The sequence below is a fragment of the Cetorhinus maximus genome, unplaced genomic scaffold (genome assembly GCF_964194155.1).
Source record: "Cetorhinus maximus unplaced genomic scaffold, sCetMax3.hap1.1 HAP1_SCAFFOLD_330, whole genome shotgun sequence".
NCBI lineage: Eukaryota > Metazoa > Chordata > Chondrichthyes > Lamniformes > Cetorhinidae > Cetorhinus > Cetorhinus maximus.
This window is the reverse complement of record NW_027596279.1, coordinates 62022-343325: the sequence shown is the minus strand read 5'-3', so window position 1 is coordinate 343325 and position 281304 is coordinate 62022. Positions and strand designations below refer to the sequence as shown.

At 45.9% G+C, this 281304-nt stretch overlaps 6 protein-coding genes, 1 long non-coding RNA gene, 4 other non-coding genes and 3 pseudogenes across 12 annotated transcripts; 8 read left to right on the top strand and 6 right to left on the bottom strand.

Moving 5' to 3' along the window:
- The first annotated feature begins 15771 nt into the window (after positions 1-15771).
- LOC144673310 (uncharacterized) lies at positions 15772-18697 on the top strand. The gene is made up of 3 exons (XM_078535218.1): positions 15772-16224; positions 16502-16628; positions 18560-18697. Exons 1-3 carry the CDS (start codon positions 15818-15820, stop codon positions 18695-18697), a joined length of 672 nt encoding a protein of 223 aa, XP_078391344.1. The 5' UTR covers positions 15772-15817.
- Positions 17889-19879, bottom strand: LOC144673309 (uncharacterized). The gene has a single exon (XM_078535217.1). The coding sequence runs from the start codon at positions 19877-19879 to the stop codon at positions 19172-19174; it is 708 nt and encodes a 235-aa protein (XP_078391343.1). The 3' UTR covers positions 17889-19171.
- Positions 19880-24339: 4460 nt separating this feature from the next.
- LOC144673308 (uncharacterized) lies at positions 24340-36370 on the top strand. The gene is given in 6 exon segments (XM_078535216.1): positions 24340-25449; positions 27269-27522; positions 28487-28524; positions 32904-33517; positions 35871-35961; positions 35964-36370. Coding segments are annotated over 6 exon segments (2514 nt in total).
- A 3038-nt stretch (positions 36371-39408) lies between these two features.
- Positions 39409-212988, bottom strand: LOC144673307 (uncharacterized; annotated as a pseudogene).
- On the bottom strand, positions 71670-71743 carry trnat-ugu (transfer RNA threonine (anticodon UGU)). Its single transcript has one exon. It is a non-coding gene; the product is annotated as a tRNA-Thr (tRNA).
- Positions 74156-74227, top strand: trnae-uuc (transfer RNA glutamic acid (anticodon UUC)). The gene has a single exon. It is a non-coding gene; the product is annotated as a tRNA-Glu (tRNA).
- Positions 80149-80230, top strand: trnal-aag (transfer RNA leucine (anticodon AAG)). Its single transcript has one exon. It is a non-coding gene; the product is annotated as a tRNA-Leu (tRNA).
- On the bottom strand, positions 131497-131637 carry LOC144673312 (U4 spliceosomal RNA). Its single transcript, XR_013574285.1, has one exon. It is a non-coding gene; the product is annotated as a U4 spliceosomal RNA (small nuclear RNA).
- On the top strand, positions 138642-151595 carry LOC144673301 (uncharacterized). Its single transcript, XM_078535213.1, is given in 5 exon segments — positions 138642-138659; positions 138753-138922; positions 139090-139168; positions 149999-150447; positions 150449-151595. Coding segments are annotated over 5 exon segments (1740 nt in total). The 3' UTR covers positions 151473-151595.
- LOC144673298 (uncharacterized) lies at positions 164474-165782 on the top strand. The gene has a single exon (XM_078535210.1). It carries the CDS (start codon positions 164474-164476, stop codon positions 165143-165145), a length of 672 nt encoding a protein of 223 aa, XP_078391336.1. The 3' UTR covers positions 165146-165782.
- On the top strand, positions 200283-206802 carry LOC144673300 (uncharacterized). 2 transcript variants are annotated; one of them, XR_013574283.1, is made up of 3 exons: positions 200283-200437; positions 203049-203100; positions 205881-206796. It is a non-coding gene; the product is annotated as an uncharacterized LOC144673300 (long non-coding RNA). The 2 variants fall into 2 exon arrangements; XR_013574284.1 differs by lacking the exon at positions 203049-203100 and having other exon boundaries at positions 205881-206802.
- Positions 212989-215500: 2512 nt separating the features above from the next.
- LOC144673306 (uncharacterized) lies at positions 215501-239013 on the bottom strand (annotated as a pseudogene).
- Positions 239014-242838: 3825 nt separating this feature from the next.
- LOC144673305 (uncharacterized) lies at positions 242839-250409 on the top strand. The gene is made up of 4 exons (XM_078535214.1): positions 242839-242907; positions 244127-244518; positions 249575-249809; positions 249873-250409. Exons 1-4 carry the CDS (start codon positions 242839-242841, stop codon positions 250407-250409), a joined length of 1233 nt encoding a protein of 410 aa, XP_078391340.1.
- An 11918-nt stretch (positions 250410-262327) lies between these two features.
- LOC144673303 (uncharacterized) lies at positions 262328-265430 on the bottom strand (annotated as a pseudogene).
- Positions 265431-281304: the final 15874 nt, after the last annotated feature.

The following is a 281304-nucleotide window of genomic DNA, read 5'->3' as shown; positions in this document are numbered from 1 at the left end:
AGGAGATTCCCCAGGATGTTGCCTGAGCTGGAGTGTTTCAGCTCTGAAGAGAGACTGTATAGGCTGGGGTTGTTATTCTTAGAGTAGAGAAGGCTGAGGGGAGACCTAATTGAGGTATATAAAGTTATGAGAGGCATAGATCGGGTAGATAGGAAGAAACTTTTACCCTTAGCAGAGGTATCAATAACCAGGGGGCATAGATTTAAGGTAAGGGGCAGGAGGTTTAGAAGAGGTTTGAGGAGGGATTATTTCACCCAGAGGGTGGTTGGAATCTGGAACAAGCTGCCTGAGGGGGTGGTAGAAGCATGAAGCCTCACAACATTTAAGAAGTATTGAGATGAGCAATTGAAACGTCACAGTTTACAGGGTTACAGGCCAAGTGCTGGAAAATGGGATTAGAATAGATTGGTGCTTGGTGGCAGGCACGGACATGATGGGCCAAAGGGCCTGTTTCTGTGCTGTATAACACTATGACCATCTATGACTTTTCCGGTCCCTGCTCCAATCTCCATTTCCCTACATACCAACCCCATCCCTCTCCCTGGGAACAGTCTTGGATTAAGCCAGTCTCTTCACAACTTCGGTGTTACATTTCACCTCAAGGTAAGCTTCTGACCTCAAATCTGTGCCACCACTAAGATCACCTGTTCCAACCTCTGTAACATCACCCGACCTCACCCTGTCTGAGAGCATCTGCTGCTGAAACCCTCATCCCTGCTGTTGCCTCCACCAGACTCAAGCTACAATTCCAACACACTTTTTTTCATTCATTCATGGGAAGTGGGCTTTGCTGGCTGTGCCAGTATTTACTGCCCATCCTGAGTTGCCCTTGACAAGGTGGTGGTGAGCTGCCTTCTTGAACCGCTGCGGTCCATGTGGTGTTTGGATGGCTTCAGGTTTACGGAGGGAAGAATGTGGGAGCTGCACTGCGCGTATCTCCCACATTCTTCCCTCTGTAAACCTGAAGCCACCCAAACGTTTGCTGTCTGTGTCTTCACTCGCAGTGAGTCCCATTCCCCCAACTCCCCTCTGCTTCCTGACCTGCCTTGGCTCCCCGTCAAGAAACAACCTGTTTTTAAAATTCTCATCCTTGTTTTCAAATCCAATGAGGATAGTGCAGTTGATGTAGTCTACATGGACTACATCCCTCCCTATCAATGCAACATGCCCTCAGATATCTGCACTGCTCGAATTTTCTATTTTAATCACTTCACCATTATTGACCATGCCTTCAGTACCCTCATCCCCAAACTCTCAAAATCTCTCCCTTTGTCTACTGCACCTTCCTCCTTTAAGACACTTGAATATTGCTAAAAAAAGGAGACATTCTGTCACAGCTTTTAATCTTGTCCTCATCAGGACAAATGCAAGAACATCAAATTTCAAAGATTATCAGTCGGGCTCGTAATGTGACTCATTTACACTTGCGAGAAGCTACATATACTCACGCACAGTGAACTGTCCTCTACAGGCAGAAGGAACATGACCAGGGCCAGTGGCACAATGGATAATGCGTCTGCCTATGGATCCGAAGATTGTAGACTTGACTACTACCTGGCTTGAGGATGCTTTAAGGCGAGGGGATGGCGTTGTGGTATTTTCACTAGACGTGTATTCTTGAGACCCAGGGTAATGCTCTGGAAACCCAGGTTCCAATCGCACCATGGCAGATGGCGGTGATGACCATGAAACCATTACCAATTATTATAAAAACCCATCTGGTTCACTCATGTCCTTTCAGGAAGGAAACCTGCCGTCCTTATCTGTCTGGTCTACATGTGACTCCAGACTCACAGCAATGTGGTTCGCTCTTAAATGCCCTCTGCCCTCAGCAGCTTGTCTCTTTTTTCAGTAATAATCAAATTCTGTTGAAACAAGTGACTATTTAACACTGCTTCAAACTCCTTGGCGAGGCTTCTGCCCGAATATCTCCTTACGCCTCTGGGTGTCACACTTTGTTTTATAATTTCCCTGTGAAGCTCACTGGGATGATTTATGATGTTAATAGAAGTTGTTGTTGTTTCTGACTGTTACCCTGATCTCCTGTTTTACAACAACCCATTGATTTCACACCAAACTCTATCTCTGATTTATTGTCCCTCCTGCGGGTTATTCACCCGAGTTTGCAGCCGCTGCAAAGGTGGCGGCCACGCATGCGCCCTGTTGGACCTTGCCCCCTACAAAGATGGCAGCCGCACACGCTCACAGATGCTCATTGCCCCCTAGAAAAATGGCGGCCATTAACTCGGGCCTACTTCCGGAAAGTAGACCTCAGCTTCGTCCAGCTAAACGCGGGAACGATGGCTACTTATTGAGGGCTTAGGGCCGACACCGTGAGTTTATGAAGCCTCCCAACCCACCCGCCAGCCCCATCCATGTTCACGGTTTTACTTTCGGCTATAAATTCACACTCGGTCTTTCTAAACCCACATTTTAACTCCGCTCGCGCGAGCTCTCTTACCGCCTGTTCCAATGGACTGCGCATGCTCCATCTCAGAATGACTGACGGCAGCTCCAGACCAATAGGAAGAGGAGGGCGGGCCTGGAGTGCCGAGCGGGTGCCGCTGGTCCTCCAACCAATCGGAGTGAATGAGAGGGCGGAGCCGGCTGGGAGTGGAGCATGCGCGGTACCAGGCTGAAGGCGGTCAGCTTGAAAGTCCAGCGGGTGAGAAAGAGCCGAGTGCAGGAGAGGAATGGAGCCGGAGGGTGGACTGGGAGGGTTCACAAACACCCGGTGTAGGACTCCAAACCCGGATTACAAACTCCCGGAGCCCAGTTTACACCCAGTGTTTGGAAACTCCTTTTACAGGGGGTTAGAAGGGGATGATTTACACACAGAAAACTCCAACCCAGAGAAATGTTTGTCTCTTAATTTCTCTCCTAGACTGACAGGGATGGATTTTTAAATAATATTTTTACAGGATTTTCAATGGGAGGATTTGCAGACGGGAAATTCAAACCAAACGTCACATTAACATCTGACAGAGTCACTGGATTCGTCAGAACCTGAATCTTATCGGACTTTGACTGTGGAAGGAAAAAGGTTTGTCTGTTCTGTTTGTCAGAAAAGGTTTCAGGTATCGAAGTGACTGGAAAAGCACCGAGATATTCAAAATCCAGGTTAGACCGCACCTGAACCACTGTAATAAAAATAAAATGCTGGAAATACTCAGCAGGTCAGGCAGTATCGGTGGAGAGAAACAGAGTTAGCATTTCAGGTCAACATGACCATTGATCAGAACAGGAATACTGTATTCAATTCTGAGCAGCACACCTTAGGAAGGATAGACTCTATTGGACTTAGTGGGAGTGCAGCGCAGATTTACCTGAACTTGGACTCCAAAACATGGACTCCAAAATTTAAATTATGAGGAGACAGTAAACAAATGAGTCCGAGTAGTTAGAGCACAGAAAGAAGCCATTCAGCTCATTGAGTCCAGCAAGCTCTCTAGAGCAATCCAGTCTGTCCCATTCCCCTCCTGTATCCCCAAGGCCCTGCAAGTTTATTTCCCTCGACATCCAATCTCCATTTTAAATCAGAGTTCATGTCTGCTTCAATCTGCCTCCTTGGTAGTGAGTTCTGGGTTATTATGACTCGGTGTGTAAAAAGTTCTTCCCTGCATTTGTCCTGTCTCTATAGTCCATAACCTTCAATCTAATCCTTGTACTATCAGCTAATGGTAGGACAGGCTCGAGGGGCAAAATGGCCAACTCCTCAAATCATAGAAACTTACAGCACACAAGGAGGCCATTCAACCCTTTGTGCTTGTGCTGTCTCTTTGAAAGAGCAGTTGTGTTTAGTCCCACACACCCACTTTCTATTGTTAACCCTGTGAGTTCCTCAATCTCAAATCCCTGTAAACTCCCTTTTAAAATTCCTGATAGAATCAGGTTCCAGCACCTTTCCAGATCGGATGTTCCAGATCCTGACAACTCTCTGTTGGTGCAGAAACTGCTGAACTCAATGTTGAGTCCGAAAGGTTGTAAAGTGCCGAATTGAAAGATGAGCTGCTGTTCCTCGAGCTCCCATTGAGCTTCATTGGAACAGTGCAAGAGGCCAAGGACAGAGAGGTCAGAGTGGGAGTGGGGCAGAGAATTAAAATGACAAGTGACCGGAAGCTCAGGGTCAAGCTCACAGACTGAACGGAGGTTGTTCCATAAAGTGATCACCCAATCTGTGTTTGGTCTTCCCAGATGTAGAGCCAATCACATCGTGAGCAGCGAATACAGTAACTAAACTGCAAGAAGTACAAATAAATCACTGTTTGGTTTCATTTTTCAAAACCTTGAGAACAGGCAGAAGAACGATACTTAATTTGAAGAATAAAGGTTACAAAGTAAAGCAAGTGAATTATCAGAACATTAAATTCTATCCCAGTTACAGGGATTATTAATATCAGCAGAAACAAACCCCAACTTTCAGAATGAACATGGTTCAGCCCTGAATGTGATTAACAGCAGCAATAACAGCAGAATCCAACCCCTGCTGTCACTTGTGAACTCGCTGGTTTCTCAGCAGTTGGATGATCAGTTAAATCCCTTCTCACACATGGAGCAGGTGAACGGCCTCTCCCCAGTGTGAACTCGCTGGTGTGTGTCCTGGAGATGATGGTTTTCCCATGCACCAGCTGCCCTTGTATTCTGGGTGCTGTGGGCTGTGAGTTGGGTTGATTCTGTCAACATTCTGGTTGTGTTGCAGATTTACATCGTCCATTTGCCATGCCCCATCTTTCTCTCCGACCACGCAGACCAGAGTCTTGTGTGGGCCCAGACCGGGTGGCAGGTTCCCTTCCCTGAAGGACATTAGTGAACCAGTTGGGTTTTTATAACAATCTGGCAGTTTTCTGTCACTTTTTACTCGTGCCGGCCCCACAAATTCCCAGATTCATTCAGCTCAATTTCACAACTTGCCTTTATGTTTTTGTGGTTCTCTTTCACTCCCTTTGGTCTGTTTTCAATCAATTTCACGGGGTATTAAAAGGGGAGGATTTGCAGTCGGGAAACTGAAGCCAAACATCACATCAGGATCTGAGAGCCGGTCAATATATCATAACCTGAATGTCATCGGATTTTGAATGTGGAAGGAAAAAGCACCGTTCACAATGTGGAGAAACCGTGTTGTGTGTGTGGACCAGGCTTCAGCCAATCATCTGGCCTGTCAAAACATAAATGCAGTAATAATTGAGAGAATCCATGGAAATGGGGGAAGGGGTCCTGTTACCAGCCTGATTTGGAAACTCCTTGGCGCAGTCACACTTTGGAGAGACCATTCACCTGCTCCGAGTGTGGAAAGCGTTTCTCTCATTTATCCAACCTGCTGAGACACCAGTGGGTTCACACAGGGGAGAGACCTTCTAAATGTCCAGACTGTTGGAAGCGCTTCAGTTCTGGTGCCTAACTGCCTTTTTTATATTATTCATTCATGGGATGTGGGTGTCACTGGCTGGGCCAGCATTTATTGCCCATAATGGCAAATTTCCTTCCCTAAAGGGCATTAGTGAACCAGATGGACTTTTTTTTACAACAAGAAACAACAGTTACATCAGATATTTAATTCCAGATTTTAATTGAATTTAAATTTCACCATCTGCAATGGTGGAATTCGAATTCACTTCCCCAAAGCATCTGTTCTGCTGAAGGGTCATGAGGACTCGAAACGTCATCTTCTCCGCCGATGCTGCCAGACCTGCTGAGTTTTTCCAGGTAATTCTGTTTTTGTTTCCCCAAAGCGTTCCCCTGAGTTTCCGAAATACAAACCTAGTGACAATACCACTATGCTCTCGACCTCACCGAGAGTCATAGCCCTCTGTTTGAGAACCCCTGCTGTAAATTCGGGCCAAGGTTTTTGTTTGGAGTCTCCTCTCCGCAAATACTCTCCCTTCAATATCCTGCAAATGGAGTTTACAGAATTATTCACTGTCAGCACAGGATAGAAATTCAGAACAGATAATTCTCGTTGCTATGGAATATTTTTTTCCTCTATTGTTCCCCCAAAGCTGTGAATCTCCACCCAACACGCTCTCCATCTTCACTCTGCTGAAATCCAAACCCATCGCACCATCTCCACCATTTCCTTCCTCCACTCCCAGTTTTCTCCCTCCCTCTACCCTGGCTGGGTTCAGTTCTCCAGCTCCTGTGATTCTTATTCAGGTCCTCAGACTGACCCCAGCTGCCGTCCGGTGGGACACAGGAGGGGACTTCCTGTTGGATCTTATTCAGACCGTAAAGCCACTCGACCAGTTCCTGACCCTGTGGTGGGCGGTCAGGGAGTGGCTTCCCCACAGTGTCTGAATCTCAGTGAGATTAACAAATTGGGCTGGAGAAAGACTCAGTTTGAGCGGTGAAACTGCTGGAGGAATGGAGAGCTGGGGATCACGATGAAAGCAACAAAGTTTAAAAACAATAGCGCCCAAAATGGGGCTCAAAAAGATTAAAGGACACATGCTCTACCAACTAAGCAGGTCAGGTATTTAGAAATGCAATACCCATATCGCTTACCACAGTGAGATAACTGTCTGACTGCAATGGGAGGGAAAGGAATTGACCAACAGAAGCCCAAGGGCCCAATGCTTTCCACTCAATCGTCAGTAACATCATTCACAGCTTCTGCTTCTTAGCTGCAGCTCCTTCCAAGCATTTTGATCCATTTTCCTCAGGATCTTTTCCTGGGTTTAATATTTACCTGCTTTGTGACCTCATTTTGATATCGGATTCACTTCAACATCCAACACAATTTGAATTGCAAACCTGACAGACAAACAATGTAAAACAAGTAACTCGGTAACACAAATCCCATGGTGCTCATTTTCAGATTCACAACAGTCAGTTTTTCAATAAAATGGGGGAATTTTACAGTGAAAAGATTTAGAAAGTTGGTGTTTCTTCATTTGTGACTTACTCACACGGGTATCCTGTAAATGCGGCTCGGAGGTTGAGTGACTGGGATATAATCTACCTGTGTTTTCCTGAGCCTGTGCTCAGTGTATTGGGTGGTTTGGCCCGGGTTGGAGTGTCTTGTGTCCCAGGGATGGGCAGTAACCCGCTGATTGAAGCTGCAGTTGCCGCTTTCTGCTGGCAGCGGGTGATTGGAGAGTGTGGGGCCGGAATATTGCTGCTTTTCTGCTTTTCCTTGTCTCACTCACCGTGGAGCTGAGGAAGAGAGAATAATTGATGGGCTTGTTTAAATCTAATAATTTCATGGGTTTCTAATGGGTTAGATGAAGGTGCATAGTAGTTCCAAATCTATTCATATTATATTTGACAGAAAAGTTAATTTTTAAAAAGTGTTCAAGTGGGAACTCACTGGATAACTGCAGAGCTGGGGATATTTTCTTGCATCTCAAATACCCCTTGACAACAGAACTATGTGACAATGAATGCTGATGGGGGGGAAAACAGTGAAACGTACATCCCTACATGGTTTCGAACCATCAACCTTTCAGTCAATAGGCAAATGTGCTGGCCAATTGTTCCACATAAAGTGAGACAAGTTCCAACTGTAAGGTATCCCAACCAGGGTGTGAGTAAGTCAAATCTTCAAACTGACACTACCCAAATGTCAATCATTCTGTTAGATTTAATCTTCCAAAATAATCTTTGGGACATTCATTGTGGATACATGGAAACACTCTGATCTCACCCAATGCAGACACACCCATGTCACTGGGAGCCAGCTCTCCTACAACCGGTGCCATCTCCCTTCGAGCCTTTCAGCATCTTGTCTGTTTCCAAATATTCTGATTGCCCCGATGCCAATATTAGGTTTGAATTCCTGATGTGCAGTAACGAGAATCCTTTCAATGTCTCAGATCAGTTATTATCACTGAGAACATCAGAGTCAGTGTTCCAGCGTCTTAAAGAAGGGAAAGGTGCCTTGACTGTCTCTGGTCAGTCGGACAGTTCACCCTTCATTCTCCTCGGATTCCATTCCTCAAAGGGAATTTTCTTTTTCATCTTGAGTTCCCTGACCACATCTGGCAGCATCCTTGGATTGAGAGGCATAATTAACAGTTCAGATGCAGTGCAGTTCTCATGAAAGGTTACAGACCTGAAATGAAAACTGTTCCTCTCTCCACAGAAGCTACCAGACCTGCTGAGAATTCCAGCATTTTCAGTTTTTCTTTCAAATAGCCAGCATCTGCAGTATTTTGCTTTTCTTTAACTGATTAGTGCTAAGAATGTGGAACCCATTACTAGAAGGTGTTGAGATCGATGTCTGAGCTGAAACTGTACAGGTAAATTCACACTGTTAACAGATCATTCACTAGCTGGAAATGGAAAGGGATTCCCTCTATCATCCCATTTACAGACACAGCAACACAGTCTCGCCGGTGCAAGCCCATTCAGATACTTCATGTGAGCAAAGGGGTTTATCTAGTTTTCCCACCTCTTAACAAGAGGGAAAAACATACTTGACCTCATCCTCACAAACCTGCCGGCCACAGATGCATCTGTCCACGTCAGTATCAGTGGGAGTGGCCACCACACAGTCATTCTGGAGATGAAGTCCTGCCTTCAGGACCCTCCATCGTGTTGTGTGGCACTACCACTGTACTAAACGAGATAGATTTCGAACAGATCTAGCAAATCAAGGCTGGACCTCTATGAGGTGCTGTGGGCCATCAGCAGCAGCAGAATTGTACTCGAACACAATCTGTAACCTCATGGTCCAGCATATCCCCCACTCGGCCATTAACATCAAGCCAGGGGACCAACCCTGGTACAATGAAAAGTGCCGGAGGGGATGCCAGGAGCAGAATCAGGCACACCTAAAAATGAGGTGTCAACCTGGTGAAGCTATAACACAGGATTACTTGTGCTCCAAACAGCATAAGTAGCAAGTGATAGATATCAAAGCAATCCCACAACCAACGGATCAGATCTAAGCTCTGCAGTCCTGCCAAATCCAGTCGTAAATTGTGCTGGATAATTAAACAACTCACTGGAGGAGGAAGATCCACAAATATCCCCATCCTCAATGATGGAGGGCCTGACAATATTCCGGCAATAGTACTGAAGACTTGTGCTCCAGAAATTGCTGCACCCCTAGCCAAGCTGTTTCAGTGCAGCTACAACACTGGCATCTACCCGGCTATGTGGAAAATTTCCCAGGTATGTCCTGTACACAAAAAGCAGGACAAATCCAACCTGGCTAATTACTGCCCCATCTGTCTACTCTTCATCATCAGTAATGTAATGGAAGGGGTCATCAGCAGTTCTATCAAGCGGCACTTGCTTAGCAATAGCCTGCTCACTGACGCCCAGTATGGATTCTAACAGGGCCACTCAGCTCCTGACTTCATTACAGCCTTGGATCAAACATGGACAAAAGAGCTGCACCCCCGAGATGAGGTGAGAGTGACTGCCCTTGACATCAAGGCCGCATTTGAGAGTCTGGCATTAAGGAGCCCTAGCAAAACTGGAGTCAATGGGAATCAGTGGAAAACTCTCTGCTGGTTAGAGTCATAACTAGCACGAAGGAAGGTGGTTGTGGTTGTTGGAGGTCAATCATCTCAGCTCCAGGACATCACGAAGGGAGTCCCTCGGGGTAGTGTCCTCTGCCCAACCATCTTTAACTGCTTCATCAATGACCTTCCTTCCACCATATGGTCAGAAGTGGGGATGTTCACTGATGATGCACCATCACGACTCCTCAGATACTGCAGCAGTCCGTGGCCAAATGCAGCAAGACTTGGACAATATCCTGGCTTGGGCTGACAGGTGGCAAGTAACATACGTGCTACACAAGTGTCAGGCAATGGCCAACTCCAACAAGAGAGAATCCATCCAACGGCCCTTGATGTTCAATGGCATTACCATCACTGATCCTCCATTGTCAACATCCTGGGGTTACCTTTGACCAGAAACTGAACTGGACTAGCCATATAAATACTGTGGCTACAAGAGCAGGTCAGGGGCTAGGAATTGTGCGACGAGAAACGAATCTCCTCACTGCCCAAAGCCTGTCCACCATCTACAAGGCACAAGTCAGAAGTGTGATGGAATGATCGCCACTTGCCTGGATGAGTGCAGCTCCCACAACACTCAAGAAGCTTGACACTGTCCGGGACAAAGCAGCCCTCTTGATTGGCACCACATCCACAAACATTCACTCCCTCCACCACCGACGCATATTAGCAGCAGTGTGTACCATCTACAAGATGCACTGCAGGAATTCACCAAGGTGCCTTCAACAGCACCTTCCAAACCCACAACCACTACCATCTAGAAGGACAAGGGCAGCAGATAGATGGGAACACCAACACCTGGAAGTTCTCCTCCAAGTCATTCACCATCCTAACTTGGAAATTTATTGCTGTTCCTTCACTGTCGCTGGGTTCAAATCCTGGAACTCCCTTCCTAACAGCACTGTGGGTATACCTACACCACATGGACTGCAGCAGTTCAAGAAGGCAGCTCACCACCACCTTCTCAGGGGCAACCAGGGAAGGGCAATAAATGGTGGCCATGCCCTTGAAGCCCAAATCTCATGAATGAATAAAAAAAACTCCAACTTTAAAAGTTCAAAGGATTTAATCCACAACCAGAGCGCTGCCACTGCAAGACACGGTTTAAATGTGCCATGTATGGGAGGAAAAGAATCACAACCTCACCCCATCTGCTGAGACTCCATTGAGTTCAGATCTAACTGTAGGGGTTTGTTCTGCTGTTCATTACATCCTGGAGAAAATTATGTTACATGCCAGAGCACTTCAGTCGCTGGATGAATTGATTCAATTGAACAATTTTAAATCATGACCGTAAGGTATCCATCGTGTTCTAATTATACGACAGAGTTGATTCCACATTTTCAACTTTCAATGGCGGAGGGCTCACCCAGCATTCTCTGCGGGACAGAATGTGCCCTATCCACACAGCAGCACCCCGCACATGCGCGTTGCGATGTTTTTCATGAGCATGCGCAGTGCTGGTCTGTGTCCGAGGCTGCTCAGAGCGGGTGAGAGAATGTCGAGCGGAGCAAACTAACAGAGTTAGTGGATGTGTGAGAAGGAATGGAGCCAGTGGAGTGGCTTCATAAAGACACAGTGCAGGTCGCAGACCCCAAATAACAAGGTACCGGTCTTGTGTTTACAGAGAAAGGGCCGAAAAAGTCTGGATTTCTCCCTTCGCCAGGCCCGGGGTAAGGGCCGCCATTTTTATAGGGGGCAATGTGCAGCAGGGCGCATGCGCGGTCATCCTGGTCCAGGTAGCAGGAGGAGAGAATGTTGTGCCTTTCTATTCTTGACTGACAGGTTGGATTTTGGAAACTCCTTTTACAGAGGGTGAGAAGAGGAGAATTTACACACAGTAGACTCAACCCAGGAGTAATGTTTGTCCGTCCCCAATTTCTATCCTGGACTGACAGTGATGGATTTTGGAAACTCCCTTCACAGGCTATCAGAAGATGAGGTTTTGCAGATGGGAAATTCAAACGAAAGATCACATCAGAGTCTGCAAGAATCACTCGATTCATCAGGACCTGGATATTATCGGTCTTTTCAGTGTAAGCATTGACACCACTCAGCGTGTAAAATTTGTTCCTCACGTTCCCCCCTGTGTATCTTGCCCAAAATCTTTAAACTTTGTCCCATAGTCCTTTTACGATCAGTTAATGGAAACAGTTTTTCTTTAACTACCTCACATAAACCTCAGCTCCCTCACATCCTTCATAATGTGTGGTGATCACTGGTTTGCACAGACCCAGATGTTCTGTGTCCGTGTCTGTGACATCATCACACATCAACAATTACACGGTGACATCATCACACATCGACAATTACACTGTGACATCATCACACATCGACAATTACACGGTGACATCACCCCGCTCCCTGGGTATTTCCTCAACTGGGAGATTTTTCTCTGACTCCAGTGCTTCTGATATCTTTCAGGCTGCAGGCTCCAGCAGGAGAGTTTAAAATTGAAAACTGTGAAATTGTTCTAGAGGTGACTTTTTTTCACCATTTAGCTACAACTTTGAACTTTTAGTTAATGTTCTGTCATCTGTGAAACGTTTCACGGCCCTGGGGCTGGTGTGACTCCTTTACTGTGGACCTGAATCCATGTCCCTCTATTGCCCTGTTTCACCTCTGCCCTCTCTGATCACCTCTCTGCCATTGTTTAACTTGTTCTGTCTCGAATAATGGGTGTATTATAGCTCTGTTTAGGATTTTAATGTTACTTCTGCCAATTGTGTCTAAATGAGGTTTCCACCGCTTTCCATCCCCCGACCATGTGCTGCTGTCTTACCAGCTTTATTTTCCCACAGTATCTTTCCTGGTCAGGAATTGTTTTTCCTGCACTGTAGTCCATTTCTGCTCCACTTCTGAGCTTATATTGACCATCAGATTCGGCATCATTTTTATTCCGCGTAATTCATTCCGCACACCTTGAAACATTAACTCTGTTTCATTCTCCAAAGATACCAGCAAATATTGCCAATCCCCAGTTGCCTGTGGAGAAGATGATGTTTGACTTTCTTGAACTGCTGCAGTCCGTGTGGTGAAGGTGCTCCCACAATGCTGTTAGGTAATGAGTTACAGGTTATTCACCCAGTGATGATGAAGGAACAGTGGTATATGTTCCAAAACAACAACAACAATTTGTGTTTATATCACGCATTTAAGGTTATGCAGTTCTCCAAGACATTTCACAGAAATGTTAGAAAACCAGGTTTGACCCTGAGCCACATCAGGCTGGTGACCAAAAGATTGGTCAAAGAGGTCAGTTTTAAGGAGTATCCTAAAGGATGCTAATGAGGTGGAGAGGTTTAGGGAGGGAATTCCAGAGCTTGGGCCTTGGAAACTGACATGATGGTAATCAGTGACACAGTGATTAAAATCAGGAATTCTCAGGAAGTCGGAATTTGAGGAGCGCAGATATCTCTGGGAGAATTGTAAGGCTGGAAGAGGCTACAGAGATAGGAATGATCATTAGCTTGGAGGAAAACAAGGATGAGCATGTGAAAATCTAGGTGTCTCTTAAATCGGTGCCTTCAAATCATCTCTATAGTTTGTGGTAAAAGTAGGGAAAATCCCAAGATATTCTGTAAGTGTATCAATGGGAAGAGGGTAACCAGGGAAAGAGTAAGGCCTATTAGGGACCAAGTGGGCAATCTGTGAGTGAAGCCAGAGGATATCGGTAGAGTGTTGAATGAATACTTCGCATCCGTCTTCACCGAAAAGAATGAGGATGAAGGTATGGAAATTGGGGAGAGAGACTGCGAGGTTCTTGAGCAAGTTGATATAGGGAGTGATAAGGTGTTGGCAGGCTTAACAGTGGACAAATCTCCAGGTCTGGATGATTTGTGTCCCAGACTGTTGAGGGAGGTAAGGGAGGAGATTGCAGGGGCTCTGACCCAAATTTCTAATTCCTCTCTGGCCACGGGGGAGGTGCCAGAGGACTGGAGAACAGCTAATGTGATTCCGCTATTTAAGAAGGGTTGTAGAGATAAGCCAGGGAACTACAGACCAGTGAGTCTCAAGGCAATGGTAGGGAAACTATTGGAGAAAATTCTGAAGGGAGAGAATCTATCTCCACTTGGAGAGGCAAGGTTTGATCAGGGATAGTCAGCATGGCTTTGTCAGAGGGAGGTCATGCCAAACAAATTTGATTGAATTTTTTGAGGAGGTGACCAGGTGTGTAGATGAGGGTAATGCAGTTGATGTAGTTTGTATGGATTTAAGCAAAACCTTTGACAAGGTCGTACATGGGAGACTTATAAAGAAGGCAAATGCACACGGGATACCGGGTAATTTGATAAGGTGGATTCAAAATTGGCTTAGTTGTAGGAGACACAGGGTGATGACAGAAGGCTGCTTTAGTGACTGGAAGCCTGTGTCCAGTGGTGAACCACAGGGGTCTGTGCTGGGTCCCCTATTATTTATCATTTATATAAATGACATAGATGACTATGTGGGGGGTAAGATTAGTAAGTTTGGGAATGACACCAAGATTGGCCGGGTGGCTATCAGTGAGGTTGAGTGTCTTAGGCTACAGGAAGTTATAGATGGGATGGTTAAATGAGCAGAAAAGTGGCAGATGGAATTTAACCCTGAAAGGTGTGAGGTGATACGCTTTGGAAGGAGTAATTTGACAAGGAAGTATTCAACGAACAGCATGACACTAGGAAGTTCTGAGGAACAAAGGGACCTTGGAGCGTGTGTCCATAGATCTCTGAAGGAGGAGCAGGTTAGTGGGGTGGTGAAAAAGGCATATGGGACACGCGCCTTTATCAATTCGAGGCATAGATTACAAAAGCAGGGAGGTCATGTTGGAGTTGTATAGAACCTTGGTGAGGTCACAGCTGGAGTACTGTGTGCAGTTCTGGTCGCCACATTCTTGGAAGGATGTGATTACACTGGAGGCAGAGGGAGGAGGTTACTGAACAAGACACAGGATGTCAGTAAACAGAATTCGAGCACATGGGATTGGAGTAATATACTGCTATGGATTGAGAATTAGTGAACAGACAGAAAACAGAGAGTAGGAATAAATGGCTCATTCTCAGGATGGCAGGCTGTTACTTGTGGGGTACGGAGAAGAGATTCCCCAGGATGTTGCCTGGGAAGAAACATTTCAAATATGAAGAGAGGTTGGATAGATTTGGGTTGTTTTCGTTGGAGCAGAGAAGACTGAGGGGCGACCTGATCGAGGTGTGCAAGATTATGAAGGGCATGGACAGGGTGGTTAGGGAGCAGCTGTTCCCCTTAGTTGAAGGTTCAGTCACAAGGGGGCATAAGTTCAAGATGAGGGGCAGGAGCTTTAGGGGGGGATGTGAGGAAAAACCTTTTTACCCAGAGGGTGGTTACGGTCTGGAATGCGCTGCCTGGGAGGGTGGTGGAGGCAGGTTGCCTCACATCCTTTAAAAAGTACCTGAATGAGCTCTTGGCACGTCATAACATTCAAGGCTATGGGCCAAGTGCTGGTAAATGGGATTAGGTAGGTAGGTCAGGTGTTTCTCACGTGTCGGTGCAGACTCGATGGGCCGAAGGGCCTCTTCTGCACTGTGTGATTCTGTGAATGGCTGTGGGCCAAGCACTGAGCCTTGCCGTACCCCACAAGTAACAGCCTGCCATCCTGAGAATGAGCCGTTTATTCCTACTCTCTGTTTTCTGTCTGTTCACTAATTCTCAATCCATAGCAGTATATTACTCCAATCCCATGTGCTCGAATTCTGTTTACTGACACCCTGTGTCTTGTTCAGTAACCTCCTCCCTCTGCCTCTCCCACTCGTCTCTCTCTTTTTCTGGCCCTCTTGTCACATAGAATTCTCCAGCCCAGCGGGTTGTGGATGCTCCATCATTAAATATATTTCAGACTGAGATGGGGAGATTTTTGGTCTCTCAGGGAGTCGAGGGATATGGGGAGTGGGTCAGAAAGTGGAGTTGAAGCCCAAGATCAGCCACGATCGTATTGAATGGTGGAGCAGGCTCGACGGGGTGTTAGGACTTCTCTTGTTCCTATTTATTCAGTTCTTATAGAGGCCAGAGTCTTGTGTTGGCCCAGACTGGGTGGCAGGTTCCCTCCCCTGAAGGACATTAGTGAACCAGTTGGGTTTTTATGACAATCCAGCAGTTTTCACGGTCACTTTTTCCTCGTGCCGGCCCCACAAATTCCCAGATTCATTCAGCTCAATTTCACAACCTGCCTTTGTGTTTTTGTGGGCTCTCTCTCACTCCCTTTTTCTGTTTTAAATCAATTTCACAGGGTATTAGAAGGGGAGGATTTTCATTCAGGAAACTGAAACCAAACATCATATCAGGATCTGACGGAGTCGCCCAATTTATCAAAACCTGAATATCATCGGATTTTGAACATGGAGGGAAAAAGCACCGTTCACAGTGGGGAGAAACCGTACACGTGTTCTGTGTGTGGACGAGGCTTCAGCCGATCATCTGGCCTGTCGAGACACAAGCACAGTCACACTGGGGAGAGTCCATGGAAATGTGGGGAGTGTGGGAAGGGATTCAGAACCCCATCTGAGCTGGAAACTCATCGGCGCAGTCACACTGGGGAGAGGCCGTTCACCTGCTCCGTGTGTGGGAAGGGATTCACTCATTCATCCAAACTCCTGAAACACCAGCGAGTTCACACTGGGGAGAGACCTTTCAAATGCCCAGACTGTGGGAAGTGCTATAAAAGCTCCTGGGATCTGATGTCCCATCAGCGTGTTCACACTGATGAGAGGCCATTCAGCTGCTCTCAGTGTGGGATTGGATTCAGGTGGTCATCTCAACTCACTGCACACCAGCGCACTCACACTGGGGAGAGGCCGTTCACCTGCCCTCAGTGTGGGGTAAGATTCACTGATTCCTCCACCCTGCTGACACACCAGCAAGTTCATGAGTAACGACAGTGATTGGATTTTGCTGTTAATCACATCCAGGACTGAACCGTGTGCATTGGGATCTGATTCTGCTGATGTTAATAAACTCCAGAACAGTTATAGGCTTTAATATTCTGGCTAAAAGTCAAATAAATCAGCTTTGACCGGCTTCAGCCCATCATCTGGCCTGTCGAGACACAAGTGCAGTCACTCTGGGGAGAAACTGTTGAAATATAGGGAGTGTGCAAAAGGATTCAATTACCCATCCCAGCTGGAAATTCATCGACACAGACACACTGGGGTGAGACTATTCACATGCTCTGAGTTTGGGAAGGGATTCACTCATTCATCTCTCCTGCTGAGACACCAGAGAGTTCACACTGGGGAGAGACCATTCACCTGCATCCAGTGTGGAAAGTGCTCTAAACTTTCTGGGGAAATTATGTCCCACCAAGATTCCAACACTGAAGAGAGACCTTTTAAATGTCCAGGCTGCGGGAAGTGTTATAAATGTTCAGAGAACTGAGGAACCATCAACGCGTTCACACTAGGAGAGACCGTTCAATTGCTCTGAGTGTGAGAAGGGATTCACTCATCATCCCACCTGCTGAGACACCAGCAAGTTCACTCTGGGCAGAGACCGTTCACCTGCTCCGTGTGTGGAAAAGGATTCACTACCTCATCCCACCCACCGAGACTCCAGCGATTCACAAGTAACTACAGTGATTGGGTTTTGCTGTTAATCACATCCAGGACTGAACCATATTCATTGGGGTGTTTCTGCTGATGTTAATAAACTCCAGCCCAGTTATAGGGGTTAATATGCTGGATAAAAGTTAAAAACATCAGTTTTACATGAAATATACTGTGTGTCAAATCTTTTTGATATCTCTTTGACAAGTAAGTTCCTTTTGAAGGTCTCTCCCTCAACCCTGTCTCCTCTATCCTCACCAACAACAAGTGTGAGGAACCCATGGAGTTTCTTTGTCACTAAGATTGAGACAATCCGATCAGCTGCCTCTGCTACTTCCCTCCCTTCCACTAACCCACCGGGACAAACTGTCTGTAAAGATCCCCCTTGTCTGAGCCCTGAACCCACATCTTTCTCCAGTTTCTCTCCCATCTCCCTCATGCCCTCTCAATGCTCATCTTGTTGATGAGGCCCAACTTCTGCTCCATTGACCCTATTCCCACTAAACTGCGGATCAGCCAACTTCTCCATGTAGCTGATATTGTTAATGGTTCTCTCTCTTTTGGTACTGACCCTCTCACCTTTAAATCCATCACCATCAACCATCCTGATAAAAACAATTTTGACTCCACTGTCTTTGCAAACTACCGCCCCATCTCCAACCTCCCCTTCCTCTCCAAAGTCCTTGTACTTGGTGTCCCCCAAGGATCTATCCTTGGCCCCTCCTATTTCTCATCTACATATTGTCACTTGGTGACATCATCCAAAAGCACCACATCAGTTTTCAGATATGTACTAACAACACCCAGTTGCATGTATAATCAGTGTCCTTTTATATTAATAATCAGGATCTAATGACACGAATAATCAGTGTCTGATTACATTCATAGTCAGTGTCCTATTACATTATTAATCAGTGACCTATTACATAAAGAATCAGCATCATATTACATTAATAATCAGTGTCTTATGACATTAATAATCAGAGTCCTTTTACATTAATAATCAGCATCTAATTACATTAATAACATGATTCCAGCTGCATTAACAATTAGGCTGCCTATTGCAGCAATAATCAGGATGCGAATACATTAATAATCAGAATTATTTCAATGAACTATCAGATTCCTATTGAATCAATAATCAGGGTCCAATTACATTATAGTCATTTGCTAATTGTTTCAATAATCATGATCCGATAAGAATAATAATTAGGATGCTAGTATATTGATAATCAGAGTCCAAACACAATAATCTGTTAATAATCAGCCCCACCCCCCACACCCACCTCCTGCTCAACAATTCTCACACCCCTCAACAAATTTCAATCTGGGGTCACATGAAGCTGAGTCATTAAAATGGAGTCACACTGAGAAAAATTTTGGGAAGCAATGATTTAATCCAATCCCCTTCTCGACTTGAAATGCACAGGTCTCATTACTTATCTCATCATTCAATGTCATACCTCCCTGTTCTATCTCCCTGACAGAAGTTATTATTATTCGTGTTGATCAGGTCTCGTTGTGGGTTCTTGTTCTCAGTACTGGTGTCTGTTTCACTTCATTCTTCATCCTGAAACTGTCATAGATTCTGCCATGAACCTGTACAGTACACGGCCTGTTGTCTTGAAAGGAGTGGATGATATTGAGCAGCTTTGGTGGACAGTCAAGTTTTTCTAATGTCTTCTACAGTCCTGCCCTGCTGACGGAGTTGAATTCTTTAGTGAGATCTAGTAAAGTAAGGTAAAGAGGTTTATCCTGTTCCCTACACTTCTCTTGTAGCTGGCGTATGGAGAAGATCATGTCCACTGTAGATCTGCCAGCACAGAAACTGCACTGTGCTTCTGGATACACTCGGTATGCAAGTAGATGGAGTCTTTCAAGCCTGACCTGACCCTAGTGAAGGTCATCCCTGTGATGCTGAGGAGTGAGATGTCTCTGTAGCTGTGGCAATCTCCTCTGTCACCTTTCTTTTTGTACATTGTGATCATTCTTGCATTACTCATGTCCTATGGAATGGATCCTACCTCCCAACAGAGAAGGAGGAGGTCATGAAGGTGCAACAGTAATAATAGTCAGACCATCAACCTGGACATGATTAACAGCAGAATCCAACACCTGCAGTCACTTGTAAATTCGCTTTCTGAGCAAATATCATGACTGAGTGTATCCCTTCCCACACCCAGAGTAGGTGATCAGACTTTTCCCAGTGTGAACTCGATGGTGTGCACTGAGGACAGAAGAAGGCTGGAACCTCTTTCCACTGGAAGTGCAGCTGAATGGCTTCCCCTCAATGTGACCTCGCTGGTGTCTCAGCAGACGGGATGACTGAGTGAATCTCTTCCCACACATGGAGCAGGTGAATGGCCTCTCCCCGGTGTGAACACGTTTGTGTGCACTGAGATTAAATGGAGATGTGAACCTCTTTCCACAGGAAGTGCAGCTGAATGGTCGGTCCTCAGAGTGAATTTGCTGGTGTAACATGAGTCTGACTGACCGAGTGAATCCCTTCCCACACACAGAGCAGGTGAATGGCCTCTCTTCAGTGTGAATTCGCTGATGTAAAATGAGGCTGCCTGACTGGGTGAATCCCTTCCCACACACCGAACAGGTGAATGGCCTCTCTTCAGTGTGAATTCGCTGGTGTGTCAGCAGATTGGATGACCGAGTGTATCTCTTCCCACACACAGAGCAGGTAAATGGTCTCTCCTCAGTGTGAATTCGCTGGTGTATCATGAGGCTGGATGACTGAGTGAATCCCTTCCCACACATGGAACAGGTGAATGGCTTCTCCCCTGTGTGAATGCGTTGATGGTTTCTCAACAGGGATGGATAATTGAATCCCTTCCAAAGTCCCCACATTTCCACAGTCTCTTCATGGCGCCAGTCTCCTTTAGTTTCTCCAGTTTGGACAATCAATTAAAGCCTTGTCCACACACAAAAAAAACCCAGGTACGGTTTCTCCCTGCTGTTAATGATGTGATGTTTCTTCAGGCTGTGTAACTGGTTAAAACGTTTTCCACAGTCAATTCAATCCAATGTGCGTATGTGTCTTGTTGCCTTTCCAGTCACACTGATGTTTGAAATATTTTCCCTCCGACAGAATAGACAAACAGTTCTCGTTACACATTCAAAGACTGATTCAGGTCCTGATGAATTGAGTGTTTCTGTCAGATGTGGATGTCATGTTTGGCTTGAGTTTCCTGTCTGTAAATCCTCCCCTTCAAATTACCCTGTAAAATGTGTTTACAAAAGTCATCACAGGCTATAAATTCTGAAAAAACAATTCTAATTTTCATCCAACATTTCTCCTCCTTTGCTCCCCCAAAGCTGTCCCTCACACTGTTGCTTCTCCTGTGCTGAAATCCAAACACATCACACCATCGCAACCATTTATTTTCTCCACTCCGAGATTGTTCCCTCCCTCTACTGTAGCTGGGTTCAGTTCTCCAGCCCCTGTGTGAAGAGTGAGAATAAAATCAAATAATCAATAATTTCTCTGATGAAGAGTCACACGGACTCAAAACAATAACTTTGTCTTTCTCTCCACAGATGCTGTCAGACCTGTTGAGTTTTTCCAGCATTTTTGTTTTTGTGTCAGGTTTCCAGCATCCGCAGTATTTTGATTGAATCAATCATTTCTCCCCTGGTCACTGGGACCGTGAAGCCCCGCCCACTCTCTGTTGCGTCACCAAGACAACCGCGCATGCTCCCTGATCCCCGCTGGAACAAGATGGCGGCCGCTAACCTGGGCCTGCTCCCGGGTAAAAGCCTCGGAGCTGCAGGATTTTATTGGGGTTTGTGGGTGCGAATGAACCCTCCGCCCCCCCGCCGGTTCCTCTGGAACAAATCGCGGGCCTGGAAGGATTGACCTGAGTTGACCAATCAAGTTTCAGGTTTTTCAAGACCATTCATTGCCCTTTTTCCATGTTGCTGTTAATTAAAGATACCGAGATTGATCCCCTCACTCTGCATCCATTTGTGATATTTAGATGAAAAAACCCTCACCCTTCTGCACATTCATTGTTTAAAAGGGCAGCTGTTCTGTTAGTTGTGAAGCACACTGTGTACTGTGGGGTGATGTATGTTGGCTGAAGCCTTTAAAATTCTCATTCTTCTGTTCAATTCCCTCCATTACCTCGCCCACCCCTATCTCTGTGAACTTCTGCTAGTCTCCAACCCTCTTAAAAAGGAAAGACTGTTTCCAGTGCCAGAGGGATTGGTAAGGAGGCAGCTCAAGCTTGAGGTAATTGACAAAATAAGAAGATATGACATGAGATATATCATTCTGCACTGATTTCTTATGGTCTGCAATGCAACACCTGAAACGGTGGTGTAAGCAAATTTCAAAACTGATAAATTCTTCAATTGGAAAATGTTGCACAACTAGGAGGAAAGGGCAGGAAAGTGGAGCCAGCACAGACATGATGGGCTGGATGGCCTCCTTAAGAACTGTATCAATCTCTGATTTTAAAAACTCATTGTTCCTCTAATTCTGGTTTCTTACTCACCAAAATCCTGCTCACTGATGTTCAGTTTGGGATCCAGCGGGGCCACACAGCTCCAGATTTCATTACATCCTGCTGCACATTCATTGTTTAAAAGGGCAGCTGTTCTGTTTGTGGTACTGTCGGGTGATGTTTGTTGGCTGAAGCCTTTTAAAATCTCATTCTTCTCTTCAATTCTCTCTGTAGGGGTTTGTTCTGTTGTTAATTACACCCAGGATAGAAGTATGGTAGAGGCCGATGCAATTTATTGTATCAATTGATTGTATAATTTTATATCTTGGCCTTAAAACTGCAATTACTATCGGATCAGAAAAATTTATTTGATATGCAATTACGTCCTCCCACCCAGCATTCAATGCGGTACAGAATGTGCCCTATCCAGAGCGCCAGAGTCTTACGCATGCGGAGTGCGGAGTCTGATTCGCACCTGCGCATTGCGGGCTATTACCTCAGCATGCGCAGTGCTGTCCTGTGACTGGAGCCGCAGAGTGGGTGAGAAAATGGCGACTGGAGCAGAATAACAGAGTTAGTGGGTGTGCGGGAGGAATGGAGCCAGCGGAGTGGGCAGGGAGGTTTCATAAACACTTGGTGCAGCCCGCAGAGCCTTAATAAGAAACTACAGGCCCCGCGTTTGCAGCGAACAGGCCGGAAATGGCTGGGTCTCTCCCTCTGCTCGGCCCGGGGGAGCGGCTGTGCAGCAGGGCGCATGCGCGGTCATCCTGGTCCAGGTAGCAGGAGGAGACAATGTTGTGAATTTCTATCCTGGACTGACGGATGGATTTTGGAAACTCCTTTTCCAGGGGGTTAGAAGGGGAGGATTTACACACAGCAAACTCAAACCAAGAGAAATATTTCTCAATTTCTGTCCTGGACTGACAGTGATTGATTGTCTTGTAATCTTTTCATAGGATATCACGTGGGAAGGATTTGCAGACGGGAAACTCAAACCAAACATCAGATCAAGATCTGACAGACTCACTCGATTCATCAACCTTTGAGAGTAAGTAATGAGTTTCAGGTCATTATCACTCATTGTGTAAATTTTTGCTCACACCCCTCCTGTAAATCTTGCTTCATAACTTAAATCTGTGTCCCATAACACTTTTATGATCAGATAATGTGAACAGCTTTTCTTTAACTACCTCATGTAAACCAATCATAAACATGTATAACTCTATCAAATTTCCCCTCAATCTACTTTGCTCCAAGGAGAACAACACCAGTTTTTCCAAACTAATCTAAAATCCTTCACCCGTTGAACCACTCTGGTAAGTCTCCTGCGCACCCTCTTAAGGACCCTCACATCCTTCATAATGTGTGGTGATCAGTGGTTTACACAAACCCAGATGTTCTGTGTCCATGTCTGTGATATCATCACACATCGATAATTACACTGTGACATCAGCACACACCGACAATTGCGCAGTGACATCACCCCGCTCCCAGTGTATTTCCTCAACTGGGAGATTTTTCTCTGACTTCAGTGCTTCTGATATCTTTCCAGCTACAGTCTCCGGCAGGAGTTTCCAAAGCTAAAAAGAGTTAAATTGTTTCACAGCTGAGTAGTTTTGACAAGTCATCTACAATTTGGAGCTTTTAGTCCTCTGTTATCTGTGTGAGGTCAGACAGCTCTGTGGCTGGTGTGACTCCTTTATTGTGGATCTGATTCTGTGTCCATCCATTGCTCTTTTTCACCTCTGCCCTCCCTGATCACCTCTCTGCTGTTGTCTAACTTTCTCTGTCTCTAATAGTGGGTGTATTTTAGCTCTGTTTAGCATTTTAGGGTTACTTCTGCCAACAGCTGCCTTGACCATGTGCTGCTGGCTTACCAATTATAGCTTCCCACCATGTCTTTCATAGTCAGGAGTTGTTTTTCCTGTGCTATAGTCCATCTCACTTCTACCCCTGAGCTTATATTGATGATCAGATTCTGCATCATTTTTATTCCCTGTAGTTCATTCTGCACCCCTGAAATGTTAACTCTGTTTCTCTCTCCACAGATACTTCCTGACTTGCTGAGTATTTCCAGCATTTTCTCTTTTTATTTCAGATTTCTAGCAGCTGCAGTATTTTGGTATTATTTTATTGGCAGGCAAAGTTACTGAGGTGGAAATAGGCGGTCTTAGTGATATGTAGTTAGAAGCTCAGCTTAGGGTGAAATATGACACTAAGGTTGTGAACAGTCTGGCTCAGCCTCAAAGTTGTCAGAGAGATGGATGGCATTGATGGTTAGGGAGTGGAGTTTGTAGCAGGGACTGAAGACAATGGCTTCAATCTTCCCAATATTTAAATGGAGGAAATTTCTGTTCATCCAACACTGGATGTTAAACAAATCAGGATGGTGTGTGACTTGGAGGTGATGGTGTTCGCATACATCTACCCAGGTCCTTCTAGGGGATGGAGGCTGAGGGTTTGGGAGATGTTGGTAGAATTGCAGATGCATAAAATCCCTTTCCTTCACCCCCTGCCTCTCCCATCTCCCTCTCTATTTCCCCCAGTAGATGCTGGTGTTTTGTATAGTCCCTGACCAGTTGGCAGGTTCCCTTCCCTGAAGGACATTAGTGAACCAGTTGGGTTTTTATGACAATCCAGCAGTTTTCATGGTCACTTTTTCCTCGTACTGGCCCCAAAAATTACCAGATTCATTCACCTCAATTTCACAACCTGTTTTTGTGTTATTGTGGTTTCTCTCTCATTCACTTTTGTCTATTTAAACTATTTCCCCAGGATTTTCAATTGGGAAACCCAATGTTTCATCAGAATCTAACGGTGTCGCACAATTAGTGGTAACCTGAATTTCATCGGATTTTGAACATGGAAGGAAAAAGCACCGTTCACCGTGGGGAGAAACCGTACACGTGTTCTGTGTGTAGACGAGGCTTCAGCCGATCATCTGACCTGTCAAAACATAAATGCAGTTACAGTGGGGAGAAACCATGGAAATGTGGAGACTGTGGGAAAGGATTCAATTATCCATCCAGGCTGGATACTCACCAGCGCACACACACTGGGGAGAGGCCTTTCACTTGTTCTGTATGTATGAAGGGATTTATTGATTCATCCACCCTCCTGAGACACCAGCTCATTCACACTGAAGAGAGGCCGTTCACCTGCTCCGAGTGTGGAAAGGGATTCACTTGGGCATCCAGCCTGCTGAGGCACCAGCGAATTCACTCTGGGGGGATGCCATTTACCTGCTCCAAGTGTGGGAAGGGATTCATTCAGTTATCCAACCTGCTGACACACCAGAGAGTTCACACTGGGGAGAGGCCATTTACCTGCTCCGAGTGTGGGAAGGCATTCACTCAGTTATCCAACCTGCTGACACACCAGCGAGTTCACACTGGTGAGAGGCCATTTACCTGCTCCGAGTGTGGGAAGGGATTCAGTCAGTCATCCACCCTGCTGAAACACCAGAGAGTTCACTCTGGGGAGAGACCGTTCACCTGCTCCGAGTGTGGGAAGAGATTCACTCAGTCATCAAACCTGCTGATACACCAGAGAGTTCACTCTGGAGAGAGGCAGTTCACCTGCTCCGAGTGCGGGAAGCGATTCACTCAGTTATCCAACCTGCTGACACACCTGCGAGTTCACACTGGGGAGAGACCATTCATCTGCTCTGAGTGTGAGAAGGGATTCGTTAATTTATCCGATCTGTTGAGACACCAGCGAATTCACACTGTGGAGAGACAGTTCACCTGCTCCCACTGTGGGAAGGGCTTCACACAGTCATCCCACTTGCTGAGACATCAGCGAATTCATACTGGAGAGAGGCCGTTCATCTGTCCTGTATGTGGGAAGGGATTCATTGTGTCCTCTGACCTCCTGAAGCACCAGCGAATTCACACTGAGGAGAGGCCGTTCAGCTGCTCCAAGTGTGGGAAGGGATTCACCTGGTCATCCCAACTGATGAGACACCAGCGAGTTCACAAATAATGAACAGGATGTTGCTGTTAATCACATCCAGGACTGAACCTTGTTCATTGTAGTCTGTTTCTGCTGATGTTAATAAACTCTAGCCCAGTTATTGGGGCTAATATTCTGGATAAGGACAAATAAAATATATTTGTGTTAAATATAGCATATTGAGTCTTGTTAATATCTCTAACACAAGTTAGTTTCTCTGGAAGGGCTCTCCCTCTCCCCTCTCTCCTCCATCCTCACCTCTAACAACAAGTGTAAGGAGCTCATGCACCTTCTTTGTCACTAAGATTGAGACAATCCGATCAGCTGCCTCTGCTGCTTCCCTCCCTTCCACTAGCCTACTGGGACAAACTGCCTCTATAATGTTCCACCTTGTCCAAGCTGTGAACCCACATCTTTCATTAGCTTCTCTCCCATCCCCCTTCCTGCCCTCTCAGTGCTCATCTTGTCCATGAGACCCACCTCCTGCTCCATCGACCGTATTCCCACTAAACTGCTGATCCCCCAACTTCCCCATGTTCACTGATATTGTTCACAGTTCTCTCTCTTCTGGTACTATCCCTCTCTCCTTCAAATCATCACACTTTCCTCAAAAAACAATTACTTAACTCTTACTGTCCTTGCAAAGTATTGACCCATCTTCAATCCCCAGTTCCTCTCTGAACTCTTGAAAAGTGTTCACACCTCCCAAATCCATCTCCATCTTTCCCAGAACTCCCTGCTTGAATCCATCCAATCAGGTTTCTGCCCCTGCCACTGTACTGAAACAGCTCAGATCAAAGCCACCAATGACATCCTATGTGACAGTGGCAAAGGGAAACTATCCCTTCTCGACCTGCTTTGACAAGGTTGACCACGCCATTCTGCTCCAACACCTCTCCACTGTCGTCCATGGGTGGGGCTGCTCTCTCCTGGTTCCATTCTCTATCTAATCATAGTCAGAGAATCACTTGGATTGTCTTCCCTTCCCACTCCCACAGTTACCTCTGGTGTCCCCAGAGGATCCAGCCTTGGCCTCCATTTATTTCTCAGCAACATTCTCCCCACAGCGACATCATCTGAAAACACAGTGTCAGTTATCACATGGACACTGACAGTGCCCAGCTCTACCTCAGCAACACCTCTCTCGACTTCTCCACTTTTGTTAGATTATCAGAATGTTTGTGGATGTGCAGAAATTTTCTCCAATTAAATTTTGGGAAGATTGAAGCCATTGTTTTCATTCCTGAGCTACCAACTCCATTCTTTATCCTATTTCTATCAGGTCATCTCTCAGCCTTCTCTTTTCCAGAGAAAAGAGCTTCAGGCTATTTAGCCTTTCCTGGCGATTATAACCTATCCGTTCCTGTAACATTTGTGAATGAACTTTTATGTCTTTGGCCCTTGCGACGCCTGACAGCAGTTTCGAGTCTGTATGACCCTTCTTCAGAGGGCGTTTCTATTGGACAGAGTGGTTTCTGGGCCGCAGAGAATTGTGGGATTTTGAAAATGGGAGAAGAAAGCACCATTCACAGTGTTCTGCATGTGGATGAGATTTCAGCCGATCATCTGACCTGGTCAAAACATAAATGCAGTCACAACTGAAAGCAGTTGTGCAAATGTTGACAATGGGAAGGGATTCTTTTACCCATCGAAATTGGAAACTCATTGGAGCGTTCACACTGTGGAGAGGCCATTGACTTGCTTAAAGTGTCAGAAGGGATTCACTCCGTTATCCCACCTGCAGACACACCAGCGAGTTCACACTGGGGAGAGGCCATTCATCTGCGCTGTGTGGAAAGAGATTCATTAATTTATACAATCTGATTGCACATCAAAGAGAGCTTTTAAATTTCAAGACTGTGGAAAGTGCTTTACAAGTTCTCAGGAACTGATCCGCCAGCAATGTATTCATTCTGATGAGAGACCGTTCAGATTCCTTCTTTATGGGACTGGATTCAGGCAATCATCCCACCTCTCTCTACACAAGCGCTCTCATACTGGGGAGATGCTGTACACCTGCACCGAGTGTGGGAAGATATGCATTCAGTCATCCCACCTGCCGAGACATCAACGACTTCACAACGAACTACAGTGATTGGATTTTGCTGTTAATAATGTACAAGAATGAACTATACCCATTGGGATCTGTTTCAGCTGATGTTAATAAACTCCAGCCCAGTTATAAGGTTAATATTCTGGATAAAGCTCAAATAAACCAACATTCTGTCAAATACAGAGGATGTTGAATTTTCAAAAACATCTCTAACACAAGTTAGTTATTTGTCACTAAGATTGAGACAATCTTGAGAATCTTGAGACAATTGAGATCAGCTGCCTCTGCTGCTTCTCTCCCTCCCACGAGTACATCCTTGTCCCCGACATCCTTGCAATTCGCATCCAATCTCCGACCACTCTTCCGTCTCCAAAATCATGCTTACCTCCCAAATCCATGCACAATGGTTCTGGAATTTAGGGGTAAAATGACATTGTGAAAGGATTGTTCACCGGCTGTTCTTACGGACAAGACGGAGTTCAAATGTTCTGTGTATGGGAAGAAAAAATAATTGTTCACACTGCCGACTGAGACTCCAGTGAGTTCACATCTAAATGTAGGTAGTTTTACTGCAGTTATTTACACCTGGGACAGTATTATGGCAGAGTACCCATGCACTTTGTTTGTCATACCAATTGACTGAATAATTTTATATTTTGGTCTTGGGCTTCGTTCGTCATCGGATCACAAAACATAATTTTCTATTCAAAAAAACGACCTCTCAATGGCAGCCTGGTTACCCAGCCTTCAACAGGGGCCAGAATGTGCCCTATCCTCACAACAGTACACATGCGAACTAGGGTGTGTGCTTGGAGCATGCGCAGTGCTGGTCTGTGGCTGAAGCCGCTCAGAGCGGGTGAGAGAATGTCGAGTGGAGCAAACTAACAGAGTTAGTGGGTGTGTGAGGAGGAATGGAGCCAGCAGAGTGGGCAGGGAGGCTTCATAACGACACAATGCAGACCTCAGGCCCGAAATAACAAGGTACCGGTCTTGTGTTTGCAGAAAACGGACCGAGAATGTCTGGATTTCTCCCTGCGCAGGCCCGGGGTAACGGCCGCCATCTTTATAGGGGGCAATGTGCAGCAGGGCGCATGCGCGGTCATCCTGGTCCAGGTAGCAGGAGGAGAGAATCTTGTGTATTTCTATCCTGGACTGACAGAGATGGATTTTGGAAACTCCTTTTACAGGGGGTTAGAAGGGGAACATTTACAGACGGATGAGATCTGACAGAGTCACTCAATTCATCAGGACCTGGATCCTCCTTTTTTAATGCTCTGTATGAACCGTTTCCCAAACCTGCCACTCAGTCCAGGATAGAAATTCAGGACCTGGATTCTATCGGCCTCTGAGTGTAAGCATTGAGTTCCAGGTCATTATCACTCATTGTGCAAACATTTCTTTCTCACATCCCTCCTGTACATCTTACCCAAAATTTTAAATCTGTGACCTATAATCCTTTCATGATCTGCTACTGTGAACAGCTTTTCTTTAACTACTTTATGTAAACCTTTCATAATTTTGTGCACCTTTTGTTGAAACTTCCCTCAATCTACTTTGCTCCAAGGAGAACAATCCCAGTTTCTCCAACCTAACCTTGCAACTAAAATCCCTCATCCCTCAACCCATTCTGATAAATCTCCTCTGCCCCCTCTCAAGGACCCTCCCATCCTTCATAATGTGTGGTGATCACTGGTTTGCACAGACCCAGATGTTCCGTTCGTGTCTGTGACATCATCACACATCGACAATTACACATCGACAATTACACTGTGACATCATCCCGCTTCCCGGGTATTTCCTCAACTGTGAGATTTTTCTCTGACTCCAGTGTTTCTGACATCTTTCCAGCTGCAGGATCCAGCAGGAGAGTTTAAAGTTGAAAACTGAAATTGTTTCAGAGTTGAGTATTTTTGACCATTCATCTACAATTTGGAGCTTTTAGTTCTCTCCTCTGTTATTTTTTAGAGGTTCCATCGCTCTGGGGCTAGTGTGGCTCCTTTCCTGTGGATCTGAATCCATGTCCATCTTTTGCTCTGTTTCACCTCTGCCCTCCCTGATCACCTCTCTGCCTTTGTCTAACTTCCTCTGTCTCTAATACTGGGTGCATTTTAGCTGCGTTTGGCATTTAACTGTTACTTCTGCTGATTGTGTCCAAATAAGGTTTCCTCTACTGCCCATCCCCAGACCATGTGCTGCTTTCTTACCAGCTTTATCTTCCCACAGTATCTTTCACAGTCAGGAATTGTTTTTCCTGTGCTATAATCCATTTCTCTTCCACTTCTGAGCTTATATTGACCATCAAATTCTGCACCATTTTTATTCCCTGTAATCCATTCTGCACACCCTGAAATGTTAACTCTGTTTCTCTCTCCACAGATACTGCGTGATCTGCTAAGTATTTCCAGCATTTTCTCTTTTTATTTCAGATTTCCAGCAGCTGCAGTATTTTGCTATTATTTTATTGCAGGTGTTGCTCACAGAACCGAGTCTAGAAACACAGACGGACCAATTAAGAGCCGGTTTGTATCAGGGTGGGTGTTGGTTACAGAAGTTGGTCCCTGGCCTCCAGTGTAGGTCCTTTCTCATCGTGTCATAGAATCATTGAATGATTACAATACAGATGGAGGCCATTTAGCACATTGTGCACATGCTGGCTCTCTGCAAGAGCAAGTCAGCTAGTCCCACTCCACTGCCCTTTCACTAACACAACCAGCAAATATTGCCAATCCCCAGTTGCTTGTGGAGAAGATGATGTTTGACCTTCTTGAACCGCTGCAGTCTGTGTGGTGAAGGTGCTCCCACAATGCTGTTAGGTAAGGAGTTACAGGTTATTCACCCAGCGATGATGAAGGAACAGTGCTATATGTCCAAATCAACAACAGCACTTTGTGTTTATATAGCACCTTTAACGTAATAAAACTTTCCAAGGCATTTCAAAGAACAGTATGCGTTTATAAAAAGCATTAGTGATTAGGAATGTACAGTCAAAGCTCTCTGCTGTTGACTGAGTTCTGAATTGGCTGGTTGATGGACACTGTAACCAGGTCAGTCTGAGTTTCCTCGCGGTGAGTCTGCAGTGGTGACTTGAGTCTGAGGAGGACGAGAGATTAACCCTATGAAGACAGAGTAAAACAGAACAACTGCGCTTGCACAACGGCAGCAAACACAGCCTTTAAAATAAGGATGAGAATTTTATAATTTAGCTTCTCCTTAACCCGGAGCCATAAGACCATAAGACATAGGAGCAGAAATTAGGCCATTCGGCCCATCGAGTCTGCTCCGCCATTCAATCATGGCTGATAAGTTTCTCAACCCCATTCTCCCACCTTCTCCCCGTATCCTTTGATCCCCTTCCCAATCAAGACCCTATCTATCTCGGTCTTAAATACACTCAATGACCTGGCCTCCACAGCCTTCTGTGGCAATGAATTCCATAGATTCACCACTCTCTGGCTAAAGAAGTTTCTCCTCATCTCTGTTCTAAAAGGTCTTCCCTTTACTCTGAGGCTGTGCCCTCGGGTCCTAGTCTCTCCTACTAATGGAAACATCTTCCCCACGTCCACTCTATCCAGGCCTTTCAGTATTCTGTCAGTTTCAATCAGATCCCCCCTCATCCTTCTAAACTCCATCGAGTATAGACCCAGAGTCCTCAAACGTTCCTCATATGTTAAGCCTTTCATTCCTGGGATCGTTCTCGTGAACCTCCTCTGGACCCTCTCCAGAGCCAGCACATCCTTCCTGAGAAACCGGGCCCAAAATTGCTCATAATATTCTAAATGTGGTCTGACCAGAGCCTTATAAAGCCTCAGCAGCACATCCCTGCTTTTATATTCTAGTCCTCTCGAAATAAATGCCAACATTGCATTTGCCTTCCTAACTACTGACTCAACCTGCAAGTTAACCTTCAGAGAATCCTGGACTAGGACTCCCAAGTCCCTTTGCACTCCAGATTTCTGAATTCTCTCCCCATTTAGAAAATAGTCTATGCCTCTATTCTTCCTACCAAAGTGCATGACCTCACACTTCCCCACGTTGTATTCCATCTGCCACTTCTTTGCCCATTCTCCTAACCTGTCCAAATCCTTCTGCAGCCTCCCCACTTCCTCAATACTACCTGTCCCTCCACCTATCTTTGTATCATCTGCAAACTTAGCCAGGGTGTCCTTCATCTAGATCATTAATGTATAAAGTGAAAAGTTGTGGTCCCAACACTGACCCCTGCGGAACTCCACTAGTCACCGGCCGCCATCCTGAGAAGGACCCCCTTATCCCTACTCTCTGCCTCCTGCCAGACAGCCAATCTTCTATCCATGCTAGTACCTTGCCTCTAACACCATGGGCTCTTATCTTACTGAGCAGCCTCCTTGTCAAAGGCCTTCTGGAAGTCCAAGTAGATAACATCCATTGGCTCTCCTTTGTCTAACCTACTCGTTACCTCCTCGAAGAATTCTAACAGATTTGTCTGAGCCTGTGTAGATCAGTGAACACAGGAGTGATGGGTGAACAAGACTTGGTGCGAGTAAGCACACAGGCAGCAGAGTTTTGGATGACCTCAAGATTACAGGGAGGGTGAATGTGGGAGGCCAGCCGGGAGTGTGTTAGGATAGTTAAGTCTAGAGGTAACAAAGGAATGGATGAGAGTTTCAGCAGCAGATGAGCTGAGACTGGGGTGGAGTCGGGCGATGTTACTGAGGTGGAAATAGGCGGTCTTGGTGATGATGTGGTTGGAAGCTCATCTTGGGGTGAAATATTTCACTATGGTTGTGAACAGTCTGTTTCAGCCTCAGACAGTTGTCAGCGTGAGGTGCAGAGTCAGTGTGTGGGGAGTGCAGTTTGTAGTGGGGACTGAAGACAACGGCTTCAATCTTCCCATTATTTAATAGAATAAGTTTCTGCTCATCCAGTGCTGGATGTCAGACAAGTCAGGACGGTGTGTGACTTGGAGGGGAACTTGGAGGTGATGGTGTTCACATACACCTGCTACCCTGGTCCTTCTAGAGGGTGGAGGTTGAGGGTTTGGGAGATTCTGTCAGGGTTCTCCTGCATCTCTCACTTCTCTCTCGCTCTTTCTCCCTCCTCTCATAGAAGCCTGAATCTTGTGTAGGCCTCGACCGGGTGGCAGGTTCCCTTCCCTGAAGGACATTAGTGAACCAGTTAGGTTTTTATGACAATCCAGCAGTTTTCATGGTCACTTTTTCCTCGTGCCGGCCCCACAAATTCCCAGATTCATTCAGCTCAATTTCACAACCTGCCTTTGTGTTTTTGTGGGTTCTCTCTCACTCCATTTTTTCTGTTTTAAATCAATTTCACAGGGTATTTGAAGGGGAGGATTTGCTGTCGGGAAACTCACATCAAGACCTGAGAGAGTCACTTGATTCATCAGGACCTGAATATTATCAGCCTTTGAACATGGAAGCAGAAAATGCTGCTCACGCTGGGGAGAAACTGTGTAAGTGCGGGGACTGTGGGAAGGGATTCAATTACCCGTCTGACCTGCAAACTCATCGACACAGTCACACTGGGGAGAAGCCATTCACCTGCCCTGAGTGTGGGAAGGGATTTACTCAGTCATCCACTCTGCTGACACACCAGCGAGTTCACACTGGGGAGAGACCATTCACCTGCTCAAAATGTGGCAAGGGATTCACTCGATCATTCGACCTGCTGACACACCAGCAAGTTCACACTGGGGAGAGACCGTACACCTGCTCTGAGTGTAGGAAAGGATTCACTAGGTCATCCCACCTACTGAGACATCAGCTGGTTCACTCAGACCAGAGACAGTTTACATGCTCAGTCTGCGGGAAGTGCTATAAAAGTTACCAGGACCTGATCTTGCATCAACGTGTTCACACTGACGAGAGACCGTTCAGGTGCTCTCACTGTGAGACTGGGTTCAGGCGATCATCTGACCTCATTGTACATCAGCGCAGTCACACTGGGGAGAGACTGTTCACCTGTTCCATGTGTGGGAAGGGATTCACTCAGTCATCCAACCTGCTGAGACACCAGCGAATTCACACTGGAGAAGGGGCTGCTCACTTGCCCTGACTGTAGAAAGGGATTCATTAATTGAACCTACCCACTGAAACACCACCGAGTTCACACTGGGGAGAGACCAGTCAGCTGGTCTGTGTGTGGAAAGCAATTCACTCAGTCATTTGTGCTGCTGAGACACCAGCGAGTTGACAAGTAACAGCAAAATCCAATTACTGTAGTTAATCACATCCTGGCTGGAACCTTGTTCATTGGGTTCTGTTTCTGCTGATGTTAATAAACTCCAGCCCTGTTATAGAGACTAATATTGTTCATACAAATCAATTAAATCAACTTGGTGTGAAATATAAGGTGTGTTGAATCTTTTTAATATCTCCAATACTCTGCTTCTCCCCTGTCACATCCAGCAACAAGTGTGAGGAGCTCATGGAGCTTCTTTTTCACTAAGATTGAGACAATCCGATCAGCTGCCTCTGCTGATTCCCTCCCTTCCACTAACCCACCGGGACAAACTGTCTCTAAGGTTCCTTCTTGTCTGAGCCCTGAACTCACATCTTTCTCCAGTTTCTCTCCCATCTCCCCTCATACCCTCTCAGTGCTCATCTTGTCCATGAGGCCCTCCTTCTGCTCCCTTGACCTTATTCTCACCAAACTGCTGATTATCCAACTTCCCCATGTTAGCTGATATTGTTAATGTCTCTCTCTCTTCTGGTAATGTCCCTCTCATCATCAAATCTATCATCATCACCCATCCGAAAAATAAACTCTTGACCTGACCATCTTTTCAAACTACTGCCCCATCTCCAATCTCCCTTTCCTCTCCAAAGTCCTTGTACTTGGTGTTCCCCAAGGATCTATCTACATGCTGCCACTCGGTGACATCATCCAAAAGCACCGTGTTAGTTTTCACATGTACACTGACAACACCCAGCTCTACCTCACCACCATCCCTCTCCATTCCTCCTCTGTTACTAAATGATCAAACTGCTTATCCCACAGCCAGTACTGGATGAGCAGAAATTTCCTCCAATTAAAAATCAGGAAGACCAAAGCCATTGTCTTCAGTCACCACTACAAATTCCGTTCCCTAACTGCTGAGTCCATCCTTCTCCCTGGGAACTGTCTGAGACTGAACCACACTGTTCACAATCTTGGTCTTTTATTTGACCCCAAGATGAGTTTCTGACCACATATCCGCACCATCACTAACACCTAATATTTCAGTCTCCATAACGCTGCCTGTCTCCACCTGACCCGAGCTCATCTGCTGCTCAAACCCTCATCCATGTCCGTGTTACCTTTAGACGTGACAATCCCAATACATTCCTAGCCGGCCCCTCACATTCACCCCGTCCCCACACAGAAACATGAGGTCATCCAAAACTCTGCTGTCCGTGAGCTTTATCAGGCCAAGTCCCGTTCACCCTTCACCCCTGTAGTCATTGAACTAAATTGGTCCCTGTTCAAGCAATGCCTCAATTTTAAAATTCATAACCCTGTTGACAAATCCCTGCATGGCATCGTCCCTCCCTATCTCTGTAACTTCCAGTCGCACAACCCACTGAGATACCTGTGCTATCTCATTCCATACTCTTTAGCATCCCTGATTTTAATTACTCCACCATTGGTGGCCGTGCCTAGGTGCAAAGTTCCGGAATTTCCTCCCGAAACCTCTCCAGCTCTCTCTCCTGATTAAAGAGGCTTGTTTATATCTGCCTCTCCAATCAAGGTTCTGTCTATTTAACCTAATATCGACCCATGTGACTTTATGTCAAATGTTTCTTTATGAAAGTCCTGTGAAGGACCTTGGCACGTTTTGTTACATTAAAGGTATTATATGAATACAAATTGTTTCTGTTTCACGACAGCCAGTTTGTGCACAGTAAGATTCCACAAACAGCACTCAGACTAACTGATTAAACCAGTTTTATTTGGTGGTGTTTGTTAAAGCACGAATGTTTGTTCCACTGCACCAGGTGAACTCCCCTGTGGACAGGATGTGGAGTTGTTGAGCTCTCCTGAGCTGAGAGTGGATCTGATTGAGCTGTCGGGCCTGCAGTGTACCTTGAAGAACCGCTGTCTGGGATCTTTCCTCTTAATTCACTGACTCCCAGCTGAAGTTGTTTCTGCAGTTGAATAGTAAACTTTGAATATCAACCCCAATTTAATCTTTGGAGCAAAATCAACAACTTTAAATCAGCTGTAAAAGAGAAAGAAAATTCATGCTAATGCATTTGGGGAGGGCAAACAAAGCTGGAGAATACACAGTAAACAGGAGAATATTGGGAGGGGTAGAGGAAATGAGAGACCTCGGAGTCCATGTCCACAGGTCCCTGAAGGTGGCAGGACAGGTGGATCAGGTGGTAAAGAAAGCATATATTTATCAGAACTCACCATACACCAGCACATTCACACTAGGGAGAGGCCATTCACCTGTACGGAGTGTGGGAAGGGATTCACTCAGTTATCCAGCCTGAACAAACTCACACTGAGGGGAGGCCATTCAGCTGCTCCAAGTGTGGGAAAAGATTCACCCATTCGAACAACCTGGTGAGACACCAGCGAGTTCACACTGGAGAGAAGTTGTTCAGCTGCTCTGAGTGTGGGAAGAGATTTACTCAGTCATCCCACCTACAGACACATCAACGAATTCACACTGATGAAAGACCTCTTAAATGCCCAGACTCTGAAAAGTGCTTTAAAAGTTCCAATGAACTGATGCACCATGAACGTATTTACACCGACGAGAGACCGTTCAGGTGCTCTCACTGTGGGACTGGGTTCAGGTGGTCATCTCAACTCGCTGTACACCAGCGAGTTCACACTGGAGAGAGGCCGTTCACCAGCTCCAAGTGTGGGAAGGGATTCACTCAGTCGCTAACCTGCTGAGACACCAGCGAGTTCACAATTAACAAGTGATTGGATTTTGCTGTGAATCGCATCCAGGTCTGAACCATGTTCATTGGGGTCTGTTTCTGTGGATGTTAATAAACTCCAGCCCAGTTATAGGGGTTTATATTCTGTATAACAATCAGGTTTGTGTTAAACACATGGTGTATTGAGTCTTTTTTAATATTGCTGACACAAAATAGTTCCTTTTGAACACAGGAACATGTCTCAGGACATTGGGGCAGCAATGAACAAACTCAGGGGAATATTGGATACAGAGTCAAAACAACATTATATTCTTTATCCGTGTGACCTGTCTCAGAATTCTCTCATCAAATAGACCATCAACATGAGAGGGGTTGACATTTTCAGTCATTCCAAGAGGAAATTAGAGGCTGCAATTATCCACGGATGTTGTTCTGAAATTTTACAACCTCCCACTGTCACCAAAGCTGGCAATAGACAGCTCATTGTTCTAATTGTGTTGTAGCCTCTGTCCCAGATGTTATTCAATGTAGATTTAATGTTCAGAGAAAGGGGTGAGATTGGATGTTCAAAATCGCTCACAGGCTATGGAGGGTGATGTTGACTTGAATGTGCCAAAAACAGTGTTCTTCACAGGCACCAATACATTATCCCCAGTTTTAGTCACTTTGGTCGGTTTGTCCACCTGATAGGACAGGATGTGTCCTCATGTGTCTGTTTGTATGGGTGTGGGTGTGTCCCTGAGTGTGGAAGTGTGTGTAAATGTGTGTGGGTGTGGAGAGGATGTCTGAGTGTGTGTGAGACAGACAGAGAATGTGTGCATGAGTCTCTGTGTGTGGTTGTCTGTGCTGCTTCTCATTAGCTATAACACAAACCTTCCTCTCCAAGCAGACAACATGGCTCCTGAGAATCCCATCCAGTGATGTGAATGGTACGATTCGGAGATCCTACATCCAGGGTGAAACCACAGGCTGACTGTGTGCTGTGTAAAACCTGACACCTATACAACCAGGCCCCACTTCTCCTGGAGCAACATGAAGTGTCTGCTGCTTTCCAGATCCATTCCTTTCCCCTCACTATTATCCTCAGATAATTCACAAATTCCTTGTGTGCATCATCCTCCAACATGCCTATGGTTTCCACTTTAAATATTTCCATTGGTCTTTTTCACAGAGAGCAATGGGATTGCTGCTATCACAGGAATCAGTTCTGAAATACTGTCCCTCTGATCTTCAGGCTTCCTGGAGTAATACACTGATCCAGATCTTCCCACCTAACACAAATCCATATCCCCATCTGAGTTCCAGATTTTAATGTGATTGTCTAATATAGAAAACATATATCATTTAACCCATTTAAACCTGAGTCAGCACACCCCCTCCACACATACTACAAGAGGTTGTCTTTGAGATCAGTTGTTCCTTTGTAATCTGGGTTGTTCTGAATGATCACAATATGAACCTTCTTCCTAGTCTGTCCTAACCCTTGAAAGGTGGGAACGCGTCATTAACAAATATATGCTTCAAGTTCATAATTCTGCTTAGTCTGATTGACATGGTTAATTTACAGAAGGATTAGGGTATGGCTGAATGGACAGATGTCCAACGGGGACATAAGGGGACTTCTTGCTAATGTCGGGATTACAAGGTTAGACGTTACTATTACGTTGATTTTTTTAACAATTTGCTGATTTTTGATGGAAAGGGAGACAGTGAGAAGGAGCTAGAAAGTCGAGAAGGTTAGAGGAAGTGCACTTGTGGTGTGGGGTGGGAGGGGAATAACAGAGGAACCAGCTATGGGTGCAGACCATTTTTACATAGGCATGAACGTACAGGATCGAAATTATAAACAAGGGCACACGGTTCATTCTGTAATCACGATCAATGCTGTAATGTCTACAAAATACTCCAAACGTACGGTAGAAACTTGTATCGATGAGATGTCTTTGGGGCTCTCCTGTATCCCCATATTTGTCGTTAATGTTGCTTTTCCATCACACAGCTGACTCATGTCGAGTGTCTTAGATACTCCACAACACCCTTCTGTCAGTTCATTCACTGAAACCAGGGACTCTCCTTGTTGTAACGGTGACATTCCCAGTTTGTCCAGTTATTTCTTGAAGTCAGTCAGCCCTTGAATTGTTTGTACATTGTTTCATCATGTCCCACCCAGCTGGCCACCAGTGCAGAGGCGTTGGAGGAGGACGGTTTGGTCCACGTTGTTAGAGGCTGTGGACAGGCCGAGAAGGACAATGAGGGAGTTTTCCTTTGTCACATTCACATCGGGTGTCATTGGTGACTTTGGGAAGAGCTATTTTGATACCGTGACATGGACAGAGATCTGATTGGAGGGATTTAAACATGGAGTTCTGGGAAATGTGGACATGGATTTGGGGGGTGATCAGGACTTTGGAGAGCGAAAGGAGGTTGGAGCTGGAGTGGGAGTTTAATAGGATAGTGGGGTCAAGTGTTGGTTTTATTGAGGACAGGTGATGATGGCAGATTTGAAGGTGACAGGGACAGTACCTGAAGAAAAAGGGCCATTAACAATATCAGTGAACATGGGGAAATAGGGTTACCAGCAGTTTAGCAGGAATAGGGTCGATGGAGCAGGAGGTGGGTCTCATGGACAAAGTGAGCTCTGAGAGGGCAGGAATGGGAGATGGGAGAGAAACTGGAGAAAGATGTGGGTTCAGAACTCGGACATGGGGGATTTTTAGAGACAGTTTGTCCCGATGGGCTAGTGGAAGGGAGGGAAGCAGCAGAGGCAGCTGATCAGATTGTCTCAATCTTAGTGACAAAGAAGCTCCATGAGCTCCTCACACTTGTTGCTGGAGGTGAGGATGGAGGAGACAGGGGAGAGGGAGAGCCCTTCGAAAGGAACTAATGTCTTAGGGATAGTAAAAAGATTCAACATCATCTATTTAATAGAAAGCTTAATGATTTTATTTTTATCCAGAATATTAACACCTATAACTGGGCTGGAGTTTACTAACATCGGCAGAAACAGACCCCAGTGAAACATGGTTCAGTTGCAAAACTCAATCACTGTAGTTACTCGTGAACCTCCTGGTGTCTCAGCAGGTTGGATGACTGAGTGAATCCTTTCCCACACTCGGAGCAGGTGAACGGTCTCTCCCCAGTGTGAACTCGCTGGTGTTTCAGGAGGTTGGATGACTGAGTAAATCCCATCCCACACACGGAGCAGGTGAAAGGCCTCTCCCCAGTGTGAACTCGCTGGTGTGAAATAAGATTAGCTGATCGCCTGAACCCAGTCCCACAGTGAGAGCATCTGAACGGTCTCTCCTCAGTGTGAACACGTTGATGGGACACCAGGTCCCGGAACTTTTATAGCACTTCCTGCAGTCTGGACATTGAAAAGGTCTCTCCTCACTGTGAACTCGCAGGTGCGTCAACAGATGGGATGAATCAGTGAATCCCTTCCCACATTCTGAACAGGTGAAATGCCTCTCTCCAGTGTGACCATGCTGGTGTCTCAGCAGGTTGGATGACTGAGTGAATCGCTTCCCACACTTGGAACAGATAAATGGCTTCTCCCCAGTGTGAATTCGTTGGTGCACAGTGAGATGAGATGATCGCCTGAACCCAGTCCCACAGTGAGAGCAGCTGAACAGTCTCTCGTCAGTGCGAACACATTGATGGGACATCAGTTCCCAGGAAATTTTGTAGCACTTCCAACAGTCCAAGCATTTAAAAGGTCTCTCGTCAGTGTGAACTCGCTGGTGTTTCAGTAGGTAGGATGAACGAGTGAATCCCTTCCCACACTCGGAGCAGATGAACGGTCTCTCTGCTGTTTGACTGCACCGATGTCTTTCCATGTAATTGAATCCCTTCCCACAGTCCCCACATTTCCACGGTTTCTCCCTGTTGGGACTACATTTATGTCCTGCCAGATTAGATGATTGGCTGAAGCCTTGTCCACACACACAACACGTGTACGGTTTCTCCCCACTGTGAACGGTGCTTTTTCCTTCCATGTTCAAAATCCGATGATATTCAGGCTACGATAAACTGTGCAACTCCATCAGATCCTGATGTGATGTTTGGTTTCAGTTTTCTGACTGCAAATCCTCTCCTTCTAATATCCTGTGGAATTGATTTAAAACAGAAAGAGGGAGTGACAGAGAACCCACAAAAACACAAAGGCAGGTTGTGAAACTGAGCTGAATGAATCTGGGAATTTGTGGGGCCGGCACGAGGAAAAAGTGACCACGAAAGATGCTGGATTGTCACAAAAACTCAACTGGTTCACTAAGGTCCACCAGAGAAAGGACCTTCTACACAGTCTGTGCCCATAAATTCCAAACTTGTGCCTGAACACTAAGGTCTAGGTCATAGGAGCAGGAGTCCTAACACTGACTCCTGGGGAAATCCACTTTCAACCTTCCTCCATTCTGAAAAATCATTACTCTCTGTTTCCTGTGAATCAGTTAATTTTGCACCCATGTTGCTGCTGCCCATTTTGTTCTGTGAGCTATAAATTTGCTCACAAGTCTGTTATGTGGCACTTTACCTAATGCCATTTGGAAGACCATGTACACCACATTAACAGCATTACCCTCATCAACCACACTGTTAACTCTTGAAAAACCTTAAGCAAGTTAGTTTAACATGATTTTTCCTTAACAAACTTGTGCTGGCTTTCCTGAATTAGCCCACATTTCCTTAAGTGACTATTAATTTTGCCCAGAATTATCACTCGCAAGGCTAAACTGACTGGTCTGGTAGTTGCTGGGCTGATCATTACACCCTTTTTGAACAAAGGTGTATGATTTGCAATTCTTCTGTCCTCTGTCACCACTCATGGGTCTGAAGGAGATTGGAATAATGTGGTCAGTGCCTCCACAATTTCCATTCTGAATTCCCTCAGTATCCTTGGATACATCTCATCCAATCCTGGTGCCTTGTCAACTTTATCAGACAGCCTATATAATACCTTCTCCTTATCAATATTAAACACCACAAGTGTTTGAACTACCTCCTCTTTAACCATGACCTGTGCAGCATCATCTTCTTTGGTAAAGACAGATGCCAAATATTCATTTATACCTCAGCCATACCCCCTGTCCCAATGGGTAAATCACCTTTGCTTAAATCCCTAATCAGCCCCTTTCTCCTTTTACCACCCTGTTACTAGGTATAAGACGGAGAAAGTGTTTTGATTTCCTTCCATGTTAGCTGCCAGTCTCTTCTCATACTCTCTCTTTGCTTCTCTTACTTTCTTTTTCCAATTTCTCTCTGAATATTCTTTCTTTATCCTGTCTCTTGGTTGTATTAGCCACCTGATATCTCTGTTAGCAGATTTATTCATCTTCATCTTAATCTCTTCTCTTATTTAGTGAGCTGTGGATATGTTAGCCACACCTTCCTCATTTGTAAGAATATGTCATTACTATGTCTGATCTGTTTCCTCTTTAAGGCAGCCCATTCCTCAATTACAGTTTCTCCTGCCAACCTTTGATTCCACTTTACTGGGTCAGATCCATTCTCAACCTCTTGAAGTTGGCTTTCCCTAGTTAATTATTCTTTCTCCTACAAGCAATCTTTGCCCACAGACAGACAGGCCAACTGTTTACTTTCCAGATTTAAAGGCCGATGATATTCAGGTCCTCACGAATCGAGTGACTCTGCCAGATCTGAATTGATGTCTGATTTGAGTTTCCCATCTGTCAACCCTCCACTTCTAAGATCCAGTATCAGAAATTTACAAAAACACTAACCGTCAGTCCAAGATAGAAATTGAGAATAGACAAACATTTCTCTTGGTTGGAGTTTGCTGTGTGTAAATCCTCCCCTTCTAACCCCCTGTAAAAGGAGTTTCCAAAATACATCCCTGTCAGTCCAGGATAGAAATGCACAGCATCCTCTCCTCCTGCTACCTGGACCAGGATGACCGCGCATGCGCCCTGCTGCACATTGCCCCTGTGAAGATGGCGGTTGTTAACTCGGGCCTGTCTCCGAGAGGAGACGCGGGTCAGAATTGTCTCCTCCCCATTCGGTGTAACCGCAGGACCGGTAGCTTCTTATTCAAGATTTCAGACCTACACAGGGTCTTCATGAAGCCTCCCCGCCCACTCCGCCGCCTCCATCCCTCCCCACTCACCGGCTCCTTTTACTCGCCTGTGTTCGCCATTTCTCAGCGTCTTCCACCAGCTCCAGGTACAGATGATACTGCGCATGCTCCAGTCAGAGATCGCAATGCGCATGTACCAGTCACTGTCAGCTACTGCGCCTGTGCGAGGCTCGCCTGACGTGAGCATACAGCACATTCTGCCCCCCACTGAATCCTGGGTAAACGTACCGCCATTGAAAGGCCTTTTCTGATAAGATAATTATGTTTTATGATCCGATGATGATTGGCGCCATAGGGCCAATATATAAAATTATTAATATTGATATGGCAACCATAGTGCACGGCCCCTCCACCATAGTTCTGTCCTGGGTGTAATTAACAACAGATCAAACCATGACAGTTAGATCTGAACTCACTGGAGGCTCAGCAGCGGCGCAGACAAGTGATTTTTCTCCCCATATTCTGACGACTGCAACTCTGTCTTGTCAGTTGGAATGTAGCAATTGTGGATCTAATCCTTTGACCTTCTAAAACTGGAGTGTTAGCTGGTGGGCAGTGAGCAAAGGGTTGCACACATGAAGTATCTGAATTGTGTCCCACAGGTATGACTGTGCTGCTGTGTCAGAAAATGGAATAACGAGGTGAATCCATTTCCACATTCAGCTGGTGTGATTTCATGGTGTGATTTTGCAACAAAAGTGTTCAGCTCACACTGGGATCTCAAACCCTTCTGAGAATGAGCCGTATATTCTCAACCACAGTTAGAGCAAGGTGGTGCTGTAAATCTGAAATAAAAAAACAAAATATTGGAATTTTCAGCACATCTGGCAGTGTCTGTGGATAGTGAAAGATGTATTTAAATTTCAGGGCTGTGACTTTCCATCAGAACTGCACTGCATCAGTGAGCAGCCTTGAAAACTTAACTCTATTTCTCAATTCACAGATTCTTCTGGATGTGTTGAGTATTTCCATGATTTTCTGCTTTTATCTCTGATTGATGAAGTTGCATATGAATTGTACATTAGATTTATTGATGACTAATGTACATTTATTCTCAACCATCTACAAGTGGAAAACTCTTCCACTTGTCTACCCTGTCAACCCCTTTCATTATCTTAAAGGCCTTAGTCAGGTCATCCCTCACTTTCTTTTCCTGAGAAAAACTTTTCAATCTGTTAAATCTCTGTGAATTTGACATATTTTCCAATTCTGGCATCATTCCAGTAAATCTTTTTTGCACCATCCCCAGTGATTCGTTCCTTCCTATAATATGCAGACAGAGCTAATCTGAGCATCAAAGTCACATTGTCCCAAATTCCTGTATGTTGTAAGGATCATTATGGCAGTGGGAGAGGGGACTGTGGTTTCGAGCTGTTATTCACCATCCCCTGTTTCAGCCATTCTCCCATTAGCTGAAAATAAGATTAGATGAAATGAGCAGATCTAATGAACCGGTCTGTGACATTATGAATCAATTACAAAGTTGTCTCTCAGCCTTACAGTGAAGCAGAGGGTATTTTTCATTCTAAATTTGCTAATTATACCATTAAGAATACCTGTCAGAGAATGACTAGATTTCAGCATGGGGCCAGTGTAAAGCTCATTTAACATGATTACCAAGCAGTGAAGAGGTGAATTTGTAATTCACATGCACCTTGTTTGTGCATTTCCCAGATTAATAGTTGCACTGAGTCTGTTGTTCTCCATCTTGATATGTTCAAGATGGAAATCCATAAATATTTGGGCACTAAGGGATATGGTGATAGGATGGGAAAATGGAGTTGAGCTGGAAGAACATTTAATGGTGGAGCAGGCTCAAGGGGCCTTTTAGTCCAACCCTGCTCCTATTTCTTGTGTTCTTATGAACATCAGTGTGAATCATTTCCATTCAAGCACAGCAGATGCAGCAGCACCCATCCACCTCCTCCCTTCCCTCATTCCAGGGCCCCAAACACTTTCCAAGGGGCACAGTGATTTACTGGTACTTCTTGCTATTCAATATTGTCTATTCACTGACCACAGTGCGGTTTTCTCTACATTGAGGAGATTAAATCCCAATTGGGTAACTGCTGTGTGGCACATCACCTTTCAGTCTCCAAGTGTGTTCCTGAGGTTCTGGTCATTTACCAGTTTATTCTCCACCCACTCCCACTCTGACCTTGGCCTCCTGCACTGTTCCTATGAAGCTCAATGGAAGCTCGAGGAACAGCAGCCCATCTTTCATTGGACACTTTATATCCTTCTGGACTCAACATTCATTTTGACAATTTCAGATCATAATCACTGCTCCCATTTTTTCTGACAGTAGGTGCTGGTAATGGTTCTTCTTTTACCATTTATCCCTCCTCTGGGCCTGCGTTGTTTCTCCACTTGTCCCATTAGTTTATTTCCTTGTCTCATTATCACCCAATGCTGCCTTGCACCATCATCCCCTTTGTCATTTAATCACGAGCTCAGGCTCGGACAAGAGGGACCTTTAGAGATAGTTTGTCCTGGTGGGCTAGTGGGAGGGAGGGAAGCAGCAGAGGCAGCTGATCAGATTGTCTCAATCTTAGTGACAAAGAAGCTCCATGAGCTCCTCACACTTGTTGCTGGAGGTGAGGATGGAGGAGACAGGGGAGAGGGACAGCCCTTCCAAAGGAACTAACTTGTGCTAGAGATATCAAAACAACTCAACTGTTCATCGCAAAGCTGATTTATTCCAATTTTATACTGAATCTGTAACTGAGCTGGAGTTTATTAACATCAAAAAGGAACTAATGTGTTAAAAATAGTAAAAAGGTTCAACGCATTGTGTTTAACACAATGCTGATTTATTTGACTTTTATCTAAGTGGGCTGGAGTTTTTTAATGTCTACAGAAACAAACTATAATGAACATACTTCAGTCCGGAATGTTATTAAGAGCAAAATCCCATCACGACAGTTACTTGTGAACTCTCTGGTGTCTTAGCCGGTGGGATGACTGACTGAATCCCTTCCCACATACGGAGCAGGTAAATGGCCTCTCTCCAGTGTGAACGCTCTGGTGTGTCAGCAGGTTGGATGACTGACTGAATCACTTCCCACATTCGGAGCAGGTAAATGGCCTCTCTCCAGTGTGAACTCTCTGGTGCAGCAGCAGGCTGGATGACTGAATGAATCCCTTCCCACATTCGGAGCAGGTAAATGGCCTCTCTCCAGTGTGAACTCTCTGGTGTGTCAGCAGGTTGGATGACTGACTGAATCACTTTCCACATTCGGAGCAGGTAAATGGCCTCTCTCCAGTGTGAACTCTCTGGTGCAGCAGCAGGTTGGATGACTGAATGAATCCCTTCCCACATTCGGAGCAGGTAAATGGCCTCTCTCCAGTGTGACCGCTCTGGTGTCTTAGCCGGTGGGATGACCGAGCGAATCCCTTCCCACATTCGGAGCAGGTAAATGGCCTCTCTCCAGTGTGAACTCTCTGGTGCAGCAGCAGGCTGGATGACTGAATGAATCCCTTCCCACATTCGGAGCAGGTAAATGGCCTCTCTCCAGTGTGAACTCTCTGGTGTGTCAGCAGGCTGGATGACTGAGTGAATCCCTTCCCACACCTGGAACAGGTGAGCGGTCTCTCTCCAGTGTGGACTCGCTGGTGCACAATGAGTTGAGATGATCGTCTGAACCCAGTCCCACAATGAGAGCACCTGAACGGTCTCTCATCATTGTGAACACGTTGATGGGACTTTAGTTCCACAGAACTTTTGAAGCACGTCTCACACTGTGGGCATTTAAAAGGTCTCTCATCTGTGTTAACTCGCTGGTGTCCCATGAGGTTGGCTAATTGATTGAATCCCTCCCCACGCTCAGAGCAAGTGAATGGTCTCTCCCCAGTGTGAGTGCACCAATGAGTTCCCAGTTCCAATGGGGATTTGAATCTCTTCCCACAGTCCATACATTTACATGGTTTCTCTCCATTGTGACTGCATTTATGCTTCGTCAGATGAGATGATTGGCTGAAACCTAGTCCACACACAGAACACGTGTACGGTGTCTCCCCACTGTGAACGGTGCTTTTTCCTTCCATGTTCAAAATCTGAAGATACTCAGTTTAAGATAAATTAGTCGACTCCATCAAATCCTGATGTGATGTTTGGTTTCAGTTTCCTGACTGCAAATCCTCCCCTTCTAATACCCTGTGGAATTGATTTAAAACAGAAAAAGGGGAGTGAGAGAGAACCCACAAAAACACAAAGGCAGGTTGTGAAATTGAGCTGAATGAATCTGGGAATTTGTGGGGCCGGCACGAGGAAAAAGTGACCATGAAAATTGCTGGATCGTGATAAAAACCCAACTGGTTCACTAATGTCCTTCAGGGGAGGGAACCTGCCACCCGGTCTGGGCCAACACAAGACTCTGGCCTCCATAAGAACATAAGTAATAGGAACAAGAGAATACCTAACACCCCGTCGAGCCTGCTCCACCATTCAATACGATCGTGGCTGATCTTGGGCTTCAACTCCACTTTCCCACCCATTCCCCATATCCCTCGACTCCCTGAAAGACCAAAAATCTCCCCATCTCAGCCAGAAATATATTCAATGATGGAGCATCCACAACCCACTGGGCTGGAGAATTCAATGTGACAGAGAAAGAAAGAGAGAGAGAGGAGTGGGAGAGACAGAGAGAGAAGGTTACTAAACAAAGCACAGGATGTCAATAAACAGAATTCAAGTGCATGGGATTGGGGTAATATCCTGTTATGGATTGAGAATTGGTTAACAGACAGAAAACAGAGAGTCGGAATAAATGTCTCATTCTCAGGATGACAGGCAGTTACTTGTGGGATACTGCAAGGATCAGTGCTTGGCCCACAGCCATTCACAAACTATACAAATGATTTGAAGGCACTCATTTAAGCAGCACCTAAATTTTCACATTCTCATCCTTGTTTTCCTCCATGGTTGTGATCATTCCTATCTCTGTAACCTCCTCCAGCCTCACAATCCCCCCCGAGATATCTGCTCTGCTCGAATTCGAGAATTACTGATTTTAATAATTCCATCACTGGTTGCCATTCTGTCAGTTTCCAAGACTCTAGAATTCCCGCCCTAAACCTCTCCGCCTCTCTACCTCATTTGCATCCTTTAAGATATTCCTTCAGACCGACCTCTTTGACCAAATTATTGGCCACCTGCCCGAGTATCTCCATGGTTTCTAACATTTCTGTGAAATGTCTTGGTAAACTATATAACAATAAATGTGTGATATAAACACAAATTGTTGTTGTTGATTTGGAGATATATCAATGTCCCTTCCTCATCACTGGGTGAATAACCTGTAGCTCCTTACCTAACAGCATTGTGCGAGCACCTTCACCACACGGACTTAATTAGTAATGGGTTGAAAGGTTATGGGGAGAGGGAGGGAAATTTGAGTTGAGGCCAAAATGAGATCAGCCATGATTGTAATGAATGGCGGGGCAGGCTCGAGGGGCTGAATTGCCCACTCCTGCTCCTAGTTCTTACGTTCAAGGATCTATGGACATGCACACCAAGGGTCTGTACTTCCTCGGGTCCTACCATTCATCATGTACTCCCTTGCCTAGTTAGTCCTCCAAAAATGCATCACCTCACACTTTTTGGGATTAAATTCCATTTTCCACTGTTCTGCCCATCTGACCAGCCCGTCTATATCGTCCTGTTGTCTAAGGGTTTCCTCCTCGCTATTTACCACACTAGTGATTTTTTTGTGTTACCTGTGAACTTACTGATCATACCTCCTACATTCATGTCTACATCATTAATGTCCACTAAAAACAACAAGGGACCCAGCACCGAACCCTGCAGTACGCCACTGGACACAGGCTTCCAGTCACAAAAACAACCTTTGACCATCACCCTCTGCCTCCTGACACTGAGCTAATTCTGGATCCAATTTGCCAAATTGCCCTGGATCACATGGGCTCTTACCTTCTGGACCTGTCTCCCATGCCAGACCTTGTCAAAAGCCTTAAAGAATTCCATGTGGACTACATGAATTGAACTACCCTCATCTACACACCTCGTCATCTACACACCTCGTCACCTCCTCGAAAAATTCAATCAAATTTGTTAGACATGATCTCTCACCGACAAAGCCATGCTGACTATCCTTGATTAATTCTTGCCTCTCCACGTGGGGATTAATTCTGTCCCTCAGAATGTTTCCAAAAGTTTCCCTACCACTGATGTTGGACTTACTGGCCTATTAGCTCCCTGGTTTATCCCTACCATTCTTCTTTAATAATGGTACCACATTAGCTGTCCTCCAGTCCTCTGGCACCCCTCCTGTGACCAGAGAGGATTTGAAAATTAATGTCAGGGCCCCTGCAATCTCCTCCCTTGCCCCCCACAGCACCTGGGATACATCTCATCTGGGCCTGAGGATTAATACACTTTTAAGCCCCAATAAAACCGCTAATACCTCCTCCCTCTCAATACTCATTTGTTCAAGTATATCACAGTCCCCCTCCCTGATTTCTATACCCACATTGTCCTTCTGTATAGTTAATACAGATGCAAAGTACTCATTTAAATCCTCATCTACATCTTCCAGCTCCTCACACAGATTGCCATTTTGGTCCCTGATGGGCCCTAATCTTTCCCTGGTTATCCTCTTGCCCTGAATATACTTATAAAATGCCTTTGGATTTTAACTTATTTCACCCAGCTGTGTTTTTCATGCCCCCTCTTCGCCTTCCTAATTTCTTTTTTAAGTAACCTCCGGCACTTTCTCTACCCATCAAGGGCTCCTGCTGTTTTGAGCCCTCGGTATGTACCATAATCTTCCCTCCCCCCCCACCCTCCCCCTTATCTAATCCTGTCAATTCCTCAACATCCCAGTTTCTCTGGACTTGTTGGTCCTTTTTGGGAAAATGTTGGCCCTGCACTCTCACTATTTCCTTTTTGAATGACTCCCACTGCTCTGATGTTGATTTTCCTACAAGTAGCTGCTCCCAGTCCACTTTGGCCAGGTCCTGTCTTATCATATTAAAATTGGCCTTCCCCCAATTCAAAACCCTTATTTTCGATCTATCTTCGTCCTTTTCCATAATTACTTAAATCTTACTAAGTTATGGTCATTATCACTGAACTGCTCCTCCACTGACACTTCTACAACTTGCCCAGCTTTGTTCTCTAAAAGAAGGTCCAGCACCTCTCTTGTAGGACTTTCTATGTGCTGGCTTAAAAATCTCTCCTGGATACATTTGAAGAATTCAGCCCCCTCAAAGTTTTCACACTTTGTCTATCCCAGTTAATATTGGGGAAGTTGAAATCCCCGACTATTATTACTCTATTATTTTGACACTTCTGAGATTTGCCTACATATCTGCCCTTCTATCTCTCCCTGACTGTTTGGGGGTCTATAGTATGCTCCCAACAATGTGATTGCCCCCTTTTTGTTTTTAGGTTCTACCTATACAGCCTGATTTAACAGCAGCTCACACTTACGCTGAAGATGTTCAAGGTAAAATACTGTCTTTCCCTTTTACCGTATTCCAGTGCCGTGCCAGGGTATACAATTCCGTTCGCATAGATTTAAGCAAAAAGAAATTCTAACATACCGCAAGATTCCCCACACCTTTTAAAGCACTTCTCACACTCTGGTCATTTAAAAGGTCTGTTGTCAGTGTGAATGTGGTGTCCCAGGTGGGATGATGTCCTGAAGCTCTTACCACACTGTGAGCAACTGAACAGCCTCTAGCCAGTGTGACTTCAATGTGTTTCAGCAGGTCAGTCCAAAGAGACAAACAGTTCTCTGGGTTTGAGTTTGCGGTGTGTAAATCCTCCCCTTCTAATCCCCTGTAAAAGGAGTTTCCAAACACTCGGTATAAACTGGGCTCCTGGAGTTTCTAATCCGGGTTTGGAGTCCTACACCGGGTGTTTGTGAACCCTCCCAGTCCACCCTCCGGCTCCATTCCTCTCCTGCACTCGGCCCTTTCTCACCCGCTGGACTTTAAATTCCACCGCAACAAAAACAAAAATACCTGGAAAAACTCAGCAGGTCTGACAGCATCTGCTGAGAGGAAACAGTTAACGTCTCGAGTCCATATGACTCTTCAACAGAACCAAGTAAAAATAGAAGAGGTGAAATATAAGCTGGTTTAAAGGGGGTGGGACAAGTAGAGCTGGATAGAGGGACAGTGATAGGTGGAGATAACCAAAAGATGTCACAGACAAAAGGTCAAAGAGGTGTTGAAGGTGGTGATATTATCTAAGGAATGTGCTAATTAAGGGTAGAAAGCAGGACGAGCAAGGTACAGACAGCCCTAGTGGGATGGGGTGGGGGGGAAGGAATTGAAAAAGGCTAAAAGGTAGAGATAAAACAATGGATGGAAATACATTTAAAAATAATGGAAATAGGCGGGAAAAGAAAAATCTCTATCAATTATTGGGGGAAAAAATCCACCGCCTTCGTCCCGGTCCCCCGCCCACACTGCGCATGCTCCACTCCCAGCAGGCTCCGCCCCTCACTCCGATTGGCTGGAGAACCAATTGCTCCCGCTCGGTCCTCCAACCACGCCCCTTCTTCCTATTGGTCCGGAGCTGCCGCCAATCATTTGAAGTCGGAACATGCGCAGTCCGTGGAGACAGACGGGAGCTCGAGCGAACGGATTTTAAATGCGGGTTTAACAAAGACCGAATGCAGATCCAGAACCGAAAATAAACCCGTGAACAGAGATAGGGCCGGCGGATGAATTTAGAAGCTTCATAAACTCAAGGTACCGGCCCCAATTCCTCAATAAGAAGCCACCAATGCCGGGTTTGCTCGGCGCTGCGGGAGAAATGCCCGAGTTAACGGCCGCCATCTTTATAGGGGCAACGTGGAGATTGGCGCATGCGCGGCCGCCATCTTGATTGGCCAATGTGCTACAGAGCGCATGCGCAGCCGCCATCCTCACGGGCACAATGAGCAACAGCCCGAGGGAGACGTTCATAAAATATGTGTTCACCAGGAGTTTTAGATCAGCAACAATAGAATTATAAACCCACAGTCACTCAGCAGTACAGAATTTAAACATTGCTGAAAAAGGGTGACATTTTGCTGATATTTCATGTTGCACTCCTCTGGACAGATGCAAAAAACCCAAATTTCTCAGTGAATAACAACTTATGCTGCACAAGGAAAGGGTGTTGACTGGTTCGCCAGTCTGCTCTGATTGGTCAAGGCATTGCCATGGAGAATGCACCAAAGAGCTATCATCCTCCATGCTTTTGTTTTATTCAACAAACGGCCCCATCCCTGGACATGTCCCTTCTGTCTGCAGTTGACAGATCCCTGTGTATGAATATATGCAGCTTCTAGCAAGCATAAGTGAGCCACATTATGAGCCTGACTGATAATCTTTGAAATTTGATATTCTTGCGCCTGTCTTGATGAGTACAAGAGAAAAGGTTTCAACAGAATGTCTCTTTTTTTAGCAATACTCAAGTGTCTTAAAGGGGGAAAATGTGGTAGACAGAGGGAGAGGTGTAGGGAGAGAATTTCAGAATTTGGGAACGAGGGAACTTAAGGCAAGGTCATTAATGCTGGAGCGATTAAAATGGAGAATGTACAAGCTATCAGAATTCGAGCAGTGCAGATATCTCAGAGGGTTGTGGGGCTGGAGGAGATTACAGAGATAACGAAGGGCGAGGCCATGGAGGGATTTGAAAACAAGGATGAGAATTTTAAAATCAAGCTGTTGCTTGACCGGGATCCAAGACGGTCAGGAAGCAAATGGGTGACAGAGGAACAGGACTTGCTACGAGTGAAGATGTGGACCGCAGACCTTTGGATGGCTTCAGGTTTACGGAGAGTAGAATGTGGGAGACCAGCCAGGAGTGTGTTGGGATAGTCGTTCAAGTCTGGAGGTAACAACGGCAGTGATTAGGGTTTCAGCAGCAGATACACTGAGACGGGGTAAGGCCGGGTGATGTTGCAGAGGCGATCTTAGTGACGGCACAGATATGAGATCAGAACCTGATCTTGAGATCAAATATAACACCGAGGTTATGAACAGACTGGTTTAATCTCAGACTGTTGCAGGGCGAGGGATGGAGTTGGTATCTGGGAAATGGAGATTGGAGCAGGGACTGAAAACAGTGTCTTCAGCCTTCTCAGTGTTTAATTGGAGTTAATTAGTCATCAGGAAGAGAAGCAGGAACCAGAATGGGCCATAAGACTGATCCCAGGTTTAACTTAGTTAGAGAGGGAGAGAAGGAAGGAAGGAAATCCTGGGAGGTTTGGAGAAACCACCTTCACAATTACACATTAAATCTCCACACAGTAAGTTTTGGACACAATGTTAATACCTGCTATTCTGTATGGTTGGTCAGAGGGTTTCAGATTAATGATTTGTCATGAGTAATGACTGAAGTGAATGATGAAACATAGTGTTATCTTCAGTTGGACAAATTTGTTAAAAAGATACAGGAAGAATTATCCAAAACTCTTTTTGGCTTCAGCACAGGGAGGAGGGCGAGTGTGTGGGACAGGGATTTGCAGCTTTGGGAGAAGAAGACAGGAAATAATGTTCCATAGAAATGAGAATTGTCTGCTCTGAATTTCTATCCTGTTCTTACAGTGATTACTTTTGTAAACTCCTTTCACAGGGTATCGGAAGGGGAGGATTTACAGAGAGGGAACTCAAACCAAAAATCACATCAATATCTGACAGTCACTCGATTCATCAGGACCTGAATATTATCATCTTTGAATGTGGAAGGAGAAATGTTTGTTCTTTCTGTGGGAAAAGATTTCAAACATCAGTGTGACTGGAAAAGCACCGAGACACACACACCCGAATGAGAGTGTTCCAGTGAACTGACTGTGGAAAGAGCTTTAACCAGTTACACAGCCTGAAATAACATCACACCATTCACAGCAGGGGGAAATTGTACACGTCTTCTATGTGTGGACAAGGATTCAACTGATCATCAAACCTGGAGAGACACAGGGACACTTGAACCATGGAGAAACCGTGGAAATGTAAGGACTGTGGGAAAGGATTCAATTACCTATCCTAGCTGGAAATCCATCGACGCAGTCACACCGGGGAGAGGCCGTTCACCTGCTCTGAGTGTGGGAAGGGATTCACTCAGTCATCCGACCTGCGAACACACCAGCGAATTCACACTGAGGAGAGACCATTCACTTGCTCTGAATGTGGGAAGGGATTCACTCAGTCAACTGACATGCTGAGACACCAGCGAATTCACAGTGGGAAGAAGCCATTCATCTGCTCTGAGTATGGGAATGGATTCACTTACTCAACCAACCTGCGAACACACCAGCGAATTCACAATGGGGAGAGACCATTCGTCTGCTCTGAGTGTTGGAAGGGATTCACTCAGTCATCTGACCTGCTGATACACTGGCGAGTTCACAGTGGGGAGAGACCGGTCACCTGCTCCGAATGTGGGAAGGGATTCACTCAGTTATCCAGCCTGCTGAGACACCAGCAGCTACACACTGGAGAGAGGTCGTTCACCTGTTCCGAGTGTGGGAAGGGTTTCACTCAGTCATCCCAACTGCTGATACACCAGTGGTTTCACAATGGGGAGAGGCCATTCACCTGCTCTGAGTGTGGGAAGGGTTTCACTCAGTCATCCCACTTGCGAATACACCAGCGAATTCACACTGGAGAGAGACCATAAGAACATATGGAATAGGAACAGGAGCAGACCATTTGGCCTCTCATGCTTGCTGTGCCATTCAATAAGATCATGGCTGATCTTCTTGCGTTTGAATTTCCACATTCCCATCTAACCCCGATAACCTTTGATTCCCTTGCCTAACAAGAATCTATCTACCTATATCTTAAAAATATTCAATGATCGCGCCTCCACCGCCTTCTAAGGCAGAGAATTCCAAAGCCGCACATCCCTCTGAGAGAAAAAATTCTCCTCATCTCTGTCCTAAAAGGGCAACCCCCTAATTTTGAAACGGTGCCCCCTAGTTCTGGACTCACCCACAAGAGGAAACATCCTTTCAACGTCCACCTTGTCAAGGCCATTCAGGATCTTATCTACTTCAATCAAATCACTCCTCCCTCTTCTAAACTCCAGTGGAAACAAGCCCAGTCTGTCCAACCTTTCCTCATAAGACAGCCCACTCATTCCAGAAATCAATCTAGTGAACATCCTTTGAACCGCCTCCAATGCATTTATATCCTTCCTTAAATAAGGAGACCAAAACCGCACACAGTATTCAAGGTGTGGTCCTGTATAACTGAAGCATAACATCCTTACTTTTATGTTCAACCCCTCTCGTAACAAAGGATAGCATTCCATTAGCCTTATTAATTACTTGCTGTACCTGCATACAAACCTTTTGTGACTCATGCAGCCATTCTCCATTTAAGCAATACTCTGCTTTTTTGTTCTTCCTGCTAAAGTGACCAACTTCACATTTTCCCACATTTCACCCCATTTGCCAGATCTTTGTCCACTCATTCAATCTATCTACATCCATCTGCAACCTCCTCATATCCTCTTCACAACATACTTTCCTGCCTATCTTTGTGCCAAATGCCAATTTAGCGACCATGTCTTCACTCCCCTCATCTAAGTCATTGATGTAAATCATAAAAAGTTGAGGCCCCAGCACAGATCCCTGTGGGACTCCATTCGTCACATCCTGCCAATCAGAAAAAGACCCATTTACATATACTCCCTGCTTTCTGCCAGCCAGCCAATCTCCTATCCATGCTAATAAGTTACCCCCTACACCATGCGCTTTTATTTTCCGTAATAATCTTTGATGTGGCACCTTCTCAAATGCCTTCTGGAAATCAAAGTCCAGCACGTCTACAGGCTCCCCTTTATCCATTGCGCATGTTACTCCTTCACAAAAACTCCAGTCAGTTGGTTAAACAGGATTTTCCTTTCACAAAACCATGCTGACTTTTCCCAATTGCCTTGAGCTCTTCTAAGTGCCCAGCTATAACCTCCTTAATGAATGATTCTGATAACTTCCCCACGACAGACGTCAAGCTAACTGGCCTATAGTTTCCTGTTTTCTGCCTCCCTCCCTTCTTGAATAGAGGGGTTATATTTGCTACTTTCCAATCTGATGGAACCTTTCCAGAATCTAGCGAACTTTGGAAAATTAACACCAGCGCACCGACTACCTCATTAGCCGCCTCTTTTAAGACCCTAGGATGTAGTTCATTGGGTCCCAGAGACTTGACATCAGCAGCTCCTTCAATTTTCTCAATACCATTTCCCCAGTTATTTCAATTTCACCAAGTTCCTTTCTCTTGTCACCTTCTGATTTGCAGCTATTACTGGAATGTTTTTTGTATCCTTTATATTGAACACAGAAGCAAAATATTATTAATTTCTTCCACCATTTCCTTATCTACTATTAACTCCCCACTGTCACCCTCTAGAGGACCAACGCTCACTTTGCTCACTCTTTTCCTTTTTAAGCACCTGTAGAAACACTTGCTATCCATTTTTACATTTCTAGCAAACTTCCTCTCACACTCTAATTTCTTTCTCCTGATTAACCTTTTAGCCATTTTCGACTGTTCTTTATATTCTGTCCAATCATCTGTCCTGCTGCTCATCTTTGCGGAGTTGTATGCTTTTTCCTTAAACTTTATGCTTTCCTTAACTTCTTAAGTTAACCACAGATGGGGGGTCCTCCCTTTATAATTTTTCTATATGGTCAGGATCCATTCTGAATACTCTGAAATATCCCCTTAAATGTCTGCCACTGCTTCTCTATTCATCTATCCTCTAGCCATGTTTCCCAGTTCACTTCAGCTAGCTCAGTTTTCATCCCCACATAGTTGCCCTTATTTAAGTTTAAGGTACTAGTCTTTGACCCACTCTTCTCCCTTTCAAATGTAAAATTCAACCATATTGTCCTCGCTGCTACCTAGCAGTGCCCTTACTCTGAGGTCATTAATTAATCCTGTTACATTACACAATACCAAGTCAAATATAACCTGCTCTCTGATTGGCTCCTGAACATGCTGCTCTAAGAAACTATCTCAAAAGCATTCTAAGAACTCCTCATCCAGGCTATTACTGCCAATCTGATTTTTCCAGTTAATGTGTAGATTAAAATCACCCTTGATTATTGTCATCCCTTTATCACAAGCACACAATATTTTCACTTCAATACTTTGTCCTATAGTATGGCTGCTGTTAGGGGCCCATCAACCACTCCCACTAATGACTATTTTTCCCCTACTATTCCTCATCTGCACCCAAACCAATTCTACATCCTGATCTCCTGATCCAAGGTCATCTCTAACTATTGCACCAATGCCCTCTTTGATTAACAATGCAACCCCGCCACCTTTACCTAGCTTCCTATTCTCCTTGAATGTCATGTACCCCTCAATATTAAGGACCCAATCTTAGTTGTCCTGCAGCCACGTCTCCATAATTACTAACAGATCATATTTATTTACTTCTGTGTGAGTCATCAATTCATTTACTTTGTTTTGAATGCGATGTGCATTCAGATAGAGAGCCATCAGTCTTGTCTTTTTGTTACCGTTGTAACATCTAGTCTTGACTGTTGATTTATTCTCAGGTTTTTTTCTCTCAGTCCTTTCCTGCCATTCTCTGACCATCATTTCTCATCTTACTATTTTGCTCTCCTCTCTTGACTCTACACCTTGAATTGCTACCTCTACCCAAGCTTGATCCCTCACCGCTCTTGTTTAGTTTAAAGCCTTCTCTACTTCCCTAGCTATGCGATTTGCGAGGACACTCATCCCAGCACGGTTCAGGTGTAAACCGTCCCAATGGTACAGCCCCCACTCTCCCCAGCACTGATACCAGTGCCCCACAAACCGGAACCCAGTTCTCCAACACCAATCTTTGAGCCACGCATTGGTCTCGCTAATCTTATTTGCCCGATGCCAATTTGCACGTGGCTCAGGTAATAATCCAGAGATTATTACCTTTGAGCTTCTGCTACATAATTTGGTACCTAGCTCCTCATACTCACTTTACAGAACCTCTTTCCTAGTTCTACCTTTGTCATTGGTACATACATGGACCACGACAACTGGATTCTCCCCCTCCCATTGCAAGTCCCTCTCCAGCCCTGAGCAGATGTCCTGAACCCTGGCACTGGGCAGGCAACACAGCCGTCTGGACTCTCACTTTTTGCTGCATAAAACAGTGTCAATGCCCTCACTATCCTACCCCCTACTACCACTACATTCCTTTTTGCTCCCCCTGCGTGAATGGCTTCCTGTACCACAGGGTCATGGCCAGCCAGCTCATCCACCTTGCACATTTCACTTTCTTCCACACAGGTTGTGAGCACCTCAAACCTGTTTGACACTTGCAAAGTCTGAGACTCCTCCACTACTGCCTGCTCAGTCCCATTACCTGCCTCACTGACAGTCACATCCTCCTGTCCCTCATTGCTGATCAAACAGATGACCCTCTTCTAAGAGATGTGACTGTCTTCTGGAACAAAGTATCCAGGTATTTCTCCACATCCCTTATGTTGCGCAGTGTCTGCATTTCGGTTTCCAGATCAATAATCCTGATCCGGAATTCCTCAAGCTGTTTACAATTCCTGCAGACGTGTTTGTCACGGATCGCCTTGGCATCCAAAAGCTCCCACATCTCACAGCTGCAACATAACCCCTGTCCTACCATTCTAACTTATGTTATTTAGTTAATTTACTTTAATTACTTTCTTCCTATGTATGCTACAATTTACTGTGTTTACTGAATGCTAGTACCACTGACAACTAAAGATTATATGCTTCTTAACTACAAGGTATGTGTATTAGATGTTATTTAAGTAACTCTATTTTATTGCCTGTTTAAAATCTTTGTTGTTTTATTTGAATTTTAAAGCTTTCAAATTTTGGTTTGTTATTGTAAAGTTCTTTTTATTTATAGATCTACCTGAACTCGCCTGTCCTAAGCTGGTTTCTCACACACTGTCCCTTAGACTGAACACTTACCGACCAATCAACGTACCAGCTTCCTGTGACATCACAGCTGCCTCTTTCCCCCCACTCCTGCTGCCTCACAGCAGCTGCAAAAGTGAAACAGCCCATTCCTCACTCAAATCCCCCGTCTGTATTTATAGACGTTCCTCACTCAAATCCCCGGTCTGTATTTATACACATTCCACGCTCAAATACCCCGTCTGTATTTATAGAAGCTCCTCACTCAAATCCCCCGTTTGTGTTTATAGACGTTCCTCACTCAAATCCCCCGTCTGTATTTATAGGCATTCCTCACTCAAATCCCCCGTCTGTATTTATAGACGTTCCTCATTCAAATCCCCGGTCTGTATTTATAGACATTCCTCACTCAAATCCCCCGTCTGTATTTATAGACGTTCCTCACTCAAATACCCCGTCTGTATTTATAGACATTCCTCACTCAAATCCCCCGTCTGTATTTATACACATTCCTCACTGAAATCCCCCGTCTGTATTTATACACATTCCTCACTCAAATCCCCCGTCTGTGTTTATAGACGTTCCTCACACAAATCCCTGGTCTGTATTTATACACATTCCTCACTCAAATCCCCCGTCTGTATTTATAAACGTTCCTCACTCAAATCATCGGTCTGTATTTATAGACACTCCTCACTCAAATCCTCACTCTGTATTTATAGACGGTCCTCACTCAAATCCCCGGTCTGTATTTATAGACACTCCTCACTCAAATCCCCGGTCTGTATTTATAGACGTTCCTCACTCAAATCCCCCGTCTGTATTTATACACATTCCTCACTCTTCACTCAAATCCCCCGTCTGTATTTATAGATGTTCCTCATTCAAATCCTCGGTCTGTATTTATAAACATTCCTCACTCAAATCCCCGGTCTGTATTTATAGACACTCCTCACTCAAATCCTCACTCTGTATTTATAGACGCTCCTCACTCAAATCCCCGGTCTGTATTTATAGACACTCCTCACTCAAATCCCTGGTCTGTATTTATATGTGTTCCTCACTCAAATATCCCATCTGTATTTATAGATACTCCTCACTCGAATCCTCGGTCTGTATTTATAGACACTCCTCACTCAAATCCCCGGTCTGTATTTATAGGGGCTCCTCAGCTCCCCACTGTCTCCTGCAGGTCTGCTCCGCTCTGACTCCCAGCAAGGTAGGCCTCACTCGAATCCCCGACCTGTATTTCTAGGTGCTTCTCATCTCCCGCGTATCTCCCACAGGTGCACTCTGCTCCAACTCCCAGCAAGGTAGAGGTTTGGAGCCAGTGACTATGGAGTGGAGTTTGTAGCGAGGACTGAAGACAATGGCTTTCGTCTTCTCAATATTTAAATGGAGGAAATTTCTGTTAATCCAGTACTGGATGTCAGACAAGTCAGGACGGTGTGTGACTTGGAGGGGAACTTGGAGGTGATGGTGTTCACCTACACCTGTTACCCTGGTCCTTCTAGGGATGGAGATTTAGAGTTTATCCCTCTGATTTATCCAATGCCTCTCCAACCTCTCTCTCTATTTGCTCCGATGGAGTCCAGAGTCTTGTGTAGGCCCAGACCGAGTGGCAGGTTCCCTTCCCTGAAGGACATTGGTGAACCAGTTGGGTTTTTATGACAATCCAGCAGTTTTCATGGTCACTTTTTCCTCGTGCCGGCCCCACAAATTCCCAGATTCATTCAGCTCAATTTCACAACCTGCCTTTGTGTTTTTGTGGGTTCTCTCTCACTCCCTTTTTTCTGTTTTAAATCAATTTCACAGAGTATTAGAAGGGGAGGATTTTAATTTGGGGAAGTGAAATAAAACATCACATCAGGGTCTGATGGACACGCCAAATTTGTGGTAACCTGAGTATCATTGGATTTTGAACATGGAAGGAAAAAGCACCGTTCACAGTGGGGAGAAACCGTACACGTGTTCTCTGTGTGGACGAGACCAGCCGATCATCTGGCCTGTCAGAACATAAATGCTGGGAGAAGCTGTGGAAACGTGCAGATTGTAGGAAAGGATTCACTTATGCAGTTCAGCTGGAAACTCACCGAGACAGTCACACTGGGGAGAGGCTGTTCTCCTGCCCAGAGTGTGGGAAGGGATTCATTAATTCATCCAACCTGCTGAGGCACCAGAGAGTTAACACGGGGGAGAGACCGTTCACATGCTCCATTTATGGGAAAGGATTCACTCAGTCATCCAGCCTGGTGATACACCAGTGTGTTCACACTGGGGAAAAGCCGTTCACCTGCTCCGAGTATGTGAGGGGATTCACTGACTCATCCAACCTGCTGGCGCACCAGCGTGTTCACACTGACGAGAGACCATTCAGGTGCTCTCACTGTGGGACTGGGTTCAGACGTATATCTGAATTCACCGTACACCAGCGAGTCCACACTGGGGAGAGGCCATTCACCTGTACGTGGGAAGGGATTCACTCAGTTATCCACCCTGCTGAGGCACCAGTAAATTCACAATGGGGAGAGACTATTCACCGGTACGGAGTGTGGGAAGGAATTCACTCAGTTATCCACCCTGCTGAGACATGAACAAACTCGCACTGAGGGGAGGTCATTCAGCTGCTCCGAGTGTGGGAAAAGATTCACCCATTCAAACAACCTGGTGAGACACCAGCGAGTTCACACTGGGGAGAAGTTGTTCAGCTGCTCCGAGTGTGGGACGAGATTTGCTCAATGATCCCACCTAAAGACACATCAATAAATTCACACTGATGAGAGACCTTTTAAATGTCCAGACTGCAAGAAGTGCTTTAAAAGTTCTGGGGAACTGGTGTCCCATCAACTGGTTTACACTGATGAGAGACTGCTTAGGTGCTTTCACTGAGGGTTTAGGTGATCCTCTCAACTCGCTGTACACCAGTGAGTTCACACTGGGGAGTGGCCATTCAGATGCTCCAAGTGTGGGAAAGGATTCACTCAGTCATCCCACCTGCTGACATACCAGCGAGCTCACACTGGGGAGAGACTGTTCACCTGCTCTGAGTGAATCCCTTCCAACACTCGGTCAGCTAAGCGGGTGAAACACCGGTAATTTCATAAGTAACTGCAGTGATTGGATTTTGCTGTTAATCACATCCAGGACATGTTCATTGGGGTCTGTTTCTGCTGATGTTAATAAACCCCAGCCCTGTCATTCTGGTTAATATTCTGTATAAAAATCAAATAAATCAGTTTTGTGTTAAACACAGTGTGTTGAGTCTTTTTAATATCTTGAACACAAGTTAGTTCCTTTGAAGCGCATTCCCTCTCCTTCAAATATGCCATCATCACTCCCTCCTCAATAAAACCAATCCTTGACCCCAATGTCCTTGCAAACTATCTCCCCATTTCTCTCCACCCTTTCCTCTCCGAAGTCCTGGACACCTCCAAAATCCATGCCAATCTTTTATGAAACTCCATGGTTCAATCCCTCCGATAAGAAAATTGCCCCGGCCACAATATTGAAACAGCTCTCGTCAAAGTCAAAAATTACATCGTCTGTGAATGTGACAAAGGTAAATTCTCCCTCAGTGTCCTTCTTGGCCTGTCTGTGGTCTTTGACACCATTGACTGAACCATCCTCCTCCAATGCCTCTCCACTGGTGTCCAGCTGGGTGGGAATACATGCAACTGATTCCTTTCTTATCTATGTCATTGTAGCCAGAGAATCACCTGCAGGAGCTGAGATTATTTGAGTTACATTTTCATTGACTCACACTCGGTAAGTGATCAGGTGTCACTGAACTTTGACACACAGATGTTTCATTATCACTTTCACAGTGACCGCGTCTGACAGGCCAAGTCCTTCTTTCTGCAGCAGCCCTTCTTGATAAGATCAACAGAGAAGAGTGAAGACATAGCCACTTCCCAAGCTCATAGCAATGAAAATGTCTGTTAATGCCCATTAAAAGATAAAGCACAGCAGAGCAACAGGGTGTTAGTTTGTGACAAACTTATTGAAACAGGTTCATTACCAAGAATTTGCCAACAGGTCCATTATTGCAGGATGCAAATGGTAGGAGATGGACCTTGTCATTCTTAATTTGCAATGCCTATGTTCGCAGAATCTCACCCTCATACAGACTCACTCATTAAGTAGTCAGATCTCACTGAACTATGACACAAGCTGTGTGTATCTATGTTACACTTATATGGAATCACTGAGTGAGTGGTCAGATCTCATTGAACTATTAAACAATCATATTCCAATGACTCACACAGATTGTATCTTGCAGACCATATCACTCTCGATGTATCAGACCCTTTCCACAAGATTGACTATGTTGTTGTCCACACCACAAGATCACAGCGCTACAAACACCTGGAACTTCCTGTTAGAATGTAAAACTGGGAGAACAATGGAATGTTGCTCTGTTACAAACATATTGATAGAGATTGACTGTCAGAATGAACCAATAATTTCTACCACATTATAGATTTGGTTTGGGGCTGAAGGAGGCCATTTGGCCCATCGTGTCTGCACTGGCTATCTGAATGAGCAACTCAACCAGTCCTCTTCTTCTGCCTGTTCCCCATAAACCTGTATATTCTTCCTTTTCAGATAACAGCCTAATTCCTGCTTGAATGCTTCAGTTGGACCTGCCTCCACCACACTCCCACACAAAGCATTCCAGACCCGAAACTGATACTGCGTGAAAGGATTTTTCTCATATCATTGTTGATTCTTTTACTGATCACTTTAAAACTATGCCCACCTGTTCTCAATCCTTTGATGAGTGGGAACAGTTTCTCCTTATCTACTCTGTGCAGCCCCCACTTGCTTTTGAATAACTCTGCCAAATATCCTCTCAGCCTTCTTTTCTCTAATGAAAACAGTCCAATTTCTCCAACTTATCTTCTTATGAGCTGTCCTTCCTCCCTGGAATCAAGCTTGTGAATCTTTTCTGCACCCTCTCCAATGCCTTCACAGCCTTCCTGAAGTGTGGTGCCCAGAAATGGATGCAATAAACCACCTGAGGCGAAGCGATTGACTTATACATGACCTCCTTGCTCTTCTACTCTATGCCCCTGTTAATAAAACCTAGGATACTGTATATTTTATTAGTCACTCTCTCAATCACTCTCCTGCCGCATTCAATGACTTATGGACATATACACCTAGGTCCCTTTCTCCTGCAACCCCTTTTGTATCTTCTGCAAACTTTTTGAAATTTTTCCCTTTACATCAAGATTTAGGTCATTAATATATATCAGGAAAAGCCCGAGTCCCAACACTGACCCCTGGGGAACACCATTACAAACCTTCCACCAGCCTGAGAAACATCCATTAACCACTACTTTCTGTTTCCATCCGCTGAGCCAATTCGGTATCCATGTGGCTTCTGTCCTATTTATTCCATGAGCTAAAACTTTGCTTAAAAGTCTGTTGTGCAGCCCTGTACCAAATGCCTTTTGAAAGCCCATGTATACCACATCAAGAGCATTGGCCTCATCAACCCTCTCTGTTACCTCTTCAAAAAAACTCCAGGAAGTTAAAACAAAAACAGAATTACCTGTAAAAAACTCAGCAGATCTGGCAGCATCAGCGGAGAAGAAAATAGTTGACGTTTCGAGTCCTCATGACCCTTCAGCAGAACTGAGTAAAGTTAACAGAGGGGTAAAATATGAGCTGGTTTAAGGGCCCAAACACTCCTTTCAAGTGAAGCAGCATTTCACTTGCATTTCCCCTAACTTAGTCTACTGCATTCGTTGCTCCCAATGCAGTCTCCTCTACATTGGAGAGACCAAACGCAAACTGGGCGACCGCTTTGCAGAACACCTGCGGTCTGTCCGCAAGAAAGATCCAAACCTCCCTGTCGCTTGCCATTTTAACACTCCACCCTGCTCTCTTGCCCACATGTCTGTCCTTGGCTTGCTGCATTGTTCTAGTGAAGCCCAACGCAAACTGGAGGAACAGCACCTCATCTTCCGACTAGGCACTTTACAGCCTTCCGGGCTGAATATTGAATTCAACAACTTTAGATCTTAAACTCCCTCCCCCTTCCCCACCCCCTTTCCGTTTCTTCCCCCTCCCTTTTGTTTGTTCCAATAATTTATATAAATTTTTCTTTTCCCACCTGTTTCAATTATTTTTAAATCTATAACTGTAATGCCCTGTCAGTCTTTCCACCCCATCCCCACTAGAGCTGTACCTTGAGTGTCCTGCCAATCCATTCTTAATTAGCACATTTTCTTAGATAATATCACCACCTTCAACACCTCTTTGTTTCTTTTATCTGTGACATTTTTTGATTATCTGCTCCTATCACTGCTTGCTTGTCCCTACAACCACCCCACCCCCAACTTCTCTCCCCCCCCACCCCGAACCCCCCCACCCCCCCCCACCCCGACCCCCCCACCGCCCCCCCCCCCACCCTTCCTTAAACCAGCTTATATTCTTATATTTCATCCCTCTCCTAACTTTACTCAGTTCTGCTGAAGGGTCATGAGTACTCAAAACGTCAACTCGTTTCTTCTCCGCCGATGCTGCCAGACCTGCTGAGTTTTTCCAGGTAATTCTGTTTTTGTTTTGGATTTCCAGCATCCACAGTAGTTTTTTTGTTTTGATCCAGGAAGTTAAACATGATTTTCTCTTAAGAAGTCCATGTTGTTTTTCCTTTATTAACCTGCATTTGTCCATGTGACTGTTAACTTCGTCCAAATTATAGTTTCTAGAAGTTTCTCACCACTGAAGTTAAAGTAATTGGCTTGCAGTTGCTGGGCTTATCCTTACACCTATTCTGGAACAAGGGTGTAACTTTTGCAATTTTCGAGCCCTTTGGCACCTGAGACTAAGGCACAATCAAACATTATGTCCAGCACCTCTGTAAATTTCATTCTTATTTCTCCCAGGATCCTTGGGTGCATTTCCTTTGGCTCAGGTGATTTCACAACTTTAAAGCAAAAGCAAAATACTGCGGATGTTGGAATTCTGAAACAAAAGCAGAAAATGCTGGAAAAACTCAGTAGGTCTAACAGCATCTGTGGAGGGAGAACAAAACAGTAAGTCATACGGACTCGAAACATTAATTGTTTATTTTTTCATTCCACAGAAGCTGTAAGACAGGCTGAGTTTTTCCAGAATGTTCTGTTTTTGTTTCACAACTTTAAGTGTTGATAACCTATCTAATATTCCTCGAATTCAATTTTAAACACTTCTGAATCTGAATCACCTCCTCATTCACCATGGTCTGGGTAACATTTTCTTCCTTTGTAAAGGCAGTTGCAAAGTATTCATTTAGACTCTCGGCTATGCCATTTGCCCCCATGTGTAAATCCTCCTAAGTCCCCTATCATCTCTAGTCCGAATGGCAGGAGTTGGAACTTGATCTTTCTTATTTTCTATCCCTATGCGAACAGAACCTTCCCCTTGCTTTCCCAGTTTCAGGCAAAGATTAACTGAGACGCGGTCTCTAATGGCGGCCTGATTACCCACAATCCCGTGCGCCTCAGAAACCGCTCTATCTGCCGCGCGTTGTCCGGGTGAATGGCGCATGCTCGGAGTCTCCTGCCCTCTTTGCTTGAGGTTGGTGCCGGAGAGAAGCCGGAAGCGGCGGATTGTGAGATTGGAGAATGTTCATTGGTTCCCATCAACATGTTTACACTGACGAGAGACCATTCAACTGCTCCAACTGTGGAAAGGGATTCACTCAGTTATCCCATCTGCAGACACACTAGTGAGTTCACACTGATGAGGCCTTTTAAATGCCCGGACTGCGGGAAGTGCTAGAAATGTTCCAGGCAACTGATGCCTTATTAACATGTTCAGACTGACGAAAGTTGAGGTGCTCTCATAATGGGCCTAGGTTCAGTCAATTGTCTGCCCTCACTGTACACCAGTGAATTTACACTGGGGAGATGCTGTTCTCACGTTCCGAGTGTGGCAAGTCATTTGCAGAAATAACAACCAGTTCACAAGTATAAAGACAAAATACTGCAGATGCTGGAAATCTGAAATAAAACAAAGTGTAGAAAGTCTCAGCAGGTCTGGCAGCATCTGTGAACAGAAGAACAAAGTTTACTTCTTGAGTCCACATAGACTCTTCTTCAGAAGAGTCACATGGACTCGAAACATTAACTCAAGTTGACAAGTAACTACAGTGATTGCATTTTGCTGTTAATCACATTTGGGACTGAACCATGTGCTATGGGGTCTGTTTCTGCTGATGTTAATAAACTCCAACCCAGTTATAGGGGTTAAAATTCTGGATAAAATTCAAATAAACTAACTTTGTGGCAAACACACAGTGTGTTGAGTCTTTTTCATTTCTCTACAGAAGTTAGTTCCTTTTGAAGTGCTCTCTCTCTCCCCTGCCTGTTCTGTTCTCACCTCCAACAGCAAGTGTGAGGAGCTCATGTAGCTTATTTGTCACTAAGATTGAGTCAATCCGATCAGTTGCCTCTGCTGCTTCCCTCCCTCCCACTAGTTCACCGGGTCAACTGTCTCTAAAGATTCCCCATGTCCGAGCTCTGAACTCTGATCTTTCTCCAGTTTCCTATTTCCCTTCATTGCCTTTCAGTGTTCATCTTGTCCCTGAGACTCGCCTTCTGCTCCAGTGACCCTATTCCCACTGAACTGCTGACCATTCAACTTCTCCATGTTGGCTGATATTGTTCATGATTTTTTCCCTCTCTTCTGGTACTGTCCCTCTCACCTTTAAATCCACCGTCATCATCCATCCTAAAAAAAGAATCTATCCTTGGCCCCTCCTATTTCTCATCTACATGCTGCCACTGGGTGACATCATCCAAAAGCACCGTGTTAGTTTTCACATGGACACTGACAACACCCAGCTCTACCTCACCACTATCCCTCTCCATTCCTCCACTGTTACTAAATTATCAAACTGCTTATCCAACATTCCGTACAGGATGAGCAGAAATTTGCCCCTTTTAAGAATTGGGAAGATCAAAGCCATTGTTTTCAGTCACCAGTACAAATTCCGTTCCCTAACTCTCGAGTCCATCCCTATGAGGTAACATTGGGATATGTTGTCCTATGTTTGTCAAGCCAGGAATCTTTGTTCCTAATCGAGAGAGAGAGGGGGAGGGAGAGCCATTCCTACAATATTTAATACACTTCTGAAGATTTTATAAGGTTATTAGACAGTGGTTTCTTAGAGATCTCACCACCTTGGGAAGGGAATATCCTTATTGATTTCTCACAACTGATTTCTGACTAACCTCAAGATTTCTAAGCTACGAGCATGTTTTCCTAATTTCTTTATGACAAACCATGGATAACATACTAAAGCTACTAGAATGATCAGAATCAGCAACACAAACCCTTGAGCTGCCACCAAGAGTAAATGTGAAAACTTTATCCACTAAATGTGATAACTATCGACTGAGATTCATCCTCCCCACCTGCAGATCATCTCACACAATTTTAAATTATTGACATGTGGTAAATACATCTGGTTCAAACAGAAGTTCATGCACGGACTTTAAAGATTCTCTAGCTCACTATTCACCTTCATCCACCTTGTGGATATTTTCTAAATCTAGAGTTTGTTTCCCTCTTCACTTTAATTTTACTCCCTCTGATAGGTACTGGTGTGTTTAATTCTATCCTGATTGTTTGAAAGCCAGTTTCTATATGGAGTGTGTGTCAATATCTTGATGATTTAAAATGTTGTCTCATTCAATTTTCCACAATAGTCACTTCATGTTGTTCTGTTGTCAAGTAGCTGAATATGCCTGGGACCTGTTCTTCAGTGCAGGGTCACCATGCATTTCCACATGGCGATCTGGGGGGCATGGTTCCGGCGGCTGGGTTAGATAGAGAGTGTGGGGATGGCAGATTCAGCAGCGGAATTCAAAATGGAATTGGACCAAATACTGCAACATGTCCAGGGAAAAGGTAGGGGAGAGGGGCCAGGTGAGTTAATTCCAGAAGAGTAAGAGGCCTCCCTTTTCAGAAGCAGATGAAGAGTTTTTTTTTTTTGTTTTTTCAGAGGGTCGTTAGTCTGAGGAATTTTCTCCAGAAAGCAGTGGAGGCTGGGTCATTGAATTTATTCAAGGCTGATTTGGACAGATTTTTGGTAGAGAAGGGACTCAAAGGTTATGGGGGGTGGTGAGGGTGGGGGTGGGTACGGACAGACAGACAGGAAAGTGGAGCTGAGACCACAAACAGATCAGCCTTGATCTTATTGAATGGTTGAGCAGGGTCAAAGGGCTGAATGGCCTCTGTTCCTCTGACCCAGCTGAATGGTCTCTATATGTTGTTTTTGGCTCTGATTTTATGGTACTGTGAGGGGCTGGAAAGACAAAATGGTCTATTCCTGTTGCTATTTGTTACGTTCTAATTCAGTACCGTTACCAATCAAGGCGATGGTTACTATCATATTGCCAGCAGTAGCGTATGCGAGTGGTCTCAGGCACTGGATTTAAACACCAGTTCCTATTAAGTCATGGATTTTAATCCCACCATTGCCAAAGTTTCAGTTGGTTTGTCTTTCAGACGTTTCATCAAATCCCTTAGAATAGGCTCGGGGTATTTGACATATGACGTGGTTCGTCTTGGTAGGTAGAACAAGGGAGGCTGTAGGAATTGCAGGGTGACTGGGAATAGGTTGGGCTGATTGCCCTCATTCTCTGCTGTAACCATTCCAGGATTTTACAGGAACAACAATGACGCTAGTATAAGGCCTGCAGTCGTGACTGAGTGGTTAAAGGGATGGATTTAAAATCCATTGGGGCCTCCCCACGTGGGTTAGAGTCCTGCTGACTGTACTTCTCGCTGTTCCTTCGTTTTGCTGCCTCCAGAATGAACTATTGGTTAAATGGAATCAGCACCTTCCAAACACTCCCGTGTGGTTTTCCTGCTTCACTTCCGTGTTGTTTCATTTCTCTTCATCCGTAAGCATTCACGGAATTTTCAGTCAGAAATGATACAAAACTGAGCTAATTTGTGCCATACTAGCGTTCTGAGAGTTTTTCTCTCCTTAGAGATAAAACCTTGCCCACTATTACTCATGCTGCATGTGTCTGTGTGTCTCAATGTGGTTCAGTTCCCCGAGGGGTGAACACATTTTTTACCATCGCAAACCTTATTCACTTTCGTTATATATCTTCATGGTAAATGGTACAGTGAATAACAACAGGTTGAAAAGTTGCAAGAGGAGATTGAGCCTTTGTGTTTATTTGAATGGAGACTGCTTATTGACTCAGTGCCTGGATGTTACACAGCGGAGGATGATTGAAATTTTCACTGAGCAACATTTTAACAGACAATGGATTCATTCGTTGTGATGGTGTGTTCCAGTTCTATATATGCAATTTGACAGTCAATTTCTATTCGTTGCTTTGAACCCAATCTTTCTAATAGGTTGGATGTTATACACATGTTTCTTTCAGTTTCTCGCGTTATTTGAAATGAATATTCATAAATCTATTTAGTCATAGAGTCATAGAGGTCTACAGCACAGAAAGAGGCCCTTCAGCCCATCGAATCTGCGCCGTCAAACAAGTACCTAACTGTTTTAATCCCATTTTCCAGCACTAGGCCCATAGCCTTCTATGCCATGGCATCGCAAGTGCACATTCAAATACTTTTTGAATGTTATGAGGGTTTCTGCCTCTACCACCCTTTCAGGCAATGAGTTCCAGATTTCCACTAACCTCTGGGTGAAATAATTCTTCCTCACATCCCCTCTAAACCTCCTTCCCCTTATCTTAAATATATGCTCCCTGGTTATTGATCCCTCCACCAAGGGGAAATGTTCCTTCCTTTCTACTCTATCTATGCCCCTCATAATTTTATACACCTCAACCATGCCCCCACTCAATCTCCTCTGCTCCAAGGAAAATTACCCCAGCCTATCTAATCTCTCCTCATAACTAAAAATCTCCAGCCCAGGAAACAACTTGGTAAATCTCCTCTGCACTCTCTCCAGTGCAATCACACCCTTCCTATGATGCGGATTCCAGAACTTTACGCAATATTTGGAGACACGCAATACTTATGTGAGAATTTACCGAATAACAGCAGGGTTGGCAAAGTTTGGACAACATTTCCTTGTAGCCAAAGGACACAAAGCAGAATTATGTCGGTAATATGAGTAGAAGCAGGAAGAGAGGGAGTCTACTTGACCCTAGGTTTTCTTAAACCATTAAACCTTCAGTTGGAAGCTAACACTCTAGTGGTTCAGCCTCGGTGCTTTCACCACCTGGGTTCAATTCTGTGTCTTGATGTTGTGCAAAATGTCATAACTAGCAGCCAATTTATGGTTTGAAAAAGTGTCAAATTAGATTCGAAACCTTCACTCTGTTTCTCCCTTCATATTTGTTGTCAGACCTGCTGAGAACTTCCAATACTATCTGTTTTTATTATAACATGAATGAATTACTGTCTTTATTATACATATGATCACAAGAAATAGAAAGTGGAGTAGATCACACGGCTCATCGAGCTTGTCCCATCATTCAATTCGATCATGGCTGATCTTGAGCTTCAACTCCATTATCCTGCCCATTCCCCATATTCCTTAGTCCCCCGAGAGACCAAACATCTGTCCATCCCGGCCTTAAGCGTATTCGATGATGGAACATCCACAACCCTCTGGGCAGAGAATTCAAAGATTCACAACCCTTTGGATGAAGTAATTTCTCCTCATCTCAGCCCGAAATTATCGACCCTTTACCCTGAGACTGTGCCCCAGTGTTTTAGACTCCCTGACCAGCGGAAACAATCTCTGTGTCCACCCTATCAAGCCCCCTCAGAATTTTACAGGTTTCAATCAGATTGGTTTTCATTCTTCTAAATTCCAGAGAATAAAATCTTAGGACAACCAGCACATTCCAGAGACCAATTTAGTGAACCTTCCCTGCACCGTCCCCAATGCAAGTCGATTCTATTATAAATGTGGAGATGAAAACAGCACACGGGATTCCAGATGCCGTCTCAGCAAGACTTCTTTATTCTTGCTCTCCAATCCCCTTGCAATAAAGGCCAACATGCTGATCCTGCATGCTAACTTTCCATATTGCTTGTACAAGCACACCCAAGTTTCTTTGAACATCAGCACTTACAAATTTCTCACATTTTAAAAGCATTCTGTTCTCATTTTTATAACCAAGTGAACATAATCGCACCTGCCTACATTATAATCCATCTGCCATCTTGCTGCCATACTGACTAGAAAAGTTAACTATATTCCTCTCCGAAGATGCTGTCGGACCTGCGGAGTTTTTCCAGGTATTTTATTTTTTTGTTTTGGATTTCCAGCTTTTATCTTTTTACAATGCTCTGCTCAAAGGTTACCTTGTTACCAAATTTCATAAACATTAATCGCAGGCCCCAGTGAGAATTGAACTCACGACCCCTGATTTACAAGACCAGTGCTCTAAACCACTGAGCTATGGAGCCACTTACTAAATCGCATTCACAGTAAGTCTCCTAGTGGAACGAGGAACAGGACAACGTTCTGCATGGATAATATTTGATAGACCTGGAAATGCCTGAAAGGGAGAACAGGAAGTTAACGATGCGACATGAAAGCGGCAGAATTTGACGTGTGTTCAGTTGCTTTCAGTGATGAATGTCTGCCGCGGTGATGTGAGAGATTTTACTGCCGACTGTTTACACTGACACAAATTTCACTCCTGACCAATCAATCACAACTGCTCTTTGAAAACAGCGCGCCAGGCCGAATGGCCTCTTTCTTTGTTGTAACTGTCTACAATTTTATGTTTCTCAGCATAATTTCCCAGTCATTCCGACATTTTATAACACGTTTGGGGGAATGTACTTTCTTACATTCTCGCTTTTGAAGTCAAGACACTGAGCAAACTCAAAGTTTTGCTTAAATTGCTGAGCAGGATTTGGAACCAGACCAGTTGAACGACACTGTATTGGTGCCAATCCTTCACTGCAGCTACCCCTTAAAAACACCTCTGGTGAAAGTGTCTGAAAAGTGGCAAATGTGGCCCAGATAAAGCACGTTGCAAGAGTTCTAGAGAGCTTTCCTCGTGATTTAGAGTTAAGGAATCGGCCCTTTTACCGCCGTGGCCCGGACTCGATTCCCCGCCAGGCAATGAAGGTTTATTGATCTGGTACAAACTGTTAAAACAAGCCTCATTTACTTATTGATTGAAAACGGAAACTCACAACAGCTCCGCCCGAATCATTGGAGTGAGAGTTGAAGTTTCACATCAGAGCTGCAAATGTCACACGTGGAACAGCTTCGAGAAGAAATACAGTTCCTCATGTCCGAGGGGTATCAGTTTGGACTGTTTGTATTTACAAATTCATTCTTTCGATGTGTTAATTGTCTTAACCACTCGACCACAAGGACTCGGTGTCTGTTTAAATGTTGCTCAGTGAAAATTTCAATCTGCCTCCGCTTTGTAACATTCGGACACTTAATAACTGAACAGTCTCCACTCAAAAATACAGAAAGAAAATTCCTCTTGAACATTTTAAACCGGTTTTTATTTTCTCTGCACGATTTTAATATGAAGTCACGCAAGTAAGGTGAATAAAGTGGGCACTGATAAAAATGAGGAACTGAAGCACATTGACACACACAGCGGGACACTCACAGACATATACATCGACAGTGACAGAGGGCTAAGGAGAGACAAACACCCAGAAAGATAGGATTTCAGCAAACTCGCTCAGTTTTACTCCATTTCCGTCTGCAGATTTCGCAAATCCTTGCAGAAGAATGGAAATAAGAAAGCGAGGAAGTTTTTGTTTGATTCTATTTACCCGATAACTAATTCTGTTGGTCAAAATCGGGAATAATGAGAACCGCAGTCAGCAAAACAACATTGGGGAAACCCCGGTGGATGTCGGAACCATCGCCCTCAACACTCGTCCGCGACAAACAGCACTTCTTTCGGGAAAACATGTTCATATCAAATCAGAGCATTCAGGAGATGGCGTATTGGCATTGTCACTGGGCTAGAAACCCAGAGATAAAAGCAAAATACTGTGGATGCGGAAAATCTGAAGTGAAAACAGAAAATGCTGGAAAAATTCAGCATGTCTGGCAATATTTCTGGAGAGAGAAATGGAGTTAATGTTTCAATTCCGTGTGACTCTTCTTTGGAGCTTTTTGAAAGTCGCACACAGGGCCGAATGGCCTTTTTCTTTGCTGTAACTTTCTATAATTTGATATTTCCCAACACCACTTCTTTCACACTCATTCTGCCATTTTATAATCCACTTTTGCGAGTGGGTTCAAAGCTCAACTACGTGCACAGGACTGGAAGGAGCCTGCGGCTCTGGATAATCGGCACTCTGCACATTCCTGTCATCAGTGTCAGGACAATCAGGAAGATGAGATCCCAGATTATCTTTACCATGTCATCTGCAAACCCCTTCTTTCTAAAATCCTTGGGTCCCGCATTCTCTGTCCCTGCTTTCCAGGGAAAGCTTGGGTTCGTGAACTGACTGTGTCTGCATCAAGCAGCTAATTGACCTGGGAGCTGGATGGGCAGAGGGAGCTGGAGGCGAGGCAGGGACAGAAGCAGAAATAGATGCGACATTAAAGTGTTTAGAAGTGTTTAGAAGTGTGTCAGTTACTTTCAGTGATGAAAGTCTGCCATGTGTTCCCTTGTCAGTTTCACAACAGCCGCAGTGATCAGGTTGGTGGGTTTAGGAAATTGACAGTTACACATGAGCAGCTTGTGGGGATATTTCACCTCACTGTCAATTTCATGTTCCAGCTCACAGACACCGTTGTTGTAATTGACTTAAAAATTCATTCCATCTAAAATGGAAACATGGATAAAAGCAGCATCAATAAACCAACCTGAAACGGGTTTGGTCGTTTCCCTGGTGGTCTAGTGGTCAGGATTCGGCGCTTTCACCGCCGCGGCCCGGGTTTGATTCCTGGTCAGGGAATGCAGTTTTACTGATCTTGTGGAATTGTCAAAATGAGTATTAATTACTTATTGATTGAAAACATTTAGCAGCTCCACCAGAATCAGTTGAAGTTTCGCCTCAGAGCTGGAAATATCACACTGAGAACAGGTCGGGGACAAAGACAGAAGCGGAGTGAAAGAAGGACAAGAGAAGGGCTGATTGCAAAGCACTGGCCACAGGGATGGTGGTGCCAGGCAAAATATGGGTGGGAGAAGGGCAAATTCTGGTGCCTACTGTTTGCATTGACAAAAATATCACTCCTGATGGATCAACCAATCACAAGACTAGTTGAACGACATATTAAAGATGCCAATCCTTCACTGGAGCTCACCGCGACCAAAGAACAGTGTTATCATCAGCCTGTTATGTAACTTCTTGCAGTATATCTGCTGAACAATATAAGCTTATCACAGTTCTGTTTTCTTTACATTGAAATCCAGTGCGAAAATACGAGAAATTTCAAAGCTGAACAACGTAGACAAGACTGGAAGGAGTGTGTGACTGTGGATAATCGGCACTGTGCACATTCCTGTAATCAGTACCTGGGAGAATCAGGAAGATCCTGGTGTCTCTTTAGCCTGTTATCTGTAAACCGATCAAGTTGTTTATTACGTTTGCACTAACTGACTGTGTGTGGTCAAACAGCTCCTGGAAGGGCGGAGAGAGCTGGAGGTGAGATAGAAAGAGATGTGACATGGAATTGCTTTGAATCAGTGGTGAAAATCCGTCGTGTGCCAGTTTCAAAGGAACAGAGGTTGGTGGTTATTTGTTTGAAGGAAGCTGCACTCAACGTGCGGCGAGCCCATGACCTGAGATTAAGAACCTTTGATCTACCAGTTAAATTAGCCGGGCATACACAACATATGTATCCCATATCCCAACATACGTGGAGACAACTGTTGCTTTCCACCTGGAGCCTCAGCTTGTTCTGAATTTCAAAGTGTAGAATGTAATCGAACTACACAAGCCCCAAGGTTGCAATACATTCCTCTCAATCATCAATAATATCATTCACATCTTCCACTTCTTAGCTGCACCTCCTTCCAAACATTGCAAACTCCTCTTGCATCTTTCATCCTGATATTTTTCTCTAACATTTTCTGAAGCTGCACAACTAATGTGAATAGAGTTTGTGATGGTAAAAATGTGTTCACCTCCTCGGGAAACTGAATCACATTGACACACACAGAGGAACACACACAGGGATAAACACCGAGACTGACAGAGGGCAAGGGATTGTCTCTAAGGAGAGACAAACTCCCAGAAAGCAAGAATGACATCAAGTTTTGCTCCATTTCCACTGCAGGTTTCGTGAATGAACAGAAATAGGAAAACGCCCGCTTGTTTTGATGGATTTGATTCAATGTAACCGATAATTAACTCTGTAGACACAGAATAAAACCAGGAATAATGAGAAGCAGGAAACCCCAATGGATTTGGACTCTATCGCCTAAACACCCGGCTACGATGACTGCCCCTATGCACAGGGTAATTTTGTTGGTATAAAATTGTAGGCGGCCATAGCAGAGAAGGAGGACATTCGGCCCATCGTGTCCGTGCAGTCTCATGGAAGAGGAATTCAGCAATCCCGCCTTTTCTCTGCAGCCATTTATATTTTTATTGTCTCTCCTCAGTATTACTGTTAAAGTGAAACACCGCACACACCTGCTTACACTGTGAGCTGGCACCTTTTTGACCAACAGGGCAATTTTAGCAGCAGTGGGATTTGAAACCACATCTCAATAAAGAATGAGACCTTAAACCATTGACAACCACTACAGCTGCGCTACCGAGCTCATGATACTCCTCCACTTCACCTTGACTGGATCTGGACTCAATTGCCTGAACCACTCGGCCACGATGACTGGTCCTATGGATGGGTTAGTGTTGTTCGTATAAAATTATAGATGGCTACAGCAGAGGAGGAGGAAATTCGGCCCAGTCTGTCCATACCAGCCTATGGAAGAGGAATTTAGCTAATTCGACAAACCCACATTTTCCCCGCAGCCATTTATATTTTTATTGTGTCTCCTCGTTCTTCCTGTTAAAGTGAAACACCGCACACACCTGCTCTAACTGGGAGCTGGCACCTTTTCGACCAACTGCACAATTTTAGCAGCAGTGGGATTAGAAACCACGCCTCAATAAAGAGTGAAACCTTAAACCAGCACCTACAACAACTCAGCTGAATTACCGAGCTCAGGATGCCACTGCCCTTTGTTTTGTCTGTTGTTGCTCCTGAAACAGAACAGAAGCAAAGCAGCAACAATACGTCATAAGGCCCCACAAGCCTCCTCCGTCACTTTATAAGATCATGGCGGATCCCCAACCTCAACACCAATTTCTCACCCGATCCCGATCGCCCTTCATTCCCTTAGAGTCCAAAAATCAGGAGAAATTTTGGATGCTTCTTCTTCCATTAATTCGAGAGTTCTGTGGACACCTGGTTGAAATCAACAATAATAAGAAGCACAGTCTGTAAGATTTGAACTTTCCTCGGGAAACCCCAGTGGATTTTAAAAGCATTGTTTTCACCACTCAGTGAAGAGTGACACCTTCAACCACCTAGAGCGAATCTACCGAACTCAAGCTATTAGTGCCCAACACCTTGGCTGGTATTGCTACTCAAATAGAACAGGAGCAAAGCAGCAGGAACACTTCATAAGGTCCCATAAGCCTCCTCCGTCACTTAACAAGATCATGGCGGATCCCCAACCTCAACATCAATTTCTCACCCAATCCCGATCGCCCTTCATTCCTTTAGAGTCCAAAAATCAGGAGAATTTTTGGATATTTTTTCTTCCATTGATCCGGGAGTTCTGTGGACACCTGGTTGAAATCAACAATAATAAGAAGAACAATCGGTAAGGTTTGAATTTACCTGTGGAGACTCCAATGGAAATTAGAACCATCCATTTAAACACACGGCTACGGTGATTGACCAAGAAGCCAATGCTTTTCACTCATTCATCAAATAACACCATTCACAGCTTCCGCTTCTCAGCTGCACCTCCTTCCAAACATTGTGATCCCTTTTCCTCAGGATTTGTTTCTGGATTTAATGTTTAGCTGCTTTGTGGCCTCATTTTGAAATCAGAATCGCTTCAATATCCAACACAATTTGAATTGCAAACCTGACGGACAAACAATGGAAAAATGTCACTCAGTAACACAAATCCCATGATGCTCATTTTCAGATTCACAACAGTTAACTTTTCAATAAAATAAAGGAATTTTACAATGAAGACATTGAGAAAGTTTGTGTGACTTTTATTTGTGACTCACTCACTCGGGTATTCTGTAAATGCTGCTCGGAGGTTTCGTGAGCGTGATATAATCCACCTTTGTTTTCCTGAGCCTGTGCTCGGTGTATTGGGAGGTTTGGCCCGGGTATCTTGCGTCCCAGGGATGGGCAGTAACCCGCTGATTGAAGCTGCAGTTGCTGCTTTCTGCTGGCAGCGGGTGATTGGAGAGTGCGGGGCCGGAATATTGCTGCTTTTCTGCTTTTCCCTGTTTCACTCATTGTGGAGCTGAGGAAGAGAGAATCATTGATGGGTTTGTTTCAATCCAATAGCTTCATAAATTTCCAAAAGGTTAGATATCGTTACATGGTCAGTCTAATTGTTTTCTCATTATATTTGAAATTAATATTCGAAAAAAGGCACTTACTTGGGAGCTCACTTAATAACAGTGGAACTGGGAACATTTTGGGGGTCTTTCGTTTCAGCGCAAGTAGCCAATAACAGCCCGGAACTGTGTGATAATCAATGCTGATGGGGAGAAAACAGTGAAAGCTTCGCCCCTGAGTGGTTTCGAACCACCAACTTTTTAGTTAACAGCTGAATGCGCTGACCAATTGCGCCACAGGGACTAACGCAGACTTAAGCGAGTGAGTTAAAGCTTCAGATTGCTGCTACTGGAATGACAATTGTCTCTATCAGTTTTACTCTTACAAAATAAGGAGTGGGGCATTCATTGTGGATACATGGAAACAGTCTGATCCCAGCCACTGCAGACACATCCATGTCACCGGGAACCAGCTCTCCTACAACCGGTGCTATCTCCCTTCGAGCCTTTCGGTGCCTTGACTGTTACCAAGTATTCTGATTGTCCCGAAGCCGAAATTAGGTTTGAATTCCTGATGTGCAGTAACGAGAATCCTTTCAATGTCTCAGATCAGCTAATTTCACTGATAACATCAGAGTCAATGTTCCAGCGTCTTAAAGAAGGGAAAGGTGCCTTGACTGTCTCTGGTCAGTCTGACAGTTCACCCTTCAATCTCCCCTGATTCCAGTTTCTAAAGATTCACAAAGCTGGAGACTGGGTTTTCTGTTTTGGTTCCTTCGCCATTTTCCCACCTGCTAACTGACAATATTTTCCAAAATCTCATCTCAATCCCTCAATGCAAGGCGCATCGTGTCCAGGGATGAGGAAATTCAGTTTTGTGGAGAGATTATAGAGACCGGGTTTGTTCTCTTTAGAGCAAATAAGTTTAAGTGGAGATTTCATGGAGCTATTCGAAATAATGTGGGTGGGGGCAGTGGGGACGGGCGGCTTGATGGCGCAGATGGGGAGAAAATGTTTCCACTGATCGGGATCAGTAACCAGAGGACTGGGATTTAAAGATAGTTAAGGAAAGACAGACTTGCATTTATACAGCGCTTTTCCTGACCAGCGGATGTCTGAAACCACTTTCAAGCCAATTAAGCACTTTTTGAAATTAAAACAGAAAATACTGGAGAAACTCTACATGTTTTGCTTTCCACAGACACTGTCAGACCTGCTGAGCTCTACCTACATTTAATGTTTTTATTTCAGATTTCCAATATTTTGCTTTTATTGAAGTTCCTTCTGAAGGAGAGTCATTGTTTTTATGCTGGAGCGCGGCAGCAAATCGCTGCTCAACAAACAACCAAAGCCAGGGACTTGACAATGCACAGATCTTCTTACCTTGGTTGAAGGATAAACAGCGACCAGGACACATGACTGCATCCTGCTCTCTTTAACAAACTTCAATCTGCAAGTTTTGGTGATGGTTCTGGCCAATTTCGAACGGGGCAACTCTTCACGTATGAGGTAAACATGATAACCACTGCATTGCAGAAACAGGGGACAGGAAAAAAGCTCAATGGGCCTCACTAAAATGTTAAGCGGTGACGTCATGCAGCAACACTTTGAGTCTTTATTTTGAAGAAATGGAATTCGGCTGTTCTCTTTGGGAATGCTGGAGACAGACTGATCAACAATGGCATCATCAAAAGGCACAGCTCTACAAGAAGCCCATAGTATCGATGTCAGATATCGAAAGAGCTTTCGATTTAATCTCAATTTCTTTGTCTCTTTCCATAACTCTGATTTTTTTTCTCCCTTTCAAATCATTGTCCAATTCCCTTTTGAAAACTCTGAGTTAAGAATTGAAAGACGTGTAGGAGCTGCTGCCGTGTCCATGCTCAGTGTGTGAAAATTAACAAAGTTTCCCTGACTCATTGAGATGAAGGGTTGGATTCGGAATTCTTTTACAATTATTCTGAATTCTTTTACAATTATTCAAATTTTAAAAATAGTTGATTTCAAGCCGAATTTTCAGAAAACAAATGTCTATTCTGACCAATCATCTCCTCATTTTCCTCAGTCGATACCTTTTACCAACATTTCATTGAGTAAACACGCACAATCACCACAGGAAAAAAAAGACATCATTTGAAACATTGAAATAGTGAAACATTGAAATAATGAAGTTAATAGTGGAGATGATTTCTGTATGTTACAAAGTGCAGGATGATCTGATTAACTGGCGGAGCTGGTTCGAGTTTCCCAATGACCTATTTCTGCTCCTTTGCTTCTGTTCTATTTCGATGATAATACCAGTGAAGGGAATTAGGAGCAAGTGTAGGTAACGTGGTAGTGTGGCCGAGCGGTCTAAGGCGCTGGATTAAGGCTCCAGTCTCTACGGAGGCGTGGGTTCGAATCCCACCACTGCCAATCGTTCACGTAATGTACCTTTTGGGAGCTGCAGCACCCCCATTCAAACCAACAGTTCAACAGATGCCAGCGGAGTGTGCGGTGTTTTATTTTGATGGGAAGAACGAGGAGAGGCAATATAAATATGAATTTCTGTAGGGAAAAGGCGGGGTGCGGAACTATAGTAGTTGACCTGCCCTTCCAGAGAGTCGACATGCTGAATGACCGTCTGATGTAGCCGTCTATGATTTTATACAAACATCATTAATTCAAATCTGGGGCTTGGATTCGTGACTGAGTGTTCAAGGCGGCATGTTTTGAATGCATTGGGATCTCCACAGGTAGGCTGGAATCCTGCCAATTACGCTTCTTATCATTCCTGAATTTTACAGTGTACCTGCACAATTAATTGTCCAAATAAGTTGAATAAAACCATCTAAAACCTCCAGCGTTCTCGAATGTCTATTCGCCTGCAAACATTCACAAAAGTTGTAGCGAGAAATGGAACAAAACGGAAACAGGTTGGTGTCAGGCTTGATTTCTGGGTATTTGTCTCTCCTTAGAGACAATCCCTTGCCCTCTGTCACTCTCGGTGTATATGTCTGTGTTTGTTCCTCTGTGTGTGTCAATGTGGTTCAGTTCTCCAAGAGCATGAACATCTTTTTCCCATCACAAACTTTATTCACATTGGTTGTGCAGTTTCATATCAAAATGTCACAGAGAAAAATATCAAGATGGAAGATGCAAGGGGAGTTTGCAATGTTTGGAAGGAGGTGCAGCTAACAAGTGGAAGCTTCAGCGAGAAGTTTTCTTCTCATTTAACACGAGATATGGAACCAGATCTGGGATGGATTTGTGTTGGTGTAAACAGTAAAGCCTCCCTTATTTCCGCTATATTTTGCCTTGCACAAACATTTCTCTGGTTAGGGCTTTGCAACCTATCACAGCCCTTCTCTCATTCCCTATCTTCACCTCTATATTTGTTCCCGACCTGTTGCACGGGTGACATTTCCAGCTCTGAGGGAGATCTCCAGCTCTCACTCCACTGATTCTGGCAGAGATGAGCGTCTTCTGTTTTTCATCAAGAAACAACTCAGACTCATTTTAACAGTTTGCACGAGGTCAGTAAATCTCCATTCCCTGACCGGGAATTAAACCTGGACCACAGCAGTGAAAGCGCTGAATCCTGACCACGAGGCCACCAAGAAAGCTGCCCACAAGCCTCACCACTTGGCTTATCTATGCTACCTGGGCTTTTTAGTTTTGTTTCAGACCTCTTTCACCAGAGACACATTTCATTAGAACAGAAGAACATTAGAAATAGGAGAGGGAGTCGGCCATTCGGCCCCTCAAGCCTGCCCCGCTGTTCAATATTATCATGGCTACTCTGCCCCAGGCCTCAACTCCTCTTTCCTGCCAGCTCCTCGTAGCCCTCAATCCCTGATATTTCAAAAATCTATCTACCTTCTCTTTAAATACTCTCAGTGAGCTACCCTCCACAACTCTCTTGGGTAGAGAATTCCAAACATTCACTACCCTCTGGGAGAAGAAATTCCCTCGCATCTCAGTTTTAAATGAGTGCCCCCTGATTCTGTAACTATGCCCCCTAGTTGTAGGTTCCCCCATGAGTGGAAACATCTTCTCAACATCTACCCTGTCAATCCCCTCAGAATCTTGCATGTTTCAATAAGATCACCCCTCAGTGTTCTAAACTCTAATGAATAAAGTCTTCACCTGCTTCACAGTTCTTGATTAGTCAACATCTTCATCCCAGTAATCAGCCTAATGAATCTCTTTTGAACTGCCGGCAATGGCAATATATGTTTCCTTAAATATGGGGACCAAAACTGTACACAGGACTCCAGGTGCGGCCTCACCAACACCCTGTACAGCCGTAAAAAGACTTCGCGATTTTTAAACTCCAACCACGAGCAAAACAGGCCAAAATTCCATTTAACTTCTTAATCACTTGCTGCACCTGCATGTCATTTTTGTGTTTCATGCATAGGAACACCCTGATCCCTCTGTGCTGCACTTTTTTGGAGTCTCCCTCCATTAAAATAATATTCTGCCTTTTGATTCTTCCTAACAATGTGTATGATCTCAAACTTTCCTACATTAAACTCCATCTGCCAACTTTCGCCCACTCACTCAACCTATCTATACCCCTTTGAAGATTCCTCAGGTCCTCATCACAACCTGACCTCCCACCTATTTTGTATCGTCAGAAAATTTGGATACATTACGCTCTGCTCCCTCCTCCGTGTCATTAATATAGATAGTAAATAATTGAGTCCCTGGGACTGATCCTTGTGGCACTCCACTAGTTACGGCTTTCCAATCTGAAAATTCCCGGCTCTCTGCCTTCTATGTGTTAAATTGGGCTCTTTACATTGCAGGGTTTGTGTAGGGTAATAGGGATCACGGTCTCTCACACACGGAAAGTTTCCCCGCTACATTGCAGGGTTTGTGTAGGGTAATAGGGATCACGGTCTCTCACACACGGAAAGTTTCCCCGCTACATTGCAGGGTTTGTGTAGGGTAATAGGGATCACGGTCTCTCACACGCGGAAAGTTTCCCCGCTACATTGCAGGGTTTGTGTAGGGTAATAGGGATCACGGTCTCTCACACACGGAAAGTTTCCCCGCTACATTGCAGGGTTTGTGTAGGGTAATAGGGATCACAGTCTCTCACACACGGAAAGTTTCCCCGCTACATTGCAGGGTTTGTGTAGGGTAATAGGGATCACGGTCTCTCACACACGGAAAGTTTCCCCGCTCGAAAAGGGGTAGAAGCATTAACAGAATTAAGTGTGAGGAAAGGTTGCATCATTCCCGTTTGTTGTTAAATAGTAACTGGATGCATCATCTCAAAACCATGTGACATTTATACTTCTCCAGGTTTCAAATGATATTCTGAAAAATGCATGGCTTGGAAGAAAGAGAGAAAGATTGGGACGGATTTGTTGTCAGGCCGTTCGCACCTGTGTGAGATGTTGAATGAGCTGCTGATGTGCTGTGTCATCTCATGATTCTAATGTTACATCAATTTCTCTGCCGCATGGCTAAGGTTTTCAGCCAAATTGTACTTCCACAAAACAAGGTTCTGAAGTGCTATAAGACAGCACAGTTTGACATTCTAGGTCGTTCTGCAAGTAGCTGCGTGTTGTTTTTGTAGTCGAGTGGTTATCACATTTGCTTTACACGCCGAAAGTTTCCTGAATTGAAGAACAGTGGAACTGACAACATTTGTGGAAAATGTTCTTACCGCCATTGACAATCTGGATCTGTGAGACACTGTATGTTGATGGGGGAAAAATGTTAACGGCTTCGCCTCTGAACCACCAAACTTTACAGTTAACAGCCGAACGCGCTGACCAATTGTTCTGCAGAGACTGATGCAACTTTCTGTGTTCTTTGTACAGGCACAGCCAAGTCTCTTTGAACATCAGCACAACTTTCTCACCTCTTCAAACATGTTCTGCTTTGTTGTTTTTTTTAAACTATTTTTACGACCAAGTGAGTAACTTCAGACTTTGCTACATTTTTCTCCATCTGTCATCTTGTTAGCCAATCACCTCTTACATAGTATAAAAACAGAAAATGCTGGCAAAACTCAGCAGGTCTGACATCATCTGTGGAGAGGGAAACCGAGTTAACGTTTCGAGTCCGTATGACTCTCCTTCAGACCTGAAAATAAATAGAAAGTGATGGAATTTATGCTATTCAAGCTGGGCGGGGAGGGGTCGCGGAGGGGGGCGGTGTAGGGAGGGTAGAGCAGGCGAGATTGGTCAGTGATAGGTGGGGGCGGAGGAGAGATTGACAAAGTTGTCATGGACACAAGACAAAGGGAAGTGTTAATGGTAGTGGTCAGGGCTGAAGAAGGTGCGGATAGTGGCATAAAAGTAAGAAAGCAGAATGTGTTAATAGCAGAACAAGGGTCAGCACTTTGTGAAAGAGCAACATAGAACAAGTAACAGATGGCTCTATTTTGGGCTGGGGTGGGGGGAAGTGCGGTGGTTGGGGGAAAAAAGGATAGAAAAGGGGATATAAGGGGGGATGAAATAATGAATAAATTAATGAAAATAAGTAAACAAAAAAAATACATTTTTATAGCGAGATTTTAAAAAGGGTGAAATTAGAGGAGAGAATTCACGGTCTGAAGCTATTGAACTCAATATTCAGTCCGGAAGGCGGTAAAGTGCCTAATCGGAAGATGTAGTGTTGTTCCTCCAGTTTGTGTTGAGCTTCACTGGAACATTGCAGCAGCCCAAGGAAGGACATGTGAGCTTGATAGCAGGGTAGGGTGTTGAAATGGTAAATGACAGGAAGGTCTGGGTCATACTTGCGGACAGACCGAAGGTGTTCCACAAAGTGGTCACCCAGTCTGCATTTGGTTTCTCCAATGGAGAGGAGACCACATTGGGAACAGCGAATGCAGTGGACCAAATTGAAGGGGGTGTAAATGAAGCGCTGCTTCACCTGAAAGGACTGTTTTGGCCCTTGGAAATTGAGGAGGAATTCCCCTAAAGGGCCAACTGTCAGTTGTTCTTTCACAGAGTGCTGAACCTTGTTCTGCTATTCACACATTCTGCTTTCTTGCCTTTCTGCCACAATCGGTATCTTTATTCGCCCTTCCCACTATCATTAACACTGCCTTTGTCTTGTGTCCCTGACTCCTTTGTCAACCCTTCCTGAGCCCCCACCTATCGCTGACCTTCCCACCTGCTCCACCCAACCCCTCGTATAACAATATAAACTCCATCACATTTCTGCTTCTCTTTCGATCTGAAGAGTCACAAGGACTCGAGACATTGACTCTGTTTCTCTCTTCACAGATGCTGTCAGATGGTGAGTTTTTACAGCATTTTCTGTTTTTAATACAGATTTCCAACATCCGCAATGTTTTAACTTATTAAATTGCTTCTTCTATATTGTTCTGCAGTCTCTCAGCTTTCCACATAATTTTGCCATCTCTGCTGAAGGTTACGCATAGGTTCAGGAAAGGATGGAACTCGCGCCCCCTGACGTACAAGATGAGTGCTATAACCACTGAGCTATGGAGCCACCTAATAACCTAAGCTAACGGAAAATCGACCATGTTCAGTAAAACGAGGCAGACGTTGAAGTTCCAGGTGGATGACATTTGATAGACCTGGAAATGTCTGAGATGGAGAACAGGAAGTTAAAAGATGCGACATGAAAGTGGCAGAATTTGATGTGTGTCAGTTACTTTCAGTGATGAATTTCTGCCGTGTGTTGCCTTGTCAGTTTCACAGGGCCGCAGGGATGAGGTTGGTGGCACCTGGTTAAAATGAGGAATAATGAGAACTGTAGTCATCAGGATTCAAACCTACAGGGGGAAACCCCAATGGATTTGAAATCCATCACCTTAAACATTCAGCCACGACTAACAGCAGCTTTCGAGCTCAGATGTGTTCTTGTCAAATCAGAAATGGCTGCAAAATAAGTCACTCGGCCCGTCGTGCCTATGCTGGCTCTCTGGAAGAACAACTCAACCAATTCCACACACCCGCCTTTCCCCCACAACAATTTATATTTGTATGGCCTCTCCGCGTTTTTCCAAACAAAATAAAGTTCACAACCCGCCCTGTATTAAACTAGAATCTCCTCTTGTTCTCCGAAAGGGAATTCCTAAAGTTCCCCAAAATGGGAATATGACTTAAACTGTGGCAGCGCTGGGATTCGGATCCACCCCTCGAGGGACTGGAAGGAACCCAAGTCCAAATCTTCATGTTACTGGGTCGGGGAAACTTTGTTAATTAAGTGAAACTGTGCATGGATTCTGCAGAAACTCCTTCTTCAAAAGTGAATTAGACAGTTACTTGAAGTAGAGAAAAATTAGGCTTATGGAGAGAGAGAAGTATATTGAGACGGATTGGTTCCTCTTTAAAAAGGAAACGGGCACAGAAGAGATGATCTAATGACCATCCAACCTGCTGTAACATTTGATGATGACATTGTTGATCAGTCTGTCTCCAGCATTCCTAATGAGAACAGCCGAATTCCATTTCTTCAAAACAAAGACCCAAAAATGCTGTTGCGGAACTGCATTGTAGTCAGATGTACTGGGCTTCTTCCCAATGGAGTTTCTGTAGTGTAGTGGTTATCACGTTCGCCTTTCACGCGATAGGTCCCCGGCCCGAAACCGGGCAGAAACATTACCACAGCTTACACATTTAAGTAACAGGAAAAGCTGCGTTGCTCCTTCTTGTTGTTGAATATTAGCTTAATGCAGTGTCTCACAGCCGTATTGCACTTGCTCTTCGCCTTATCTGTTCGAACTCACCGGGTAACAGGAGAGTTGGCGATTTCTGTCTTTTTTTGTTGTTTAATGATCCAATGACAACCCGGGACTGTGAGACAATGAATGCTTCTCCAGCTAACAGCAATCGCTGTTGTCATTGGCTAAAGAAGTCGGTTGTGTTCTAGAGAAACGTGTCATTTTGTCGGAGAAAAGTGTCTCTGTTGAAAGAGGTTTGAAATGGAAATAAAAGGCACAGAAAGCATGGATAAGCTGGGCTGTAAAGCTGCATACCTGGGGGTCTAGTGGTTAGGGTTCGGCGCTTATAAATGTCATGAGAATGATTAATATAAATATGCATTACTTCTTGATTGAAAATTGAAAGCGCATATCAGTTCCACCTGAATCAGTGGAGTGAGAGCTGGAGTTTTGCACCAGCGCCGGAATTGTCAGCCGTGCAACAGGCCGCGAACAAATACAGAGGTGAAGATAAGGAATGAGAGAAGGGCATGGCAGGCTGCAAATCACTGACGAAAGAGATGGTGGTTCACGGCAAAATATAATGGTAATAGGGGAGATTTCACTGTTTACACCGACACAAACCTCTCCCAGGTCTGGTTCCGAATCTTGTGCCAAATGACAAAAAAATTCTCACTGAATTTACTCAGTCCCATGACGTCAGAGGAGCTGAACACAAGGGAAGAAGGTGGATTTTGCTGGAATGGGTTGAAGATGATAGAATGACTGTGAAGGCAGCAGCAGTGGGGATGGAAATGAAACAATTATAGAAAGTTACTTTGAAACGGTAGTTGTGATTGGTTGATCAAGAGTGATATTTTTGCCAGTTTGAACAGCAGGAAGATAAATCTGTCCCATTCCCACCCACATTTTGCACCATCATCCCTTTCGTCAGTTTCTGTCTCAGGCCTTGTAACCTATCACAGTCCTTCCGTTTTGTCCTTTCACTCCCCTTCGCCTCTGGACTTGTTTTCCATCTGTTACATCTGTGACTTTTCCAACTCTGATGAAAGATCATCCAGCTGGAAGATTAACTCTCTTTCTCACTCCACAGACGCTGCCAAACCTGGTTTCATTTAATCAGGAATTTCTGTTCATTGTGACAGTTCACACAGTGGTAAGGAAAAGGTTTTCCTTGACCGGGAATTGCCAGTGAAAGCACCATATCCTCAGAACTGAACAGTCACAACTTCCAGTGAAGTAGAGGGCAATTTTAATGCAGAAACAACCAAATCGATTTTTCACAAAGTGGGAAGGAGAAAGACTCAGTTTGAGCGGTGATACTGCTGGAGCAATGGAGAGCTGGGGATCACCCATGGAAGCTGCAAAGTTTTCAGGAATAATGGCGCCTAGCGTGGGGCTCAAATAGATGGCCCCGGAGTTTAGAGTTTCATGCTCTATCGATTGAGCTAACCGGACCAGCATTTAAAGCCGTTCATATTCCAAAATACAGGGATAGAAATCCTGATTTCCAGTTGGTGTCTCAGCTTGTTCTGAGTTTAACTCATGTGAATAAAGCTTGTGATGATAAAAATGTGTCCATTCCCTTGGGGAACTGAAGCACATTGACACACACAGAGGATTACAGATAGACATTTACACTGAGAGTGACAGAGAACGAAGGAGAGGCAAACACCAAGAAAGCAAGGGCGACGCCAACTTCGCCAATTATTGTTCCTTTCCAGACTCCAAATTGAGTGAATGTTTGCAGATGAACGGAAATGAAGAAGCACAGAAGGGAAACAGGTAAAGCACACGGGAGTGTTTGGAAGGCTTTTATTCAATTTAACCAACTAACCCTGGAGGCATCTAAAGGAAGATGTGCAGTCAGCCAGACTCAAACCTGCTTCAGGAGACCCCAATTGATTTCAAGCCCATCACTTTAAACACTTGGCCCCGACCACAGGCCTTATGGTGATTTTAATGTTGTTCATATAACATCCCAGAACTGTTCTAGTAGTGATAGGGAGCATTCGGCTCCACATCTTCCCGGTCACCCTGCAATTTACACTGACACTCCTTGTTCTTCCTACCAAAATGAAGATCTTAAAAGGACGCCGACTTCGAGCCGATTCTGAGATGATGTGACTGAAAGGGCAACACACACAGGAGACTGGAGCCTAAACCCAAACCCCTGAGACCGCTCGGCCATGCTATCTCCACTCAATGCACACTAACCATTGCCTTGAGTGGTGTTTGCACTGAATTACAACATAACCAACATAACCAAGATAGTCCATTTTACCCCCCGAGCCCCTCATAGTATCATAGTTTCAGGTCAAAAGTTACCCCACAGATAGAGGCCATTCAGCCCGTGTCATAGCAACATAGGGATCAGGAACAGGAGCAGGAATAGGCCATTCAGCACTTTGAGTCTGTTCTGCTGTTCAATAAGGTCATGACTGATCTGGTTGTGGGCTCAACTCCAATTTCCTGTCAGCCCACCATAACCCTTGACTCCCTTGTCTATCAAAAATCTGTCTAAGTCTGCCTTGAATAAATTCAATGACTCAGCCTCCAATGCTTTCTGGGAAAAATAATTCTACAGACTAACAACCCCCCGAGAGAGAAAAAAAACTTCTCATCTCCGTCTGAAAAGGGAGACCTCTTACTCTTCTGGAAACTAACTCGCCTGGTCCCACTCCCTCGCCTTTTCCCCGGAGACCTGGATTTTCTGTCCAATCCTCTTTTGAAATCCACGATTGAATCTGCCTCCCCCACACTCTCAGGTAGTGCATTCCAGATCCTAACCACTCGCTGTGTCACAGAGAAACCCCTTTAGAATTATTGGCTTCGGGACAATCAGAATATTTGGTAACAGACAAAACACTGAAAGTTTCAAAGGGAGACGGCAACTGTTGTAGGAGAGCTGGTTCCGGTAACATGGATGTGTCTGCAGTGGGTGGGATCAGGCAGTTTCCATGTATCCACAATGAATGTCCCAAATTTAATTTTGGGAGAATGAAACTGACAGAGAACAATTGTCATTCTGGTAGCAGCAATCTGAAGCTTTAACTCACTGACCCCCTGCTTTAAGGGATCTCTAAGAGTCAACTTTCATCAGTCTCTGTTACACAATTGATCAGTGCACTCAGCTGAGAACTGAAAAACATCGGTGGTTTGAGGCCACCCAGGGGCGAATCCGTCGTCGTTTTCTCCCCATCAACATTCATTCCCACACAGGTCTGGCTGGCTCTGTGGATCTGAAACTACAGGAAAATATCGCCCAACGTTGCAAGCTCGACTTTTACCCACTGAGTTCCCGCATCAATCTTCATATCTGAACATTCATTTCAAAGAATATTCTGAATATTCATTTTAAAGAAAATAAACCATCATGTACCTCCATCTAGCCAAATAGAAATCGATGAAGTTATTGGATCAAACAAACGCATCAAGTTTTCTCTCTTCCTCAGCTCCACAGTGAGTGAGACAGGGAAATGCAGCAATTATGCAGCCCAACACTCTCCAATCAGCCGCTGCCAGAAGAAACATTTTTTTAAAACTGTTATTATTTTGCTGAATTTTATTATGAGAAAGAGTGAAGAATCAGGGAGGTGGTGGCTTAGTGGTATTGTCACTGGGCTAGTAATCCAGAGACACAGGGTAATTCTTTGGGGGCCAGGGTTGGAATCCCACCTGGAATTGAAAGTCTAATGGTGACCATGGAACGATTGTCATAAGAACTCATCTGGTTCACTAATGTCCTTTAGGGAATCAAGAATGACAGCAACCTGGTTCTGTGTTTGTTTTATTTTCCAGTGCTAGTTTCATGACAGTTTTCGTGAATGAACGGAAATATGAAAACTCTCGAATGTTTGGTTGGAGTAGATTCAATTTAACTGATAATTAACTCTGTAGACAGCGAGTTAAAACCAGGGAAAATGGGAAGCGGAAAACCCCAATGGATTTGGACTCCAACGCCTTAACCACTCGGCCACGATGACTGGTCCTCTGCACAGTTTAATATTGTTGGTATAAAATCATAAATGCCTACAGCAGAAAAGGAGTAAATTCGGCCCATCGTGTCCGTGTCGGCTCTCTGGAAGAGCAATTCAACTAATTTCATAATCCCACCTTTTTCCCACAGCAATTTATATCGACCCTGTCCCTCCTCGTCCTTCCTGTAAAAATGAAACACCCGCATACATACCCCTAAATAAAATTTGTGCTGGCACGTGTTCGACCTGCTGTTCAAACGGCTCATGTACAACTTACAATTTCCTAAACCCACCAACCTCATCACTGCGGCTCCTGTGAAACTGACAACGGAACACACGGCAGACATTCATCACTGAAAGTAACTGACACACGTCAAATTCTAAACGCTTCCATGCTGCAGCTGTTTCTGCTTCTATCCCTGCCTCGCCTCCATCTCCCTGTGCCCGTTAAACTCCCAGGTCAATTAATTGTTTGATGCAGGCAAAGTCAGTTCACGAACCCAATTTTTCCCTGGAAAGCAGGGACAAGGAATGTAAGACACGAGGCTTTGAGTTGGGATGGGTTGACAGGAGCTCATTTTCCTGATTGTCCGAGGTAGTGATTGCAATAATGTGCACAGTGTCAATTATCCACAGCCAGACTCTCCTTCCAATCTTGTGCACCTTGTTAAGCTTTGAAACTGTTAATATTTTCACACTGGATTTCAATGTGAAGAAAGCGGAGCTGGGAGGAGTTTATGTTGTTCAGTCGATGTACTGCAAGAAGGTACACAGCAGGCTCATGATAAAAGTGCCTATTTTGAAAGGGATGCTCCATCTCCATATCATTATGGTTATCCAGAAGCCCTGTAAAAGCTGCAAGAAAGATTTACTGGAGTGATGCCAGAACTGAAAAGTTATAACATTCAAGAACGATTGAACAGGTTAAACAGGTTTTCTCTGGAAAGCAGGGTGAGGGATGACTTGATCGAAGCTGTTAATATTAGAAAAGTGTTTGGAAGATGTTTCCACTTGCGGATAGACAAGAATCAATATAACTTAGTCACCAATAAATCCAACGTTCATTTCAGAAGCAAAATCTTTGACCAGAGATAAAGGCTGAAAATGATAGAAATACTCGGAATATCTGGGAATTTCGGTGGATTGAGAGTCAGAGTTACGTTTTCAGGTCTGTGCACTGACTCAGTACAACCCTGCTGAAAAGTCACACACCTGAGAGGAAAAATATGTCCCTCTCCGCTGACGTTACCAGTCCTGTTTCGAATTCCAAAATGTCATGTTTTTATTTCAGATTTACAGCATCGTTTTTCTCTTTTCCTTGGATGAAAATGTAGAACACAATTCCAGAAGAATTTGAGATCCAAGTCTGAGCTGCACACTCCTGGGTAAAGTCAAACGTTGAAAACATTATTCACCAGCTAAATGTGGAAATGATTCACTTGATCATCTGATGAGTTGACACAGCAGCAGTCACATCTGATGGAGAAAATTCTGGTAGTTCTTGTGTGCAAAGTTTGGTCACCAGTCACCAGAGGCTTTAAAAGTTCAAAAGATTTAAGCCGCAATAGGCACATTCTTACTGGCAAGACGGAGTTTAAATGTTTAGTGTGTGGAAAGAAAAATAATTTATTTGCCTCACCTGCAAAGAATCCAGTGAATTGACATCTAGCTGTAAGGGTTTGTTCTGTTGTTAATTGCACCCAGGACAGAAGTGTGGTAGAGGCATGTGCACTTTGTTATCTCAATTGATATAATAATTTAATATGTTGACCCTAAATCTCCAGTCATTATCGGATCATTAAACAGTATCGGCTTCTAATGGCGGAGCTGTCACCCAGCATTCACAGCGGGAAAGAATATGCCTGATACAGTTCTGCTGAAGGGCCATGAGGGCTCGAAACGTTGACTGATTTCTTCTCCGCCGATGCTGCCAGACTTGCTGAGTTTTTCCAGGTAATTCTGTTTTTATTTTGTTTTGGATTTCCAGCATCCGCAGTAGCTTTTAGCTTTTTGTTTTTATCTGCCTGATACAGAGTTCGGCGTTCGGCGCATGCAAATTGCGTAGTGTTATTGTACATGCGCATTGTTGTCTCCTACCTGCGCATGCGTGGTTCTGTCTTGTGACCAGAGCAGCAGAGAGCGGTAAGCAAATGGCGACAGCAGCAGAGCAACAGAGTTAGTGGGTGGGCGGGAGGAATGGAGCCAGCGGAGTGGGCAGGCAGGTTTCATAAACACTTGTTGCAGGCCGCAGAGCCTTAATCAGAAACTATCGGCCCCATGTTTGCAGTGAACAGACCGGAAATGGCTGGGTCTCTCCCTCTGCTCGGCCCGGGGGAGCGGCTGTGTAGCAGGGCGCATGCGCGGTTATCCTGGTCCAGGTAGCAGGAGGAGCGAATGTTGTGCATTTCTATCCTGAACTCTCAGGGATGGATTTTGGAAACTCCTTTTACAGGGGGTTAGAAGGGGAGAATTTACACACAGCAAACTCAAACCAAGAGGAATTTTTATCTCTTGCAATTTCTATCCTGCACTGACAGTGATGGATTTTTTTTATAATCTCCTTTTTACAGGATGTAAAATGGGAAGGATTTACAGATGGGAAACTGAAACCAAACATCACATCAAGATCCAACAGAGTCACTCGATTCATCAGCCTCTGACTGTGAGCATTGAGTTCCAGCTCACTCAATCACTCACTGTGTAATTTTTTTTTCCTCACTCCCCCACCACCACCCCACCCCCCGCCCTGCAGATCTTTCCTCAAATCTTAAATCTGTGTCTGTAATCCTTTTATGATCAACTAATGTGAACATCATTATGTACCTTATCTCAACCTATCATAAACTTATACACCTCCATAAAATCTCCCCTCAACCTACTTTGCTCCAAGGAGAACAACACCAGTTTCTCCAAACTAACCTTACAACTAAAATCCCTCATCCCTCGAACCATTCTGGTTAATCTCCTCTGCACCCTCTCAAGGACCCTCACATCCTTCATAAAGTGAAGTGATCACTGGTTTGCACAGACCCAGATGTTCCGTGCCCATGTGTGTGACACCATTACACATCAACAATTACACGGCGAAATCATCCCGCACCCTGGGCGTTTCCGCAGCTGGAAGATTTTTATCTGATTCCAGTGCTTCTGATATCTTTCCAGCTGCAGGACCCAGCAGGACATTTTAAATTTAAAAACTGTATTCTTTCAGAGTTGAGTATTTTTGACTATTCATCTGCAGTTGAGAGCTTTTAGTGCTGTGCTCTGTTATCTGTTTCATGGCTCTAGGGTTGGTGTGGTTCCTTTACTGTGGATCTGAATCCATGTCCATCTATTGCTCTTTTTCATCCTCTGCCCTCCCTGATCACCTCTCTGCCATTTTCTAACTTTCTCTGTCACTAATTACGAGTGTATTTTAACTATGTTTAGGATTTTACTGTTCCTTCTGCCAACTGTGTCTAAATGAGGTTTCCACTGCTGCCCATCCCCTGACCATGTGCTGCTGGCTTACCAGCTTTATCTTCCCACAGTATCTTTCAGGAATTGTTTTTCCTGTGCTACAGTCCATTTCTCTTCCACTTTAGTGCCTGTGTTGACCATCAAATTCTTCCCACCCTGAAATGGTAAATCATTAATTCTATTGTGTAACGGAACGTACCAAGGTGTTTCACAGAAGTGTTAGAAAGCAACATTTGACACTGAGCCACATGAAGAGATATCAGGGCAGATGTACAAAAGTTTACTGAAAGAGGAAGGTTTTATGGATTATCTTAAAGGAGGAAAGTGAGGTGGAGAGGTTTAGGGAGGAAGTCCCGGAGGTTGTGGCCCTGGCAGCTGTTGGGGGAGACACGAAAAGTGGAGCAGTCAAAATCAGGAATGCTGAGCAGGTCGGAATTAGGGAAGTGTAGATATCTCAGAGGGTTGTGATGCTGGAGGAGATTACAGAGGTAGGGAGCGAGAGACCTTGGAGGAATTTGAAAACGAGGATGAGAAATTTAAAATTGAGGTTCTCCTTAACCCACAGGCTTTGTAAGTCGGTGGATACAGGGGTGATGGCTGAACAAGACTTGGTGCGAGTAAGCAGAGTTTTGTATTACAGGGAGGTTGAATGTGGGAGGCTGGCCGGGAGTCTCTTACGATAGTTACGTCTAGAGGGAACAAAGGAATGGATGACAGATTGAGCAATTACATACAGGGCTATGCGGCTAGTGTGGGAAAGGACTTTGATCGGATTGAATGGCAGAGCAGGCTCGACGGGCTGAAGGGCCTACTCCTGCTCCTATGTCCCTATGAATGTCTGGTTCAGCCTCAGACAGTTGTCAGGGAGAGCGATGGAGCTGGTGGTCAGGGAGTGGAGTTTGTAGCGGGGACTGAAGACAAAGGCTTCAGACTTCCCAATATTGAAATGGAGGAAATTTCTGTTGATCCAGACAAGTCAGGATGATGTGTGACTAGGAAGGGATCTTGGAGATGATGGTGTTCACATACACCTGCGACCCTGTTCCTTTAGGTGGTGGAGGTTGAGGTTTCTGGAGACTTTGTCAAAGTTCTTGTTATGTTGTAGGTATCCCTTGACACCCTGCCTCTCCCACTTCTGTCTCCCTCTCCTCCCTTGTAGGCCAGAGTCTTGTGTAGGCCCAGACTGGGTGGCAGGTTCCATTCCCTGAAGTATATTAGTGAACCAGTTGAGTTTTTATGACAATCCAGCAGCTTTCATGGTCACTTTTTTCTCGTGCCGGCCCCACAAATTCCCAGATTCATTCAGCTCAATTTCACAACCTGTCTTTGTGTTTTTGTGGGTTGTCTCTCACTCCTTTTTTTCTGTTTTAAATCAGTTTCACAGGGTATTAGAAGGGGAGGATTTGCAGTCAGGAAACTGAAACCAAACATCACATCAGGATCTATTGAAACCTAAATATCATCGGATTTTGAACATGGAAGGAAAAGGCACCGTTCACAATAGGGAGATACCGTGGAAATGTGGGGATTGTGGGAAGGGATTCAGATACCCGTCTAAGCTGGAAACTCATTGCCGCACTCACACTGGGGAGAGGCCATTCACCTGCTCCCAGTGTGGGAAGGGATTCAGTCAGTCATCCAGCCTGAAGACCCACCAGCGAGTTCACACTGATAAGAGGCCTTTTAAATGTTCAGACTGTGGGAAGTGCTGGAAAGGGTCTGAGGAACTGATGCGTCATCAGCGTGTTCACACTGACGAGAGACAGTTCAGGTGCTCTCACTGTGGGACTGGATTCAGATGTTCATCTCATCTCACAGAACACCAGCGAACTCACTCAGGGGAGAGGCCGTTCACCTGCTCTGAGTGTGGGAAGGGATTCACTACCTCATCCAGCCTGCTGAGACACCAGCGAGTTCACACTGATGAGAGGCCCTTTCAATGTCCAGACTGCGGGAAATGCTATAAAAGCTCTGGGGCGCTGATGTGTCATCAACGCATTCACACTGATGAGAGACCGTTCAGGTGCTCTCACTGTGGGACTGGGTTCAGGTGGTCATCTCAACTCACTGTACACCAGTGAGTTCACACTAGGGAGAGACCGTTCACCTGCTCTGAGTGTGGGAAGGGATTCACTCAGTCATCCAGCCTGCTGACACACCAGCGACTTCACACTGGGGAGAGGCCATTCATCTGCTCCGAGTGTGAAAAGGGATTCACTCAGTCATCCTATCTGCTGACACATCAGCGAGTTCACACTGGGGAGAGGCCGTTCAACTGTTCCGGGTGTGGGAAGGGATTCACTTGCTTATCCCATTTGCTGAGACACCAGCGAGTTCACACTGGGGAGAGGCCATTCACCTGTTCCAGGTGTGGGAAGTTATTCACTTGCTTATAGCATTTACAGAGACACCAGCGAGTTCACAAGTAACTACACTGATTAGATGTTGTTGTGAAATCACATCCAGGACTGAACCATGTTCATTGGGGTCTCTTTCTGCTGATGTTAATAAACTCCAGGTCAGATATCGGGAATAATATTCTGAATAAAAGTCAAATAAATCAGCTTTGTGTTAAACTCAGCATGTATCAAGTGTTTTTAATCTATCAGACACAAGTTAGTTCCTTTTGAAGGGCTCTTCCTCACCCCCGTCTCCTCCATCCTCACCTCCAACAACAAGTGTGAGGAGCTCATGGGGCAGAAAATTACGCTCGGTGGGCGAGCGTCCCGATCATCGCACAGTCCCGCAATATTTCACCAACAAATAAGAAGCCTGTAAGGCCACTAAGAAGTTAATTAAATTGAAATTTACGCTGCCCATCGAACCTAATGGTTGGCGGGCGAGCGAAAAGGCCAAGCGGCCTTTACCTTTTTCAGGAAACCTCATCCACGGGCAGGACGAGGTCACCTGAAGCAAATCAAATTTTACACTTGAATTAAAAGTATGAAACAAAAACTGAAAATGCTGGAAAAACTTAGCAGGTCCTACCGCGTCTCTGGAGAGACAAACAGAGTTTTGCTTCTTTGCAAAAGTATTTTGCAGTATTTTGCTTTTATCGTATTTAATTCACTGCCACTTCTCTTCCAGGAATGCCTACCTTGAAGAAGTACAGCTCTGCAGTATTTTGCTTTTATCTTATTAATTAAAAACATGTCCCTGCTCATGTGACAGAGTGATATGAGGGGACATGTTTCATAACATGTATAAAATCTTTAATATATATTTTTTCAAATCAATCCATCTCCCTGAGACAGCTCTCTGCCTCAGGGAGATTATGTAGCTCGCTCTCGTGTGCATGTACAAAGGTCACACTCGCCCAGCTCGCACTCCACCCCCCGCCCGCACAGGCAGCGCTGAGCACTGCTGCTCACGTTTCACACAGCGCAGGCCTTAATTGGCCCCCAGCATGAATTTGCCTTCCGGGCCTGATTGCAGGCAGTGGTCAGCTTCCCAACTGCCCCACTCGCCCCCACCGAGCCCGCACGCCAAGGGCAAAATTCTGCCCATGGCGCTTCTTTGTCACTAAGATTGAGACAATCCGATCAGCTGCCTCTGCTGCTTCCCTCCCTTCCACTCGCCCACCGGGACAAACTGTCTCTAAAGCTCCCCCGTGTCTGAGCCCTGAACCCACATCTTTATCCAGTTTCTCTCCCACCTCCCCTCATGACCTCTCAGTGCTCATCTTGTCAATGAGACCCACTTTCTGCTGTAGTGAACCCACTCTCGCTGAACTACTGATCACCCAACTTCTCCATGTCAGCTGATATTATTCAGATGTTTGTCTCTCTCGCCCCTGGTACTGTATCAAAGTGCTTATCCCACACCCAATACTGAATGAGTAGAAATTTCCTCAATTAAAAATTGAAGACAAAAGCCATTGTCTTCAATCACCACTACAAATTCCATCCCATAACTACTGCGACCATCCCGATGAGTTATCATAAGGGTACATTGTCCTATGTTTATCAAGCCAGGAATCTTTCTTCCTAAACAAGGGAGAAGAAGAGAGAGAGAGCTATTCTTGTAATGTTCAATCAATTTCCGAAGATTTTATAAGGTTAATTAGACAGTGATTTCTCACAGATCTCCCCACCTTGAGAAGGGAATATCCTTACTGATTTCTCACAACTGATTTCTGACTAACCTCACTATTTCTAAGCCCTGAGCTTGTTTTCCTAATTTCTTGATGACAAACTGTAGATAACATACTAAAGCTACTAGAATGATCAGAATCAGCAACACAAACCCTTGAGCTGCCACCAAGAGTAAATGTCAAAACTTTTCCACTAAAATGTGATAACTATCAACTTATATTCATCCTCCTCACCTGCCGATCATCTCTCACAATTCTAAATTATAGACATGTTGTAATTACATCTGGTTCAAACAAAAGTTCATGCAAGGACTTTAAAGATTCTCCAGCTCTGTTCACCTACACCCATTTCGTGGATATTTTCTAAATCCAGATTCTATTTCCTTCTTCAAATTAATTTGACTCACTTTGATATGTTCAATGTGGTTAATTCTTTCCTGAATGTTTGAGAGACAATTTTTCTGTGGAATATGTGTTAATGTCTTGATAATTTAAAACGTTGTTTCATTCTAATGGCCACAATAATCACTCATGTTCTGTTTTTTTTATTCATTCATGGGATATGGGCTATACTGGCTGGGCCAGCATTTATTGCCTACCCGTGGTTGCCCTTGAGAAAGTGGTGGTGAGCTGCCTTCTTGAACCACTGCAGTCCATGTGGTGTAGGTACACACACAGTGCTGTTAGGAAGGGAGTTCCAGGATTTTGACCCAACGACAGTGAAGAAATGTTTCCATATCAGGATGGTGAGCGACTTGGAAGGGAATTTCCAGGTGGTGGTGTTCCCATCTATCTGCTGCCCTTATCCTTCTAGATGGTAGTGATCATGGGTTTGGATGGTGCTGTCGAAGGAGCCTTGGTGAATTCCTGCAGTGGTCATCATCAAAGCCCATCTACTCTCATCCATCTTCCACCACTTGGCCCGTAGCCCTGTAAGCTGTGGTGTTTCAAGTGTTCATCTAAATACTTCTTAACTGTTGTGAGGGTTCCTGCCTCTACCACTCCCTCAGGCACTGAGTCCCACATTTCACCTGGGCCTGGGGATTTATCCACTTTTAATGCCGCCATTAGAGACTGAGTCTCAGTTAATCATTGTCTGAATCTGGGGAAGGGAGGGACAGATTCTGTTAGCAAATGGAATGAAAAACAACAAAGACCAAGTTCCAGCTCATACCATTCGCACCTTATGATAACATAGTTATGGGATAATCTTGAGGATGGATAGAATTGTATTAGAAGCATTTCAGGGAAGGTTCACTCAGTTGATTTCTCGGATGAAAGCGTTGTCTTTCTTTTAAAATTCATTCTCGGGATGTAAGCTTTGCTGGCAGGTTCCAGATAGCCCACACACTCTGGGTGAAAAGAAAATCCACAAATCCCCTCGAAACCTTCTGCCCCTTACCTTAAATCTATACCCCCTGAGTATTAACCGCTCCACTAAAGAGAAAAAATTCTTCCTATCCACCCTATCTATGCCCCTCATAATTTTGTGCACCTCTATCAGGTCCCCCCTCAGCCTTCTCTGCTCTGAGGAAAACAATCCCAGGCTATCTAGTCTCTCTTCATAGCTGAAATGCTCCAGCCCAGGGAACATCCTGAGTGAATCTCCTCTGCACCCTCTCCAGTGCATTCAAGTCCTTCCTGTAGTGTGGCAAACAGAACTGCACAGAATACTCCAAATGTGGCCTAACTAATGCTTTATACTGCTCCATCATAACGTCCCTGCTCTTACGTTCAATGCCTCCACTAATATGTCGACAATGTCTGACACAAAGCTGATTTATTTAACCTTTATCCAAAATTTTAAACTCCAGCTCAGTTACAGGGATTATTAACATCAGCAGAAACAAAGCCCAGCTGTTGGAAACAGCATGGTTCAGTCCTGGATATGATTAACAGCAGCAATAACAGCAGAGTCCAACCCTGGGAGTCACTTGTGAATACAATGGTGTGTCTGCAGGGTGGATGAATGACTCAATCCCTTCCCACACACGGAGCAGGTGAACAGTCTCTCTCCAGTGTGAACTCGCTGGTGTTTCAGCCGGAGGGATGGGTGAATGAATCCCTTCCCACACACGGACCAGGTCAATGGCCTTTCTCCAGTGTGAACTCGCTGGTGTGTCAGCAGATCCATTTTGCTTTTATAGCTTTTCACACTGTCGGCATATTTAAAAGGTCTCTTTTCAGAGTGAACACGTTGATGTGAAGTGAGCTGGGTTAGTTGAGTCAGTCACTTCCCACACTTGGAGCAGTTGAATGGTTTCTGCCCAGTGTGAACTCGCTGGTGTGTCAGCGGAATCTTTCTGCTATTAAAGCAATTTTCACAGTCAGAACATTTAAAAGGTCTCTTGTCAGAGTGAACAAGTTGATGTGAAGTGAGGGTACTTATCTGAGTGAATCCCTTCCCACAATCAGTGCAGGTGAATGGCCTCTTCCCAGTGTGACTGCGCTGATGAGTTTCCAGCTCAGATGGGGATCTGAATCCTAACCCACAGTCCCCACATTTCCACCGTCTCTCCATGGTGTCGGTGACCCATGTCTCTCCATGTTGGACGATCAGTTGAATCCTTGTCCACAGACAGAACACTTCTCCCTGCTGTGAATGATGAAATGTTTTTTTTCAGTTGGTGTAACAGGTTAAAGCTCCTTCTACAGTCAGTTCACTGGAGCACTTTCACTCTGGTGTATGTGTGTCTCGGTGCTTTTCCAGTCACACTGATGTTTGAAATCTTTTCCCACAGACAGAACAGACAAATATTTCTCCTTCCACAGTCAAAGATCAATGTTATTCAGTCCAATGTCGGGAATTATAGACCAGTCAGCCTGATGTCGGTCGTAGGGAAAATTCTAGAGTCCATTATAAAAGATTCAATAGCTGAACACTTGGAAAACAGTGGCAGAATGGGACAGAGTCCACATGGATTTATGAATGGGAAATCATGCTTGACAAATCTACTGGAATTTTTCGACGATGTAACTCGTAGAGTTGATGAGGGGGAGCCAGTGGATGTTGTTTATTTGGACTTTCAGATAGCTTTCGACAAAATCCCACATAAGAGATTAGCGTGTAAAATTAGAGCACATGGGATTGGGGATGGTGTATTGAGATGGATAGAAAACTGATTGGCAGACAGGAAACAAAGAGTAGGAATAAACGGGTCTTTTTCTGAATGGCAGGCTGTTACTAGTGGGGTACCGCAGGGATCTGTGCTGGGAACCCAGCTTTCACAATATATATAAATGATTTTGGTGAGGGAATTAAATGTAATTTCTCCAAATTTGTAGCTGACACAAAGCTGGGTGGGGGGTGAGCTGTGAGGAGGATGCAGAGATGCCTCAGTGTGATTTGGACAATCTGAGTGAGTGGGCAGATGCATGGCAGATGCAGTATAATGTGGAAAATGTGAGGTTATCCACTTTGGTAGCAAAAACAGGAAGGCAGATTATTATCTGAGTGGCTATAAATTGAGAGAGGGGAATGTGCAACGAGACGTGGGTGTCCTCATACACCAGTTGCTGAAGGTAAGCATGCAGGTGCTGCAAGCGGTAAAGGAGGCAAATGGTATGTTGACCTTCATAGTGAGAGGATTCGAGTACAGGAGCAGGGGTGTCTTGCTGCAATTATACAGGGCCTTGGTGAGACCACACCTGGAATATCATGTGCAGTTTTGGTCTTCTTGTCTGAGGAAGGATTTTCTTGCTATAGAAAGAGTGCAGCGAAGGTTTACCAGACTGATTCCTGGATGGCGGGACTGACATATGAGGAGAGATTGAGTCGTTTAGGATTATATTCACTGGAGTTCAGAAGAATGAGGAGGGATCTCATGGAAACCGAGAAAATTCTATCAGGACTAGACAGGGTAGATGCAGGAAGAAGTGTTCTCGATGGTGGGGGAGTCCAGAACCAGGGGTCACGGCCTGAGGATACAGGGTAGACCATTTAGGACTGAGATGAGGAGAAATTTCTTCACCCTGAGAGTGGTGAGCCTGTGGAATTCGTTACCACAGAAAGTAGTTGAGGCCAAAACATTGTATGTTTTCAAGAACGAGTTAGATATAGCTCTTGGGGCGAAAGGGATCAAAGGATATGGGGAGAAAGCGGGAGCAGGCAATTGAGTTGGACGATCGGCCATGATCATAATGAATGGTGGAGCAGGCTCGAAGGGCCGAATGGCCTACCCCTGCTCCTATTTTCTATGTTTTTTTTGTTTCCTGGTGAATCGAGTGACACTGTCAGACCTTGATGTGATATTTGGTTTTAGTTTCCTATCTGCAAATCATCTCCCTCTTGTACCCGGTAAAAGGAGTTTACAAAAACCATCACTGTAAGTACAGGATAGAAATTCAAAACAGACAATTCGAGTTTCTTTGGAACATTCTTTCCCCAAACATATGGTCCAATCAAACAGAAAGAAGTTCAAATCAGCAACAAAGTCCCAATAAAAGCAAAGGGAACCTTCCTAACTAAACCAGAATGTTGTTTCCAGTGCCTGTGAGACACTCTGTACCCTGAGGTGCCCACTAGATGTGGAAGGTATCAAGCGTACCGGTGGACACTGCATGTTCCCTCTCCAGGCACACCCAGACATGGACAGGACCACGGAAGAGAGATCGGCAGCCAATATGACCACCCCCATGTGTGTCACCCATCCTGGATCTACAAATTCTTGATTTAAACAGGCCCATGAACAGTTACAGGAAAAGATTCGCTGTCTTACCGCAGCCCCTCTCCCCACCCCTCCTACACTGGGCAAACAGAGATTAGGATTGTGGGGCTGAAGTGTCACCAAAGGCTGCGAATCAGCCCCATAGGGGCTGCAGCCTCTCACTCTGAACATATACATGGCCCATGGACTCCTCTAGGCCGCAAACATCACCTGCAGCCTGGGAGTGGGTAAAGCTGCTTAAAACCCTGTCCCCCCCCCGCCATTCATTTCCTATCCCGGGCACAAGGACCCTGTTGGGAAACAGGACCGTGAGGCCCCGCCCACTCACTGTTGCCGCAACAGGATGGCCGCGCATGCGCCCTACTACCTACTGAAAAAAGATGGCGGCCGTTATCCTGGGTCTGGGTCTCGGGGATAAAAATAAAAAAACTCAATAAAATTAGAGATGAAATGATAGAGAAACCTGAATGTAACAGAACATCCATTATCCACCGGAAAGATCGGGAGTGGGAATTGTCCATCTCAGTCTCGTCAATAGATACTTAATGAGGGGACATTATTCTCTGTGTCTTTCCCGGACATGGAGTTGGAAAAGGGGCAAATGAATGAACTTTAAACACCTCGTCCACTTGGCACAGAAACTGTCTGAAACTCAGAATAGAAACCACATGGAACAAAATACTGACAAATACTCAACTGTTGGCTACAAATAAATAAAAATATATATTGGGGGAGGTGGTGCCACAGTGGGAATGTTACTGGGCTAATAATCCAGAAAACCAGCTTGATGCTCTGGGGACAGGGGTTCGAATCCCACCACAGCAGCTGGCGGGATTTAAAATAATTATTAAATCTGGAATTGAAAGCGAGTCTCAATAAGGGCAACAATTCAGCCATTGTTGATTGTCATAAAATCCCACCTGGTTCACTAATGTCCTTTCGGGAAGGAAATCTGCCGTCCTTACCTGGTCTGACATGTGACTCCAGATCCACATTGAAATGTGGCTACTGTTAAATGCCCTCTGAAATCGTGTGGCAAGCACTTGCTTCAAGGGCAACAAATGCTGTCCCTGCCCACATTCCATGAAAGAAAGTTTTTAACACCACCGCCACTGAATGGCTACAATTTCGGAAGGAAGTGAAGACAGAGGGTCCAGAAAAGATGCAAGAAAACGGTTCCCCTTCCAAGGATAACAAACCAACTTCACCTCGCCAAATTGAAGTTCCAATCTCTCGTGAATCTTTCCTCCACACTCTCACATTCTTCCTAAAGCTCAGAATTGGACATAATACTGCAGTTGTGTCCAAAGCAGTGTTTTATTCAGGTTTATTCTAACTTGGTTGATTTTGTACTTTATTCCCATATTCATAAAGCCCAGGATTCTACATGCTTTATTCACTGCTTTCTCAGCCTGCCCCGCCATCTTCAATGATTTGTGCACATAAAGCCCCAGATTACGCTGCTCCTGCACCTTTTTACACTTGTATCCTTCATTTTATATTGCCTCTCCTTGTTCTTCCTACCGAAATGAATCACTTCACACCTCTCTGAATGAAATTTTATCTGCCACCTGTCTGCCCATTCCACCATCGTGTCTATGTCCTCTTGAGGTTAATCACCATCCTCCCCACTGTAAACACAACTTGAAAATTTGGTGTCGTTTGCAAATTTTCAAATGTAGCCCTGCACACACAAGTCTAAATCATTAATATATATCAAGAAATAAGTGGTCTGACCACCGACCCCTTGTGATCCCACTGTATACTTTTCCTCAATTTGAAAAAGCAACCGTTCACCATGCATGTCACACAGCCAATGCTGCCTCTGCCCGATGGATTTTAACTCTGTTGACACGCCTGTTACTTGGCACTGTATCAAATGTCGTTTAGCAGTTCATGTGCACATCAACCGTGTTACCCTCATCAACATTCTCTGTTGCCTTATCAAAAACTCAAGAAATTTAGTTCAACACGATTGTCTTGAACAAATTATACAAGTGACCTAATTTTGACCTGAATTGCCGCTTCTAAATGCTTTCCCACACAGAGGTTAAACTGACTGGTCTGTCAATGCTGGGCTGACCCTTCCATTTAAGATTACTAAGGATTTAATGTTAGTGCCAGGAAGTGTGGGGAAAACGTGAGGAGTTGTGAAATTGTAACATTTAAAGACACTGATAACTGATAAATAGCTCAATAAATAATCAGTTTTCAAGACATAAAGTACATACAAATTAATTTATGAATAACTGAATTGAATTATTAATAATGTCAGATAGAGTGCATGGAATGGAGAAACGAAAATTAAAATGCTTAAAACATGAAGTGAAAAGATTAAAAACTGGAAACACTCAGCAGGTCTGGAAGAATCCGTAGAGAGAGAAACAGAATTAACGTTTCAGGTCTGTGAGCCATTGAAAGGGGGAGATGGAAGAGGAACAGAAGGGACGGTCTATGAAAGGCTGCAGGGCGGGAGAGATTAACTGACAAAATGTTTCATAATACAAGGTCAAAGGGAGTGGCAATGGGACAATTAAAAACACAAAAGCTGCTTCTGGATTAGGTGTGAATGGCACGATAACAACAGTCTGAATGCAATGTGAAGAAAATGAGAGAAATAAGAAAGGAAAACTAGGACTCAAAAGAAATAAGGAACAAATGAGGGCAGAGATAATTACTTGGTTAAACAGGGGTCCAGGGACAAAAGTAGAAGGTGGGAATCACTTTGAATGGAGCAGCGGGATAGAGATAAGTCAGAGAATCATAGAATGGTTGTAGCAAAAGAAGGAGGCCATTCAGCCAGTCGTGTCTGTATTAGGCCCCTGAAGGGACAATTTACCTAATGCCGCGTCCCTGCCTTTGCCCCATAGCCCTGCAATTAAACAAGATTGAACAAGTCTTCAACAAAACTTGTATGAAACAAGATATTTCCGCGAAGGGACAGCAGAAAAAAAAGAAAAGCAACTTGTTACAGAGTGTATCGGGGGCGGGGAGCAGCATAATGTACCTGTGCAGGTCAGTGAGGATCCCCAAGGTCCATCAGCCGTCTGCATGCAGTGTTTAGTGGGCCCTGGGGGAGGGGAGGATGGAACCATTTGGGACACAGAACAGGGCAGGAGGTCACCCCTCCCCCACTATCATGGTAACACGAAGGACTCACCTTGGACTGTCCCACACCTGGGCCAGGCGGGGTCAAGGTGCAGGAAGCTGCAAGCTGGTAGGTTGAGCTGTGAACTGGGCGGAGTTTGTCCCCTTCACTGTCAGGGCTGACGGCCTGAAGGTGCTGGGGATATGGTTCGCAGGGACCAGAGCATGCGTTAGAAACTGGAAGGAGCGAGTGCCTATGGTGAAAAGGAAACTGGGCATGTGGGAGCGATGCTCCCTCTCCATTGCGGGCAAGAACCTGGTCATCAGGTGTGAAGCACTCTCGCTGTTGCTGTACATGGCGCAGGTCTGGCCCATTCCACACTCCTGCGTGGTGGCGATCACTCGAGCCATCTTCCACTTTATCTGGAGGTCAAAAATGGATCGTGTCCGCAGGGACGCAATGTACAAGCCTCTAGATAAAGGGGAAAAAAACGTGCCCAACATCGCCCTCATACTGATAGCCACCTTTGTGTGTGGCTGCATCAAGCGGTGCGTAGACCCTCAGTATGCAAACACCAAGTGTCACCACGTGCTGAGGTTCTACCTGTCCCCGGTGTTGCGAAGGATGGGTCTGGCCACGCTGCCGCGGAACGCTCCAAGTAGTTGGACCGTGCCGTACCACCTGTCCCTGGTGGAAAAATTTATGCAGAAAAACCCCTTTGACCACAAGTCCATCAGGCAGTGGTCAGCACGTAACGTCCTAGAGGCCCTGAGGGAAAAGGAGAGGGTGGACCCTGTGGGATGGTTCCCCGAGCAGACTGTCAAAGTCATTTGGCAGAATGCCTCATCGCCAGAACTTTCCAACAAGCACCAAGACGTGGCTTGGCTGGTGGTGAGAAAGGCCCTCCCCGTCAGATCCTTCCTACACGCCAGGAGTCTCACCCCCTCTGCACATTGCCCTCGAGGTGGCTGTGATGGGGAAGAGACCGTTGTTGACCTCCTTGTAGATTGTGCCTTTGCAAAGAAGGTCTGGAGAGAGATGCAGTGGTTGCTGTCGAGGTTCATCCCGAGCAGTTCTGTGACACAGGACTCTGTGCTCTACGGGCTGTTCCCAGGGACACACACCGAGACAAACATCAACTGCAGCTGGAGGATCATCAACTCGGTGAAAGACACTCTTTGGTCTGCCCGAAACTTGTTGGTCTTCCAGCGCAAAGAGTTGTCCCCGACCGAGTGTTGCAGACTGGCACATTCCAAAGTCCAGGACTACGTGCTGAGGGACACACTAAAGCTTGGGGCAGCCGCTGCAAAGGCGCAATGGGGAAGGGTCGCTGCCTAAGAACTTTCTGCCACAGCGCACTGAGGGACTGGGAACTGTTTAAATCCCCTCGGGCTGTACAGCTCAAAATGAATGTCTGCAAATGATTGTAATATTGTTTGTTCTGATGCACCTGGTGATACATGTTGTAAAAGTTGAACCTGACTGTACCTTTGTAATGGTGTTTTTGAAATGGTTTGGAATGTGGTTGAAGATATTTTATGAATAAAGTATATTTTTGCAAAAAAAAAAAAATCACGACTTTAATAAAGACTTCCTAGACAAACCTCTGGGTTCTGAGTGTTCACTCCGTTTTTCCGCGACAGATGGCGACGAGGATGGGATCCGACTGAAGTCCAGTGGCCTCTTAAGTTGGAGAGGTATTTGAAAACCTGGACCGTCGGATCTTTGAAAAAGAACCCTCGCGGAGAAAGGGAGAGACTCTCCTAAATTGGTGAGAATACGAACTGCATCCTAGCTGAAAGGGGGAGTGCAGTTAAATAGCGTCCCAGCTACCTCTTAAGTTGGAGAGGTGGCCTCTTAAGTTGGAGAGGTGAAAGGGGGATGAACAAGCATCCTAGCTGAAAGGGGGAGTGCTTGAAAAAGGGTAGCTACCGACCGAAAAGATTTGAAAGACCCAAGGATTTGGAAGAATTGTTGAGGAATTCTTAAACACCGGTGGGCGCATAGGTAGGCAAAACACACTGCGCTGTTTAATTGTGTTTCCTTTCCAGATAAAATGGGAAATCGTGGCAGCAGAGAGGCATCTGCCGCATCCCCGGCTCCACGGGAATTCAAAAACAGACCAAAGCCAGAACCCAAATCAGGAACTTTGAAGATGGGCAAGAGAACGGAAAAACGCATGAAAATGGTATCCAGGGCTGGGCAGAAGGTAGGAGATCTGCTGGTCCCTCCGGGGTCGCCAGCCGACGTTGTTATAACAGAACCGGGAGAGGACAGGTATGCGGTGCCTTTTAGTAGTGACTGAAATGGCTGGACACAAGGGGAATGGCCGTATGGCGGACAGTTTTAAAATACCCCTCATCCAGACCTGGTGGGATGGAGTTGCGAATGGGGCCGGAGATCCTACTTGGGATTTTAATTATATGCTGGGTTGTTTTGAAAAATGGATGGCAAAGCGACATCAGCCCCCCAAACAAAAAAGTAAACAAGAGGGTTTGGCTTCTGATAATGAGACCCCGACCAACCGAGGGGGTACCCCTGATACCACCCGAAAGGAGAAAACTCCCGCTCCAGAGCCTGAAAACCCCTCTGCCCCTCCGCCTTATCCCACTAACTGCGGACTAGTGGGGCCTTATCCCCAGTTCCCTAGACTCATGTCGCCCGTTTCTGACAGCCCTTGTCAGCCTCCTCTCCCTGATACCCTGACAGGAGAACTAATAGAGATGGTAGCGGCTTGGAGACAATGTAATAAAGTATTGAGACCGGGTGCGGAAGCTGGAGCTGAGGCAGAAGCGGGTCCGGGACCATCAAATCCCGTCCCAACTGACGACAAGCGTAAACACCCTTCCCGATTCAGGGGGTCGGAATCTGATAGTGAAAGTAAGAAAGTGACTCAGCTAAATGGAGCCATCACGCGAAGCCTCTCTAGACAGATAGCAGCTGACTCTGCCTCTCATGCATTTCAGGCCCCTAAAATAATGATTGGAGACATGGCCGTACTTAAACCTTGGACCCCAGCTGAGGCTCGCGCCATGGTAGCCGAGGCACCCAACCCCATTAAGCGTCCCGCAGCCTTCCTCAATTGGTTGGAGCAAATGTGTGCAATTTATCAACCCCTTCCAGGCGACTTACAAGCCTTATTAAAATTTGCTTATGGCAGCTCCTGGGCCACATTCCGGTGCCACCTGGGGAAAATGGGGATTGGCGGTCCGATGATGATCAAGCTGACATGGGAAATGAAAGTTTAGAGCATTGGTTACGAGGGAGGGGACGTATTGCAATTATGGGGGCAGCACAGAGACATGGGGACCTGGGGGAAGTAACTCGGTGTTTGCAGAGGAAAGATGAGGGCGCCCCTGATTTTATTGCCAGATTCAGTAATACCTGGGAAGAGTATGCAGGTGTTCCCTTGGAGGGCAACGGGCCCTTGGTCATTCAAACGCTGTTGAACTGTTGAACCCAACAAGCCCAGGCCTTTAAGATGCAAAATCTAAATTGGCAAACTGCGCTGGTCCGAAATTACCACTACCTTGGTCAATATGGACCGTGAGGGACTGTTTGCTAGCCCCAGGGAGGGCCCCAAACAACAAAAGACCCAATGCTATCGTCAGGACTAGGGCAGATGTAAGGGACAGGCTAGGGGTCTGAGACAGGACAAATCCCAAGACATTTGCCGTAAATGCGGGAAGAAAGGGCACTGGGCCAGGGACTGCCCATCTACTCCCCCCAAGGAGCCTGCTATGCCACAAAGGCAGCCGATAACCCCGGTTCCCTCCTTTACTTATAATAACCCTTTTCCACAAAATTAGCGGGGCCCAGGGGAGGTTATGGTACAGGGAGCGGTTATATCACTTTCCCAAGACTCGGAAGCACAACCTATGGTAACCCTTAGAATAGGAGATACTCATTTACGAGCCTTGGTGGACACTGGCGATACCCTAACCTCTGTACCTCCCTCCCTGTGATTGCCCCTTAGTCAGAACAGGGTAGCGACTGTGGGAGTGTCTGGGGTCCCTTTATCAGAGCCCCTATCGAAACGGGTTGTTTTATCATTAAAAGACAACTGTGTAGAGGAGACACTGATAGTATCAGCAACTACTCCCTTACCCCTGCTAGGACGCCAGACCCTGTGCAAATTAGGAGCCACTATCTACTGTACCCCTCAGGGCATGTATATGGAGGTACCCTCGCCCCAGACCCATCAGCTAACGTCCCTACTCCTTACCCCCGAAGCTGAGCCCGAACCGACCTTATACTGCTGGCAACTTGAGGGTAACCCTTATGCGGCAAAGATGGGCCGCTTGTGGCAGGAAATTGATAAACTGCCGTTTTTAACTCCTGTTCGGACTCTGAAAAGCCTGTTACAGGTGGTGCAGTATTACTCTCGCTTACACTGTACTGCGTGGATTACAATGAAAGATGACCCTGAGTATCGCCAAAAGGCCAATGCTCTTGCAGGACAATTAACCTCCGTCAGCCCCGACCGCTACATTTATTTCGGGGAAGCAGGCACAGGCGTCCCGGTGCACCTAACCACAGAGCAGCAGCCCCTGTTCCATATGGACCTTGATTCAAGCCCCACTTGACACTCGCTAATCGCCCCTCTTCCTGGCAAAGCACATAGATCCCATGATTAAACGGTTACAGTCGGCCTCTACCTCTGAATGCATTGGATCTTTTGAGTGGTTTGGACCTGCTGAGGGTAGAATATACCTCCCTGGTATTTCCTGTCAGTTAATCGACCCTCTTGCTGAATTTCAGCGGCAGCAGCCCCCTGAGCAGCCCAGCCTCATTGGCCCTCCAGCCTTGGACATAATCAATAGCAATTTGTAGGCCCTGCACAATACTCATGTAGGCCAAGTGCTCACTGCCCCGGGCCACCTTGTCATACTACGAAAGGATGTTGTGCCGCCCTGCGTTCGACAGTACTGACTGACCCCTGAAGCTGAGGCAGTCATGGACTCCCTGCTCCAACAAGGGGTTCTCAAGCCTACTGTCAGCATCTGGAACACACCAACACTGCCTATACCTAAAGTTGGACAGCCAAATGAATGGCGTTTTGTGCAGCACTTGCGAGCTGTAAATAACATTGTGATTCCCATAGCCCCTGTGGTGCCCGATGTAAATGTGATTCTATCCTCTATCCCGTCTGAAGCTGCGGTCTACACTGTAGTTGACCTGTGTTCTGCATTCTTTTCCATCCCTCTCCACCCTGATAGCCAGTATTTGTTTGCTTTTACATATAAAGGACGACAATATACCTGGACACGGCTTCCCCAAGGGTATACAGAGAGCCCCACTGTGTATGCAGCTGCTGTGAAATGTGATTTGGAAGAATGCTGTCTGAATGGAAACTCTACCCTGATACAATATGCTGATGACCTTTTAGTGGCCTCACCTACCCTGTGGACTGTGTAGAGGACTCAGTGACTTTGCTCCAATTCTTAGCTACAAGAGGCCACAGGGTATCGAGGTCTAAACTACAGTTCTGCCAGTCACAAGTCCAGTACCTGGGATTCACCTTGAAGGCTGGAACTCGGCAAATAGGACCTGAGCGAGTGCAGGCTATCCTACGAAAACCCCCTCCGAAGACTAAAAAGGAAGTCCTTTCTTTTCTAGGCATGGTTGGCTATTGTCGACAATGGATACCCGATTATCGCCTGCATGATGCTGTCCTCTGTGCTGCTACTCTGAAAGAAGCACCTGCACTCGTTCAATGGACTCCAGAACGGGAGTAAGCATTCCGAGCCCTCAAGACAGCTGTAACAACAGCCCCGGCTTTGGTGCTACCTAACTATGCGCGCCCTTTTCAGTTGCACGTCTGTGAGAAGGAAGGAATCTCCACGGGAGTGCTTACAAAGTACCATGGACGAGGAAGGAGGTCAGTTGCTTACTACTCTACGGCTCTCCCTGCTGTAGTACTGGGAATGCCTGCTTGTCTCCGTGCCATAGCAGCCACCACTGTCATGGTCGAAAAGTCTTTACCGTTGGTTCTCGACCACCCTTGTCAGGTGCGAGTACCCCATGCTGTCATGTTACTTTTAAACTCCGCCGCTACACAACATTTTATTGCCTCACGACGTACAGGATACGGAGTAATTTTGCTATCACACCCCAATTACACCTACTGCCGATCACCTGCAATTAATCCTGCCACCTTTGTGCCGGAGCCCTCAACTGATGCAGAGCATGGCTGCCTCACAGTGGTCGAACAGTCCACTTCCCCCAAGGTGGATCTGCGGATAGACCCCCTGCTCGATCCAGATGTTATCTTTTACACTGACAGCTCTTCTCATCGACCAAGAGACTATTTACTCCTCGCCGGTTATGCCATCGTGGACCCGCACTGCACTGTGGAAGCCTATGCATTGCCCCCTGGCACTTCAGCGCAGGCAGCGGAACTTTTTGCCCTCACCCGAGCATGCATCCTGGCCGGTGATCAGGCAGCCAATATTTACACCGATTCCCGCTATGCCTTTGGTGTTGTGCATGATTTCGGACAGATATGGAAAAATCGGGGTTTTATTACATCAGCGGGAAAGTCCATCAAGCATTCCCAACTTGTATTAAACCTCCTCGAAGCAATTCAATTGCCCAAGCACCTGGCAATTATTAAATGTGAAGCACACACTAATTTAACTGATGATGTCTCCAAAGGGAATGCCCACGCTGACCAGGCAGCCAAAGGAGTAGCTGCTGCACAAGTACCTCTCCTGCAAGCTCTCTGCGTCTCCAGCCACCCTCCCATCCCTGTTTTAGAGTCTTCTGAACTACAGATAGCGCAACAAAACTCTACTCAACAGGAAAAGCGGACATGGGAACGGGCACAATGCAGTTCTAAGGAAGGATTTTGGTTTCATCCGGATGGACGGGTGGTCTGTCCCCGAAGTCTGTTTTTGCCCATGTATTGCCTAGTGCATGCACAGGCACACATGGGCAAAGGAGGAATGCAACATACGATTAACCAACAATGGTTTGCGCCAGGCATAACCCCAACCATACAAAAAATCACTCGCTCTTGTTCAATTTGCCAGCAGAATAACAAAAGGCCAGCAGCCAAGTATGATCACCTCCCGATGCTCAAGATACCCTTCGAAAATTTACAGATTGATTTTGTACATATGCCCCCGGCCTTGGGATATAAGTATATGCTAGTGATAGTAGACATGTTCACCTGATGGGTAGAAGCTTATCCCACACGAAAAGATGATGCTCGAACGGTAGTGAAAATATTGTGGAAAGAAATAATACCTAGATATGGAATACCTATGGGAATAAATAGTGACCGAGGGACTCACTTTACCGGAAAGATAGTAAAAGACTTAGCGCAGGTTATGGGATTTCAGTGGGAATTGCATATTCCCTACCAGCCAAAGTCCTCAGGGATGGTAGAAAGGGTAACTGGGGAATTAAAAAACTTTTTTTTTTTTTGCAAAAATATACTTTATTCATAAAATATCTTCAATCACATTCCAAACCATTTCAAAAACACCATTACAAGGGTACAATCCAGGTTAAACTTTTACAAAATGTATCACCAGGTGCATCAGTACAAACAATATTACAATCATTTACAGCCTTTCATTTTGAGCTGTACAGCCCGAGGGGCTCTAAACAGTTCCCAGTCTCTCGGTGCGCTGTGGCAGAAAGGTCTTAGACAACGACCCTTCCCCATTGCGCCTTTGCGGCAGCTGCCCCAAGCTTTAGTGCGTCCCTCAGCACGTAGTCCTGGACTTTGGATTGTGCCAGTCCGCAACAATCGGTCGGGGACAACTCTTTGCGCTGGAAGACCAACAAGTTTCGGACAGACCAAAGCGCGTCTTTCACCGAGTTGATGATCCTCCAGCTGCAGTTGATGTTTGTCTCGGTGTGTGTCCCTGGGAACAGCCCATAGAGCACAGCGTCCTGTGTCACAGAACTGCTCGGGATGAACCTCGACAGCAACCACTGCATCTCTCTCCAGACTTTCTTTGCAAAGGCACAATCTACAAGGAGGTGAACAACGGTCTCTTCCCCACCACAGCCACCTCGAGGGCAACGTGCAGAGGGGGTGAGACTCCTGGCGTGTAGGAAGGATCTGACGGGGAGGGCCTTTCTCACCACCAGACAAGCCACGTCTTGGTGCTTGTTGGAAAGTTCTGGCGATGAGGCATTCTGCCAAATGACTTTGACAGTCTGCTCGGGGAACCATCCCACAGGGTCCACCCTCTCCTTTTCCCTCAGGGCCTCTAGGACGTTACGTGCTGACCACTGCCTGATGGACTTGTGGTCAAAGGGGTTTTTCTGCATAAATTTTTCCACCAGGGACAGGTGGTACGGCACGGTCCAACTACTTGGAGCGTTCCGCGGCAGCGTGGCCAGACCCATCCTTCGCAACACCGGGGACAGGTAGAACCTCAGCACGTGGTGACACTTGGTGTTTGCGTACTGAGGGTCTACGCACCGCTTGATGCAGCCACACACAAAGGTGGCCATCAGTATGAGGGCGATGTTGGGCACGTTTTTTCCCCCTTTATCTAGAGGCTTGTACATCGCGTCCCTGCGGACACGATCCATTTTCGACCTCCAGATAAAGCGGAAGATGGCTCGAGTGATCGCCATCGCGCAGGAGTCTGGAATGGGCTAGACCTGCGCCACGTACAGCAACAGCGAGAGTGCCTCACACCTGATGACCAGGTTCTTACCCGCAATGGAGAGGGAGCGTCGCTCCCACATGCCCAGTTTCCTTTTCACCATAGGCACTCACTCCTTCCAGTTTCTAACGCATGCCCTGGTCCCTCCGAACCATATCCCCAGCACCTTCAGGCAGTCAGCCCTGACAGTGAAGGGGACAAAGGATCGGTCAGCCCAGTTCCCAAAGAACATGGCCTCACTCTTCCCACGATTTACCTTGGCTCCCGAGGCCAGTTCGAACTGGTCGCAGATATGGATCAGTCTGCGCACCGACAGCGGATCCGAGCAGAAGACGGCGACGTCGTCCATGTACAGGGAGGCTTTTACCTGAGTGCCTCCACTGCCTGGGATCGTCACTCCTCTTATGCCCGGATCCTTCCTGATGGACTCGGCAAAGGGTTCTATGCAACACATGAAAAGAACAGGCGAGAGAGGACAGCCCTGCCTGACTCCAGATTTAATCGGAAAGCTATCCGTTTCCCACCCATTGATTGAGACTGCGCTACTGATGTTAGTGTAGAGCAGTTGGATCCAATTTCGAATTCCCTCCCCAAACCCCATTTTGGAGAGCACATCCACCATGTAGGTGTGCGATATTCTGTCAAAGGCCTTCTCCTGATCCAAGCTGATGAGGCAGGTATCCACACCCCTGTCCTGTACATAGGCAATCATATCCCTGAGCAGCACCAGGCTGTCAGAGATCTTCCTGCCTGGCACAGTGCAGGTCAGGTCAGGGTGAATCACCAATTCCAGAGCGGATTTGACCCGATTGGCGATGACCTTGGACAGAATCTTATAGTCCACATTCAACAGTGAAATAGGTCGCCAATTTCTAATTTCCTCCCTTACCCCCTTGTGCTTGTAGATGAGGGTGATGATGCCTTTCCTCATGGATTCTGACATACTACCAGCCAGGAGCATACTCTCGTACACTTCTAGCAGGTCTGGGCCGATCAAGTCCCACAGAGCCGAATACAACTCCGCCGGCAAGCCGTCGCTTCCGGGAGTTTTACTCTTCTCGAAGGACTCAATGGCCTTAGTCAGTTCATCAGGAGTTAGCGGTTTTTCCAGGCTCTCCCGCGTACTGTCGTCTAAGACCTCCGTGATAGAGGACAGGAAGGACTGGGAGGCCGTGCTGTCCGTGGGCTTCACGTCATACAATCCGGCATAAAAGGATTTGCTGATCCTCAAAATGTCGGACAGTGATGACTTTACTGAGCCGTCTTCTTCCTTCAGGCTGCTGATCACAGAGCTCTCTCTGTGTACCTTTTGGAAGAAGAAACGTGAGCACGTCTCATCCTGCTCCACGGAGCAGACCCTGGAACGGAAGATGATCTTGGAGGCCTCCGAGGCAAAGTGCGAGGCTTGCTGGCTCTTCACCTCTTGGAGCTCCTCCTTGACATCGACCCCCATCGACTGCAGCCGGAGCAGATTCTGCATGTTTTTCTGGAGTCGGGACATTTCCCTCTGTTCCTTTCTAGCTTTCTGGGTGCCTTTGAGGATGAAAAATCTCTTGATGTTTCCCTTGATCGCTTCCCACCAGTGTGTCAGGGACTCAAAGAGGGGTTTCACGGTTCTCCAACCTTTGTAATCCCTCTTGAGCTCCTCAATGTTCTCTGGGGTCAGCAGTTGCACATTTAGCTTCCATGCCCCCCTGCCCACCCTCAGGTCCTTCTCCAAGTGGCAGTCCGCCAGTAGGAGGCAGTGGTCAGAGAAGAACACCGGCTTGACATCGGTGGATCTGACTGTGAATGCACGGGACACAAACAGGAAGTCTATCCTGGACCGAATGGACCCGTCTGGCCGCGACCAGGTGTATCTACGCTGCGCTCCGTCTGCAGGGTTGCTGAAGACGTCGTGCAGCTTGGCATCCTTAACTGTTTCCATCAGGGATCTGGACGTAGCGTCCAATCTGCTGTCGGCCCTGCTGGATCGTCCAGCCGCATCGATGATGCAGTTGAAGTCACCGCCCAGAATGACCGGCCTGGAGGTCGCCAGCAGCAGTGGGAGCTGCTGAAAACCTCCAGCCGCTCAGCCCCTTGTGCCGGGCCATACACGTTAATTAACCGGAGTGGAGCGTTCTTGTACATTACGTCTGCTACGAGGAGTCGCCCGCCCACCACCTCCTTAACCTCGGAGACGGTGAAGTTGCCTCCCCGCAGCAGAATACCCAGGCCGGAGGAACGAGAGTCATTTCCGCCCGACCAGATCGATGGCCCGTGGGACCACCATCGTGACCTTTGCCTGTAGGAGCTGAGGTGCGGTATCGCACACTCCTGCAGAAACAACAGGTCAGCTTTGACCTTGGCTAGGTAGTCCAAGGTCGCAACACATCGCGTAGTAGATTTAATGCTACGCACATTTATGGATACAATCTTTAAACCCATTTTAAAGCATTTATTCTCCTACCAAACCCACTGTCTCTGAGACTCCCAGACCTTTAGTCTGCTCCTTCATACCCGTAGTGAGCTCAAATTCCTTCACTTTGGATGGGCTGAGGTAGATCTCCTTGGCAGTGTTCTGCTCCGGTGGCATCTGGAGGTTCACGTAGAGAGCGGGTTTTGAGATGACCTTTGCTGGAGAAGCTTCTCCAAAACTCACCCCCTCTGGGGTGTTGCTGTTCCCGGCTTCCTGGAGCTGGGGTGCGATGATTGCCTCACTGCTCCCAGATTCCAGGGGCTGTGGTGCACTGGCCTCCTCAGGTTGCAGGCAAAGTTGGGGTGCGCTGGTCTCCTTGTTGTCTCCAATTTTCTGGAGCTCGGGTGTCTCGTCCTCCAACGCCCTGGAGCTTTGCCGCCTCTTCTGTCGGTGCCGCCCTGGCACTTCATCATCCGAAGAGCTGCTGCCCTTGTCATCCATGTCGGATGGGAGACGCCTCTTGCCGCTTCTCTGGGAAATGCCTTTGCTTCTTCTTCGCTCCTTCTTACTTTTCTTGTTCTTCACCGTCCGCCACTCCCCCTGCTGCTTTTCCACTGCTTCCTCCTCCTCCATTGATTCGCTGTCCTGAGGACTGGGAGGTACAGGGGGTAGTGCTGCTGATTGGCTCTCTGTTGCCTCAATCTCTTTCTCCACCTTGTCTCTCTCTGTGTCCTCCTTTGTCCCGTTGAGCTCCCTGGGGGCCTTGGTGGTTGGAGTGACACGAAACATTTCTTCTGCTTCCCCCTCGTCGGCTTTGGCTGCCTGTGCGTAAGTACGGCAGCGTTTGGGGCAGGTCCTGTAGAGGTGACCTGCCTCGCCACACAGGTTGCAGCACTTGGCCTGTTTGCAGTCTTTTGTCTGGTGCCCTTCCTGTTTGCAGATCTTGCAGAGGGAGGCGCTGCAGTTGGCCGCCACATGACCAGCCTTGCCGCATGAGCGACAATGCTTGGGTTGCCCAGCGTAGACCAGGTAGCCACGGTTTCCCCCGATAGCGAAACTGGAAGGAGGGTGGAAAATGGCTCCCTTACCATCGGTCTTTAGCGTGACCTTAAACAGGCGTTTGCCTGTCCAGATCCCCAAGTCGTCTCGAATCTCGGTGCCGCTCCCCACCTTATCGAAGTACCTGGTGAGGAAGGTGACCACGTCGGCGACAGGGACGAAGGGGTTGTACACATGTACCATCACCACACGTTCCCGTTGCAACGGCAGAGAAAAGTGCGGCTCCGCCGTCAGGATCTTCATCTCCGGCAGGTCTCTCTTCTCCTCGAACACCCTCACCAACACGATTCCAGTCAAACTTCCACGAGGAAAGGGGAAGCCGTGACTGTGCCTGCTCTGATATAGCCCCAGACCTGTCACTCAAACCCCTCAACTCCGCCCAGTTCACAGCTCAACCTACCAGCTTGCAGCTTCCTGCACCTTGACCCCGCCCGGCCCAGGTTTGGGACAGTCCAAGGTGAGTCCTTCGTGTGACCAGGACAGTGGGGGAGGGGTGACCTCCCGCCCTGTGCTTTGTCCCAAATGGTTCCATCTCCACCTCCCCCAAGGCCCACTAAACACTGCATGCAAACGGCTGATGGACCTTGGGGATCCTCACTGACCTGCACAGGTACATTATGCTGCTCCCCACCCCCGATACACTCTGTAAATAAGTTGTTTTTCTTTATTTCTGCTGCCCCTTCACGTAAACATCTTGTTTCATACAAGTTTTGTTTAAGACTTGTTCAATCTTGTTTAATTGCAGGGCTGTGGGGCAAAGGCAGGGACGTGGCATTAGGTAAATTGTCCCTTCAGGGGGCAAATACAGACACGATTGGCTGAACGGCCTCCTTCTTTGCTGTAACCATTCTATGATTCTCTGACTTGTCCCTATCCCGTTGCTCCATTCAAATTATTCCCAACTTCTGCTATTGTCCCTGGATCCCTGTTTAATCAAGTAATTCCTCCCCTTTCCCCTGCTCACCCTGTGCAGTGTGTGTTAGACATCCTCCGGACACCTCCCCCCACCACCATCCCGGCGCCATCCACCATCAGCAGACTTCTGCTTGTCTGGTTTTAGTTTATATTTACAGAATTGCAGGATTTAGCTTCAAACTCGCCTTAATTGAATTCAGTAAAACTGAAATATTTTGTCCCACACAACAGGATGGATTATTTTGTTTAAAGTCAGAGCGAAAAATGCAGTTACTGTCCTCAATTAAAGAAGCTCTTCATTTTATTCCGCACCAGACCAGCATCTAAAACAGTGAACATTATCCCCCAGACCGGAATACAATACAGTGAACATTATCCCCCCCAGTCCCGAATATAAAACAGTGAACATTATCCCCCAGACCCGAATTTAAAACAGTGAACATTATCATCCCAGGACCCAATATAAACAGTGAACATTCTCCCTCAGACCCAAATATAATGAGACTGGAGTTTCATGAGACCGAGACTTCTGTTATCGATGTGGCAAATTAATTTGGGACAATCTCTATCTTTACAAACTTTCACAGTCTACAATCTCGACATGAATCTGAAAATGCTGGAATTCCTCAGCAGGTCAGGCCTTCATCTGTGGCAAGAGAAACAGAGTTAACGTGACAGCTCTGTGACCTTTCATCTGACCTGAGAATATATAGAAATGTAACAGTTCATAACCAGATCAAAAGGAGACGCTTTATAGACTTCGGGAATCAAAATTTGAGTTCAACAATTTTCTATCATAATCTCTGCCCTCATTTGTTCCTTATTTCTTTGAGTCCTAGTTTTCCTTTCTTATTTCTCTCATTTTCTTCACATTGTATTCAGACTATTGCTATCGTGCCATTCACACCTAATCTAGAAGCAGCTTTTGTGCTTTTATTAGTCCCATTACCACTCCCTTTGACCTTGCATCATGAAACCTTTTGTCAGTTAATCTTTCCCGCCCTGCAGCCTTTCTTAGACCTTTCCTTCTGTTCCTCTTCCATCTCCCCCGTTTCAATGGCTCACAGACCTGAAAAGTTAATTGTGTTTCTCTCTCTACAGATTCTTCCAGACCTGCTGAGTGTTTCCAGTTTTTAATCTTTTCATTTCATGTTTTAAGCATTGCAGTAATTTTCGTTTCTCCATTCCAAGCACTCTACCTGACATTATTAATAATTCAATTCAGTTACTCATAAATTAATTTATCTGTACTTTATGTCTTGAAAACTGATTATTTATTGAGCTATTTATCAGTTATCAGTGTCTTTAAATGTTAGAATTTCACAACTCCTTACATTTTCCCCACACTTCCTGGCACTAATATTAAATCCTTAGTGATCTTAAATGGAAGGGTCAGCCCAGCATTGACAGACCAGTCAGTTTAACCTCTGTGTGGGAAAGCATTTAGAAGCGGCAATTCAGGTCGAAATTAGGTCACTTGTACAACTTGTTCAAGACAATCGTGTTGAACTAAATTTCTTGAGTTTTTGATAAGGTAACAGAGAATGTTGACGAGGGTAACACGGTTGATGTGCACATGAACTGCTAAACGACATTTGATACAGTGCCAAGTAACAGGCTTGTCAGCAGAGTTAAAATCCATGGGGCAGAGGCAGCACTGGCTGTGAGACAGGCAACAACATGCATGGTGAACGGCTGCTTTTTCAAATTGAGGAAAAGTATACAGTGGGATCACAAGGGGTCGGTAGTCAGACTACTGATTTCTTGATTTATATTAATGACCTAGACTTGTGTGTGCAGGGCTGCATTTCAAAATTTGCAAACAACACCAATTTTTCAATTTGTGTTTACAGTGGGGAGGATGGTGATAAACCTCAAGAGGACACAGACAAGATGGTGGAATGGGCAGACAGGTGGCAGATAAAATTTCATTCAGAGAGGGGTGAAGTTATTCATTTCGGTAGGAAGAACAAGGAGAGGCAATATAAAATAAAGGATACAATTGTAAACGGAGCAGCGTAATCTGGGGCTATATGTGCACAAATCATTGAAGATGGCGGGGCAGGCTGAGAAATTAGTGAATAAAACATGTGGAATCCTGGGATTTATGAATACGGGAATAAAGTACAAAATCAACCAAGTTAGAATGAACCTGAATAAAACACTGGTTTGGACCCAACTGCAGTATTCTGTTCAATTCTGAGCTTTACGAAGAATGTGAGAGTGTGGAGGAAAGATTTACGAGAGATCGGAACTTCAATTAGGCGAGGTGAAGTAGTTTGTTATCCTTGGAAGGGGAACCGTTCTCTTGCATCTTTTCTGGATCCTCTGTCTTCACTTCCTTCCGAAATTGTAGCCATTCAGTGGCGGTGGTGTTAAAAACTTTATTTCATGTAATGTGGGCAGGGACAGCATTTGTTGCCCTTGAAGCAAGTGCTTGCCACACCATTTCAGAGGGTTATTAAGAGTAACCACATTTCAGTGTTGATCTGGAGTCACATGTCAGACCAGGTAAGGACGGCAGATTTCCTTCCCAAAAGGACATTAGTGAACCTGGTGGGTTTTTATGACAATCGACAATGGCTGAATTGTCGCCCTTATTGAGACTCGCTTTCAATTCCAGATTTAATAATTGATTTTAAATTCCACCAGCTGCTGTGGTGGGATTTGAACCCCTGTCCCCAGAGCATCAAGCTGGTTTTCTGGATTATTAGTCCAGTGACATTCCCACTGTGGCACCGTCTCCCCCAATATATATTTTTATTTATTTGTAGCCAACAGTTTAGTATTTGTCAGTATTTTGTTCCATGTGGTTTCTATTCTGCGTTTCAGACAGTTTCATGTGCGGCCTTCTTGTGGATGTAACAGTGAGTGAGTCCATGGGCCATTTACATATTCAGGGTGAGAGGTGCTGATCCTCAACCTCTGGCGATACTTCAACCTCACAATCCTAATCTCTGGCTGCCCAGTGTAAAGTGGGGGGGGGGGGCGGCGGGTGGGAGGTGGTGGGTTTGTTAAATCAGAGAATCTTCTCCTGTAACTGTTCATGGGCCTGTTTAACACAGGGATTTCTAGATCCAGGGTGGGTCTGGTCGCATTGGCTGCCGACCTCTCTTCCGTGGTCTTGTCCGTGCCCGGGTGTCCCTGGAGAGGGAACATGCAATATCCACCGGTACGCTTGATACTTCCCACAACCGGTGGGCACCTCAGGGTACAGAGTGTCTCATAGACATTGGAAACAACATTCTGGCTTACTTAGGAAGGTTCCCTTTGCTTTTGCTGGGACTTTGTTGCTGATTTGAACTTCTTTCAGTTTGATTGGACCACATGTTTGGGTGAAGAATGTACCAAAGAAACTCGAATTTTCTGTTTTGAATTTCTATCCTGTATTTACGATGAAGATTTTTGTAAACTCCTTTACAGGGTACAAGAGAGAGATAATTTGCTGATAGGAAACTCAAACCAAATATCACAGCAAGATCTGACAGTGTCACTCGATTCACCAGGAAACATAGAAAATAGGAGCAGGAGCAGGCCATTCGGCCCTTCAAGCCTGCTCCACCACTCATTATGATCATGGCGGATCATCCAACTCAATAGCCTCCTCCCGCCTTCTCCCCATATCCTTTGATTCCTTTCGCTCCAAGAGCTATTTGTAACTCCTTCTTGAAAACATTCAAGGTTTTGGCCTCATCTACTTTCTGTGGTAGCGAATTCCACAGGCTCACCACTCTCTGGGTGAAGAAACTGCTCATCTCAGTCCTAAATGGTCTACCCCATATCCTCAGACTGCGCCCCCTGGTTTTGGAATCCCCCACCATCGGGAACATCCTGCTGCATATAGGTTTCTATGAGATCCCACCTCATTCTTCTGAACTCCAGTGAATATAATCCTAACCAACTCCAACTCTCCTCATGTGTCAGTCCTGCCATCCCAGAAATCAGTCTGGTAAACCTTCGCTGCACTCTCTCTATAGCAAGAACATCCTACCTCAGATAAGGAGACTAAAACTGCACACAATATTCCAAGTGTGGTCTCACCAAGGCCCCATTTAATTGCAGCAAGACATCCCTGCTCCTGTGCTTGAATGCTTTCGCTATGAAGGCCAACATACCATTTGCCTTCTTTACCACCTGCTGCACCTGCATGCTTACCTTCAGCAACTGGTGTACGAGGACACCCACGTCTCGTTGCACATTCCCCTCTCTCAATTTAAAGCCATTCAGATAATAATATTCCTTCCTGTTTTTGCTACCAAAGTGGATAACCTCACATTTATCCACATTATACTCCATCTGCCATGCATTTACCTACTCATTCAGATTGTCCAAATCACACTGAAGCATCTCTGCATCCTCCTCACAGCTTACCCTCCCACCCAGCTTTGTGTATCTGCAAATCTGGAGATATTACATTTAGTTCCCTCATCTAAATCATTGATATATATGGTGAATAACTGGGGTCCCAGTAACTATCCCTGCGCTACCCCACTAGTCACTGCCTGCCTGCCATTTGGAAAAAGACCCAGTTATTCCTACTCTTTGTTTCCTGTCTGCCAACCAGTTTTCTGTACCTTTAAATACACTATCTCCAATCCTATGTGCTCTAATTTTACACGCTAATCTGTTATGTGGGACTTTGTTGAAAGCCTTCTGAAAGTCCAAATAAACCACATCCACTGGCTCCCCCTCATCAACTCTACTCGTTACATCCTCGAAAAATTCCAGTAGATTTGTCAAGCATGATTTCCCTTTCATAAATCCATGCTGACTCTGTCCGATTCTGCCACTTTATTTTTCCAAGTGCTCAGCTATTAAATCTTTTATAATGGACTCTAGAATTTTCCGCACAACTGACGTCAGGCTGACTGGTCTATAATTCCCGTCGTTGGACCTGAATATCATTGATCTTTGACTATGAAGGAGAAATATTTGTCTCTTCTGTCTGTGGGAAAAGATTTCAAACATCAGTGTGACTGGGAAAGCACCGAGACACAGACACGCCCGACTGAGAGTGCTCCAGTGAACTGACTGTGGAAAGAGCTTTAACCTGTTACACTATCGGAAAAAAACATCTCACCATTCACAGCGGGGAGAAACTGTGCAAGTGTTCTGTGTGTGGACAAGGATTCAACTGATCATCCAACATGGAGAGACATGGGGACACTGACACCATGGAGAAACCGTGGAAATGTGGAGACTTTGGGAAGGGATTCAGATCCCCATCTGAGCTGGAAACTCATCAGCGCACTCACACTGGGGAGAGGCCTTTCATCTGCTCCGAGTGTGGGAAGGGATTCAATCTCGTAAACCACCTCACTTCACCTCAACCTTTTCGCTCAGACATGAGACCTTTTAAATGTTGCGTCTCTGAGAAGAGCTTTAAAAGCAAAAGGAATCTGCTGATACACCAGCGAGTTCACACTGGGGAGAGGCTGTTCACCTGCACTGACTGTGGGAAGGGATTCACTCAGATAAGTACCCTCACTTCACATCAACTTGTTCACTCTGACAAGAAACCTTTTAAATGTTCTGACTGTGAAAAGTGCTTTAAAAGCAGAAAGATTCTGCTGACACACCAGCAAGTTCACACTGGGCAGAAACCATTCAACTGCTCCAAACGTGGGAAGAGGTTCACTCAACTAACCCAGCTCACTTCACATCAACGTGTTCACTCTGAAAAGAGACCTTTTAAATGTGCTGACTGTGTGAAAAGCTATAAAAGCAAAATGGGTCTGCTGACACACCAGCGGGTTCACACTGGAGAGAGACCTTTCACTTGCTCCATGTGTGGGAAGGGATTCATTCATCCATCTCTCCGGCTGACACACCAGCGAGTTCACACTGGAGAAAGGCCATTGACCTGGTCCGTGTGTGGGAAGGGATTCATTCATCCATCTCTCCAGCTGAAACACCAGCGAGTTCACACTGGAGAGAGACTGTTCACCTGCTCCGTGTGTGGGAAGGGATTCAGTCATTTATCCACCCTGCAGACACACCAGTGTATTCACAAGTGACTCCCGGGGTTGGATTCTGTTGTTATTGCTGCTGTTAATTACATCCCGGACTGAACCATGCCCTTTCCGACAGTTGGGGTTTGTTTCTGCTGATGTTAATAATCCCTGTCACTGGGCTGGAGTTTAATATCCTGGATAAAGGTTAAATCAATCAGCTTTGTGTCAAACATTGTCGACATATTAGTCGAGGCATTGAATGCAAGAGCAGGGAGGTTATGATGGAGCAGTATAAAGCATTAGTTAGGCCACATTTGATGTACTCTGTGCAGTTCTGTTTGCCGCACTATAGGAAGGATGTGATTGCACTGGAGAGGGTGCAGAGGAGATTCACTCAGGATGTTGCCTGGGCTGGAGAGTTTCAGCTATGAAGAGAGACTAGATAGGCTGGGGTTGTTTTCCTTGGAGCAGAGAAGGCTGAGGGGGTACCTGATAGAGGTGTACAAAATTATGAGGGGCATAGATAGGGCGGATAGGAAGACATTTTTCTCTTTAGTGGAGGGGTCAATACTCAGGGGGGCATAGATTTGAGTTAAGGGGCAGAAGGTTTAGAGGGGATTTGAGGATTTTCTTTTCACCCAGAGGGTGGGGTCTATCTGGAACCTGCCGGTGAAGCCTACATCCCATGAATGAATTTTAAAAGAAAGACAACGCTTTCATCCCAGAAATCAACTGAGTGAACCTTCCCTGAAATGCTTCTAATACAACTCTATCCATCCTCAAGATTACCCATAACTATGTTATCATAGGGTGCGAATGGTATGAGCTGGAACTTGGTCTTTTTTATTTTTCAATCCATTTGCTAACAGAATCTGCCCCTCCCATCCCCAGATTCAGACAATGATTAACTGAGACTCAGTCTCTAATGGCGGCCTTAAAAGTGGATAAATCCCCAGGCCCAGGTGAAATGTGGGACTCAGTGCCTGAGGGAGTGGTAGAGGCAGGAACCCTCACAACAGTTAAGAAGTATTTAGATGAACACTTGAAACACCACAGCTTACAGGGCTACGGGCCAAGTGGTGGAAGATGGATGAGAGTAGATGGGCTTTGATGATGACCACTGCAGGAATTCACCAAGGCTCCTTCGACAGCACCATCCAAACCCATGATCACTACCATCTAGAAGGATCAGGGCAGCAGATAGATGGGAACACAACCACCTGGAAATTCCCCTCCAAGCCACTCATCATCCTGAAAGGGAAATATATTGCCATTCCTTCACTGTCGTTGGTTCAAAATCCTCGATGTCCCTTCCTAACAGCATTGTGGGTGTAGCTACACCACATGGACTGCAGTGGTTCAAGAAGGCAGCTCATCACCACCTTCTCAAGTGGAACAAGCGGTGGGCAATAAATGCTGGCACAGCCAGCAAAGCCCATATCCCATGAATGAAGAAGAAAAAACAGGGCATGAGTGATTATTGTGGCCAGTAGAATGAAACAACGTTTTAAATTATCAATACAGTAAGACCTATTCCAGATAAAAATTGTCTCTCAAACATTCAGGAAAGAATTAAACACCTTGAACATATCAAAGTGAGTCAAATTAATTTGAAGAAGGAAATGGAATCTGGATTTAGAAAATATCCACGAAGAGGATGTAGGTTAACAGAGAGCTGAAGAATCTTTAACGTCTGTGCATAAACTTTTGTTTGAACCAGATGTAATTACAACATGTCAATAATTTAGAATTGTGTGGGATGATCAGCAGATGGGGAGGATGAATCTAAGTCGATAGTTATCACATTTTAGCGGAAAAGTTTTGACATTTATTCTTGGTGGCAGCTCAAGTGTTTGTGTTGCTGATTCTGATCATTCTAGTAGCTTTAGTATGTTATCTTCAGTTTGTCATCAAGAAATTAGGAAAACAAGCTCGTAGTTTAGAAATAGTGAGGTTAGTCAGAAATCAGTTGTGAGAAGTCAGAAAGGATATTCCCTTCTCAAGGTGGAGAGATCTGTGAGAAATAACTGTTTAATTAACCATATAAAATCTTCAGAAATTTAATGAACATTACAGAAATAGCTCTCTCTCTCTCCCTTCCATGTTCAAAATCCGATGATATTTAGGTTATGATAAATCGTGCGTATCCGTCAGATCCTGATGTGATGTTTGGTTTCAGTTTCCCGACTGCAAACCCTCTCCTTCTAATACCCTGTGGAATTGATTTAAAACAGAAAAAAGGGAGTGAGGGAGAACCCACAAATACACAAAAGCATGTTGTGAAATGGAGCTGAATGAATCTCGGAATTTGTGGGGCCAGCACGAGGAAAAAGTAACCATGAAAACTGCTGGATTGTCGTAAAAGCCCAACTGGTTCACTAATGTCCTTCAGGGAAGGGAACCTGCCACCCGGTCTGGGCCTACACAAGACTCTGGCCTAGCAGGAAGCAGAGGGTGAGAGAGGCAGGGGGTGAAGGGATATCTGCAACACAACAAGAACTTGAACAAAGTCTCCAGAAAACTCAACCTCCACTACCTAAAGGACCAGGGTAGCAGGTGTATGTGAACACCATCACCACCAAGGTCCCCTCCTAGTCACACACCATCCTGACTTGTCTGACATCCAGTACTGGATGAACAGAAATTTCCTCCATTTCAATATTGGGAAGACTGAAGCCATTGTCTTCAGTCCCCACTACAAACTCCACTCCCTGACCACCGGCTCCAGCACCCTTCCTGACAACTGCCTGAGGATGAACCGGACATTCACAGGGACATAGGGGCAGGAGTAGGCCATTCAGTCCATCGAGCCTGCTCCAACATTCAATCTGATCAAAGTCCTTTCCCACACTCTCCACATATCCCTGCATGTAATTGCTCAACCTGTCATCCATTCCTTTGTTCCGTCGAGACTTAATTATCCGAACACACGTCCGGCTGGCCTCCCACATTCAGCCTCCCTGTAATCCAAAACTCTGCTTACTCGCACCAAGTCTGGTTCACCCATCACCCCTGTACTCACCAACTTACAAAGGCTCTAGGTTAAGGAGAAACTCAATTTTAAATTTCTCTTCCTCGTTTTCAAATCCCTCCATGGTCTCTCCCTCCCTACCTCTGCAATCTCCTCCAGCCTCACAGCGCTCCGAGATATCTACACTTCTCTAATTCCGACCTGCTCAGCATTCCTGATTTTAACTGCTCCACCTTTCGTGTCTCCCCCAGCAGCTGCCAAGGCCACAAGCTCTGGAATATCCTCGCGACACCTCTCCGCCTCACTTTCCCCCTTTAAGATACTCCTTAAAACCTACCTCTTTAAGTAAACTTTTGTGCATCTGCCCTGATATCTCTTCATGTGGCTCCGTGTCAAATGTTGCTTCCTGACACTCCTGTGAAACACGTTAGTACGTTCCATTCCACAATAGAATTAATGAATTACCATTTCAGGATGGGCAGAATTTGATGGTCAATATAGGTGCCAAAGTGGGAGAGAAATGCACTATAGCGCAGGAAAAACAATTCCTGAAAGATAATGTGGGAAGGTAAAGCTGGTGAGCCAGCAGCACATGGTCAGGGGATGGGCAGCAGTGGAAACCTCATTTAGACACAGTGGACAGAAGGAACAGTAAAATCCTAAACATAGTTAAAATACACTCATAATTAGTGACAGAGAAAGTTAGATAATAGCAGAGAGGTGATCAGGGAGGGCAGAGGTGAAACAGAGCAATGGATGGACATGGATTCAGATCCACAGTAAAGGAATCACACCAGCCCCAGAGCCATGAAACCTCTCATAGATAACAGAGCACAGCACTAAAAGCTCTAACTGTGGATGAATAGTCAAGAATACTCAACTCTGAAACAATTTCAGTTTTTAAATTTAAAATCTCCTGCTGTAAAGATACCAGAAGCATTGGAGTCAGAGAAAAATCTTCCAGTGGAGGAAATACCCGGGGAGCGGGGTGATGCAACCGTGTAATTGTCGATTTGTGATGATGTCACAGACACGAACACAGAACATCTGGGTCTGTGATGACCAGTGATCACCACACATTATGAAGGATTTGAGGGTCCTTGAGAGGGGGCAGATGAGATTTACCAAAGTGGGTAAGGGATGAGGGATTTTAGTTGTAAGGTTAGTTTGGAGAAACTGGGGTTGTTCTCCTTGGAGCAAAGTGGATTGAGGAGAGATTTGATGGAGGTGTACAAGTTTATGATAGGTTGAGATAAGAAAAAGATGTTCACATTAGTTGACCATAAAAGGATTACAGACATAGATTTAAGATTTGAGGCAAGATCTACAGGGGGCCTGTGAGGAAAAAATTTTACCCAATGAGTGATTGAGTGGAACTCAATGCTTTTGCTCAGAGGCCGATAATATTCAGGTCCTGATGAATCGAGTGATTCTGTCGGATCTTGATGTGATGTTGGTTTGAGTTTCCCGTCTGCAAATCCTTCCCATTCAACATCCTGTAAAAAGGAGATTATATAAAAAAAATCCATCCCTGTCAGTCCAGGATAGAAATGCACAGCATTCTCTCCTCCTGCTACCTGGACCAGGATGACCGCGCATGCGTCCTCCTGCACAGCCGTTCCCCCAGGCCGCGCAGAGGGAGATTCAGCCATTTCCGGTCTGTTCGCTGCAAGCGCGGGGCCAGTAGTTTCTTATTAAGGCTCTGCGGCCTGCACCAAGTGTTTATGAAACCTCCCTACCCACTCCGCTGGCTCCATTCCTCCCGACCACCCACTAACTCTGTTTTTCTGCTGCAGTCGCCATTTTCCTACCAGCTCGCTGGCACCGGTCACAGGACAGCACTGCGCATGTTCAGATAGGAGACCGCAATGCGCAGGTGCCAATTACACTCCACAATGCGCATGCGCCTTGGCGTTCTGGATAGGACACTTTCTGCGCCGCTCTGAATGCTGGGTGATAGGTCCGCCATTGGAGACCGATATTCTTGCATATAAAATTATGTTTCATGTTCCGATGATGATCGGACGCTTAGAGAGAAAATTTAAAGTTATTAATTCTATTAATAGAACAGTCAATGTACAAAGGCTTCCACCAAAGTTCTGTCCTGGGTGTAATTACCAGCAGAACAAGCCTCTGCAGTTAGAGGTGAATTCACTGGATTCTCAGCAGTCCGGGTAAAGAAGTGATTTTTCCTTTCATACGCCGAGCATTTAAACTCCGTCTTGTCAGTCAGGACGTGACTGTTTTGAGTTAAATCCTTTGAACTTTTAAAGCTGGATTGTTAACAGGTGGCCAAACTGAGAAAATCCCTTCGCAAAGTTTTCTCCATCAGATGTGACTGCTGCTCTGTCAACTAATGAGGCGATCGAGGGAATCCATTTCCACATTCAGCTGATGAATTATGTTTTCATAGTGTGACTTTACCCAGGATTGTCCAGCTCAGACTTGGATCTCTAATCCTTCTGGCAATGAGTTCTACATTCTGCTTAAAGAAAAGATAAAGGCGATGCTATAACTCTGAAATATAACACAATATTTTGGAACTAAAACAGCTCTGGTGTCATCGGAGGTCTGTGACTTTTCAGAAGAACTGTACTGAATCAGTGCACAGACCTGAAAACATAATTCTGGTTCTTAATCCACAGACATTCCCAGATATGCTGAGTATTTCCATCATTTCCTGCTTTTATCTCTGGTTAAAGTCGTTGCCTCTGAATTGGACATTGGATTTATTGGTGACTAATTTACGTTGATTCTTGTCTATCCGCAAGTGGAAACATCTTCCAAACCCCTTTCCAAAATTAATGGCTTTGCTGAGGTCATTCCTCACCCTTCTCTCCACAGAAAGCCTTTTTAACCTGTTCAATCTCTTTTGAATTAGATAACTTTCCAATTTTAGCATAAATCCAGTAAACCTTTCTTGCATCTTCCCCAGTGCTCCGAGATCCATCTAATTATATAATGAGGGAGCTAATCTGAGACTTCAAACTCATCATTTCCCCCAAATGCCTGTATGCTGGTAGGATCAGTATTGCAGTGGGAGAGAGGACAAAGGTTTCAAGCTGTTATTTCCCAACCTCTCTTTCAGCCATTTCCCACGAGCCGAACTTAAGATGAAATGAACACATCCAATGGAAAGATTTAGAAAGTGGCGTGTTACTTTTATTTGTGACTAACTCACTCTTGCATTCTGTAAATACTGCTCGGGTTTTTGTGAATCAGATATCATCTACCTGCAATTTCCTGAGCCCATGCTTGGTGCATTGGGAGATTTGGACTCTGTTGCAGTATCTGCATCCCAGAGAAGGGCAGTAATCCGCTGATTGAAACTGCAATTGCCACTTTCCCCTGCTGGCTGTTGGAGAGTGATGGGCCAGATAATTACAGCTTTCTACTTTTCCCTATCTTACTGCGGAGCTGAAGAAGACAGAATACTTGTTGGGTTTGTTCGAATACAATAACTTTTTAGGTTTCTAATGGGTTAGATGTAAGTACTTGGGAGATGTAATTGTTTTCTAATCAGAAGCCAATTGGCAGCAGGGGGACAGATTCATAAATCAAAGAAAGTAGCAACACTACCGCTGAATCCTCACTCAGGTAAACGCAGCAACGTGTAAATGGTGAGAAAATATTTAGTGATACAAGTGTTACAGAATCAAATTCATGAATATGTCTAGCCAGCGTTAGTAACCACAGCACTGACAAAGTTCAATCAACACAATCAATAAATACTGAAAACTCAGCTCTTCACAGATGCTGCCTTGCCTGCTGAATTTTAACAGAATCCTCTGGGTTTATTTCACTATCTTTTCACATATGTAAACAGTCTCCAAAGAGACTACCAAAAATTGCTAATAGTGATTTTGTTACAAGTTACCATAGCGGGGTATTGGGAAAAATTTTCAATAAGCAATAATCACACCTCAGTTAAACCTCATTAGCTACAATAATGCCGCTGCACAAAGCTAATAGAGTCACCCTGGACATGTGGTGGTCTAGCAAACGCATACTGTTCACACTTGTGGTGAGCAAAATGAATTGATTTCAGCACATTGCACATTCTCGCCTGGGATTGAGTTTATCAGTTATAACTTATTTTCCAAAATTATATCAGCAGATTGAAACATTATTTATCAGCCAGAAAGTTGAAATGAGAAGGAAAGGTTTATGTGATGGGAATATTCTAATCCTCCCTATGATACTTTGTGAAGTGAAATGATGCCCTGTCTGCAGGGAGCACGTGTCCAAGCTCCCCAGAGGGTAGTTTAAACGGTTGTGTTAATCCGCTCTAATATAACTAATAGTAACACAACTTTGAACGTTATTTATAAATAATAATTTTAGAAAACTCTGGACACAGTAATGGCTCCTTGTGTATTGTACCCAGTTCAGACTCAATGAGGGGGATTACGAGGAGGGAGAAGAGAGTTTTCTGCTTCATGTTGACACATTGTAACCAGTTCAGACTCAATGAGGAGGAGTAGGAGCAGGGAGAAGAGAGTTTTCTGCTTCATGTTGATACATTGTTGGGAACTGGACAGAGCGGTTCTGATGAATCATGCAGCCTCAGCTGCTGAGTGCTTCCAGCCTTGTTTTTTTACTTTTAAATTTCAAGATTCATCTTCTGCAATTATTATTTTTACAGATCTGTATTTCAATTGATCCCAGGCTTGTTTTCAATTTGTGATTAGTAGTTTTTTCAGTTTTGTGTATCCACGCACAGAATGTGAGACAGCATTTATTGCCAATCCCTACTTACCCTTGAGAAGGTCGTAGTGAGCTGCCTTCTTGAACAGCTGCAGTCCTTGTGGTGTAGGAACACACGCAGTGCTGTTAGAGAGGACTTAATTATGATACAATCTTTCAGAGCCAATAATTAAACTTGGCTCAAATATATTAAGTGGAGAAATGAAAGCAAAATGTTCACTTAAAAGATACTGAAACATGATATTTATTCATGTGCTGATATAATACACTTCTATTTAATTGACTTTTTAACCTGTGTGCGCTGCTCCACCTGTGTTTTCCAACACATCTTTTGAAGACTCCAGCCGAGAAAGAAAGCAATCAAATTTAATTCAGCAACCTCGAACTTTATATTCACACCCTTTCAGCATTAGGGGATTTTGTTTTGCTAAGCAGACTTCATACAATCCAAAGGAAGACATTTTATTAAATGGAAGTGACTTCCATCCCATCTTAACTGGATATTCTTAATTATTGCGCACGTGTCCTCTGAAGGCTGCGGCACATTTGTAACATTTAACTGTTAAACTCTGAGTTTAGATCACTGCTCTAAATAGAGAAATCCAACTAAGATGATAGTTGTAACTGTTTGTAAATATCAGGTCAGTAGCTGGAATTGTTTTTTTTTAAGATTTTGTATGAGTAACACATTGTGACATTTTTTGTGTGATGTTTGACGTGTAACTTATGGACACTGGCTCCAATACTTTATACATTTTTGTGAAGTTAAATGCTGGTCTGTTTTATTGGTGCAATAACCACCTAGTGTTCGTTTTCTTATTTTGAATGCAAAGTTGGGGCTGTTTTCAGGATGAGCTATCTTTCTAAAGCCGAGACATCTGTACGAGTAATCCAGAGGCCCAGGCTCATGCTCCGAGGACACAGGTTCAAATCACACCACGGCAGCTGGTGGAATTTAAATTCAATTAATAAATCTGCAATCACAAGGAATGAGACCATCATCAGTTTTCGTAAAAACACATCTGATTACTCATGTCTTTAGGGAAGGAAATTTGCCATCCTCACCTGGTCTGGCCTATATATGACTGATAAATAACAATAAATTAGATAAGTAAAATAAATAAAATAAGAATTTTTAAAAATTCGCTAAGTAACTGATTTCCTGGTGGTAATTTAACCTGAAATCACCATAGGTGATATTAATAATTAACACATTCCCATGACATCTCAGTTTACCAAAGGCTGTCCCAATTAATGTGAATGATAAATGGGTTCTCACAATAGTGGGAGGCCAATTTATTAGTGAAGCTTCATCGACTGTACCCAATATTTCATGCTGCCATTTATCCATTGATGCGTTTTTGACATCCAAAAGTTTCAGAAATATTACCAAACAGAAACAGACTGTCACCTCCAACAAGTCTATGTTGAGATTCCACAAAAGAATTAGTCCTAATCTCACAGACCCACTAATCCGCTAAAAGCTATGTTTTTCTCTCGAGAGGCGCAGCCAGACCTGCAGAGAATTCCAGCATTTTCTGCCTTTTTTTTATTTCAGAAAGCCAGCATCTGCAGCATTTTGATTTTCTTTAACTAATTAGTGCTAAGTATGTGGAAGCCATAAGGTTTGAGATCCATTTTTCAGCTGAAAATGTCTAAGTAAGCTCATGTGCACAAGCTGAAAATGCAAATGGATTCATTCCATTGATCCAATTACTGACACAGGAACACAGTCACATCCAGAGACCATCCAGATATTTCACATGTGCGAAGGGATTTATTCGGTTTGCAAAGCAGTAAACACACCAACTTTAAAATTCAAAGGATTTAATCCACCGTCAGAGCATTCCTGTTGGCAGGGTTAAAATGAACCATGTATGGTGAAAAATAATCCATATGCTGAGACTCCATCGAGTTCGGATCTAACTGCAGGGTATTTGTTCTGCTCCTCATAACATCCATGATGGAATTAGGGTAGAGCCCAGAGCATTTTAGTTGCTGTATCAATTGATTCGAAGACTTTATAGCTTGTCCCGATGGCACCCACTGTATTCTGATTACTGGACTTCAGTTTCATTCTACAACGTTACCCTTCAATGGCGGAGTGGTCACCCAGCATTCACTGCGGTACAGAATGTGCCCTATTCTCATTACAGCAGCTCCCCGCACATGCGCATGACGGTGTGTGCTTGGAGCATGCGCATTGTGGTCTTTTCACGAGCATGCGCAGTGCTGGTCTGGGACTGAAGCTGCTCAGCGCGGGTTAGAGAATGTGGCGTGGAGCAAACTAACAGAGTTAGTGGGTGTGTGAGGAGGAATGGAGCTGGCGGAGTGGGCAGGGAGGCTTCATAAAGACACAGTGCAGGCCGCAGACCCCAAAGAACAAGGTACCGGTCTTGTGTTTACAGAGAACGGGCCGAGAAAGTCTGGATTTCTCACTTCGTCAGGCCCGGGGTAACGGCCGCCATCTTAATAGGGGGCAATGTGCAGCAGGGCGCATGCGCGGTTATCCTGGTCTAGGTGACAGGAGGAGAGAATATTGTTGATTTCTAAGATAAAAGCAAAATACCGCGGATGCTGGAAATCTAGAGCAAAAACAAAAATACCTGGAAAAACTCAGCAGGTCTGACAGCATCTGCGGAGAGGAATACAGTTAACGTTTCGAGTCTGAATGACTCTTCATCAGAACTAAGGAAAAATAGAAAATATAAGCTGGTTTAAGGGGTGGTGGGACGGGTAGAGCTGGATAGAGGGCCAGTAATAGGTGGAGATAGTCAAAAGATGTCATAGGCAAAAGGACAAAGAGGTGTTGACGGTGATATTAGCTGATAAATGTGATAATGGGGACATTAAGGGTAGAAAGCAGGACGAACAAAGTACAGATAGCCCTTGTAGGGGTGGGGTGCGGGAGGGGGGGATCGAAATAGGCTAAAAGGTAGAGATAAAACAAGACCTGCCCCTTTAATTCCCCCCTGCTCACCATCCAAGGGCCCAAATAATCCTTTCAAGTGAAGCAGTGCTTCATTTGCACTTCCCTCAATTTAGTCTACTGCATTCGTTGCTCCCAATGCGGTTTCCTCTACATTGTAGAGACCAAATGCAGACTGGGTGACCGCTTTGCCGATCACCTTCAGTCTGTCCGCAAGCATGACCCATACCTCCCTGTCGCTTGCCATTTCAACACACCACCCTGCTTTCATGCCCACATGTCCGCCCTTGGCTTGCTGCATTGTTCCAGTGAAGCTCAACGCAAACTGGAGGAACAGCACCTCATCTTCCGACTAGGCACTTTACTGCCTTCTGTTCTGAATATTGAGTTCATCAATTTTAAATCATGAACTCTCTCCTCCATCCCCACCCCCTTTCCGATCCCCCTTTTTCCCAATAATTTATATAGATTTTTCTCTTTCCACTTATTTCCATTATTTTTAAATGTATTTCCACCCATTGTTTTACTTCTACCTTTTAGCCTATTTCGATCCCTTCCCCCCCACGCCCACAGATAGCCCTATCTGTACCTTGCTCATCCTGCTTTCTACCCTTAATGTCACCTATTATTACATTTCTTAGATAATATCACCACCGTCAACACCTCTTTTTCCTTTTGTCTATGACATTTTTTGGTTATCTCCACCTATCACTGGCCCTCTATCCAGCTCTACCTGTCTCTCCGCCCCCCCACCCCTTAAACCAGCTTATATTTCACCTCTTTTCTATTTTTCCTTAGTTCTGTTGAAGAGTCATACGGACTCGAAACGTTAACTGTGTTCCTCTCCACAGATGCTGCCAGAGCTGCTGAGTTTTTCCAGGTATTTTTGTTGTTGTTATGGACAGACGCTTGGTTGTTGGATTTTAGGAGGTGAGGACGCGGCGAAGCGGAGGTAATGTTAGCGACGATGGATGGGCGTGAAGGCTTCAGAAACCCCCGGTGTAGGCCACAAGCCGCGAACAAGAAACTCCTGGGCCGTTTCTGTCCAGTGCTGCGAATCTCCGGAGCCGCTGTTTCCCCGGGACCGGTTTAACGGCCGCTATCTTGTTTCAGCGTGGAGCAGGGCGCATGTGCGGCCATATCGGTGACATCATGGAGTGGGCGGGGCTTGGGCTGGATGACAAAGGCGGAAGAGAATGAGAGTGGGGAGCCAGGGCTGAGCACGTGACTGGGGAATGCCTGACTCCCCGAGGACAATGTGCATTGAGAAGGTGAGGCTGAGCTGCCAGTGGTTCAAGAAGGCAGCTCAACACCACCTTCTCAGGGGCAAATAAGGATGGGTAATAAATGCTGACCAAGCCATATCCCACATCCCATCAAATAATTAGAAAAAAAAATTCTGTACCAGGCTTGACTCTTGAATAAGAACATAAGAACTAGAAGCAGGAGTAGGCAATTCAGCCCCTCGGGCCTGCCCCACCATTCATTACCATCATGGCTGATCTTTCGGCCTCAACTCCAATTTCCCAACATCTCCCCATAACCTTTCAAACCGTTACTAATTAAAAATCTATCTATCTCCTCCTTAAATTTATCCACTACACTCTGAGGCAGTGAATTCCACAGATTTTGAGAAAAGCAATTCCTACTTATCTCTGATTTAAATCTACCACCCCTTAGCCTAAAACTATGGCCTCTCATTCCAGAATGCCCCACAAGGGGAAACATCCGCTCCACGTCTACTTTGTCTGTCTCCTTTAGCATCTTATTTTCCTCAATTAGATCTCCTCTCATATTTCTAAACTCTAGCGAGTACAGATATAAACTGCTCAATCTCCCCTCATTAAACAAGCCCCACATCTCTGGAATCAATCTAGTGAACCTCCTCTGAGCCTCCTCCAATGCAACTACATCCTTCCTCAAGTAAGGGAACCAAAACTGTGCACAGTACTCCAGGTGCGGTCTCACCAATGCCTTGTACCGTTGCAGCAACTTCCCTATTTTTATACTCTATTCCTTTAGCAATAAATTACAAAATTCCAATTGCCTTCCTTATTGCCTGCAGTACCTGCATACTAGCTTTCAGCGATTCATGCACGAGGACACCCAGATCCCTTTGCACTGGTGCATTCTGAAGTTTCTCTCCATTTAAATAATGTCGCCTTTTCATTCTTCCGACCAAAATGGATAACCTCACACTTATGCAGTGAGATGTAGCTCTATTAAGTCCGTCTTCTTTACCTCCGCTTCTACTACCCCCTTCTCTTCTTTTCTTTCTCTCTCAGACAGTGGAGTTGAAGCCCAGGATCAGCCATGCTCATTTCGAATGGTGGAGCAGCTTAATGAACCGTATGGTTTATTCCAGTTCCTATCTGTTATCTTAAGGAGGACAGAGTCTTGTGTAGACCCAGACCAGGTGGCAGGTTCCCTTCCCTGATGGACATTAGTGAACCAGTTGGGTTTTTATGACAATCCAGCAGTTTTCGTGGTCACTTTTTCCTCGTGCCGGCCCCACAAATTCCCAGATTCATTCAGCTCAATTTCACAACCTGCCTTTGTGTTTTTGTGGGTTCTCTCTCACTCCCTTTTTTCTGTTTTAAATCAATTTCACAGGGGATTAGAAGGGGAGGATTTGCAGTCGGGAAACTGAAACCAAACATCACATCAGGATCTGAAGGAGTCACCCAATTTATCGTAAACTGATTTTGAACATGAAGGGAAAAAGCACTGTTCAAAGTGGGGAGAAACCATGGAAATGTGGAGGCTGTGAAGAGGGATTCAGATGCCCATCTGAGCTGGAAACTCATTGGCGCACTCACACTGGGGAGAGACCGTTCACCTGCTCCGAGTGTGGGAAGGGATTCACTCGATCGTGCAACCTGCTGACACACCAGCGAATTCACACTGGGGAGAGACTTGATCCGAATGTGGGAAGGGATTCATTCACTCATCCGACCTGTTGCAACACCAATGAATCCACACTGGGGAGAGACCGTTCACTTGCTCCGAGTGTGGAAAGGGATTCAATCAGTCATCCAACCTGCTGAAACACCAGCGAGTTCACACTGACGAGAGACCTTTTAAATGCTCAGACTGCGGGACGTGCTTTAAAAGTTCTGGGGACTGATGTCCCATCAACGTGTTCACACTGACGAGAGACCATTCAGGTGCTCTCACTGTGGAACTGGGTTCAGGCGAGCATCTCAACTCACTGGACACCAGCGAGTTCATACTGGGAAGAGGCCGTTCACCTGCTCCCAATGTGGGAAGGGATTCACTCACTTAACTAATCTGCTGAGACACCAGCGAGTTCACACTGATGAGAGACCGTTTAAATGCCCAGACTGCGGGAAGTGTTACAAAAGTTCCAGGGAACTGATGTGTCATCAAAGTGTTTACACTGACGAGCGAACGTTCAGGTGCTCTCACTGTGGGACCGGGTTCAGGCGAGCATCTCAACTCATCTACACCGGCGAGTTCACACTGGGGAGAGACCATTCACCTGCTCCCAGTGTGGGAATGGATTCACTCAGTTATCGCACCTGTTGACACATCAGCGGGTTCACACTGGGGAGAGACCATTCACCTGCTCCCAGTGTGGGAAGGGATTCACTCACTCATCTAATCTGCTGAGACACCAGCGAGTTCACACTGACAAGAGACCGTTTAAACGTCCAGACTGTGGAAGTGTTTCAAAAGTTCCAGGGAACTGATGTGTCATCAACGTGTTCACACTGACGAGAGACCGTTCAGGTGCTCTCACTGTGGGGCTGGGTTCAGGCGAGCATCTCATCTCACTGCACACCAGCGCATTCACACTGGGGAGAGACCGTTCACCTGCTCCCAGTGTGGGAAGGGATTCACTCAGTCATCCTACCTACTGATACACCAGCGGGTTCACACATAAAGACAGTGATTGGATTTTACTGTTAATTATATTCAGGAGTGAACGATGTTTATTAGGGTCTGTTTCTCTGATGTTAATTTCTAGGCATTAATGTCAAGTTCTAGGCATTAATGTTCTGGACAAAAGTCAAATAAATCAGCTTTGTATTACACACACAATATTGAGTCTTTTTAAGATCACAAGTAAATACAATGATGGGATTTTCCTGTTAACACCACCCGGGACTGAACGATTTTCATTGGGGAGTATTTCTGCTGATGCTAATAAATTCCAGCCCAGTTATAGGTGTTAATATTCTGGATAAAAGTCAAATAAATTAGCTTTGTGTAAAACACACTGTCTGGTGAATCTTGTTAATATCTCAAACACAAATTAGTTCCTTCTAAAGGACTCTCCCTCTCCCCTGTCTCCTCCATCCTCACCTCCAACAACAAGTGTGAGGAGCTCATGGAGCTTCTTTGTCACTAAGATTGAGACAATCTGATCAGCTGCCTCTGCTGCTTCCCTCCCTTCCACTAACCCACCAGGACAAACTGTCTCTAAAGTCCTCCTTGTCCGAGCCCTGAACCCACATCTTTCTCCAGTTTCTCTCCCATCTCCCCTCATGCCCTCTCAGTGCTCATCTTGTCCATGAGACCCACCTCTGTTCCCATAACCCTATTCACATTAAACTGTTGACCATCCAACTTCTCCATCTCAACAATATCAGCTAATGGTTCTGTCTCTCTCCTGGTACTGTTCCCCTCACCTTTAAATCCACCATCATCACCCATCCTGAAAAAAAACTTTTTCCACAATTGTCATTGTAAACTACCACCCCATCTCCAACCTCCCATTCGTCTCCAAAGTCCTTGTACTTGGTGTCCCCAAGGATCTATCCTTGGCCACTCCTATTTCTCATCTTCAGGCTGCCACTCGGTGACATCATCCAACTGTTACTAAATTATCAAACTGCTTATCTCATATCCAGTACTGGATGAGCAGAAATTTCCTCAATTAAAAATCAGGAAGACCAAAGCCATTGTCTTCGGTCACCACTACAAATTCCGTTCCCTAACTACCGAGTCCATCCCTCTCCCTGGGAACTGTCTGAGGCTGAACCACACTGTTCACAATCTTGGTGTCATATTTGACTCCAAGATGAGTTTCTGACCACATATCCACACCATCACTAATACCAGATATTTCGATCTCCACAACGTCGCCTGTCTCCACCCCACCCCCAGCTCATCTGCTGCTCAAACCCTCATCCATGTTACCTTTAGACTTGATGATTCCAATACATTCCTGGCTGGCCTCTCACATTCACCCCATCCCCACACGGAAACATGAGATCATCCAAACTCTGCTGACTGTGAGCTTTCTCACACCAAGTTCCATTCACTCATCACCCCTGTGCTCATTGACCGACATTGGCTCCTGGTCAATTTTGCCTCAATTTTAAAATTTGTATCCTCAGTTTCAAATCCCTCCATGGCCTCGTCACTCCCTATCTCTGTAATCTCCAGTCACATGACCCTCTGCGCTCCTCTCATTCTGCCGTCTCGAACACCCAAAATTATAATTACTCCATCATTGGTGGCTGTGCCTTGATGTGAAGCTTTTAAGTTCCCTCCCTAAATGTGATGTGAGGGAACATTTTTTCACCCACAGGGTGGTTGAAGTCTGGTACGAACTTCCTGGAAGGGCAGTAGAGGCAGGTTCGATTGAGGGATTCAGAAGGGAGCTGGATTGCTACCTGAAAAGAGAGAATGTCCAAGGTTACGGGATAAGGCAGGGGAGTGGGACTAGGTGGAATGCTGTTTCAGAGAGCCAGTGCAGACTCAATGGGCCGAATGGCCTCCTGCACTGTAAAGATTCTATGATTATCCCTATTCTGGATCGGGGAACTATACTCTATCTGTATGATTGCAGTGCTGTTAATAAAGTCAGTGTGAGACAATCTGTTGTCAGCTTGATTACCTGGTGTCTGAAACCACACAATTCAATATTTAGAGTCAACAAGATGAACAAGGAAACACCTCATGACCCAAAACTCCAGCTCGATATTCACAGGAGAAAGTCTGTTATCTAACACCTCGAGTGGACAGAACAGAGGAAGATCCCAACTGTAAGGAACCCTCGAAAATTTGTAAATATCTTTAAAATGCTGACAGGTTCCAGCTGTGAGTTTCCTTCACATTGAAGTTAATGGAAGGTGAGAGCGTGGTTATTCTGGAGCTATAAAAAACACTAGTTAGAGCACAGTCCAGTTCTAATCAGCACTTTACAGGAAGGATGTGATCACACTGGAGAGGGCACAGAAAAGATTTATCTGGATGATGCCGGGACTGGTGAATTTTAACCCTGAGGAGGATTTGGAGAGGCGGGTGTTGTTTTCTTTGGAATAGAGGATGCTGAGGGGAGATTTAATTGATGTGTATAAAATGATGAGGGTCCCAGATAAAGTGGGTAGGAAGGACCTATTTCATTAACAGAGAGGCCAGTAACCAGGGGGCTGAGATTTAAAGTAATTGGTGGGAAGATTAGAGGGGAGTTGAGTAATGTTTTCACTTAGAGGGTGCTGGGGAATTTTAAATCACTATCTGAAAGGGTGGTAGAGGCAGAAATACTCACATTTAAAAAGTACTGGGTTATGCACCAGTCGTGCTGTAACATACAGGACTACAGACCAAGAGCTGGATAGTGGGATTGGACTGGATAGCTCATTTTCAGCCAGTACAGACATGATGGGCTGAATGGCCTCCTCTGTGCTGTAAATTTCTCTGATTCTGTGCTGACAAGAGGTCCTCATGTTTTTATCCGAGACAAACCTCAGCCCAGTCATTTGCTCCAAGTGTTGATGTGATGGGTCAAGTGAAGAGGTGCCAGGTATCGGGAGCAGCAGAAGCAGTAAATAAAATCGTGATGTCAGTGAATGCTAATAAAGTTTATCAGTATCTTGTTTCATTTTAATAACTTCTGCTGAATGTGGCCCTCACCCAGTGCCAGGATGTCGGATCAGAGCCACCATGGAAAAGGAGTTTGACACCCCTGAGATAGACAATGTCAAATGGATCCTCAGCATCTCTGTAACCTCCTCCAGCCCCACAACCCTCTGTGTAAATACAAGATGCTTGTGTTGGATTACACCCTGAGATAGACAATGTCAACCTGATTCCCCTCATCCACCAGCACAGCAACTTCTTCACAAAACACAAACAGGTTTCTAAGGCGTGACATTCTTTCCCGGAATCCATGTTGAGGATCTCGAATGGATCCTTCTCACCCCCAGTGATCAGAAACAGAATCAGAAACCTTCAAGCATCTTCCCTGTGATCGTGGCCACACTGATGGGCTTGTCATTCCCTGGCTCTGATTTTTCCCTGATTTGGAAAGTGGGAACACCATGAGCTACTTTCCGATCTCAGAGAACAATCGCTGACTCTATTGAGCTGTTGAAGATACGGAAAAGAGGCTCACAGGGCACCCGTTCCATCTCTTTAAACCCCCTTGGGTGGACATCATCTGGACCTGTAGCACCATCTAGTTTGATATTCCCTATTTTCTCCAGGGTGACAATCCCTTTCTATTTTAATATTGATGATGTTATTGACGACAGCACATCCCACAGCTGGAATTTGAGCATCATCCACAGGAATGCAGACTGATGTGAAACAGTCATTTAACAGTTCTGTCATAGCCTGGCAATCTGTTTCAATCTGTCCTCAACTGTTTTTCAGTGTTTCAAAATTACGTTTAACCATCTTCCCACTCCTGATGGAGCTGGGAAAGCTTTGCTGTTATTTCCACAATTGTTCACCATCTTCTTTCCCAAAGATCTCTTCTCTAATGGCTGCTTTTCTCTCCCTCAATTGTGGGTGATATTTGTCCCAGTTCTCCTGGACACTGAATTCATCTTGTTCCAAACGGGGTTCAGTGTCAGACAGTTCAGGGAGTCAGGAATCATTCACCCCTAGACCTACACTGAGAGGTAAAGCCCCAGACAGTTCCTCAGTAAGGATTCCTCTGGTTCCTCACCGTATATTAGTCAGGATACTGAAACACTGCTTTCTCCCAATCCACTCCTGGAGGGCCCACTCCCCGAGCCTCCAACCTGCAGCAGGGTCAGTGCTGGAGCTACACAGCGGGAGTGATTCCAGAGTAACTTTGAGGGTCGCAACCACATGGATGTTCAGGGTTGAGTATTTTTAGTTATCCTGGTGTCTAACACACATCAATAAAACAGGGAACTCCAGGAAATGTGCTCCAGGTCTTTCTTTATCTGTTGTATAATTCTCCCAGCAGTTAACAGGTACCTCTGAAATCATCTACCTGCTATTTTAGTACAGAATTTTGCAAATTTATTTCAAATGGGTTTAATTCTGCCTTAAAGTAATCGATTTTGGTCTGTCACAAACACAGTAAATCTTCATAGAATAATTAGCACAGTAATTTTCAGACTGGAAATTTAAACCTGATTTTCCCTTTCAGTCAGAAACAGATCACAGTTTTACACCAACCTCTGATTTGACAGCACGTTTCCAGCATTCACCATTGTTCCTCCTGACTCTAAACACAGTTGTAAAGGAGCCTCCTGTTCTGGGTCCAGGAGCTCCGAACTATGGGGAAGAGAGCAGCTGGGACACATTTCTTACACACCTCAGGATTAACCCACACGGGGGCTTTGCTGTAAGTGAAGAGAGAGGAGAAAGAGCAAAGTGCTGTTTGTCCCTCTCAGTGTGACCCTGAAGGACTGTGATCAGGCTGAAGTTCTGTTCCTGCTGTATGATCCACGACCCAGATTGTCCTTTCTAAGCTCCAGCCAGGTGATGTTAAACACCCAGGTGGGAAAGGCAAAAATCCACAACGTGTTTAAAATAAACCTGATTTATTTCACATTTATCCAGAATATTAAACTTCAGTCCAGTTACAGGGTTTATGAACATCAGCAGAAACAAACTCCAACTGTCAGAATGGTTCAGTCCTGGATGTGGTTAACAGCAGCAATAACAGCAGAATCCAATTCCTGCAGCCGCTTGTGAACTCGCTGGGGTGTCAATAGGTGAGATGACTGAGTGAATCTCCTCCCACACACATAGCAGGTGAACAGCCTCTCCCCAGTGTGAATGTGTTTGTGTCTCAGCACCCATTTTGCTTTTAAATCTTGGCTCATGGTCAGACCTTTGAAAAGCTTTCTGACCTATGTAAACAAGTCGATGTGTATAGATGAAAGCAAAATACTGCACATGTTGGAAATCTAAAATTAGAAACAGAAAATGCTGGAAAAGCTCAGCAGGTCTGGCAGCATCTGTGGAGAGAGAAACAGAGTTAACGTTTCAAGTCGGTATGACTCCTCTTCACAACTAATGTGTATGGAGGTGGGATGACGGAGTGAATCTCTCCCACACAGAACAAATGAATGGTCTCCTCCCCAGTGTGAGTGCGCTGGTGAACACTGAGTTCACATGATCACTTGAACCCAGTCCCACAGTGAGAGCACTTGAACAGGCTCTGGTCAGTGTGAACACGTTGATGGAACATCAGCTCCACAGAACTTTTATAACTCTTTCCACAATCTACACATTTAAAAGATCTTCCATCAGTCTGAATCCCTCCCCACACATGGAGCCAGTGAATGACCTCTCCCCAGTGTGAACTCACAGGTGTTGCAGCAGGATGGACAATCACCTGAACCTCTTCCTGCAGTGAGAGCAGATGAATGGAGTGGAACGGAGTGAATGCACTGGTGAACCATCAATGAATGTGGGTTTTTAAAGCTCTTGTCACAGCCTAAACAGGTGTTTCAGCAGGGTGGAAGAACTAGCGAATCGACTTCCACACTTGGAGCAGGTGAATGGCCTCTCCTCAGTGTGAATTCGCTGGTGCACAGTGAGATTAAGTGATTGCCTGAACCCAGTCCAACAGAGAGAGCATCTAAATGGTCTGTTGTCACTATGAACACATACTGATATAGCCCCAGACCTGTCACTCAAAGCCCTCAACTCCACCTAGTTCACAGCTCAATCTACCAGCTTGCAGCTTCCTGCACCTTGACCCCGCCCGGCCCAGGTGTGGGACAGTCCAAGGTGAGTCATTTGTGTAACCAGGGGAGTGGAGGAGGGGTGACATCCCGCCTTGTGCAGTGTCCCAAATGGTTCCATTCCCCCTTCCCCCAGGGCCCTCTATATACAGCATACAGACGGCTGATGGGCTTTGGGGATCCTCAGTGACCTGCACAGTTACATTATCCTGCACCCCGTCCCCGATTCACTGTGTGAAAAGGTTGTTATTCTTTATTGCTTCTACCCCATCGCCTAAACACTTTGTTTCACACAAGTCTTGCTTAAGACTTGTTTAATCCCAGGGCTACGGGGCAAAGGGAGGGAAGTCATAGAATCAGAGTTGTACAACACAGAAACAGGCCCTTCATCCCATCGTGTCCGTGCCGGCCATCAACACCTATCTATTACAATCCCATTTTCCAGCACTTGTCCCATAGCCCTGAGGTGGCACTAGGAAAATTGTTCCTTCAGTGAACAACACAGACAGGACGGGCCGAACGGCCTCCATCTGTGCTGTAACCATTCAATAATTGCCTGAGGTGTCTTTATCCCGCTGCTCCATTCCCAGTGATTCCCGCCTTCCGCTATTGTCCCTGGCTCCCTGTTTAATCAAGTAATTCCTCCATTTCCTCTACTCACCCTGTGCAGTGCGTGTGTCAGACTTCCTCTGGACACCTCCCCCCAACACCATCCCGGCCCCTTTAACCATCAGCAACTTCCTGTTTGTCTGGTCTTAGTTTAAATTTACAGAATTGAAGGATTTAGATTCAAGCTCGCCTAAACTGACTGCTCTAAATCGGAAAATGTTTGTCCCTCAAACCTGGATAGTTCATTTTGTTTAAAGTCATACCAAAAATGCAGTTACTGTCCTCAATTGAAGAGGCTCCTCATTTTAATCCGCACCAGACCCGAATATAAAAGAACGAACATTGTCCCCCAGACCCGAATGTGAAACAGTGAACATTATCCCCAGATCTGAATATAAAACAGTGAACATTATCCCCAGACCCGAATATAAAACAGTGAACATTATCCTCCAGACCCGAATATAAATCAGTGAACATTATCCCCCAGACCCGAATATAAAATAGTGAACATTATCACCCGGACCCGAATATAAAACAGTGAATATTATCCCCCAGACCCGAATATAAAACAGTGAACATTATCCCCAGACCCGAGTATAAAATAGTGAACATTATCCCCCAGACCCGAATATAAAACAGTGAACATTATTCCCCAGACCCGAATATAAAACAGTGAACATTATCCCCCAGACCCGAATATAAAACAGTGAACATTATCCCCCAGACCCGAATAGAAAACAGTGAACATTATCCCCCAGACCCGAATATAAAACAGTGAACATTATCCCCCCAGACCCGAATATAAAACAGTGAACATTATGCCCCAGACCCGAATATAAAACAGTGAACATTATCCCCAGCCCCGAATATAAAACAGTGAACATTATCCCCCAGACCCGAATATAAACAATGAACGTTATCCCTAGACCCGAATATAAAACAATGAGACTGGAGTTTCATGAGGCCGAGACTTTTGTTGTCGATGTGGTAAATTAATTTGGGACAATACCTTTAAAAATACTCACAGTCTACAATCCTGACATGAATCTGAAAGTGCTGGAATTCCTCAGCAGGTCAGGCCTTCACCTGTGGAGAGAGAAACAGAGTTAACATGACAGCTTTGTGACCTTTTATCTGACCTGAGAATATATAGAAATGTAACAGTTCATTACCAGGTCAAAAGAAGACACTTCACAGACTTCTGGAATCAAATTGACTTCAACAATTTTCTATCATAATCGCTGCCTCCATTTGTTTCTTGTTTCTTTAAGTATTTGTTTTCCTTTCTCATTTCTCTATCATTTTCTCCACATTGTTTTCAGACTGCTGTTATCGTGTCATTCGCATCTCATCTAGACACGTCTTTTGTTTTTTTAATGGAGCCATTACCACTTCTTTTGACTTTACATCATGAAATCTTTTGTCAGTTAATCTGTCCCGCCCTGCAGCCTTTCAGAGACCTTTCCTTCTGTTCCTCTTCCCACCTCCGCCATTTCACTGGCTCACGGACCTGAAATGTCAATTCTGTTTCTCTCTCTATAGGTTCTTCCAGACCTGCTGGAGTGTTTCCAGTTTTTACTGCTTAGTTCATATTTGAAGCATCGCAGTATTGTTCGTTTTTCCATTCCAAGCACTCTACCTGATTTGTTTAACCTCTGTGTGGGAAAGCATTTAGAAGCTGGAATCTAGGTCAAAATAAAGTCATTTGTTCAATTGTGGTTTCATTAAAGCCTGTTCAGGCCAAATCGTGTTGAACTAAATTTCTTGAGTTATTTGTTAAGGCAACAGAGAATGTTGATGAGGTTAATACGGTTGATGTGAACATGAATTGCTAAACAGCATTTGATACTGCGCCAAGTAACAGGCTTGTCAGCAAAGTTAAAGCCCATGGGGCAGAGGCAGCATTGGATGCGTGACAGGAAACAACACGCATGGTAAACGTTGTTTTTTCAGATTGAAGAAAAATATAGAGTGGGATCACAAGGAGTCGGTGTTAAGACCACTGTTTTCTTGATACATATTAAAGCCCTAGACTTGTGTGTGCAGGGCAAAATTTGCAAACGAAGCCAAATTTTCAAGTTGCGTTTACAGTGAGGAGCATAGTGATAAACCTCTAGAAGACATAGACAGGATGAAGGAATGGGTAGACATGTAAGCAGGTAGAATATAATTCAGAGAGGTGTGAAGTGATTTATTTTGGTAGGGAGAACGAGGAGAGACAAAATAAAATAAAGGGTACAATTGTAAAAGGGTGCTAGAGCAGCGTAATCTGGGGCTATATGTACACAAATCATTGAAGATGGCAGGGCAGACTAAGAAAGCAGTGAATAAAGCATGTGGAATCGGGAATAAAGTAGAAAATCAACAAGTTAGAATAAACCTGAATAAAACACTGGCTTAGCCCCAACTGCAGTATTGTGTCCAATTCTGAGCCCCTCACTTCAGGATGAATGTGAGGCATTCGAGAGTGTGCAAAAAAGATTCACGAGAGATGATGAACTTCAGTTAGGTGAAGTTGGGTTTGTTTTCCTTGGAAGGGGAACCGTTCTCTTGCATCTTTCCTGGGCCCTCTGACTTCAATTCCTTCTGAAATTGCAGCCATTTCTTGTTATTGATGTGGATCATTAAGAAACAATGGACTCTTATGATGTCATCCAGTCCCAGTGCGATGATGTCATGAAGACTATTAAATACCAGCGGAGCCTTAGTGGTGAAAACAGTTTTGTTCGAGATGGCAGCAAGTCCATTACTGATAGATCAGCAAATGGAATTAATGGGAAAGAAAGTGAGGCAACTCATGAACATCAGGAATATTGTTGTGAATTACGAAGGTGAACAACGTGTACAGTATACATTCCCCGTCTCCCGACACGCGGCCCCCGTCTCCCGACACGGTGTCCCCTATCTTTAAGTCCTTCCAGTTTGGATAAAAGGTCACTGACCTGAAACATTCACTCCGTTTCCCTCTCCACAGAAGCTGTTTGACCTGCTGAGAGTTTCCAACATTTTCTGTTTTGAGGTCGGATTTCCAGCACCATCAGTATCTTGTTTCAGGGTCACAGTGGATCAGTTTTCTCTGACTTATCGTTCCCTGTTTAAAGGTGATGAAGGAGCTTTTAAAGAATGAGACAATAACTGTCCCCCTGTTCGACATGAAACTAAACTCACTGTTAGTTCCTCCTCAGTAACAATTGTAAACACAAAGCTTCCAGCCGGGATTGAACCGGGGACTTTCTCATGTAAAGTAAAGGTGATAATCAGTGCACTAGGGAAATGAGTGTGAATCCCCCCCGTACAGAGCGGAACTGACCATCCATCTCTAGCTCTAATTCCCAAACAGAAAATGCTGCCAAGAATCAGCAAGTCAGGCTGAGTCTGTGGCCGCGCTCACCATTTGGAACCGTCACAATGCCCGGCTGATTGACGGCAGGTCCGGACCAATAAGAAGAGGGGGCGGAAACGGAGGACCGAGCGGGACGGCTGGTCCTCCAACCAATCGGAGTGAATGAGGGGCGGGACCGAGCTGGGAGTGAAGCATGCGCAGTGTGAGTAATGGCGATGGAGAGACGCTTCTCGGACCCGTAATCGGTAAGGTAGAGAATAGTTGGGCGGAGGGAGCGATCGTTTGGGCGCGTGGGCGAAGCGGATTGGTAAACTTGTTGTGCAATCAGAAAACCCCAAAATTGAACTCTGCGGTCGCTCGCTTGCACGGAGCGGGGGACGCAACCCCCATAAATCGGGCCCAGTTATCGGCCGCCATCTTTATTGGGGGCAATGTGCAGCAGGGCGCATGCGGGGCCGCCATCTTTGTAGGGGGCAAGGTTTTGAATGAGTGGGAGGAGCCTGGTTCCCATTGTTCAGAATGGAGACAATTTGTCCATCAAGTTGCAATACCCTTTGAGTCCCAATGTCTTATTGATGAGGCAGAGCGACGACAGAGAAAGAAAGAAAAGGAAGCAAATTCTGCTTCCCGAATTCTGCTACCTCGTGGCACGTCCTGCCCCCTATGTCCAAAGATCTGTGGATCTTTTCAGTCCTATGAGGACCCAGGGCAGAAACCTGCGTCCCTGAGGAGACGTCATCCTGCCTTTGTGTTTCTGTGGGTTCTCTCTCACTCCCTTTTTCCTGTTTTAAATCAATTTCACAGGGGATTAGAAGGGGAAGATTTGCAGTCGGAAAACTCAAACCAAACATCACAACAGGATCTGATAGAGTCGCCCAATTTATCGAGTTCTGAATATCATCGGTTTATGGACATGGAAGGAAAAAGCACCATTCACAGTGGGGAGAAACCATACACATGTTCTGTGTGTGGACGAGGCTTCAGCCGATCATCAGACCCATCAAAACATAAATGCAGTCAAAATGGGGAGAAGCCATGGAAATGTGCAGATTGTAGGAAGGGATTCACTGATACAGTTCAGCTGGAAACTCAGCGGGACAGTCACACCAGGAAGAGGCTGTTCACCTGCTCAGATTGTGGGAAGAAATTTGTTAATTCATCCAACCTGCTTACACACCAACGAGTTCACACTGGGGAGAGACCATTCACCTGCCCTGAGTGTGGGAAGGGATTCATTAATTCATCCAATCTGCTGAGGCACGAGAGTTCACACGAGTGAGAGACCTTTCACTTGCTCCAAGTGTGGGAAAGGATTCACTCAGTCATCCAGCTTGGTGATACACCAGCGGGTTCACACTGGGGAAAAGCCGTTCACCTGCTCTGAGTGTGGGAGGGGATTCACTGACTCATCCAACCTGCTGGCACACCAGCGTGTTCACACTGACGAGAGACCGTTCAGGTGCTCTCACTGTGGGACTGGGTTCAGGCGAGCATCTGAACTCACCATACACCAGCACACTCACACTGGGGAGAGGCCATTCACCTGTAAAGAGTGTGGGAAGGGATTCACTGATTCATCCACCCTGCTGAGGCACCAGCGAATTCACACTGGGGAGAGACTGTTCTCCTGTACAGAGTGTGCGAAGGGATTCACTCAGTTATCCAGCCTGCTGAGACATGAACAAACTCACACTGAGGGGAGGCCATTCAGCTGCTCTGAGTGTGGGAAAGGATTCGCCCATTCGAACAACCTGGTGAGACACCAGCAGGTTCACACTGGGGAGAAGTTGTTCACCTGCTCTGAGTGTGGGAAGAGATTTACTCAGTCATCCCACCTACAGACACATCAACGAATTCATACTGATGAGAGACCGTTTAAATGCACAGACTGTGGGAAGTGCTTTAAAAGTTCCGGGGAACTGATGTCCCATCAACTTGTTCATACTGATGAGAGACCGTTCAAGTGCTCTCACTGCGGGGCTGGGTTCAGGCGATCATCTCAACTCATTTTACACCAGCGAACTCACACTGGGGAGAGGCCGTTCACCTGCTCCGAGTGTGGGAAGGGATTCACTCAGTCATCCCACCTGCAGACACACAAGTGCACTCACACAGGGGAGAGGCACTTCACCTGCACCATGTGTGGGAAGGGATTCAATCAGTCATCCCACCTGCTGACACACCAGCGAGTTCACACTGGGGAGAGGCCATTCACCTGCTGCAAATGTGGGAAGGGATTTACTCAGTCTGCTAACCTGCTGAAACACCAGCGAGTTCACAAATAACTGCAGTGATTGGATGTTGCTGTTAATGACATCCAGACTGAGCCATGTTCATTCGGGCCTGTTTCTGCTGATGTTAATAAACTCCAGCCCTGTCATCGTGGTTCTCACTCTGAATAAAAATTAAATTAATCAGTTTTGTGTTAAACACACTATTTTGAGTCTCTTTAATATCTCAAACACACATTAATTCCTTTGAAGGGCTCTGCTTCTCCTTTAAATCTGCCATCATCGCTCTCTCCTCAATAAAACCAACCCTTGACCCCAATGTCCTTGCAAACTACCTCTCCATTTCTTTCCACCCTTCCCTCTCCCAAACCCTTGTCACCTTCCAAATCCATGCCCATCATTCTTGGAACTCCATGTTTCAATCCGTGCAATAAGATTCCTGCCCCTGTCACAGTATCGAAACAGCTCTTCTCAAAGTCACAGATTACATCTGATGTGAATGTGATAAAGGTAAACTCTCCCTCACAGTCCTTCTCGGCCTGTCTGCAGTCTTTGACACCATTGACCAAACCATCTTCCTCCAGTGCCTCTCCACTGGTGCCCTGCTGGGTGGGACTGCAAGCTCCTGATTCCTTTCTTATCGATCTCATTGTAACCAGAGAATCACCTACAGGAGCTGTGATTACCTGAGTTACATTTAGACTGGCTCACTTGCTCAGTAAGCGATCAGGTCTCACCGAACTATGACACAATCATATTCTAATCACTCACACAGACTGAATCTTGCAGGCCAAATTATTCTACCTACATCAGCCCTTCTGCACAAGATTGACAGAGAAGACTGAACATGTTATTGACCACATAACAAGATCACAGTGCTACAAACATTTGGAACTTCTTGTGAGAATGTAAACTGGGAGAACAATGGTCTATTGGTCTCTTACAGACATAGAGATAGAGATTGAATGTCAGGATTAACCAATAATTTTTACCACATCACACAATTGGTATGACGCAGAAGGAGGCCATTTGGTCCATCGTGTTTGCACTTGCTCTCCCAAAGAGCAACTCACCTAGTCCCATTCTCCCACCTTTACGTCCTCCCATTTCTGACAACAGTCTCATTCCTTCCTGAATGCTTCAGTTGAACCTGCCTCTGCCACATTCTCAACCTGTACATTCCAAAATTTAATTGCAATGCTGCATAAGAAGTTTCTCCACATATCGCTTTTGCTTCTTGAATAACTTCTTTAAATCTGTGCCCTCTCATTCTTGATCCTTTCACGAATCAGAACAGTTTCTTCCTATAGACTCTATCCAGACGCCTCATGATTCTGAATGCCTCCATCAAATCTCCTCTGAGCATTTTTCTCTCATGCCACCATGCTAACCTTTCCTATCTATCTTCATAACTCAAGTTTCTCAACTCTGGAACCATTCACGTAAACGTCTTCTATACTCTCTCCAATGCCTTCACATCCTTCCTAAAGTTCAGTGCCGAGAACTGTAAGCAATAATCCAGCTGAGGTCTAACTAGTGTCTTATACAAGCTCAGCATAACCTCCTTGCTCTTGTACTCTGTGCCCCTATTCATAAAATCCAGGATACTGTATCACTTATTAACCATTCTCTCAACCTGCCCTGCCACAATGACTTAGGCACATATACACACAGGTCCCTCAGCTTCTGCATCCCCCTTTAGAGTTGTACCCCCAAATTTATACTGTCTTTTCCTGCCAAAACTTATCGTCTCACATTTCTCTGGATTGAACTTCAGCTGCCACCTCTCTGCCCATTCCACCAACTTGTCTATGAACTTTTCAAGTTCTACAATATCCTCCTCACAGTTTGTGATTTTTCTGAGTTTTGTATTATAGACAGATTTTGAAATGTTGCCTTTACACCAAGATCTAGGTCATTAATGTATGGCAGGAAAAGCAATGGTCCCATAACCATACCGCTGTGGAACTCCATTACAAACCTTCCTCCAGTGCAAAAAATATCCACTAACTGCTACTCTCTGTTTCCTGTTATGCAGCCAATTCTGTATCCATGTTTCTACTGTCCCTTTTGTAACCTGAGCTTTAAATTTTCTCACAAATCTTTTGTGCAGTACTGAAACAAACGCCTTTTGGAAGTCCATGTACACCATAGTGACTGCATTGCCCTCATGAACCTTCTCTGTTACCTCTTCAAGAAACTCCATCAAATTAGTTAAACATGATTTTCCTTTAAGAAATCCATGCTGGATTTCCATAATCAACCTGCAATTGTCCATGTGATGATTAACTTTGTCCAGAATTATTGTTTCTAGGAGTTAATTGGTCTGTAGTCGCTGGGCATATCTTTACGCCCTTTTTTGATCAAGAGTGTAAAGTTTGCAATCTTTAGTCCTTGGGGACTACCCCTGAGTCTATGGAAGACTGAAAAATTATGTCCAGTGCCTCTGCAATTTCAACTCACATCGTGCAGTGTCCATGGATGCATCTCATCTGGTCCTGGTGACTTAACAACTTTAAGTACAGATAAGATATTCAATACCTCCTCTTTCCCGATTTTAAACCCATCTAGTGTCCAAATTACTTCGCATTTTTACCATGGTCTGGGTAGCATCTTCTTCCTTGCTAAAGACAGGTGCAAAGTATTCATTTAATACCTCAGCTATATGTCTGCCCCCTTGTGTAAATTCCCTTTTTGCCCCATATCAACCCTGGTCTGAAGCTTTGGAGCTCGACCATGGTATTTATTATTCTTCAGCCTCTATGCTAACAGAAACCCTATCCTCAATTCCCCAGGTTCAGACAAAGATTAACTGAGACATTGTCTCTAATGGCGGCCGGATCACCCACGATCCGGTGCGCGTCAGAAACCGCTCTATCTGCTGCTTGTTGTCCGGGTGAACGGCGCATGCTCGGAGTCTCCCGCTCTCGGCTTGAGGTTGGTGCCGGAGTGAAGCCGGAAGAGAGTGGAGAATGTTCATTGGTTCAGATTCGGCTCTGGGGCCGCCCTCGTTGCTTGTAAACCCCACCCCCTGACACTGACCTCTCACCTGACAGCTCCCAATGCCCGGCTGATTGATGACAGCTGCGGGCCAATAGGAAGAGGGGGTGGGGCAGGATAGTCGAGTAGGAGAGGCTGGTCCTCCAACCAATCGGAGTGAATGAGGGGCGGGGCTGAGCCCGGGTCTCCCTCATTGACTGAAACTCTGCATCATTCTGAAAGCTAATTTCTCTCAAACTCCAGAAGAAAGCTGGACCTTTCTTTTTGTGACTTTAAACAGATGAAACCCTGTGGATGTGGAGTAGACATTTCAACATTTGTTACTGAAATGTGCGGACATGATGAAACAATGTACACACAATTCAAGAGCTGACTTCAGGGCATGAATGCAGACATGGAATGACACCATTAGAACAAGAAGGTTCCCTAGTTTCAATAAATGGTTTGGACAGTTTAGGGAGAAGGTTAATGCTGTTAATCATTCAGAACAATAGACGGAAATCAAGGCCTGTGAGAGAGGGGCCCACCGCAGACAGGTCGAGAAAGACCAGAATGGAAAGTTTACCTTTGTAACAGTCATATAGCTTTCAAAATAACTGTTCTGGAATTGTGGCGGGGCAGAAACCTGATTGGAGAGATTCAAACCTGGAGTTCAGAGAAAGATGGACATGGATTTGGGAGATTACAAAATGTTTAAGTATTTTTCAAAGGAAATTGAGGCAGGGAATGGGGCAGCAGCATGCAAAGATGGAGAAGTGAAGAGTTTGTTATTTTAACAACAGTGGTAATGATGGAAGATTTAAAGGAGAGCGGGACAGTACTTGAAAAGAGAGAACTGTTGTGAATGTCAGTAGGCATGGGGAGGTTGTTTGGTCAATAGTTTAGTGGGAATAGGGTCGATGGAGCAGGTTGTGCACAGAGAGAGCGCTGAGAGGGCATGAGGGGAGACAGGAGAGAAACTCGTGAAAAATGTGTGTTCAGGGCTTGGGCAAGTGGGATCTTCAGACACAGTTTGTCCCGTTGGGCAAGTGGAAGGGAGGGAAGCAGCAGAGGCAGCTGATCGGATTGTCTCAATCTTAGAAACAAAGAAGCTCCATGAGATCCTCACATTGCTGCTGGAGGTGAGGATGGAGGAGACAAGCGAGAGGGAGAGCCCTTCAAAAGGAACAAACTTGTGTTAAAGATATTAAAAAGACTCAACACACTGTGTTTAATGCAAAGCTGATTTATTTGAATTTTATCCAGAATCTGTAACTGGGCTGGAGTTTATTAACATCAGCAGAAACACACTCCAATGAATATGCTTCAGACAACAATATCATTAGGAACTAAATCCAACCCAAGCAGTTACTTGTGAACTCGCTGGTGTCTCAGCAGGTGGGATGACCGAATGAATCCCTTCCCATACTCAAAACAGGTGAACGGCCACCCCTGACTTTGAACTCACTGGTGTTTCAGTAGGTTGGATGAATCAGCAAACCCCTTTTTACACACAGTGCTGGTAAATGGCCTCTCCCCAGTGTGAACTCACTGGTGTGTCTGCAGATGGGATGACTGAGTGAATCCCTTCCCACACTCAGAGCAGGTGAACAGCCTCTCTCCAATGTGAGCGCTTCAATGAATTTCCAGCTGGGATGGGTAACTGAATCCCTTCGCACAGTTCCCACATTTCCATGGATTCTCTCCAGTGTGACTGTGGCTGTGGTTCGACAGGTCATTTGTTCGGCTGCAGCCTCGTCCACACACAGAGCATGTATACGGTTTCTCCCCACTGTGAACAAGGCTTTTAACTTCCATGTTCAAAATTCGATGATATGTGGGTTACGATAAATTGGGCGACACCATCAGATCCTGATGTGATGTTGGGTTTGAGATTCCGGACTGCAAGCCCTGTGAAAGTAGTTTAAAACAGGCCAAAGGGAGTGAGAGAGAATCCACAAAAACACAAAGGCAGGTTACGAAATTGAGCTGAATGAATCTGGTCATTTTTGGGACTGGCACGAGGAAAAAGTGACAATGAAAGCTTTCAGACACAATGGATTCATCAATGCCTATTAGGAAAAGGAACCCACCGATTGGACAGGGCCTATACAAAACTCCAAAATCTAGGGGAGGAAAGAGAGGGAGATGGTAGAGCCAGGGCATGAAGGAGAGGGATGTTAAACATCTGCAACTCTACCAGAGCTTTGGCAGAATCTCCCAAACTCGCAACCTCTACCAGCTAGAAGGACCAGGGTAGCAGGTGTCTGTGAACATAATCACCTCCAAGTCACACACCGTCCTGACTTGACTGACATTCAGTACTGGATGAACAGAAATTTCCTCCATTTAAATATTGGGAAGACTGAAGCCATTGTCTTCAGTCCCAGCTACAATCTCCACTCACTAACCATCAATGCCATCCATCTCTCTGACAAATTTGAGACTGAACCAGACTATTCAACAATCAATTTTAGATCGTGAACTCACTCCTCCATCCCCACCCCCTTTCCGATCCCTTATATTTTCCAATAATTTATATAGATTTTTCTTTTCCCACCTATTTCCATTATTTTGAAATGTATTTCCATCCATTGTTTTATCTCTACCTTTTAGCCTATTTCGATCCCTTCCCTTCACCCCACCCCACCCCCCCGAGGGCATATCTGTACCTTGCTTGTCCTGTTTTCTACCGTTAATTAGCACATTCCTTAGATAATATCGCCACCTTCAACATCTCTTTGTCCTTTTGTCTATGACATCTTTTGGCAATCTTCATCTATCACTGGCCCTCTATCCAGCTCTACCTGTCCCACTCCACCCCCCACCCTCCGCCCCATTAAACCAGCTTATATTTCACCTCTTTTCTATTTTTACTTAGTTCTTTTGAAGAGTCATACAGACTCAAAACGTTAACTGTGTTCCTCTCCGCAGATGCTGCCAGACCTGCTGAGTTTTTCCAGGTATTTTTATTTTTGTTTCAGACTATTCACTATCTTGGTGTCATATTTCACCCCAAGCTGAGCCTCTAACTACATATCACCAAGACCGCCTATTTGCACCTCAGTAACTTTGCCAAACTTCACAACTGCCTCAGCTCATCTGCTGCTAAAACTCATCCTTTTCCTTGTTCCCGCTAAACTGGACTATTACTAGCTACCCACATAAAGATGGGGTCATTTAAAACTCCGCTTCCCTTATCCTTACTCGCACTAAGACTCGTTCATCCAACACCCCTGTGTTCACTGAGCTACATCGGCTTCTCGTTAGGCAGCTCCGCAATGTTCAAATTCTCATCCTTGTTCTAAAATCCTTCCGTGGCCTCACCCTCACTATCTCTATAATATCCTCCAATCTACATCCCGCCAAAAAACTGGAGTCATTTAATTCAGGCCTTCTGAGGATCCCTGATTTCAATTGATCCACCATTGGTGACCGAGCCTTCAGCTGCCCAGGCCAAAAACTCTGAAATATTCTCCTTAGACCTCTCTGCCTCCCTCTCATCCTTTAAGACACTCCTTATAACCTACTTCTTTGACCAAGCCTCTGATCATCTGCCCTTATGCCTGCTTATGTGACTTAGTGTTAAATATTGCAACATAATATTCCTGTGAAACACATTGGAAGGTTTTATTCTATCCAGGATTCTACATAAATACAACTTGTCCTTGATGATTTGGATATATATCATCGCTGAGTGGAAACCCTGTAACTCCTTACCAAACAGCATTGTGGGAGCACCTTCACCACAGTAACTGCAGCGGTTCAGGAAGAAGGCCCACCAACACCTGACCAATAAACAACTGGGGATTGACAATATCTGCTGGTCTTGTTAGTGACGCCCAAATACCAAGAATGGAGTTAACAAAAAACCTCGGTTGTTTCTCTCTCCACAGTTGCTGTCAGACCAGGTGAGTTTTTTTTTCCAGCATTTTCTGTTTTGATTTCAGACTTCCAGCATCCCCAATATTTTGCTTTTATCCGAATTGGTCTGCCTGTGTTTCTAAACTCAATCCTGTAAAACAATGATACAAAAGCAAAACTCTACAATGTTGGATCTGAAATGAAAATATAAAAGACTTCAAATATTCAGCTGGTCAGGCAGCATAAACCGATTAAGAAACAGAGTTAGGGTGTCAGGTCACTGATTTGCCTTCAGAATGCACGAAAACGCTCAGCGGCAGCCGATAAGTAATGGCGGCCAAGGTTCCCACAATGCTATGGGCCCAGAAACCGCTCTATCTAAAAGTTGTTTATTTTCTTATCTAAGGTCGGTTGACGCAATCTGCGGGTGGTAACAATGGCGCATTGAGAGGTAAGGAGGTGAAGAACTGCAGCAAATTACAGGAATACTTAAACGGACTTGCAGACTACACGAAGAAATGGAAAATTAAATTCAAAATAGAGAAATGAAGGAGGGTTGGGTTCCTGCTGATGGAGATAGACCGTATTCGATCCCGAGGTGCATTCAGGGTAGGATGACCCGCCATTATTATAGAAGAATTATGCCGCGTTTCTGCGCTTGCGCACCCACACCAATGCCGAAACTAACAAAATAAAGCCCAGCTCTAAAGAAGAGTCATACGGACACGAAACGTTAACTCTGTCTTTCTCTCCACAGATGCTGCTAGACTTGCTGAGTTTTTCCAGCATTTTCTGCTTTTGTTGCCGAGACTAACAACCTTCCCGCATCCAAAATCACCGGAACCTGCAGCCTGGAACTGGGAGTGGGAGAAGCGGGAAGAATGAGGAGAAACAATATAATCTGACACTCACAACAACCTCCAATCCACCTCCATTCCCGGGATAGTGAGACAGAGTTTAGAAACACTCACCAACACGACTCCAGTGAAACATCCACGAGGAAAGGGGGAGCAGTGACTGTGCCTGCTCTGATATAGCCCCAGACCTGTCACTCAAACCCCCAACTCCGCCCAGTTCACAGCACAACCTATCAGCTTGCAGCTTCCTGCACTTTGACCCCGCCCGGCTCAGGTGTGGGACAGTCCAAGGTGATTCGTTTGTGTCACCAGGAGAGTGGGGGAGGGGTGACCTCCCGCCCTGTGCTTTCTCCAAAATGAATTCTTCCTCCTCTCCCCCAGGGCCCTCTAAACACTTCATGCAGGCGGCTGATGGACTTTAGGGGTCCTCACTGACCTGCACAGATACATTATCCTGCACCTCCCACCACCCCCATTCACCATATGAACAAGTTGCTTTTCTTTCTTCTGCTCCCCCTTTGCGTAAACATCTTGATTCATACAAGTTTTGTTTAAGACTTGTTTAATTGCAGGGCTATGGGGCAAAGGCAGGGACGTGGCATTAGGTAAATTGTTCCTTCAGGGGGCTAACGCAGACCAACTGAGCGACCCCCCTTTTGAGCTACAACCATTCTATGGTTCTCTGATGTGTCTATTCCGTTGCTCCATTCCCACCTTTTGCTATTGTCCCTGGCGCCCTGTTTAACCAAGTAATTCCTCCCCTTTCCCCTGCTCACCCTGTGCAGTGTGTGTCAGACTTCCTCTGGACACCTCCCCCCACCACCATCCCGGCCCCTTTAACCATCAGCAGCTTTCTGCTTTTAGTTTAAATTTACAGTATTGCAGGATTTAGCTTCAAACTTGCCTTCGCTGACTGCAGATAATATGATAATGTTTGCCCCTCACACCAGGGTAGTTTATTTTGTATAAAGTCAGACCAAAAATGCAGTGACTGTCCTCAAGCTTCTTCTTTTGATGCTCACAGGACCCAAATATAAAACAGCGAACGTTCTCCCCCTAGACTGAATATAAAAGAGTGAACATTCTCCCCACAGACCCAAATATAAAGTAAAGTAGTGAGACTGGAGCGTCATGAGGCAGAGGCATTTGTTGTCGATGTGACAAATTAATTTGGGACAATCTCTGCCTTTACAAACTCTCACAGTCTACAATCCCGTCATGAAACTGAGAATGCTGGAAATCCTCAGCAGATTTGCATCTGTGGAGAGAGAAACAGAGTTACCGTGACAACTCTGTGACCTTTCATCTGAACTGCAAATGGATAGAAATGTAACAGTTCATTACCAAGTCAAAAAGAGACACTTTACAGACTTGGAGAATCAAAATTGTGTTCAACAATTTTCTATCATATTCTCTGCCCCCATTTTGTTTTTTGTTTCTTTGCATCCTTGTTTTCCTTTCTCATTTCTCTTATTTTCTTTACTTTGCTATCAGACGGTTGTGATGGTGCAATTCGCGCCTCATATCGACACATCTTTTGTGTTTTCACTTGTCCCATTACCACTCCCTTTGACCTTGCTTCATGAAACCAAATTTCTCTCACCCTGCAGCCTTTCAGAGACCGTTCCTTCTGTCCTCCCCACCTCCCCGCTTTCACTGGCTCACAGACCTGAAACGTCAATTCTGTTTCTCTCTCCAGAGGTTCTTCCAGACCTGCTGAGTGTTTCCAGTTTTAACTGTTTTCATTTCATATTTGAAGCATTCAGTATTGTTCATTTCTCCATTCCAAGCACTCTGGCTGAGATTTATTAATAATTAAATTCATTTATTCATACTTTAGTGTTATATGTCTTGAAATCTGATTAATTATTGAGCTATTTATCAGTGTCTTCAAATGTAGTTACAATTTCATCACTTCTCTCTTTTTCCTCACACTTCCTCTCATTAATATTAAATCCATACTAATCTTAAATGGAAGGATCACCCCAGCACCGACAGACCAGTCAGTTTAACCTCGACATGGGAAAACATTTAGAAGCGGCAATTCAGGCCAAAATTAAGTCATTTGTGCAATTGTGGGTTAATTAAAGTGAGCACGGATTTGTTCAGGACAAATCGTGTTGAACAATATTGCTTGAGTTTTATTGATGAGACAACAGAGAATGTGATTGAGGATAACACAATTGAGGTGCACATGAACTTCTAAAAGGCATTTGAGACAGTACCAAGTAACAGGCTTGTCAATAAAGTTAAAGACCATGGGGCAGAGGCAGCATTGGCTGTGTGACAGGAAACAACATGCATGGAGAATGATTGTTTTTTCAGATTGAGGAAAAATAGACACTGGGATCACAATGAGTCAGTGTTAAGACCACTGATTTCTTGATATATGTTAATGACCTAGACTTGTGTGTTCAGGGCAAAATTTCAAAATTTGAAAACGAAACCAAATTTTCAAGTTGTGTTTACAGTAGGGAGGATAATGAGAAACTTCAAGAGGACATAGAGAAGATGGTGGAATAGGCAGACAGGTGCCAATAAAATTTAATTCAGAGAGGTGTGACGTGATTCATTTTGGGAGGAAGAACGAGGAGAGACAATAGAAAATAAAGGATACAAGTGTAAAATGGTGCAGGAGCAGTTCAACCTGGGGCTTTATGTGCACAAATCATTGATGGTAACAGGGGAGGCTGAGAAAGCAGTGAATAAAGCACGTGGAATCCTGGGCTTCATGAATAGAGGAATTAAGTACAAAAACAACCAAGTTAGAAGAAACTTGAATAAAACACTGGCTTGGCCCCAGGTATAGTATTGTGTCCAATTCTGAGCACCTCACCACAGGAAGAATGTGAGGCATTAGAGAGTGTGCAGAAAATATTCACGAGAGATGAGGAACTTCAGTTAGGTTAGGTGAAGTTGGGTTTGTTTTCCTTGGAAGGGGAACCGTTCTCTTGCATATTTTCTGGACCTTCTGTCTTCACTTCCTTCTGAAATTGTAGCCATTCAGTGGCGGGGGTGTTAAAAACTTTCTTTCATGGCATTTGGGCAAGGCCAGCATTTGTTGCCCATCCCCAACTGCCCTTGAAGCAAGTGGCTTGGCACACCATTCAGAGGGCCATTCAGAGTCAAACACATTTCGGTGGATTTGGAGTCACATGTAGGCCAGACCATGTAAGGATGGCAGATTTCATTCCCTAAAAGGCATTAGTGAACCAGATGGGTTTTTTAAAATGATAATCGACCATGGTTTCATTGTCACCGTTACTGAGCCGAGCTTTCAATTCCAGATTTTTTAATTGAATTTAACTTGAACCAGCTGCAGTGGCGGGACTTGAACCCAAGTCCCTCGAGTTTTAGCTGGCCTTCCAGAATACTGGTTTAGTGAAATCGATGCCACCGTCTCCCCCAATATATATATATTTTTAATTATTTTGTAAATAGTTTAATATTTGTCAGTATTTTGTTTCATGTGGCTTCTAATATGAGTTTCAGACAGTTCTGTGCCAAGTGGACGAGGTGTTTAAAGGTCATTAATTTCCCTCTTTGCATGTTAATGTTCATTAAAGACACAGAGAATAATGTCCTCCTCATTCAGTATTAATGGCACTTAAATCTTTTGGGTGGACAGGTGGTCTATACATTCAGGTTATTGTATAATTTGATTGCTAATTTTATTGAGTGCCCAAAATTTTAATTTGCTTACCCAATCTCCACATTGTTGCATAAAATGACCATTTCTCATTGGGCAGGTAATGGCGATGTGTTTTCCCAGCATAACCCGCGGTGGTGAATGTCCCCTATCCACACCACAAGCGAGCGGTGCGCAGGCTCAGTGCCGGACAGTGTTTGGAGCGCGCGCATTGTCAGTGACGGCGATGGGGCGAGAAGCGCCTCAGTCTCATCTGCAGCCGGTGAGGATTTGGATATGCGACGGGAGCAATAGAGCCGGCGGCTGGTTGGGGAAAGTTTCTAAACACCCGGTGAAGGCCTCAAACCCCGAACAGAGACCTGCAGGTCCTGAGCTTGCAGCTCCGGGGCTTTTAACCGAGACGAGACCCAGATTAACGGCCGCCATCTTGTTTCGGCGGGGATTAGAGCGCATGCGCATATATCTTGATGACGCCACAGTGGGCGGGGCTTCGGCGTGCCTGTTCCCAACCGGGTCCAAGTGCCCGGATAATACACTACTTGGGCAACAGGTTTTTCAACAGCTTTACCCACTTTCAGGCTGCAGGTGATGTTTGAAGCGTAGAGGAGTCCACGGGCCTTGTTTCTATTCGGGCGGAGAGGTTGCAGCCCCTGTATAGTTACCTGAAGGGGATGATCCTCAACCTTTGGTGTCACTGCTGTCCCATTCTCTGAATCTTTGTCTGACCAGTGTGGAGGGGGAGTGGGTAAGTCAGAGAATCTTCTCCTGACACTGTTCATGGGCCCGGTTAAAACAGAAATTTGCAGATCCAGGATGGGTGACACACCTGGGGGTGGTCACACTGGCTGCCAACCTCTCTTCCATGGTCTTGTCCGTGCCCGGGTGTCCCTGGAAAGGGAACACGCGGTGTCCACTGGTACACTTGATACCTCCCACATCCAGTAGGCACCTCAGGGTACAGAGTGTCTCATAGACACTTGAAACAACATTCTGGTTTAGTTAGGGAGGTTCCCTTTGCTTTTGTTGGGACTTTGTTGCTGATTTGAGCTTCTTTTAGTTTGATTGGACCACATGTTTGGGGAAAGAATGTCCCAAAGAAACTTGAATTGTCTGTTTTGAATTTCTATCCTGTACTTACAGTGATGGTTTTTGTAAACTCCTTTTACAGGGGAGAAGAGGGAGATGATTTGCATCCAAACCAAACCAAACATCACATCAAGATCTGACCGCGTCACTCGATTCATCAAGACCTGAATATCATCAGACATTGACTGTGAAAGTAGATATATTTGTCTGTTCTGTCTGTGGGTAAAGATTTGAAACATCAGTGTGACTGGAAAAACACTGAGACACACACACACACACCGGAGTGAGAGTGTTCCAGTGAACTGAATGTAGAACGTGTTTTAACCTGTTACACCACCTGAAACAAAGATTTCACCATGCACAGCAGGAAGAAACTGTGCAAGTGTACTGTGTGTGGACAAGAACTCAACTGATTATCCAACCTGGAGAGGCACAGGAACATCGACACCATGGAGAAACCGTGGAACTGTGGGGACTGTGGGAAGGAATTCAGATCCCCTTCTGAGCTGGAAACTCATCGACGCATTCACACTGGGGAGAGACCGTTTACCTGTTGCGATTGTGGGAAGGGATTCACTCGACTAACTAACCTCACTTCACACCAACTTGTTCACTCAGACATGAGACCTTTTGAATGTAGCGACTGTGAGAAGAGCTTTAAAAGCAAAAAGAATCTGCTAATACACCAGCGAGTTCACACTGGGGAGAGGCCGTTCACCTGCTTTGACTGCGGGAAGGGATTCGCTCAGTTATCCAACCTGCTGCGACACCAGAGAGTTCACACTGGAGAGAGGCCGTTCACCTGCTCCAAGTGTGGGAAGGGATTCACTCAGTTAAGTACCCTCACTTCACATCAACTTGTTCACTCTGGCATGAGACCTTCTAAATGTTCTGACTGTGAAAATTGCTTTAAAAGCAGAAAGATTCTGTTGATACATCAGAGAATTCACACTGGGGAGAAACCATTCACCTGCTCCAAGTGTGGGAAGGGATTCACTCAACTAACCCAGCTCACTTCACATCAGCGTGTTCACTCTGAAAAGAGACCTTTTAGATGTTCTGACTGTGTGAAAAGCTATAAAAGCAAAGTGGATCTGCTGACACACCAGCGAGTTCACACTGGAGAAAGGCCATTCACGTGTTCCATGTGTGGGAAGGGATTCATTCACCCATCCCTCCGGCTGAAACACCAGCGAGTTCACACTGGAGAGAGGCCGTTCACCTGCTCCGTGTGTGGGAAGGGATTCAGTCATTCATCCACCCTGCAGACACACCAGTGTATTCACAAGTGACTGCAGGGGTTGGATTCTGCTGTTAATCACATCCAGGACTGAACCATGTTCATTCTGACAGTTGGGGTTTGTTTTTGCTGATGTTAATAATCCCGGTAACTGGGCTGGAGTTTAATATTCTGGATAAAGGTTAAATAAATCAGCTTAGTGTCAAATACACAGTGCTCGAGTCCATGATTTCTCTAAGAAAAGAGGAGACTGATTGATGTTCTGTTAATGACTTTTCTGGCTTTGGTCCTTCTCTCCTTTGTGAATGGAAGATGTACATTTATATCGCACCTTTCACAGCTTCAGGATGTTCCAAAGTGCTTTACAGGCAGTGAAGTCTTTTTGAAGTGTAGTCCCTGTGTAATGTGGGAAATGCATGTCGGACCAGCCGTGAGCTTGGTCCAAACCATGGAGTCCCTCATCTTGCAGGAAATCCACCCCAGCCACAAGGACGAGGTTTTGATGGCACCGCCCTGGGTGTCTCAATGGGATCCACGAGGTCGCTGGACATAACACGTCACCCAACAGTGATTAATCCCAAACAGCAGACCCCCAACAAGGGACTGGTGAGGAGTTTACCCTCTCACAGACCACAATGGGACTAGCGAAGAGTTCGTGTCTCATGGTTTTGATCCCTGGAAAAGCAAAAATGAGCCGTGCGAGGCCACGAAGACCCCGACACCAACAACGAACTGGTCGTGTGTGGGTCAAGACTCCAGATACAGGGTGACAGAGAAACACAAACAACAAACTGGTCCTGTGTGGGTCAAGTCTCCGGGTACAGGGTGACAGAGAAACACAAACAACAAACTGGTCCTGTGTGGGTCAAGACTCCGGGTACAGGGTGACAGAGAAACACAAACAACAAACTGGTCCTGTGTGAGTCAAGACTCCGGGTACAGGGTGACGGAGAAACACAAACAACAAACTGGTCCTGTGTGGGTCAAGACTCTGGCTACAGGGTGACAGAGAAACACTAACAACAAACTGGTCCTGTGTGGGTGAAGATTCCGGGTACAGGGTGACAGAGAAACACAAACAACAAACTGGTCCTGTGTGGGTCAAGACTCCGGGTTCAGGGTGACAGAGAAACACAAACAACAAACTGGTCCTGTGTGGGTCAAGACTCCGGCTACAGGGTGACAGAGAAACACAAACAACAAACTGGTCCTGTGTGGGTCCAGACTCCGGATACAGGGTGGCAGAGAAACACAAACAACAAACTGGTCCTGTGTGGGTCAAGACTCCGGGTTCAGGGTGACAGAGAAAATCAAACAACAAACTGGTCCTGTGTGGGTCAAGACTCCGGGTACAGGGTGACAGAGAAACATTAACAACAAACTAGTCCTGTGTGGGTCAAGACTCCGGGTACAGGGTGACAGAGAAACACTAACAACAAACTTGTCCTGTGTGGGTCAAGACTCCGGGTACAGGGTGACAGAGAAACACAAACAACAAACTGGTCCTGTGTGGGTCAAGACTCCGGGTACAGGGTGACAGAGAAACACAAACAACAAACTGGGCCTGTGTGGGTCAAGACTCCGGGTTCAGGGTGACAGAGAAACACAAATAACAAACTGGTCCTGTGTGGGTCAAGACTCCGGGTTCTGGGTGACAGAGAAATGCAAATGCCAATACGGATCATCCAGCTCACCAACCACAACACCCGGGTGGAGACCTACCCAACAAATCACACAAGACGACTTTTCTGATTACTCAATTTCAGATAGGCCAAGTTCACTGCACAGATCAGATTGGATTCCTCCAGAGAATGAAATGAACACTGAAATATCTAACTTCATCAAAGCAACTCAGGAATCGAGAGAATCCCTGATGTAAAGGATAAACAAAACCTCATTGAGGAGAGAAAGACAAGCGATCAAAGAATTAAAAGTCAATACAGATACTGCCATAAAACCAGCAGACAAAGGCAGTAACATAGATATGGACAGACAACAAAACCTTACTGAAGCAAACAGACAACTCAACAAGACAGATTACTGCACCAAGTGAACTAAGTCCATGTATCAATAGAGACAAAAAGAAGTTAAGAACAGACTAACAGAACTTAAAGATTCCAACTACATGAATCGAAAACAGATGGAATACCTAAAGAGACAGCAGCCGCAACCAAGGACATTTTATAAAATACATAAATACCTGGACACCTGACGGTATCATGAGAAATCCTCCAAATTTCAATCATTACAGGCTGTGGCAGTGAATCATACAGAATGGCAGAACACACTGATTCATTTTTGAACCCCACCCCCCGGCTCAATATTAGCCCAATTACATTAAGGATACTTACCGCTCAGAAAAATCCCTCACCGCACCCTTCCGACAGCACACTCTTCACAATGGAAATTGAGAGTTTGGAAAGCAACATAGAAACAGAGGGATTCCAGTCATCCAAAACATCTTGAATAAATTTCCACAATCTCATGGACCAGGCAAAGCCATAATCTGATTATTATATCTGGGACTAACAAAAAACAACTTTGAATTCAGATGGAGAATACAATCTTCAAATTAAAGATATAGCCACTCGCAAAAAATTTGCACACCCCTGCCCCTCCCCCCATGTTAATATATAAATGTGTGGGGGAATGGGAAGAGAGTGTTTTCAAAAAATGTTCCAAGCTACCATTATGTTATTACAGATTTCTAGATGATACATGAGGAGTTTGGTCCCACACGGAGACAGAACTGGAGGAATCTGTACAAACAATCACTATCTATCAAAATCAAAGTCACAACAATGTTAAGAAACATGAACTTACCTGTCTCTCTGTGATGTTTTCTGGCTGGAGACTGAGGACTAGGCGTCCCAGCATTCCCTGGGAGTTCCAGCACATGTCCAGAGTGGGACAGGCAGCGCAGGCTCAGGAGAAGAGATTGAACCATTGGGAGGTGTGCAGTTGTTGAGGCAATCTGAGTCAGAGCAGATTTGAGGGATGCGAGAGGCTAGATTCTTGAAAGTGGAGACCCTTGTGAGGGAGATGGAGTTTTCACGAGATTGTGTGACTCCCAGTGAACACTGACATCTGGGTGGGTTGCTGAGAAATCTGTGGGAACTGTCTTGGTTGTCTGCTATTTAGTGTGCAGTGCACTATGTTTGACCACAGTTGCCTGTTACTTCATATTTTTCTCATGTTAATTCTGAATGTTAAAGTATAAGATAGATATTGCCAATTGTTTTACTTTTCTGACTTTGTATAATAAAGTTTAACTTGTTTGTTTAAAACTGTGGAAGTTTGTAATTTTATTCTCTTAGTACTTGAGATTTCAAATATTGTCTCCTTTAAACAAAAAGTTACTGGTCCCTAACCAGATTGAAACAATAAATACAGAAATAAAATGAATTTCTTAGACACCACAGAGTTCAAACTAACACAAGAAGATAACACAAAACACATTAGCAACTAAGGTTTTCTTCAAACCAACAGACACGCGCACCCTATTACATACCAAAAGACGCCATGCTAAACACACTTTCCATGGATTAGTGAATTCACAACTGCTGCGATTCCATGGCATTTGTACAGAACAGGTAGATTTAACAGTGTAGTCAATACCTTATTCACTGCGTTGTGGCAGAGGGCATACACAAAAAGGTTCCTTAAACATATCAAATCCAATTTTTGGAAAGAATTAGACAACCTTCCAAGATTAAATAGATTAGGCCCCAAAAATACCACTTATTATGGGATATTGCAATAAGATCCTACATATAAAGAAAGTAATTAAAACTAATTTTGAAAACTTAAATGAAGGAATCGACTCACTAAACCAAAAAATAACAGCCTTTAGAAGGAATAAAAACCGAAAGGATCTTTTTGTTAGCAGCAAGGTGAGCACACAAACCACACCAAATTGTGGGAATAGTAACTGTATAACATTCAAGCACTTCAAAGTCCTGAAAACAAGACAAAAATTCAACACAGGGAAAACATCCCTTTAAACCACGGAATCAAAAATGTGAACAACAATGTTGTTTATGTAATCCAATGTAAACATTGCAAAATCTGATACATGGGAGAGACAAGGAACAGATTAAGAACTAGACTCACAGAACACCCTCGTGACATTAGAAGGAAGAAAGAACAGGAAGCCATCAACAAACATTTTATTGAATATGGACCAGACCCTTTGGAAATGACAAGACTGGAAACAAATCTAAATTGGTTTACATTGCAAAGGAAGAGTAAAGAGGGACAGAGTAACAATGTCACCAAAAGGCTTAAAGAAAAAAAAGTGTTAATACAAGAAAACTGTTAATATTTTCATTAACTTGAATGATTCCCATTCTGGGAGGTTTTGTGAGATGGGAAAGAGCTATTCACACCTCCAGGGAAACCACTGTCAATGAGTTTACCCTTGTGGAAATGCGCGTTGGATTTCAAATGTTGTCACATGTCTGGGTAGGTCCTTTTCCAATTTACTTGAAGCCTCCTAGAAGCTTGGCAAATATTGCAGTTGTAAAAGGTCAGGTGACCTTTAGCAGCTATTTTTAAGGTTCCTTGCGCCCATTTAAAAGAAATGTTAGTTTCTTTTACAAAATCTACCACATCACAACACTACATTCGTGACAAGATTCCCCCTCTTCCATTCCTTTAAGTGGGTGACTTAGGCTCTGGCTCAATCCCGCACTTCGCTCTAATTCTACCAAATAACACAGCTCACAACAAAACATCTTTCATGATTTTATTAGTCATTTTGAATGTTCCAGATGTGAACGTGGTCATGTGGCCGAGCAGTGTATGGTACTGGAGTTAGGATCTTGTCTCTTTGGAGGTGTGGGTTTGAATCCCACCACTGCTAAAGTTTTGGGTGGTTTGCTTTGCTAGGTTGTTCCAGAAAGTTCTTCATGTGGGCAAGGGGCAGCTGAGCTGTGCAGTGTTTCATTCTGGTTGGGAGAATGAGGAGAGACAGAGACAGTAAATTACAGGTGACCAGGAAAGGGTGGGGGAAGGGCACAGACTGGATTGACCGAATACCGTTTTTCTCTGTAACACTCCGTATCCATTCTATCATCCTTCCCAAATAGTTGTGGTCGAGTGGTTAAGGCGATGGGTTTGAAATCCAGTGGGTTCTCCTCACGCAGGTTGGAAACCTGTCAACTCCTCTTCTCATCATTCCTGATTATAACCAATCGCAGAATTAATTATCAGTTAAACGGAATAAAAACCATCCAAATTCCCAGTGTTTCTTATTTCCAGTCATCCCAAACGTTCATTAAATTTGCAGTCTGAAATGGAACAATAATTGGCCAGGTTGGTGACATCCTTGTTTTCTGGCTGTTTGTCTCTCCTTAGGACTCTGTCACTGTATATGTCTGTTGTGTGTTCCTCTGTGTGGGTCAACGCAGTTCAGTTCCCTGACGGGGTGAATATATTTTTACCATCACAAATTTAATTCACATCAGTTGTGTAGCTTCATAATAAAATGTTCCAGAGAAAAAAATATCAGGGTGAAATATACAAGAGGAGTTTGTCTCTTTCTATGTATGGACTACTACAACAACAACTTATATTTATATAGCAGTTCAACATAAACATCGCACAGGAGAATTATGTAACAAAATATGACACTGACCCACATAAGGAGAGATTAGGTCAGATGACCAAAAACTTGGTCAAAGAGGTAGGTTTTAAGAAGGGTCTTGAAGGAGGAAAGTGAGATCGAGGCGGAGAGGTTTAGGGAGGGAATTCGAGAGCTTGGGACCTTTGTAACTGAAACCACGGTCACCAATGGTGGAGCCATTCTGATTGGGAATGTACAAGGGGCCAGAATTAGAGGAGCAGAGATATCATGGGGTTTGAGAAGGTCACAGAGATAGGGAGGGTGAGGGCATGTAGGGATTTGAACACAAGGATGAGAATTTTAAAATAAAGACATTTCTTGACTCGGAGCCAAAATGGGTCAGCAAGTACGTGGGAGATAGAGGATTGGTACTTGCCATGAGTTAAGACACGGGCAGCAGTTTTGGATGAACTCAGTTTATGGAGGGTAGAAAATTAGGTCAAAAACTAACAAGCAGGACTTCAAATGTAGTCATCTCTGGATTATTCCCAGTGCCACGTGCAAGTAAGTACAGAAATAGGAGGATAAGACAGATGAATGTGTGGCTGGAAAGATGATGCAGGAGGGAGGGCTTTAGATTCCTGGGACACTGGGACTGGCTCTGGTGAAAATGGCACTTGTACAAGCCAGACGGGTTGCACGTGGACAGAGCCGGGACTGAGTTTGTTGCAGGGTGTTTTGCTAGTGCCATTGGGGCGGGGGCTTTAAACTAACTAGGCAGGGGTGTGGGAACCAGGGGAGAGCATTAGAGAGGAATACCAGGGTGCACAAAATACGGGGAGAGACCGATAGCACGAGAAAATAGAATCAACAGTTAATAGTTGGAGTCGGACTGAGGGAGAAAGTCATAATGACTAAATCAGGGTTAGTGTGCATGTATGTGAATGCATGGAATATAGTAAATAAGATTGGGGAGTTACAAGCGCAGATTGCCATGTGGAAATATGATGTTGTGGCGATAACAGAAACCTGCCTCAAGGAAGGGCAGGACAGGGTGTTAAATATTCCCGGGTAAAAGATGTTCAGAAAAGATAGAAAAGGAAGAAAAGGTGGAAGGCTGGCAGTATTGGTTAAGGAGAGCGTTGCAATGCTGGAGAAAGAGGATGTCCCAGAGGGTTCAAGGACAGAATCAATTTGGCTAGAGCTAAGGAACAAATAAGGTGCAATTACACTCTTTGGTGTCGATAGACCACTGGGAAGCATGCAGAGGAACAAATCATCAGGGAAATTAGAGATGCAAACATCACAGAGTAATTATAATGGGGGACTTTAATTACCTGAATGTAGACTGGGACAATGGTCGTGTCAAGGGTGGAGAGGACCAAGATTTCCTAGAGTGTGTTCAGGAGAATTTTCTACAGCAGTGTGTGTCCAGTGCAACAAGAAAGGATGCACTGTTGGGCCTGATTCTTGGAAATGAGGTGGGCCTGATTCTTGGAAATGAGGTGGGCCAAGTGGATCAAGTGTCATTGGGGGAACATTTAGGAGACAGTGATCATTGTATAGTAAGATTTAGGATGATGTTAGAAAAGGACAATGTGCAATTCAGAGTAGGAATTATTAACTGGGGGAGAGCAGACTTCAATGGGGCAAGAACGGTGCTGGGTTGGATAGACTAGAACCAAAGGTTGGTGGGAAAAACTGCAGCTGAACAATGGGCTACCTTCAAAGAAGAAATGGTTCATGCACAGTCAAGGTATAATTCCTCCAAAGGGAAAGGTAGGGAAAACAAATCTAGAGCTGACTGGATGAAAAAGGAGATAGAAATCAAGATTAAGTAGAAAAAGTGTGCTTATGACAGGTGTCATGTAAAAAATACAAAAGAGAACAAAGCTGAATACAGAAGGTTCAGAGGGGAGCTGAGAAAGCAAATAAGAGAAACAAAGAGGGATTATGAGAGAAGACTGGTAGCCAAGACAAAGAGGAATCCCAAAGTCTCCTACTGAGACAAAAATAGTAAGAGGATGGTCAAAGGAAAATAGGACTGATCAGGGACTAAAAAGGGGATTTGCACAGGGAGGCAATAGGCATGGCTGAGGAGTTAAATGAATACTTTGCATCTGTCTTTACGAAGGAAGCAGATGCTACCAAGGCCACGGTGATAGAGGAGGAAACTTTGTCACTAAAATGATTCAAAATTGATAAGGAGGAAGTGTTGGATAAACTGTCAGTACTTAAGGTTGTCAAGGCACTGGGACCGGATGAGATGCAACCAAAGATATTGAAGGAAGTAAGAGTGGAAATTACAAGGGTATTGGTCATAATCTTTCAGTCTTCCCTAGGCTCAGAGGAGGTTCCAGCGGACTGGAGAATAGCAAACATTATGCATTTATTCAAAAAAGGTTGTAAGGATAAGCCCAGCAATTACAGACCAATCAGTTTAACTTCAGTGGTTGGGAAGCTTCTAGAGATAATTATATGGGATAGAATTAGCAGTCACATAGAAAAATGTGGGTTGATGAGGCAGAGCCAGCATGGATTTCAAAAGGGGAAATCATGTTTGACTAACTTGCTGGAGTTTTTTGAAGAGGTAACAGAGAGGGCTGATGAGGTTAATGCTGTTGATGTGGTGCGTATGGACTGTCAAAAGGCATTTGATACAGTGCCACACAACAGACTTGTAAGAAAACTAATTGCTCATGGAATAAAAGGGACAGTGGCAACGTGGATACAAAATTGGATGAGTAATAGGAAACAGAGGGTAATGGCCAATGGATATTTTTAGGGCTTGAGGAAGGTTTGTAGCATCTGTGGCTTCTGTGCCGTAATAATTCTGTGATTCTGTGATTGACACATCACCTGTCCTGCCATCCTTAATGTGTTTTAAATAATTACTCAATTATATTAATCACCTATTTATAATGCTTTCTAATATATTTATTAACTTTACCTCCAATTTGAATACTATTTTAAACCTTAAGAATAGAATAGGCCTTAACCACACACCAGTTACTCACCAAACTTTCCCTGTGGTAGAGCAAGAACCAATTCCAACAGTGTGAGAAACATAAAAAAAGGAAATGAACATCTCCTCCCTTCACTTCACCAAACTCCCTCTCTCACCAAACTCCAAGTATGCATTCGTTTGCCTTAGCTGCTCTGAAGAGGCCTGTATTTATAGCCAACTAAACAGGGGCTAGAATAACCAGATTCAACCAATTAGCGAATTAACTACTCAGCTCTCACAACAGAGAGTGAATTTACCCTGTCTAAACTGCAAGAAAACAAGAACTTAGCCTGCTTACACAGCACTTTCATGTTTCTGCTAAGGGAGTAAAGGTTATTGGGGGTAGGCTCCTTGTGGAGTTGAAGCCACAATCAGATCAGCCACGATCTTATTGACTGGCTTAGCAGGCTCAAGGGGTCGAATGGCCTACTCCTGCTCTTAATTAATATGTTTAATACAGTACGTTTGATACAGAGCTGAGTTATTTGACTTATAATCACAATATGAACCCCGATAACTGGGCTTGAGTTTATTATCTGCAGAAACAGACCCCAGTGAACATGATTCAGTCCTGGATGTGATTAACAGTAAAATCCAATCACTGTAGTTACTTGTGAACTCGCTGGTGTGTCAGCAGGTGGGATGACTGAGTGAATCCCTTCCCACATTTGGAGCAGGTGAATGGTCTCTCTCCAGTGTGAATTCGCTGGTGCCTCAGCAGGGTGGATGAGATAGCGAATCCCTTCCCACACTTGGAGCAGGTGAACGGCCTCTCCCCAGTGTGAACTCGCTGATGTGTCAGCAGGTAGGATGACTGAGTGAATCCCTTCCCACACTCGGAGCAGGTGAACGGTTTCTCCCCCGTGTGAACGCGCTGGTGTGTCAGCAGATGGAATGACTGAGTGAATCTCTTCCCACACTCAGAACAGGTGAACGGCCTCTCCCCAGTGTGAACTCGCTGGTGTACAGTGAGGTTAGATGATCGCCTGAACCCAACCCCACAGTGAGAACACCTGAATGGTCTCTCATCAGTGTGAACACGTTGGTGGAACATCACTTCCCCAGAACTTTTAAAACACTTCCAACAGTCTGAGCATTTAAAAGGTCTCTCGTCAGTGTGAACTCGCTGATGGGACATCAGGTCTCTGGAGCTTTTACAGCACTTCCCGCAGTCTGGACATTTAAAAGGACTCTCCCCACTGTGAGTTCGCTGATGTTTCAGCAAGTGGGATGACTGAATGAATCTCTTTCCACAATCGGAGCAGGTGAACAGCCTCTGGCTAGTGTGAATTTCCAGGTGATTCCGCAGGTTGGATGAATCAATGAATCCCTTCACACACTCAGGGCAGATGAACGGTCTCTCCCCAGTGTGAACTCGCTGGTGTGTCAGCAGGTGGGAGGAGGTAGTGAATCCCTTCCCACACTCAGGGCAGGTGAACGGTCTCTCCCCAGTGTGACTGCGCCGATGTCTCTCCAGGTCAGGTGGGTAATTGAACCCTTTTCCACAGTCTCCACATTTCCATGGTTTCTCCCCATTGTAACTGCATTTATGTTCTGACAGGCCAGATGATCGGCTGAAGCCTCGTCCACACACAGAACACGTGTACGGTTTCTCCCCACTGTGAATGGTGCTTTTTCCTTCCATGTTCAAAATCCAACGACATTCAGGTTACGATAAATTGGGCGACTGCATCAGATCCTGATGTGATGTTTGGATTGAGTTTCCCGACTGCAAATCCTCGCCTTCTAACACCCTGTGGAATTGATTTAAAACAGAAAAAAGGGAGTGAGAGAGAACCCACAAAAACACAAAGGCAGGTTGTGAAATTGAGCTGAATGAATCAGGTAATTTGTGGGGCCGGCACAGGGAAAAGGGACTGTTAAAGCTGATGGATTGTCATAAAAACCCAACTTGTTCACTAAGGTCCTTCAGGGAAGGGAACCTGCCACCCAGTCTGGGTATAAGCAAAACCCTGGCTTCTATGGGAAGAGAGAAGGAGAGAGATAGAGATGGGAGAGGTACCAGGTAAAGCAGAGGGATTTTATATATCTGGAACTCGACCAGAACTTTGACAGAATTTCCCAAACCCTCAACCTCCTCCACCTAGAAGGACCAGGGTAGCAGGTGTATGTGAACATCATCACCTCCAATTTCCCCTCCAAGTCACACACCATCCTGACTTGTCTGACATCCAGTACTAAATGAGCCGAAATTTTCTGCATTTAAATATTGGGCAGATTGAAGCCATTGTCCTCAGTCCCCGCTACAAACTCCACTCCCTAGGCACCAGCTCCATCCCGCTCCCTGACAACTGTCTGAGACTGAACCAGACTGTTCACAAACATGGTGAAATATTTCACCCCAAGATGAGCTTCCAACCACATATCCACATCATCACCAAGACCACCTATTTCCACCTCAGTAACATCGCCCGACTCCAGCCCAGTCTCAGCTCATCTGCTGCTGAAACTCTCATCCATTCCTTTGTTACCTCGAGACTTAACTATCCTAACGCACTCCCGGCTGGTCTCCCACATTCAACCTCCCTGTAATCTTGAGGTCATCCAAAACTGTGCTGCCCGTGCGCTTACTCGCACCAAGTCTTGTTCACCCATCACCCCTGTGCTCACTGACCTACAAAGGGTTGGGGCTAAGGAGAACCTAAATTATAAACTTCTGATCCTTTCAAATCCCTCCATGGTCTCACCCCTCCCTATCTCTGTAATCTGCTCCAGCCTCACAACCCTCTGAGATATCTTCACTTCCTCAAATTCCATAATCCTGACTTGAAATTTTAATTGCTCCAGATTTGATCACAACTGCTGCACATTTCCCCTAAAAGGATGGCAGACACACGTGCATACTGCTGCACATCACCCCCAGCAGGGAGGAGGTGATGGATTAATGGCATTGTCACTACACGAGTAATCCAGAGGCCCAGGTTCGAATCCCACAGCAGATGTTGGAATTTGAATTTAATAAAAACCTAATTCAAAGTCTAATGATGACCATGAAACTATTGTTGTAAAAACCCATCTGGTTCGCTAATGCCCTTTAGGGAAGGAAATCTGTTGTCCTTACCTGGTCTGGCCTAGATGTGACTCCAGAGCCACAGCAATGTGGTTGACTCTGAAATGGCCAAGTGAGACACTCAATTGTATCAAACCACCACTGAGTCACAAAAAAGGAATGAAACTGGACAGGCCAGCCAGCATCGACAACGGCAAATCTCAGCCCCTGTCGACCCTGCAAAGTCCTCCTTACTAACATCTGGGGGTGAGTGCCGAAAGAGCTGTCTCACAGACTAGTCATAAAACAGCCCAACGTAGTCATCCTCACGGAATCATATCTTACAGATAATGTCCCAGACTCCACCATCGCCATCCCTGGGTATGTCCTGTCCCACCGGCAGGTCAGATCCAGCAGAGTTGGCAGCACTGTGGTATACAGTCGGGAGGGAGTTGCCCTGGGGGTCCTCAGCATCGACTCCGGACCTGATGAAGTCTCACGGCATCAGGTCAAACACGGGCAAGGAAACCTCCCCTCGATTGCCACATACTGCCCTCCCTCAGCTGATGAATCAGTGCTCCTCCATGTTGAACACTACTTGGAGGAAGCACTGAATGTGGAAAGGACACAGAAAGTACTCTGGGTGAGGGACATCAATGTTCATCACCAAGAGTGGCTCGGTAGCACCACTACTGACCGAGCTGGCTGAGTCCTAAATAACATAGGCGGTGAGGGAACCAACAAGAGGGAAAAACATACTTGACCTCATCCTCCCCAACCTGCCTGTCACAGATACATCTGTCCATGACAGCATCAGTAGGAGTGACCAAGGCACAGTAGTTGTGGGGATGAAGTCCCTCCTTCACATTGAGGATACCCTCCATTGTGCTGTGTGGCACAACCACTGTGCAAAATGAGATAGGTTTCGAACAGATCTAGCAACTTAAAACTGGGCATCCAATAGGTGCTGTGGGCCATCAGTAGCAGCAGAATTGTACTCGAACATAATCTGTGACCACATGGCCCGGTATATCCCCCACTCGACCATTATCATCAAGCCAGTGGGTCAACCCTGGTTCAATGAAGAGTGCAGGAGGGCATGCCAGGAGCAGCACCAGGCACACCTAAAACTGAGGTGTCAACCTGGTGAAGCTACAACACAGGACGACTCGCAAGCCAAACAGCATAAGTAGCAAGTGATAGGCAGAGCTAAGTGATCCCACACCAATGGATCGGATCCAGTCATGAATGGTGGTGGACAATTAAACAACTCACTCGAGGAGCAGGCTCCACAAATATACCTATCCTCAATGATGGAGGAGCTCAGCACATCAGTGCAAAAGATAAGACTGAAGCATTTGCTACAATCTTCAGCCAGAAGTGCCGAGTGGATGATCGATTCACAGATGCCAGTCTTCGGCCAATTCGATTCACTTCACGTGATATCAAGAAATGGCTTGAAGGCACTGGGTACTGCAAAGGTTATGGGCCCTGACAATATTCCGGCAATAGTACTGAAGACTTGTGCACTGGAACCTTCCGCACACCGAGCCAAGCTGTTCCAGCACAGCTACAACGCTGGCATCTACCCTACCCGGCTGTGTGGAAAATTGCCCAGGTATATCCTGTACACAAAAAGCAGGACAAATACATCCCGTCCAATTACCGCCACATTCGTCTACTCTCGATCATCAGTAAAGCAATGCAAGGGGTCATCAACATTGCTATCAAGCAGCATTTGCTTAGCAATAACCTGCTCACTGGCGCCCAGTTTGGGTTTCACCACGGCCACTCAGCTCCTGACCTCATTACAGCCTTGGTTCAAACGTGGACAAAAGAGCTGAACACCTGAGGTGAGGTGAGAGTGATTGCTCTTGACATCAAGGCCGAGTGTGGCATCAAGGAACCCTAGCAAAACTGGAGTCAACGGGAATCAGGGGGAAAACTCTCCACTGGTTGGAGTCATACCTAGCACAAAGGAAGATGGTTGTGGTTGTTGGAGGTCAATCAGCTCAGTTCCATCACATCACTGCAGAAGTTCCTCAGGGTAGTGACCTCGGCCCAACCATCTTCAGCTGCTTCATTAATGACCTTCCTTCCATCATAAGGTCAGAAGTGGGGATACTCGCTAATGATTGCACAATGTTCAGCACCATTCACGACTCCTCAGATACTGAAACAGTCCACGTCCAAATGCAGCCAGACCTGGACAATATCCAAACTTGGGCTGCCAAGTGGTAAGTAACATTAATGCCACCCAAGTGCCAGGCAATGACCATCTAACCACCACCCTTGGACGTACAACGACATTCCCATCACTGAATCCCCACTATCAACATCCTGGGGGTTACAATTGACCAGAAGTTGGATTGGACTAGCCATTTAAATACTGTGGCTACAAGAGCAGGTCAGAGGCTAGGAATCCTGTGACAAGTAACTCACCTCCTGACTTCCCAAAGCCTGTCTACCATCTACAAGGCACAAGTCAGGAGAGTGATGGAATACTCCCCACTTGCCTGGATGAGTGCAGCTCCCACAGCTCTCAAGAAGCTTGACACCATCCAGGACAATGCAGCCCACTTGACTGGCACCAGCTTCACAAACATTCACTCCTTCCATCACGGATGCACAGTAGCAGCAACGTGTACCATCTATAAGGTGCATTGCAGGAATTCACCAAGGCTCCTTTGACAGCACCTTCCAAACCCACGACTACTATCATCTAGAAGGACAAGGGCAGCAGATAGATGGGAACACCTGGAAGTTCACCTGCAAGTCACTCACGATCCTGACTTGGAAATATATTGCCATTCCCTCATTGTCACTGGGTCAAAATCCTGGACTCCCTTCCTAACAGCACTGTGGGTGTACCAACGCCACATGGACTGCAGCGGTTCAAGAAGGCAGCTCACCACCACCTTCTCAAGTCCAACTAGTGATGGGCAATATATGGTGGCCCAGCCAGTGAACCCCACATGCCGTGAATGAATTTTTTTTTAAAAACCAGCACTTTCAATCCAGGAATCAACTGAGTGAACCTTCTCTGAAATGCTTCCAATGCAATTCTATCCATCCTCAAGATTACCCCATAACTATGTTAGCATAAGGTATGAATGGTACAAGCTGGAACTTGGTCTTTCTTATTTTTCAATTCTTGTGCTTAGAGAATCTCCCCTTCCCTTCCCCAGATTCGGACAAACAGTAACTGAGACTGGGTCCCATTGTGGCCTTAAAAGTGGATAAATCCGCAGGCCCAGATGAGACGTATCCCAGGTTTCTGTGGGAGACAAGGGAGCAGGAGCCCTGGCATTAATTTTCAAATCCTCTGTGGCCACAGGAGAGATGCCAGGGGACTGGAGCACAGCTAATGTGGTACCATTATTCAAGAAGTGTGGTAGGGATAAACCAGGGAACTATGGGCCAATGAGTCCAACATCAGTAGTAGGGAAACTTTTGGAAAACATTCTGAGGGACAGAATTAATCCCCACTTGGAGAGGCAAGGATTAATCGAGGATAGTCAGCATGGCTTTGTCAGAGAGAGATCATGTCTAACAAATTTAATTGAATTTTTCGAGGAGACGACTAGGGGTGTAGATGAGGGTAGTCCAGTTGATGTAGTCCACATGGACTTCAGTAAGGCTTTTGACAAGGTCTCGCATGGGAGACTGGTCAAGAAGTTTAGAGACCATGGGCACAGGGCAATTTGGAAAATCGGATCCAAAATTGGCTCAGTGTCAGGAGGCAGGGGGTGATGGTAAAAGGTTGTTATTGTGACTGGGAGGCTGTGACGAATGGTGTACTGCAGGGTTCGGTGCTGGGTCCCTTGCATTTTGTAGTGTACATTAATGATCTAGACATAAACGTAGGAAGTATGATCAGTAAGTTCGCAGATGACATGAAAATTGGTGGTGTGGTAAATAGCGAGGAGGAAAACCTTAGACTACAGGACGAAATAGACGGGCAGGTCAGATGGGCAGAACAGTGGCAAATGGAATTTAACCCTGAAAAGTGTGAGGTGGTGCATTTTGGAAGGACTAACAAGGCAAGGGAATACACAATGAATGGTAGCACTCTAGGAAGTACAGAGGATCAGAGGGACCTTGGCGTACATGTCCATAGACCCTTGAAGGCAGCAGGACAGGTAGATAAGGTGGTTAAGAAGGCATGCCTTTATTTGTCAAGGCACTGAATAAAAGAGCAGGGAGGTTATGACAGCGCTGTATAAAACATTAGTAAGGCCACATCTGGAATACTGTGTGCAGTTCTGGTCACCACACTATAGGAAGGATGTGATTGCGCTGGAGAGGGTGCAGAGGAGATTCACCAGGATGTTGCCTGGGCTGGAGCGTTTCAGTTGTGAAGAGAGATTAGATAGGCTGGGGTTGATTTCCTTTGAGCAGAGAAGGCTGAGGGGGGACATGATAGAGGTGCACAAAAGTATGAAGGACATAGATAGGGTGGACAGGAAGAAACTTTTCCCCTTAGCAGAGGGATCAATAACCAGGGGGCACAGATTTAAGGTAAGGGGCAGGAGGTTTAGAGGGGATTTGAGAGGGTGGGGGGTATCTGGAACTCACTGCCTGAGGGGGTGGGAGAGGCGGGAACCCTCACTACATTTAACAAGTATTCCGATCAGCATTTGAAACGCCTGAGCTGACAGGGCTCCGGGCCAAGTGCTGAGAAATGGGATGAGAGGAGATCGGGGATGGATGACGGGCAGGGACACGATGGGCCGAAAGGCCTCTTTCCGTCAGCCCGGGTCTGTCACTGGGAGGAAGCGGCGGCCTCGCTCGGAGCAAACGGCGGGAGGGTCCCCCAGGGACCGGGAACTCCCTTTCCAGGTTTTTTTACTTACACAACATGTTTACGGAGCCGCCCCGTCCACCCGCCGGATCCATCGCTCCCTCCGCCCCGCCGGTGACTCCCTGGGACCCGACAAAGAAGCGTCTCCCCATCACCATTACTCACACTGCGCATGCTTCACCCCCCAGCCCCGCCCCGCCCCTCATTCAGTCCGATTGGCTGGAGGACGAGCCGCTCCCGCTCGGTCCTCCAGTCCTACCCCCCTCTTCCTATTGGTCCCTAGCTGCCGTCAATCAGCCGAGCATTGTGAGCTGTCAGGTGAGAGGTCAGTGTCGGGGGGGCGGGGTTTACAAATACCGAGTGCGGCCCCAGAGCCGAATCTGAACCAATGAACATTCTCCACTCTCACGAACCGCCGCTTCCGGCTTCTCTCCGGCACCAACCTCAAGTAAAGAGAGCAGGAGACTCCGAGCATGCGCAATCCACCCGGACAACGCGCGGCAGATAGAGCGGTTTCTGAGGCGCATGGGGCTGTGGGTAATCCGGCCGCCATTAGAAACCGAGTCTCAGTTCATCTTTCGATAAAAGCAAAATACTGCGGATGCTGGAAATCTGAAACACAAACTGAAAAATTGTTTCTATCTCCACAGATTCTGCCAGACCTGCTGGGATTTTGGAGTATGTTCTGTTTTTGTCTCAGTTAATCTTTATCTGAATTTGAGGAGGGGGATATTCTGTTAGCAAATAGAGAGAGAATTCGAAAGATCGAGGTCTATCTGCTACCATTTGCACCATGTGATAACATAGTTATTGGATACTTTTGAGGAGGGATAGAATTGGAGGCATTTCAGAGAAGGTTCACTTAGTTCATTACTGGGATTTTTAAAATTCGTTCACGGGATGTGCGCTTCATTGGCTTGGTGAAGATAATAGTTAATTAAAAAATAATAACTAATTAATTATAATACATGATAATATAATAATTATTATAGGCGCAGACCCCGGAGATTATCGGCCTGTTAAGTGTAAGCATTGAGTTCCAAGGTCGTTGTGTAAAATGTCTTCCTCACATCCCCGCTGTAGATCTTGGCCCAAATCTTAAATGTGTCCTGTAATCCTTTTACAATCAGATGATATGAACATCAGTTTTTAAACCAATCATAAACGTGTACACCTCCATCAAATCTCCCATCAATCTACTTTGCTCCAAGGAGAACAACCCCAGTTTCTCCAAACTAACCTTACAACTAAAATCCCTCATCCCTCGATCCATTCTGGTAAATCTCCTCTGCCCCCTCTCAAGGACCCTGACATCCTTCATAATATGTGGTGATCACTGGTTTGCACAGACCCAGATGTTCTGTGTTTGTGTCTGTGACATCATCACACATCAACAATAACACGGTGACATCATCACACATTGACAATTACATGGTGACATCACCCCGCTCCCCAGGTATTTCCTCAACTGGGAGATTTTTCTGATTCCAGTGCCTCTGATATCTTTACAGCTGCAGGCTCCAGCAGGAGAGTTTAAAACTGTAAACAGAAATTGTTTCAGAGCTGAATAGTTCTGACCATTCACCTACAACTTGGACCTTTAATTGCTATGCTGTTATCTGTGAGAGGTTCCATGACTCTGCGGCTGGTGTGATTCCTTTACTTTAGATCTCAATCTATTTCCATCTATTTCTCTGTTTCACCTCTTCCCTCCCTGAATACCGCCCTGCCACTTTCTAACTCCTTCTGTCTCTAACAATCAGAGTTTAGCTCTGTTTAGGATTTTACTCTTCCTTCTGCCTGTAATCCTTTTACAATCAGATAATGTGAACATCAGTTTTTAAACCAACCATAAATGTGCACACCTCTATCAAATCTCCCATCAATCTACTTTGCTCCAAGGAGAACAACTCCTGTTTCTCCAAACTAACCTTACAACTAAAATTCCTCATCCCTTCAACCATTCGGGTAAATCTCCGACTGTGTCTAAATGAGGTTTCCACCGCTGCCCAACCCCCAACCGTGTGCTGCTGGCTTACTAGCTTTAACTTCCCACAGTATCTTACATAATCAAGAACTGTTTTTCCAGTGCTAGATTCCATTTCTCTTCCACTTCTGAGCTTACACTGGCCATCACATAATGCCCGCCCTGAAACATTAATTAATTAATTCTATTGTGTAATAGAACACTCCAAGGTGTTTCACAGGAGTGTTAGAAAGCAACATTTGACACTAAGCCACATGAAGAGATATCAGGGCAGATGCACAAAAGTTTACTCAAAGAAGTAGGTTTTAAGGATTATTTTAAAGGTGGAGAGGTTTAAGTGGGAAATTCCAGAGCTGGTAGCCTTGGCAGCTGAAGCGGGAGACACCAAAGATGGAGCAGTTAAAATTAGGAATGCTGAAGAGGCCGAAGTTAGAGAAGCATAGATATTTCAGAGGGTTGTGAGGCTGGAGAAGATTACAGCAGTACGGAGGGAGAGACCATGGAGGGATTTGAAAACAAGGATGAAAAATTTAAAATTGAGATTCTCCTTAAACCAGAGTCTTTGTAAGTTGGTGAGCACAGGGGTGATTGATGAACAAGACTTGCTGCGAGTAAGCAGAGTTCTGGATTACAGGGAGGCTGAATGTGGGAGGCCAGCTGGGTGTGTGTAAGGAGAGTTAAGTCCAGAGGTAACAAATGAATGAATTGCAGGTTGAGCAATTACTTATAGGGATATGGGGATAACGTGGGGAAAAGACATTCAACTTATTGAATGGTGGAACAGGTTCGATGGGACGAAATGGACTACTCCTGCTCCTCTGTTCCTATAAACAGACTGGTCCAGCCTCAGACAGTTGTCAGGGAGAGCGATGGAGGCAGTGGCTTGGGAGTGGAGTATGTAGCAGAGACAGAGGGGGGCAGTGGAGAAGGGAGAGCCATTCCTATAATATTCAATACATTTCAGGAGATTTTATAAGGTTATTAGACAGTGATTTCCTACAGATTTCCCCAGCTTGAGAAGGGAATATCCTTATTGACTTCTCACAACTGATTTCTGACTAACCTCACTGTCTCTAAGCTTTGAGTCTGTTTTCCTAATTTCTTGATGGCAAACCATTGATAACATACTAAAGCTACTAGAATTATCAGAATCAGCAACACAAACCCTTGAGCTGCCACCAAAAATAAACGTCAAAACTTTTCCACTAAAATATGATAATTATTAACTGAGATTCATCCTCCCCACCTGCTGATCATCTCACACAATTCTAAATTATTGACATGTCGTAAATACATCTGGATCAAACAAAAGTTCATGCAGGGACTTTGAAGATTCTCCAGCTCTGTTCACCTTCATCCACCTTGTGGATATTTTCTAACTGATTCTGGACCTTGTTCGACTTAATTTGTCCTTTCTGACCCTCTTTAGAAATCTTGTCAAGGATATACTAGTAATCCCGTCACACTCTTCTCCAATCCCCAAGATATCTCTCACCCTCGGCCCGCCTGTTTTCTCTGTGAGACTATCTGTCACTCCCTGTAATGTGTCAATGCCATTGTATACTCCTGGCTTCACTTAGGAACTTCTTCATTCATGTTTAACTAAGACTGTTGCTTCTCAAGTTTATGATCTTGATCACTGTGATTCTACTCCTAACACCTCTTGTAAGATTGAGCTCCATGAGTCACAGATGACCCGAAAAGGGATCAAGTTCAGAAGAGATTTTAAAGTGGTTTATTGAGAAGCAACAGTTTAAATCTGATGTGTAAGCTAAATAGACAGGAAAACACACGACCCGTGACAGGTGAGAAAGGTTTACCGGTCCGGAGGACATACGGACGGATGACGCATAGTGAGTGCTGGTCTCTGTAGCTGGTGGTGACAGTCTCCTCTGAACGGTCAACTGGTGTGAGCCAGAGTGTGGGTATTGGGCTGAAGCCAGTGTGGATCACGTCAATATCTCTGTGCTCACGAGAAACTGTTTTAACCTTTACACAGGCAGTTGGTTTACGGATGGGTCATGAGTTCCAATCATATCAGGGTTAGAAGTGTCATGTTTCAGGGCCTGTGCTAGAGACATGTCCTTGGCAGAGATAACAGGCCTGTCCTGTGTTTGTCAGCCAGCAAGTTGCTATGGAAGTTTTCTTCATAAGAGAGAGAGTGAGCTGATTCTGTAATATTCCATAAATTTCTGAAGGCTTTATAAGGTCATTAGGCAGTGATTTCTTACAGTCCGTTACTTGGATTGAACTTGTCTCCATTCCCGTGCCGAGGGGATTTCTGTACCAGGCGGGAGGGGTAACATTTGGGAACTCTCGATTCTCCACCAATTCCCATCCTCCTACTTTCTGATGGATAATGGAGGTGTCGCTGTGAGTAATGTACAAGTCAGTAAGACTTGGCAGCAAGGATTAATCAGCGCTTTCTAACTGGAGATGTTAATCAGTGGAAACTCTCATTAAAATGAATTGAAGGATGCGTACCAAAGATCAATTTAAGATTGAAGTACAAGTTCAGAATCTTGTTGTAAACTAATTTCTGATGAGAGTTCCTGAATTATGGGGAAAGATCAATGACAAGGGACACTGCAGCCCCGAGAACACAATTAACTATAGATCCAGAATATTAAACTCCAGCCCAGTTACAGGGATTATTAACATCAGCAGAAACAAATCCCAAATGTCAGAATGAACATAGTTCAGTCCTGGATGTGATTAACAGCAGCAATTACAGCAGAATCCAACCCTTGCAGTCGCTTGTGAACTCGCTGGTGTGCCTGTAGGTGGGATGACTGAGTGAATTCCTTCCCACACTCTGAGCAGGTGAATGGCCTCTCCCCATTGTTAATTCGCTGGTGTGTCAGTAGGTGAGATAACTGAGTGAATTTCTTCCCAAAGTCAGAGCAGGTGAATGGTCTCTCTCCAGTGTGAATTAGCTGGTGCTTCAGAAGATCAGAAGACCCACTGAATCTTTTCCCACATTCTGGGCATTTGAAAAGTCTCTCAACAGTGTGAACCCGCTGGTGTCTCAGCAGGGTGGATAAACCAGGAAATCCTTTCCCACACTCGGAACAGGTGACTGACCTCTCCCCAGTGTGAACACGCTGGTGTGTCAATAGGTGGGACAACCGAGTGAATCCCTTCCCACACTCGGAGCAGGTGAACGGTCTCTCCCCAGTGTGACTGCGCCAATGAATTTCCAGCTGGGATGGGTAACTGAGTCCCTTCCCACATTTCCACAGTTTCCTCCCAGTGTGAACAATGCTTTTTCCTTCCATGTTCAAAGGCTGATGATCTTCAGGTCCTGATGAATCCAAAGACTCTTTCAAATCCTAATCTGTTGTTTTGTTTCAGCTTCCCAACTGCAAATCCTCCCCTTCTAATACCCTGTGAAATTGATTACAACAGAAAAAAGGGAGTGAGAGAGAACCCACAAAAACACAAAGGCAGGTTGCGAAATTGAGCTGAATGAATCTGGGAATTTGTGGGGCTGGCACTGGGAAAAAGTGACCATGAAAACTGTTGGATTGTCATAAAAACCCAACTGGTTCACTAATGTCCTTCAGGGCAGGGAACCTGCCACCCGGTTTGGGCCTACACTAGACTTTGGCCCACAAGGGAGGAGAGGGAAAGAGAAAAAGAGGGAGAGAGAAAAAGAGCGAGAGAGAGAGAGATGGGAGAAGCAGAGGGACTTTATGTATCTAGAGCTTGACCAGAACTCTGACAGAAATGCCCAAACACTCAACCTCCACCACTCAGCAGGACCAGGGTTGCAGGTGCATGTGAACACCATCACCCCCAAGTTCCCCTCCGAGACACACGGCGATATAGTTCCAAGTCAGGATAGTGTGTGACTTGGAGGGGAACTTGCAGGTGGTGGTGTTCCCATGCGTCTGCTACCCTTGTCACTCTCGGTGTTAAAGGTCACGGGTTTGGATGGTGCTGCCGAACCAGCCTTGGTGTGTTGCTGCAGTGCATCTTGTAGATGGTATACACTCCTGACACTGTGGCTGGAGAAACTGAGGGTGCCAAGTAAGTTGAAGGGAGATTTGATCGAGGTGTGCAAGTTAATGGTAGGTTTAGATAAGGTGGATAAAGAAAAGCCATTCACAAGAGCTGATAGTAAAATGATTACAAGACACAGATTTAAGATTTGGTGCAAGACCCACAGGGAGGATGTGAGGAAGAAATTTACACAGTGAGTAGTCATGACCTGGAACTCAACACTTACACTCAGAGGCCGATAATGTCCTGGTCCTGATGGATGGAGTGATTCAGTGAGGTTTTGATGTGATGTTTGGTTTGAGTTTCCTGTCTGAGAATCCCGGTGTAATATCCTGCAGAAAGTGAACAAGAGGCATTACTGTCAGAGGGCGGCCCTTACCCCGGCTCTGAGATCGGAAGAGGCCGCAGCTGCTGTCGGTTTGATGTAAACTGGGACCGGGTCCACACTGACTCCATTTCTCTCCTGCACTCGGCTGTCACTCACCCTTTCCCGCCTCCAGCTCCCGCACTCCCCGGGCTTCAGGTACAATGACACTGCGCCTGCGCGGAGCCACATCTGTCGATCCCCGCCCCTCCTTCACTCCGATTGGTTGGAGGACCAGCCGCTCCCGCTCGGTCCTCCAGTCCCGCCCCCTTCTTCCTATTGGTTCGGAGCTGCCGTCAATCAGCCGGGCATTGTGACGGTTACAGATGGTGAGAGCGGCCACAGACTCAGCCTGACTTGCTGATTCTTGGCAGCATTTTCTGTTTGGGAATTAGAGCTAGAGATGGATGGTCAGTTCCCCTCTGTCCGGGGGGGATTCACACTCATTTCCCTAGTGCACAGATTATCACCTTTACTTTACATGAGAAAGTCCCCGGTTCAATCCCGGCTGGAAGCTTTGTGTTTACAATTGTTACTGAGGAGGAATTAACAGTGAGTTTAGTTTCATGTCGAACAGGGGGACAGTTATTGTCTCATTCTTTAAAATCCCCTTCTTCACCTTTAAACAGGGAACGATAAGTCAGAGAAAACTGATCCACTGTGACCCTGAAACAAGATACTGCAGGTGCTGGAAATCCGAGCTCAAAACAGAAAATGTTGGAAACTCTCAGCAGGTCAAACAGCTTCTGTGGAGATGGAAACAGAGAATGTTTCAGGTCAGTGACCTTTTATCCAAACTGGAAAAATTTAGAAACGGGAACAATGTGTCAGGAGACGGGGACAGTGTGCCGGGAGATAGGACATGTGTACTCGACATGTTGTTCATCTTCATAATTCACAACAATATTCCTGATGTTCATCAGCTGCCTCATTTTCTTACCCATTAATTCCATTTGCTGATCTATCAGTAATGGACTTGCTGCCATCTCGAACAAAACTGCTTTCACCACTAGGGCTCCGCTGGTATTTAATAGTCTTCATGACATCATCACACTGGGACTGGATGACATCCTAAGAGTCCATTGTTTCTTAATGACCCACATCAATAACAAGAGGAAATATTAATAAACCTGAGCACATTATCTAGGCTGACACTCCAGGGTAACATTGAGGGACTGCTGCACTGTCAGAGACAGCATCCTTCACATGGAACTTGTGGAGGCTCTGGTCACAATCTTCCAATCCTCCTTATATAGTAGTGGTGTCAAAGGACTGACAGATTGTAAATGTTACACCCCTGTTCAAAAACACAGCAATTCCAGGACAATCAGCTTCATATCAGTGGTGGGGAAAGGTTGGAGACAACAATCCAGGAGAAAATCAATTGGCACTTGGAAAAGCATGGATTAATAAATGAAAAAAATCAATGGATTTGTTAAAGACAAATAATTTTTGACCAACTTGGTGAAGTAATGGGAGGGTGTATGAGGGGAGTGGGGTTGATACCTTTTACATGGGCATTCAAATGATGTTTAATATGGTACCACACAATAGCCTTGTCAGCAAAGCTGAAACCCATGAGTTTCAACCTGGGTATAAAATTGGCTCAGGGACAGGAAGCAGAAAAGTTTGTTTTTCAGAATGGATGGGAGTTTACAGCAGTGTGACCCCAGGGTCTCGTGTTGGCACTGCTGATCTCTTTGATATATGTTACTGACCTGGACATGGAGATACGGGCAGAATTTCAAATTTGCACATGACACAAAACTGAGAAATACAGGAAACAGTGAGGAAGATAGTAACAAATGTCAGGAGGACATAGAGGGACTGGTGAAATTGGCAGGCACACAGCAGATACAGTATATATACCATGCTGCTTGACACGTCTTATATCCTTACCAACTTTGGGAACAATGCCTGAATAGTCAGAATGGAGAGACATAAAGCAGATAGGAAACGGATTTGGAAACAGTAAAGAGAAGAAAATAATAGTGGCAATACCAGTGAGAAGTATCCATGGAAATGAGAATGGGATTGGCTGAATGCAGGAGCAATAGAAACAAACTGGGAGACAGGTAAGACTCGTTATTAAGATTGTTGGAAGAAATTTGTCTGGGAGACAATCAGCTCTGAGACATTGGACTAAAATAAATGTGTGTGATGTCACTGACATGAAATAGACAAACAATTGCTGTTTATTTTATATTCCTAGCAGGTCAACCAAGGCATGGATCATACTGAGTCAGAGGATCTGTGGTTTTCCAACCGTAAGGTTGTTATGCAATGTTATAGAACATTTCTCAGAGCCACTGGTTTATGTCAGTAAAATCTGTGCTTTCCTGTTTTTTGTATGGAAATTACAGCAGTCTTTTAGAGATTCAGTTGGAGAAATGAGCATAAAGTTGTCAAGAAACCATCATGTTAATGTGGGGACTGTTACCACTCCTGTGAAGCAGTTTGGGGCATTTTTACTACTGTTAAGGTGCTATATCAATGCAAGTTGTTGTTGAATGTGGGAAGGGACCGAATTCCAGTCTGAGCTGGAAACTCGTGGATCACTCACACTGCAGACTGATCACTCAGCAGCTGGATGTGGGAAGAGATGAAGTTGGTTATCTCATATACTGACAGAGCAACACAGTCACACTGGAGAGAGACCACCCCAATATTTCATGTGAGCGAGGGCATCTCATCGTTTTTCCAATTGTTCACACCCTAATTTTTGGGTTTAGAAGGCGCTCACCAAGTCTTTTTAGACAGCACCTTCCAAAACCATGACTACTACCATCTAGAAAGGCAAAGGCAGCAGACACATGGGAGCACCACCACCTGGAAATTCCCCTCCAAGCCACTCACCATCCTGACTTGGAAATATATCACTGTTCCTTCTCTGTCACTGGGTGTTATAACACAGCAGTTGGTAAAGACTGAGTTGTTTAAATCCAAGAGGGAAACTTGAGCAACTGTCATAACCAATATTTTTAATTGGTATGTTTGAGATGCAGCTCTGAATTCAGGAATAAGACCACTAAGCCTCAAAAGGTTTTTTTTATATATAAAACTAAATTAATCATTTATTAATTTAACAAGTTAAACACATACACATGTCTACAAATTACTACCATAATAGTTTTTAAACAAATCCCCAAATTAATCACTCCAGGTAAATCTTCACCAAGGCAACATTAACCCATAGACTTTAAACGGACACCAGGCAAAGCACATTTGAGCTTACAAATTAAATATGAGGTTCCTTTCAATTTGGTTCCTTTGCAGACACAGTTGTAGGCTTACAGGCTGGTTAGATCTTAAATGCCTCTGCCCTACACACACAAATTCCTTTCTGTTTATACCTGGCTTCCCATTTCAATGTAAATTTTCCATTGCATCCTAGGTTTTTAATGTCACATCTTCGAACAATAACATTTTCATCCCACTAATTTTATTAGTTATTTAAATACATTGCTTGGCGTCTCCCAGCTAGGTGCAAGGTTTTACTCCCACTCTTGAATGCTGTATTGAACAAATGCAAATTTACACTTTACCTTTTAACTTCCGTATGTTTATCTAATTAACATCTCAAAAGTACTATACATCAAAACACCCAGACTACCTGGCTTTAAACCCCAACTGTCAGAATGAACATGGTTCCGTCCTGGATGTGATTCACAGCAGCAATAACAGCAAAATCGGACTCCTGCAGTCAGTTGTGAACTCGCTGGTGTTTCAGCAGGTTGGATGACTGAGTGAATCCCTTCCCACACTCGGAGCAGGTGAACGGTCTCTCTCCAGTGTGAGTACGTCGGTGGATTTCCAGTGAAGATGGGTAATTGAATCCCTTTCCACAGTCCTCACATTTCCACGGTTTCTCCATGGTGTGGGTATCCCTGTGTCTCTCCATGTTTGATAATCAGTTGAAGCCTCATCCACATAGAGAACACGGTATGGTTTCTCCCCTGCTATGAATGGTGTGATGTTTTTTCAGGCTGTGTAACTGGTTAAAGCTCTTTCCACAGTAAGTGCACTGGAACACTCTCACTCGGGTGTGTGTGTGTCTCGGTGCTTTTCACACTGATGTTTGAAATCTTTTCCCACAGACAGAACTGACAAACATTTCTCCCTTCACATTCAAATTCCGATGATACTCAGGTCCTGATGAATCGAGTGACTCTGTCAGATCTTGAAGTGATGTTTGGTTTGAGTTTCCTATCTGCAAATTATCCCCTTCTAATTCTCTGTAAAAGGTGTTTATAAATGTCATCACTGTAAGAACAGGATAGAAATTCAAAACAGACAATTCTAGTTGCTGTGGAACATTATTTGCTCTCTTGTTCTCCCAAAGCTGCAAATCCCCGTCCACACTCTTCCTCCTCCCCGTGCTGAAATCCAGAGTTTTGGACAATTCTTTCTGTATCTTTTTAACAAATTTCTACAACTGGAGGTGACAATATGTCTGATCATTCACTTCAGTGATTACTCGTGACAAAACATTAATCTGAAACCCCCTGACCGACCAGACAGAATAGCAGACGTTAACCTTGTGTCCAAAACTTACTGTGTGGAGATTTAATGAGCGATTGTGAAGGTGGTTTCTTCAAACCTCCCTGGGTTTCCTTCCTTTCTTCTCTCTCTCTCTAACTAAGTTAAACCTGGGATCAGTCTCATGGCCCATTCTGGTTCCTGCTTCTCTTCCTGATGACTAATTAATTCCAATTAAACACTGAGAAGACTGAAAACACTGTTTTCAGTCCCCGCTCCAATCTCCATTTCCTAGATACCAACTCCATCCCTCTCCCTGGGAACAGTCTGAGATTAAACCAGTCTGTTCACAACCACGGTGTTAAAATTGATTTCGAGATGAGTTTCTGACCTCATATCTGTGTCATCACTCTGATCGCCTGTTTCCACCTCTGTAACATCACCCAACCTCATCCTGTCTCAGTGAATCTGCTGCTGAAATCCTCATCGCTGCCATTGTTACCTCCAGACTCGACTATTCCAATACACTCCTGGCTGGTCGCACACGTTACCCTCTGCAAACTTAACACCATCCAAACGTCTTCTATCCATGTCTTCACTCACAGTGAGGCCCTTTCCCCTAACATCCCTCTGCTTCCTGACCTGCCTTGGCTCCCAGTCAAGCAACAACTTGATTCTAAAATTCTCATCCTTGTTTTCAATTCCCTCCCTGGCCTCGCCCCTCCCTATCTCTGTAATCTCCTCCAGCACCACAACCCTCTGAGATACCTGCACTGCTCTAATTCTGGCCTTGTACATTCCCTATTTTAATCGCTCCACCATTAGTGACCGTGCCTTCAGTTCCCTTGTCCCCAAGCTCTGAGATTCTCTCCCTACACCTCTCCCTTTGTTTACCATACATTCCCCCTTTAATGCACTTGAGTATTGTTAAAAAAAAGAGACATTCTGTCAAAACATTTAATCTTGTACTCATCAGGACAGACACAAGAACATCAAATTTCAAAGATTATCAGTCAGGCTCATAAAGTGTCTCACTTACATTTGCTAGAAGCTACATATATTCATACACAGGGACTTGTCCTCTGCAGGCAGAAGGAACAAGTCCAGGCATGGCACATTTTGTTGAATTAAACAAAAGCACATGATGATAACTACCTGGAACATTCTCCATGGCAATGACCAATCAGAACTGACTGGCCAACCAATCAGCACCCTTTTCTCATGCAGTATAATCTGTTGTTCCCTATGAAATTTGGTTTATTTTCGGCCCTGCACTCTATTTCCTTTTTGAATGACTCCCACTGCTCTGATGTAGATTTTCCTACAAGTAGATGCTCCCAGTCCACTTTGTCCAGATCTTGTCTTATCATATTAAAATCAGCCTTCACCCAATTCAGAATCTTTATTTCTAGATCATCTTTGGCCTTTTCCATAACTACCTTAAATCTTACTCAATTATGGTTACTATCACCGAAATGCTCCCCCACAGACACTCCTACCACTTGCCCGGCTTCGGACTGCTGCCTCACTCGTAGGACTTCCTATGTGCTGGCTTAAAAAGCTCTCTTGGGTACATTTTAAGAACTCATCCCCCTCTAAGCCTTTCACACTTTGTCAATCCCAGTTAATATTGGGGAAGTTGAAATCCCCGACTATTATTACCCTATCATTTTTACACTTCTCTGAGATTTGCCTACATATCTGCCCTTCTATCTCTCACTGTCTGTTTAGGGGTCTATAGTACACTCCCAACAATGTGATTTCTCCCTTTTTGTTTTTAGGTTCTACCTATATGGCCTCATTTGAGGAACCTTCTAAGATATCATCCCTCCTTATTGCCGTAATTGACTCCTTGATCAACATGTGACCCGCACCTCCTCTTTTACACCCCCACCCCCGTCTCACCCAAAGATTCCATACCCCAGAGTATTGAGCTGTGAGTCCTGCCCCTCCCTCAACCATGTCTCCGTTATAGCAATGATATCATATCCCCATGTGTTCATCAACACCCTCAACTCATCGGCCTTACTTGCAAGAGTCATTGCATTTAAATAGTTGCCATCCAGCCTTGCCATGCTGCCTTCTGCCTTAACTTGACAATATATGCTCTGCCTTCCAGACTGACTTGATTTTTTCCTTCTATACTTGTCTGTGCATCACGCCTAGTACACCTCCACTCTGTAACCCATCCCCCTGCTAAGTTAGTTTAACCCCCCACCCACAGCATTAGCAACCCCCTCGCAAGGATGTTGGTCCTGTTCCAGCCCAGGTGCAACCTGTCAGACTTGTATTGGCCCAAACTTCCCCAGAAATGGGCCCATTGATCCAGGAATCTAAAGCCCTCCCTCCTGCACCATCCCTTGGATAGTGATGGAATTTTTGGAATATCCTTTTTACAGCATTTTATTTTAATTCATTCATGGGATGCGAGCATCGCTGGCTGCACCAGCATTTCTTGCCTATGCCTCATTGCCCTTGAGAAGGTGGTGGGGAGCTGCCTTCTTGAACCGATGCACTCCATGTGGTGTAGGTACACCCACAATGCTGTTAGGAAGGGAATTCCAGGATTTTGACCCAGCGACATTGATGGAACGGAGATATATTTCCAAGTCAGGATGGTGAGTGACTTGGAGGGGAATTTACAAGTGATGGTGTTCCCATGTATCTGCTGCCCTTGTCCTTCTAGATAGTAGTGGTCGTGTGTTTGGAAGCTGCTGCCTAAGGAGCCTTGGTGAGGATTTGCAGACGGGAAATTCAAACCAAACATCACATCAAGATTGGACAGATTCACTCCATTCAACAGGACCTGAACATCATTGTTCCACCTGCTTCACCCCTCATAAACAGTGTGAAGTCCATGATATTTCTACTTCTCCTTAGCTCTGAAGAAGAGTCATACGGACTCGAGACGTTAACTCTGTCTCTCTCTCCACAGATGCTGTCAGACCTGCTGAGCTTTTGCAACATTTTGATCTTTTGCCCCTAATAAAGATGGCGGCGGCGCGTGCGCCCTGATGCACTTTGCCCCCAATAAAGATGGCGGCCGTTACCCCCGGGTCTGTAACTGGGAGAAAGCTGCGGCCTCGCTCGGTGCAAATGGGGAAACGCTTACCCCGGGGACCGGAAAGTTATTTTTCAGGGATTGCTGTTTACATAACATGTTTTCAAAGCCTCCCGCCCACCCGCCGGATCCATCGCTCCCTCTTCCCCGCCATTCACACACTCACCGGTTCCGGATCCGAGAAAGAAGCGTCTCTCAGTCGCCATTACTCGCACTGCGCATGCTTCACTCCCAGCCCGGCCCCGCCCCTTATTCATTCCGATTGGCTGGAGGATCAGCGCGGTCCTCCAGACACGTCCCCTCTTGCTACTGGCCCGAAGCTGCCGTCAATCAGCCGGGCATTGTGACGGTTTCAGATGGTGAGGGCGGCCACAGACTCAGCCTGACTTGCTGATTCTTGGCAGCATTTTCTGTTTGGGAATTAGAGCTAGAGATGGATGGTCAGTTCCCCTCTGTCCGGGGGGGGATTCACACTCATTTCCCTAGTGCACTGATTATCACCTTTACTTTACATGAGAAAGTCCCCGGTTCAATCCCGGCTGGAAGCTTTGTGTTCACAATTGAATTTTTTAAAATTCATTTGTGAGATGTTAGGGGGAAGTTCAAGGATTTTGACCCAGTGACAGTGAAGGAACGGCGATATTTCCAAGCCAGGATGGTGAGTGACTTGGAGGAGAACTTCCAGGTGGTGGTGTTCCCGTGTGTTTGCTGCCCTTGTCCTTCTAGATGGTAGTGGTCGTGGGTTTGGAAGGTGCTGCCTAAGGAACCTTGGTGAGTTTCTGCAGTGCATCTTGGAGATGGTAGATACTGCTGCGACTGTGCGTTGGTGGTGGGTAGAATAAATGTTTGTGGATGTGGTGCCAATCCAGTGCATTGCTTTGTCCTGGATGGCGTTGAGCTCTTGAGTGTTTTTGGAGCTGCACTCATCCTGGCAAGTAGAGAGTGTTCCATCGCACTCCTGACTAGTGCCTTGTAGATTGTGGACAGGCTTTGGGGAGTCAGGAGGTGAGATATTCACCGCAGGAATCCTCGCCTCTGACTGGATCTTGTAGCAGGACTATGTATATGGCTGGTCCAATTCAGTTTCTGGTAAATGGTAACCCCAGGATGTTGATAATGGGAGATTAAATGGTAGTAATGCATTTGAATGTCAAGGGGAGTTGCTTAGCTTCTCTCTTGTTGGAGATGGTCATAGCCTGGCACTTATGTGGCATGAATGTTACTTACCACTTGCCAGACCAAGCCTGGGTATTGTCCATAAGACCATAAGATTTAGGAGCAGAAGCTGGCCATTTGGCCCATCGAGTCTGCTCTGCCATTCATCTGATAATCCTCAACTCCACTTACCTGCCTTGTCCCCATAACCTTGGTTTCCTTACTGATTAAAAATCTGTCTATCTCAGCCTTGAATATACTTAATGACCCAGCCTCTACAGCCCTCTGTGGTAAAGAATTCCACAGATTCACTACCCTCTGAGAGAAGAAATTCTGCCTCATCTATTTTTTAAATGGGCACCCCCTAACTCTGAGATTATGCCCTCTAGTCCTGGACTCTCTCACAAAGAGAAACAACCTCTCAGCATCTACACTGTCAAGCCCTCGAAGAATCTTATATGTTTCAATAAGGTCACCCCTCATTCTTCTAAACTCCAATGAGTACAGGCCCAACCTACTCAACCTCTCCTCAAAAGAAAATCCCTCCATACCTGGGATCAACAGAATGAATCTTCTCCGGGCTGCCTCCAGTGCCAGAATATCTTTCCTTAGATAAGGGGACCAAAATTGTTCACAGTATTCTCGGGGCGGTCTAACTGCTGCCTTGTATAGTTTTGGCAAGACTTCCCTTTTTTTATACTCCATTCCCTTTGAAATTAAGACCAACATTCTATTTCCCTTCCCTATTACCTGCTGAACGTTTATGTTAGCTTTTTGGGATTCATGCACAAGGACTCCCAAATCCTTCTGTGCTGCAGCCTTCTGCAGTCTTTCTCCACTTAAATAATATTCAGCTCCTCTATCCTTCCCGTCAAATAGCATACTCTCACATATTCCCTAATTATATTCCATCCGCCAAGTTTTTCCAGGTCTTGGAACATTTGGACATGGATTATTTCAGGACCTGAGGAGTCACGAATGGTGCTGAACATTGTGCAATCATCAGAGAACATCCCCACTTCTGACCTTATGATGGAAGGAAGGCCATTGATGAAGCAGCTAAAGATGGTTGGGCCGAGGACACTATCCTGAGGAACTCCTGCAACGATGTCCTGAGTTGAGATGATTGACCTCCAACAACCACAACCCAGGACTCAAACCAGTGGAGAGTTTCCCCCCTCATTTCCATTGACTCCCGTTTTGCTAGGGCTCTTTGATGCCACAATCGGTCACGTGCTGCCTTGATGTCAAGGGCAGTTACGCTGACCTTACGTCCGGAGTTCAACTGTTTTGTCCATGTTTGAATGAAGGCTGTAATGAGGTCAGGAGCTGAGTGATCCTGGCAAAACCCAAATTGAGCACCAGTGACCTGATTATTGCTAAGCAAGTTCAACTTGATTGCACTGTTGATGACGCCTTTCATTACATTGTTGATGATCGAGAGTAGAATGATAGAGCAGTAATTGGTCCGATTGGGTTTATCATGCCTTGTGTACAGGACACACCCAGGCCATTTTCCACATTGCTGGGGACATGCGAGTGTTATGGCTGTACTGGAACAGCTTGGCTATGGGTGCAGCGAGTTCTGGAGTCCAGGTTTTCAGTACTAATGGGGATATTTGTAGAGCCTCCTCCTCTAGTGAGTTGTTAAATTGTCCACCGCCATTCACGACTGAGTGTGGCAGGACTGCAGAGCTTAGATCTGATCCATTGGTTGTGGAATCGCTTAGATCTGTCTGTCACATATCATTTACACTGTTTGGTCTGCAAGTAGTCCTATGTTGCAGCTTCACCAGGTTGGCATCTCATTTTTGTGTATGCCAGATGCTGCTCCGGGCATGCCCTCCTGCACTCTTAATTGAACCAGGGTTGATCCCCTGGCTTAATGGTACTGGTAGAGTTGGGGGGGTTTGCCAGGCCATAAGGTTACAGATTACAGTTGAGTGCAATTCTGCTGCTGCCGTTGGTCCACAGCGCCCCAAGGATGCCCAGCCTTGAGTTTCTAGATCTGTTCGAAACCTATGTTATTTAGCACGATGGTAATGCCGCACCATATGATGGAGGGCGTCCTCAATGTGAAGATGGGACTTCGTCTCCACAACGACTTCGTAGGAGGTGACTCCTACTGATGCTATCATGGAAAGGTGCGTCTGCAGCAGACGGAGTGATGAGGATGAGGTCAAGTATATATTTCCCTCTTGAAAAGTCTCTCACGACTTGTCACAGACCCAGTCTAGCAGCTATTTCTTTTAGGAATCGACCAGCTCGATCAGTAGTAGTGCTATTGATCTACTCCCTGTTATTGAGGAGGAATTAATCATGAGTTTAGTTTCATGTTGACCAAGCGGACGGAATGTTTTAGGTCGCTGACCTTTTTCATTGTGTCACCTGGAAAGTGTGTTTGGGGACCTGGAATGTGGGAAGGGAAGAGGTGAAGAGCGGGCCCTGCATCTGCTGTGTTTGTATGGAAATGATTCACAGCGATGTTCATAAGAAAACAAGAAATAGGAGTTGGGGTAGACCGTATGGCTCTTTGAGCCTGTTCCACCATTAAATGATCTTTCAGCTCAACTCCACTTTCCCGCCCCATTCCCATATCCATTGATTCCCTTAGTGTCCAAATATTCTAGTGCGATAATCTCTCAAATAGAGGATGATGAATAACAGTCATCTCGAGACCACAGTCCTCGCTCCCACTGCCATACCGATCCTTCCAACATACAGGAATTTGGGGCAATAGTGATGTTGATGCTCAGATTAGCCCTGTCTCCGTATGTTGAATTGGATCGAGAAGCACTGGGGAAGGTGCAAAACAGATTTACTGGAATGATGCCAGAATTGGAAAGTTATATCAATCAACAAAGATTCAACAGTTTGCAAAGATTTTGTTTGGAGAAAAGAGTGAGAGATGACCTGACCGAGAACTTTAGGATAGTGAAAGGGTTTGACAGGATGGACACGTGGAAGATGTTTCCACTAGTGAATGGATGGAAATAAATATAAGTTAGTCACTAATAAATCTAATGTGTAAATCATGATCAATTTTCATTCACGAGAGATAATGCAGAATGTGCCAGAAACACTCAGCACATCTAGGAGCATCTGCATTGAGAAGAATTACGTTTTCAGGACTGTTCACTGATGCTATATTCCTCACTGTACCGGTACTACCAGATCTGCTAAAAATTTCAGCATTTTCCATTTTAATTTCAGATTCACAGCACCCGCTATTTGATAACTGTAGATTTTTGAGAATGTGGAACTCATTATCCGATGGGTTTGAGATCCCCGTGTGAGCTGGAAACTTATGGGTAAAATCACACCGTGAAATGATCGTTCACCAGCTGAGTGGTTACATTCTTACTGATGACAGAATTTAAATGTTCTGTGTATGGAATGAAAAATCACTTGTTCACATGGCCTCCTGAGATTCCAGTGAGTTCACATTTAACGAGGGATTTGTTCTGCTGTTAATTACACCTGGCACAGAACTATGGCGGAAGACCAGTGCACTTTATTAAGTCAATTGATATCAAAAAACATTGTTATATCTTGGTCCTGTGGCTTCAATCGTCACTGGATCACAAATAATAATTTCCTATTCAGAAATAAGGACTTTCAATGGCAGGGGGGCTACCCAGCATTCAAAGGGGAGCAGAATGTGTCCTATCCTCACAACAGGAGCTCTCTGCACATGCGTATTACGGTGTATGCTGGGGCATGCGCATTGCGGTATGTTTCATGAGCATGCGCAGTACTGGACTGAAGCAGCTCAGAACGGGTGAGGGAATGACGAGTGGAGCAAACTAACAGAGTTAGTGGGTGTGTGAGGAGGAATGGAGCCAGCGGAGTGGGCAGGGAGGCTTCATAAAGACACAGTGCAGGCCGGAGCGCCCAAATAACAAGGTACGGGTTTTGTATTTGCAGAGAACGGACCGAAAAAGTCTGGATTTCTCCCTTCGCCAGGCCCGGGGTAACGGCCGCCATCTTTATAGGGGGCAATGTGCAGCAGGGCGCATGCGCAGTCATCCTGGTCCAAATAGCAGGAGGAGAGAATGTGTATTTCTATCTAGGACTGACAGGGATGGATTTTGGAAACTCCTTTTACAGGGGGCCAGAAGGGGAGGATTTACAGACTGGAATGTCAAGACCAACATCACATTTAGATATGATAGAGTCACTCGATTCATCAGGACCTGGATCATCCTTTTATAATGCTCTGTATATACCATTTCCCAAACATGTCACTGTCAGTCCAGGATAGAAATTCAGGACCTGGATATTATCGGCCTCTGAGTGCAATCATTGACTTTCAGGTCATTACCACTCACTATGTAAAATTTCTTCCTCACTCCTCCTACAGATCTTGCCCAAAATCTTTAATCTGTGTCCCATAATCATTTTACAATCAGTTAATTGGAACAGCTTTTCGTTAACTATCGTTATCATTAGGGACCAAGAGGGCAATCTATGGGTGGAGCCAGAGGACATTGCTAGAGTGTTGAACGAATACTTCACATCTGTTTTCACCCAGGAGAATGAGGATGAAGGTATGGAACTCAGGGAGAGAGACTGTGAGGTTCTTGAGCAAATTGATATAGGGAGTGACAAGGTATTGGAGGTGTTGGCAGGCTCAAAAGTAGACAAATCTCTAGGTCCGGATGATTTGTATCCCAGACTGCTGAGGGAGCCAAGGGAGGAGATCACAGAGGCTCTGACCCAAAATTTTAATTCCCCTCTGGGGGAGGTGCCAGAGGACTGGAGAACAGTTAATATGGTTCCGCTATTTAAGAAGGGTTGTAGAGATAAGCCAGGGAACTACAGTCCAGTGAGTCACACGTCAGTGGCAGGGAAAATATTGGAGAAAATTCTGGAGGAGAGAATCTATCTCCACTTGGAGAGGCAAGGTTTGATCAGGGAAAGTCAGCATAGCTTTGTCAGAGGGAGGTCATGCCTAACAAATTTGTTTGAATTTTTTGAGGAGGTGACCAGGTGTGTAGACGAGGATAGTGAGGTTGATGTAGTTTATATGGATTTCAAAAAAGCCTTTGACAAGGTCCCACATGGGAGACTTATAAAGAAGGCAAATGCACATGGGAGACAGGGTAATCTGCTAAGTTGGATTCAAAATTGGCTTAGTTGTAGGAGACAGAGGGTGATGACAGAAGGCTGCTTTAGTGGCTGGAAGCCAGTGGCGTACCACAGGGACGTGTGCTTGGTCCCCTATTATTCGTCATTTATATAAACGACATGTGGGGATTAAGATTAGTAAATTTGCGGATGACACAAAGATTGGCCGGGTGGTTAACTGAGGTAGAGTGTCTTGGGCTACAGGAAGATAAGTGGCAGATGGAATTTAACCCTGAAAAGTGTGAGGCAATACACTTTTTAAGGAGTAATTTGACAAGGAAGTATTCAATGAATGGCATGACAGCAAGAAGTTCTGAGGAACAAAGGGACCTTGGCGTATGTGTCCATAGATCTCTGAAGGCGGAGGGACATCTTAGTGGGGTGGTGAAAAAGGCATATGGGACACTTGCCTTCATCAATCGAGGCATAGAATAAAAAAGTTGGGAGGTCATGTTGGAGTTGTATAGAACCTTGGTGAGGCCACAGCTGGAGTACTGTGTGCATTTCTGGTCACCACATTGTAGGTAGGATGTGATTGCACTGGATGGTGTGCAGAGGAGATTCACCAGGATGTTGCCTGGGATGAAACATTTAAGTTATGAAGAGAGGTCAGATAGACTTGGGTTGTTTTCGTTGGAGCAGAGAAGACTGAGGGGCGACCTGATTGAGGTGTACAAGATTATGAGGGGCATCGACAGGTGGATAGGGAGCAGCCGTTCCCCTTAGTTGAAGGGTCAGTCACGAGGGGACACAAGTTCAAGGTGAGGGGCAGGAGGTTTGGGAGGATGTGAGGAAAAACTTTTTTACCCAGAGGGTTGTGACGGTCTGGAATGCATTGCCTGAGAGGGTGGTGGAGGCAGGCTGCCTCACATCCTCTTGAAAAGTACTTGGATGAGCACTTGACACGTCATAACATTCAAGGCTATGGGCCAAGTGCTGGTAAATGGGATTAGGTAGGTAGATCAGGTGTTTCTCACGTGTTGGTGCAGACTCGATGGGCCAAAGGGCCTCTTCTGCACTGTGTGATTCTGTGTGATCTACCTTATCTAAACCTATCATAATCTTGTACACCTTTATTAAATTCCCTCAATCTCCTTTGCTTGAAGTAGAACAAAACCTTCTAGCTCATATCCCACTTCCCTCGACCCATTCTGGTAAATCTCCTCTGTCCCCTCTCAAGGACCCTCACATCCTTCATAATGTGTGGTGATCACTGGTTTGCACAGACCCAGATGTTCTGTGTCTGTGTGTGTGACATCACACATCGACAATTACACTGTGACATCATCACACATCGACAATTACACGGTGACATCACCCCGCTCCCTGGGTATTTCCTCAACTGGGAGATTTTTCTCTGACTCCAGTGCTTCTGATATCTTTCCAGCTGCAGGCTCCAGCAGGAGAGTTTAAAGTTGAACCTTGAAATTGTTTCACAGGTGAGTATTTTTGACTATTCATCTACAATTTAAAGATTTTGGTTTTATGCTCTGTTGCCTATGCTCTGTTATCTATGCAAAGTTCCATGGCTCTGAGGTTGGTGTGAATGCCTTCTCAGTTACATTGTTAAGGTTTGTTAATGTCAATGAGATTGTTAAGGTAAACAGGTGATGGGTATTTGAACACAATGAAGTAGGGGATAGCTGGGACACTGGGTGTGGGTGAGCAGTGTTGACAGTGAGGCAAGTCAACAAACTATCTCAGCAAGAAAAGGCCCTGTGTCTTAGTTTTGACTTCACCAATTGGTGTGGATCCTGTTAACGGCTGGTGTGGCTTCTTTCCTGTGGATCTGAATCCCATGTATATTGTTATGAGTCTTAGCCAGACACAGATGCGATCGGGTGAGGGATCAATAGCATTTTGTTTAAAGTAGATGAAGGTTGAGATTTAAGACACCTACTTTTGGAATAAGGCCACAAGTTTCCATGGGTTTTGAACAACAATAAAACAAAATTTACCGTACAAGTTCAGAAAGATAAAACAATTTACAATATGTACCTGATACTCGAACATTCAAGGTAAGTATGAGGTACATGTGAATTAACAGATGAACTGTGATGAGACACACCACATTACAGAGTAAATGACAGATGCAACCAAAAGAGATTCCATGGATTTCACAACAATCACCCAGACATTAGTCCCACTGTGAGTCAACCAATCTCACTGAAACTTAGTCTTTCTCAAGAGGGTTTCCGATCTCCAGCTTCGAAGATCTCACCTGGAATTCTCTCCAAAAGTCACTCCCACTCAGACGGCTTTAACAATGGCCCACCTCGCAGAGTTTCAGTCTCGCTTTCCAAGATTCCATCTCCCTGGATTCCCAAGTACAATCAAACACTAGCTTGCACTAGCTGAGATTTATGGCCATGCCAAGCAGAACACCATTGCTCCAAAGGGGTACCTTTGCTTCAACAGCCCTCTTTAGTTAAAGTCTGCTCCCTGCAGCCATTTCTCTAAATTTTTAACTCAGCTTAACTGGGACCTCTACCTGTTCCTGTGGCACCTATTGCCTGGCAACTCCCGGAAATAACTGCCTCAAGAAGAGCTGTTCACTGACCCGAGAACTGATCTCGTGACCTATCAAAATACTCCCAGAGGATCCCACCCTTGTTACTAGACAGGAACCAATGTAACAAGCATTGGAACATCCTGTACCTTAAATGTTATAATCTCCACAGGTTGCTAATTTAGCTCCCAGGGACCCAGGATGAATTGAATTTATAACACAATCCATTGCTCTCTTTCAGCTCTGTCCGCTGCTATTGTCCAATTCCTCTGCCTCTAATACTGGGTGTATTTTAGGTACGTTTAGTATTTAATTGTTACTTTTGCTGACTGTGTCTCAATGAGGTTACCTCCGCTGCCCATCCCCTGACCATGTGCTGCTGTCTTCCCAGCTTTATCTTCCCACAGTACCTTTCGTAGTCAGGAATTGTTTTTCCTGCGCAATAGTCCATTTCTCTTCCACCTCTGAGCTTATGTTGACCATCAAATTCTGCAACATTTTTAGTCCTTTTAATTCGTTCTGCACACCCTGAAATGTTTACTGTTTTCCTCTCCACAGATAGGAACATATTTTGCCAAAACCCAGTTGCCTGTGGGGAAGATGATGTTTGACCTTCTTGAACCGCTGCTGAGACTGGGGCGGAGTCGAGTGATGTTACTGAGGTAGAAATAGGCGGTCTTGGTGATGAAGAACAAAAACAGAATTACCTGGAAAAACTCAGCAGGTCTGGCAGCATCGGCGGAGAAGTAAAGAGTTGACGTTCGAGTCCTCACGACCCTTCAACAGAACTGGCTCTGTTGAAGGGTCGTGAGGACTCAAAACGTCAACTCTTTTCTTCTCCGCCAATGCTGCCAGACCTGCTGAATTTTTCCAGGTAATTCTGTTTTTGTTTTGGATTTCCAGCATCTGCAGTAGTTTTTTGTTTTTATGGTCTTGGTGATGATGTGGATATGTGGTTGGAAGCTCATCTTGGGGTGAAATATTTCACCATGGTTGTGAACAGTATGGTTCAGCCTCAGACAGTTGCCAGGGAGTGAGATGGAGTCGGTGATCAGGGAGTGGAGTTTGCAGTGGGGACTGAAGACAATGGCTTCAGTCTTCTCAATATTTAAATGGAGGAAATTTTTGTACATCCAGTACCGGGTGTCAGACAAGTCAGGAGAGTGTGTGACTTGGAGGGGAACTTCGAGGTGATGATGTTCACACACACCTGCTACCCTGGTCCTTCTGGGTGGTGTATGTTGAGAGTTTGGGAGGTTCTGTCCAAGTTCTGGTTGAGTTGTAGAAATATAAATCCCCTCTGCTTCACCAATTCCAAAGAAGTGTAATACAATCTCGAAACTTTAACTCTGTTTCTCTCTCCACAGATGCTGCAAGATCTGCAGAGATTTTCCAGCACTTTGTTTTTATCCCTCTCCTTCACCCCCTGCCTTTCTCTCTCTCTCTCATTTCGCTCTCACCCACTCCCACCTTTCTCTCTCTCTCTATCCTCCAATCGAGGCCAGAGTCTTGTGTGGGCCCAGACCGGGTGGCAGGTTCCCTTCCCTGAAGGACATTAGTGAATCAGTTGGGTTTTTATGACAATCCTGCAGTTTTCATGGTCACTTTTTCCTTGTGCCGGCCCCACAAATTCCCAGATTCATTCAGCTCAATTGTGTTTTTGTGGGTTCTCTCTCACTCCCTTTTTTCTGTTTTAAATCAATTTCACAGGGTATTAGAAGGGGAGGATTTGCAGTCGGGAAACTGAAACTAAGCATCACATCAGGATCTGACAGAATTTCCCAGTCTGTCGTAAGCTGAAGGTCATCGGATTTCGAACATGGAAGGAAAAAGCACCGTTCACACTGGGGAGAAGGTGTGGAAATGTGGGGATTGTAGGAAGGAATTTAACTACCCATCTCAGCTGGAAACTCATCAGCGCACTCACACTGGAGAGAGACCATTCACCTGTGCCATGTGTGGGAAGGGATTCACTCATGCATCCAGCCTGCAAACACACCAGCGAGATCACACAGGGGAGAGACCATTCACCTGCTCCCAGTGTGGGCAGAGATTCGGAAGAAATTCACTCAAGCATCCAACCTGCTGATGCACCAGCGAGTTCACACTGGGGAGAGACCATTCATCTGCTCTGAGTGTGGGAAGGGATTCACAACCTCATCCCACCTGCTGAGACACCAGCGAGTTCATGAGTCATGACAGTGTTTGGATTTTGCTGTTAATCACATCCAGGGCTGAACCAGGTTCATTGAGATCTGGTTCTGCTGATGGTTATAAACTCCAGATAAAATTCAAATAAAACAGCTTTGTGTTAAACACAAAGTGCTGAGTCTATTAATCCAGCGCTTCCCAAACCTTTCCCAGTGAGACCCCATTTTAATGTCTCAGACTTGGTGTGACCCTAGAGTGAAAATCTGGGGATTACAGGAGATGTTGAGCGGGAAAGAGGCTTCAGGCAAAGTTTGGACAATTGTTATTCTGCAGAAAGTACTTCAAGCAGCTAAATGTTTGCAATTGCTCAACGAAAAATTAGCATATTGTAAAGTCTACATTGTAAATTGGACTCATGTATAATTAACTCAATAATTCTCTTAACTCTATAATTCTTCACTAAGTAAAATCTTGAAATTCCAATTCTGCGTGTGCAGGATATTTCATATAAATGACTTTCAATTACACACAGATACAGCTTTTATCATAATCACTACAATAGGGTTTTAGTTATATACAACAGAAGCTATTAGCGTGATATACAGTCAGAAAGGTGCTTTCTCCTCTACAAATATTTAATGGCTCATAAAACTTTTAGTAATCCTAAAAATATACTTTTCAAAACGGTGAATGGACATCCCTCAAATTCAGACTGATCCTCCTTTCGTCTGCTGAAATGACAGAAGAGGTAGAAAGCTTTTTTGCATCTATCTTAATCCCCAGGATATGTGTTTGTCTTAGTTTGGTAATGACGAATGAATTGGGGGAGTTGATGAATAGAAAACAAACACCTACCTTTTCACGGGCGTTTTATGCAGCAATCAAGCCTCAGATAGCAGCCATTAGAGCTGGTCCACCAATAGGGAAAGGTGAGGATTTAAGGGGCCCTCGTAGCTGTCAGGGGACAGTCCAAGCTCCCTGGCAGCCATGGATTCCTCAGAGCTCGCGAGCCCAAAATCTCACCACTGGGGATCACGAGCCACAATTTGGGAAGCCCTGTTTTAATATCTTGAAGACAAGTTAGTTTATTTTGAAATGCTCCCCTTTCCCCTGTCACCTCCATCCTCACCTCCAAGAACAAGTGTGAGGAGCTCATGGAGCTTCTTTGTCCCTAAGATTGAGACAATCCGATCAGCTGCCTCTGCTGCTTCCCTCCCTTCCACTAGCCCACCGGGACAAACTGTCTCCAAAGTTCCCCTTGTTCAAGCCTGAAGTCACATCTTTCTTTAGTTTCTCTCCCATCTCCCCACATGGCCTCTCAGTGCTCATCTTGTCCATGAGACCCACCTCCTGCTATCGACCCTATTCCCAATAAACTGCTGATCTCCCAACTTCCCCATGTTTACTGATATTGTTAACAGTTCTCTCTCTTCAGCTATTGCCCCCCTCTCCTTCTAATCATCATTCCCTTCCTCAATAAACAAATCCTTGACCCCACCATCGTTGAAAACGACTACACCATTTCCAACCTCTCTTTCCTTTCCAAAGTCCTTGAAAATGTTGTCACTTCTCAAATCCATGCCCATCTTTCCCAGAGCTCTCTGTTTGAATCCCTCCAATCAGGGTTCTGCCCTGCCACTGTACTGAAACAGCTCTGATCAAAGCACCAATGACATCCTATGGGACTGTGACAAAGGTAAACTATCCCTTCTTGTCCTTCTTGATGTGTCTGCAGCCTTTGACAAGGTTGACCACACCATTCTGCTCCAACACCTCTCCACTGTCGTCCAGCTGGTTGAGGCTGCTCTCTCCTGGTTCCATTCTTCTCTATCTAATCATAGCCAGAGAATCACTTGTAATGACTTCCCTTCCCACTCCCACAGTTACCTCTGGTGCCCCAAAGGATCCAGCCTTGGCCTCCTCTTATTTCTCATCAACATTCTCCCCACAATGACATCATCTGAAAACACAGTGTCAGTTATCACATGTACACTGACAGTGCCCAGCTCTACCTCACCACCACCTCTTTCCACTTTTGTTAAATTATCAGACTGTTTGTCTAATATCCAGTGGTGGATGTGCAAAAATGTCCTCCAATTGAATATTGGGAAGACTGAAACCATTGTTTTCATTCCCGAGCTACCAACTCCATTTCTCTCCCTGGCAACTGTCTGAATGTAAACCAGACTTTTTGCACACGTGATGTCAGGTTTGACCCCGAGATGTGATTCAGACTCGGGTGTGTGTGTCCCGGTGATTTTCCAGTCACACTGATGATTTTTTTTCCCCACAGACAGAACAGACAAACATTTCTCCTTCCATAATCAGAGGCTGATCATGTATGAATTCAGTGATTCTATAAGATCTTGAGATTTTTGCTTTGAGTTTTTCATTTGAAAATCCTTTCCCTCTAATACCCTGTAAACAGAGTTGACAAAAGCCATTGCTGTCAGTACAGGATAGAAATTCAGAACAGACAATTCTAGTTCCAAGGGACATTCTTTCTCCTTTCATTCCCCCAAATCTATAAATCCCTGTCCCACACACTCCTCCCCCTCTCTGCTCATTGTTAAAGATTCAGTGCCTGGTCTCCTACTAATTCTTTTCTCCTCTCCGGATTCCCCCTCTTCCTGTCCTTAAAGTGGTGGCTCAGGCTGTGGGTCAATCCCACTCCTTCACTCTAATTCTACCAAATAATTCAGCTCACAACAGATGTTCTTTAATGGCTTTGTGGTAATTTTGAATGTTTGGAAAGAATCTCCTTTTCCCAACTGTGACACAAGCTGTGCCTGAATTACATTAAATAGACTCATTCACTCAGTAAGTGATCAGATCTCACTGAACTATGTCACAAGATGTGTCTATCTGAGTTACATTGATACAGACTCACTCATTCAGTGAGTGATCAGATCTCACTGAACTGTGACACAAGCTGTGTCTATCTGAGTTACATTGATACAGACTCACTCACTCAGTGAGTGATCAGATCTCACTGAACTATGACACAAGCTGTGTCTATCTGAGTTACATTGAAACAGACTCACTCACTCAGTAAGTGATCAGATCTCACTGAAGTATGACACAAGCTGTGTCTATCTGAGTTACACTGATACAGACTCACTCACTCAGTAAGTGATCAGATCGTACTGAACTATGACACAAGCTGTGTCTATCCGAGTTATATTTATACAGGCTCATTTACTCAGTAAGTGAACAGATCTCACTGAACTACAAAAACAACTACAATAACTTAAATTTATATCGCGATTCTAACATAATAAATTGTCCCAAGGAGTTTCATAGGGGCATAAGGATATATTAAGTCAGATAACCAAAAGCTTGTTTAAAGAGGTAGTTTATAAGGAGTGTCTGTAAGGAGGGAAGTGAATGAGAAAGGTGGAGAGGTTTAGGGAGGAAATTCCACAGCTTAGGGTCCAGGCAGCTGAAGGCCCGGCCACCAATGGTGGAGTGATTAAAATCGGGGATGAAGGACATCCGGTAATGGTGCTCCATGTATGTGGGCCCCATAGCCCAGGCTCAAGGCCCAAATCTGAACTTTGGCTCATAGTTTGACCATCCCGGGTTTCAGAGAAAAACACAGCAGGTCAAACATAATTGGAAAGTGAGAAATGAATGGTCACTGTTTCAGGTGGGACTCTTTCAGATTGAACACTTCCCACCACCAGCACCAACCCCCGTCCCCCATCCCCCTCCCTGTGAACTGAACAATCCTTCAGCCACTCATCCACCCATTGCACATCCACCCAATGGCTCCCAGCCTGGATTGACATTCAGCATGAACCCAGTGAGAGGGTGAGCTGGCCCACGGGATGTCAGAATGGACAAGAGCTGGAAGTGCTTCCAATCAATGCATTTTATGTTTCATTGTTATAAACAGGAAACTTAATATTTTGTTAAACCCCCATGTGCACACCCTTGGTGAATTACAATTTCTCACCCAGTCCTTTCCTCTGGCTTCAACAAGGTGCATCCTGTGTGGGTTCAGCAGAGGTAGAGACAGGCTGCTCGGGAGATGGGGGCAGAGTGTCGGGAGATGGGGCAGAGTGTCGGGAGATGGGGGCAGAGTGTCGGGAGATGGGGGCAGAGTGTCGGGAGACAGGGGCAGAGTGTCGGGAGATGGGGCAGAGTGTCGGGAGATGGGAAATATACTGTACATATTTCTCATCTTCACAGTTCACAACACTATTCCTGATGTTCATGAGCTGCCTCACTTTCCTTCCCATTAGTTCCATTTGCTGATCTATCAGTAATGGACTTGCTGCCATCTCGAACAAAACTGTTTTCACCACTAAGGCTCCGCTGGTATTGAATAGTCTTCATGACATCATCGCACTGGGACTGGATGACATCATCGCACTGGGACTGGATGACATCATTGCACTGGGACTGGATGACATCATAAGTGTCCATTGTTTCTTAATGACCCACATCAATAACAAGAGGAAATATTAATAAACCTGAGCACATTATCTAGGCTGACACTCCAGGGTGACACTGAGGGACTGCTGCACTGTCAGAGACAGCATCCTTCACATGGAACTTGTGGAGGCTCTGGTCACAATCTTCCAACCCTCCTTATATAGTAGTGATTTCAAAGGACTGACAGATTGTAAATGTTACACCTCTGTTCAAAAACATAGCAATACCAGGACAATCAGCTTCACATTAGTGGTGGGGAAAGGCTGGAGCCAATAATCCAGGAGAAAATTAATTGGCAATTGGAAAAGTATGGATTTTTATTTCCAGCATTTTCTGTTTTTGATAGCGATGCCTTCCCTGAATTGCAAGGTGAACAGAGGATCTCTGGGAGGAACAGGGAGCTGGGACCTGTCCGTGAGAGTAAGCAAAGGTATGAGAACTGAAAGAATCTCGAGTAAGAAAGGGGAAAAGATCCAAAAATGAGGCAGTTAGTAACAGGACACCAGTCAGTCTCCTCTTATCCTGGAGAAATCAAGGACTTAACATACTGCGTGTTTGAAACAACGCTGATTTATTTAACATCAAGATATTAAACTCCAGCCCAGTTATAGGGATTATTAACATCAGTAGAAATAAACCCCAACTGAACATGGATGATATTAACAGTGACAGTAAAAGCAGAATTGAGCACATTAAGGGGAACAGAGGGTAAAAAGAAATTATTTCTGCTGGTTAGGCAGTCTAGGAATAGGTGGTATAGTTTAAAAGTTAGAACCAGACTCTGAGTGTAATTACATAGGATACATGACACAGAAACTGGCCATTCGGCCCAGCCAGTCCATGCTGGTGTTTATGTTCCACAAGAACCTCCTCCCATTTATCCTGACCTAAATCGACCATCTTAACCATCTATTCCCTTCTCCCTCTTGTGCTTGTCCAGCTTCCCCTTAAATGATATTAGATGCGATTCCACCATTGGACAACACTTACTAAACAATCCTGAATCAAAAGTTCAGAATCTTGTTGTAAACTAATTTGTGATGAGTTCCTGAATTATGGGGAAAGATCAGAGACAGCGGTTCTTAAAGGGACACTGCAGCCCCGAGAACACAATCATATATAGATCCAGAATATTAAACTCCAACTCAGTAACAGGGATTATTAACATCAGCAGAAACAAACCCCAACTGCTTGGATGTGATTAACAGCAGCAATAACAGTAGAATCCAACCCCTGCAGTCACTTGTGAACTCGCTGGTGTCTATGCAACTGTGGTGACTGAATGAATCCCTTCCCACAGTCAGAGCAGGGGAATGGTCTCTCCCCAGTGTGAACTCGCTGGTGTGTCACCAGGTGAGCCAACTGAGTGAATCCCTTCCCACATTTGGAGTAGATGAATGGTCTTTCTCCAGTGTGAACCCGCTGGTGTACAATGAGGTTGGATGAAGACCTGAATCTCTTTCCACAGGAAGTACAGCTGAACGGCCTCTCCTCTGTGTGAATTCGCTGGTGGTTTAGCAGGTCAGAGGACCCAGTGAATCCTTTCCCACACTCGGAGCAGGTGAACGGCCTCTCTCGTGTGAACTCGCTGGTGTCTCAGTAGATCAACTGCTCGAGTGAATCCCTTCCCACAATTGGAGCCGATGAATGGCCTCTCCTCAGTGTAAAGTCGCTGGTGTACATTGAGGTTGAATGAAGACCTGAATCTCTTTCCACAGGAAGTACAACTGAACGGTCTCTCCTCAGTGTGAACTCGCTGGTGTGTCAGTAGGTGAGATGACTGAATGAATCCCTTCCCACATTTGGAGCAGATGAATGGCCTCTCTCCAGTGTGAAGTCGCTGGTGTACAATGAGGTTTGATGAAGACCTCAAACCCTTCCCACAGTCAGAGCAGGTAAATGATCTCTCCCCAGTGTGAACTCGCAGGTGTGTCAGTAGTTGGGATAAGTGAGTGAATCCCTTACCATATTTAGGGCAGGTGAACGGCCTCTCCCCAGTGTTACTGCGCTGATGCTTTTCCAGCTGGGATGGGTAATCGAATCCTTTCTCACACTCCTTACATTTCCACAGTTTCTCCATGGTGTGGGTATCCATGTGTCTCTCCAGGTTGGATGATCAGTTGAAGCCTCGTCCACACAGAGAACACGTGTACAGTTTCTCCCCGCTGTGAATGGTGAAATGTTATTTCAGGCTGTGTAACTGGTTAAAGCTCTTTCCACAGTCAGTTCACTGGAACACTCTCACTCTGGTGTGTGTGTGTGTCTCGGTGCTTTCCAGTCACACTGATGTTTGAAATATTTTGCCACAGACAGAACAGACAAAAATTTCTCTTTGCACATTCAAAGGCCGATGATATTCAGGTCCTGATGAATCGAGTGACTCTGTCAGATCTTGATGTGATGTTTGGTTTGAGTTTCCCGTCTGCAAATCCTCCCCTTTAATTCTCTGTGAAAGGAGTTTACAAAAGTCATCACTGTCAGTACAGGATAAAAATTCAGAACAGACAATTCTAGTTCCTGTGGAACATTTTTTCCTCTCTTGTGCCCCGAAATCTACAAATCCCCGTCCCACACACTCTCCCTCCTCCCTGTGCTGAAATCCAAATACAGCTTTGGACAGTTTTTTTTGTATCTTTTTTTAACAAATTTGTACAACTGGAGATAATAATATGTCTGATCATTCACTTCAGTCAGTACTCGTGACAAAACATTAATCTGAAACCCCCTGACAGACCATACAGAATAGCAGACATTAACCTTGTGTCCAAAACTTACTGTGTGGAGATTTAATGAGTGATCGTGAAGGTGGTTTCTCCAAACCTCCCAGGGTTTCCTTCCTTCCTTCTCTCCCTCTCTAACTAAGTTAAACCTGGGATCAGTCTCGTGGTCCATTCTGGTTCCTGCTTCTCTTCCTGATGACTAATTAACTCCAGTTAAACACTGAGAAGACTGAAGACACTGTTTTCAGTCCCTGCTCCAATCTCCATTTCCCAGATATCAACTCCATCGTTCTCCCTGGGAACAGTCTGAGATTAAACCAGTCTCTTCGTAAACTCGGTGTTACATTTGATCTTGGGATAAGCTCCTGACCTCAAACCTTTGCCATCACTAAGATCGCCTGGTTTACACTTGAATTAAAAGCATGAAACAAAAACAGAAAATGCTGGAAAACTTTAGCAGTTCCAACAGCGTCTCTGGAGCGACAAACAGAGTTTTGCTTTTTTGAAAAACTATTTTGCAGTATTTTGCTTTTATCTTATTTAATTCACTGCCACTGCTCTTCCAGGAATACCTTGAAGAAGTACTGCTCTGCAGTATTTTGCTTTTATCTTATTAATTAAAAATATGTCCCTGCTCATGTGACAGAGTGACATGAGGGGAAATGTTTCAGAACCTGTATAAAATCTTCATGTATATATTTTTTCAAATCATTCCATCTCCCTGAGACACCTCTCTGCCTCAGGGAGATTATGTAGCTCACTCTCGCATGCATGCACAAAGGTCACACTCGCCCAGCTTGCACTCCTCCCCCCGCCCGCACAGGCAGCGCTGAACACTGCTGCTCACGTTTCACGCAGCGCAGGCCTTAATTGGCCCCCAGCATGAAATTGCCTTCCGGGCCTGATTGCAGGCAGTGGTCAGCTTCCCGACTGCCCCACTCGCCCCCACCGAGCCCGCACGCCAAGGGCAAAATTCTGCCCATGGAACTTCTTTGTCACTAAGATTGAGACAAATTGATCAGCTGCCTCTGCTGCTTCCCTCCCTTCCACTCGCCCACCGGGACAAACTGTCTCTAAAATTCCCCCTTGTCTGAGCCCTGAACCTACATCTTTCTCCAGTTTCTCTCCCACCTCCCCTCATGCCCTCTCAGTGCTCATCTTGTCCATAAGACCCACTTTCTGCTGTACTGACCCCACTCTCACTGAACTACTGATCACCCAACTTCCCCATGTTAGCTGATATTCACAGTTTTGTCTCTCTCTCTACTGGTACTGTCCCTTTCACCTTTAAACCCACCGTCCTGACCCATCCTAAAAACGGGATCTATCTTAGGCCCCTCCTATTTCTCATCTCCATGCTGCCACTAGGTGACATCATCCAAAAGCACCGTGTTAGTTTTCACATGTACACTGACAACACCCAGCTCTACCTCACCACCATCCCTCTCCATTCCTCCACTGTTACTAAATTATCCAACTGCTTATCCCACACCCAATACTGGATGAGCATAAAATTACTCCGATTAAAAATTGAAGACAAAAGTCATTGTCTTCAATCACTACTACAAATTCCATCCCGTAACTACTGAGGCCATCCCGATGAGTTATCATAGGGATACATTGTCCGATGTTTATCAAGCCAGGAATCTTTCTTCCTAAACAAGGGAGAGAGAGAGAGAGAGAGAGCTATTTCTGTAATGTTCAATCAATTTCTGAAGATTTTATAAGGTTATTAGACAGTGATTTCGCACAGATCTCCCCATCTTGAGAAGGGAATATCCTTATTGATTTCTCACAACTGATTCCTGACTAACCTCACTATTTCTAAGCTCCGAGCTTGTTTTCCTAATTTCTTGATGACAAACTGTAGATAACATGCTAAAGCTTCTAGAATGATCAGAATCAGCAACACAAACACTTGAGCTGCCACCAAGAATAAATGTCAAAACTTTCCCACTAAAATGTGATAACTATCGACTTAGATTCATCCTCGCCATCTGCCGATCATCTCACACAATTCTAAATTATAGACATGTTGTAATTACATCTGGTTCAAAGAAAAGTTCATGCACAGATTTTATAGATTCTCCAGCTCTGTTCATCTGCAACCATTTCGTGGATATTTTCTAAATCCAGATTCTATTTCCTTCTTCAAATTAATTTGACTCACTTTGATATGTTCAATGTGTTTAATTTTTTCCTGAATGTTTGAGAGACAATTTTTCAGTGGAATATGTGTTAATGTCTTGATAATTTAAAGCGTTGTTTCATTCTACTGGCCACAATAATCACTCATGTTCTGTTTATTTTTTATTCATTCATGGGATATGGGCTTCGCTGGCTGGGCCAGCATTTGTTCCCATCCCTAGTTGCGCTTGAGAAAGTGGTGGTGAGCTGCCTTCTTGAACCACTGCAGTCCATGTGGTGTAGCTACACCCACAATGCTGTTAGGAAGGGACTTCCAGGATTTTGAACCAACGACAGTGAAGGAATGGCAATATATTTCCATTTCAGGATGATGAGTGACTTGGAGGGGAATTTCCAGGTGGTTGTGTTCCCATCTATCTGCTGCCCTGATCCTTCTAGATGGTAGTGATCATGGGTTTGGATGGTGCTGTCGAAGGAGCCTTGGTGAATTCCTGCAGTGGTCATCATCAAAGCCCATCTACTCTCATCCATTTTCCACCACTTGGCCCGTAACCCTGTAAACTGTGGTGTTTCAAGTGTTCATCTAAATACTTCTTAACTGTTGTGAGGGTTCCTGCCTCTACCATTCCCTCAGGCACTGAGTCCCACATTTCACCTGGGCCTGGGGATTTATCCACTTTTAAGGCCGCCATTAGAGACTGAATCTCAGTTAATCATTGTCTGAATCTGGGGAAGGGAGGGGCAGATTCTGTTAGCAAATGGATTGAAAAATAAAAAAGACCAAGTTCCAGCTCATAACATTCGCACCTTATGATAACATAGTTATGGGTAATCTTGAGGATGGATAGAGTTGTATTAGAAGCATTTCAGGGAAGGTTCACTCAGTTGATTTCTGGGATGAAAGCGTTGTCTGTCTTTTAAAATTCATTCATGGGATGTAGGCTTCACCGGCAGGTTCCAGATAGACCCCACCCTCTGGGTGAAAAGAAAATCCTCAAATCCCCTCTAAACCTTCTGCCCCTTAACTTAAATCTATGCCCCCCTGAGTATTGACCACACCACTAAAGAGAAAAATGTCTTCCTATCCACCCTATCTATGCCCCTCATAATTTTGTACACCTCTATCAGGTACCCCCTCTGCCTTCTCTGCTCCAAGGAAAACAACCCCAACCAATCTAATCTCTCTTCATAGCTGAAACTCTCCAGCCCAGGCAACATCCTGAGTGAATCTCCTCTGCACTCTCTCCATTGCAATCACATCCTTCCTATAGTGTGGGAAACAGCACTGCACAGAGTACATCAAATGTGGCCTAACTAATGCTTTATACTGTTCCATCATAACGTCCCTGCTCTTGCATTCAATGCCTCGATTAATATGTCGACAATGTTTGACACAAAGCTGATTGATTTAACCTTTATCCAGAATATTAAACTCCAGCCCAGTGACAGGGATTATTAACATCAGCAGAAACAAACCCCAACTGTCGGAAAGAGCATGGTTCAGTCCTGGATGTGATTTGCAGCAACAATAACAGCAGAATCCAACCCTGGGAGTCACTTGTGAATACATTGGTCTGTCTGCAGGGTGGATGAATGACTGAATCCCTTCCCACACACGGAGCAGGTGAATGGCCTTTCTCCAGTGTGAACTCGCTGGTGTGTCAGCCGGAGAGATGGATGAATGAATCCCTTCCCACACATGGAGCAAGTGAAAGGCCTCTCTCCAGTGTGAACCCACTGGTGTGTCAGCCGGAGAGATGGATGAATGAATCCCTTCCCACACATGGAGCAAGTGAAAGGCCTCTCTCCAGTGTGAACCCACTGGTGTGTCAGCAGACCCATTTTGCTTTTATAGCTTTTCACACAGTCGGCACATTTAAAAGGTCTCTTTTCAGAGTGAACACGTTGATGTGAAGTGAGCTGGGTTAGTTGAGTGAACCTCTTCCCACGTTTGGAGCAGTTGAATGGTTTCTGCCCAGTGTGAACTTGCTGGTGTGTCAGCAGAATCTTTCTGCTTTTGAAGCACGTTTCACAGTCAGAACATTTAAAAGATATCTTGTCAGAGTGAACAAGTTGATGTGAAGTGAGGGTACTTATCTGAGTGAATCCCTTCCCACAGTCGGAGAAGGTTAATGGCCTCTTCCCAGTGTGAATTCGCTGGTGTATCAGCAGATTCCTTTTGCTTTTAAAGCTCTTCTCATAGTCGCAACATTTAAAAGGTCTCATGTCTGAGTGAACAAGTTGATGTGAAGTGAGGTGGGTTAGTAGAGTGAACCCCTTCCCACACTCGGAGCAGATGAAAGGCCTCTCCCCAGTGTGAGTGCGCTGATGAGTTTCCAACTCAGATGGGGATCTGAATCCCTTCCCAAAGTCCCCACATTTCCACGGTTTCTCCATGGTGTAAGTGTCCCCATGTCTCTCCATGTTGGACGATCAGTTGAATCCTTGTCCACACACAGAACACTTGCACAGTTTCTCCACGCTGTGAATGGTGAGATGTTTTTTTCAGATAGTGTAACAGGTTAAAGCTCTTTCCACAGTCAGTTCACTGGAGGACTCTCACTCGGGCGTGTCTGTGTCTCGGTGCATTTCCAGTCACACTGATATTTGAAATCTTTTCCCACAGACAGAAAAGACAAATATTTCTCCTTCCACAGTCAAAGATCAATGATATTCAGGTCCAACGTCGGGAATTATAGACCAGTCAGCTTGACGTCAGTAGTGTGGAAAATTCTAGAGTCCATTATAAAAGATTTAATAGCTGAGCACTTGGAAAAATAAAGTGGCAGAATGGGACAGAGTCAGCGTGGATTTATGAAAGGGAAATCATGCTTGACAAATCTACTGGAATGTTTCGAGAATGAAACTACTGGAGTTGATGAGGGGGAGCCAGTGGATGTGGTTTATTTGGAATTTCAGAAGGCTTTCGAAAAAGTGCCACATAAGAGATCAGCGTGTAAAATTAGAGCGCATAGGATTGGAGGTAGTGTATTGAGAGGTATAGAAAACTGGTTGGCAGACAGGAAACAAAGAGTAGGAATAAATGGGTCTTTTTCTGAATGGCAGGCAGTGACTAGTGGGGTACCGCAGGTATAGGTACTGGGACCCCAGTTATTCACAATATATATCAATGATTTAGATGAGGGAATTAAATGTAATATCTCCAAATTTGCAGATGACAAAAAGCTAGGTGGGAGGGTGAGCTGTGAGGAGAATGCAGAGGTGCTTCAGTGTGACTTGGACAAGCTGAATGAGTGGGCAAATGCATGGCAAATGCAGTATAATGTGGATAAATGTGAGGTTATCCACTTTGGTAGCAAAAACAGGAAGGAATATTATTATCTGAATGGCTATAAATTGAGAGAGGGGAATGTGCAACGAGACGTGGGTGTCCTCATACACCAGTTGCTGAAGGTAAGCATACAGGTGCAGCAGGCGGTAAAGAAGCCAAAAGGTATGTTGGCCTTAATAGCGAAAGTATTCAAGCACAGGAGCAGGGATGTCTTGCTGCAATTATACGGGGCCTTGGTGAGACCACACCTGGAATATTGTGTGCAGTTTTAGTCTCCTTATCTGAGGTAGCATGTTCTTGCTATAGAGAAAGTGTAGTGAAGGTTTGCCAGATTGATTCCTGGGAAGGCAGGACTGACATATGAGGAGAGATGGAGTTGATTAGGATTATAGTCGCTGGACTTCAGGAGAATGAGGCGGGATCTCATAGAAACCTATAAAATTCTCACAGGTCTTGGCAGGGGAGAAGCAGGAAGGATGTTCCCGATGGTGGGGGAGTCCAGAACCAGGGGTCACAGTCTGAGGATATGGAGTAGACCTTTTAGGTCTGAGATGAGGAGAAATTTCTTCACCCAGAGAGTGGTGAGCCTGTGGAATTCGTTACCACAGAAAATAGTTGAGGCCAAAACCTTGAATGTTTTCAAGAAGGAGTTACAAATAGCTCTTGGAGCGAAAGGAACCAAAGGATATGGGGAGAAAGCGGGAGCAGGTTATTGAGTTGGATGATCAGCCATGATCATAATGAATGGTGGAGCAGGCTCGAAGGGCCGAATGGCCTGCTCCTGCTCCTATTTTCTATGTTTCCTGCTGAATCGAGTGACTCTGTCAGATCTTGATGTGATGTTTGGTTTGAGTTTCCTATCTGCAAATCATCTCCCTCTTGTACCCTGTAAAAGGAGTTTACAAAAATATTCACTGTATGTACAGGATAGAAATTCAAAGCAGAAAATTCGAGTTTCTTTGGTACATTCTTCACCCAAACATGTGGTCCAATCAAACTGAAAGAAATTCAAATCAGCAACAAAGTCCCAGCAAAAGCAAAGGGAGCCTTCCTAAATAAACCAGAATGTTGTTTCTAGTGTCTTTGAGACACTCTGTACCCTGAGGTGCCCACCGGTTGTGGGAGGTATCAAGCGTACCGGTGGATATTGCATGTTCCCTCACCAGGGACCCGCGGGCACGGACAAGACCATGGAAGAGAGGTCGGCAGCCAGTGTGACCAGACCCATCCTGGATCTAGAAATCCCTGTGTTAAACAGGCCCATGAACAGTTACAGGAGAAGATTCTCTGATTTAACAAACCCACCACCCCGCCCCCTGCCCTTTACACTGGGGAGCCAGAGATTAGGATTGTGGGGCTGAAGTATCGCCAGAGGTTGAGGATCAGCACCTCTCACCCTGAATATGTCCCATGGACTCACTCACTGTTACATCCACAAGAAGGCCGCACATGCGCCCTGCTCCCTGCTGAAACAGGATGGCGGCCGTTACCCTGGGTCTGGGTCTCGGGGACAATAAATATATAAAAACTCAATAAAATTAGCGATCAAATTATAGAGAAACCTAAATGTAACAGAGCATCCATTATCCACCAGAAAGATGGGGAGTGGGAATTGTCCATCTCAGTATCGTGAATAGATACTTAATGAGGGGACATTATTCTCTGTGTCTTTCCCGGACATGGAGATGGAAAAGGGGCAAATGAATGAACTTTAAACACCTCGTCCACTTGGCACAGTAACTGTCTGAAACTCAGAATAGAAACCACATGGAACAAAATACTGACAAATACTCAACTGTTGGCTAAAAATAAATAAAAATATATATTGGGGGAGACGGTGCCACAGTGGGAATGTTACTGGACTAATAATCCAGAAAACCAGCTTGATGCTCTGGGGACAGGGGTTCAAATCCCACCACAGCAGCTGGTGGAATTTAAAATCAATTATTAAATCTGGAATTGAAAGCGAGTCTCAATAAGGGCGACAATTCAGCCATTGTCGATTGTCATAAAAACCGATCTGGTTCACTAATGTCCTTTTGGGAAGGAAATCTGCCGTCCTTACCTGGTCTTACATGTGACTCCAGAGCCACACCGAAATGTGGTTACTCTTAATAGCCCTCTGAAATGGTGTGGCAAGCACTTGCTTCACGGGCAACAAATGCTGTCCCTGCACACATTCCATGAAAGAAAGTTTTTAACACCACCGCCACTGAATGGTTACAATTTCGGAAGGAAGTGAAGACAGAGGGTCCAGAAAAGATGCAAGAAAACGGTTCCCCTTCCAAGGATAACAAACCAACTTCACCTCACCTAATTGAAGTTCCGATCTCTCGTGAATCTTTCCTCCACACTCTCACATTCTTCCTAAAGCTCAGAATTGGACACAATGCTGCAGTTGGGTCCAAAGCAGTGTTTTATTCAGGTTTATTCTAACTTGGTTGATTTTGTACTTTATTCCCGTATTCATAAAGCCCAGGATTCCACATGCTTTATTCACTGCTTTCTCAGCCTGCCCTGCCATCTTCAATGTGCACATAAAGCCCCAGATTAAACTGCTCCTGCACCTTTTTACACTTGTATCCTTTATTTTATATTGCCTCTCCTTGTTCTTCCTACCGAAATGAATCACTTCACAACTCTCTGAATTACATTTTATCTGCCACCTGTCTGCCTACATCTTGTCTATGTCCTCTTGAGGTTAATCACCATCCTCCCGACTGTAAACACAACTTGAAAATTTGGTGTCGTTTGCAAATTTTGAAATGCAGCCCTGCACACACAAGTCTAGATCATTAATATATATCAAGAAATCAGAGGTCTGACCACCGACCCCTTGTGATCCCACTGTATACTTTTCCTCAATTTTAAAAAGCAACCGTTCACCATGCGTGTTGTTTCCTGTCACACAGCCAATGCTGCCTCTGCCCCATGGATTTTAACTCTGCTGACAAGCCTGTTACTTGGCACTGTATCAAATGCCGTTTAGCAGTTCATGTGCACATCAACCGTATTACCCTCATCAACATTCTCTGTTGCCTTATCAAAAACTCAAGAAATTTAGTTCAACACGATTGTCGTGAACAAATTGTACAAGTGACCTGATTTTGACCTGAATTGCCGCTTTTAAATGCTTTCCCACACAAAGGTTAAACTGACTGGTCTGTCAATGCTGGGCTGACCCTTCCATTTAAGATTACTAAGGATTTAATATTAGTGCCAGGAAGTGTGGGGAAAACGTGAGGAGTTGTGAAATTGTAACATTTAAAGACACTGATAACTGATAAATAGCTCAATAAATAATCAGTTTTCAAGACATAAAGCACAGATAAATTAATTTATGAATAACTGAATTGAATTATTAATAATGTCAGGTAGAGTGCTTGGAATGGAGAAACGAAAATTACTGCAATGCTTAAAACATGAAATGAAAAGATTAAAAACTGGAAACACTCAGCAGGTCTGGAAGAATCTGTAGAGAGAGAAACAGAATTAACGTTTCAGGTCTGTGAGCAATTGAAAGGTGGAAGAGGAACAGAAGGGAAGGTCTATGAAAAGCTGCAGGGCGGAAGAGATTAACTGACAAAAGGTTTCATAATGCAAGGTCAAAGGGAGTGGTAATGGGACTATTAAAAACACAAAATCTGCTTCTAGATTAGGTTGTGAATGGCACGATAACAACAGTCTGAATGCAATGTGAAGAAAATGAGAGAAATAAGAAAGGAAAATTAGGACTCAAAAGAAATAAGGAACAAATGAGGGCAGAGATAATTACTTGGTTAAACAGGGATTCAGGGACAAAAGCAGAAGGTGGGATTCACTTTGAATGGAGCAGTGGGATAGAGACAAGTCAGAGAATTATAGAATGGTTGCAGCAAAAGGAGGCCATTCAGCCAATCGTGTCTGTATTAGGCCCCTGAAGGGACAATTTACCTAATGCCACGTCCCTGCCTTTGCACCATAGCCCTGCAATTAAACAAGATTGAACAAGTCTTAAACAAAACTTGTATGAAACAAGATGTTTACGCGAAGGGGCAGCAGAAAAAAAAGAAAAGCAGCTTGTTTACAGAGTGTATCGGGGGTGGGGAGCAGCATAATGTACCTGTGCAGGTCAGTGAGGATCGCCAAGTTCCATCAGCCGTCTGCATGCAGTGTTTATAGGGCCCTGGGGGAGGGGAGGAAGAGTCCATTTGGGACACAGCACAGGGCAGGAGGTCACCCCTCCCCCACTGTCCTGGTAACACGAAGGACTCACCTTGGACTGTCCCAAACCTGGGCCGGGCGGGGTCAAGGTGCAGGAAGCTGCAAGCTGATAGGTTGAGATGTAAACTGGGCGGAGTTGGGGTGTTTGAGTGACAGGTCTGGGGCTATATCAGAGCAGGCACAGTCACTGCTCCCTCTTTTCCTCGTGGAAGTTTCACTGGAATCGTGTTGGTGAGTGTTTCTAAACTCTGTCTCACTATCCCGGGGATGGAGGTGGATTGGAGGTTGCAGTGACTGTTGGATTATGTTGTTTCTCCTCATTCTTCCCGCTTCTCTCACTCCCAGTTCCAGGCTGCAGGTCCCGGTGATTCTGGATGCGGGACAGTTGTTAGTCCCGGCCCTGGTGTGGGTGCGCAAGCGCAGATGCGCGGCTTATTGTTCTGTAATAAAGGCGGGTGATCGTCCTCCTGTATTTTGCTGCAGTTCTTCACCTCCTTGACTCTCCCGGCGCCATAGTTGCCACCTGCCGATTGCGGCAACCGACCTTCGATTAGGAAATTAACAACTTTTAGATAGAGCGGTTTCTGGGGCGCATAGCATTGAGGGAACATTGCCCGCCATTAGTCGTTGGCCGTCGCCCAGAGTTATCGTGCAGCCTGAAGGCAGGTCAGCGACCTGAGCCCCTACTTCTGTTTCTTAATCTGTTCATGCTGCCTGACCTGCTGGTTATTAAAAATATTTTATGTCTTAACTTCAGTTCCAGCCTTGCAGAGATTTGCTTTCATTTTATTGTTTCATGTAGCCGAGTCTGGAAACACAGACAGACCAATTAGGAGCCAGTTTGAATTAGGGTGTGTGTTGAATGGGGGTGTTTTTTGTTGCGTCAGTTTTGAGCTGGAGTGGAATTGGAGGAGAAGCTGCTGGGGTTAACCCCGAGGACTTTGCAACCCAGTCAGGCCCAGCAATTTCCAGTGTGAGGCTGTTAAAGGAGGTAGATCCTGGGGGAGAACAGAGTGACAAACGTCCATTCAATTTAAGAGTGTTGCTTTAGTAACAAGTATTTCTACAGTGCCTTTTTTTCCGAGATTTTTTGTTAACTCCATTCTTGGTATTTGGTGTCACTAACAAGAGCAGCAGATATTGTCAATCCCCAGTTGTCTGTTGGTCAGGTGTTGGTGGGCCTTCTTCCTGAACCGCTGCAGTCACTGTGGTGAAAGTGTTCCAACAATGCTGTTTGGTAAGGAGTTACAGGATTTTCACTAAGCGATGATAAATGTCCAAATCAACAACAACAAGTTGCATTTATGTAGCACACTGATTAAAATAGAATGTTCCAAAGTATTTCACAGGTATATTATACAGGAATATTTAACATTGAAGTACATGTTGAGATATTGAGGCACATGATCAACAGCTTGGTCAAAGAGGTAAGTTTTAAGGAGAGTCTTAAAGGATGAGAAAGAGAAGCCTAAATAGGGAATTCTCGAGCTTATAGCCTGAGTAGCTGAAGACACGGTCACCAACAGTGAGTCAATTAAAATCAGGGATGCTCAATCGGTCTGAATGAAATGAGTCCAGATATCTGGGAGGGAAGTAGATTGGACGATATGATCGAGATAGTGAGGGGCGTAGTCACTGAAGGAATTCAAAATGAGGATGAGAAGTTGAACATTGAGGTGCTGCTTAATGAGGAGCCTATGTAGCTCAATGAGAACAGGGGCGTTGGATGAACGAGACAAAGTGCGAGTAAAGACATGGGAAGTGGAGTTGTAAATGACTCCATTGTTTATGTGGCAGGCTAGGAACATTCCAGTTTAGAGGTAGCAAAGGAATGGATGCGTTTCAGCAGCAGCTGAGCTGAGGCAGGAATGAAATTCGGCAAAATGACTGTTGTGGAAATGGACGGCCTTAGTGGTATGTAGTCAGAAGCTCAGCTTGGGGTGAAATATGACACCAAGATTGTGAACAGTCTGGTTTTCGGCCTCAGAGTTGTCAGAAAGGCATTGAAGGTTGGGGAGTGGAGTTTGTAGCAGGGAATGAAAACAATGGCTTCAGTCTTCCCAAAATTTAAATGGAGGAAGTTTCTGTCCATCCAGAAATGGATGTCAGACAAGTCAGGGCAGAGTGTGACTTGGAGGTGATGTTGTTCACATTCACCTGCTACCCTGGTCCTTATGGAGGTTGGAGGATAAGGGATTGGGAAATTCTGTCAATGTTCTGGTAGAGTTGTGTAGGCCCAGACTGGCAGGCAGGTTCACTTCCCTGAAGGACATTAGTGAACCAGTTGGGTTTTTATGATAAACCAGCAGATTTCATGGACACTTTTTCCTAATGCCAGTCCCACACGTTGAGCTCAATTTCACACCCAGCCTTTGTGTTTTTGTGAGTTCTCCCTCACTCACCTTTGTTTGTTTTGTACTATTTTCACAGGGTTTGCAGTCCAGAATCACAAACCCGACATCACATCAGGATCTGACGGTGTCGTCCAATTTATCGTAACCCAAATACCATCGGATTTTGAATATGGGGGTTAAGAGCCCTGTTCACAGTGGGGAGAAAGCGCATGCCTGTTCTGTGCGTGGGCGAGGCTTCGGCCGATCATCTGACCTGTTGAAACACAGTCAAAATGGAGAGAATTCATTGAAATGTGGGGACTATGGGAAGGGATTCAATCACCCATCCCAGCTGGAAATCCATCAGTGTACAAGCACTGGAGAGAGGCCATTCACAAGTTCAGTGTGTGGAAAGGGATTTTCTGATTCATCCAACCGACTGAAAAACCAGCAAGTTCACGCTAGGGAGAGGCCATTCACCTGCTCCGAGTGTGGGAAGGGATTCACTCAGTCATTCCACCTGCTGAGACACCAGCAAGTTCACACTAGGGAGAGACTGTTTACCTGTTCTGTGTGTAAAAAGGGATTTGCTGATTCATCCTCCCTAATGAAACATAAGTGAGTTCACACTGGGGAAAGACCGTTTACCTGCACTGTGTGTAAAAAGGGATTTGCTGATTCATCCTCCCTAATGAAACATAAGCGAGTTCACACTGGGGAGAGACCATTTACCTGCACTGTGTGTAAAAAGGGATTTGCTGATTCATCCAACCGACTGAAACACCAGCGAGTTCACACTGGGGAGAGACCATTTACCTGTTCTGATTGTGGGAAGGGATTCACTCAGTCATTCCATCTGCTAAAACACCAACGAGTTCATACTGGGGAGAGACCATTTACCTGTTCTGATTGTGGGAAGGGATTCACTGATTCATGCACCCTGCTGAGACACCAGAGAGTTCATACTAGGGAAAGACCATTTACCTGTTCTGATTGTGGGAAAGGATTCACTGATTCATCCAAGCTGCTGAGACACCCGAGAGTTCATACTGGAGAGAAACCGTTTACCTGCTCCACATGTGGAAAGGGATTTGCTGATCCATCCAACCTCCTGGAACACCAGCGAGTTCACACTGGGGAAAGAACATTCACCTGCTCCAAGTGTGGGAAGGGATTCACTCGGTCATTCCATCTTTCATTTCATCAGCGGGTTCATACTGGGGAGAGACCGTTCACCTGCTCCAAGTGTGGGAAGGGATTCACTCGGTCATTCCATCTACTGAGACACCAGAGAGTTCACACTGGGGAGAGGCCATTTACCTGCTCAGAGTGTGGGAAGGGATTCACTCTGTCATTCCATCTACTGAGACACCAGAGAGTTCACAAGTAACTGCTGTGGTTGGATTTAGTTCCCAATGATATTCTTGTCTGAAGCATATTCATAAGAGTGTGTTTCTGCTGAGGTTAATAAACTCCAGCCCAGTTACAGATTCTGTATAAAATTGGAATAAATCAGCTTTGCGATAATCAGTGTGTTGAGTCGTTTTGATATCTCTAGCACAAGTTAGTTCCTTTTGAAGGGCTCTCCCTCTGCCCTGTCTCCTCCATCCTCAGCCCCAACGACAATTGTGAGGAGCTCATGGAGCTTCTTTGTCACTAAGATTGAGACAATCCGATCAGCTGCCTCTGCTGCTTCCCTCCCTTCCACTAACCCACCGGGACAAACTGTCTCTAAATTTCCCCCAATGTCTGAGCCCTGAACACATCTTTTTCCAGTTTCTCTCCCATCTCCTCTCATGCCCTCTGTGTGCACCACCTGCTCCATCGACCCTATTCCCACTAAACTATTGACCATCCAACTTCCCCATGTTTACCGTCATTGTCAATGGTTCTCTCTTTTCAGATACTATTCTGCTCTCCTTTAAACCTTCCATCATTATATATCCTTAAATAAAAACAAGCCCTTCACTCTTCCATCTTTGCATGCTGCTGCCCCATCTCCAGCCTCTCTTTCCTTTCAAAAATCCTTAAACATTTTGTAATCTCCCAAAACTGTCCATTTTTCCGAGAACTCCCTATTTGAATCCCTCCAATCAGGTTTCTGCCCTGCCTCAGTTCGAAAACAGTTCTTATCAAAGCCACAAGTGAGATCCTATGTGGCTGCGACACAGGTAAACTTTCTCTTCTGGTCCTTCCCGACGTGTCTCACCTTCTTGGAGAGGAGACAGCCAGACCTGTGAGGAACACCTCTGATCGGGCAGCGGGCTGAGTTTGAAAATAAACCCAAGGGCGACATCGCAGGAAAACTTGGTTGGTGAGAAGTTGCTGTTAGGGAGTATGTTTAAATAGCTTAAAACTAGAAAAAAAAAAGCATAACATTTATAAAGAAGTAGCTGCCTGGATTTCAGTAAGGAACACCAGCAATAGGGAATTAACGTTAAATCAAGTCAAAGTGAAATAGAGTCATAAAAAACCAAAGTAAGGTAAAGTTAGGAGAAGTGTTGCAAAGTGAAGTTACTGTTAATTTATTCTTACTAGTCCTCCTTACTTTAAGTGTAAAATTAGAAGGAAGTAAAATGGGTAACAGGAAGTAGTAGTGAGGCTTTAAGGCAGGCGAAACAAAGCAGAGCATTGAGTCTGCTTCGAATGCAGAATTATGTTAAAAAGGGAAAATTAAAGGCGCTCTCCCTGAATGCGCACAGCATTCGAAATCGATGATCAAAAGGTACAAATAGTAAGATATTATAGGGGTAAGATATTATTGCCATTATGGAAACATGGCTGCATGGTGACAAAAACTGGGAACTAAATATTCATGGATACTAGAAGTTTTGTAAAGGAAGAAAAGGAGGTGGAGTTGTGCTGATAATAAGGGATGAGATCAGTGCATTAGTAATGGGGATCTCAGTTTGGAAGAACAATGTGGAATCTGTTTGGGTGGAGCTAAGAATTAGCAAAAGGCAGCAGACATTTGTTGGAGTTATTCATAGCCTACCAAATAGTAATGGTAATAGTAATGTATTAATCAGGAGATGATAGAAGATAGGGTATACATTGATCATGGATGACTTCAATCTACATGTACACCGGGTAAACCAATTGAGCACTGATGCTGTGGAAGATGAATTTCTGGAGTATGTTGGGAATGGTTTTCTGGAGCAGTATGTTGAGGAGCCGACTCGAGGACAGGCTATTTTAGATCTAGCATTATGTAATGTAAAAGGACTAATTAATAATCTTGTTGTAAAAGAACCTTGAGGGGCGAGTGAACACAATATTATAGTATTTTATACTATGTTTGAAAATGAGGTAGTTCACTCTGAAGCAAGGGGGTTAAAGTTGAATAAAGGAAATTATGAAGGCGTGTGGGAGAAATTGGCTGAGATAGAATGTGAAAATACATTAAAATGTACAGAGGCAATGGATAGTCTTCAAAGAATTATTACATAGCTTTCAGCACATACACCTTCCTTCAAGGTGCAGAACCCCCAAAAAGTCAGTCAACCGTGGCTGACAAAGGAAGTTAAGCATGGTATAAGATTTAAAGATAAGGCTTATAAAGTTGCCAGAAGTGGTAGTAAACCTGAGGAAAGGAGGCTTTTAGAACACAACAAAAGAAGACCAGGAAACTGGTAAAGAAAGGGAGAATAGCATATGAATGCAATCTAGAGAAAAGATAAAAACAGACTCTAAAAGCTGCTTTAGGCAAATGTGGGTCCATTGCATCCAGAGTCGGGGAATGGAGAAAGGGCAGAGAAGCTAAATGATAATTCTGCGTTCACCGGGGAAGATACAAGAAATCTCCCAGGTTTAGAGATCCAAGGGAGTAGGGAGAATAAGGAATTGAAGGAAATTAATATCAGTAAGAATGGGATTGAAAGTTGATAAGTCACTGGGATCTGACATATTAATTAGCAAAATAAACCTACATGGGATAGGAGGCAATACACTGACATGGATTAAGGATTGGTGAACAGGCAGAAAACAGAGAGTAGGAATAAACGGGTAATTCTCGTGTTGGTAAGCTGTTATTAGTGGGGTACCACAAGGATCAGTACTTGGGTCCCAGTTGATCACAATATATATTAACGATATGGATGTGGGGACCAAATGTAATCCTTCCAAGTTCGCAAATGATACAAAGCGAGGTGGGAATGTGTTGTGAGGTAGATGTAAAGCAGCTATGGGAGGATTTGACTTAGTGAGTGGGCAAGAACATGGCAGATGGAATATATTGTGGAAAAATGGCAGAAGGAACTAACGTTCAGAGTATTTCCTAAATGATAAGAGATGAGAAAATGTAGATGTACAAAGGGACCTGGGTGTCCTTGTCCATAAGTCGCTGAAGGCTAACATGCAGATGCAGCAAGCTATTCGGAAGGCTCGTGGAATGTGAGCTTTTGCCACAAGAGGATTTGAGTACAGGAGGAGTGAAGTCTTGCTTCAATTGTTTAGAATCTTGTTTAGACCGCACCTGGAGTAGTGTGTGCAGTTTTGGTCACCTTGCCTCAGAAGGATATTATTGCCATAGAGGGAGTGCAATGAAAGTTCACAGGCTTGTTCCGGGGATGGCGGGACTGTCTTATGAAGAGAGATTGGGCAAATTCATCCCCTTTAATCAGTACATATTTCACCACATCTCCACCTCCTTTTAGATCTGAAAAAGGGTTTTACGGACTCGAAACATTGTCTCTGTCTCTCTCTCCGCAGATGCTTTCAGATCTGCTGTGTTTTTCCGGCATTTTTTGTTTTCGTTCCCCTGTTCCTATGTCTGCGGTGGATCCCCCTCTCCCAGGCCTGGGCTTCCATGTGATGTTCTGAATGATGACAGGATTAACCTTCTCCCTAACCTGTCCTAACCCTTCTGCCCTGTCATTTATTGAAACCAGGGATTCTACTTGTTCTAATGGTGACTTTCCCTGCCTGGCTCGTCATTCCTTGAAGTCAGCCCTTGAATTATTTGTACATTGTTTCCCACATATTTCCCACAATATTCCCACATTTCAGTAACAAATGTTGAAATGTCTGCTCCACACCCACAGGGTTTCATCTGTTTAAAGTCACAAACAGAAAGGTCCAGTTTTCTCCTGGAGTTTGAGACAAATCAGCTTTCAGAATGATGCAGAGTTTCAGCCAATGAGGGAGAACCGAGATCAGCCCCGCCCCTCATTCACTCTGATTGGCTGGAGGAGCAGCTGCTCCCATTCGGTCATCCAGCCCAGCCCACTCCTCTGTCACTGCTGGAAAAACTCAGCAGATCTGACATCATCTGTGGAATGAAAAAAAAACAATTAATGTTTCGAGTCCGTATGACTCACTGTTTTGTTCTCTCTCCACAGATGCTGTTAGACCTACTGAGTTTTTCCAGCATTTTCTGCTTTTGTTTCAGAATTCCAACATCCGCAGTATTTTGCTTTTACTTTAAAGTTGTGAAATCACCTGAGCCAAATGAGATGCACCCAAGGATACTGGGAGAACTGGATTAACAGAAATTTCCTCCATTTAAATATTGAGAAGACGAAAGCCATTGTCTTCAGTCCCCGCTACAAACTCCACTCCATAGTCACTGGCTCCATCCCTCCACCTTGCTGGGAGTTGGAGCTGAGCGGACCTGTGGGAGACAGTGGGGAGCTGAGGAGCACCTATAAATACAGATGGGGGACTTGACTGAGGAACGTCTATAAACACAGACGGGGGATTTGAGTGAGGAACGTCTATAAATACAGAGTGAGGATTTGAGTGAGGAGTGTCTATAAATACAGACCAGGGATTTGAGTGAGGAGCGTCTATAAATACAGACGGGGGATTTGAGTGAGGAGCGTCTATAAACACAGACGGGGGATTTGAGCGAGGAGCGTCTATAAATACAGACGGGGGATTTGAGTGAGGAATGTGTATAAATACAGACGGGGTATTTGAGTGAGGAGTGTCTATAAATACAGACCGGGGATTTGAGTGAGGAACGTCTATAAATACAGACCGGGGATTTGAGTGAGGAACGTCTATAAATACAGACGGGGGATTTGTGTGAGGAACGTCTATAAATACAGATGGGGGATTTGAGTGAGGAACGTCTATAAATACAGACGGGGGATTCGAGTGAGGAACGTCTATAAACACAGGCGGGGGATTTGAGTGAGGAACGTCTATAAATACAGATGGGGTATTTGAGTGAAGAACGCCTATAAATACAGACGGGGTATTTGAGTGAGGAACGTCTATAAATACAGACGGGGGATTTGAGTGAGGAATGTCTATAAATACAGATGGGGGATTTGAGTGAGGAACGTCTATAAATACAGACGGGGGAATTTGAGTGAGGAATGGGCTGTTTCACTGTTGCAGCTGCTGTGAGGCAGCAGGAGTGGGGGGGAAAGAGGCAACTGTGATATCACAGGAAGCTGGTACGTTGATTGGTCGGTAAGTGCTCAGTCTAAGGGACAGTGTGTGAGAAACCAGCTTAGGACAGGCGAGTTCAGATAGATCTATAAATAAAAATAACTTTACAATAATAAACAAAAATTTGAAAACTTTAAAATTCAAATAAAATAACAAGGAGTTTAAACAAGCAATAAAATAGAGTTACTTAAATAAACATCTAATACACATCCCTTGTAGTTAAGAAGCATATAATCTTTAGTTGTCAGTGGTACTAGCATTCAGTAAACACAGTAAATTGTAGCATACATAGGAAGAAAGTAACTAAAGTAAATTAACTAAATAACATAAGTTAGAATGGTAGGACAGGGGTTATGTTGCAGCTGTGAGATGTGGGAGCTTTTGGATGCCAAAGCGATCCATGACAAACACGTCTGCAGGAAGTGTAAGCAGCTTGAGGAATTCCGGATCAGGATTATTGATCTGGAAACTGAAATGCAGACACTCTGCAACATAAGGGATGGGGAGAAATACCTGGATACTTTGTTCCAGAAGACAGTCACACCTCTTAGAAGAGGGTCATCTGTTTGATCAGCAGTGAAGGACAGGAGGATGTGACTGTCAGTGAGGCAGGTAATGGGACTGAGCAGGCAGTAGTGGAGGAGTCTCAGACTTTGCAAGTGTCAAACAGGTTTGAGGTGCTCACAACCTGTGTTGATGAAAGCAAAATGTGCAAGATGGATGAGCTGGCTGGCCATGATACTGTGGTACAGGAAGCCATTCACGCAGGGGGAGCAAAAAGGAATGTAGTGGTAGTAAGGGATAGTATAGTGAGGGCATTGACACTGTTTTCTGCAGCAAAAAGTGAGTCCAGACGGCTGTGTTGCCTGCCCAGTGCCAGGGTTCGGGACATCTGCTCCGGGCTGGAGAGGAACTTGCAATGGGAGGGGGAGAATCCAGTTGTCGTGGTCCATGTACGTACCAATGACATAGGTAGAACTAGGAAAGAGGTTCTGTAAAGTCAGTGTAAGGAGCTAGGCACCAAATTATGTAGCTAAAACTCAAAGGTAATAATCTCTGGATTATTACCTGAGCCACGTGCAAATTGGCATCGGGCAAATAAGATTAGCGAGACCAATGCGTGGCTCAAAGATTGGTGTGGGAGAACTGGGTTCCTGGGAACAGTGGGGGCTGTACCGTTGGGACGGTTTATACCTGAACCGTGCTGGGATGAGTGTCCGCACAAATCGCATAGCTAGGGAAGTAGAGAGGGCTTTAAACTAAACAAGAGCAGTGAGGGATCAAGCTTGGGTAGAGGTAGCAATTCAAGGTGTAGAGTCAAGATAGGAGAGGAAAATCGTAATATGAGAAATGATGGTCAGAGACTGGCAGGAAAGGACTGAGAGAAAAAACCTAAGAATAAATCAACAGTCAAGACTAGATGTTACAACGGTAGCACAAAGACAAGACTGAAGGCTCTCTATCTGAATGCACATAGCATTCAAAACAAAGTAAATGAATTGATGACCCACACAGAAGTAAATAAATATGATCTGATGGTAATTATGGAGACGTGGCTGCAGGACAACTAAGATTGGGTCCTTAATATTGTGGGGTGCATGACATTCAAGGAGAATAGGAAGCTCGGTAAAAGTGGAGGGGTTGCATTGTTAATCAAAGAGGGCATTGGTGCAATATTTAGAGATGACCTTGGATCAGGAGATCAGGATGTAGAATCGGTTTGGGTGGAGATGAGGAATAGTAGGGGAAAAATAGTCATTAGTGGGAGTGGTTGACAGGCCCCTAACAGCAGCCATAGTGTAGGGCAAAGTACTCAAGAGAAAATATTATGTGCTTGTGATAAAGGGACGGCATCTACACATTAACTGGAAAAATCAGATTGGCAGTAATAGCCTGGATGAGGAGTTCTTAGAATGCTTTTGAGATAGTTTCTTAGAGCAGCATGTTCAGGAGCCAATCAGAGAGCAGGTTATATTTGACTTGGTATTGTGTAATGTAACAGGATTAATTAATGATCTCAGAGTAAGGGCACTACTAGGTAGCAGCGAGCACAATATGCTTCAATTTTACATCCAGTTTGAAAGGGAGAAGAGTGGGTCAAAGACTAGTATCTTAAACTTAAATAAGGGCAATTATGTGGGGATGAAAGCTGAGCAACCAGAAGTGAACTGGGAAATTAGGCTAGAGGAGAGATGAATAGAGAAGCAGTGGCAGACATTTAAGAGGATATTTCAAAGTTTTCAGAATGAGTACATCCCGACCATAAAGAAAAATTATAAAGGGGAGGACCCACCACCTGTGGTTAACTAAAGAAGTTAAGGAAAGCATCAAGCTTAAGGAAAAAGCATAGAACTCTGCAAAGATGAGCAGCAGGACAGATGATTGGACAGAATATAAAGAACAGTCGAAAATGGCTAAAACGTTAATCAGGAGGAAGAAATTAGAGTGTGAGAGGAAGTTTGCTAGAAATGTGAAAATGGATAGCAAGTGTTTCTACAGGTGCTTAAAAAGGAAAAGAGTGAGCAAAGTGAGTGTTGGTCCTCTAGAAGGTGACAGTGGGGAGTTAATAGTGGATGAGGAAATGGTGGAGGAAATGAATAATATTTTGCTTCTGTGTTCAATATAGAGGATACAAAAAACATTCCAGTAATAGCTGCAAATCAGAAGGTGACAGGAGAAAGGAACTTGGTGAAATTGAAATCACTGGGGAAATGGTACTGAGCAAATTGAAGGAGCTGCCGATGTCAAATCTCTGGGACCCAATAAACTACATCCTTGGGTCTTAAAAGAGGCGGCTAATGCGGTAGTTGGTGCGCTGGTGTTAATTTTCCAACATTCGCTCGATTCTGGAAAGGTTCTGTCAGATTGGAAAGCAGCAAATATAACCCCTCTATTCAAGAAGGGAGGGAGGCAGAAAACAGGAAACTATAGGCCAGTTAGCTTGACGTCTGTCGTGGGGAAGTTATCAGAATCAATCAGAAAGGAGGTTATAGCTGGGCACTTAGAAGAGCTCAAGGCAATTGGGAAGAGTCAGCATGGTTTTGTGAAAGGAAAATCCTGTTTAACCAATTGATTGGAGTTTTTTTGAAGGAGTAACATGCACAATGGATAAAGGGGAGCCTGTAGATGTACTGTACTTGGATTTCCAGAAGGCATTTGAGAAGGTGCCACATCAAAGATTATTACAGAAAATAAAAGTGCATGGTGTAGGGGGTAACTTATTAGCATGGATAGGAGATTGGCTGGCTGGCAGAAAGCAGAGAGTATGTATAAATGGGTCTTTTTCTGATTGGCAGGATGTGATGAATGGAGTCCCACAGGGATCTGTGCTGGGGCATCAACATTTTTATGATTTACATCAATGACTTAGATGAGGGGAGTGAAGACGTGGTAGATAAATTGGCAGATGGCACAAAGATAGGTAGGAAAGTATGTTGTGAAGAGGACATGAGGAGGTTGCAGATGGATATAGATAGGTTGAATGAGTGTCCAAACATCTGGCAAATGGAGTGAAATGTGGGAAAATGTGAAGTTGGTCACTTTGGCAGGAAGAACAAAAAAGCAGAGTATTGCTTAAATGGAGGATGGCTGCATAATTCTGAGGTGCAGAGGGACCTAGGTGTTCTAGTAAATGAGTGTCAAAACGTTTGTATGCAGGTACAGCAAGTAATTAATAAGGCTAATGGAATGCTATCCTTTGCTACGAGAGGGGTTGAACATAAAAGTAAGGATGTTATGCTTCAGTTAAACTGGACCACACCTTGAATACTGTGTGCAGTTTTGGTCTCCTTATTTAAGGAAGGATATAAATGCATTGGAGGCGGTTCAAAGGATGTTCACTAGATTGATATCTGGAATGATCGGGCTGTCTTATGAGGAAAGGTTGGACAGACTGGGCTTGGTTCCACTGGAGTTTAGAAGGGGGAGGAGTGATTTGATTGAAGTATACAAGATCCTGAATGGCCTTGACAAAGTGGACGTCGAAAGGATGTTTCCTCTTGTGGGTGAGTCCAGAACTAGGGGGCACCATTTCAAAATTAGGGGGTCGCCCTTTTAGGACAGAGACGAGGAGAATTTTTTTCTCTCAGAGGGATGTACGGCTTTGGAACTCTCTGCCTCAGAAGGCAGTGGAGGCGCGATCATTGAATATTTTTAAGACACAGGTAGCTAGATTCTTGTTAGGCAAGGGAATCAAAGGTTATCAAGGTTAGATGGGAATGTGGAAATTCAAACACAAGAAGATCAGCCATGATCTTATTGAATGGCACAGCAAGCTTGAGAGACCAAATGGTTTGCTCCCATTCCTATTCCATAAGTTCTTATGGTCTCTCTCCAGTGTGAATTCGCTGGTGTATTCGCAAGTGGGATGACTGAGTGAAACCCTTCCCACACTCAGAGCAGGTGAATGGCCTCTCCCCATTGTGAAACCACTGGTGTAACAGTAGTTGGGATGACTGAGTGAAACCCTTCCCACACTCGGAGCAGGTGAACGGCCTCTCTCCAGTGTGTAGCTGCTGGTGTCTCAGCAGGCTGGATAACTGGGCGAATCCCTTCCCACATTCGGAGCAGGTGAACGGCCTCTCCCCACTGTGAACCCACCGGTGTCTCAGCAGGTCAGATGACTGAGTGAATCCCTTCCAACACTCAGAGCAGGTTAACGGCCTCTGCCCACTGTGAACCCGCTGGTTTCTCAGCAGGTCAGAACATTGAGTGAATCCCTTCCAACACTCAGAGCTGACGAATGGTCTCTCCACATTGTGAATTCACTGTTGTGTTCGCAGGTTGCTTGAGTAAGTGAATCCCTTCCCATACTCAGAGCAGGTGAATGGCTTCTTCCCACTGTGAACTCACTGGTGTCTCAGCAGCTCAGATGACTGAGTGAATTCCTTCCCACATTCAGAGCAAGTGAATGGTCTCTCCTCAGTGTGAATTCGCTGGTGTGTTCGCAGGTCGGATGACTGAATGAATCCCTTCCCACACTCGGAGCAGGTGAACGGCCTCTCCCCAGTGTGACTGCGTCGATGGATTTCCAGCTGGGATGGGTAATTGAATCCTTTCCCACAGTCCTTACATTTCCACGGTTTCTCCATGGTTCAAGTGTCCCTGTGTCTCTCCAGGTTTGATGATCAGTTGAATCCTTGTCCACACATAGAACACGTGTACAATTTCCCCCTGCTGTGAATGGTGTGATGTTATTTCAGGCTGTGTAACTGGTTAAAGCTCTTTCCACAGTCAGTTCACTGGAACACTCTCATTCGGGTGTGTGTGTGTCTCGGTGCTTTTCCAGTCACACTGATGTTTGAAATCTTTTCCCACAGAAAGAACAAACATTTCTCCTTCCACATTCAAAGACGATAATACTCAGTTACAGATGAATCGAGTGACTCTGTCAGATCTTGATGTGATGTTTGGTCTGAGTTCCCCCTCTGTAAATCCTCCCCTTCCGATACCCTGTAAAAGGAGTTTACAAAAGTGATCACTGTAAGAAAAGGATAGAAATTCAGAGCAGACAATTCTCATTTCTATGGAACATTATTTCCTGTCTTCTTCTCCCAAAGCTGCAAATCCCTGTCCCACATACTCTCCCTCCTCCCAGTGCTGAAGCCAAACAGAGTTTTGGATAATTCTTCCTGTATCTTTTTAACAAATTTGTCCAACTGAAGATAACAATATGTTTCATCATTCACTTCAGTCATTACTCATGACAAAACATTAATCTGAAACCCCCTGACCGACTTTACAGAATAGCAGACGTTAACCTTGTGTCCAAAACTTACTGTGTGGAGATTTATTGAGTGATTGTGAAGGTGGTTTCTCCAAACCTCCCAGGATTTCCTTCCTTCTTTCTCTCCCTCTCTAACTAAGTTAAACCTGGGATCAATCTCATGGTCTATTCTGGTTGCTGCTTCTCTTCCTGATGACTAATTAACTCCAATTAAACACTGAGAAGACTGAAGACACTCTTTTCAGTCCCTGCTCCAATCTCCATTCCCTAGATACCAACTCCATCGTTTTCCTTGGGAACAGTCTGAGATTAAACCAGTCTGTTCATAAACTCGGTGTTACATTTGATCTCGAGATCAGATTCTGACCTCATATCTGTGCCATCACTAAAATCGCCTGTTTCCACCTCTGTAACACTACCCGCCCTCACCCTGTCTCAGTGCATTTGCTGCTGAAACCCTCATCACTGCTGTTGTTACCTCCAGACTTGAACGACTATCCCAACACACTCCTGGCTGGTCTCCCACATTCTACTCTCCGTAAATGTGAAGCCATCCAAAAGTCTGCTGTCCATGTCTTCACTCGTAGCAAGTCCTGTTCCTCTGTCACCCATTTGCTTCCTGACCTGCCTTGGATCCCGGTCAAGCAGCAACTTGATTTTAAAATTCTCATCCTTGTTTTCAAATCCCTCCATGGCCTCGCCCTTCCTTATCTCTGCAATCTCCTCCAGTCCCACAACCCTCTGAGATATCTGCACTGCTCGAATTCTGGAATCTTGTACATTCTCCATTTTAATCACTCCAGCATTAATGACCTTGCCTTAAGTTCCCTCATTCCCAAACTCTGAAATTCTCGACCTGCACACTCCCTCTGTCGACCACATTTTGCCCCTTTAAGACACTTGAGTATTGCTAAAAAAAGAGACATTCTGTCAAAACCTTTTCTCTTGTACTCATCAGGACAGACGCAAGAACATCAAATTTCAAAGATTGTCAGTCGGGCTCATAATGTGGCTCACTTGTGCTTGCTAGAAGCTACATATATTCATCCACAGGGAACTGTCCACTGCAGACAGAAGGGACATGTCCAGGGATGGGGCCGTTTATTGAATTAAACAAAAGCATGGAGGATGATAGCTCTTTGGTGCATTCTCCGTGGCAATGCCTTGACCAATCAGAGCTGACTGGCCAACCAGTCAACACCCTTTCCTTGTGCAGCATAAATTGTTGTTCACTGAGAAATTTGTTTTTTTTTTGCATCTGTCCAGATGAGTACAACGTGAAATATCAGCAATATGTCTCCCTTTTTCAGCAATACTTAAATTCTGTACTGCTGAGTGACTATGGGATTATAATTCTAATGCTGCTGATCTAAAACTCCTGGTGAACACACATTTTATGAACGTCACCCTCGGGCTGTTGCTCATTGTCCCCGTGAGGATGGCGGCCGCGCATGCGCCCTGTAGCACATCGACCCATCAAGATAGCGGCCGCGCATGCGCCAATCTCCACATTGCCCCTATAAAAACGGCGGCCGATAACTCGTGCATTTTTCACGCAGCTCCGAGCAAACCCGGGACCGGTGGCTCCTGATTGAGGGTTTGGGGCCGACACCGTGAGTTTATGAAGCTTCCAAATTCACCCGTTAGCCTTATCTCTGTTCAGCCGTTCTGCATCTGCACTCGGTCTTTGTGAAACCCGCATTTTAACCGGTTGCTCGAGCTCACTTGCCGTCTGTCCCCACGGACTGCGCATGTTCCGACTCCAAATGATTGGCGGCAGCTCCGGACCAATAGGAAGCATGGGCGGGGTTGGATGACCGAGCGGGAGCAGCTGGTCCTCCAGTCAATCGGAGTGAGAGGGGCGGAGCATGCTGGAAGTGGAGCATGCGCAGTGTGAGCGGGGGACCGGGACGAAGGGGGTGGATTTTTTCCCCCAATAATTTATATAGATTTTTCTTTTCCCACCTATTTCCATTATTTTTAAATGTATTTCCATCCATTGTTTTATCTCTACCTTTTAGCCTATTTCAATCCCTCACCCCACCCCCACTAGGGCTCTCTGTACCTTGCTCGTCCTGCTTTCTACCCTTAATTAGCACATTCCTTAGATAATATCACCACCTTCAACACCACTTTGTTCTTTTGTCTGTGACATCTTTTGGTTATCTCCACCTGTCACTGGCCCTCTATCCAGCTCTACTTGTCCCATTCCCCTTAAACCAGCTTATATTTCACCTCTTCTATTTTTACATAGTTCTGTTGAAGGGTCATATGGACTCGAGACGTTAACTGTGTTCCTCTCAGCAGATGCTGTCAGACCTGCTGAGTTTTTCCAGGTATTTTTGTTTTTGTTGCGGTGGAATTTAAAGTCCAGCGGGTGAGAAAGGGCCGAGTGCAGGAGAGGAATGGAGCCGGAGGGTGGACTGGGAGGGTTCACACACACCCGCTGTAGGACTCCAAACCCGGATTAGAAACTCCCGGAGCCGTGTTTATACTGAGTGTTTGGAAAATCCTTTTACAGGATGTTAGAAGGGGAGGATTTACACACAGCAAACTCAAACCAAGAGAAATGTTTGTCTCTTTGGACTGACCTGCTGAAACACATTGAATTAACACTGGCGAGAGGCTGTTCAGTTGCTCACAGTGTGGTAAGAGCTTCAGGACATCATCCCACCTGGGACACCACATTCACACTGACAAGAGGCCTTTTAAATGATCAGAGTGTGAGAAGTGCTTTAAAAGGTGTGGGGAATCTTGCGGTATCTTAGAATTTCTTTTTGCTTAAATCTATGCGAACGGAATTGTATACCCTGGCACGGCACTGGAATATGGTAAAAGGGAAAGACAATATTTTACCTTGAACATCTTCAGTGTAAGTGTGAGCTGCTGTTAAATCAGGCTGTATAGGTAGAACCTAAAAACAAAAAGGGGGCAATCACATTGTTGGGAGCATACTATAGACCCCCAAACAGTCAGGGAGAGATAGAAGGGCAGATATGTCGGCAAATCTCAGAAGTGTCAAAATAATAGAGTAATAATAGTCGGGGATTTCAACTTCCCCAATATTAACTGGGATAGACCAAGTGTGAAAACTTTGAGGGGGCTGAATTCTTCAAATGTATCCAGGAGAGATTTTTAAGCCAGCACATAGAAAGTCCTACAAGAGAGGTGCTGGACCTTCTTTTAGAGAACAAAGCTGGGCAAGTTGTAGAAGTGTCAGTGGGGAAGCAGTTCAGTAATAATGACCATAACTCCATAAGATTTAAGTAGTTATTGAAAAGAACGAAGATGGATCGAAAATAAGGGTTTTGAATTGGGGGAAGACCAATTTCAATATGATAAGACAGGACCTGGCCAAAGTGGACTGGGAGCAGCTACTTGTAGGAAAATCAACATCAGAGCAGTGGGAGTCATTCAAAAAGGAAATAGTGAGAGTGCAGGGCCAACGTTTTCCCACAAAGGACCAACAAGTCCAGAGAAACCAGGATGTTGAGGAATTGACAGGATTAGATAAGGGGGGAGAAAAGGGAAGCTTATGGTACATACCGAGGGCTCAAAACAGCAGGAGCACTTGATGGGTAGAGAAAGTGCAGGGGGTTACTTAAAAAAGAAATTAGGAAGGCGAAGAGGGGGCATGAAAAACACAGCTGGGTGAAATAAGTTAAAATCCAAAGGCATTTTATAAGTATATTCAGGGAAAGAGGATAACCAGGGAAAGATTAGGGCCCATCAGGGACCAAAATGGCAATCTGTGTGAGGAGCTGGAAGATGTAGATGAGGTTTTAAATGAGTACTTTGCATCTGGAGTAACTATACAGAAGGATGATGTAGATATAGATATCAGGGAAGGGGACTGTGATATACTTGAACAAATGAGTATTGAGAGGGAGGAGGTATTAGTGGTTTTATTGGGCCTTAAAAGTCTATTAATCCCCAGGCCCAGATGAAATGTATCCCAGGTGCTGTGGGAGGCAAGGGAGGAGATTGCAGGGGCCCTGACATTAATTTTAAAATCCTCTCTGGTCACAAGAGAAGTACCAGAGGACCAGAGGACAGCTAATGTGGTACCATTATTAAAGAAGAATGGTAGGGATAAACCAGGGAGCTAATAGGCCAGCGAGTCCAACATCAGTGGTAGGGAAAACTTTGGAAATGTTCTGAGGGACAGAATTAATCCCCACGTGGAGAGGCAAGAACTAATCAAGGATAGTCAGCATGGCTTTGTCAGTGAGAGATCATGTCTAACAAATTTGATTGAATTTTTCGAGAAGGTGACGAGGTGTGTAGATGCGGGTAGTTCAATTGATATAGTCCACATGGAATTCTCTTTTGACAAGGTCTGGCATGGGAGACAGGTCCAGAAGGTAAGAGCCCATGTGATCCAGGACAATTTGGCAAATTGGATCCAGAATTAGCTCAGTGTCAGGAGGCAGAGGGTGATGGTCAAAGGTTGGTTTTGTGACTGGAAGCCTGTATCCAGTGGCATACTGCAGGGTTGGGTGCTGGATCCCTTCTTGTTTTTAGTGGACATTAATGATGTAGACATGAATGTAGGAGGTATGATCAGTAAGTTCACAGGTAACACAAAAAAATCACTAGTGTGGTAAATAGCGAGGAGGAAACCCTTAGACTACAGGACAATATAGATGGGCTGGTCAGATGGGCAGAACACTGGAAAATGGAATTTATTCCCAAAAAGTGTGAGGTGATGCATTTCGGGAGGACTAACTAGGCAGGGGAGTATATGATGAATGGTAGGACCCGGGAAGTACAGACCCTCGGTGTGCATGTCCATAGATCCTTGAACATAAGAACTAGGAGCAGGAGTGGGCAATTCAACCCCTCAAGCCTGCCCCGCCATTCATTACGATCATGGCTGATCTCATTTTGGCCTCAACTCCAATTTCCCTCCCTCACCCCATAACCTTTCAACCCATTACTAATTAAGTCCGTGTGGTGAAGGTGCTCGCACAATGCTGTTAGGTAAGGAGCTACAGGTTATTCACCCAGTGATGAGGAAGGGACATTGTTGTTGTTGATTTGGAGAAATATCAATTTGTGTTTATATCACACATTTATTGTTATATAGTTTACCAAGACATTTCACAGAAATGTTAGAAACCAAGGAGATACTCGGGCAGGTGGCCAATAATTTGGTCAAAGAGGTTGGTCTGAAGGAATATTTTAAAGGATGCAAATGAGGTAGAGAGGCAGAGAGATTTAGGAAGGCAATTCTAGAGTCTTGGAAACTGACAGAATGGCAACCAGTGATGGAATTATTAAAATCAGTAATTCTCGAATTCGAGAAGAGCAGATATCTCAGGGGGTATTGTGAGGCTGGAGGAGGTTACAGAGATAGGAATGATCACAACCATGGAGGAAAACAAGGATGAGAATGTGAAAATTTAGGTGCTGCTTAAATGAGTGCCTTCAAATCATTTGTATAGTTTGTGAATGGCTGTGGGCCAAGCACTGATCCTTGCAGTATCCCACAAATAACTGCCTGTCATCCTGAGAATGAGACATTTATTCCAACTCTGTTTTCTGTCTGTTCACCAATTCTCAATCTATAACAGGATATTACCCCAATCCCATGCACTTGAATTCTGTTTATTGACATCCTGTGCTTTGTTTAGTAACCTTCTCTCTCTGTCTCTCCCACTCCTCTCTCTCTTACTCTCTCTGTCACATTGAATTCTCCAGCCCAGCGAGTTGTGGATGCTCCATCACTGAATATATTTCCGGCTGAGATGGAGAGATTTTCGATCTCTCAGGGAGTCGCGGGATATGGGAAGTGGGTGGGAAAGTGGAGTTGAAACCCAAATTCAGCCACGATTGTATTGAATGGTGGAGCAGGCTCGACGGGGTGTTAGGACTTCTCTTGTTCCTATTTCGTATATTCTTATGGAGGCCAGAGTCTTTTGTTGGCCCAGACCGGGTGGCAGGTTCCCTCCCCTGATGGACATTAGTGAACCAGTTGGGTTTTTATCACGATCCAGCAGTTTTCATGGTCACTTTTTCCCAGTGCCGGCCCCACAAATTACCAGATTCATTCAGCTCAATTTCACAACGTGCCTTTGTGTTTTTGTGGGTTCTCTCTCACTCCCTTTTTCTGTTTTAAATCAATTTCACAGGTTATTAGAATTTTTTTGCAGTCGGGAAACTGAAACCAAACATCACATCAGGATCTGATCGAGTCGCCTAATTCATCTTAAACTGAGTATCTTCAGATTTTGAACATGGAAGGAAAAAGCACCGTTCACAGTGGGGAGACACCGTACACGTGTTCTGTGTGTGGACGAGGCTTCAGCCGATCATCTGACCTGACGGAGCATGAATGCAGTCACAATGGAGAGAAACCATGGAAATGTGGGGACTGTGGGAAGAGATTGAAATCCCCATTGGAACTGGGAACTCATTGGTGCACTCACACTGGGGAGAGACCATTCACTTGCTCTGGGCATGGGAAGGGATTCACTCAATTAGCCAACCTCATGGGACACCAGCGAGTTAACACAAATGAGAGACCTTTTAAATGCCCACAGTGTGAGACGTGCTTCAAAAGTTCTGTGGAACTAAAGTCCCATCAACGTGTTCACGCTGATGAAAGACCGTTCAGGTGCTCTCACTGTGGGACTGGGTTCAGACAATCATCTGAACTCATCGCACACCAGCGAGTCCACACTGGAGAGAGACCATTCACCTGTTCCAGGTGTGGGAAGGGATTCATTCAGTCATCCAACCTGCTAAGACACCAGAGAGTTCACACTGGAGAGAGGCCATTTACCTGCTCCGAATGTGGGAAGGGATTCAGTCAGTCATCCGACCTGCTGCTGCACCAGAGAGTTCACACTGGAGAGAGGCCATTTACCTGCTCTGAATGTGGGAAGGGATTCAGTCAGTCATCCAGCCTGCTGAGACACCAGCAAGTTCACAAGTAACTGTCGTGATGGGATTTTGCTCTTAATAACATTCAGGACTGAAGTATGTTCATTATAGTGTGTTTCTGTAGACACTAATAAACTCCAGCCCACTTAGTTAAAAGTCAAATAAATCAGCATTGTGTTAAACACAATGCGTTGAACCTTTTTACTATTTTTAACAAGTTAGTACCTTTTTGATGTTAATAAACTCCAGCCCAGTTACAAATTCTGTATAAAATTGGAATAAATCAGCTTCGTGATGAACAGTTGAGTCGTTTTGATATTTCTAGCACAAGTTAGTTCCTTTTGAAGGGCTCTCCCTCTCCCCTGTCTCCTCCATCCTCACCTCCAGCAACAAGTGCGAGGAGCTCATGGAGCTTCTTTGTCACTAAGATTGAGACAATCCGATCAGCTGCCTCTGCTGCTTCCCTCCCTTCCACTAGCCCACCGGGACAAACTATCTCTTAAGTTCCCACTTGTCCGAGCCTGAACTCGTGATTAAATGACAAAGGGGATGATGGTGCAAGGCAGCATTGGGTGATAATGAGACAAGGAAATAAACTAATGGGACAAGTGGAGAAACAACGCAGGCCCAGAGGAGAGATAAATGGTAAAAGCAGAACCATTACCAGTACCTACTGTCAGAAAAAATGGGAGCAGTGGTTATGATCTGAAATTATCAAAATGAATGTTGAGCTCAGAAGGATGTAAAGTGTCCAATGAAAGATGAGCTGCTGTTCCTCGAGCTTCCATTGAGCTTCATTGGAACAGTGCAGGAGGCCGAGGTCAAAGTGGGAGTGGGTGGAGAATAAACTGGTAAATGACCAGAACCTCAGGAACACACTTGGAGACTGAAAGGCAATGGTTCCACAAAGCAGTTACCCAACTGGGATTTAATCTCCTCAATGTAGAGAAAACCGCACTGTGGTCAGTGAATATACAATACTGAATAGCAAGAAGTACCAGTAAATCACTGTGCCCCTTGGAAAGTGTTTGGGGCCCTGGAATGTGGGAAGGGAGGAGGTGGACGGGTGCTGCTGCATCTGCTGTGCTTGAATGGAAATGATACACAGTGATGTTGATAAGAACACAAGAAATAGGAGCAGGGTTGGACCAAAAGGCCCCTTGAGCCTGCTCCACCATTAAATGTTCTTCCAGCTCAACTCCACTTTCCCATCCTATCACCATATCCCTTAGTGCCCAAATATTTATGGATTTCCATCTTGAACATATCAAGATGGAGAACAACAGATTCAGTGCAACTATTATTCTGGGAAATGCACAAACAAGGTGCATGTGAATTATAAATTCACCTCTTCACTGCTTGGGTAATCATGTTAAATGAGCTATACACTGGCCCCATGCTGAAATGTAGTCATTCTCTGACAGCTATTCTTAATGGTATAATTAGCAAATTTAGAATGAAAAATACCCTCCGCTTCACTGTAAGGCTGAGAGACAACTTTGTAATTGATTCATAATGTCACAGAGCGGCTCATTAGATCTGCTCATTTCATCTAATCTTATTTTCAGCTTATGGGAGAATGGCTGAAACAGGGGATGGTGAATAACAGCTCGAAACCACATTCCCCTCTCCCATTGCCATAATGATCCTTACAACATACAGGAATTTGGGACAATGTGACTTTGATGCTCAGATTAGTTCTGTCTCCATATTATAGGAAGGAGCGAAGCACTGGGGATGGTGCAAAAAAGATTTACTGGAACGATGCCAGAATTGGAAAATATGTCAAATTCACAGAGATTTAACGGATTGAAAAGTTTTTCTCTGGAAAAGAAAGTGAAGGATGACCTGACTAAGGCCTTTAAGATAATGAAAGGGGTTGACAAGGTAGACAAGTGGAAGAGTTTTCCACTTGTAGATGGTTGAGAATAAATATACATTAGTCATCAATAAATCTAATGCACAATTCATATGCAACTTCTTCAATCAGAGATAAAAGCAGAAAATCATGGAAATACTCAGCACATCCAGAAGAATCTGTGAATTGAGAAATAGAGCTAAGTTTTCAAGTCTGCTCACTGTTGCAGTGCAGTTCTGATGGAAAGTCACAGCCCTGAAATTTAAATACATCGTTCACTCTCCACAGACACTGCCAGATCTGCTGAAAATTCCACTATTTTGTTTTTATTTATTTCAGATTTACAGCACCACCTTGCTCTAACTGTGGTTGAGAATATATGGCTCATTCTCAGAAGGGTTTGAGATCCCAGTGTGAGCTGAACACTTATGTTCCAAAATCACACCATGAAATCACACCAGCTGAATGTGGAAATGGATTCACCTCGTTATTCCATTTTCTGACACAGCAGCACAGTCATACCTGTGGGAGACCATTCAGATACCTCATGTGTGCAACCCTTTGCTCACTGCCCACCAACTAACACTCCAGTTTTAGAAGGTCAAAGGATTAGATCCACAATTGCTACATTCCAACTGACAAGACAGAGTTTCAGTCGTCAGAATATGGGGAGAAAAGTCACTTGTCTGCGCCACTGCTGAGACTCCAGTGAGTTCAGATCTAACTGTCACGGTTTGATCTGTTGTTAATTACACCCAGGACAGAACTATGGTGGATGGGCCGTGCACTATGGTTGCCATATCAATATTAATAATTTTATATATTGGCCCTATGGCGCCAATCATCATCGGATCATAAAACATAATTATCTTATCAGAGCAGGCCTTTCAATGGCGGTACGTTTACCCAGGATTCAGTGGGGGGCAAAATGTGCTCTATCCTCACGACAGGCGGTCCTGGCGCAGGCGTAGTAGCTGGCACTGACTGGTACATGCGCATTGCGATCTCTGACAGGAGCATGCGCAGTACCATCTGTACCTGGAGCTAGTCGAAGACGCTGAGAAATGGCGAACACAGGGGAGTAAAAGGAGTTGGTGAGTGGGGGAGGGATGGAGGCGGCGGAGTGAGCGGGGAGGCTTCATGAAGACCCTGTGAAGGTCTGAAATCTTGAATAAGAAGCTACCGGTCCTGCGGTTACACCGAATGGAGAGGGGACAACACTGACCCGCGTCTCCTCTCGGAGACAGGCCCGAGTTAACAACCGCCATCTTCACAGGGACAATGTGCAGCAGGGCGCATGCGCGGCCATCCTGGTCCAGGTAGCAGGAGGAGAGGATATTGTGAATTTCTATCCTGGACTGACAGGGATGGATTTTGGAAACTCCTTTTCCAGGGGGTTAGAAGGGGAGGATTTACCCACAGCAAACTCAAACCAAGAGAAATCTTTGTCTCTTCTCAATTTCTATCTTGGACTGACGGTTAGTGTTTTTGTAAATTTCTGATACTGGATCTTAGAAGTGGAGGGTTGACAGATGGGAAACTCAAATCAAACATCAATTCAGATCTGGCAGAGTCACTCGATTCGTGAGGACCTGAATATCATCGGCCTTTAAATCTGGAAGGTAAACAGTTGGCCTGTCTGTCTGTGGGCAAAGGTTACTTGTAGGAGAAAGAATAGTTAACTGGGGAAAGCCAACTTCAATGGGTTGAGAATGGATCTGACCCAGTAAAGTGGAATCAAAGGTTGGCAGGAGAAACTGTAATTGAGGAATGGGCTGCCTTAAAGAGGAAATAGATCAGACATAGTAATGACATATTCTTATAAATGAGGAAGGTGTGGCTAACATATCCACAGCTCACTAAATAAGAGAAGAGATTAAGATGAAGATGAATAAGTCTGCTAACAGAGATATCAGGTGGCTAATACAACCGAGAGACAGGCTGAAGAAAGAGGATTCAGAGAGAAATTGGAAAAAGAAAGTAAGAGAAGCAAAGAGAGAGTATGAGAAGAGACTGGCAGCTAACATGGAAGGAAATCAAAACGCTTTCTCTGGCTGATACCTAGTAACAGGCCGGTAAAAGGAGAAAGGGGCTGATTAGGGATTTACAAAAAGGTGATTTACCCATTGGGACAGTGGGTATGGATGAGGTATAAATGAATATTTGGCATCTGTCTTTACCAAAGAAGATGATGCTGCACAGGTCATGGTTAAAGAGGAGGTAGTTCAAACACTTGTGGTGTTTAATATTGATAAGGAGAAGGTATTATATAGGCTGTCTGATAAAGTTGACAAGGCACCAGGATTGGATGAGATGTATCCAAGGATACTGAGGGAATTCAGAGTGGAAATTGTGGACGCACTGACCATATTATTCCAAACTTCTTCGGACCCATGAGTGGTGACAGAGGACAGGAGAATTGCAAATCATACACCTTTGTTCAAAAAGGGTGTAATGATAAGCCCAGCAACTTCCAGACCAGTCAGTTTAACCTTGGGAGTGATAATTCTGGACAAAATTAATAGTCACTTAAGCAAATGTGGGCTAATTCAGGAAAGCCAGCACAAGTTTGTTAAGGGAAAATCATTTTAAACTAACTTGCTTAAGGTTTTTCAAGAGTTAACAGTGTGGTTGATGAGGGTAATGCTGTTAATGTGGTGTACATGGTCTTCCAAATGGCATTCGATAAAGTGCCACATAACAGACTTGTGAGCAAAGTTATAGCTTATAGAACAAAATGGGCAGCAGCAACATGGATACAAAATTAACTGAGTGACAGGAAACAGAGAGTAGTGATTTTTCAGAATGGAGGAAGGTTGAAAGTGGATTTCCCCAGGAGTCAGTGTTACGACTCCTGCTCCTATGACCTAGACCTTAGTGTTCAGGCACAATTTTGAAATTTATGGGCACAGACTGTGTAGAAGGTCCTTTCTCTGGTGGACCTTAGTGAACCAGTTGAGTTTTTGTGACAATCCAGCATCTTTCATGGTCACTTTTTCCTCGTGCCGGCCCCACAAATTCCCAGATTCATTCAGCTCAGTTTCACAACCTGCCTTTGTGTTTTTGTGGGTTCTCTCTCACTCCCTTTTTCCGTTTTAAATCAATTCCACAGGATATTAGAAGGAGAGGATTTTCAGTCAGGAAACTGAAACCAAACATCACATCAGGATCTGATGGAGTTGCACAGTTTATCGTAGTCTGAATATCATCGGATTTTGAACATGGAAGGAAAAAGCATCGTTCACAGTGGGGAGAAACTATACACGTGTTGTGTGTGTGGACAAGGCTTCAGCCAATCATCTAATCTGGCAGGACATAAATGCAGTCCCAACAGGGAGAAACCGTGGAAATGTGGGGACTGTGGGAAGGGATTAAATTACATGGAAAGACATCGGTGCAGTCAAACAGCAGAGAGACCGTTCATCTGCTCCGAGTGTGGGAAGGGAATCATTCGTTCATCCTACCTACTGAAACACCAGCGAGTTCACACTGACGAGAGACCTTTTAAATGCTTGGACTATTGGAAGTACTACAAAAGTTCCTAGGAACTGATGTCCCAACAACGTGTTCACACTGACGAGAGACCATTCAGCTGCTCTCACTGTGGGACTGGGTTCAGGCGGTCATCTCATCTGACTGTGCACCAACGAATTCACACTGGGGAGAAGCCATTTATCTGTTCCAACTGTGGGAAGGGATTCACTCAGTCATCCATCCTGCTGAGACACCAGCATGGTCACACTGGAGAGAGGCATTTCACCTGTTCAGAATGTGGGAAGGGATTCACTGATTCATCCCATCTGTTGACTCACCAGAGAGTTCACAGTGAGGAGAGACCTTTTCAATGTCCAGACTGTGGGAAGTGCTATAAAAGTTCCGGGGACCTGGTGTCCCATCAACCTGTTCACACTGACGAGAGACCCTTCAGGTGCTCTCACTGTGGGACTGGGTTCAGGCGTTCAGCTAATCTTATTTCACACCAGCGAGTTCACACTGGGGAGAGACCGTTCACCTGCTTTGAGTGTGGGAAAGGATTCACTCAGTCATCCAACCTGCTGAGACACCAACAGGTTCACAAGTAACTACAGTGATTGAGTTTTGCAACTGAACCATGTTTCACTGGGGTCTGTTTCTGCTGATGTTAGTAAACTCCAGCCCAGTTATAGATGTTAATGTTCTGGATAAAAATAAAATCAATTAGCTTTCTATTAAATAGATGATGTTGAATCTTTTCACTATCCCTAAGACATTAGTTCCTTTTGAAGGGCTCTCCCTCTCCCCTGTCTCCTCCATCTTCACCTCCAACAACAAGTGTGAGGAGCTCATGGAGCTTCTTTGTCACTAAGATTGAGACAATCCGATCAGCTGCCTCTGCTGCTTTCTTCCCTTCCACTAGCCCACCGGGACAAACTTTCTCTAAAGATCCCCCATGTCCGAGTTCTGAACCCACATCTTTCTCCAGTTTCTCTCCCATCTCCCCTTCCTGCCCTCTCAGAGCTCACTTTGCCATGAGACCCACCTCCTGCTCCATCGACCCTATTCCCGCTAAACTGCTGATCACCCATTTTCCCCACGTTCACTGATATTAACGGTTCTCTCTCTCCTGGTACTGCCCATCTCTCCTTCAAATCTGCCATCATCACCTGTCCTCAATAAAACCAACACTTGACCCCACGATCCTATTAAACTCCCGCTCCAGCTCCAACCTCCTTTCGCTCTCCAAAGTCCTGATCACCTCCCAAATCCATGTCCACATTTCCCAGAACTCCATGTTTAAATCCCTCCAATAAGATCTCTGTCCCTGTCACGGTATCGAAACAGCTCTTCCCAAAGTCACCAATGACACCCGATGTGAATGTGACAAAGGAAAACTCCCTCATTGTCCTTCTCGGCCTGTCTGCAGCCTCTAACAACGTGAACCAAACCGTCCTCCTCCAACGCCTCTGCACTGGTGGCCAGCTGGGTGGGACATGATGAAACAATGTACAAACAATTCAAGGGCTGACTGACTTCACGAAATAACCGGGCAGACAGGGAATGTCACCGTTACAACAAGGAGAGTCCGTGGTTTCAGTGAATGAACCGACAGAAGGGTGTTGTGGAGAATCTAAGACACTCGACGTGAGTCAGCTGTGTGATGGAAAAGCAACATTAACGACAAATATGGGGATACAGGAGAGCTCCAAAGACATCTCATTGATACAAGTTTCTCCCGTATGTTTGGAGTATTTTGTAGACGTTACAGCATTGATGATGATTACAGAATGAACCGTGTGCCCTTGTTTATAATTTCGATCCTGTACGTTCATGCCTATGTAGAAATGGTCTGCACCCATAGCTGGTTCCTCTGTTATTCCCCTCCCACCCCACACCACAAGTGCACTTCCTCTGACCTCCTTGCCTTTCTAGCTCCTTCTCACTGTCTCCCTTTCCATCAAAAATCAGCAAATTGTTAAAAAAATGAATGTAAAAATAATGTCTAACCTTGTAATCCCGACATTAGCAAGAAGTCCCCTTATGTCCCCTTATAAAGATCTGTCCATTCGAACATACCCTAATCCTTCTGTTAGTCCTAAATTAATTATGTCAGACAGGCTAAGCAGAATTACTAACTTGAAGCATCTATGCGTTAATGATGCATTCCCCCCTTTCAAGGGTTAGGACAGGTTAGGAAGAAGGTTCATATTGTCATCATTCAGAACAACCCAGATTACAAAGAAACTACTGATCTCAAAGACAACCTCTTGTAGTGTGTGTGGAGGGGGTGTGCTGACTCAGGTTTAAATGGGTTAAATGATAAATGTTTTCTATATTAGACAATCACATTAAAATCTGGAACTCAGATGGGGATATGGATTTGTGTTAGGTGGGAAGATCGGATCAGTGTATTACTCCAGGAAGCCTGAAGATCAGCGGGACAGTATTTCAGAACTGATTCCTGTGATAGCAGCAATCCCATTGCTGTCTGTGAAAAAGACCAATGGAAATATTTAAAGTGGAAACCATTGGCATGTTGGAGGATGATGTACAAAAGGAATTTGTGAACTACCTGAGGATAATAGTGAGGGGAAAGGAATGGATCTGGAAAGCAGCAGACACTTCATGTTGCTCCAGGAGAAGTGGGGCCTGGTTGTGTAGATGTCAGGTTTTACACAGCACACGGTCAGCCTGTGGTTTCACCCTGGATGAAGGATCTCCGAATCGTACCATTCACATCACTGGATGGGATTCTCAGGAGCCATGTTGTCTGCTTGGAGAGGAAGGTTTGTGTTATAGCTAATGAGAAGCAGCACAAACAACCACACACAGAGACCCACACACACATTCTCTGTCTGTCTCACACACACTCAGACAACCTCTCCACACCCACACACATTTACACACACTTCCACACTCAGGGACACACCCGCACTCATACAAACAGACACATGAGGACACATCCTGTCCTATAAGGTGAACAACAATGACCATAGTGAGTAATACTGGGGATAAAGTATTGGTGCCTATGAAGAACTACTGTTTTGGCACATTCAAGTCAACATCACCCTCCATAGCCTGTGAGCGGTTTTGAACATCCAATCTCACCCCTTTCTCTGAACATTAAATCTACATTGAACAAAATCTGGGACAGAGGCTACAACACAATTAGAACAATGAGCTGTCTATTGCCAGCTTTGTTGACAGTGGGAGGTTGTAAAATTTCAGAACAACATCCTGGATAATTACAGCCTCTAATTTCCTCTTGGAATGACTGAAAATGTCAACTCCTCTCATGTTGATGGTCTGTTTTATGAGAGAATTCTGTGACAGGTCACATGCAAAAATAATATGATGTTATTTTGACTCTGTATCCAATATTCCCCTGTGTTTGTTCATTACTGCCCCAATGTCCTGAGACATGTTCCTATGTTCAAAAGGAACTAATTTGTGTTAGCAATATTAAAAAAGACTCAATACACCATGTGTTTAACACAAATCTGATTCATCTGATTTTTATACAGAATATAAACCCCTATAACTGGGCTGGAGTTCATTAACATTAGCAGAAACAGACCCCAATGAACATGGTTCAGACCTGGATGTGATTCACAGCAAAATCCAATCACTTGTTAATTGTGAACTCGCTGGTGTTTCAGCAGGTTAGCAACTGAGTGAATCCCTTCCCACACTCAGAGCAGCTGAATGGCCTCTCTCCAGTGTGAATTCACTGGTGTACAGTGAGTTGAGATGACCACCTGAACCCAGTCCCACAGTGAGAGCACCTGAACGGTCTCTCGTCAGTGTGAACACGTTGATGGGACATCAGTTCACTGGAATTTTAAAGCACTTCTCACAGTCTGGGCATTTAAAAGGCCACTCGGCAGTGTGAATTTGTTGATGTGTCTGTAGGTGGGATGACTGAGTAAATCTCTTGCCACACTCGGAGCAGCTGAACAACTTCTCCCCAGTGTGAACTCGCTGGTGTCTCACAAGGTTGTTTGAATGGGTGAATCTTTTCCCACACTCAGAGCAGCTAAATGGCCTCCCCTCAGTGTGAGTTTGTTCGTGTCTCAGCAGGCTGGATAACTGAGTGAATCCCTTCCCACACTCCGTACAGGTGAATGGCCTCTCCCCAGTGTGAGTGTTCTGGTGTATTGTAAGTTCTGATAAATATATGCTTTCTTTACCACCTGATCCACCTGTTCTGCCACCTTCAGGGACCTGTGGACATGGACTCCGAGGTCTCTCACTTTTTCTACCCCTCCCAATATTCTCCTGTTTATTGTGTATTCTCCAGCTTTGTTTGCCCTCCCCAAATGCATTAGCATGAATTATCTTTCTGTTTTACAGCTGATTTAAAGTTGCAGATTTTGCTCCAAAGGTTAAATTGGGATTGATATTCAAAGTTAACTATTTAACCGCAGCAACAATTTCAGCTGGGAGTCAGTGAATTAAGAGGAAAGATCCCAGACAGCGGTTCCTCAAGGTACACTGCAGGCCCGACAGCTCAATCAGCTCCACTCTCAGCTCAGGAGAGCTCAACAACTCCACATTCTGTCCACAGGGGAGATCTCCTGGTGCAGTGGGACCAACATTCGTGCTTTAACTAACACCACCAAAAAAAAACTGGATTAATCAGTTAGTCTGATTGCTGTTTGTGGAATCTTACTGTGCACAAACTGGCTGTCATGAAACAGAAACAACTTGTATTTATATAATACCTTTAATGTAACAAAACGTGCCAAGATCCTTCACAGGACTTTCATAAAGAAACATTTGACATCGAGTCACATGGGTCGATATTAGGGTAAATAGACAGAACCTTGATTGGAGAGGCAGATATAAACAAGCCTCTTTAATCAGGAGAGAGAGCTGGAGGGGTTTAGGGAGGAAATTCCGGAACTTAGCACCGAGGCACGGCCACCGATGCTAAAGAGTACAGAATGAGATAGGACACACCATCTCAGTGGGTGTGCGACTGGGAGTTAGAGATAGGGAGGGACGTGGCCATGCAGGGATTTGTTAACAAGGTTACGAATTTTAAAATTGAGGCATTGCTTGAACAGGTGCCAATTTAGGTCAATGACTACAGGGGTGAAGGGTGAAGGGGACTTGGCCTGATAAAGCTCACGGACAGCAGAGTTTGGATGACCTCATGTTTTTGTGTGGGGACGGGATGAATGTGAGGGGCCAGCTAGGAATGTATTGGGATTATCAAGTCTAAAGGTAACACGGACATGGATGAGGGTTTGAGCAGCAGATGAGCTGGGGTGAGGTGGAGACAGGCGACGTTATGGAGATTGAAATATCTGGTATTAGTGATGGTGTGGATATGTGGTCAGAAACTCATCTTGGGGTCAAATAAAAGACCTAGATTGTGAACAGTGTGTTTCAGCCTCAGACAGTTCCCAGGGAGAGGGATGGACTCGGTAGTTAGGGAACGGAATTTGTAGTGGTGACCGAAGACAATGGCTTTGGTCTTCCCAATTTTTAATTGGAGAAAATTTCTGCTCATCCAGTACTGGATTTGGGATAAGCAGTTTGATAATTTAGTAACAGTGGAGGAATGGAGAGGGATGGTGGTGAGGTAGAGCTGGATGTTGTCAGTGTACATGTGAAAACTAACACGGTGCTTTTGGATGATGTTGTCTAGTGATGGCATGGAGATGAGAAATAGGAGTGGCCAAGGATAGATCCTTGGGGGACACCAAGGACAAGGATTTTGGAGAGGAAAGGGAGGTTGGAGATGGGGCGGTAGTTTGAAAAGATGGTCAGGTCAAGCGTTTATTTTTAGGATGGGTGATGATGATAGATTTGGTGATGAGAGGGACATTACCAGAAGAGAGAGAAACATTAACAATATCAGCTAACATGGGGAAGTTGGATAATCAGCAGTTTAGTGAGAATAAGGTCAAGGGAGCAGAGGGAGGGCCTCATGGACAAGATGAGCACTGAGAGGACATGAGGGGAGATGGGAGAGAAACTGGAGAAAGATGCGAGTTCAGGGCTCAGGCAAGAAGGAACCTTAGAGACAGTTTGGCCTAGTGGGAGAGTAGAAGGGAGGGAAGCAGCAGAGGCAGAGGATTGTCTCAATCTTAGTAACAAAGAAGCTCCATGAGCTCCTCACACTTCTTGTTGGAGGTGACAGGGGAGAAGCAGAGTATTGGAGATATTAAAAAGATTCAACACACATTATATTTCACACCAAGTTGATTTAATTGATTTGTATCAACAATATTAGCCTCTACAACAGGGCTGGAGTTTATTAACATCAGCAGAAACAGACCCCAATGAACATGGTTCTGTCCAGGATGTGATTAACTACAGTAATTGGATTTTGCTGTTACTTGTCAACTCGCTGGTGTCTCAGCAGCACAAATGACTGAGTGAATCACTTTCCACACACAGACCAGCTGACTGGTCTCTCCCCAGTGTGAACTCGGTGGTGTTTCAGTGGGTAGGTTCAATTAATGAATCCCTTCCTACAGTCAGGGCAAGTGAGCAGCCCCTTCCCCAGTGTGAATTCGCTGGTGTCTCAGCAGGTTGGATGACTGAGTGAATCCCTTCCCACACATGGAACAGGTGAACGGCCTCTCCCCGGTGTGACTGCGCTGATGTACAATGAGGTCAGATGATCGCCTGAACCCAGTCCTGCAGTGAGAGCACCTGAACGGTCTCTCGTCAGTGTGAACACGTTGATGCAAGATCAGGTCCTGGTAACTTTTATAGCACTTCCAGCAGACTGAGCATGTAAACTGTCTCTGGTCTGAGTAAACCAGCTGATGTCTCAGTAGGTGGGATGACCTAGTGAATCCCTTCCTACACTCAGAGCAGGTGTACGGTCTCTCCCCAGTGTGAACTTGCTGGTGTGTCAGCAGGTCGAATGATCGAGTGAATCCCTTGCCACATTTTGAGCAGGTGAATGGTCTCTCCCCAGTGTGAACTCGCTGGTGTGTCAGCAGAGTGGATGACTGAGTAAATCCCTTCCCACACTCAGGGCAGGTGAATGGCTTCTCCCCAGTGTGACTGTGTCGATGAGTTTGCAGGTCAGACGGGTAATTGAATCCCTTCCCACAGTCCCCGCACTTACACAGTTTCTCCCCAGCGTGAGCAGCATTTTCTGCTTCCATGTTCAAAGGCCGATAATATTCAGGTCCTGATGAATCAAGTGACTCTCTCAGGTCTTGATGTGAGTTTCCCGACAGCAAATCCTCCCCTTCAAATACCCTGTGAAATTGATTTAAAACAGAAAAAATGGAGTGAGAGAGAACCCACAAAAACACAAAGGCAGGTTGTGAAATTGAGCTGAATGAATCTGGGAATTTGTGGGGCCGGCACGAGGAAAAAGTGACCATGAAAACTGCTGGATTGTCATAAAAACCTAACTGGTTCACTAATGTCCTTCAGGGAAGGGAACCTGCCACCCGGTCCAGGCCTACACAAGATTCAGGCTTCTATGAGAGGAGGGAGAAAGAGCGAGAGAGAAGTGAGAGATGCAGGAGAACCCTGACAGAATCTCCCAAACCCTCAACCTCCACCCTCTAGAAGGACCAGGGTAGCAGGTGTATGTGAACACCATCACCTCCAAGTTCCCCTCCAAGTCACACACCGTCCTGACTTGTCTGACATCCAGCACTGGATGAGCAGAAACTTATTCTATTAAATAATGGGAAGATTGAAGCCGTTGTCTTCAGTCCCCACTACAAACTGCACTCCCCACACACTGACTCTGCACCTCACGCTGACAACTGTCTGAGGCTGAAACAGACTGTTCACAACCATAGTGAAATATTTCACCCCAAGATGAGCTTCCAACCACATCATCACCAAGACCGCCTATTTCCACCTCAGTAACATCGCCCGACTCCACCCCAGTCTCAGCTCATCTGCTGCTGAAACTCTCATCCATTCCTTTGTTACCACTAGACTTAACTATCCTAACACACTCCCGGCCGGCCTCCCACATTCACCCTCCCTGTAATCTTGAGGTCATCCAAAACTCTGCTGCCCGTGTGCTTACTCACACCAAGTCTTGTTCACCCATCACTCCTGTGTTCACTGATCTACACAGGCTCAGACAAATCTGTTAGAATTCTTCGAGGAGGTAATGAGTAGGTTAAACAAAGGAGAGCCAATGGATGTTATCTACTTGGACTTCCAGAAGGCCTTTGACAAGGTGCCGCACAGGAGGCTGCTCAGTAAGATAAGAGCCCATGGTGTTAGAGGCAAGGTACCAGCATGGATAGAAGATTGGCTGTCTGGCAGGAGGCAGAGAGTAGGGATAAGGGGGTCCTTCTCAGGATGGCGGCCGGTGACTGGTGGAGTTCCGCAGGAGTCATTGTTGGGACCACAACTTTTCACTTCATACATTAATGATCTAGATGAAGGACACCCTGGCTAAGTTTGCAGATGATACAAAGATAGGTGGAGGGACAGGTAGTATTGAGGAAGTGGGGAGGCTGCAGAAGGATTTGGACAGGTTAGGAGAATGGGCAAAGAAGTGGCAGATGGAATACAACGTGGGGAAGTGTGAGGTCATGCACTTTGGTAGGAAGAATAGAGGCATAGACTATTTTCTAAATGGGGAGAGAATTCAGAAATCTGGAGTGCAAAGGGACTTGGGAGTCCTAGTCCAGGATTCTCTGAAGGTTAACTTGCAGGTTGAGTCGGTAGTTAGGAAGGCAAATGCAATGTTGGCATTTATTTCGAGAGGACTAGAATATAAAAGCAGGGATGTGCTGCTGAGGCTTTATAAGGCTCTGGTCAGACCACATTTAGAATATTATGAGCAATTTTGGGCCCGGTATCTCAGGAAGGATGTGCTGGCTCTGGAGAGGGTCCAGAAGAGGTTCACGAGAACGATCCCAGGAATGAAAGGCTTAACATATGAGGAACATTTGAGGACTCTGGGTCTATACTCGATGGAGTTCAGAAGGATGAGGGGCGATCTGATTGAAACTGACAGAATACTGAAAGGCCTGGATAGAGTGGACGTGGGGAAGATGTTTCCATTAGTAGGAGAGACTAGGACCCGAGGGCACAGCCTCAGAGTAAAGGGAAGACCTTTTAGAACAGAGATGAGGAGAAACTTCTTTAGCCAGAGAGTGGTGAATCTATGGAATTCATTGCCACAGAAGGCTGTGGAGGCCAGGTCATTGAGTGTATTTAAGACCGAGACAGATAGGGTCTTGATTGGGAAGGGGATCAAAGGATACGGGGAGAAGGTGGGAGAATGGGGTTGAGAAACTTATCAGCCATGATTGAATGGCGGAGCAGACTCGATGGGCCGAATGGCCTAATTTCTGCTCCTATGTCTTATGGTCTTATGGCTCCGGGTTAAGGAGAAGCTAAATTATAAAATTCTCATCCTTATTTTAAAGGCTGTGTTTGCTGCCGTTGTGCAAGCGCAGTTGTTCTGTTTTACTCTGTCTTCATAGGGTTAATCTCTCGTCCTCCTCAGACTCAAGTCACCACTGCAGACTCACCGCGAGGAAACTCAGACTGACCTGGTTACAGTGTCCATCAATCAGCCAATTCAGAACTCAGTCAACAGCAGAGAGCTTTGACTGTACATTCCTAATCACTGATGCTTTTTATAAACGCATACTGTTCTTTGAAATGCCTTGGAAAGTTTTATTACGTTAAAGGTGCTATATAAACACAAAGTGCTGTTGTTGATTTGGACATATAGCACTGTTCCTTCATCATCGCTGGGTGAATAACCTGTAACTCCTTACCAAACAGCATTGTGGGAGCACCTTCACCACACAGACTGCAGCGGTTCAAGAAGGTCAAACATCATCTTCTCCACAGGCAACTGGGGATTGGCAATATTTGCTGGTTGTGTTAGTGAAAGGGCAGTGGAGTGGGACTAGCTGACTTGCTCTTGCAGAGAGCCAGCATGTGCACAATGTGCTAAATGGCCTCCATCTGTATTGTAATCATTCAATGATTCTATGACATGATGAGAAAGGACCTACACTGGAGGCCAGGGACCAACTTCTGTAACCAACACCCACCCTGATACAAACCGGCTCTTAATTGGTCCGTCTGTGTTTCTAGACTCGGTTCTGTGAGCAACACCTGCAATAAAATAATAGCAAAATACTGCAGCTGCTGGAAATCTGAAATAAAAAGAGAAAATGCTGGAAATACTTAGCAGATCAGGCAGTATCTGTGGAGAGAGAAACAGAGTTAACATTTCAGGGTGTGCAGAATGGATTACAGGGAATAAAAATGGTGCAGAATTTGATGGTCAATATAAGCTCAGAAGTGGAAGAGAAATGGATTATAGCATAGGAAAAACAATTCCTGACTGTGAAAGATACTGTGGGAAGATAAAGCTGGTAAGAAAGCAGCACATGGTCTGGGGATGGGCAGTAGAGGAAACCTTATTTGGACACAATCAGCAGAAGTAACAGTTAAATGCCAAACGCAGCTAAAATGCACCCAGTATTAGAGACAGGGGAAGTTAGACAATGACAGAGAGATGATCAGGGAGGGCAGAGGTGAAACAGAGCAAAAGATGGACATGGATTCAGATCCACAGGAAAGGAGCCACACTAGCCCCAGACCGATGGAACCTCTAAAAGGTAACAGAGCAGAGAACTAAAAGCTCCAAATTGTAGATGAATGGTCAAAAATACTCAACTCTGAAACAATTTCAGTTTTCAACTTTAAACTCTCCTGCTGGAGCCTGCAGCTGGAAAGATGTCAGAAACACTGGAGTCAGAGAAAAATCTCACAGTTGAGGAAATACCCGGGGAGCGGGGTGATGTCACCGTGTAATTGTCGATGTGTGATGATGTCACAGACACGAACGGAACATCTGGGTCTGTGCAAACCAGTGACCACCACACATTATGAAGGATGGGAGGGTCCTTGAGAGGGGACAGAGGAGATTTATCAGAATGGGTTGAGGGATGAGGGATTTTAGTTGCAAGGTTAGGTTGGAGAAACTGGGATTGTTCTCCTTGGAGCAAAGTAGATTGAGGGAAGTTTCAACAAAAGGTGCACAAAATTATAAAAGGTTTACATAAAGTAGTTAAAGAAAAGCTGTTCACAGTAGCAGATCATGAAAGGATTATAGGTCACAGATTTAAAATTTTGGGTAAGATGTACAGGAGGGATGTGAGAAAGAAATGTTTGCACAGTGAGTGATAATGACCTGGAACTCAATGCTTACACTCAGAGGCCGATAGAATCCAGGCCCTGAATTTCTATCCTGGACTGAGTATGGCAGGTTTGGGAAACGGTTTGTACAGAGCATTAAAAAAGGAGGATCCAGGTCCCGATGAATTGAGTGACTCTGTCAGATCTCATCCGTCTGTAAATGTTCCCCTTCTAACCCCCTGTAAAAGGAGTTTCCAAAATCCATCCCTGTCAGTCCAGGATAGAAATACACATTCTCTCCTCCTGCTACCTGGACCAGGATGACCGCGCATGCGCCCTGCTGCACATTGCCCCCTATAAAGATGGCGGCCGTTAACCCGGGCCTGCGCAGGGAGAAATCCAGACATTCTCGGTCCGTTTTCTGCAAACACAAAACCGGTACCTTGTTATTTCGGGCCTGAGGCCTGCACTGTGTCTTTATGAAGCCTCCCTGCCCACTCCGCTGGCTCCATTCCTCCTCACACACCCACTAACTCTGTTAGTTTGCTCCACTCGACATTCTCTCACCCGCTCTGAGCAGCTTCAGTCACAGACCAGCACTGCGCATGCTCATGAAATGGGCCGCACTGCGCATGCTCCAAGCACACACCCTAGTTCGCATGTGTACTGTTGTGAGGATAGGGCACATTCTGGCCCCTGTTGAAGGCTGGGTAACCAGGCTGCCATTGAGAGGTCGTTTTTTTGAATAGAAAATTATGTTTTGTGATCCGATGACGAACGAAGCCCAAGACCAAAATATAAAATTATTCAGTCAATTGGTATGACAAACAAAGTGCATGGGTACTCTGCCATAATACTGTCCCAGGTGTAAATAACTGCAGTAAAACTACCTACATTTAGATGTGAACTCACTGGAGTCTCAGTCGGCAGTGTGAACAATTATTTTTTCTTCCCATACACAGAACATTTGAACTCCGTCTTGTCCGTAAGAACAGCCGGTGAACAATCCTTTCACAATGTCATTTTACCCCTAAGTTCCAGAACCATTGTGCATGGATTTGGGAGGTAAGCATGATTTTGGAGACGGAAGAGTGGTCGGAGATTGGATGCAAATTGCAAGGATGTCGGGGACAAGGATGTACTCATGGGAGGGAGAGAAGCAGCAGAGGCAGCTGATCTCAATTGTCTCAAGATTCTCAAGATTGTCTCAATCTTAGTGACAAATAACTAACTTGTGTTAGAGATGTTTTTGAAAATTCAACATCCTCTGTATTTGACAGAATGTTGGTTTATTTGAGCTTTATCCAGAATATTAACCTTATAACTGGGCTGGAGTTTATTAACATCAGCTGAAACAGACCCCAATGGGTATAGTTCATTCTTGTACATTATTAACAGCAAAATCCAATCACTGTAGTTCGTTGTGAAGTCGTTGATGTCTCGGCAGGTGGGATGACTGAATGCATATCTTCCCACACTCGGTGCAGGTGTACAGCATCTCCCCAGTATGAGAGCGCTTGTGTAGAGAGAGGTGGGATGATTGCCTGAATCCAGTCCCATAAAGAAGGAATCTGAACGGCCTCTCATCAGAATGAATACATTGCTGGCGGATCAGTTCCTGAGAACTTGTAAAGCACTTTCCACAGTCTTGAAATTTAAAAGCTCTCTTTGATGTGCAATCAGATTGTATAAATTAATGAATCTCTTTCCACACAGCGCAGATGAATGGCCTCTCCCCAGTGTGAACTCGCTGGTGTGTCTGCAGGTGGGATAACGGAGTGAATCCCTTCTGACACTTTAAGCAAGTCAATGGCCTCTCCACAGTGTGAACGCTCCAATGAGTTTCCAATTTCGATGGGTAAAAGAATCCCTTCCCATTGTCAACATTTGCACAACTGCTTTCAGTTGTGACTGCATTTATGTTTTGACCAGGTCAGATGATCGGCTGAAATCTCATCCACACGCAGAACACTGTGAATGGTGCTTTCTTCTCCCATTTTCAAAATCCCACAATTCTCTGCGGCCCAGAAACCACTCTGTCCAATAGAAACGCCCTCTGAAGAAGGGTCATACAGACTCGAAACTGCTGTCAGGCGTCGCAAGGGCCAAAGACATAAAAGTTCATTCACAAATGTTACAGGAACGGATATGTTATAATCGCCAGGAAAGGCTAAATAGCCTGAAGCTCTTTTCTCCGGAAAAGAGAAGGCTGAGAGATGACCTGATAGAAATAGGATAAAGAATGGAGTTGGTAGCTCAGGAATGGAAACAATGGCTTCAATCTTCCCAAAATTTAATTGGAGAAAATTTCTGCACATCCACAAACATTCTGATAATCTAACAAAAGTGGAGAAGTCGAGAGAGGTGTTGCTGAGGTAGAGCTGGGCACTGTCAGTGTCCATGTGATAACTGACACTGTGTTTTCAGATGATGTCGCTGTGGGGAGAATGTTGCTGAGAAATAAATGGAGGCCAAGGCTGGATCCTCTGGGGACACCAGAGGTAACTGTGGGAGTGGGAAGGGAAGACAATCCAAGTGATTCTCTGACTATGATTAGATAGAGAATGGAACCAGGAGAGAGCAGCCCCACCCATGGACGACAGTGGAGAGGTGTTGGAGCAGAATGGTGTGGTCAACCTTGTCAAAGCAGGTCGAGAAGGGATAGTTTCCCTTTGCCACTGTCACATAGGATGTCATTGGTGGCTTTGATCTGAGCTGTTTCAGTACAGTGGCAGGGGCAGAAACCTGATTGGATGGATTCAAGCAGGGAGTTCTGGGAAAGATGGAGATGGATTTGGGAGGTGTGAACACGTTTCAAGAGTTCAGAGAGGAACTGGGGATTGAAGATGGGTCAATACTTTGCAAGGACAGTAAGAGTTAAGTAATTGTTTTTTGAGGAAAGTGTGATGATTTGAAGGAGAGAGAGATAGTACCAGAAGAGAGAGAACTGTGAACAATATCAGTGAACATGGGGAAGTTGGGGGATCAGCAGTTTAGTGGGAATACGGTCGATGGAGCAGGAGGTGGGTCTCATGGACAAGATGAGCACTGAGAGGGCAGGAAGGGGGATGGGAGAGAAGCTAATGAAAGATGTGGGTTCACAGCTTGGACAAGGTGGAACATTATAGAGGCAGTTTGTCCCAGTAGGCTAGTGGAAGGGAGGGAAGCAGCAGAGGCAGCTGATCGGATTGTCTCAATCTTAGTGACAAAGAAGGTGCATGAGCTCCTTACACTTGTTGTTAGAGGTGAGGATGGAGGAGAGAGGGGAGAGGGAGAGCCCTTCCAGAGAAACTAACTTGTGTTAGAGATATTAACAAGACTCAATATGCTATATTTAACACAAATATATTTTATTTGTCCTTATCCAGAATATTAGCCCCAATAACTGGGCTAGAGTTTATTAACATCAGCAGAAACAGACTACAATGAACAAGGTTCAGTCCTGGATGTGATTAACAGCAACATCCTGTTCATTATTTGTGAACTCGCTGGTGTCTCATCAGTTGGGATGACCAGGTGAATCCCTTCCCACACTTGGAGCAGCTGAACAGCCTCTCCTCAGTGTGAATTCGCTGGTGCTTCAGGAGGTCAGAGGACACAATGAATCCCTTCCCACATACAGGACAGATGAACGGCCTCTATCCAGTATGAATTCGCTGATGTCTCAGCAAGTGGGATGACTGTGTGAAGCCCTTCCCACAGTGGGAGCAGGTGAACTGTCTCTCCACAGTGTGAATTCGCTGGTGTCTCAACAGATCGGATAAATTAACGAATCCCTTCTCACACTCGGAGCAGATAAATGGTCTCTCCCCAGTGTGAACTCGCAGGTGTGTCAGCAGGTTGGATAACTGAGTGAATCGCTTCCCGCACTCGGAGCAGGTGAACGGCCTTTCTCCAGAGTGAACTCTCTGGTGTATCAGCAGGTTTGATGACTGAGTGAATCTCTTCCCACACTCGGAGCAAGTGAATGGTCTCTCCCCAGAGTGAACTCTCTGGTGTTTCAGCAGGGTGGATGACTGACTGAATCCCTTCCCACACTCGGAGCAGGTAAATGGCCTCTCACCAGTGTGAACTCGCTGGTGTGTCAGCAGGTTGGATAACTGAATGAATCCCTTCCCACACTCGGAGCAGGTAAATGGCATCCCCCCAGAGTGAATTCGCTGGTGCCTCAGCAGGCTGGATGCCCAAGTGAATCCCTTTCGACACTCGGAGCAGGTGAACGGCCTCTCTTCAGTGTGAATGAGCTGGTGTCTCAGGAGGGTGGATGAATCAATAAATCCCTTCATACATACAGAACAAGTGAAAGGCCTCTCCCCAGTGTGAGTGCGCTGGTGAGTATCCAGCCTGGATGGATAATTGAATCCTTTTCCACAGTCTCCACATTTCCATGGTTTCTCCCCACTGTAACTGCATTTATGTTTTGACAGGTCAGATGATCGGCTGAAGCCTCGTCCACACAGAGAACACGTGTACGGTTTCTCCCCACGGTGAACGGTGCTTTTTCCTTCCATGTTCAAAATCCGATGAAATTCAGGTTACGACTAATTGTGCGACACCGTTAGATTCTGATGAAACATTGGGTTTCCCAATTGAAAATCCTGGGGAAATAGTTTAAATAGACAAAAGTGAATGAGAGAGAAACCACAATAACACAAAAACAGGCTGTGAAATTGAGGTGAATGAATCTGGTAATTTGTGGGGCCAATACCAGGAAAAAGTGACCATGAAAACTGCTGGATTGTTATAAAAACCCAACTGGTTCACTAATGTCCTTCAGGGAGGGGAACCTGCCAACTGGTCAGGGACTATACAAAACACCAGCATCTACTGGGGGAAATAGAGAGGGAGATGGGAGAGGCAGGGGGTGAAGGAAAGGGATTTTATGCATCTGCAATTCTACCAACATCTCCCAAACCCTCACCCTCCATCCCCTAGAAAGACCAGGGTAGATGTATGTGAACACCATCACCTCCAAGTTCCCCTCCAAGTCACACACCATCCTGACTTGTTTAACATCCAGTGTTGGATGAACAGAAATTTCCTCCATTTAAATATTGGGAAGATTGAAGCCATTGTCTTCAGTCCCTGCTACAAACTCCACTCCCTGACCATCAATGCCATCCATCTCTCTGACAACTTTGAGGCTGAGCCAGGCTGTTCACAGTCTTAGTGTCATATTTCACCCTAAGCTGAGCTTCTGACTACATATCACTGAGATCGCCAATTTCCACCTCAGTAACTTTGCCTGCCAATAAAATAATAGCAAAATACTGCAGCTGCTGGAAATCTGAAATAAAAAGAGAAAATGCTGGAAATATTCAGCAGGTCAGGAAGTATCTGTGGAGAGAGAAACAGAGTTAACATTTCAGGGGTGCAGAATGAACTACAAGGAATAAAAATGATGCAGAATCTGATCATCAATATAAGCTCAGGGGTAGAAGTGAGATGGACTATAGCACAGGAAAAACAACTCCTGACTATGAAAGACATGGTGGGAAGCTATAACTGGTAAGTCAGCAGCACATGGTCAGGGCAGCAGTTAGCAGAAGTAACCATAAAATCCTAAACAGAGCTAAAATACACCCACTATTTGAGACAGAAAAAGTTAGAAAACAGCAGAGAGGTGATCAGGGAGGGCAGAGGTGAAACAGAGCAATGGATGGACACAGAATCAGATCCACAGTAAAGGAGTCACACCAGCTGCAGAGCTGTCAGACCTCACACAGATAACAAAGAACTAAAAGCTCCAAATTGTAGATGAGTTGTCAAAACTACTCACCTGTGAAACAATTTAACTCTTTTCAGCTTTGGAAACTCCTGTCGGAGACTGTAGCTGGAAAGATATCAGAAGCACTGAAGTCAGAGAAAAATCTACCAGTTGAGGAAATACCCTGGAGTGCGGTGATGTCACCGCACAATTGTCGGTGTGTGCTGATGTCACAGTGTAATTATCGATGTGTGCTGATGTCACAGTGTAATTGTCGATGTGTGATGACATCACAGACATGGACACAGAACATCTGGGTTTGTGTAAACCACTGATCACCACACATTATGAAGGATGTGAGGGTCCTTAAGAGGGTGCGGAGGAGACTTATCAGAGTGGTTCAACGGGTGAAGGATTTTAGATTAGTTTGGAAAAACTGGTGTTGTTCTCCTTGGAGCAAAGTAGACTGAGGGGAAATTTGATAGAGGTATACAAGTTAATGATTGGTTTACATGAGGTAGTTAAAGAAAAGCTGTTCACATTATCTGATCATAAAAGGGTTATGGGACACAGATTTAAGTTATGAAGCAAGATTTACAGGAGGGGTGTGAGCAAAAATTTTACACAATGAGTGATAATGACCTGAAACTCATTACTTACTCTCAAAGGTTGATGAATCCAGTGTGTCTGTCAGATCTTGATCTTATGTTTGGTTTCCCGTCTGCAAATCATTCCCAAGTTATATCCTATGAAAAGATTACAAAACAATCAATCACTGTCAGTCCAGGGCAGAAATTGAGAAATATTTCTCTTGGTTTGAGTCTGCTGTGTGTAAATCCTCCCCTTCTAACCCCCTGTAAAAGGAGTTTCCAAAATCCATCCCTGTCAGTCCAGGATATTCACAACATTGTTTCCTCCTGCTACCTGGACCAGGATGACCGCGCATGCGCCCTGCTGCACAGCCGCGCCCCCGGGCCAAGCAGAGGGAGAGGCCCAGTCATTTCCGGTCTGTTCGCTGCAAACGCGGGGCCTGTAGTTTCTTATTAAGGGTCTGCGGCCTGCACCAAGTGTTTATAAAATCTCCCTGCCCACTCCGCTGGCTCCATTCCTCCCGCCCACCCACTAACTCTGTTATTCTGCTCCAGTCGCCATTTTCTCACCCACTTTCTGCGGCTCCAGTCACGGGACAGCACTGCGCATGCTCAGCCAAGAGCCCGCAATGCGCAGGTGCGAATCAGACTCCTCAATGCGCATGCGTAAGACCATGGCGCTCCGGATAGGGCACATTCTGTCCCGCATTGAATGCTGGGTGGGAGGATATAGTTAATTATCCAATATATTTTTATGATCCGATGGTAATTGCAGATTTATGGTTATGATTTAAATTATACAATTAATTGAAACAATAAATTGCATCGGCCTCTACCATACTTTTGTCCTGGGTGTAATTAACAACAGAACAAACCCCTACAGTAAGATATGGATTCTTCGCAGGTGAGGTGAAGAAGTGATTTCTCCTTCCATACACCAAACATTTAAACTCCGTCTTGTCAGTAAGAATGCGCCTATTGCGGAGCAAATCCTTTGAACTTTTATAGCTGGATTGTTCACTGGTGGCAAAACTGAGTAAATGCCTTCCCATGCATGAAATCAGTCAATTTTCTCCATCAGATGTGACTGCTGCTGTGTCAACTAATCAGATGATCGAGTAAACCTTTTTCCATAATTAGCTGCTGAATGATGTTTTCACAGTGTGACTTTACCTAGGCGTGTCCAGCACAGACTTGGACCTCTAATGCTTCTGGCAATGGGCTCTACATTCTCTTCTGAAGAAAAAAGGAAAGCGATGCTGTAAATCTGAAATAAAAACGGAACATTTTCGAATTCTAAACAGGTCTGGTAGCGTCTGTGGACAGCCATAGTTTTCATTTCAGGTCTGTGACTTGTCAGCGGAACTGTACAGGATCAGTGGAAAGACCTGAAAATATAATTCTGGTTCTCAATTTACAGAAATTCCCAGATTTTCTGAGTATTTCCATCATTTTCTGCTTTTATCTCTGGTTAAAGACGTTGCTTCTGAATTAGGCATTGGATTTCCTGGTGACCAACTTTTATTTATTCTCACCCATTCTAATCTGTCTCTCTGAACTTACTGCACTCCATTCTCTCAGGTCCATCCCCAACATTGTCATCAAACCCGCTGACAAGGGTGGTGCTGTTGTTGTCTGGCGCACTGACCTCTATCTCGCGGAGGCTGAGTGTCAACTCGCAGACACTTCCTCCTACCTCTCCCTGGACCATGACCCCACCACTGAACATCAAGCCATTGTTTCCAGGACTGTCACTGACCTCATCTCCTCTGGAGATCTTCCTCCCACAGCTTCCAACCTGATAGTCGCCCAACCTCAGACAGCCCGCTTCTACCTCCTACCCAAAATCCATAAACAGAACTGTCCCGGCAGACCAATCGTGTCAGCCTGTTCCTGCCCACGGAACTCAGTTCTCGTTATTTTGACTCCCTTCTCTCTCCCCTTGTCCAGTCCCTTCCCACCTACATCCGTGATTCCTCTGACTCCTTACGTCACATCAACAATTTCCAGTTCCCTGGCCCCAACCGCTTCCTCTTCACCATGGACGACCAATCCCTCTACACCTCCATCCCCCACCAAGATGGTTTGAGGGCCCTTAGCTTCTTCCTTGAACAGAGGCCCGAACAATCCCCATCCACCACTACTCTCCTCCGTCTGGCTGAACTTGTTCTCACACTGAATAATTTCTCCTTTAACTCCTCTCACTTCCTCCAAATAAAAGGTGTGGCTATGGGTACCCGCATGGGCCCCAGCTATGCCTGTCTCTTTATGGGGTATGTGGAACATTCCTTGTTCCAGTCCTACTCCGGCCCCCTCCCACAACTCTTTCTCCAGTACATCGATGATTACTTCGGTGCGGCTTCATGCTCTCGTCTGGACTTGGAAAAATTTATTAATTTTGCTTCCAATCTCCACCCCTCCATCATTTTCACATGGTTCATCTCTGACACTTCCCTTCCCTTCCTTGACCTCTCTGTCTCAATTTCTGATGATAGACTGTCCATCAATATCCATTACAAGCCTACCGACTCCCACAGCTACCTCGACTACAGCTCCTCACACCCCGCTTCCTGTAAGGACTCCATCCCATTCTCTCAGTTCTTTCTCCTCCGTCGCATCTGTTCTGATGATGCTACCTTCAAAAACGGTTCCTCTGACATGTCCTCCTTCTTCCTTAACCGAGGTTTACCACCCACGGTCATTGACAGGGCCCTCAACCGTGTCCGGCCCATCTCCCGCGCATCCGCCCTCACGCCTTCTCCTCCCTCCCAGAAACATGATAGTGTCCCCCTTGTCCTCACTTATCACCCCACCAGCCTCCGCATTCAAAGGATCATCCTCCGCCATTTCCCCCAACTCCAGCATGATGCCACCACCAAACACATCTTCCCTTCACCCCCCCTGGTGGCATTCCGTAGGGATCGTTCCCTCCGGGGCACCCTGGTACACTCCTCCATCACCCCCTACACCTCAACCCCCACCTATGGCACCTCCCCATGCCCACGCAGAAGATGCAACACCTGCCCCTTCACTTCCTCTCTCCTCACCGTCCAAGGGCCCAAACACTCCTTTCAAGTGAAGCAGCATTTCACTTGCATTTCCCCTAACTTAGTCTACTGCAGTCGTTGCTCCCAATGTGGTCTCCTCTACATTGGAGAGACCAAACGCAAACTGGGCGACCGCTTTGCAGAACACCTGCGGTCTTTCCGTAAGAAAGACCCAAACCTCCCTGTCGCTTGCCATTTTAACACTCCACCCTGCTCTCTTGCCCACATGTCTGTCCTTGGCTTGCTGCATTGTTCCAGTGAAGCCCAACGCAAACTGGAGGAACAGTACCTCATCTTCCGCGTAGGCACTTTACAGCCTTCCAGGCTGAATATTGAATTCAACAACTCTAGATCTTAAACTCCCTCCCCGAATCCCAACCCCGTTTCTTCGCCCTTCCTTTTGTTTTTTTCAATAATTTATATACATTTTTCTTTTCCCACCTATTTCCATTATTTTTAAATCTACAACTAATACCTTGTCAGTCTTTCCACCCCACCCCCACTAGCGCTGTACCTTGAGTGTCCTGCCATCCATTCTTAATTAGCACTTTTCTTAGATAATATCACCACCTTCAACACCTCTTTGATCCTTTTGTCTGTGACATCTTTTGATTATCTGCTCCTATCACTGCTTGCTTGTCCCTACAACCACCCCACCCTCAACTTCTCTCCCCCCGCCCCCCACCTTAAACCAGCTTATATTTCACCCCTCTCCTTACTACACTCAGTTCTGTTGAAGGGTCATGTGGACTTGAAACGTCAACTCTTCTCCTCTCCACCGATGCTGCCAGACCTGCTGAGACACTCCGTCTCACCCTGGACACCCTCAGCCTCCCTATAGACACCCTTATTCTCCCCCTCGAACACCCTCAGTCTCCCACTGGACACCCTCTGTCTCCCCCTCGAGCACCCACAGTCTCTCCCTGGTCCCCCTTAGTCTCCCCTCAGACTCCATTAGTCTCCCCCCGGTCACCCTCAGTCTCCCCCTGGACACCCTCAGTCTCCCAATGGACCCCCTCTGACTCCCCCCGGACACCCTTATTCTAACCCTGGACACCTTCAGTCTCCCCATGGACACCCTCATTCTCCCCCTCGAACACCCTCAGTCTCCCCCTGGACACCCTCAGTCTCCCCCTCGAACACCCTCAGTCTCCCCCTGGTCCCCCTTAGTCTCCCCTCGGACCGCTTCAGTCTCCCCCCGGAGCCCCTGGGTCTCCCCCCGGACCCCTTCAGTCTACCCCTGCACCCCCTCATTCTCCTCCTCGAACACGCTCAGTCTTCCCCTGGACAACCTCATTCTCTCCGTCGAACACCCTCGGTCTCCCCCTGAACATACTCAGCCTCCCCCTAGACACCCTCGATCTCCCGCTGGACACCCTCAGTCTCTCCTCAAACCACCTCAGTCTCCCATTGGACACCCTCAGTCTCTCCCCGGAACTCCTCAGTCCCCCCGTGGACACCCTTAGTCTCGCACAGGGCACCCTCAGTCTCCCCCTCGGACACCCTCAGTCCCCCCCTGGACACCCTCAGTCTCCCCTCGGACCTCCTCAAACTCCGATCGGACACCCTCAGTCTCCCCATGGACACCGTCAGTCTCCCCCTGGACACACTCAGTCTCCCCCTGGACACACTCAGTCTCCCCCTGGACCCCCCACAGTCTCCCCCTGGACACCCTCAGTCTCACCCTGGACACCCTCAGTCTCCCACTGGACACCCTCAGTCTCCCCTTGGACCCCCTCGGTCTCCCCCTGGACACCCGCAGTCTCCCCCGGACCTCCTCAGTCTCCCACTGGACCCCCTCAGTCTCTCCCTCGGACGCCCTCAGTATCCACCTCAGACACCCTCGGTCTCACCCTGGACCCCTTCGGTCTCCCCCTCGGACATCCTTGATCACCCCCTGGACACCCTCGGTCTCCCCCTGGACCCCCTCAGTCTACCCCTGGACCCCCTAGGACGCCCCCTGGACACCCTCCGTCTCCCCCTGGACACCATCAGTCTCCCCCTGGACCACCTCATTCTCCCCCCGGACCCCCTCAGTCTACCCCTTGTCACCCTCAGTCTCCGACTGGACCCCCTCTGTCTCCCTCCTGGACACCCTCAGTCTCCCCCTGGACACCCTCAATCTCCCCCAGACCCCCTCGGTCTCCCACCGGACCCCCTCAGTCTACCCCTGGACACCCTCAGTCTCCCCCTGGACCCCCTCAGTCTCCGCCTGGGCCCTTTCAATCTCCCCCTGGACCCCCTAGGATGCCCCCTGGACCCCCACGGTCTCCCCCTGGACACCCTCAGTCTCCCCCTGGACCCCCTCGGTCTCCACCTGGACCCCCTCAGTCTCTCCTCGGACGCCCTCATTCTCCCCCTGGTCACCCTCAGTCTCCCCCCGGACATCTCAGTCTCCCCCTCAGACACCCTCGGTCTCCCCCTGGACCCCCTCGGTCTCACCCTCAGACACCCTCGGTCTCCCCTCGGAAACCCACAGTCTCCCCTCGGACTCCCTTAGTCTCCCCATGGTCACCCTCAGTCTCCCCCTCGAACACCCTCAGTCTCCCCCTGGTCCCCCTTAGTCTCCCCTCGGACCCCTTCAGTCTCCCCCCAGAGCCCCTCTGTCTCTCCCTGGACCCCATCAGTCTCCCCCCGGACACGCTCAGTCTTCCCCTGGACACCCTCAGTCTCCCCCTGGACACCATTAGTCTCCCCCTGGTGACCCTCAGTCTCCCCATGGACGCTCTCAGTCACCCGCTGGACCCCCTCAGTCTCCCCCCGGACCCCCTCCATCTCCCCCCGGACCCCCTCTGTCTTCCCCAAGAAACTATCAGTCTCCCACCCGGACCCCCTCGGTCTCCCCTCGGTATCCCCTCGGTCTCTCCCCTGGACACCCACTGTCTCCCCCTGGACACCCTTGGTCTCCCCCTGGACACCCTTGGTCTCCCCTCGGACCGCCTCGGTCTCCCCACGGACCCCCTCGGTCTCCCCACGGACCCCCTCAGTCTCCCCTCGGACACCATTGGTCTCCCCTCGGTCTCCCCACGGACCCCCTCGGTCTCCCCACGGACACCCTCAGTCTCCCCCCGAACCCCCTCCATCTCCCCCCGGATCCTCTCTGTCTCCCCCTGGACACCCACAATCTCCCCGCAGGCCCCTTCAGTCTCCCTATGGACCCCCTCATTCTCACCCTCGAAAACCCTCATTCTCCCCCTGGACCCCCTCGGTCACAACCTGGACACCCTCATTCTCCCCCTGGACCACTTTGGTCTCCCCCTGGACACTCTCAGTCTCTCCTTGGACCCCCGCATTCTCCCCTGGACACCCTTAGTCTCCCACTGGACACCCTCGGTCACCCTCTGGACCACCTCGGTCTCCCCTTGGACCCCCTCGGACTCCCCCCGGCCCTGCTCAGTCTCCCCCCGAACCCCCTCCGTCTCATTCCGGAAGCCCTCAGTCTCCCCCTGGTCCCCCTCAGTCTCTCTCGGACCCCCTCAGTCTCACCCTGGACCCTCTCCGTCTCCCCCTGGTCCCCCTCAGTATCCCGTGGACACCCTCGGTCTCCCCCCGGACCCCCTCCATCTCCCCCCGGACCCCCTCTGTCTTCCCCAAGAAACTATCAGTCTCCCACCCGGACCCCCTCGGTCTCCCCTCGGTATCCCCTCGGTCTCTCCCCTGGACACCCACTGTCTCCCCCTGGACACCCTTGGTCTCCCCCTGGACACCCTTGGTCTCCCCTCGGACCGCCTCGGTCTCCCCACGGACCCCCTCGGTCTCCCCACGGACCCCCTCAGTCTCCCCTCGGACACCATTGGTCTCCCCTCGGTCTCCCCACGGACCCCCTCGGTCTCCCCACGGACACCCTCAGTCTCCCCCCGAACCCCCTCCATCTCCCCCCGGATCCTCTCTGTCTCCCCCTGGACACCCACAATCTCCCCGCAGGCCCCTTCAGTCTCCCTATGGACCCCCTCATTCTCACCCTCGAAAACCCTCATTCTCCCCCTGGACCCCCTCGGTCACAACCTGGACACCCTCATTCTCCCCCTGGACCACTTTGGTCTCCCCCTGGACACTCTCAGTCTCTCCTTGGACCCCCGCATTCTCCCCTGGACACCCTTAGTCTCCCACTGGACACCCTCGGTCACCCTCTGGACCACCTCGGTCTCCCCTTGGACCCCCTCGGACTCCCCCCGGCCCTGCTCAGTCTCCCCCCGAACCCCCTCCGTCTCATTCCGGAAGCCCTCAGTCTCCCCCTGGTCCCCCTCAGTCTCTCTCGGACCCCCTCAGTCTCACCCTGGACCCTCTCCGTCTCCCCCTGGTCCCCCTCAGTATCCCGTGGACACCCTCGGTCTCCCCCCGGACCCCCTCAGTCTCCCCACTGACCCCCTTGGTCTCCCCACGGATCCCCTGGTTCTCCCCCTGGACACCCTCAGTCTCCCCATTGACACCCTCAGTCTCTCCCTGGACAGCCTCAGTCTCCCCGTGGACACCCTCCGTCTCCCCCTGGACCCCCTCAGTCTCTCCCTGGACCCCCCTCAGTCTTCCCTGGACAGCCTCAGTCTCCCCCTGGACACCCTCAGTCTCCTCCCAGACCCCCTGTGTATTCCCCTGGACACCCTCAGTCTCCCCCTGGACCCCCTCAGTCCCCCCTCGGATCCCCTGAGTCACCCCACGGACCCCTTCGGTCACCCCCAGGACCCCCTCCGTCTGCCCTTGGACCCCCTCAGTCTCCCCCTGGACCCCCTTTGTATCACACTGGAGCCCCTCAGTCTCCCCTCGGACACCCGCAGTCTTCCCTCGGACCCACTCAGTCTCCCCCTGGACCCCCTCTTTATCTCCCTGGACACCCTCAGTCTCCCCCTGGAACCCCTCAGTCTCCCGCTGGACACCCTCAGTCTCCCCTCGGACCCACTCAGTCTCCCCCTGGACACCCTCTGTATCCCCCTGGACACACTCAGTCTCCCCCTGGAACCCCTCAGTCTCCCCCTGGACCCCCCTCAGTCCCCCCCTGGACACCCTCAGTCTCCACCTGGAACCCTTCAGTCTCCCCCTGGACCTACTCAGTCACCCCTGGACCCCATCATTCTCCCACTCGCACACCCTCAGTCTCCCGCTGGTCCCCCTCAGTCTCCCCTGGGACCACCTCAGTCTCCGCCTGGACCCCCCTCGGTCTCCCCCTGGACCACCCTCAGTCTTCCCCTGGACACCCTCAGTCTCCCCCGGACCCCCTCAGTCTCTCCCTGGACCCCCCTCAGTCTTCTCCTCGACCCCCTGAGTCTCACCCCTGACCCCTTCGGTCTCCCCCGGACCCCCTCGGTCTCCACCCCCCACACCCACGGTCTCCCCCCGGACACCCTCAGTCTCCCCCTGGACTCCCTGAGTCTCCCCCTGGACACCCTCTGTCTCCCCCTGGACACCCTCAATCTCCCCGCGGGCCCCTTCAGTCTCCCTATGGACCCCCTCATTCTCCCCTCGAAAATCCTCAGTCTCCCCCTGGACCCCCTCGGTCACAACCTGGACACCCTCATTCTCCCCCTGGACCACTTCGGTCTCCCCCTGGACTCTCTCAGTCTCTCCTCGGACCCCCGCTGTCTCCCCTGGACACCCTCAGTCTCCCACTGGACACCCTCAGTCTCCCCCCGGACACCCTCGGTCTCCCCCTTGACACACTCAGTCTCCCCCTGGACCACCTCAGTCTCCCCCCCGAACGCCCTCGGTCTCCCCCCGGACACCTTCGGTCTCCTCCTGGACTCCTTCATTGTCCCCTTCGAACACCCTCAGTCTCCCCCGGGAGCACCTCAGTCTGCACCTAGACCCGCCTCGGTCTCCCCCTGGAGACCCTCAGTCTCCCACTGGACCCCCTCAGCCTCTTCTTGGAACCCCCACAGTCTTCCCCTGGACATCCTTAGTCTCCCCCCGGAGAACCTCAGTCTTCCCTCGGATCCCCTGAGTCTCCCACCGGACCCCTTTGGTCTCCCCACTGACCCCCACGGTCTCCTCCCAGACTGACTCAGTCTCCCCCCGGCCCTGCTCAGACTCCCCCCGAACCCCCTCCGTCTCACTCCGGAACCCCTCAGTCCCCCGGTCCCCCTCAGTCTCTCTCGGACCCTCTCAGTCTCACCCTGGACCCTCTCCGTCTCCCCCTGGTCCCCCTCAGTATCCCGTGGACACCCTCAGTCTCCCACTGGACCCCCACGGCCACCCCCTGGACACCCTCGGTCTCCCCCGGGACACCCTCGGTCTCCCCCTGGACCCCCTTGGTCTCCCCTCGGACCGCCTCGGTCTCCCCACGGACCCCCTCGGTCTCCCCCCGGACTCAGTCGGTCTCCCCCTGGACCACCTCGGTTTCCCCTCAGACACCCTCGGTCTCCCAACGGACTCCCTCGGTCTCCCCCCGGACCCCATCGGTCTCTCCCCGGACCCACTCGGTCTCCCCCCGGATCCCCTGGTTCTCCCGTGGACACCGTCGGACTCCCCCTGGACCCCCTCATTCTCCCCCTGGACACCTTCAGTCACCCCCTGGTCCCCCTTAGTCTCCCCCTGGACACCCTCATTCTCCCCCTCGAACAGCCTCAGTCTCCCCTGGACCCCTCACTCTACCCCTGGACCCCCTCAGTCGCAGCCTGGACACCCTCAGTCTCCCCTTGGAAACCCTCAATCTCCCCTCAGACCCCCTCAGTCTCCCCCTGGACCCCCTCAGTCTCCCCCTGGACCCCCTCATTCTCCCCCTCGAACACACTCAGTCTCCCGCTGGTCCTCCTCAGTCTCCCCTCGGATCCACTGAGTCTCCCCCTCGGACCACCTCGATCTCCCCACGGACCCCCTCGGTCTCCCCTCGTACTCCCTCGGTCTCAACCCGGACCCCCTCGGTCTCCCCCCGGACCCCCTCGGTCTCCCCACTGACCCCCTCGGTCTCCCCACGGATCCCCTGGTTCTCCCCCTGGACACCCTCAGTCTCCCCATTGACACCCTCAGTCTCTCCCTGGACAGCCTCAGTCTCCCCCTGGACATCCTCCGTCTCCCACTGGATCCCCTCAGTCACCCCCTGGTCCCCCTCAGTCTCCCCCTGGACACCCTCAGTCTCCACCTGGACCCCTTCAGTCTCCCCCTGGACCCCCTCAGTCTCCCCCTCGAACACCCTCAGTCAGCCCCTGGACCCGCTCAATCTCCCCCTAGACCCCCTCATTCTCCCCCTCGAACACCCTCAGTCTCCCCACGGACCCGCTCGGTCTCAACCTGGATCCCCTCAATCTCCACCGGGACTCACTTAGTCTCCCCCTGGACCCCCCACTGTCTCCCCCCAGACCCCCTCAGTCTCCCCCCGGATCCCCTGGTTCTCCCCGTGGACACCCTCAGTCTCCCCGTGGACCCCCTCAGTCTCTCCCTGGACCCCCCTCAGTCTTCCCTGGGCACCCTCAGTCTCCCACTGGACACCCTCAGTCTCCCCCGGACCCCCTCAGTCTCTCCCTGGACCCCCCTCAGCCTTCTCCTGGACATCCTTAGTCTCCCCCCGGAGCACCTCAGTCTTCCCTCGGATCCCCTGAGTCTCCCACCGGACCCCTTCGGTCTCCCCACTGACTCCCACGGTCTCCTCCCAGACTCACTCAGTCTCCCCCCGGACCTCCTCAGTCTCCACCCGAACCCCCTCCGTCTCACGCCGGACCCCCTCAGTCTCCCCCTGGTCCCCCTCAGTCTCTTTTGGACCCCCACAGTCTCACCTTGGACCCCTTCCGTCTCCCCCTGGTCCCCCTCAGTATCCCCTCGGACCCCCTCGGTCTCCTCCTGGACCCCCCACAGTCTCCCCGTGGACACCCTCAGTCTCCCCCTGGACACCCTCAGTCTCCTACCAGACCCCCTGTGTATTCCCCTGGACACCCTCAGTCTCCCCCCGGACCCCCTCAGACCCCCCTCGGATCCCCTGAGTCACCCCACGGACCCATTCGGTCTCCCCCAGGACTCCCTCAGTCTTCCCTCGGACCCACTCAGTCTCCCCCTGGACCCCCTCTGTATCTCCCTGGACACCCTCAGTCTCTCCCTGGAACCCCTCAGTCTCAGCCTGGACCCCCTTCAGTCTCCCCCTGGACACCCTCAGTCTCCACCTGGATCCCTTCAGTCTCCTCCTGGACCTAATCAGTCACCCCTGGACCCCATCATTCTCCCACTCGCACACCCTCAGTCTCCCGCTGGTCCCCCTCAGTCTCCCCCGGGACCCCCTCTGTCTCCCCTCGGACCCCCTGAGTATCCTCTCGGACCCCTTCGGTCTCCCCCTGGACAGCCTTGGTCTCCCCCTGGACACCCTCGGTCTCCCCCTGGACCCCCCCGGACCCCCTGGGTCTCCCCCCGGACCCCCTGGGTCTCCCCCCGGACCCCCTCGGTCTCCCCCCCGAACCCCCTCGGTCTCCCCCCGGACACCCTCAGTCTCCTCCTGGTCCCCCTCATTCTCCCCTTCGAACACCCTCAGTCTCCCCCGGGAGCACCTCAGTCTGCACCTAGACCCCCCTCGGTCTCCCCCTGGAGACCCTCAGTCTCCACCTGGACACCCTCGGTATCCACCTGGACAACCTCATTCTCCCCCTGGACCACTTCGGTCTCCCCCTGGACACCCTCAGTCTCTCCTCGGACCCCCGCAGTCTCCCCTGGACACCCTCAGTCTCCCACTGGACCCCCTCAGTCTCACCCTGGACCCTCTCCGTCTCCCCCTGGTCCCCCTCAGTATCCCGTGGACACCCTCAGTCTCCCACTGGACCCCCTCGGTCACCCCCTGGACACCCTCGGTCTCCCCCTGGAGACCCTCAGTCTCCACCTGGACACCCTCGGTATCCACCTGGACAACCTCATTCTCCCCCTGGACCACTTCGGTCTCCCCCTGGACACCCTCAGTCTCTCCTCGGACCCCCGCAGTCTCCCCTGGACACCCTCAGTCTCCCACTGGACCCCCTCAGTCTCACCCTGGACCCTCTCCGTCTCCCCCTGGTCCCCCTCAGTATCCCGTGGACACCCTCAGTCTCCCACTGGACCCCCTCGGTCACCCCCTGGACACCCTCGGTCTCCCCCTGGACCCCCTTGGTCTCCCCTCGGACCGCTTCGGTCTCCCCACGGACCCCCTCGGTCTCCCCACGGACCGCCTCGGTCTCCCAACGGACACCCTCGGTCTCCCCCCGGACTCCGTCGGTCTCCCCGGGACCACCTCGGTCTCCCCTCGGACACCCTCGGTCTCCCAACGGACTCCCTCGGTCTCCCCCCGGACCCCCTCGGTCTCCACCCGGACCCCATCGGCCTCCCCCCGGACCCCCTCGTTCTCCCCCCGGATCCCCTGGTTCTCCTGTGGACACCGTCGGACTCCCCCTGGACCCCCTCATTCTCCCCCTGGACACCTTCAGTCACCCCCTGGTCCCCCTTAGTCTCCCCCTGGACACCCTCATTCTCCCCCTCGAACAGCCTCAGTCTCCCCCTGGACCCACTCTCTCTCCACATGGACCCCTCACTCTACCCCTGGACCCCCTCAGTCGCAGCCTGGACACTCTCAGTCTCCCCTTGGAAACCCTCAATCTCCCCTCAGACACCATCAGTCTCCCCCTGGACCCCCTCAGTCTCCCCCTGGACCCCCTCATTCTCCCCCTCGAACACCCTCATTCTCCCGCTGGTCCCCCTCAGCCTCCCCTCCGATCCACTGAGTCTCCCCCTCGGACCACCTCGATCTCCCCACGGACCCCCTCGGTCTCCCCTCGGAATCCCTCGGTCTCCCCCTGGACCCCCTCGGTCTCCCCCCGGACCCCCTCGGTCTCCCCCCGGATACCCTGGTTCTCCCCGTGGACAACCTCAGACTCCCCGTAGACCCACTCAGTGCCCCCCCTGGACCCCCTCGTTCTCCCGACGGACGCCCTCAGTCTCCCCTCGGACACCCTCAGTCTCCCCTCGGACACCCTCGGTCTCCCCCTGGACAACCTCGGTCTCCCACTGGACCGCCTCAGTCTCCCATTGGACCCCCTCAGTTTCCCCCCGGACCCCCTCAGTCTCCTCCTGGACCCCCCACATTCTCCCCGTGGAAACCCTCAGTCTCTCCCTGGACCCCCCTCAGTCTTCCCGTGGACACTCTCAGTCTCCCGCTGGACACCCTCAGTCTCCTCCCAGACACCCTGTGTATTCCCCTGGACACCCTCAGTCTCCCCCCGGACCCCCTCAGTCCCCCCTCGGATCCCCTGAGTCACCCCACGGACCCCTTCGGTCTCCCCCAGGACCCCCTCCGTCTGCCCTCGGACCCCCTCAGTCTCCCCCCGACCCCCTCTGTATCACACTGGACCCCCTCAGTCTCCCCTCGGACACCCTCTGTATCTCCCTGGACACCCTCAGTCTCCCCCTGGAACCCCTCAGTCTCCCGCTGGACACCCTCAGTCTCCCCTCGGATCCACTGAGTCTCCCCCTCGGACCACCTCGATCTCCCCACGGACCCCCTCGGTCTCCCCTCGGACTCCCTCGGTCTCCCCCTGGACCCCCTCGGTCTCCCCCCGGACACGCTCGGTCTCCCCCCGGATCCCCTGGTTCTCCCCGTGGACACTCTCGGACTCCCCCGGACCCCCTCATTCTCCCCCTGGCCCCCTCAGTCTCCCCCTGGACCCCTCAGTCTCCCCCTGGACCCCTCAGTCTCCCGCTGCTCCCCCTCAGTCTCCCCTCGGAACCACTGAGTCTCCCCCTCGGACCGCCTCGGACTCGCCACGGACCCCCTCGGTCTCCCCACGGACACCCTCGGTCTCCCCCCGGACCCCCTCGGTCACCCTCTGGACCACCTCGGTCTCCCCTCGGACCCCCTCAGTCTCCCCCCGGACCCCCTCAGTCTCCCCCCGGACCCCCTCGGTCACCCTCTGGACCACCTCGGTCTCCTCTCGGACTCCCTCGGTCTTCCCCCGGACCCCCTCGGTCTCCCCCCGGACCCCCTCGGACTCCCCCCGGACCCCCTCGGTCTCCCCCCGGATCCCCTGGTTCACCCCGTGGACACCCTCATTCTCCCCCTGGTCGCTCACAGTCACCCCCTGGACACCCTCAGTCTCCCCCTGGACTCCCT

Coding starts and splice junctions, on each gene's coding strand:
- LOC144673305 (XM_078535214.1), top strand. CDS start 242,839: ATGGCAACCAGTGATGGAATTATTAAAATCAGTAATTCTCGAATTCGA. Junction 242,908..244,126: donor AAGAGCAGATATCTCAGGGG/GTATTGTGAGGC, acceptor AAATGCCCACAG/TGTGAGACGTGCTTCAAAAG. Junction 244,519..249,574: donor AGACACCAGCAAGTTCACAA/GTAACTGTCGTG, acceptor CATCGTTCACAG/TGGGGAGAAACTATACACGT.
- LOC144673310 (XM_078535218.1), top strand. CDS start 15,818: ATGGAGGGAAAAAGCACCGTTCACAGTGGGGAGAAACCGTACACGTGT. Junction 16,225..16,501: donor CAGTGTGGGATTGGATTCAG/GTGGTCATCTCA, acceptor GACCGGCTTCAG/CCCATCATCTGGCCTGTCGA. Junction 16,629..18,559: donor ATCGACACAGACACACTGGG/GTGAGACTATTC, acceptor TCTTGTTCTCAG/TACTGGTGTCTGTTTCACTT.
- LOC144673309 (XM_078535217.1), bottom strand. CDS start 19,879: ATGTGGGGACTTTGGAAGGGATTCAATTATCCATCCCTGTTGAGAAAC.
- LOC144673298 (XM_078535210.1), top strand. CDS start 164,474: ATGAGACCTTTTGAATGTAGCGACTGTGAGAAGAGCTTTAAAAGCAAA.